We start from the raw sequence: 288,358 nt of genomic DNA, 5'->3' as shown, positions 1-288,358 counted from the left end.
TGCACAATGAAACTGTTAAAGCTGATCATTCAGCAGACATCATGCCTCTTTTGCACTGAACAAAGCAAGCATCATATGGAAAATACAGCATGTAGTCATGCAATAAAACCCTGTATCATAACGCATAGAAAGGGTATAAACTAAGGTAACATGGCAAATGTTAATTCTAACACTTATCTTCAGAGTTACTGCATTTGTAACTCAATTTTCTTCTAATACAGCTTCTTGGATGAAATATCGGTATATGCTAGAAAAAAAGAAATTCAAACCAGACAGCTGGATGTCATTTTTTCCCCTCTAAGGAATGTCACGTTTGGAATGGCCCAGTGGGCAAAGGCGAATACATAATGGTTATTCAGAAAGCAATTAGATTCTGACCGCAGGGAAATGTTTTCTGAATGGATTGAGCTTTAATAGAATAGACCCAATAGTCTTTTTTGTTCCTCTATTTGTTATATAAGGAATCTTTCTTCCTTAGAGTTAAGATCTGGGTTAACGATGAACACATAATTATACTCTTCACACAGTTCTTCACTATGAACTCATACATATATCTTAATAGTTACAACAGCTGCATTCTAAGATAGACATAAATAAAAAAGTAGCTAAAGATATTTTGAGGTAAATGACTTTATACATGCCCTTAACTGCAAGCACAGTTACGTTGGTGAATTTTTAGCCTTTCCATTTACAGAGCCATGGTATCACCAGAGCAGTCAGTGCTTTGCACTGATACAAACAACAAAAGCAAGTAGCAACCCAAGCCAAAATTAAAAAGAATTTATTTGCCTTTGAGCAAGTTCTAATGATTTAGAAATCTCATGTCTTCTTGTTCTGTTTCTTTCAGTTCTAAGACATGAAGTTACACTGTATTTAGAGAGCTAAGACTCTGCTCTCAACAACACGGGCAAATCTCAAAGCAAAGGCAAGAGGGTTTAGGTAGGTTATGTAAGCCAACACTGCTACCAGATCTCACCAAAGGCTAATCAACAGCAGAAAACAATAAGGCTGCTATAAATCAGTGTTTGATAATATAAGAAAAGTTAAGTCTTTACAATATCTAATCTCATACCTCTGTAATGACAAACTGTAAATATCTACATTATCTGAATAACTAACAGTAGGCAAGATTACATAGTAACACAGCACAGGCAGTACAGACACTGAAGGAGGGTGGAAGGGAGGGAATAAAAAAGTTTCTTGTTTTTCTGGAAGACATCTTCATACCAAGGGCGGGCTGACAATTTGCCCGAACCTAAAAGATGCAAGGCAATACAGAATAGAAGTAGCTTTGCTGCATAGTTGCAAAGCAAAATATGCTCTTCTAGGTAGTGAAGTCTCATCAGAGCAGCTATACTTTTTTCTGCATAAGCTACTGTTACTGTTTTTACATTATTCTCAGTAACACTCAGAGGCTTTACTAAAACATTGCATTACTGCACCACCTCAGAAAGCACTGACACCTTACAGACTCATTTTTCTAGGGGGTCTATCAAGTCTCAGTTGTACCAATTATGTACACCAAGATTGCTTCATGCAGGTTTGAATGCACCAGCTGTTGCTGGTCTTCAGACAGAATCAATTTCAAGTGTCTCTAATTAGCCAGTGAGATCAGGTGCTCTCATAAAAGACTGCAATGTTGGCTCAGCTTCTTGGTGTATCAAAGCCAGTCTTCTGTGTTTGGGAGTGATGAACAGCTGAGGTGTGAGTGAAAATGCCTGTGGTTACATCATCATCTCCTTTTTTGATACCAGGTATAACATAAGGTGCGTAAATCTCTTTTCTTCCTGTTTTATGAAATAATTTCTTCTTTGTAAGTAGGAGGGGAAAAAAGAGCCTTTGTCATTCAATACACTTCTACGTCTGAACAGACAGAATACCTGTACATCTTTAGTACAACTCAGTTACAAAGTCTGTGATGATTTAAAGAAAAGAAAAGACTTCCTTGGTTTGGTAGCAGTATCTATAAGAATACTTACTCTGTAGTGAACAGTATCCAGTTATTAAGTAGAAGAAGGGGCTTTTCTGTTAGTGACATGCAAATAATGAATGAATTCTAATCATGAAGGTTGTTCATAAGAAAGATAAAATGCCTGCTTGGACGGACACCAAAGTTAAAACACATGAATGATATCACAAGTCATCAAGTGATAAAGATCTTACTCTTATGAAGTGTTTGTCACTGGTATGCTCAGACTGTAAAACACACTTAAATGGAAACTAATACTACAGAAAAACAATTGGGAAGCTGGCAGACAGAGAAGTGAATGAATACTCTGCTAGCCAAGAGGTCAGTGGGAGTAGTTGGAAGAAAATCCTTGCCTCTCAATTCTCTGATCAGGTTTCTGTCCATTACACTGCTACAGACTACTGTCGCTTAACATTGTTTTTTTAAGATACAACGTTATAGAGACAAGTGCAAAAAGGCCAAAAGAAAAATAATCTTTGTGGACATCCTTTCAAATTATTGCAATATGCTAATAGGAGTTTGTCCACTGAAACCAAACATCCTCCACATCACCGGTTCAGACTTCCAGTAACACATAGGAGAATCATGTTTATGGTGTTCAAATAATGTGTGAAAGAAAACCATATACTGTAAATGCTTTTACAGCCACTATTCAGCATATAACCACCTTCAGAAAGAATTCTCAAAAATACCAGAATATAATCCTGATAAGTGTAGAATATCTATATTGTCTTCTTCTATACAAGTCATTTTAAAGAAATGCTAGAAGAATGTGTGTTCATTTATTTTCTGGCTGTCTGTGAAACTCAACATAATGGTTTACTGCCTCTTCCTCCTTTCTCTATAATGGATCATTTAATCAGAAGCTGATAGTCTAGTGGATGAAAATATTAAAAAGCCCATAGAAATGTATTCAGTCTCTTGCCTTTTGCAGGCAGGCCACAATTAAATCAGTTGTGAAGATGTGAGGGCAACTGATCTAAAATTGGAAAGACTGAGCTTCTCAAATATTTTTGACACATACAATATCTGTGTATTACAGATGTTGAAGTTTACCTGGTTTATGATCATCCCTCTAAATCTCTCTGAGCCCATTGGGTTGGATCTGTGAAGGGCCATGAATACCTGAAGTTAGACTTAGGTGGTGTTTAGGTACTAACTTCAAAATACGCAAATCTCAAAAATCTCATGTAGTGCTACAGACATATGAAGCCTGTAGACATCTGAAATTTCACTCATAAATTTTCCCAGCAACTCAAATTTCTGCTTCTGGGCCTGCTCAGAAACACCAGTCAAGCTCCACAGACAGGTCACCCCCCTGCCTGCATCTCCTGAAGGTCCTGATCCAGTTGCTGTGCTCACTTAATGAACACGTGTAACATCCTTTTCTTCCTATGACAACTGCTACTTTTGTCTGAAAACATGGCTAGCAGAAACCTTCCAGAGCTTATACAACTATGTCTTGTAGTTTAGATGCTCTCAGGGAAGGACAGCAAGGGGTTGCTAGCAGACATGAAGAAGAAAAGGACAACCTTTTCCTGTCTCCTCAGAAGTACACTGGGGTATTTCCACAAAGAATAGAATTGATAAAGAATTGCTGTATATGGCCTTAAGGATCTCTTTTTCTTTTTTAAGCTTGGTTGCAAAATTAGTCATTTCTCTTTCTTTTTAGAAAGAGCAGAACAATATTTCTATTTTTTTTTATCTTTCCTGGACACAATAGGGATAATCAGCGGAGTTACAAAACCTGTATAGAGTGTTTCTGAAATGTTCTCTGTGGTCACTCAAGCTTCACAGAGCTGCTTATTAAACAGACAGAATAGCAGAGAAGGCAACTTCATATCATCCATAGGACATAGCTATGCAGCATAATTTTTCTGAAAAGTGCTTTATATTGGATGCTACAGATCTAGACAGACTTCGAGTGTTGTTTTAAGAAGTACATGAAGCTCTAAACTAGTGTCCTCTTTATTCCTATTCCAACCTCAATCTCAGTTCTTAGCTGCCCCAGGATATGAGTCAACAATGACACTTAAATTGTATCTGTATTGAAGACAAGGAAAATCTGCAACAACCAACAAGTCTATTGTCTCATGATACGTAAATGCATTAGCTGAGTAACTACACCGTCATCCTCGGTATAAACTCTGCTTACTGTTCCTGACTCTTCTGTGTCTAATCTCCTGACTTCTACTCTATCTTATTCTTAGGTAAAATCCGAAATTTAATGAATTCTTTCAGTATACTCATATTTCCAAATTCAAAGCCAAAGTTTACAAGTAGGTTCTTAGTAGATTGTAAGGTGCCTTTCACCATTTTACACATGGTAAAATATTAAATTAATCTATTATAAGAATATATTGCTACAAGAGTTAGTCTTGAAATCATGGATCATCAACCAGAGGTCACAAATTAGCCATCTAATGTACTCTGTGGGCTTTATCTTCTGTGATAATCCTGGAAAATATTTTACAGTTAATTTTAATGCACTTCTTGGGTCAATTTTGAGCTGCAATTTGTCATGCATCATTAATTTACAAGTCTAAACAAGACCTGAGATTAATCACTATTTCACAGCAGCCAAACATTTTATAAAGCTATAGTAATATTCATGTTCTTCATCTCTACCTGTAAATGTATGGCTGCTGCATATTTGGTACCCAGTGCTTATTTTGCCTCATACTTTGAATTTGTTAGTCTGCACTTACTAGGAAAAATACTACAATATAAAGCATGCAATTATGATATTCATTCTTTAACCTTCTGTGTGGTATTTGACACCCACAGAGATTTTCTCAGCTCTGGGAATTGTTGAGTCAATGTTGTCTCAGCTACAGACCAGCAACCATAGCAAATGTTTTCAAAGCTGTCAGAAGCTGCACTCTTAAATCCATTATTTATACCCTTAGATAAAAGTGATCTGATTTTTTTCTTTAGAAACATAAAAAACCAAATAAATTCCCAGCTGAAGTCAATGAAGAGTAATTATTAGCATTCCTAATTAGCAAATAGACTATATTGACTCTCATGTATTTGTGTCTAGTCATACCTCTTTTACTAGGACCGCTTTGGCCCAGACACTCCCGTTAAACAGCCTGTTACATTAGAAAAGCAGTTCTTAAGCTTGGGATTAATATTTCACAGCAGTGGCCAAAGGGACACCATAATCCAGGTCATACCAATAAACAAATTGCAACTAGTATCTCGGAGAACATATGTCTAATAGTTTAGAAATTAATGTGAGTGGATAAAAATAGCAAACTGTAACATCGCTCTAAAAAATTTTTTTTTCATACTTAAAGAATTTGAGAATATTTTCATTCTAGAGCCAACCAATAGGTTTGTAAAGGCTGGTAAACAAAAGAAAGAGGGGGAATACTATTGTCAAAGAGTTTTCCCTTAGAGAATTGCCTGGAGGACCCGGTGGGAGAGGTGAAGACTCCTTCCCATCATGCAGCTAAGAGGTGGAGGTTTCTTCCTTCACTGCAGTGACAGCTTGGCCTTTCCTGCTACCCTGGCCTGCCTTCCTGTTACTGCAGGACACAGAGGTGAAGGCTGCAAGTGCCACACTGATCTCCCAGCTATGCGAGCACAGAGATCTCAGCTACTGCTGATGTTGCAAGGGGAAGAGAGGGGAGGAGGAGGAAAGCACTCCAAAGTTGGGTGGGGCAGTAACATGGGGAAGACACAGTCGTCTTCACCCTGTATCCAAACAGCAGCGGGCAGGAGGTACCTTCATCCTGCCTTGGGATTAGGTCTCTGATTTAGCCTACCCCACCTATTTAAGCCGCCTGGGTTTATGTTTCCTTTGCAGCTGTAATGCAGCCTGGCCGGCCTCAACTGGCAAGCTTACAGCTGAGAGTCTCATTATAGCTCATGGTGATATGCTGTACTTTTATATCAAGAGCTGAAATAACAAACTCAGTTCATGCAGGGGGCAGAGCTTTGGACTCATCTCTGCTTGAGAGGCCTGGTTATTTATTAATTATATTTAAAGTTTTATAACAGCTTAAAAGGAATGTGAGCCAGAGGCAACACTTCCAGTGAAGCCTCCCTTGTGCAATGCCTGTGTAATTCTCTTGTTTTAGTGCTGGTTTGTGCAGATACAAAAGGCTCCAGTCTGTTCCCTTCTCTAATGCCTCCACTGGTCCTGGTGATTTTTTTCATCCTTTGACATGGGAGCATTCTCACACACAGACCCCCAAAAGCACTACTTTGTTGTCAAACCCCAGTGCATGGAAGTCTAACAGGCAGACCAATGCAAAATCTTGCCCAATCATTTTCTAAGGAAAATCTGTAAGATTCCTGCCTTTTGATACCCACTCAGTGAGATTGGAGAGAATGCTTTGCAAGCCACTCCCTTCTCCTTGAAATCCCACTTGCCATGACAAGGCGAGTGTGGTTGGTAGGCTGCAGGATCCAAGTTTCTGATCCAGAGCCTGACAAGATTAAAGAATGGTGTAAGTGAATGAGTTCAGGTTAGTTAAGAATTGATGTATACTGGCTTGTTGAGTCAGGAAAGGCCTTCATAAACTTGTGTGATTTGCCACAGCCTTTTACTTGGTGCAAAGCAACCATTTACTTGGTAGTAGGCACTTCTGAAGTAGAAATTCCCTGGTGTGAGTGGTTTGGACTTCCAAACACTACACAGAGTGGGAACAGGGGAAACTGGTTTTGGCTGAGCCTATTTGGGGCATGGATAACTAAGAACTGGACTCTTCCATAAGGCTGCTTGTAAAGGTACCTGGTGTTAGTCACTTCAGTGAACCTTCTCCGGGTTTCCTCTGGCACGTGGAAGGCATCCTGGGAGCCTGCCCTGCTGCGGGGCAGCTGCTGGCATCGACAGCCATCTGCTGGCTTGTTCCTGCATCCTGAAGGCTTCTGCACTAGCTCCTGCAAGGCACAACGAGAAGATCTGGTGTCAATCTTTCATACCACCAATGTCTTTTTAAACAAACTTCACCTATTTAATCTGAGAGCAAGTTCTCGTTCTGAACAGATCTTTTGAGATCTTTGTTGCCTTTGTGTTCTCTCTCTTTTTATATACATTCCCTCTCTCTTTTATACAAGCCAAAAGTTACTTCCACACACTTAGCGCGTATTAGCTAATGAAAAGATTGCACTTTTGCAAAGCAGATTAGTATAATTATGCCCATTTTGCATCAGAGAGTACTGAGAAGTAAGTCAGGTGAAGGTTCAAGGTCTCTCAGCAGCATTATTGGTATGGGCTCCTGTCTGACCATTCTTGCCTACACAGTTTGATACTTGCTGGTGTTTTTTGAGATGCTGACCCCAAGCAAAGAGACGCTGGGAGATAAGATGTGCTGCACCCTGTTAGGAAGTATATGAGAAGTCTCTAGAAATCATTTCACCCTCTGTCCTTCCCTAATGCTGAATTTAGCTTTGCAGGAGTGCAAGCAGGGAAAGGCAGGCCTAAGAAACCTGACATAAATTCAATGTATTGTAGACGAGCTGTGGTTTGTACTTTGATTAAATGAATTTGCATAGCCAGTATTAGCTATATCCTAATGTATTTAAAAAGATGTTAATCAATTAAGTGCTTAGAAAATGATATGCAAACTAAATAAAATAAGGCATAGGGAGGCATGCTTGAGGGAGTGGTTCCTGAAAGGTTTCTTCAGCTTGCTGTCTCTGGGTAAGATGCCATCCTGCTTCAGCAAGGCCTTATCAAGATAAGCCAGTAAGTGACTGCTTTGATTTTAGCAATAAAAGATATTATCTGTGCTTCTTAATTTCTTTTAAATTAACATGCAACTTTCTGTAGTAATGTTACAGGTTTTATAAACAAACCCAGCAAAGGTAACAAATGTTAATTGAGCCTACTAACCTCAATTTAATATGATAATCAACATTTTTTGGTTTTTCCCTTCCTGTGTTGCTGACTGTGTCATTTCTTCCCTATTCCCCTGCTCGATGCATTAACCCTACAGTTACCCCACTGATTTAATTTTTCCTAGGAAAAACTCGTCTTCCTTGCATCCATCCACATCTCTGGCCTTTTGTGCTATCCAAATGAATAAAACACCTTGTCCTAGAGCTCTCGCTGCCTAAGACTGTCACAAAAAGAAGTGGATGAACAAACTGACTGTGGTGGCAATAACGAAATGAAAAAGATGGCTGTGATCTGGAGTGTCAGACCAGTTTCAGTCTTTTCCTGCTGGCTCCCCTCTGCAAATATTCTCCTAGTAATATCACTGAAAGTCTACTCCCTAACCAAGGTTCAAGCCTGAACATCATCCTCATCATCTTTGATGTATTTGTTGCCCTTGACACTACTATTAAATGCTTGTCCTTTGATACATTGTCGCATTGGACATCATGACTTTTCCATGCTCTTTTTCTCTCAGTCTAGACTTTCTCTCAAGCATCTCTCGCCAAAGCTTTTCCTCTCACCTCAAAGTGTAGCCTCCTCAAAACTTCTCAGTGCCCCTTCCTCTCCACCCTCAGTTCTCTGTCCTTGGGTGACCTCTTCTGCTGGTGTGGATGTAACTATTATGTCTATGCCAACTACCTTTAAAATGCTTATCTACTGCTGATCTTCCGCACACTGGTTTTGCATCTCACTGCCTCCGTAGTGCTACATCCTTACAGACAGCTTGCTACCAAGCTCACTGAGATCCAAAAAAGGAACTCATTAAAAAACAAACCAAACAACACAGCTTTCCCTAGCTTTCTGGCCAGCAGCCAGTGTGTATGTCAATTTTAATGTCTTTGATATTTAAATTTAGCTCTCTCTTACTGCTGATACCATTTGGCAGAAGGTGTACTTAGAATTCGCAAAGCTATTCACCAGGCATCTCTTTGCTACACTCAAACCTCTCCAGGAATTCACTTCTGTGAATAAAAAAACATAGGGATGAGCAAACTATCAGTGCTCTCCTAATTGGCGTTTTCTTGTTTTCACTCTCTTTCCGCTCTTTGTATGTTTGTATGCCATATCAAATATTCCCTTCTAGCCAAGGGCTGTCTTTATTTGTTCATGACATATTTTCAGGTTTCCTGGAAAATTAGTGTGTGTGGTTCTTTCATAGAATTACAAAGAAGAAAAAAAAGTATTTTAGTAACAGGACAGTATGACTATACAGCTGCAATGCTGAAATGTGTTATTAAAAGCAGATGTATTATCTGCCTGAGAATGTTGATTGGACTAAAGCTTTTCACATGTTGAATGTCTTGGTTTAAGAAGAGAAAAAACCTAAGTTACCTGACACTAGACTCAATCAGATTCTTTTGATTATTTTAGAGGGGTTTTTTAAGGAAACTTCAACACTTCAGAGTTGTGCAAGTATTACCTTCATATATTTCTTAACTCATGAATTCTTCTTCATTGATGTTCTGAATTTTTCTTTTGAGAAGGATCTGACAAATGATTACTCTTGGTTTATTAGGACTCAATTCTGTAAATTTTTAAGATGTTACAGAATGTTGAAGTTGCACAACTGGGATGCAAGTGATCCTATGCAATTTTAGGTGGTTTTGACCAAAATAGAGGTGCTATTGGTTGTAATAAATACATTTTTTTACAAAGAGAAAATTAGTGACAGTTACTTAGATGTTGCCAAAACCTGAAGAAGTTTATTGTGTCTCGATACCAACATCTATGTCATTACAGCACCCAGGTACTTTGAATTTAGACAGAAATCCCACTGAGATTCAGGGGACAAATCCCTCCTATTTCACTTGCAGTATTTGATATGATGTATATGCTGACATGCAATTCCATACAACCATGGCTGAAAGAGTCTGCCTTTTTTCCATAATAGCTCAGAAGTGAGGCATTCACCTAGACCTAATTCTTGTCCAGTTTTTATCCCAGGACATTGGAATTGTCTAGGTAAGTGCTATAATCACCCAGCTATTCACTGTTTTCCATAAAATGGTTAGATACTAATGAGAGTTGGGCACAACACCCACTTCTTGAATGCTCTAATGACCATATTGTAGTATTGTACTCATTTGCTTTCCTTGTCCTGCTGAATATTCAGGTATGCTGTACAAAGCAGAACATCCACAGGAGACCAGAATATCCTGCAGCAGATGGGTAGAGTGACAGCGAAGAGGAGGGAGCTCTGGATTTAAACCTTCTCCAGAATAAAGGCACCTAGACTTTGGTGTCCCACATCACAGGTGACTTACCCAGGCAACTAGATAATTACCCTGAGCATTTAGGTAAATTGTCAGTTCTTGGCCGTCCTTGGAAAGCGCTGATGACCTTCATTCTATTTCAAAGGAGTTATTCCCAAGAGGAGAATTACACCACAGTATGTCAGAATCGGAACCCCAAGTGCAAATGTTTAGAAAACAGGAGGTACAGTAAAGCTCCCATCGATAAAGTCTTCTAACTAGATAATTAATCTTTTATGAATGATTGCAAAAAAGTCTCCTTTTTCTCTTGCCCACTAGTCCTTTTTTCTTCATGAAAGCCTTATTATTAAGCTGTAGAGAAAACCTGCTTCTTTTAGCTTCTTAGAACTATCCAGCAAGAACTTTGGCAGGGGATACTTAAAAATGCAAGTTAGTTACACTAATTTTATGTAGTAAATTTGGCAGATATAAAAATTACCTGGTTCTTCCAGCAACAGCTCAAGAATAGTATTTAGCTGTGAAATTACCTATGACTTGTTCTATATTGCATCTTTTCCTTACACAGGTTTTTGTTCACAGCATAATCCAAAGCCTGTTAAATTTAGTGGGAACTGTGTTGTTGCTTCTGTTGCTCAACTGGAGAGTTTTTCTCCTGGTGCTTTAAAAGCTCTGCAGAAATACAAGCAGGAAAGTTTCAGTCTGAGAAGACTGCTTGACATAAATTAATTATTGAACACATATTAATATTCATAAGGGATCCAATTATCTGGGAAAGTCAAAGTGATCTTATTTGCTGATTAGCAAAGAAAACACTGGCATGATATTTTTCTTAAGTTCACCTTGTTGATTAAAATTTGTGTCAATGAGCAAGTGCAAGGTTGAGATAGAATAAGAGGACAATGATACTGGTGAGATAACTGCTGAAGTAAAAGTAATAGAAATGCAACTGAGTGGTATTTCAGCAGGTAAGAATCATAGTCATAAGATAATTTAGTCTGGAAGGACCTCTGGAGGTAGGTTGGTCCAACTCTGTCATCAAAGCTGGGCCAAATTCAAAATTACTTTCCTCACAGGTGACACCTGCCACAGGTCTCCGCGGATGAGAAGAGAGCTTCACAGCACAAACATGTAGGGACAATGGCCAAGCTGTACCAATGTCCTCCTGAGACCTGCCGTGTGATGAGCAGCAGCCCTATGCACACAAACATCACCATGTAATGAAGAGCAGTGCTTCCTGCTCACATGCACACCTCCTGACGCATACTTACACTACTCTCTATCACATATATTAAAGCCAGAGAGTATTAGTTTATTCACATTCCTGGGAAGGGTCACCACCTTGAGATTTTATCCAGGATGTATTCAACCTTGTTACAGCTCTGCCCACTGCTGTTCTTCTGACTCGCGTTGAGGGTGAGAATCAAAGGCAAGTGAAGTTCTTGTGGGAGCTGACCTTATTCAGCAGGGCTCTGCATCTTCAGACAATTTTCAGGTTGCCTCTATAGAGCAATAAAAGGCTGACTCACTTGGTTGTTATGATGCAAAAAAGGTACTCAGTATCTTCCAGGAACTTTAAAAATTGGATTTTGGTTTCTATTATTTCTGCACTGAGAATGTTGCCATTTTTACAGCTGACACTGGGCTAATTTGGCAGCTTGGGGGGAAAAAAATTGATAAAGATTCTTATGGAACAATTTGGATCTTTTCCCTATATCATCTACAATTTTTTGAAACCCCAGAATTAAAAGATCAGGAAACTTGCTAACTTATGTGAGACTTTATGAATGCCTGATTTCTCCTTATATTTGCTTCTTATTTTTCTCCCCACTGTTTGCTTTCTGTTTTGAAGTACCCATACCAGCACAGCTTTACTGACTGTGCATGTTTCACTCGTCAGGTCTGATGTATTGGTGATGAAATTTTGGGGATCTACCAGCTATTCTATTGTCTCCTGAAGTTCTGTAACACTTGTTTTAATTTTGCAAGGAAGGATTTAGAAGACTACCAGTCAGAAAAGCATGTGTAAATTTGATTAAAAGGTTATCTTTCCAGTGCTAGCTTTTGGATTAATATAAGACCCACAGACTGAAATTTTTGTCCTTTCTGAAATGTTTACCAAAACATATGATGATTATTTTTGTAACATGACCTTTCCAACACAAGTTTTATCAAAAGACTACTGTGGGTACAAAGGGAGGATTCGGAATAATATTAATTTGCGATTATAAAATTACTAAATTAATCTCAAATAGTGTCTTCTCCATGCTGTTTTGAATTTAAAGCATCAGAAGTTCCAGAGTGCCTCCCTGAGAAGATCAGCTTGAAGAGCCTCTCAGTCCAGATCTGCTTTCAATTGAACGGGAAAGTACATAGCCAGAGCTAAGGAAGATAAATGAGGAAAGGTTTTAGTGGTTGACAAAAGGTGATGGGATATGGCCTGCAAGATATTAACAACAGAAAGGCAGAGGAAAGACTTAAGGGTGTGATCTTGAGAAGAAGCTGAAAGGTGGTCTTTCTGGGTCCAAGCCCTGGAGTCACATACCCCCGCTTCTATGGGTGATGAAACTTCCTACCAATGTTTACTGCTTTTTGCCTACACAGAAACAGGATTTATGCATGTTTTTTGCAAATAAACAAGATTATACTAAGAACGTATCTAATTTGTGTCAGCAATTTTTATTCAAGTGGAAAAAAAAATCCTTGCAAGGCCTTGCAATTTGATCCACTTGAGTGAAAACAGCAACGTTGTTCAATAACATCTCAAATGCAAAACTCTTCAATAGACCTTGAAATGCTTTGGAGAGTTGACTTTTAGTTAGCATTTTGTTCTGCAACAGTCACAAAGTAAACTAAAACATCAAATTACATTTCTGTTTTTTCTCAAATACTGAAGAACAATGTGTGTGATTATGCACAATAATACAAGACTGAAAGGAGAACTGCTCAACTGATCTCTGAAGCAGGCAAATCTTGACACAGCAGACAAGCAAAGAAACTGAAAAGGTTCGGGAAAGAGATAAATGAGAATCAGCAGAAAGTCTGAAAATGGACTAGAAATCTCAAATATGTTTGGTACTGCTACAGCAAAGGCAGGACTTTATATAATGGGAACTTCCACAGAGATAATTAGAAATGCAAAAGAAAATTTTAGAAAAACAAATTTCTGAATTCTTGACATTTATGAATACTTGACACTTGTGAGATACTGAAAGACAATTTTTTTTAAGGTAAATATATGCTTGTGTGTATACATGTATGGTTTATTTATAGATGGCAGATTTTAAACTGCAGGAAGCTAATAGAATGAAAGATATCCATTTACTTCAGAAAAAAGGACTGATACAAAGTTTCCACGGATGACAATAAATCAGATTAAAACAGGATTTTTCTGCAGCTGCAGATTCACCTTTAGGTCTCTGACATGTATGTAGTGACAGACTAAATCTGGTTGGTTGAAATTGTTCTGTCTCTGGCTGTCTGCCAAACCTTTACCCCACAGCTAATGACACAGTGTTTTAAATCTAAAATTCAAAAGCAAACTAACCCTAAACACAGTTTGCCTTACCACAGTAGCTTGAGAACTGCGGCAGTCCAAAAGCTGCTTTTCTTGCCATTTACTTATCCTGTGGTAGGGTGAGGCACATGCGTAGGGTGGGCTGAATCTGCCATCAATTTTAATCTGCTATCACATTGTGTTCAAGCATTAAGTACAGTTCTGCTGCTGCCAGAGAAGAAGAAACTTCAGCCAAGAAATGTCATTGGACAAGACAAACTTGAGAAAAGATATTCAGTCCGGTCTGTGAGCAAAAACATACTGAAAGCACAAAAGAGAAAAGCTGAAGTTTGTGGGTGAGATCAGTTCTGTAAAAGGTATTGATTTATCTTTAACTGCTTAGCCCATCACCTGTACCTTGGAACAGGATGTAGAGGAAACAAAAAATACCCTTATTCATGCAGCTCACTCTTTCTTTATAGCACAGTAGCATGAACGTGGCCAAAACCATTTTGACCTTAGCTAATGACTTCTTTCACAGCAGAACTGCCCACTAATTCAAACACTCCTTGCACAGTCTGCTTGTCATTACAATCCCTTGCATGGTTTTGAATGTAAAATCAGGACTTGTCTGGGATCTCCTCTTTGGCTCTGGCTCCAAATAACAAGAATGCCTGCTGCTGTCCCACACAGGGGAAGTTAATGGACAGACCTCACTTGACTTGACTCTAATGACAATGTTTTGTCTTTGCTACTCCCTCAGTAAAGTCCCAGCACTGTTTTCTCAGACCAGATCTTCCAGGAATATTTGCATTGCTACAGACCATTAGGTAATTATACATCAGGATTCCTCAAATGCCAGAACTAAGTGTTCAGGCTGTGAGTAAATCAGCTCACTAAGGTCTGGCAAGACTGAGGAACAACCAAGACCACAGCGAAAGCTCAGTCAGCAGTGCAGTAGGCACTGTGTATAGGAGCCCAGGCTGCTTGGGCAGCAGGGAGCATCCTCTGTCCACACCGCTGAGGGGCTGGCTCTATGATCCCTACTTGTTCAGTCCTACTACCTAAGGCTCTTCTGTCACAGCACTTTGAGTCCCTCCTGATGCCTGTGTTTGGTCCTTTGGTAAATAGTGAAGGATGAGGCTCATCTCACCGATACCCACTTCTGGCACTTCACTTTGGCACAGTGTCTTGGTTTAACCCCAGCCAGCAATTAAGCACCACACAGCTGCTCGCTCGCTCCCTGCACTCCAGTGAGATGGGGGAGAGAATCAGAGAAAAAGTAAAACTCGTGGGTTGAGATAAAAAGTTTAACAGGACAGGAAAAAAAAAAAGAAAAAATAATAGTAATGATAAAAGAATACACAGAACGAGTGATGCACAATGCAATTGCTCACCACCTGCTGACCAATGCCCAGCTCATTCCTGAGCAGCGGTTGTGCTCCCCCGTTTTTGTTCAGCATAACATCATACAGTATGGAATATCCTTTTGGCCAGTTTGGCTCAGCTGTCCTGGCTGTGTCCCCTCCCAGCTTGTTGTGCACCTGGCAAGGCAGTGTGAGAAGCTGGAAAGTCCTTGACTTAGTGTAAGCACTGCTCAGCAACAACTAAAACATCAGTGTGTTATCAACATTATTCTCATCCTAAATGCAAACCACAGTACTACACCAGTTACTAGGAAGAAAATTAACTCCATCCCAGCTGAAACCAGGACACACAGAAGGTGTCTTGAAGCATCTGAGCTATCAGTCAACAGGGGTAGAGGCGGCGTGGGTAACAGAGTCTGAGTATCTTCTTGATCTTGGCAGGCTTGGGGAGTAGGCACATGCAAACCTCATGAAGTTCAACAAGGCCAAGTGCAAGGTCCTGCACCTGGGCCAGGGCAATCCCCAGTATCAATACAGACTGGGGGATGAATGGATTGTGAGCAACCCTGTGGAGAAAGACTTGGGGATACTGGTGGGTGAAAAACTGCACATGAGCCAGCAATGTGAGCTTGCAGCCCAGAAAGCCAATCGTATCCTGGGCTGCATCAAAAGAAGCGTGGCTAGCAGGTTGAGGGACGTGATTTCCCCCCTCTACTCCACTCTGGTGAGACCCCATCTGGAGTACTGCATCCAGCTTGAGATCCTCAGTACAGGAAAGACATGGAACTGTTGGAGTGGGTCCAGAGGAGGGCCACAAAAATGATCAGAGGGCTGAGAGATTTGAGGTTGTTCAGCCTGGAGAAGAGAAGGCTCTGGGGAGACCTTATTGCAGCTTTTCAATATACAAAGGGCACTAATAAGAAAGATTGAGAAAGAATTTTTACCAAGGCCTGTAGTGACAAGGGACAATGGTTTTAAACTAAAAGAGGGTAAATTTAGATTGGACATAAGGAAGAAATTTTTTATGATGAGGGTGGTGAGACACTGGAACAGGTTGCCCAGAGAAGTTGTGGCTGCCTCATCATTGGAAGTGTTCAAACTCAGGTTTGATGGGTCTTTGATCAACCTGACTTGTCCATGGCAAGAGGGCTGGACTTTAAAGGTCCCTTCCAACCCAAACTGTTCTATGATTCTACGAGCCTTCATATCCAACCCTGGACTGTAGCAGTAGAGAGTAGATGGAAAACAGATGTTAGTAAAAGGGAACTGCTATAGACAACAAAATAGAAGACGTCTCCTTTTTGTAGGCTCTTCTTTGTCCCTCCAATGGATTTGCTTCAGACTTGCCTTGGCTTTTCTCATCTTCTTGCAGTTGATGTATGTTTAGGAGTTCTCTTTACAAGCTTAGCTAAGGTACTTGCTCAGGGAAGAAGCAGTCCTCCCCTTTTCCCAGACATTCCATTGGTAGAGTCATACTCATCTTCATTTCATTACGTCAGCTATCAAGAAGTAACCAACTCACTTTTCCTTCTGAGTGGCAAAGCGGCATTTTGCTTTAAGGTTGCCAGCTAGCACTTTCAAATAGGATGTTGTAACACTCACCTGCTCCTCTCCATGCAGCAGCAAATCTGATATTTACAGGTGTCTCTGCTACAGTCAAGTACTTAGGTTTGGGAGTTTTCCTAATATTTCATTTAATTGGTATCCCTTGGCATTTCATAGATGCTCACAGCCTATCTCAGGAGCGGGAGGAGAACTCCTTCCTTCATTAAATACTCTCCTCTCACACTGGTAAACAGCTGGTTTTGAAACCACAAGAGAATACAAATTCATAGAATTAAGTTCCAGGAGGGGACACAGTCATTTAAACCATCACATGTAATACAAACCATCTTGTGTCAATCAGTTACCTCCATATTTAACCCAGTTCCTTGCGCTGAATAAAAGCATAGCTTGTGGTTGGCTAAAATATGTACAACGTGACACCTGATTTACAGATATAAAGAGATGGCTCTATCACCTCTCCTGGGAGTCTATGCCAGGCATTAATCACACTCAGCGTTAAATATTTGGGCTTTATCCCTCATTTGAATGACTCTGGATCAGTTGGCAGCCACTGCTGCTTTATTAAAGAACCCATTGGCACACAGGATGTTTCTTTACCTGAAGGTGTTTCTCTGCTATGATCCAATCACCTCTCAGTCATTTATTTGACAGATTCAACACATTCTTAAATATCCTACTGAAATTCATTTTCTCTATCCAAAACATCAGGTGTGGTGCTCTTTTGCTCCCTTTTTTTTCAATTTTTAAGGTTGATTTTTGCCTTTGAGAACACAAATTCCCACAGGGCATTCTGGTATCATTGTCAGCAAAGAAATATACCACAGTAAAATAATTTTACTTTTCCTACTCACTCTGCTCATTTATGCATCCAAAGATTACTACTTTAATACCTCTTGCTATAGCACTGTCATGGATATGCATATTTAGTGATTTTTTCACAGTTGCTTCTTTGCACAACACAGTCCCTCATTTTATACTGACTGAAGTGTCAAGAGAGCTTTGAAGACCTGTGGACCCTAAAAATACATAAAGTATGAGACGAATCTCAAGTACCCATTAGTGTTTAAAAAAATTCTGCATCAAGCAGTTAAAACTAAAATGCAGAAAAAGCTAAAGACACAGATTGAGAAGTCCCAGTAAACAAAAATTAGTGATTAAATTGAAAATACGTTAAATTGCTCTGTTGAAATCACCTCCCGTCTAGCTTTGGCCCGTTTGTATTGCAAAGTAGTGTACACAGGCAGCAGCACGGCGGTGAATCAGACCCTGATTTAGAGACAAAATATGGGAGGTTGGGCATGTAATTTAGCAAAACTCCACAAGAGGGGGATACTAGCCACAAGCAAAGCCTGCTCTGAAAACGCAAGCATGATCTGAGTGGGTTGGTCTGCTGAGGGTTTTGCAGTGAGCCTTAACTTACATGGCAGAGCTTCTGAAGGCTCTTTGGAGAAGGAGATGGTGATGGAGATCCAGCCCCAGTGTGGTTGCTGCTTAGACAGCCCTACCTCAGCTATTTTAGGATTCTAAAGTAGCTGAAATACTTTATAAAATAGCTGATAATTACACATATCAAAGTAAATGTTGATTGAAACTATCCCATCAGTCACTTCAGCTTTTGAGATAATAGGAAACAAACTCTGTCTCTAGAAATACAGCAGCACCTAACAGTAGAATTTGTTCCCATGACTTTATAAGAAAGGAAAAAAAACAGATATCCCTTTTTTTACAGGGAATGTTACTGAATCAAAACTACAGATCTAATTTAAGCCAGCATTGTCCACATATCACAGCACCATACAGAGCAGTACCTATATGCATATTTAACCCCTTTTCTTACTTTTGGTCCCAGATAACTTTGGATGGTTTTTTTTCCAAACTTGAGAGTTTGAAACAAGAAAGTCTCAAACTTGAGTCTTGTAAAATCTGATTTTTTTATGTAGATTTTCAATGCAGCTCCATTCTCTTTTTCTCAATGCTGCATGCTTAGTAGAGAAGTACTTCTGTAATCAGGACACTGTGATAGCTGCGTATCTGCAGAAGAAAAAGGTCAACCTTAGGGTCCCGTTGGGCTCTTTTCCAGGCAATCCAGCATGGATAAATTTCTCCAGCACTGATGGAAGCTGAAAGCAACCAGCGTTCTTGAAAATCATCCCAGTTTTAGCTAAGGAAAACAAACTTGAGATTGTACCTGAAAGAACCTTTGGGGAAATCTGTGTAATTTCAGGTAAATTCAGTGTGTTTATGTTCTTGATGTTTATGTTTCCCCTGCAATACATTTGTACTTATTATGCACTTCTTTCTCATTCTGAAAGCTACATGACTGATGGTTACCTCTGCTGTTGTCCTGGAGAATAAGCCAACCTGCAGCTGTTGTAACTCAGACGTCTTACAAGAGATTTCAGTGGGAAATGCAGTAACTGTAGCCTAACCTCCTGGTCTGGAGGAAAGGGACATGGGCTCTTGTCGCACTAGAGGTGACTATCAGCTCATCACACGCAAGTAGAGTCCTGTAGGAAGCCACAAATGCTGTTAAAGTGCTTCCTACAAGGGTAGGAAGGAATATTCGTCTACACTTTGACAGAGGGGCTCAAGAGCACCTAGAGAGTGACCACAGTCTACCATGGGTAAAGCACTTTTGGAGACACTGCCCACCCCACCAGTCCTTACTGTGTACCTGCTAACCACTGTGTTTTTCTCCTCGCTCTCAGTGAATGAGCCAGGGAAGGGAGATTACCCAATTAGAGTGTGAGTCCTCTTGGCCTTCCACCAGTCCCCACTGCCTGTGTTTGTGGCTGACTGAAGTGGCCAGCTAGAATACAGACAGCAGCTCTACAAAGCCTGCCCTCCTCAATGGCTGTACGGATTATGTCCATCACCTACCCCGCACATCATTTGTCAGGGACCCAACCTTTCCCTAAAGGAAGACTCTGGCCAAGAAGAACCATCAGCAAGCCTAATTCTGCTCATCAGCCTTGACTGTGCTGAAAGGGCTGGCATTCTTGAAAATCAGCTTGGTCTTAAATGCAGAAGAACAAATTTGGGAGCCAGGGACCTGCCCTAAGCTAGGGGAGGCAGAATCCATAGAACATGGACTTGGCATTGACAAAAACATGTGGAAGAAGATAGAGCAGAGGTAGAGCTAGAGCAGGACATTCAGCAGTCACCACTAAGAGATGGTGAAGCGGACAAGAAGGGCGGAGATAGGCAGCAGTTTCAGCAGCTGTCCCTTTATAATTGTAGCAGTGCAGCAGGCTTGTGCCATGGTTGTGGGTACTTGAATAGTCCCATCATAGAGAGACTGCATAGTGAGCTTCCTTTGAGGTACAGGTAACACCCCTCTGGTGGAGGAACAGTAAGTTAGAAGGCAGTGCAACCTTTCGTCTAGCAGTTCCTCTGCCTCTCATCCAAGGCCAAGTTTGATGTAGCACAGATGAGTGAATTTCAGTCACTTTTATCGAGAAAATTGTTAAGTTGTGAAAAAATACATGAACTAAAGCCTTGCCAGATAAGAAAAATAAAAAGCTGAGGTGAGGCTGTTGAAATCCTAACAGTTAGCACCATAAGGATTAGAGGAGAATTATGAAAGGTATAAAATCCTAAATAACAGATCAGGAGATCAGAAGATAGCAACTCAACAACACTGAGGATCTCTCATTCTCCACAGCACAATGGATGTCAGCCTCTCCCCACTTGACTGATAATGTTCTGGAAAGCAAAGAGTCATAGGGCATCTTACCTAGGGCAGTGAGCATATGCTTAGCCCAGTAGCTCATTAGTTCTAGCTCTATATTTGTTATGTATATTGCCCAACAAATTACTGAGTTTTGCTCTTAAATTGTATTTATCCTGCCTGAAGAGTTTTTGCTTAGACAGTAAAAGTCACCTGAACAAAGTGGCTTCTGATACCTTCATCTAGTCAGGGTGAATCACTATAAAAACCAGTATCCTCAAGGAGGTGAAATAAGAGATTAGAAGTGCCACTAAATTAAGCTTGGACTTCAGAGGAAAATATTCAGTTCTCTGATCCAAAAGACTATTTTGTCTAGGAGTACTTTTTCCAGTTTTTAAAGAATAAAAAGCAATTGCATCTCTTAATGAAAAATTGGAGTAGATGCAGAAAAGACTGAAAAGAAACAGGGAAGATGGATGGCAGGGAAAATATATAGAACTGAGTGGAAGAACTTATCTGCACCTTGAGATGATGAATTTTCAGAAGTTTTTGTCACATGCTCCTACAGTCTAAAGAGACGATCTTTGGTTTACAAAACAACCAACCACACAACCAAAAAAACCTGCTAAATGGAGCTTGCCAGCTGTGTGGATTCTCTCCATCAAATTTTGTAGGTCAGGCATCTTGCTGTAATGTGCCTCTCCGGACTCTGTAATTACAAGCTGTACCCATTTTTACTGACATTTCCAACCCATAATTTTCAGTCATAAACTTTACCTATCCTTGACATTTATAGATGTCAAATGATTTATATGTAAAACACTTCTATTGGCAAGCAATATTCTTTGTTATGAAGTCATGTGGAATTTAGTATGTGGCAATTAACCCTCTTGGGAAGTAAGTTTGCTCAGCAGCAGGAAAAGTTCACTCACAGCAAAGTCAATGTGGATTAATTGCTGTCTCGTAAGATTTTTTTTTCATATTTGCTAAGCTCTCTCTGCTGTTCCCTCCTGGTTGTCTGGCTTGTCCTTTGAGACCTCACCTGTTCTGAAATTCTTGTGCATGAATGGATTATTGTTGATGTGTAATTTGCAATTCCAGCTCATGGGAACTCACAAATATGAGCTGCTTTTCTGTTTATAGAGCTAGTGCACCTCTTGCTTCAGCATTGCTCCATACTGAACTTGAAGACTTGATTGTCTTCTGGGTGAATGTGAGCTCCAGCTATGCAGAAATAAACTGCTCACTGAGCACACGATGGAGGGAAATGACCTCTGGGATCCATGATAGGTCTGCCATAAAGAGAAGGAACCGTTTGGATTGCATGTGGAGAGAGAGACATTACAGAGGCTGCATTTCTATTAAATGCACAAAAAGACAGACTTTTTTAATAAATGCCATTGCAACATTGCTATGCTGCTCTACCCTACCTCTGTCTTCTGGTTCTTTAACCTTTTTTCCCATCTCAGCATCTGTAGTCTGTCTGCAATTTATTAACCCTATTACTACATGGCCACCTTCACACTGCAAGCCTGCGTATTGTATATGCCTGTAGTGTCTTGTGAAAACATTTTGCTGTGTTCAGCAAGGCACGACTAGGAAACATCTACGGAACAGAACTTCAAAGTCAGATTAAAACACAAAACTCTGTCACTGCCAGGTGCCCACCAAAGCCGCTCTATCACTGCCCTTCATCAGCTGGACAGGGGAGAGAAAATATAATGAATGGCTCATTGGTTGAGATAAGGACAGGGAGATCCCTCACCATTACTGTCATGGGCAAACCAGACTTGACTTGGGGAAATTAGTTTACTTTAGTACCAATCAAATCAGAGTAGGATAATGAGAAATAAAACCAAACACCTTCCCCCTACCCCTCCCTTCTTCCCGGGCTCAACTTCACTCCCGATTTTCTCTACCTCCTCCCCCCGAGTGGCGCAGGGGAACAGGGAATGAGGGTTGTGGTCAGTTCATCACACGTTGTCTCTGCCACTCCTTCCTCCTCACACTCTTCCCCTGCTCCAGTGTGGGGTCCCTCCCACGGGAGACAGTCCTCCACGAACTTCTCCAACGTGGGTCCTTCCCAACGGCTGCAGTTCTTTACGAACTGCCCCAGCATGAGTCCTTTCCATGGGGTGCAGCCCTTCAGGAACAGACTGCTCCAGCGTGGGTCCCCTGCGGGGTCCCAAGTCCTGCCAGCAAACCTGCTCCAGCGTGGGCTCCCCTCCACAGGTCCACAGGTCCTGCCAGGAGCCTGCTCCAGCATGGGCTTCCCACGATGTCACAGCCTCCTTCACGCGCATCCACCTCCTCTGGCGTGGGGTCCTCCACAGGCTGCAGGTGGATATCTGCTCCACCGTGGACCTCCATGGGCTGCAGGGGCACAGCCTGCCTCACCATGGTCTTCACCACGGGCTGCAGGGGAATCTGCTCTGGCGCCTGGAGCACCTCCTCCCCCTCCTTCTGCACTGACCGTCGGGTCTGCAGAGTTGGTTCCCTCACATATTCTCACTCCTTTCTTCTGACTGCTGCTGGTGGTGTGCAGTTGTTCCCCCCCCCCCCCCTTCTTAAATCTGCTATCACAGAGGCACTACCACTGTCGCTGATGGGCTTGGCCTTGGCCAGCGGCGGGTCCATCTTGGAGCTGGCTGGCATAGGCTCTATCGGACATAGGGGAAGCTTCTAGCAGCTTCTGACAGAAGCCACCCCTGTAGCCCCCCCACTACCAAAACCTTGCCACGCAAACCCAATACACTTCAGCAAGGCATGACCAGGAAACATCTATGGAACAGAACTTCAAAATCAGATTAAAACACAAAACTCTGTCACTGCTGGTGTGAGGATTGTAATTTTAAAAATAAAGTTAGCCTTCCCTTTCCTTCCTACTGTCCCAGTCAGCTGACTGAACACTCATTGACTGAGCACTCGCTCACTCTATCTAGTAAGAAAAAGTGGTAAACACATTGATAATATATCAAAAAATCAAGATGTGCAGTCTAAGAGATAAAACGATAGAAAAATGGACAGCATAATTCCAACCTGATAGGGAAAAGAGAACCAAGAAGGAGACAAGTGCTTATAGATGTAGCTGTTGGGGCTGACACAGGGGGCATGTGACCACTGGGTATACCATAGCCTGTATGTTGCCTGTATTCCTCAAGCCCAAATAACGTTAAATTACAGCCTGGACTCCCCAGGCGTTACAGCTTTGCCCCCAAAGAGGTGCCCTCTTAAATATTCTGTTCTATCAGACTGCAAAGAACATAATAGCTATTGGCTTTAATTCCCTAATTATGCATTAGTAAGAGACAAATTATTTTACAATCTTCCTGCTGGGATAGAGAGAAAATATTGCTGAGCAACCCTTTGAACACTTTATAAATACAGTATGTCATCAGGATGAACTTGCATGATGTGCTGCATAATACTTAAAACTTCTTAGTGGATGTCCAATTCATGCATTACATATATATTTGATAATGTTCTTGCTGTTGCTCAGACATTAAGCTGTTTTTTTGACATCTCTTAAAAACATACTGAAAGCATCTGCAGAGTTCTTCATTGTGATCAGTCTTGAAAATATCCAACTGCACTGCACTACTTTTTGTTAGAAAAATTAATCAAACCACCCAACTTCTCAACATAATAAAATCCCCACATGAAGCGTAACAGTTTTGTATTCCTTCACACACCCACTGATATATACACAACGATTACAGCTTTTTATGCAAGTGGCCTCTTGCTTCAAAGCTCAAAGCATCTCAAATTCTGAATAACTGCAGTTTCATATACTCACCTTTCTCATTTTTCAGGAAACCTACCACCTTCCTTCTCCATACATTCACCAGGCTCTGCTTCTTCTGATGATGGTTAGTGAAACATAAGGATAGATATTTTTCTTTCATCTTTTAGTCTACACATGAGACTTTCTCCATCTATCTACCAGTGTGGGTAGATGACCATTAATTGGATGCGCAGTGACACCAGGCTCTACATCATGTGTAGCATGCCCATGGACAGCAAGGCTCAGTCTCATACAGCACATGCTGGTCAGTTGTGCAGCATATGAGGAATAAGTCTGATACCTCAGATACTGGTAGTTGTGACTGCAAACTAGGGGTCTGTCTTGTGTTTTATGGGTCTGCATCTTAGGATGGCATACATATGACACCTGCTTCTGCACAACTGGCAAAGTCTTCATCAAGTGATTTATTTTTTATACCCTGGAGTTCAGCCAACCATTTCTGGTTATTCCAATTTCGCATTGCTGCCCTGCCAACTGCTGGCTGTCTGAGCCCGGAAACAGCATTTCACTGAGTGAGGCTGCTTCTGGAGAAGGGCTAAGAGAAAAATCTGCTCAACTCCAACCTCTTCTTGGGTGCCTTTATTTCCTGGTTATGAAGTTGTTATGGAATTTTAGCAATTCTTGTTTCAGCCTCTTCATATTTGCCACTGTGAGATTTAAATCATTAAATGTTTCACAGTAGTCATCTTGACGGTGCTTCACAAGTGAAGCAAGAAGTTTCTTATTCTAGAAAAAAAAATTCTTAACAAAGTTCAAGAATGCACATAAATACAAAACAGAAAGAACAGGCTGTTTTGTAAACTTGGAAAATAAGGCCAAAGCAAAAAATCAGTAGCTCTACCTACCTATCTGCAGAAATACCTTCTTATTTACAATAACATAAGCAACAAAAGATCACTCTTACTGTGAACAAAGAAATGCAAGTATGTCAAGCTCTTCACCATACCCAGGACAGTGAGAGTAAATGAATAAATGAGTATGAAGAGGTAGCGGGGAGCCACCCACTTTCGAAGTCTTGGCTGGAAATACAGAAATGTTCTGATGACATCTGAGTCTCACACAGATGCCTCTGGGAGTGTTGCATTCAAAATCAGAATTCTGTAATTGCTTCAATTCCCAGCGCTAACCACTCTGAATATAAGTATCAAGAAAAATGACTCACAAATGACATAATCCTGAAAGACATTTTGCATGAGTATTTCATCAACAGAAGGTGATTTCTTGAGATGGAAGGAGAACAAGTGTGCAGTTTCATTTGTCACCTAGTAAGATCTAATTACAGCCTGCAGCCAAAGTGATATCCACACTCACTCCTTCCGTACCAGCCATGTATTATTGCTCTCTCTCCTCTGGCTCAGACACAGTGGCTACACGGTGACTTGGACAAAACAGAAAGTTGATGTTCTGTAGTGGGTTACATTTACATGTTGTCACCGAGTCAATGTGAATAACCCTACAGCTGCATAAAGCAGGATGCACAGCGGGTGAAGAGGGGTTTTCAGTAGTTTGCAGTAAAGCAGAAGATGAAATTTTACTCTAATCTTAAAATGATCATGCTGTTATCTTCATTCACATAATTCTGCTTCAGTCTGTTTTCTTAAACACCATTCTTCTTTCCATTAGCCACTTAAGTCCTTGGTACAGTTCTGACTATGCATTTGCATTACTCTGGTATTATTTTCAGTAGTTGTTGGTTCATGTATGTCAATTGACATTTCTTTGTCTTCAGAAGGTTTGTGTTGGTTCCAGTAACCTAAAGGCTATGGTTCTTCTTATGTTTAGTCTCTACCATGAAATGCTCTGAAGGGTTACACAGGGTTTAATTTGGTCTTACAACACACTGAGTGACTGTGGCGCTCAGTCCATGAAAAAGGGCATTTTTAGCAGGCACAGGGAACATTACTAAATTGAACATAGGGAATCAAGTGCAGATGTATTTAAGAGGTTCAGTCTCAAGTGGTTTAAATATAAAACTTGCTGACACCTGTAATAACCCTAGTTCAAACTGGGGAAAAGCAGCTCATGCTGTGAACATGTTTTTACAGGTAGATACCTATGATTATGAAAGCCTCTGCTGCACCAGAGTTCCTTTCATCGTTGAGGGAATAACCATCATCATTGGATGAGACTGTCTTTACCACATAGAAAAAAAACTGTGCTTGACCCCTTTAGCTCACAGCTCTTTACTTTCAGCCTAAACTGATTTGATGAATGAACCAAACCCCCATCTCTTCCCAGCTCCTGTTTTTGCCTGTATTCATTCAAGGCTACCTGTTTGTCTTCAAACTCCTTTTTACTGCATGAGAAACTACTAGGTTTTCCCCTCTTCAAAATCCACTCCATTTTGCCACAGCAGGGATCCCTCTCCTTTCTCAAGCTGGAGCATGCCACTCCATTTGCATGCGAATGGTTTTGCTCATTCTTTTACCAATTCTGCCTGGAGTGGGGTCCTGATGTGTTACATACCATCATCACTTCTAAGTATTATTATACTGCGAGAGAGAGAGACACATTCAATATTGTTGGGCTGTGACAAGTACATAGCCCAAGAAAGGTCTCTCCCTCTGAGAAAAGGGAGGACTACAGGTGTGTGCCTCAATGCTAAAAAAGGATTATTTGTGTTTCGTTGGTTTTGTCCAGCCATACAAATCATCCCAGGAGCAAATCTCCAAATTCTCCTTCCCATCGGTAAGGCTGGGGCACAGCAGGCTCTTTCTTATCATTCCCCCCCGTTTCTCCCATGGTTTTGCATTTCTGGGCCCAGTCTGTGGCTGAGCGGCTGCCAGCCTACCCCTGCCCTCTGGCTGTCCTGCAGCCGCACCTTTACGCCTTTCCTTTGGAAAATGTTTTTAGATCTCCTCAGGCTGCAGGACGGTGCCGTCCCTCAGGACTGACCAGCGCGGGGACCAACGCTGTCGCCCCCTCGTTCTTTGCGCTGTTCGCCCTCAGCCTTCTGTCCCCGCAGCCCGGCAGGCACCGAACCGAGCACGCGAGGCCGCGGTGCCGCCGCCTGGATGCCACCGCCAGCCACCGCGGCCGCCCAGGCTGCCCGCCAGCTCCCGCCTGCTGCCCTCAGCCTCCCCGCCGGCCCCGCAGGGCCTCACGCCCCCCGCAGGACGCATGCGCGGCACCCGTGAGGCAACGGCGCGGGAAGGGGGTGAGCGGGAGCGACCGCTCCGCCGCCGGCCCGCCGCGGCAAGAGGCAACGCCTCATCCCGTGACCATGGCAACCTCAGCGCTCCCGCCCCGCTCTCCCCGTCGTCACATCGCCCTAGCAGCCCGGCGGACGCAAGCCCCGCCTTCCTCCCGCTCGGATTGGGCGCCTGGCCATAGCGCCATCTCGGCATAGCACCGCCGATTGGCCAGGTGCCGCTGAGGCACGGGACGCGCGGTGTCTCGAAGGAGGCGAAGGCAGTTACTCATTAGCATAGCCTCTCCCCCCGGCGGCCGCACCGCTCCCTCCCGCCCCGCCCCGCCCCTGCGCTCGAGGGGTCCTCGCTGTGAGGCGCCGCCGGGGTCCGGGGTACCCGGCGGGGGTTTGCCTGGCGGCTGGGCGGGAAGCTGGGCCGGGGCGGGGGGGGGAGGAGGAGGAGGAGGCGGCAGCGCCGCATCCTCCCTCCGTGAGGCGGCTGCGGGGTCCCTGACGCGAGCAGGTAGAGCATCAGCCGCGCCCCCCCGGGGCGTGAGCCTTCCTCCGCCCGAGCTGCCCGCGTGGGTGCGTCACGGGCGGCCGGGGCGGTCCCCTCGCAGCGCCGTCGCCTCACCCACCGGGCGTGGAGGCTCCGGCCGCATCGCCGCCAACGGCTGCGGATCCGTCCCGGGGCACGCGGAGGGGTGGCCCCGGGAGGCGGTGGGGAAGGACGCCCCCGGGCCGCGGCGCGGACGAGCTCCAGCTCCGCGAGCATCGCGTGTGGCGGGCGTCGTCGTGGATTTCCTTACGGTGCTGTGCGGAGCTCGGTGATTTTTAAGAAGACGTTTTATATTGATTTTTTTGGCGTTTTTGGAACCTTCCTCTGGGGCTTCTCCTCTACAGGGTTTTGTGCAGCTCCTTGTTTTTTCATTGAGATCTTCCTCCCTTCCATTGCGAAAGAAGTCTTTGCGTTTCTATACATACATTTTTCATGCCTTGTGTAAAAACCCGTTTTGGGGAGCATCAGTCAGCGTGAAAACTTTGGGGGAAGCAACCAGGAACAGTGACCAGTCTTTCCTCACAATGTGGACCTTTCTGGGTATCGCCTCCTTCATCTACGTGTATAAAAAGTGTGGAGACCTCCTGACTTACGCTAATAAGGAGGTGCTGCTCTCCGTGTTAGTGTTTTTCTCCCTTGGCTTGCTGCTGTCGTACAGGTACCACTTCAGGGGGCCCAAGCAGCAGCAGCAGAAGACCCACCTGGGGATGCTCTCTGATGTGCTCTCAGCTTTACCTCTTGTTGGCTTCTTCTGGGCAAAACCCACCCCAGGATCTCAACAAGTTGAACAACCCAAATCCAGAAAGGTAGGTTCAGTTCAGATGTGGCATGTGGGGTACAATGTCCTCCTGCTGTTCCCTCTGGCCACTGATCCCCTGCCCTGGTGAGGGAAAGGTGCTAAGAAAGGGTTGGAGAGGGTTTGTCTTTAGATGCTGGATGTCTGATTTGGCATGTTTTGTGTTAGCTTCGGATGACAAAAGAAACAGTGAAGTGATAGAGCAGGGGTTTTGTAGAGACAAATGTAAGTGTTTGAAGAAAGATTTGTAGTAAAGGATTATTATACTAGCAGAAAAATATCTACAATTGCCAGTCTGTTGTAGACATGAAGGACTGGAGCAACTCTATGAGGAGAGCAACTATGAGGAGAGGCTGAAAGAGCTGGTACTGCTCAGCCTGGAGAAGAGCAGGCTCAGGGGGGATCTCATCAATGTATGTCAATATGTGAAAGGGGGGTGCAAAGAGGACAGTTCCAGGCTCTTTTTGGGGATGCCCAGTGACGGGACAAGAGGCTGTGGGCACAGACTGAAACACAGGAGGTTCCTGCTGAACATCAGGAGGCAGTTTTTCACTGTGAGGGTGACCAAGCACTGGAACAGATTGCCCAGAGAGGTGGTGGAGTCTGCATCCTTGGAGATACTCAAAATCCAACTGGTTGTGGTTCTGTGCAATCTGCTCTAACTGACCCTGCTTGAGCAGGGGTGCTTTGGACCAGATGACCTCCAGCGGTCCCTTCCAACCTCAGCTATTCTGTGATCAGCTTCATAATATTTCTGTATAAAACACATTTGTCTGGACAACTGCAGATACAGTTATTTGAAAATTATTGCTAAATTATTGCTTGTACAATAGCTACAGGACCTGAGCTCAGATAGTCTATTCCACTGAGCCCAGCATGAGAGTTGCTGTGAGACAGTGGAGAGAGCTGTAGTTCGTGGCTGGAGCTTAGCTGGAGTCCTGCCATCTAAGACTACTGGCTGGACATGCATATTCAGTACATCTGTGGGTCGGCACTCGTTGGCTACTTTCCTGTGTGCTTCTGGGTATTTTCAGCTGCGCGCTGACCCCTTGCACAAAAGAACTTGAAACTAATTTTGGCTGCAAGTAAAAGGTTCTGGATTTTTATTTTGTTTTTCTGGTAAAACCTGCCTTTACCCCAATTTCTTGTATTATCTGAATTCAGATAGTTAGTTTTGCACACCCTTGCTGTGTTGTAGATATAAACACGATACTATGCCACTAGAAATCCTGGTGTCAGTGTTGTTCTGGGCATTTTTTTCACTGATGCAATCGCATTTTTACCACTGTTAGCACTGTAGTGCTGAGGCATTTGTGAAAGAGTGAATTGGACTCTATTCTACCAGCTGGAGAAATGACTTGCAGGTTTGCACTGGAATTGCCCTTACAACTTTTTTTCGCTTTGAAGTGTATGTGATTAGATGCTGTTGGGAAGGTAATGTGACATAGCTGGTCTTCAGGTACCAGTTTATATGTTAACTAATACGTAATCTGATGTATGTCAATTCTTAACAGTTTTAAATGTAGGAGAATGGTAATTTTGCCTATACTTTTGACTCTCTGATGAGTTTTCATTTCAGGACCACGTCTTTATAACATTTCCCAGATAGCTGCTTCTGCTGATATTTTTCCATGCTGAGTATTATCATAACCTGTTTTTTTGGTAGGTAGGTTCAGTTACAGTAAAATTCAAGAGAAATACATTTTCCAGTGAATCTGATAACCTTTTTCATTGCAAAATGCTAAGGCCTCCATGTAGTAGTGGCTCATTGCTATGAAGGCATTGGTGTGTTACTTTATAGACCAAGAATATGGGACAGCCTTGGCTTACTACCTGTTACAGGAACTTGACTTTCAGTCTCTCTGACACCGTGTTAGTGGTTTGTCTTTGATCACCGGGGCAGTTTTAAGCAAGTATCTTGATTTTTGTTTTGCAGGGGGGTGTTGTTTTTTTTCTTTTCTCTGCTTGTCATGTTTTTGTTGCATTGTAGAGTACCACTGATTTCATTTTGGACAAAGCTAAACTGGAAGATGCTTTCCAACTACCGATGTGTTCTCAGTCCCCTGGGTCAAAGTAGAACTAGTCCAAAGTCAGGCCTCTGACAATGTTATGGTACAGATACATTGGCACATGTAACTTTGTTGGCTTTCTTTTCTAAAGGGTAAAAGAGAGGTAAACTTCTCAGATGTATATCTGACGGAGACTCCTCCAAATACACCATTATCTCCCCAATACGATCCGGAAATTATCATTGTGGGATCAGGCGTCCTTGGTTCTTCCTTGGCCACGGTGCTTTCGAGGGATGGAAGAAAGGTGACTGTGATAGAGAGGGATCTGAAAGAACCTGACAGGATAGTTGGAGAATTGTTACAACCTGGAGGTTTTAATGCACTTAAAGACTTGGGTCTTGAAGGTGAGTGCATTTCAAAATGTAAATATATCTATAACGCAACAGTTACAACACTCAATTATGTTTTTAGAAAAAGCATGCCTATAGGTAAAATGAAGAAATACATTATCTACACTTAAATATTTGAATTAAAATTGCTTTCATGTTCCGGTCTGCCATTTGAAAATATTCGTCCTTCAGCATGTGTTTTGATTAAGAAAATTGGACTCTGTGTGAAGAAATACTTTTAATACATAATCAAGCTTTCTTAAAGACTTTTTTTTAAACTCATCTATTGTCTTTTATTTTGCAGATACAGTAGAAGGTATTGATTCACAAATAGTAAATGGTTACATAATTCATGACATAGAGAGCAAGACAGAGGTTGAAATTCCTTACCCAACATCTGAGGATGGCTGTGTGGCGAGTGGAAGATCTTTTCATCATGGACAGTTCATCATGGGTCTCCGAAGGGCAGCTATGGCAGAGCCCAAGTGAGTCACCTTGTGAACATCACAGTTGGGATCCAGAGATTCAGAAGTGCTGTTCCCAGCATCTGTGAGATTCCTTAACCATTTCACTCTGTCCCAACACAGAAGGCTGCAATAAACAAGACTGAAAGTAACAGCTATAGTTACTGATTTCTGTAGACATGTTCATGAGTTGCGTGTACATCATATGTTAGCCTTTGAGACAAGTTAATCTTTAAACTACGGGAATATAGGCTTTAAATATTAGGCAAGGTACTGGCCCATCTGTGTGAGAGAACAGTTCAAGGGTAAAGAGTTGATTCTCTTCTACTGATTCTAGGGTTTGGCATTTTACCAGAAGTGACCTCTTCTCAGTGAGCAATGCGTAGAACTTCTTTGGTCAAGAAATGAGTGGCAAATGTGGTATAATTTCTTAGACTCATAGAATGGCTTGGGTTGGAAGGGACCTTTAAAGGTCATCTAGTCCAACCCTCCTGCAATGAGCAGGGATGTTTATTTTTTCCACTGATGGTATCTGCGATGCCAGAAATCAAGCTTCTTTTACTTTTGCATGTTGTTCTGTCTTTTTCTGATAACAAGAAGTCAAGCAAAATAACTAGAAAGGAGCACTAAATGGAAGTAGCTCTTTCTAGTTATTAACTTCTGTTTTTCAGAATATTGAAGACACCTTCTCTCCCTAATGAAATAAAAATTAGTGTTTGGCATTTCTTCTTTAACTGATTGCTTTCTTTTATACAAGAGATGAGAAGGAAACTTTTATTGAAACAGAACAGAATCTAGGTGCTGTTTTCTGTGGAGTGTTGTTTTGTTTTGTCTTTTTTTTCCCCTCCCTAAATAATTATTACAAAGGAAACACACATGGCTTTATTATCTTTTTGCCTTACATGTCTTTATTATGGACTGGAAAATTGCTTTCTCCTATCATATCATATGAATTATTAAAATTACCACTAAAAGATAGCAGATCTGTAGTACAGTTAAAATTTAATGACAACCGCAGCATTTACTAGCTATAAAAGCTAAAGCTTTCTTGTTGAGGCTTCAAGTTCAGTGAAATTTGCGCACCTGCTTGTTCATTTTGGGGAAAACTCCAGTAGCTGTACACAGTCTTTGAAGGAGAAACTTGCAAAAGCTATCTTTGTGACTTGGATTCAAGTCTTTCCCCTTTTTCCACACTGTCTTTAATGTTTATTTTGTGTATGTTTGCTTTCCATTTTAATTGTAGCACAGAAAACTGCATGTTAAATTAAGCTGTGGGAGAGACCAAGAACTCTTAATAGTGCCATGAGGCTTTGTTTTTCCATCTCGTAACTTGTGAAAATATAGGGGATAATTATTACTGATTAATTTATCCTCTTTATAAGTACTAGGCAATATTAACTTATTTCAGATGAGTAAAATTAATTTTGCAGAGGAAAGAGTTAACGCATCATTAGTTAATTATTTTTATAGTGAGTGAGAACCAGAAAAGGAAGTGAGCACTTAGTTGTCATTTCAGTTATCTACCTATAGAAGAAATTTAAAAGCTGATAGGATCCACAGAGCTCTGATTCACCTCCTGTTAACCTGACAGGTTGCTGAACTCCCTTGCTGTTGAAGTTTCTGTTGGTGTGCTTACACATAACAATTCATATTTTGATACAGCCAGCCTGCCTGTTGCCTGGCAGATTAAGCCAGTCACGATCTGCTCTGAAATTTCTGTGCTGGCTGACGTGTAGAAAAGACATGAATTCAATTGCTCGTGTTCCCTCTGAGAGCCTAAAATATCAAGATGGTTTATTCTCACGTGGACCTTTACCTCATTTCTCTAAGTTGTGGAATTCCATCTGGATATGAAAATATTTGTGAGGCAAAAAGAGTGTCCATTTTGAGCTGCTAAGTCTGAACTGCTGGGATCAGGTCTAAAAGCTCAGATCCAAGAACGGATATGAGTTTATGGGGATTTAAATTGTGAACGCCGAATAGCTCTGGTTGGGAGGTAGAAGTAAGGGATGCTCAGTTCAAACTCCAAACATAAGCATTAGCAGAACTTTAAAAGCATACATAGCCAAAAAAAAAAAAGTGTATAGAATAGACTATTTCATTTGGAAGGGACCTACAATGGTCATCTAGTCTAACTGCCTGACCACTTCAGGGCTGACCAAAAGTTAAAGCAAGTTGTTATGGGCCTTGTCCAAATGCTTCTTAAACACTGACAGGCTTGGGGCATTGACCACGTCTCTAGGAAGCCTGTTCCAGTGTTTGACCACCCTCTCAGTAAAGAAATGCTTCTTAATGTCCAGTCTAAACTTCCTCTGGCACAGCTTTGAACCATTCCCATGTGCCCTATCACTGGATACCAGGGAGAAGAGATCAGCACTTTCCTCTCTTCTTCCGCTCCTCAGGTAGTATCCTGAATTTCTGAACTGAAAAGCTAGATGTCTCTGTCCTAAACAGGTTAGAATATTTTGGACTACTCTGAGAATTGGGTACCTCACTTTTACCTAGTGTACATGTTAAGTGTTGAAGCGCTACTTTGGATCTTGCTCCTGAGATCTGCTTAGAGTTAGGTCTCACCCACATTGTCAGCATTTCCCACTGTTCAGCAGAGATGACTCAAGTCAGCTGCCTGATTTCTGACCATTATTAGGTGTCAAACTCCTCTCTGCATCTCTCACATGGCGATGGAGCACCTGAAGCACAGCTGGGGATTCTGCAAAGTGGTAGGGTGTTTAAGATAAGTGCTACACATTTAGAATATCCTCAAGTATCAAATCAAATGGTCGTGTTGAACTGAAATTAATGACAAGCACGTTTTGATATTTAATGTGGCTTCTGAAAGTGGTAAAGAACACATCATCTTTGTAAAATTTAAAGTGTTTGGGTCAGCAGAGACAAGATTAGTGAAAATCTGGTTTTCCTTCTGTGCCTAGTGCCTTGAAATGTTGGCATCATTAATCCTCTTCCATTCTGTTCTAACCCCTCTTTTATTTCAGTGCAAAATTCATTGAGGGAACTGTGTTACAGTTGCTTGAGGAAGACGACTGTGTCGTGGGTGTTCAGTACAAGGACAAAGAAACTGGAGATACTAAGGTGAGACAGTTTTCTATTACGATCTTTGTTAAGCTATTGAGAGAATAGTGGGTGTTTTATACATGTATATAAATATATACATATATATGTATCATTTTAAAAAACTACTGGTGCAGAAATAATGCAGTTGTCAAGAAAGCAAAACCTTTAATAAAGGGAGATTACTTTCTGGTGGATACAGTCCTGGCATATGTGAATTCTTGTTATAACTTGTTGTGCAGCTTCTGCTTTTAGTGTCTCCAGAGAATTCAGTTCATTATCTATTTCAATATTCATATGTCTGGAGTTTAAAATCTTTTGAGACTTGCTGGTGGAAAAAACAATATATTAAGATTTGTGCTTTACCTTTGTGTAATGGTCTACATTTCCACATACGCTTCCACCATTGACTGAGGTGTCTGAAAATAAGATAGGTGCCTATTCATAGAGATGGCTCTGTCGAGTCATTTCTTGGATCACAGAAAGAGAGTTCTGGCCTATTTTAATTGCTTCACTAATTTGAGTAATGTTCTTTGCCTCAACTAATGCTAAACTGCTGGCTAAATACTATGAAACTGTGAACTTGAAATGAAAAGTTTAGAAAAGACCAGTCTAGGTAGAACGTGTGTGCTGAAGTTCTAGATATACCGCCTATTCTCTAGAAAAGCCAAATTTGTAATCTCTTCCTTTGACTTTAAAATTCCTTTGTTGCCTAAAGTTATGTAGCCCATGTGTTCAGATGTGCTCTGATGGGGATGATGGGAATCTCCTGCCTACTCTCTGCTGCCCTCCATACAAGACTGAGAAAGTTCCTGAGTAGTTGGACGATCCTGCTCTGAGCATTACTAAGAAAATACCTCAGCTTTAGGTCATTTAGAAATGGAAATGGTGGTATAAAACCACATGTAAAAGAGACTTTTAAAAGTACTTGCCCAAGATGCAGGAGAGCTGGTTTTAGACCCTTCTCAGGCAAAAGGCATTTCAGCCCACTTGACGGCAGAGTGCTGTAAATAGGAAGCTGTGAGAGAGCTGAGTGGAAACAGCATCCTTGGCCACTCTTGAGGTAGCTGGAGGAAGTGGAAGTTCAAGTCCTGTTCCTTGGTCTATCTTTAATGTCATATAAAATGAATAAAACAACATTAGGAAATCCACTCTAGTAGAATAAGCCATTGAATCACACCTGGGTACTGGAAAGATAGGATGTTTGGAGGGGGACAGGCTTTGGGGGAGAAGGGATGTTTGGGGTTTTTCCCCCAAATCCAATTGGCTTAATCATCAAGCAATATAGAAGGGGGCGTTTTTAGTTTTGTTGGTGGGGGAGGGCATTAGTGCGTATTTTGCTTTGAGAGTTGTTTTTAAGCTTCATACTTTTATGGATATGTTGTTGTTGTTGTTGTAATGTTAACTATGACTTACTTGACCAGCAGTAAGGTAAACAGTGTTTTAGTCTACGTTTTTCCTGACAGCATGGATTTTATTCTTAAGGCTTTGAGTTTCCTGTCTGTGTAATGGGGATAAGCAAATTCATATTTTGCTTTGAATGCTGAAATTTGGTGGCAAGAAAGAGCTGTATTATTTGTTGGCCTAGATCTCCTTTGATCGTAGAAATCTAGCGTAAGAAGTTTCTGCTAAACATTTCTTCTGTGTTTCCCTACCTGTGACTTTTTACAGCTGGGAAACTACTTACTTAGGGGGAAAAAACCCAAACCAGCAAACAAAAACAAAGCCTGTTTGCATTCCTTAGCCTGCTTTCATAAGGAAAGGAGGCTGATCTATGTTGCGTGTCTATGTTTTTCTGTTCTCTCCATCCCAATTGTCCACCACATTACCTTTGGGATTTTTATTTTCTTCAATGAGGTTGAAATTAGCCAGTATACTAAAAGAAAAGCTATAAAATTAATCAAAACCAGGCAACTGAGTAGAGGAAAGGACTTAGAATGTTGACTGGAAAAACTGTAGCATGAATTAGACACCAGGGAACCCATATGGGGAGGTGACCTTGCTCTAATTGCACAAATAATTAGAGCTTGCAATCATCTGAGACAGGAATCCATAGAAAAGAGGTTTCATTAGCTGTACTGTCTCTTGAACTGTTTCTGAGCTCACTTCTATAAGCTCGGAGACCAGAAATGTATATTATTTTACTCAGGTCTACGCTCATCTGATTTTGTCTGACTTCTCTTCAATGTAAGGATCGTGTGTCACAAGTGACTGAATCCCATTCCTATGCAGGAGAGAAGTGCTCATAGAAGAACCCATTCCAGGCAGGGGTTTACCATTCACATACTGGCTCACCAGATCCTCCCATCCAATAGTAAAATATTTTCCAGGAGTACTAATGAAACACAGCGTGCTTTTTGGCCTTGTTACTTAAATCTTGAAAGCTTAAAATGAGAAGTTTTTTCAGCTCGTGCCAAATGTGTGAGATTATTGAAGGCCAAGGACTAATGCTCAGTATAAACCTATAGTTGTTCGCAGTTAAATCACTGAATATACTGACATTGAGAAAGCTGTAGGTAGAAGGAAACATCTACCACTAAATGCTTTCTAGTATAATAATGTTCTTGTTGTTGTTATTATTATTATTATTACCATAACAGTAAAATGCTTAAAAATATATTTTAATAATCAGAATAATTTGCTTATGTTAGAGAACAATGTGTGTGCTAAACATTAGGAATTTGTGCATACGTTCAGGCTGAACCTAATCACAGAATCACAGAATCGCTAAGGTTGGAAAAGACCTGTAAGATCATCAAGTCCAACCATCAACCAACACCACCATGCCCACTAAACCATGTCCCACAATGCCTCATCCACACGTTCCTTGAACACCTGCAGGGATGGTGACTCCACCTCAGTTCACTCCGATTTTATTTTGTATTTTGTCTATATACACTATTTGTTCTTATGGTTCCTAAGTATACTAGGAACTGCTCAGAGTTCACTGCTTGGTCTTTTAGAGAAGATCTTGGTATGCTTCCTGCATTTCAGTTTGTTACACTTCGGTTTATTTTTGTTTAGTTGCTTATGCATCGTTCTTTAAAATTTCTTCTTTGTTTTCTTTTTTTCTCCTGAAGAGCATTATAGCCTGAAGGAAGCAATTACTCTACTTTCTTGTCTTTTTTTTTTTTTTATCCAAGTTCCCACACAGTGCCCATAACTATGTTATCTCATGGCATGTCTAAGAAAGCTGGACTATATTGTTAGATCAACTTTTAGAGGAAACAGAGTTGAATATGAATATGAGGAAGGAAAAAACTACTGTATTTCTTAACACATATGTAAGGCGATCACAGAACATCTTTATAATATGTTTATTGTTTTGTAGACCATCTAATTTGCAATTGAAAATGAGAGCTTGGGAGTTGTTTCCCACTGTTCTTAAGCAAAATTGAAAATGTAATTTTTTTTTTATTTTTTCTGTATGCTGCAAGGAACTACATGCACCACTTACTGTTGTAGCTGATGGACTTTTCTCCAAGTTCAGAAAAAACTTGGTCTCCAACAAAGTTACCATTTCATCCCATTTTGTTGGCTGCATTTTGAAGGTAACTTTTATGTATAATACTATATAAGCCAGTACGGTACTGCTTCTTAATGTGGGTCTGAATTTCACTGAATATGGTGGTGTTCATTATCTTTTCCAACAGAATCAATTAGAACTATGCTTTTAGATATTTATCCAGCTGTTCTATCCATTTATGTGTCCCTTTGAGGAGTGCTGGGAAATTTTGGTCTATGTTTTTAACTCCTAAATTATTGATGCATACTCCATCCCAGCGCTAGGATAGCTGAACTTGCTATGTCAGACTTGACATATTTGATACAGTTACAGATCAAATTTTCAGCTCTTAAACCACTTTTAAGTAACTGTGAGCTGGTTTAGGGTTTTGTTTTGTTTTTTAAAGTGGATATTGTTGTTAAAAATTAGATTTCTGGTTTTAAGAGTAGAGTACAGTGTTGAGTATACAGTTGAACAAGGGAGGGTTAAAAAAAAATGGATTAGGATTTGACACAGCTCGTTTAAACCGAGCACTGGACTCACTAGACTAGTTCATAAAAAATACTATTTTTTTTTTTTTAAGGAAAAAAGTTTCGGCATCTCATATAATGTAGTGCTATGTGTGCTATTAGTGCTGTATCTGGATTAGAGGTAGGCACCATTGTAAAGCTGGAACCCAATTTGTAAAATTATTTCCCTGGATATAGGTGCTTTGACTGGTTTATGTTAAGATATTGGTAGTTAAGATGGTGACGCTCATTTTTTCACAATACTTATGGCACTTGTTCAGGGAGCTGAAATCTTGAGTTTTAGATCATCCTAGCAGCTGTGGGTCAAACCACCTATGTTTTATACTCCAGAGGAATACCTAAGGTGTGCTCTTGCCTGAAGGTGGGGTACTTTGTAACCAGGTACATAGATACCTTCAGGACCTATAAACTTTTTAAGTGAGAAAATGGGAGCCTAGGTTGGTAGCTGGGTGGTTGAAGAACTCGGGTAGGAATCCTGGCTGGGTCATGCCCTTCATGGCTGCTGCAATAACCATTGGATTAACAACAAAAATAATTAAGGGAGAAGGAACCAAAACCACAGAACTTTCACTGGATTGGGAACACTGACTTGGAGGAACTTTAGCAATTCTTGGGTCCCTACCCTTGTGGTTACCACTGCCCAAGTGCTTCCTGTTTCTTTACTTTTGGAAACTTGTTTAAGACCTGGTTAGATAGGACCCTATGATTCTTCCTCAGCTGGTATCTCCAGGTAGTATGCAGACTAGTATATTTCTTTCCCTCCCACCACCTTCTTTATCTTATGGAAAACTACTACATTGATTACATTACAGGTTTTCAATGGCATGTATTAAATATTAGTGAGGTGTTTAAATGAAATGTATAACTTAACATACATTCTAGTAAATATTAAAATGTATTGCCAAAAGAATTGTAACTACACTGCAGTTCAGACCTTTCTTTCTGAAAACACTTCTCTTGTTCATTTAAAGAGAAAAATAACACAAACTTAATATGCTATGGGTTTTTATTTCAAAGTATTTCAGAAAATGATTTTGTATATCTGTTTAATATCCTTTCATTAATGAGCCTCAATCTTTCTCCCCCTTTTCTTTTTAAGGGTGCATCACAGTTTAAAGCTAATTATGCTGAACTTGTTTTAGCTAAAACTAGTCCAGTGCTAATTTATCAGATTTCTTCAACTGAGACTCGGGTCCTTGTTGATATTCGAGGGGAAATGCCAAAAAATTTAAAAGAATACATGATTGAGAACATTCATCCACAACTACCTGGTAAGTCTAGAAAGATTTCCGTCCATAATTGTCACAATTAAATGTGCCAAAAAAAAGCACATTTCATTTAATCCATTGAACTGTGTGGGCTTTTTCCATGTGCACAGTTACTGTTTCAGTAACCAGTCATCCTTCTTCGATTCCACAGCAAATAACAATTTGTTCAGCTCACATCTGTGAGGTTAGCAATTCAGAAGGATTATATCTCTAAGAAGAGGTTAAAATGGTTTGTGTGAAAATTATTTTAGAATCTATCTGAGTAGTGTAACTAAAAAATTTGGTTATTGCAGATCACTTAAAGGAACCATTCTTAATAGCAGTTCACAATGATCGCTTAAGGACTATGCCAGCCAGCTTCCTGCCGCCTTCAGCTGTTAACAAAAAAGGTGTGTATTATGAAATAAAAAGAGGGCAAAAGGCATTATAAACTTCTTCTGGGACTTAAGGCTTTGTTGTCATAGACGTATGTTTGTTGTTCAATACAACTGTCTCATAATTCTTCTCTGAAAAGTATTATTTTGAAAATGTATACCTTGAGCGACATGTAACTGGAATGTTTATATTGACACCAGACTTCAAATCAGTGCCTGCTTTATTTTTAAGTTTAAATAACTCAGTTGCTCAAGCTCATACAAGTGTGGCCTTTTTAAGGAAAACTTCATTAAAAAAGGAAAGAACTTACCTTGGAAAGTGAGAGAGTGTTTGTGTGTGTGTGTGTGTTTGTGTGTTTTCTTTGACATACACATGTGCATACCTATAGGAAAAAAATATTTTGACCTTGATCATCTTAAAGCCTCTTAATTTCAAGACACCCTTTTTTTTTTCCTTTCTTTTTTCTTTCTTCAATTTCTAGTTGTTATTCGTCTTATTTTCTGGTGGGAATGAATTCTTAGTAAGTTTGATTTTTAAAAAAAGCGTTTGAGTTCTAAGATTACGTAATGGTCATGCAGTAACCCATTAATTTTTCTCTTCTACCTAGGTGTTCTTCTTTTAGGAGACGCATATAATATAAGACACCCTCTAACTGGTGGAGGAATGAGCGTTATTTTAAACGATATTAAAATATGGAGAAGTTTGCTCCAGGATATTCCAGACCTTTATGAAGACTCTGACATTCTTAAGGTGAAGCTTTATTGTGGACTTATTTTAGGCAGCTTTTGCTGCAATTTAATGACATGCTTTTTTGTGTCCCCAAGTTTTATGCAACTCAGGGACATGTAAGTTATTAGTGAGGCACAGCACTTTTCAAAGATTTGGATAGATAAATCATACATTAGGCATTCACCAATACGCGGAGCTGTGAGGTGTGAGTGCTATGGCTGTGTGCCAAAAGGCAGATTCAAAACTGCTTACTGACCTGTTGTGTTTTGCTTAAGGAGGCTGGTGTGCTGTGCCTAGTCAGCGTGCTTTGCCAGTATAACCTGATATTCTCATATTAGTAGTGTATTTGTAACGTAGATTGATCTCAAATGGGGTGGGTTTGGACCATTACACTTGTGTGAGTGGTACTTAGAGAATAATGAGCATGTGTGCCAAGTTTTTGAAGGCGCATCTCAGTGCTCCACTAGCCTCTTGACTGCTGCATTAATCTCACAGTACTAAGTTAGAAGATGTCGTTCTCTTCCAGGAATCAGCACCATCAGTGTTGATGCTGGGTTTGTTTTTTCAGTGAGATTTAGACCAAAAATTCTGATGAGTAGATAATAAGATTTTTTATCTATTTATTTACTGTATTTAATCGGGTTAGGCATATTGTCTTGGCTAAGTTACAGCTAGAATAATTATAGACTGCACGTAAATGATTCAAAAAGTGTATTTGAAAATTTAGAAGCACTTAGAGGGACCCTGGATGTCAGGATAATACAGGGCTTAACCTGACCAAATGCAGATACTTACATGTCAGCTAGTCACCTCAGACTTTCGGTTATTTCCTACTTATTCTCAGTCAATAGAGAGAACTAGGTGAGTGTTATCCTTCAAGTTTCTGACCTACCTCAGCCACCTGCTACAGGATGAGATGAAGCACGCCCTGGAACAACTTTTTTTTTTTTTTCCCCTTTCTATATTTAGTGTAAGAGGAGCCTAGGTAACTGGTTCAACAAGTTTCCAAAGTTCCTTAATGACCTAGCTTGGAACCAATCTAGTGTAACACTAAATCCACTCTACATTTTCACATGAGTATGACTCATACCACCTCTTTGGGAATCTTTTGAATGCTCTTCTGTATTTACTGACAGAAATTATTTTTTTTATCCTTTTTCAGGCAAAAAGAACATTTTACTGGTCAAGAAAAAAATCTCATTCTTTTGTAGTGAACGTTCTTGCCCAGGCACTTTATGAGCTCTTTGCTGCAACCGATGGTAAATATATTTTAAAGATAACTTCTGACTAATTACAATTTGGTAAACAGATATGCCTGGGGAGGGGATGTGTATGTGTATAAGCATATGTCCATGTGTTTGTGTGTATATATCTATATATATGCATATGTATATTGATATATATTAAAAATATATCAAAGGATTTTAATGAGTTAACTTGTGTTCTCTGCTTAGTTATTTAGCTCTAGTGTTATGTGAACTGAGTTTCAGCAATGTGAAGGCAAGTCTGGAGTTAGTATTAAAAAAACCAGACAAAAACCCCACCAACAAAGAAAAAAACAACCAGAAAACTTATTCAGTTAGTATTAAAGAATATGTAGGTATTCTATAAGACTATCTTTTACTTAAATAAAACTAGCTCAAAATCTAGCTGAATTTAACAAAACAGCTACCAAAGTACTAAAGTCCTGGATTTAATATCACTGTTGCGTATGCTGAAAAAGTTTTCAGTATGTGTTGAATATGTTTGTTGAGTCATTTTAATTCATTTTGTAGATTCCTTGCATCAGCTAAAGAAAGCCTGTTTCCATTACTTCAGACTTGGTGGAGAATGTGTCTCGGGTCCTGTTGGATTGCTGTCTGTGTAAGTAAGTTCAGTGCCCTGGTAATAGTTAATGTGAACCGGGTTGAGCACTGTGAGCCTCTGTGAGGATCTGCTTTGCTCCCAGTCAGCTCTGGACAGGGAGAATGGTCCATGTGAGCCTATATTTTTAGGATTATACTAAAGGTTGGAGCTTTATTAGAAGCTATGTCTTTAAATGCGGACTCTTTTTTTTGCTTTGTAAAAAACGCCACTAAAAAAGGGGTCCAGACTAGCAGAGGAGCTGATGGAGACATTTCATGCTTGACAAGTTGAGAGTAGTGAAGGATGAGGTCTCCCATAAAAGAGCATAAGGAACAGTGAAATTGGTAACTATCAAGGTGTTTTGAATGACCCCTCTGAAACTGGCGAATGCACAATAAATCATACTACTTTGAACATGTGATAATGTGTGCTTTCATATTTCTCTCTTTTTAGAATGAAAGCTAAAACTGATAGAGCCTGTTAAGAATAATCCCCTGGGGGCTGGTAAAGACAGACATAGACTGCTGGAAATTAAGAGAAAGCAGCAGTGTATGTTGGCTGTACTGTAGAAATACAGGGTGTGTAGCAGCTCCAAGACCACCAAGTTCCTATTTTCAGTTGAGACGGCAGGACCAGAGCTGCCTAAATCAGAAGATTGTGTGTAGTCTTGGGTGGAGATGTCTATTTGTAAAATTAAAATTTGTCAGTGCTTTCTGATTCTGTTTATTTACATGTTTTACCTATTTATTTTTAATACAGGTTATCTCCTAAACCAATGGTACTGATTGGCCACTTCTTTGCTGTGGCATTATACGCTGTTTATTTTTGCTTTAAGTCAGAGTCATGGATCACCACGCCTCGAGCATTTTTCAGTAGTGGAGCTATTCTTTACCGGAGTTGCTCTATAATATTTCCACTTATTTACTCTGAAATGAAGTATTTAGTATATTAAAATCCAGGGGGAAACGACTGGAGGGAGAAAACATGAAAATCACGATGCCTTCAAAATCTTTGGACATGTAGTATTTAATATTGTATTATGTTCTCTTCAAAATGCAATTTCCTTGATAAGGATTTTACTTACATTTTGGTTTTGTGGTTATATTACATATATATTGTATGTAAATACTTATTTCTTTACAATTAAAATTCAAAAAGGAGTTAGCTGTTTACAAGGACCACAGTTAAGTGTTGACATGTGATAGATAATTGCCAGTTTTGTCAGAATTTCATTCCGTGCTTTATCCATTGCCGAGTGCACCACTAATATTAATAAACTGAAAAGTGACAACTGTAAACCATATGCTGCTATTATCCTTCATGCTTTTTTCTGTTCAGTAGTTCCATAGACTGTTTCTTCATTACTGTGAAATATTGTAGAACATCTTGATTTGGGTTATTTCATTAGGATTTGCCTCTTCTTTTTCAGTTGCAGCTAAGATACTAGTCTACTGACACTTAAAAGGACACTGTAAAGGATTTCAGATCTTGAAGGGTCACCATATCTTTAACTTCAGTCACTGTTGCAAGTACCATGTTGCTCTTCTGAAATCATTCTTTACACCAGAATTAATTTAAACAAGTAATAATCAAACCATAGTTATGTTGGCTACTGCATTGCACTCAGGTACTGAAAGCACATGTTTTCAAAACTTTCTTCTTATCTCACTTCCTTTTAAAAACTTTGGGGGTTTGTTTTGGTTTACTTGGTGTGTGTGAAGCACACTGAAGCACAGCAACAAGCCACATCCACTGAAACAAATTCAGTCCAGGCTATTTCCAGTAGACAGTAAAGTAATCTTTAATGTTACTTCCTAAAATTCATGACCAGTACCACGAAAGTGTCCTTTTAATACTTGGAGTATGATTTTTTTCCCTGTAGAAATTACTGCATGCTACTAAAGAGTTCATGTCTTTTACTGTCAGTCACTATTCCTCTCAGTGTTATCTTTATCAATATGCTTTCGTTTGTTCTTGTGTGTTTTCATTTTTCCTTACCTTTCTTAAGATTGCTTTGTGTATCGCTGTATGGCTCTCCTATTTTGGCTTGCCTAAACAATCACACATCAGTGTAGCCAACAGTTTAGAGAGCAGTAACAGATTACCTTTTTCTGTACTGGTGAAACTTTGACTATATCTTTGGAAAATGACAGATTGCATAAGCTGTACATAAACATACATTTTTATGTTGGACTGTGAAAAAAATCTGTGGAGAGGCTTTTTTAGTGTTTTATTGGACAGATATTTCAAATGACCTGTTCTTTTCCAGAAGTGAAAGTATGTATATTTTTCTAACCATATCACTTTTGATACCCTCTTGAAATTTCACACATCATGAGTATGTCTATGTTTACACTTTAGGGTAAAGTACTAATATTTTCAAATATCATTATATGTGGTAACTAAATGATGCCCCTTTAAGGGTATACAAACTTTTCAGGATTTATACAAGTGTTTTCAAAATTTGTGACAATTTTGAAAATATTGATTAATTTTACATTTTCTGGGTTTTTTTATATTATTTGCAGTCAATCTCTTTTAAAGTCAGGGATAAACAGTCCACAACCAAATACGCATCCTCAGCTAACTTAAATAAAAAGTTATGATCTTTGTAGATTTTTTTTTTTGGTTGTGTATCTCTGGTTAATGAGTTTTGTTAGGTCCCAATTTATCAGGAGGTACCAGTGTGTTTAAATTTGCATATGTTTAAGCTCTTTTCTTTTGTTCTTTTCTTCTTGAACCCAGTGCCTGGTTAAGTGTCTTCATGATCAGGATAATGATCACTTGTTGGAAATTACCCTGGGGGGAGAGAAAAATCTGTGTGTGTGTGTAAGGAAGAGCAACCTGAAGATACGACTCATGAAATGGTTACATGCCTTGTCCTCAGGACAAGGTGAAGGACTGACTTTGAAGTATCGAACAAACTATGATGGTTTTGGAGACGGGGCAGCACAGGGTGTGGGCTTCTAACAAATCACTGATGAGTTAGTCGTTGGTAGTGTTTGACAGCATTGGCTGGGCTTCTGCTCCAGCTGGTCAGTGGCATGCAGCAGCACTGTGCCCTGGTGAAGAAAAGCTGCAGGGCAGAATTTCAAGCTCTGCTCTGTAGTCCCTGGCTGCAGTGTTTTTCTCAGGGACACAGAAGGAGGTTGTGGGGCAGCAGGGAAGTCACAAAAGAAGCGGTTCTTGAGCCAAATGAGAGTAAGAAGAGTAAAGCTGGCAGTGACTGGGCAATGTCTATAGGAGAAATGGCTAAACATGGACTCTAACAACAGCTAATGCTAGCCAGAGTATGCAGCAGATGGTCTCTAAGAGTTCTGGTTTTCATTTTCTCCATCTTTATGCAGCAGAGGGACGCAATACACCGGGAAAGACGTCTCACAGGCATGATTCGGAATCTGAGAGGAACACAGTGCACACACAGACAACTCACAAGTTGCATCAAATATATACGATTTGTACACTGCAAAATTTAATACCATCCTTTACCCTTAGCAGTGTGCTTTGATAAGCATTGTGGGCACAAGACATGCATCGTGCATATGTGGTTATCCCTATATTCCAGGACCAGCAACAGCTACAGATAACTTGAGAGAGCGGAAGGAACAAGAAAAGCAGTTATATGTAGTGATGAGATTGTAGCTCGAGACATGGTGCAGGAGTATGAAAAGTTGCTAGTGGCGGGGAAGAAAGGAAACTGTAGCTGCCTTTTCTGCCAGTCTGGTGGTCTGGAGGCTTGTTCATAGGTGGGGAGCTGGTTCATGCATGCAAGTGTCACATTTCTTGGAGCTTGTTTGAGAAATTTGTATCATGTAGCTTAAGTGTTCCTGGTCTTCTGGTTTTTGGGGTTTCTTTTGTTTTGAACAAGCCCTTTACTGGAAAATATATGGGGCGATAAGGGGGTTTTTCATTACAGCTTTAAAATGCCTGCTAGCGCAGGGATGCGGTGTTTGGATTTCGTGTGAGGGGTGGTACTTGCTTGGTCTGTGCACGTGCTTAATACCTCCTTTTAGCTCCAGTGCAAGCAAGTAAAAGGCAGAGTGGTGGCAGTTTTCCTCCCAACTTCACTTTAATCACCTGGAACAAAGAGAAAATACTTGATTAGTCCTGGATCAGCTGATGGATTTTGTAATTTATGACTTGATTGTGCTTCTGAGATAGTGGTAGTATAATGTGATGTTAGGAATCTCAAGCATAATTACAGTGCCTCTCTGGGGAAGAGCATGAATAGGGGCTTACATAGTCTGTTCTGCAACTGAAGAAAAGAGGAGCGCATCATTTTCTGTAGATTTAAATGATTTGTTAATGATGTCTGAACAGCACTTGGAGGACTTTGCACTTAAACCTATCACACTGATATCTACAGTACACTTGGAAAAAACAACAACCAATAACAAGGAGCACATGCTATTCCTCATCTGTATTGCCCCAGCTCTGTTTCAGTTGAACAATGATTTTGTTTTGAAGAACCACACTTGTTTGGTTGTAATCAAGCTGTTACGAAGTCCGTGCAACATCAGTGCTGTTACGAGGGTTTCCAAACACCTGTGGAAATCTGAAAAGGGGATGATTAAAACAGATTGCTCCTTCCCTGATAATGCCAATTTCTGTGTTGTCTTTCTCCCTCGTGCTTGTGTCATACACCTGATTTCTGCCTTCTACCACTCAGTTTTCTGGTCCTAGCTCTGCATTCAGAGCCGGAGGCATGCTGCGATACAGGACTCAGTGTCTGCACTGCAGAAAGGTTCGTTAGGAAAGATGCGTCTTGCCTGTGCTGGTTTCCCATGTGGAAGCTGTGACCTGTGCTACTTCAAGGCTGCTCGCATCTGCTAAAGCTTACATGTTGGTATTTACTGCAATACTGTTGATGCACACTGGTTGTTTTGTGTCAGTAGGGCAGTAATTTATGGTGTGCTGACGGTGCTTGCACCTACTGCTCTCTGGAACCAGCTTGTGTATTCTGGACAAAAGCAAAATGCATTCAATCCAGAATAAATATGAGCAGTTGATAAATTATGCATCCTGAAATTCTGGCTTGCTCAGCATGACATTACTATGTGGAAAATAGTGTCAGCACTAAATTGTTCCCTGTGGAGCTCCAAAGAGCTGTGCAAGCTCCTGTGCTGTGCATAGCAAATAGCAGCATGACAGAGTTTGCTGAGATAAAGTTATTCAAAGTACTGAAAATAAAAGCTGATGGGGTATTTTAAATAGTAACTGAAATGCACTGTTAATATAAACAAAGTAACATAAATAGGAAAAATAATGCTGATGGTGGAACCCAGCGGTGAGTGTCCTGGAATCACCATGACTGGTCCTCTCCAAGCTTCCACTCAGTTTGCAGCAGCAGTCAAAAAGGTAAACAGGATGTTGGAAATTGTTACTGAAGGGCTAAAGCAAAAAACCCACACTTTTGCATGAAACAAGCCTTTGCACCAACTGCTATGTGGCAGAGCAGGAGCTAGTAATGCTTTGGGCAGAGTCAAGAGAAACTGCAGAGTGAAGCTTTAGGCCTTCGCTGGTATCAGTTTCTGAAGGTAAAGAGGGAGTGAAGAGCCATGGAAGAAGGGGCTTCTGGTACCACAGCCAGGTTTGAGAGCTGGTCTTCAAGCACAGGTTAACAGGCCGACCAAACACAAACAGCAGAACCATAGGCCAAATACTGAAGTACTCATTAGCGTTAAGACAATAGGCACATACATAGTGAGCAATTCTCGAGAAGTGCCCAGATGACTTAGTGGGGTGTGTTGCATTCTCATACGATTTTAAACAGTTCCATCTATGCCATTACAGTGGCTAATGTATTTTTCCATGGGAATGTGGCTAATGTATTTTTCCATGGGAACGTTTGGGTTTTCTTCAGCTCAACACCTTGTTTACCTGGGGGTCACTCTTAGGCAACTGCTGCTTTTTCAGGTTTCTGTCATGCAGCTAGTTTCCTTCAGATGCAGTTTCATGCTCTTCAGGCAAAGGCCTCTTAAGGCTGTCTTCCCAGGTGTGGGTTTTTGATAGCCCTAGTACAGGGGCTGATATATATATGGTCCTGAAAATTTAGGTTGCCTAGTAAAAGTATACAGAATTATATATAAATACCAGCTTCTTCTAACCACTATCTGTATACTTACGGCAGTACCGTTGGTGTGGGCTTGACTTTGTGGGTTCTTCTAGGCTACAAGACTGGATTCTCTAAGGGCAGGACAGGAAGGGGAAACTTGCACCAGAGTGGTGAGAGTCCATAGTTCCAGCTGAGGCTTGTTGTCCTGAAGGCTTCATCTATACTGGGAGACACACCAGGGCCACAGCTGGCTGTCCCCCTTCACTGGTGGCGCTCGGTCTGTAATGGTCTTGGCACAGGCCAGTTTGTGCTCTCCCCAGCACCCCCTGGAGTGATTTGGAGGGGAAGGGGGTTAATGTGGAGGAGGGATCATTACAACACTGGGTGGATCAGGTTGCCCTGTTTTGGGTGTGAGCCATGCTGTGCCAGGTGGGTCCTACATCACAGGATGGGTCCTCATACGTGTTATGAAGGTGCGAACACTGAGAACCTGGACCCAATTGTCCATGTGGGGCTTCCTGGACACAGTGCTGAGCTCAGCAACAACAGGTTCGTTTGCTTTTTGTATGGGAAGTACGGCATAAACATCCTCCTCGCCTATATTTCAACATAAATAAAAACCTGCTATTAAGGTTTTAGGTTACGAAGCTGTACCACCTTCCTTGTGACTGGATATATTTGCTACATCTGCGTTTTCCATGCCAGGACAGTGGTCGTTCTATCAAGTGCTTTGTCCTTGTGTCTGCTGGAGGAAAGTCTTGCAGAAGAGGACACTGGTAGCAAGAAATTGATTGCTATTTTGAGAATGTGGTGGACGTGCTTTGACCTTGGCTAATTTTCGCTTTGCTTTGTGAAATGTGGATTGAAATGCATTTTGTTGACAATGATCACGTTTTGATGCACATCCTGTTGCAGGCACATAAACCCTTCAAGCATTTGAGATAAATACCATCGTGTGCAGGAAATGGGCTCAGGTATCCCTGCCTCCGTCTTCTCTTGAGTCCTTATTACTGCCTCCAGCTGTCTGAAGCGATTCCATTAACCTTGAGCCTTATACCGCTTTTTCTTAGGCGAGTTTTCTCTTTCAACTGAGAATCAACAGGAGGTGGGAGAAGCTTCTGCCACGGGTGTGGAATAATTGCTGGAGGTAATTTAGGAATTACATTTATATTAAAGGTACAGCGTTGAAGGTACAGCATTGAAGAAATCTTCAGGGTGGAATGTGGCAAATATGCAAGGAATCCATCCCACAGAAGTTCCCTAGGCAACCTTAGATGTTGGCAACACCAGGGGAGCTTGGTGCGCTGACTCTAAGAGAAACTACACGGAGGGTGGAGCGGAGTGAAGACACCGCGGCCAGGCTCTGTGATAAGACGGGAACTGGAAGGTACTATGGAACTGACAAGCTGCATATTTTCTACCCTGAGCTGCATATTTACCACCCTGAGCCAACAGTCTGTCATTTTTTGACAAAATACTATCCTTTGGGTGAACTTTGCTCATTATAATCTCATTATAATACCAGAAAACACACCTCCATCCCAAAGCTACCCACCTCCAAGGTGCGACCACCCCTCACTGAGCTTGCGCTCTGAATTTTTCTTAGTCTATACCTTTAAAAGTAAACGAGAAACTTTTACACCAATTACAATAGAGGTATGTATGACTAGAGTCACTCAAGCTCCACCTGTAAGGACAAATAATATAAAATGGCTTAAGAGAGGAAGGATGCCAGGGAAGATACCATCGCAGACCACCTTTGACACCTGGGATCAGTCGACGGGCTGAGCCTCTCTTCCCCCCCAAAGGGACGCCTTTGGGTAAGATTCGAACACTTGGTTATACCGAGTGCTTCCCCGGGAAACTTAGAAATCTCTATAGAGTTGCTTTATAACTTAACGCGTTCGTAGCCAGGCTATATTACTCACATTCTTGGTATTTGCACATGCTTTGCAGGCAGTAATTTTATCACCGGCAATCCAAAAGAACTTGTGTATCTGCTGCTTCAATAAACTGCACTATTCACTAATCTAGCCGTGAGAGTTCTCATTGAACGCCACCAAATCCCTTAAGTGTGGCCGTGCTAGTTCATGGAACGCGACTAGACTGAAAGTGTGCAGTGTTACGAGTGTATCCGTAATCGTGAGAGTTCAATACATTGAACGCGACCGGACTTGTAACATCCTGGCGGTGTTACGAGTGTATCCGTAATCGTGAGAGTTCAATACATTGAACACGACCGGACTTGTAACACAGAAAAATTGGGCATCACTCAGAATCTAAGCCCAACCGCCCCCAGCCCCTCTGATATCTGAGGACAAGCTGGAACGCAAGGGGGTTTATTTTCTGCCAAATTGCCTTGCCCTTTAACACGACAACGGGCTGCCTTGGGACGCCGGGAGTCACTTGTGCTCCCTGGTGCCTTGCCCCATGCCAGAAAGCTTTTCTGCCTATATTGCATTTTTCTCCGAGGTCTCCATCTCTCCAGCCATCACCAGGCAAGAATCAGATCCAAGAACCGAGTTTTCAACTCCAGTTGCCTTTATCTCTGCCAGATGTGAGCTGTAAAGTGGCACTGCTGTGGCTCAGGTTTGTCCATATGGTAACTGGGTAACCACAGGTAATTACACGGTGGGGGAAACTGGATGTTAACTTACCATGGTTTCCTTCGTACACAGTACACTTGCTAATTGCTGTAGAGCATACACGGAGCTGCTCCGTCTCTCAATAATGTATTTGCTGTCTGCGTTTTTATCTTGTCCAGAGCTATTTTCTCCTGCAAACAACATCTGGAAACAGAGAGTGCATGTAGATGTTATTTGCAAGCCCAGCTTGCGGCATGTAAATCGGAGGTTTCTTGTTTTCATGTGTCTGATAACATCAGCATCACCCGGCATCATTCTACTCCATATAGTGCCTACACAGTACCTGTCAGCTACTGTATTTGTCACACACTGTCTTTATAATCAGATAAATTAAAGGCTGTAATGGGAAGGCATTTCTCCTCTCAGACTTCTGCATTACCAGTCATCACTGCCTGATGCTGCTAAGACGACTCTTTCAGTGCCCTGGAGCAATACTCTGCAGAGCTGTGCACCTTAAAAATATCCTTATAACCTATTTTTAAGGACCTGCATACCTGTAGAAAGGATTCTCTTGATTTTATTCCATTATATTTGGACAAGTAAATGAAGGTGCTTGTTTGCCAAATGCAAGATAGAGAAGAACACAGCATTTGAAAGTTTAAAAGACACAAGCACGCAGAAATGAGATTGTATCTGCATTAGCCTGGTGTATAACATCAGCTTTAAAAGCCCTCTGTGATTCAGCCAGGAAGATGCTTGAGGCTTCAAAAATCTTGTTTTCTGTGGATTTCTACTTATTTTGATTATGCGGAAGGATGAGGAAATATCATGGGTATAACCAATAGATGTCTGCTAGAATTATACCTCTATAATTATTCTAAGTATTAATTTTTCTGGTTTTGTCTGAAAAGCCCCAGGAATTAAAATAAAGCATCATAATTTAAAGTGGGGAAAATTTCATTCTAACTCCTGTGGCACGCTATGTACTGGTCAGTTTTTACCTCCTTGAAGTGAAAGGCAATCCCTGCACTGATGGTTTATACGCAAATAAAGCATGAGATGGTAATTTCCAGGGAGGAATGCCGGTTAACTCTGGCATCGCAGATATGTCCCGAAGCAGATGAGTTCAGAGTCAGGTCTTCATAAAGCACTATTGAGACTCTGGGCATAATATACTATTTTAAAGAAGAAATGCAGGGATCTATTCCCTGCTGAGGCATACTGTGATGAACTAGAGCACAGGAAATGTGCCTGCTGATGTTTATGGGCTACTTCACCTGCAGAAACTAATTACAAGTATTTTTCCAGAGTTTTTTTCTAGTCTGTCTGTGACCACTAGTTTTCCTTAACAATAAAATCATTATTGACTTTTCTGCTTGCTCAGTCACAGCAGTAATTTACACTGCCCTTGAACTGCCCCTTGTAATCTGCTTTTCCCCCCAGGACTCAGTGTAACTCTTAATCAGGACCTAAAACTTAAAGCTTAATCATAAATAATTGCATTAAAAACAAAAGCCCTAATGGGTTAACAGTTTTCTGTGTGTTTTAACTTATATAACCAACTTCAGGAAACTGTATTTCTGTGGTGGGGACAGGGTATTTGCCTTTGTTTTGGGAAAGTTTAGAGCTGTCTAAAAGAAAAGCTTAAAAATAAATTAAAATAGGGAAAAAATAGTTTGACACCAGTTTGTATTCTTCCGCTGTTGCTCTTGGCTTTCCTACCCACTAAAATAGGAGTATGCGGTTCTAGCGTGGGCTGAACGTTAAAGGCTTCAGGTTATTAAAGCTGAGCGATACCTACGCCCCTCCTCCCCCATTTCACCCTACCTATTCTTTTTTTTCTGCAATCTTACCCTTGTGTTCCCTCTTTCTCCTGCTGTACATCTCCATTTGCTTATCTGGTGTCACAGGTGAAGTATTAAGAGAAGTCATCGTTATGAGGTTAACTAAAAGGGTTTTACTAATGATCAAACAATGATCAAATGGTAATTAATTGATGACAATGAAAATCAAATGGTAATCAAATGGTGATTAAGCAATAATTGAATGTTAGTTAAACAGTGATTTGATGATTTAAATGATGATTTAGACAATGATTCAGTGGTCAAACACTCTACTACTTATTACAATTCTAATAATAGCTGGATATATAAATGTCGCTAACATACAATAGACCTTTAGGCCTAATGTAAAATGTTGCTTACCTCGTTACAGATACCAGATGCTGGGTAAGAGCTCTCTCAAGCTCGAGGAGTAATCTTGAGAGGTGTCCCTGCTCAAGGGGGAGATCACGGCCGTGTATTCCACTGCCGTACAGGACAGCTCAGTGGGCTCGGAAGGGCTACAGATTTTTATAGTGCAAAGTGATTGATCCGTAGTCAAATGCCCCCCCCCCCCCTTTGGTGTATGCGCAGGAGTGCAGTTGTAGCAGTTCTAGTTATGTCTAGTCAGACAGGACAAGAGGAAATGGCCTCAAGTTGTGCCAGGGGAGGTTTTGACTGGATATTAGGAAAAATTTCTTTACTGAGAGAGTGGTGAAACACTGGAACAGGCTGCCCAGGGAGGTGGTGGAGTCACCATCACCAGAGATGTTCAAGGAGCGTGTGGACGAGGCATTGTGGGATATGGTTTAATGGGCATGGTGGTGTTGGTTGATGGTTGGACTTGATGATCTTACAGGTCTTTTCCAACCTTAGTGATTCTGTGATTCTGTAATAGTCTCAGCTTGGGCTGGTACTCTTAGCTCCTGGTAAGATGTGGCCTAGACTCCTTAGTTCCTGGCAAGATGCGTCCTAGCGCAATTCTCAAGATTTGGCTGATTTCAGTCAGGCCTTCTTGTCGGTGATGCCTAAACCCAAGTACTGTTCGCTCGCACCTGAGGGAGACATGGAGGCCAGAAGGGCACTGGCTGCCGGTGGGGAAGCCTACGCTGTATCTTGGCTGGCATGAACACGCCAAAGCTCTTGCATGGGCAAGATGGGGGTTGGGCAAGCCTCTGCCTGCTGGAGAGGGAAGGGCTGTACTCCTAACGAAGCCAGCCGCTGACGCAGAATGCAGGAGTTAAAATCCTTCCCCCTGAAAGTTACTGTGACACAAGTTCAACTTTTGCAAAGGTTGAGTTGGGAATAGGTGAAACAACAATGCTTGACAGCGCTGAACCCCACAGATCAGTACTCGCTCCCTCAGCAGAGGAGAACCAGGTTGGGGAGCATATTTAAACAATGTAGGTGTACGGAAGTCTATGGGAGCTGGTGAGATGCCCCCCTGATTGAGGGGAGAGCTGGCAGGCGTCAGTGTGAGGCCACTTTCAATTCTCTGTGAACAGTGGTGGTGATCCTGGGGCCTGGACAACAGCAAACATCACTCCTGTCTTCAGGAAGAGCAAGGAGGAGGATGAGGGAAGCTGCAGGATGGCCATCCTTGCTGTGAACCCTGGGAAGGTGATGGAGCAAATAGGCCTGGAAACCATTCCCAAACATACAAAGGACAAGCAGGTGACTGGTGTAGTCAGCATAGATTTACAAAGGGAAAAATCAAGCTTAACCAACTGGCTGAACGGCTGGTTTGGAGCATCTGTCATACAAGGGGAGGCTGAGAGAGCTGGGACTGCTCAGCCTGGAGAATAGAAGGCTCAGGGGGACCTTATTCACGTGGCTAAACATCCGATGGATGGAGGGAGTAAAGAAGATGGAGCCAGAGTCTTCTGAGTGGTGTCCAATAACAGGACAAGAGGCAATGGTCATGAACTGAGACACAGAAAATTCCGTTTAAACATAAGAAAAAACATTTTTCACTGTTCAGGTGGTCAAACACCCGGGTGTATCACCCAGAGAGCTGGTGGAGTCTCCATCTGTGGAGATACTCAAAACCTGACTGGCCATGGCCCTGAGCCCCCTGTGCTGGCTGCCCTGCTCTGAGCAGGAGGGTGGACTGCACAGTCCTGGTGGGGGACTTCTGACTTAATTTCAAAGCAATGGAGACAAGAAGGGTACAGCCCAGCACGGCAAAGAATAGATGGGGATCAGCTAAACAGGGACCATCAAAGAGTTCAGTCCCATTTCTTTTTCTAGCAGTTTTTCTCCCGAGGCTTTCAATCTCTTACATGCAAAAGCACTGAGAAACAGGAGGAGTGCTGGCTGTGCCAGTCTGCTCCCATTATTCTAGAATTTAATTTACAAATGTAATAAAAAGCCAATAAAAACTTAATGTTAATTAATTCCAGGGACCTGAAAGAAGCTGAGTATGAGCACAGTGTTGTCCATGCTTGACTTGCTACCATTGCACACAGCCATTCAGCGTCCGGCTGCTTGCCTGCCCTTGTTGGAGCTGCCCGTAAGGCAGCTAAGGAACTTCAGCTTTCAGTCCCTTCAGTCACCCTGCTGCACTGGCTCCCGAGTGGCATCTGGGTAGGTGGGATGCCCTGGCTTCGAATCCATTTGTAGATGCCATTGGCACCCAGCTGCCCAAATTTTTTGTGGGCCTGCTTAGTGAGAGCTCTGTCATCGGGCAGCAGAGCATCAGGGGATGGGGTATCAGGAAGCAGTGCCATGAATTTGACCTGATTGATCAGCTGAGGCATTGTGCTTCTCGCTTCCCTGATGCCCCGGGTGACATGAGCATCAGCATGTCAAACCCACAGGTGTAAATTCACGTATTTCTGGGTTAAGGGCTTCCATAAATCCTGACGCCCACCACGGTTTCCCGTGTATTGTGCAGCTGTCCACTTACCACTAACGCGTGCTGTTAATGCTTTATATACCACCCAGAAGGCAGTATATAACTCAGGAGTGGTGGTGCGGGTGTCTTCTACTATCAACAGCATGGCCGTTAGTTCTGCACACCAGCTGCTACCCCCACCTTGCTGAATAAGCTTTGCTTGGCAGGGTGACAGGCAGCCTCCTTCCACAGCCTCATCCCTTGACATATTTTGCTGGGGGGCAAGGGGGGTGGTGGTGGTGGGGTGTGTGGGGTGAGAGAGTGTGTGTGTGCGTGCATGTGTGCGTGTGGCAGGGCTGCCTGAGCCCAGGCAGGGGGTAGCAGCCTTCCTTCATGTTTTAGCCTCAAGCTCCAATGTGCAAGATCATCTCCCGAACTGAAGACATCCATCTCAAAAGGTTTACAAGGCTGCTTAGGTCCCAGCAAAATGCAGGGCAGACAGCGTGCTGGGCTTGTTCAAAAGCTCTTTTTTCATCTTTCCCCCATACAAACTGGTTCCTGTTTCTCGCTGCATTATACAGGGGCCTTAAAACCTGTGCTTAGTGCAGGATAAACTGATGCCGGTACCTCAGTAATCCTCCAAAGTGCTGTACATCAACCTTGTTTTGGGGCTTAGCTCTATTAAGCTTTGTTTATTTCCGTAATCCGGAAGGCTCCTTGCCAGATGATGCCTAAAAATTGTACTTCATGTGCTGGTCCTTGTACTAATCTCCCAACCATGCCCTCGCATGGTGGGAGCCACAGTCCTCCCTGCCACAAGCTCCGGGGTCCAAGCTGGTCAGGTATCAATGGAATATATCCCCCTTGTGGGGGCCAATCTGTTAACAGATGCTGCCCTGTGATATGTTCAGGCACTCTTGTAATCCTCACTTGATCCAAAAACTGTGGGTATTCTGCTAGTTACAAGATTACAAAATCTTCTTGATCCAACCCTTCCCTCCTCGCAAATTCATTAATATAAATTTATTTATTCTGGTGGTAACGGGACTGATTGCTATGAATTAGGACTGCTTCTGCACCAGTAACCAGCAGGACCCTAACTTGTTATTTATTATGCTGGCTCCAGCGTAGTACAAACGAAAGGCATGGACAGCTGTCTCCCTGGCCAGATCCCTTCACCAGCCGTAGTGGAGGGGGACCCCGCAGTCCCTGTTCTTGTTTCCAGGGAAAAAGGTTGGGGTATGTAGAGACAGGTGAAGAAGACGCATCTTCACTGCAGACAGAAGGTGACGCATACAGAACCAATGTCGTGGGGCTCTGCACTTCCCTGTGCCCCTTCTGCTTTGCTTTTCCTTTCTTAAACAAAGAGTCAGTTTGCCATCTAGCCACTCCAGCCTGCCTTAGTGCCATAAACACCTCTTTCCAAGTAACCTTTCCCTTCAGCTGTTGCATTTCCCTCCTCTTTTCCAGTCTGATAATCACCAAGCTGTCCCAGTGATAGAATGAACATCCCCCACCAGCTTTCCCACAGCAGCCCCTAGCAAGAAAATTATGCCAGGTGCAAAACGTTCCATATCAAGACTGAAACGTGAATAAACACCTTGCTCCCAACATTAGTCATGTCACAGTTGCACTGGAAGAAATATTTATGCCTTTAAATAGCATAACAGGACTTTTCAGCTATGGATATTTAATTATTCTTCTGTCCTCTATAGAGGAAATTTAACTTTTTGTAGTACAGAGGCAGACACCACCCCTCTTTTCACTGTATATTCATTCTCACTAATGGTTCTCTTAACAGGAAATTGACACTTTGGAATCATCAGTCCTGGCAAACTATCCAACACCTTTATTTCCAATTTCATTGTTCATTTGTGATACAAAAGTCAAACTTCCACAGTAGTTCTTCAGAACAAAAAACTAAATGATTTATACATAAACAATTACATACAGCATTTATAATGTGCAGTACAAAATGTACACTGTCTGGATGAGATAACAAATTGCGTGGCATGCCAAGATTTAAACAAATCTTAATTATATAGACTAGTGCTGATGGTTACATTTCACAGAGACAGTTGTAGGTACTGCCTTAAAGGATAGAAACGATACAGTTCTGAAAAGCTGTACTTATCTCATCTCCACTCACCAACTCCCCATTTCAGGTTTGGGGGAAAGACTTGGTCCTTCTCCACATTCATAGAACAGTTCTGAATTCATCAAAAATGAAGCTAGGCACATGTGCTTCAACAACCTGAAGTAAACAGGAAGGCACAGTTAGGTGTTTTCTTCATTATTCATGCCTATTGTCGTGGTTTAAGCCCAGCTGGCAACTAAGCACCACACAGCCGCTCACTCACTCCCCCCAGGTGGGGTGGGGGAGAGAATCAGAAGAGTAAAAGTGAGAAAACTCGTGGGCTGAGATAAAGACAGTTTAATAGGTAGAGCAAAAAACACTGCGCGGAGAAGCAAAGCAAAAGAAGGAATTCATTCACCACTTCCCGTCGGCAGGCAGGTGTTCAGCTATCTGCAGGGAAGCAGGGCTCTATCACGCGTAATGGTTACTTGGGAAGACAAACGCCATTACTCCGAATGTCCCCACCTTCCTTCTTCCTCCCCCAGCTTTATATACTGAGCATGATGTCATATGGTATGGAATACCCCTTTGGTCAGTTGGGGTCAGCTGTCCCGGCTGTGTCCCCTCCCAACTTCCCGTGCACCCCCAGCCCACTCGCTGGTGGGGTGGGGTGAGGAGCAGAAAAGGCCTTGGTGCTGTGTGAGCCCTGCTCAGCAGTAACTAAAACATCCCTGCTTTATCAACACTGTTTTCAGCCCAAATCCAAAACACAGCCCCATACAATCCAAAACACAGCCCCATACTAGCTGCTATGAAGAAAGTTAACCCCATCCCAGCCAAAACCAGCACACCTATTTATCCATTAACAAGCACATCTCATCTATAAATCAAGCACACAACACTATTGACCTGAAGCACCCTGGCTTTAGGATGTGCTCCTGGATGTGTTCTTGCTTGGTGCACAAAGCACAGAAGGAACATGACATCAGGCAGGTAAGGCAAGCCCCGGGCTGTGAGGAATTGCTGGGACCACAGGAGTGGGTAAGACTGGAGGAACGCTGACACCCTCTCTGCTGTTTCTCCACACAGCACCTGGCACAGGTACCAGATACATCAGCTGCAAGACTGACGGGGTGGCCTTCTACTACATTGTGCTGTGGGCTGGGAAGAAGAGAGAAACTGGAAGAATCTCTCTCTTCTAGTTGTGAGTATTAGCTGGGAAATGGCTTATTCAAGAATCACTGTGGTACAGCCTATAGCGAATAGGATAATGACTTATTTTTAATACCACGTATAAATAATGTATCATCTTCAAATGCAGTTAAGTTGCATTTAACCCTAAAATAAAGTCTATCTACAAGCCCAGACTTTCACATGCAAGTGAAGTTCTGAAATAAAGAAGCTGCCTGGGAAGCCATGCTTTGGCAGGAAAGGAAGGGAAGGAAATCAAGGACTGGAGATAGTGTTTCACCAAAATTTAGACTTGCTAATTAGTTTTTTGCCCTGCATTTAGAATACTGGTAAGGTTATTACTACTTAATTCTGCAACATCTCAGAACTTCTATTTTATTTCTTCCTTTCCCAAAAGCCCCATAGCAATGTACATGCTTTCTGAAGATTAAATGGAACAGACTCTTCTAAAACCTGCAAAAGTTGAAATCCTTTCTATATTTTGCATCCTCTCTGTATTTTCTAGAAAATAATTTTTCTGTAAGGATACCATGACTAGTGTAGGAATAGTTACACAAAATACACAAGTAACACAATTTGAAGTTCATACAGGGTAAAAAAATTCATTATGACCCATTTCTATCAGGTAACAGATTTTTTCATCTGTATTTTCTTCTGGCAATCTTTCACAGAACATCTGAAAAGGATCAATACTGCTTTTTGGACAACATTAACAAGTCCATTATTTTGAATATTTGTTTACAGATGATACCATGTTCCAGAGTAGATACGTGTCATCAAACTGCTAGTATGTAACCACAGCATAAACCAGGATTTAGCTCCTCTGTACAGGACTCCTGCTCAGTGCTACATGCAGGAGACATGGAATTCTTTCTTACCTTTCTTGGTAACTTCGTGTAGCGAATGTAATCTTCCAGGAACATGAGGGCACCCACTACATCAGCAGGCATTTCTGGTATCTTCTGGCTAAAATTAAACCACCATGAAGATAATACTCTTAGCAGCCGATCAGTTATTTGGAAAAGTTACATGAAAATGCCAGCCTTCAAATAACACCATTTCCACTAGGTACCATGTGATTCCATTACAAAAAGAAACAGTATTTTAATCTCATATTTAGTCACATATATTGTTATTACTATGTCAAATATAGTCTGCTAGAAAAACACACTGGAAAAGCAGTGATAATACTACTGAAGCCCTCTTCACAGAGGTGATACTTAGGGAAAAAGTAAAACCTGGATACCTTGTGCACTGTTCCATCGTTGAACGAATAAACTGACCGATCAGAGCCAGAAATTGTTCTGTGTATCTTGAGTGAAACTGTTTCATCAGGGTAAGGAGTCCCAGAACTAAAGGAAGCCAGTCAATTTGATCAGCTGGCCGTTTGCATACCACTCCTGCACAGAAAAAAAACCCCCAAACCAACACATTTATAAACCAGAACATATTCTTTATAGCAGAGGCAAACTTACATAATATACTCTCATGAGGTTTTTTTTGCTATGCCTCCCCTTCTGCCTGCCCACACATAAAAAATTAAAAACAAATGTAACAACTGCATTTCTTCCATAGCAAATAGCTTAATGATACTAATTAAGGCATAGGATGGAATGAGAAAGTCAGGCATTTGGAGTCTGTTTCCTACTCCATTGTATTTGGCTTCAATATTATAACAAACCTGCCTGGACATGATGGACTAAAGTCAGAAACCAAGTATTTTCTATGCAGATAATTTTACTATCTTCTCTACAGATAATTTCATATAGGTTTTCATTAGATTTGGACAAACAACAACTTATACAATACCTAAATTTCTGTTGTACTGAAGTTTCGGAAACTGGGAAATGAGAAATAGGAAGTTGACTGTGGGAAAATATGGCAGACGTTTTGTTGTTATATAGATCTGAGGGGGAAAAAAAAGAGAGGAAAACAGTTCTTCCACATTATTAATTTTTTTCTCAGTTGATAATCAATAAAATAGAAAAAACCAAACTGTACCAAGCACCAGCATGTAAGCCTGACCTTATTTAATGGATTGTGAATGCCAGCTGCTTCCAGATAAGCTGTAATTTCATACAAGAGAGTGTTGTCTTCTTTAGGATAAGGTAGTGATGGGTTCTGATAATGTGCTTCAATGTCAGCCAGTATTGCTCTAGAAGGAAAACAAATTGATTATATTAAATACTTACTTAAATTATCCCTAAATAAATCTTACATGATGCCACGTCGTATTAATTTAAAAACTTGAAAAACACAAAACCTGTAAATGGTTACAAGCAAGAGCAAACCACCTTTTCTGGAGTATCTTTTTACAAACATTGTATTTGTTTCAAAATCAGCACCACACATTTTCACTGTTCCACTGTTCTTATTTCTCATCCAAATATGACCTCAAATCCAGCTACAACCAAATGAAATTAGAAGCTGTGCTGTCCACTAGCATTTTCATACAAATTACTTGCCAAGTTATTTATGTTTTTGTTGGGTTCAAATTCAAATACTCATCAATAAAAACCTGAATACAATTAGACTCCACACTTTGCTGTAATTTAGATTTTAAGGATTGCCGAGTTGATAACAATTACATCACAGCAATACATGCAGCTCTTCAGCACATTCTGCTTCTTACTTATTGAGATTTTCCAAAGCAGCAGCCAAATGCTTGGAGTCAAACCTGCAGGAATAATTTAATTCATTGGTAATCTGTCGTCTTAAAATCTGCATCTGACCAACCTGTTGAAACAAACAAACAAAAAAAGGGTGGGGTGTTATACTGAGCACAATGAAGGAAGAGTAAAGTCAAACTAGGGAAAAAATGAGTAACAATTTACAGTTAAACAGATTACACAAAGTCCTCATTACACCTAACAGCCTTTGTAGGGCTGCCCAAAGCAGGGACATACATAGTGGTTGGAGCTACTTCCTCATTTTGGTAACAGGGCACCAATTCAGGCTGCCTGCAGTCAGAACTGACAGACTGCAATTGCGCAGTGGAGCCAGCCAAATGAGAGGAGCGGTCATGGCACTCAAGATTTACACACAGTTCATGGTAGCAAATACAGGCAGTGTGAAAAGGGCACTGAAAAGGTAATGGATATAAAGCCCCAGTTACTTTCTTTTTTTTCATTAGTCAGTGAAAATGCTTGTACTCTTTTCCCCACCTCTCCCTAGACCTTAAGGTCGGCAATGGCAGGGATAAAAACCAGAGAGGCTTGTTGCAGTCAACCTTCCCCTTCTTTCCCTGACCTTTCCTCTTCTCTTCACTAACATGCACAAACATTCACAGCACTCTGAAAAACACTGGTCGCAAAATATCATTACAGAGACAAGATAAAAGAGACATGTTAATGGGATAGCTTGTTTAAATCTTCAGCACAGTAGACTGCTTTCTGTGTGAACAAGGCAAGTTCAGGAAATGCTACTGCTCCAAACTTTAGCCTTAAGTGCATTACCTTCACAAGGCACTGTGGGGAGTCTCAGAACTCCTGATACTGAGCACTACACCTCAGTCTTCCCAGATCAGATCTCTAGTGCCAGACTTCAATTTTGGCAAACTATTACATATGAAGCTCAGTGCTAAGCACTTTGTGGAGTGTGAGCTGACCATACAAATGAAGCTCAGGAGCTCTCGCAAATCTAGGCCTGCTTCACTTGTGATGTTACAGAATTCCAGGTCAACATAAGACAATATTGTAAAATAAGCAGATTAAAGTATATAACCAAAGAGCCTAGACCAAATTCTGTGTATCACTAAGTCACGTAAACCTACCTTCATTATGGAGTCTAAATACGCTGTCCAAATCTTCTGAGTTTTTGCAATTGCTGCGGAATAAACCTTGTTTGAATTTGCTGAGAAAAGAAGAAGGGTGAGGCATTAAAGAAAGAAAAGAAGAGAAAAAAATGCAAGCGTACAAAGGCAATGACCTTCTTCCTTCTTAACCAGTAAACACTTACGTATAATTCCTTTGAGAGGACTGACAGCATTCATAAGTGCTTTTAAGGTATCCTGTACTGTCCTGTCACGCAATATATTTTTCTGAAACATACTGAGGAAATTCTAAATAAAAGAGAGAAATAATTAAGTAAAATCCTCACACATGTACTTTATGCTTAATCTTGGTGGTACAAGAGCCACTTTTTTTAACAGTAGGGAAAGAATATTTCCACAGAGAAAGAGTTGAGGAATTCTGTAGTCAGACTTTGTGCTTTTCTGAGCTATGCTAATCAATGTTAGGACAATTAGCAGATCCCCCTCAGTATGTAATACCCACTGTAGACAACTATTAATTCAATTTTTGAGGAAGAACTGTCTTCATCGGTACTTATTTTCCTTAAAATCTTTAACCAGCCTAGGACTGGATTCTTCTCAGAAAACAAAAAGCTTGGTTTCACATAGAGGTATTAGGGAAAAAGTCATTACATTGAATTGACACCTTATTTATATCATGGTAGACCCAAACAGTCTAATTCTTTGTTGGTATCTAGGCAGAAAAATAGAAGTTGATCTGAGATCAACTTTTAAGTATACATGAAGTGTACACCTTCAAAAGGCATTCCTTGCAAACTGCCATTTAATCTAACGCATAACCTGATGTTACACAGCACCACTTATTCAAGAGTACCAACTTTCGTAATTATATCTGTAACTGTAATTCTTACCTTTAGGTTTGAACACACTTTTTCAAATCTTTTTATTTCAGTTTAGCATTTCAAAAATTAACAGATTTTTTATTTCACTAGAAGTTATTAAATAATAAAAACATCGTGACCTTGAGAAACCAAAGTTCAAAAGTTACCTGCAGTTCCTTTACAATCATGAAACACAGCAGTCTGTCTAAACCATTGAGACCAAAGGTACCTAAAGTATCTTGGATCTCTGAGAAGAGACGACTACTGGTTACTTCCTGATGAGTTTTGATATCATACCAGGTGTTCATTTGGTCAATGTAACACGTGATTCTGAGGAAAAATTAAACAAACAAATACTTCAGAATAAGCTGCAGACAGTTCCTGCGATAATCTGAGTAATGAATTATCTTACTCAGGCAGAGATTAGAAAGACTCTCTTAAGTATCTCAGGTGATGTCTAGTTGCTCCTCTCTCCATGATGGTTTTGTCACCCTTCCCTGGCTTTTCTCTCCTCCATTTATGTAACACACTGCTTTCCTTCTTAGACTAAAATCACAACTTTTCTAGACTAATATTTAAAATGTACAAGACCAATTGGGTAAATTTGATTTTGGATAAAGATGGTGATATGACAGCTAAGGAAAAACTATTGTATATTTTGTTTGCATATGGTGGAATTGGAGCAATCCAATGCATGGTGCTATAATACAAGTTTGTGACACACTGTACTTACTTTGGGTCTGTGATCCTCAGGATTTCTCTACAAAGCCGACCAATAAATGTTACAGATTCATCCACAGGTGTGAATTTTGGTATAGGAATATGAGTAGACTGGTATATGCTTTGCCAGTCTTGAATCTGAAAAAGAAGTTTTGGAGTAATTTGCAGTGTTTTATCATTGCACATTTTTAATTTGCTTAGAAATTTTATTCCTTTTGTTTGATTTGAAAGTAGTACACTGTAAAACAATATTGTAAATTACACACAATATTGTAAATTACATGCAGAACACTATAAAAACAGAATAAAGCAAAGAGAAGAATGAGTCTCATGACAAAGATCAAGCAGAAGATAAGCGTGGTGGTTGAGAGAACTACCTACACTCCTGGTGAGAATTCCATCTGCTCCTCTCTGCAGTAAGACTAGCCACCATTTTGTTAGCTAAATTTGAGATCTATTCACTCCACCACTTGTGAAATACCACAAAAAGAGCTGGTAACTACTGCAGTCTTTCTAAGTCTGCATTCTGATGGCTAACAATACATACAGAGAGGACTACTGTGATTCAGTAGTTATTTTCTGTTTTCTTTGAGGAAGAGGAAGGATATTGTTCACTGGCAAGAGATATTAAAATACTCTGTTTGGGGTACTTTGCTCTTCTTATGTACAACTAATGCAGTGGGGATGCAGAATCATTCAGAAAAAGCTGGGAGCAGATGTTGTATGCAGTACTTAGCACATGTCATTGAAGTCACAACAGTATGGACTGTGCACAATGGGGTACATATGCTCCATCAGTCACAAGCTTTAACATCCAAATATAAAGATATTTATCAACTTTTTACTTGTTCTTGTTTTTGACTAGGACCTTTGTTCTTAAGAAGTTATTGCACTCCTGTTCCACATTGTAGTTAATAATACGAGACACCTCCTCTTGCCAAATTTTTAAACCATATATGTTGACATAATCCTGGATATATTCAAATGATCGATGGAACCCATCCATTGTAGCTGCCATTTCTTTCAGTTTGGGCATCAGTTCACTTGGCTACAGAGGGGGGGGGGGGGAAAAGAGAAGATAAAAACAAAACTGTGAACAGGTAGAATACAACGAAAATCTAAAAGGCTTCTAAATGCCTTTACACAGCAACCTCTAGAGGATTTCACTATGCTCCAGCCAGAACTGAAAACCACCGAGAAATTTATCAAAGGTTGTTTGATATCTGAAGTAATTCTTCTTACTAAATGTTTTTCCCTCCTGCTTTTAATGCTTCTTTTAGGCTTCAGTGGTACTACTGATTGATCCGGGAGAGAGACTCAAGAATCTAGTCAGGATCAAAACAAGGAGTCACACTCCTTATTCTAACATTGCCTTTCCATGTTTACCCAGCTTATACACGTCATGTGTTGTCATCAGTCGTCACAGACAAAGACAGAACTGTGAACTCAGAATTGATAGGATACTTGGCAATAGAATAAAAATACGTTTTTGAATTCTATGTACTCTTAGCAGTTTATAAACTCATTTTAACATCAAATAAGGCATTCCAAATAACGTTTAGGAAGTTCAAAAAGTGTACTTTTTTACAAAAAGGAAATCTGTATAGAAAAGTACAAATTATTTTGTAAAAGGTAGTATAATAGAAGAGGTCCCAGCAATCCCAAGGTACATAAAAAAATAAAATCGAATCAAGCTGTCACACACCTTGGCTCTAGGATTAAAGATGAGTCCCCTGTGAAGAGCTAGAGCTACCCGTTTTACTAGCTCCTTCCTTATTCCATCCTCTAGTAACTGTTTTGGGTCCACCTAAGTAGAAGAAACATTTTTCTCTTAAAGCCAGAAAGGTATAGAAAAATACGAAGGGTTTAATTTGTACCAAAAAAGATATTAAGTACTTATGATGTAATAGGAAAGCAGTGCTAACAGATGCACTTTCCCAGCAGCGCTTGTCCAAAAAATAAATATTTAAATACTTCTATCCGATATAAATGATTCCTTTAAGTTGAATGGCAAAGGTCTGCAGATCACATATTCAACCTTTGTTAACGATCCATTGAGAAGTTATACAGTTATAAAAAGCCAGACTGCATTAAGAAGTGTATATTTCTTTAAGAATGCTTGCTCCTGAAGTCCTGGAAGAGGTATCTTAATGTAGGAAGAGCAGTCTTTGTCAATGGAAGAAACAGATCTTCAGAAAAGCTTGCAGTCATTTTTTATTATTATTTCTACTGGAAAAAAGTGTCAATTAAGGTTGATGAATCTATGTACAATGAGAACTGTGGGTTCTTAACAACCTTAAATAATACAGTTCTTATCTGGATGCCAAGTTAGGCATTATGGTTTGAAAATTTGTATGCGAACTTACTTTTTCTTGTCTTTTTAACTTTCCTCAAGGTCTTGCTTAATGTGCTAAAATATCTGTGCTAAAGTGCTAATTGCCACCAAATGACTTTTTCCTACTGGAATAATGGCAGATTACCTTGATGATACCAACTAAAGTAGTTTTCATCATGAGGATGCCTTCAGTGAAGATTGAAATTGCATGGGTTAGCTTGGCAACCTTTAATAGAAAGAGAAAATACAATTTATTGAAGTGATTCAATAGACTCAAATAATTACTCTAAAAATATATACATCTTTCCTAGTGGTAACTTCCTATTTTAGATTAAAGTAATTTGCACTGATATACTTTCAACTTTACATCTTGTTCTAGACTTACTTATAGTACAATAATAACCTTGCTTTTAATTAGATCAATATAGGTGTGTTACCAGTAGGAAAGAACACGTACCTGTCAGAGGATTCACAGAGATTATGGGAGGAAAGACCTAGCCAGCTATATCACGTGTGTACAAAACATCATGGACAAAACTCTAAGTTGGTCCCTTTGAGCAGGATAGGGGCACAGCTTGAAGTAGTTATTCCATAATAAAGCCTGCTGCCAGCAATAAGTCCACCTTAATATTTCCACTGATTTAATATAGTAGTACATTTACTTAAGTTTTAAATGATTAGTTGAGCATCCTTATGCTCAGAGTTCAGACAAGCAGGTCTTTTGCCTTTAAGACATTTACAATATAGAATAGAGACAACACAGTTCAGACTTACAATTCTACAGAAATCTAAAGCAAAAAGCTTTTGTGTAAGATGTTTCCCCTCTACCTCCACAAAATAAAAGAAATATTACTGAATACTGCCACTTCCTCCATCCCTGCCCCCTGCCCTTCCCCTCCCCCCCCAAAAAAAACCCAACAAAAAAACCCAAACTGACTTTACAAAGTTTAATAGGGGACTCTAAACCTCGCGTTCAGGTCTGAACATCAGCTTAATCAGAGACCACAGCCTGTTTGTATAAAACACCTAACAAGTGAGCACCTTGGCAAAAACTGCTGGAAAAAGCTAGCATCTTAACTAATAATTAGAGATATTGTCATTGAGGGAAATTCCTCTATTAAAAATAAAACCAAGTAATTTTAATGTTTGCTTACTCTTCCAGACTGGTAACAGTGCAGGAAAAAACCCACAGACAAAAAGCCAATGAGCAATAGCAGTTTTATCTGATCAAACCGATATGCCTCCATCCTGTCTTCACATTTGAAAGCAGCAAAAAGCTTAACCCTGCTGGTTTATTCAGTCTTTAACCTTCTCCTGGAACAAGCATTCCAAATGTGGAGGGCTTAATTTCAGACTTGGGTTTTTAGGGTTTCCACCCCCCCACCTAAATAAATCCAAAAATCTTTACCCTCATTTATAAACACATTTAGTTTTCCTCCCCTTTTCTACAAGATCAAAAGTTTAAACTTTTACAAATGGAAGAGCTAAAGTTACTCATCTGTCCTCAGGAAATCTAAGGTATACCGACGATAACACTAGTAAATTTTAATTCTTACTCAGTCAACAAATCCAACTTCACTGTTAACGTATAACTCTGCAGAGCTCTACCTATATAAACTTAGGTTGAAGCAGGCCCCCTATAAGATAGGCTTTTTCAGAATTCCCTATTTTAACTGCACCTCGTATCGTGGTCCAAGCTGAGCATAATCTCGTAGTTTGTCCTTATCAAGGCGAGTAGGCACTTCAATAATATCATGCGTCTGAAGCTTTATAATTTTGAGAAGAGATGTGAACATGCTTTCTGGAATTATCTGTAGAACCTTTGTAAACGAGACAAGAAACAAAACACAGTCAGTATATTCTCATTAAAAATAATAAACCTTCAATTAAGGAAAAATAATTGGAGAACAAAACAATTACGTCTCTTCAAATGCCTACCTTTCTAACATAGGAAACCAATTCGCCAGAATAGTACTGTGATACACTGAGAAGATCGGGACTATTTGCTTGATTGATGCGAAGAAGTGGCAAGTCAAGAGCAGAAGCAAGCTAGAAATAAGGTTAACATTTTAATTTCACATGCCTGTTTTTCTAATATAAATTGCATGCTTGAACTCTCTTGCTCAGGCTCTTAACCTACAACTCAAAAGAAGTAGATTCTTCCTGAAGAGCAGTGTTACAACATCAGGTTTGCAAACAGAAAAAAACAAAAAAAATTGTTAAAAGTCAAAGAAGTTCAACAGTCTATAATTCTACATTCCCTTTATTAATTTTTTTTAAATTCTTACCAGTTGCATGAGATACTTTTTTTGTTGTAATTTTACACTCCCCCCCATGCTATTTCTCACTCTTACTTCTACAGAAAATATTTTCATCTGACGCCAGATCTTCATCATGACAGACAAAAGGCATAGCCAACATAACTTCTGTAGTTACTTCAGCCTCCTCTGACACACATGCAGAGGATCCCATCTATGCACCGATGTCTTCAGCAAATAACTGTAATGAGTAGAGGCTGGATGATTGCATAAAAACCCCATGCATAACTTGGTTTTGTTTTCTTTAAAACCAACGTTGAGTTAATTTAACACAGTCTAAAAAATCTGGATATAGAAGATGTTGGTAAAAGGAAGTTTTGACTCTTTTGTGACTTCACAGCCTTAAGACCTATTTAACAGATGCTTTGGTTGACCTTCAGCGTTCAAGTACATTCACTGTTGTTCATACTTACCTTTAGGAAAGTGGCTCTGAGTTTAGTTACCATAGACGGACTGACTCTTATGCTTTCCTGCATAATAGATGTAAAGCTGGGATAGGAAACAAACAAAACAAATCAGCTTCTTCCCCTGAAACTCTTATTTTCAGCTCTTAAATCGTATGTCACCAGCACCAGTGTAATCTAGAAATGGCACAGGAGATCACTAAAGAACTTCACTAAAGGAGGATTTTGGCCTGAAGAGATAATGGCTAGGAAAAACCTAAGATAAAGGGGTATGTGGGACAAAAGAACAGGGCATCAGGGTCCGTTAACAGCCAAGGTAATGAAGTCGCAGCTCAGCAAAATCACACCATGGAAAAGGAGTTCTCTAACATTTGTCTTTCCTTGTTTGTTTTTAACTCCAGTATTTTGGAGAACACTTAATTACACTAAAGGCTGGAGACAGAAGCTTAACAAAATTGTTACAGTTAGAACAGGACAGACAGTAAAAATTTACAGTATGACTTAACCTGCAGCTAACATGACAAGAACAGCTGTTAATTCTTATTCAAGTTGATGAGAGTTAAATATACTCAACAACTCCTAGAACAAGGCTTCAAGATTGATTTTAAATTGGAAAGTTTATAGTATTAATAATATTCATGCATGTTATTTCCCACAAGTTTCGCAAATGACAACGGATTTAGAAGAAAAAGCTCCTGCTAAGATACCTGTCAATTAATTGCCAAGCATAAGAAAGATCACCAACTATCTGCATGGAGATCAAGACCTCTTCTTTAATGTTGATAGTTCGGATCATCTGATGGAGAAATTTGCGGGTGTCAGCCAGAAACTGGCAAACTTGCAGGTTAGTTTCCAGCTGGTGAAACTCTTGGACCTATATTTAAAAAACAAACAAACAAACCAACCCCATAAAACAACCTCATTTTTTCTTTTTAAGGACAACAATACAAATAGAATCAGTAAACTGACATATTTCTTCAGGATGTTGTAACAGTAAGACTCTTAACACACTCTAAAGTAGGCCAGGATTTGTTAAATAATAAATTTTACAAAGTTACTCGAGGAGGTGTACTGTGAAACACCATGCTGAGTGTTCTTTTATACCCTGGAAGAAAATATCCAAATACGGATATTTTTATTTTGCCTTTCAAATTACCCTCTCTAGCTTCAAATGAATTATTTTCAGAATTTCTAATCACGGAATCACTAAGGTTGGAAAAGACCTGTAAGATCATCAAGTCCAACCATCAACCAACTACCACCAGAATGCTCATTAAACCATGTCCCACAATGCCTCGTCCACACGTTCCTTGAACACCTCCAGGGATGGTGACTCCACCACTTCCCTGGGCAGTTTATTCCAGTGTGTCACCACTCTCTCAGTAAAGAAATTCTTCCTAATATCCAGTCTAAACCTCCCCTGGTGCAAACTTGAGGCCATTTCCTCTTGTCCTGTCACTCGTCACTTGGGAGAAGAGGCCAACACCCACCTCTCTGCAACCTCCTTAATAATAAAATGAGTCATGTTGCCAAATAATGTTTAATACTGAATTAATTTCTTTGAAAAACCCTACTGACCCTCAGCTACAGGTGGCACCATTTTTTCATGCTATATCCCTTATTTTACAATCACCAGGTCTACAAGCAAGTCCTGCTGACTGTATATATAAAACTGCAAAGATATGCAGACTTAAACAATTGTTAAAATGCAGATCTGTTCTGTAACTCATCTATCGGAAGTCAGTGCATGTGTATCAAATGCTATTTTTCAAAAGGATAAGGTCATTTATCTCAAAATTTCTTTGCCATACCTCCTCCAGTGCCTGTATTAGCTGCACAGTTTTTCTGCCTGCTGCAGTGGAATCATCGTAGTTTAGAGACATTATTTGCTTAGAGATTTCTCTGAACCAAGCCTGAAGATTTTCTATGTAAGAACACGGAAAATTTAATCACATCTTTGCATGTACGATAAGCAATAAAGACACAGGGAACTCGCTAGTCAAAACAAACAAACAGCTATACACCTAGGAGTTTATTTTAAAAGTTTTCATCTTACTCTTACATTTCTAGTCTTTCAACATGTAGACTTGTGAAGTGGCAAATGCTCAGGTAAGTTTCACATTCAACATTAAAAAGAACAACTACCAACACAAATGGGCATAATAAAATCTATACAAAGATGATAAAGCCCTTTAAATAATAAATTTGTGTTTTATGAACTGTTTTACAATGTTAATTTCCTTGGCAGTTGCAATTTCTATGTTTTAGCCACAAGTTTGCTTACATCAAAAAGATAAAGGGAAATATTTCAGTAAGGTAATTCTGCTTTTAAGTGGAAGCAAGTGAGAAAATTGCCTGTATTCTAAGTTTTGTTGTTTTGGATTGATCACAAATGTTGCCATTACATTGACACTTTATGCAGTGTTCCTGATCACATGAGAGAGTGATTTACAATTCTTATTCTTACACCAGTTCAAGGAAAAAAAAAAAAGGTATTTCAAAAAACAGAGCAAGGAATTTGGAAAGAAATACAGATTCAATGCTTTTAAGTCCTTGGAGAATACCAGTCAGTGCAGATGAGAAGTAAAAGCAGGTTTGAAAAAATGCTCATACAACAGAAATAAAGGTTGCAACTAGGGAAAGAATGAGAGGAGAGGTTAAACCATCCCCATATTTAATAGGCATGATCTCCGCACTCCTTTGTAGTAGAGCACAGTAATGTGAACTCCATTATGCATAGAAAAGTGAACTGGCATTTCATAGTCTGATCTGGCACATCTAAATAAAGTGATAAAAAATATTTTAAAAAATATTAGGTACCTAAATATGGCTTACATATGGAACATATGCAGAAAGCCTAATCAAGACAGCATGTAAGAGACCTCTGTGGCAGCTGTGACACTGAAAAGTTTTCTTATTATCAGTATTAGCCTTCTGTATTTTCTTTTGGTATCAGCTTAGAAATAAAAAATAAAATTACTTTTTTTCCCCACTTAGTAATTACCATTTTTCTCCACCCTAGTAAGAGGTTTAACTCCTGAGAAGACATCAGCAAGCTCAGTCATCCTTTCAGATCCCTCTTTTTTATAGTTCTCCCATTTCATTTGTTTTTCTGACAGCATCTGCTTGAACATCTGTAGAAAAACAAAGCATTTGGTTTACAAAACTGGCAAGAAGGCATACTACAATAGATGAAATAAAGTACTGAAAACAGATGGAACTGACTTACAGTGATTACTACATAACTTCAAGATCTTGCCAGAATACTAAATACAAAATTAAAAACATTAAAAGATACAGCCAGTGTGATGGACATACAGTGATAGAAATTAACAGAATTTAAAAAAACCAATACGATGCAGATATTGTTGATTTTTAGTCACTTATAAAAATATCCAGTATCTTTTTTAGCTTAGAGATCCTAGAATACTGTGGTCTAATGTTGACTTCTACTTCACATAGTCATCTCAGCCTATGCAGAGCAATCCAATTCAAAAAAGCATGTACTTGAAGTCAAGCATACTCTTATATATTCTACCAGGTTAGTAGCAGAGCATTAATGGGGCATCTTTTAGAAATGGCAGAACTTCATACATAGGCGTAAGAGTTTTCTTAGCAGCTTATCCTCAACATACATAGGTTTTTGTCTCTGTTTAAAAGAAAGCCTGAAAAAGAGAAGTATGGCAAGATAAAAACTTACGCAGCTTCCTCAACAGATTTTATTATGCCTGTTATCAGGATGTTCATGCAAAATTCTGAGCAAATATAAACACGTTGGGTAAGAATGAAAACTGCCAATTATTGAGAAGACTGCAAGAGTCACTTCCAAGCAATTGTGGACTGTATCTTCTATTCTCACAATTAAGAAATACTCACAATTAACAAATCAAAATAATTGTTCTTTATGTAAGTGGACTGTGCAGTAAATGTACCACTACTATTCAAGTCTTCAGCTCTGTTCTCCCATTCAGGGAAAACGCTGAAGAAGGCAGCAGCACATTACCTCTTTCAAAATGAATTCAAATTGAGCTGTATCCAGAAGAAGCTGGAAAAGGATCCTGGGATTGTACCTTGAGTCTGTGAGAATTTGATCCTTTATCTGGCGGAGACGTTTGTTATTTGGATCACAAGCTGAAATTGGAAAGACAACATTTCTAAACTGTTACAGAATTTGGTCGAGCTCTTCTATCTTTGTAAATAGACTCTTTTTTTAATAGCTTGAAAGCAAAAACATATTGCTCCGATATGTAAGTCCCCACTTGTTCTCCATTTACATAGGTCTCATCACCCTTGTACAACCCTTCCTTAGAATAGGAAATAATTAAGGTTTCTGTGGTGCTTCAGTCTTCTTAAAACTCTTCTGCTGGCTTCTGCAAACTAAATGTGAATTTAGTACACCTGACTGAGAAGCCCAGAGATCAACATTTCTGAAACGGTCCCAGAAAAGGTATGGAGGTGTAACAGAAGCCCTCTCGCATACCAAGAAGCCCCCAAGACAGCACCAAGAGAATGTCTAAATAGCTAAGTTTATAGACCCAAACTCATGTCAGAGACATTATTCATCAGTTTCAGTTGAACTTCCGTTCAACAGAATAAAAACCTTGGTTTTAAACTATTAATTACAAAGATGTTAAGAAGCTGGCTACTGCTTTCCTTTTGGTGCTAGATAAAACTTTCAGAATGATGCTTTAAGTGGCAAGGCAGAAAAAGATACAGTTCCCAGACTTTTTCTGCAGAGTATTATTCAACAGGATCATGAATTCTACTACTTTTTCTACCTATGTCTAGCTCGCAAGAATTAAGGAATGCACGCGTGCTGTTTCAGCTGAAGACTTTAGGAGACTGTTAGCAAAAGAACAGCTCAAAAATCTGCTGAAAAGAGTAGATGAAGCTCTGCTGACTTCAACAGCAGCACACACTGAACTTCCCTCGGGACATAACACAAAGCATCAATATAGCAGGATTGACAGCTCTGTAATAGAAGTCTAGCGTGAAGTCTTACCTGTGTCTGCAGTGTGAAGCATCAGCCAGCGGATTGCTACATTGCAGTCTCGCAGGCAATTCAGCAGCTTGGGAATATTGTCCAGCACCAGCTCTTCCCTTAGACAGCCTTCTTTGAGAAACTGCTGCACCTGACTGTGCACTCGCTCAGTGACTGCAGCGTATCTGCTTGCCTTAGAATATACAAAGCTTGCATCAATATAATCCTTGCCTCAAATGGAATACATCATGTACAACGTGACTGTGGCTTCCAAAGTACTCAAAGGGCACACAGATCAAAAAAGTGCTATAAAAATTATTATCATTAGTAGCAGGCAATATCATACATTGCAACTGCATGACAAAGGACACGAGCTAAATTTTAAAACGAAGAGCCTACACAGGAAGTGTAATGTTTCAAAAATGCAAACTTGTGAACTTCCTATATTCACTTATGTACTCTCTAGAAATCATTCCTACAAAATGGTACTAATATTTTATTGCCTAATACGAAAGAACAACAAAACAAAAATCTATTCCAGAATGTAAATACTTATTATGAATTAAGTGTCAGTTCTACTTAGCGAACTTCTTCCCTAAAGACTAAGGAAAAATGTCTGCTCATATTCCCTAAGTTTACTAGACAACATATAGTACAGTTCTTCTAATTAGACACTTTTGTGTGCTCTCTCCTGAGCACTGGGGTCAGATTCTAAGGAGGCATTTAGCTATCATCAGTCAACTGATTTGTTGATTGGGCAAACAATCAACCGACTCAATATTACTCACTGCTTTTTAGGCATGGAAAAAATGGTTTCACATAAAAAGAACTCACTGCGTTGCATCATACAACATTTCGGTATCATTCTTTTAAATCAGATGCTTTTTCCAGATTATTGTTTATTTAATTTGTGAGGCCCCATTTAAAACTGAGTGCCACACACCGTCAATATAAATGTGTAACTTCTAAAACTGTTATCTTTGGAAGACCAGACAGCATAGTCAGCTTAAGACATCCCAATACTGAACAACATGGCAACGGGTGCTAGCATCTCTTCAGTCAAGTCACAACCCTGCAGCTTTTAGGGGAAACAAACACTGCAAGAGGAAGTGAGACAAGCACTGCTGTGAAGACCAGATTTTGAAACTTTGAAGGATTTTCAACTCAAAGTTATGTACTCAAAGTATTATACTTGAATGTAATACAAGTAATTGTATGCAAGAAAAAAAAGACCCCTGCATTACTGATGACATATAATATATTTGAGTTGCCTACACAGCTTAAATCTTGCTAAAAATACTTAACTCTGGCTTATGTACCTGCTCTTTGACGTTTGAAAGATCCAGCGTGTAGTTGAGGGCAGTTTTAGCGGCTTTGTAGGGTTCCCATGCTTCTGCTAGATTTACAGTGATTCCCATGTAAATGCTAATAACCTAAGATTGGAAACAGAAAACAAGAAGCTGCATTTACATTTTTATTAGAAAAAGACATACCTTTCATTTAGCAATATAAGTAGAAAGTGGTGTGCTGTGGGTATAAATATGAGACAACTGAACTTTTTGGTAGCTGTACCTTTTGCTCCATCACCTTTGGAAATCAAGCAGTAACAAGACTTTGAAATTAAAGGCACACAGTTAACTAGAGGCTTAGTTCTGAAAACAAGCTGACAGGTCTTTCAGTCACTATGTATGATTCTTGGGCTTCTATTTTCCCCCCCCCCATGAACTTATGACTTCTTTTTCATTTCCATGATGCTATGCAGGAGCGCAGGACAAAACTGAAATGTAATGCATCTTCTACGGTGAACACAAACAGAAGGAAGCTACGATTCCATGCTGTGATTTTTAAGGAGCAAAGAGGAAATTATTTCAGACCCGTAGCCCAAGTTTGAGTGTAATTAAAAATACATAATTGTGAATGATTTACAAGTGTTTGTAAGATACTTGATTAAAAATGGAAGGCTTGGGTTACTGCCAGATGAAGGATAAACAGAGCTGTGGCATTATGAGCTTTGTCATACCATTGCTCCATTATTCCTCCACCCTGGAGTGATCACATCCAGGGGACACTGTCAGCCTTTGAGCTCTTCTGACAGCATCAAAAAGGAAGCCAGTAAAGGCAAATGGGACACTGGTCTGCTGATATGAGGATGCCTCTCACATTGTTGAAGCGATGCTCATTATTTCCTGTAAATGACAGTTCCTCAAAAGGCTACACTTCAACTGCTAACAGTGATTTGAAACCAGCCTAAGAGTCAAATATTCTGTGATGCAGATAACTCATCCACACCTGATCAGAAGAAGATAGGTGTTGTCTTAAAACAACAGCTTGTACTATAAAGTCAAGTGAACAAAAACTCCGGCGTAATAAAAAATTCACAATGTCAGGTTCTCATTTCTAAAATAAGCTTGCAGTTTTTCAGAAACTGATGGGTTCCAATGCCTATTAAAATAGCCAGCTATTACAGTTTCTTCCCTCCTTTCTTCACTGTTCCACTTATGGTACAGAAGAATACAATTTGAAACCAATAGAGATACACAAATTAAGTTATAGTTTCTTTGTTAAGTCTGATTCCCACTGATAAAGACTACCTGGGGACTCTATTCTTACATGCTAGCCTATTTCAGTAGCATTTTTTGCAGACTAAGGCTTCTGGATGGAAATCCTAAATCTCAACGCTGAGACACGTAGTAATTTCATTTTGATCACCACATCTGAAAATGTCTATAGAATTGCAGTGACAGGTTTTGCTTCTAAGTTATTTGGACAGTGGCATAGAATGAATCCTTAACCAAATTTTCAAATAACATCAGAATGGGGGGATTTGTTGGGAGAGCCAGACTGTCACCCAGAGCGCCCTTGACAAGCTGGTAGAATTCACCAGCAGAAACCACAGGAAGTTCAGTAATGATAAATACAAAGTCCTGCACTTGGGACAAAACCAAACCCTTGCAACAGCACAATCTGGGAACTGACGGCCTATGTAACAATTCTGCAGAAAAGGACGCAAGCATCGTGGTGGACAAACTGAACGTGAATCAGACATACAGCCTTATGACAACAAAGACTAAACATGCTGTAGCCAGCAGATTGAGGGAAGTCAGCCCTTATGAGGTCCCATTTAGAGTAATGTGTCCAGATTTGCGCTCCTCAGTATGAGACAGACACGGACAAACTGGAATGAATCGAATAGAAGGCCATTAAGACACTTATGAGGACCAACTATGAAAGTAGAGGCTGAGGGAGCTGGGTTTGCTTAAGCTGGAAGAAAGACGACTAAGGGATCCGACTGCGGTCTTCCACTACCTAAAGGGAAGTTATGAATAAGACAGAGCCAGACCCATCTCAGATGTGCACAGTGAAAAGACAAGAGGCAACAGTCACAAGCTACAACAAAGGAAATTCCAGTTGTACAGAAGGAAGACATTTTTCACCACAAGAGTGATTAAGCACAGTCACAGGTGCCCACAGAGGCTGTAGATATTTTCAAAGCAACTGGACAAAGCCCAAGCCACCTTATTTAGCTTTGAAGACAGCCCTGCTTTGAGGAAAAGGCTGGACTAGAAGATGCCTGTATTACCTTCCAGCCTACATTTTTCTCTGATTCACTTTACCATGATGACAAAAGAGTGGTTGATTTAAGTATTTCAGACAATAACTGATACTTTTAAAGGATAGCTTTCCACACTTATCCAGAAGGTTTGGCTCAGACCACTTAATTCCAAACAAAGTAAAATTTCCCGAGAAGAATCTATACTCATTTTAGGACATTATTATTTTCTAGAATGCATGCTGTAAAAGAAGTTAAATTGTTCCTACAACATTAAATCCAGGGAAAAGTTTTAAAACAGAACTATTTTTTACCCAATTATCTGGAAAGTACTTATCCACTATCTCTCTCATTTTTGCTTGTTGAGTGTGAAGAATAGAAGGGTCAAAATACAGTATCACATAGAGCATAGCAGCCTGAGTAGCCAGGGCAGTGCTGCGGTGTTCTGGTAATGGATATGCAGAAACCTAGGAGAAGGGAACAGAATAAAACAGAACATAATATAATGCAACATAAACCACTTGCAAACATTATGGGGCACATTAAAGAGTACGGTATATAGATACTAGGAAGCAAGGAGGATATGGGTAAGCTGGACATGCGTACACATGCAGCATATTTACCAGATATATTTTACAGTTTGGGTTGAGCTGAAGATTTTTACCCTACTTTTTGTACTAAATTTGGAAAAAGTACATAGATTATAATCATGCTTTGTATGGAAACATTAATGTTCTTCATTATGAACTGTAAGCACTACAAAATAAAAAAATCATAAATTGTAATACGATTTTAATGCAAAGGCAGTAAACCAACAATATTATATTAAAAAGAGGAAAAGTAATTTTGATACAAAGTATCAGCTGATTTAATAAGATTTCTACATTAAGTACTTTACAAGAGCATAGTCTCACAAACACTTCAGTTTCCTATCAGAGACACAGATTATGTCATGAAACAGGCTCTCTTCACAACTTGCTAAGTTCTTGTTTCTAGAACTCTGCACAACCTAAGGAATTCTCACCGTACAGTACCTGAAAAGGCATTTTCTCCCCTTTGAAGTTTAGTATGTCTGTCCATAGTATGAAAGTGTTTCTGGTAAGGTCCCTACTTTTAAATTGTTATTGCTGCCTAAAGACTTAAAGCCTTTGTTTATTTCTTACCATCATTCATTAATCTTCAAATGCTCATTTTCTAGCATTTATAAACTGCTTCAGTTTTCCAGGATTCACTAAAAGTATGCCAATAATTACAGAAATAAGATTGCTTGTCCATGCTATAGACTGAAACCTGCTCAAAACCAAATGCTTTGTTAAAGATCTCTCAAAAGAGTCATATTAGAAGAGACCGTAAATATAGTAGCCATTACCCACACTTTGCTTCAATATTTATTCTTTTCCTTTATTAATACAATTGTCATAGTTAAGAAGGGTGGCATTAGTGTTTCTTTTGAAACACATTGTCTACTAAGAGATGATGAATATCTTTGCAGTAACTAAAAGAATGGGAATCTCCGAAGGAGTTAAGAGTTATTAAGAGTGGCCAATCATTTATGATTTAAAGACATTAAATAAAAAAGTTTTTTTTTACTGTGAGATTGGCCAAATACTGGAGGAGGCTTCTCAGAGAGGTTCTGCAGATACTCAGAACCCAACTGGACGCAGCCCTGGGCAATCTGCTCTAGCTGACCCTGCTTGAGCCAAGGGGTTTTGACTAGGTGATCTCAAGAGGCCCCTTCCAACCTCCGTGATTCTGTGATTTATTTTTTACTGGGCTTCATGGTTGAGTAACTGATCTGAGAAACCATTTTATCTTTAGTTTTAGATCCCTCTTATCTCACAGTAACTTACCTGGTTATAAATGTCATCTGAGCGTAAGCGGCCAATAACCATGCTAATGAATGTTTCGCTTATGGGTACCCTGCTGAAGTAACTCTCAGGATAGTTTGAAGGTCTTTTAGCTCCAGGTTGGCTTGAGTATCCAGTGCTTCGAAGCAATTTGCAGATATCATCTAAATTGGAATCAGCAGAGGATCGGGCTGCACTGTTTTACAAAAGTAATGAACAAAAATTGAGCTGTGTGACCTAACCATTTCCTCCACTCCCTCCCCTTGTAACCATGCCTTTTCTCCAAGAAAATGATCAGGTACTAAGGTCTGGGAGACTTTTGGTTGTTTACTCCATGAATATAATGTTCATCATATTAAAGGAGGACACCGATAAATGTCCATACTGGAATACCAGATAAGCACACAAAGCACAAAACAGAAAAATTAACTTTATTCAGGAACAGAAATAAGCAGCTTTATATTTAGAGGAGCAGGTTTGTTCTGGTTTGTTTTTTTTTTTCGCTCCTCATTTCTGAATTCCCCTTGTTGATCCACTTCTGCATTCCAGAGTTAAGGAACCTTCTCTCATTATATACTGAGAGGCATAAACATAGTCAAAGAAGCATGGAACAGGATACCTCCTTTTTTATATGTGTGAAAGGATTTGCACTGATACCATTTGAGACCCTAACTGTCATACAATGATGCTGTCAGCCTACCCTGGAAACTCGTTACTGATGTGACTAATCAAGCACTGTAACTAAAAGAAGTCTCACTCGCAATACATTCATTGTCTAGATACTCAGGACTTTTTACCAAGATTTGCTCACACATTTGGGAACCTGTGATACTTTCATAGCTGGCACTTGCAACGTTAAAGCTTTAGCCGAAAGTTTGTCAGTGGGCTTTAAATTTCTGTTGTGACAGCATAAAAAATCTGTTGCTCCAGTTTTGCAGCTAGACCTGCAAAACTAGCTAATGCAAGGAGTTCTATTGACATGCAGAGAGCACTACAGAATTATCAGTCTATCTGTATGGTCAGACAGTCAAGAAGTTGCTGGTATTTCCATTTATCTTAATTCAATAACCTAGTTAACTGAACATACTGCATGTTACATCCTTTCAGCCTCGAGTGCTTCTGAAAACCAATATACATTACCTGTATCTGTAGTAGGAAACCAACATTCTTTCTCTGACTTCTCCTTCAATCTTCTGGTCAATGACCAGTAGCATGACTCCATATAAATAGAGCGCTTCACACTGTTTAGAAAAAGGAAGAACAAAGGGAAGAAATCACATAAATACAATTTTGTAGTAACATGTAAAGACAAACATGTACTGGCAAACTAACCCAACGTCAACTACGTAGTCAATACAATATGGAAAATGGCGGGCTGTATATTTTTGGTCTTTGTCCTCCTAAAAGTGAGTCATAGCATTTACATGCATTCAGTAAACTTAAATCTTTGTCTAGTTTGGCACTAAACTAGTTGGTTCATTTTCTACTATTACAGAACTGTTTAATACTCACTAGAAGCTGTTTTCCATCTTCATTAAGGAGGACTGTTTCTAATGTTTGCTGAATGTAAATTCCTTCATTGAGGTCATCTAAGTATCTAGGAATCATAACAAAGAGTTGGTCATTGACTATTTTGCTCTCAAATCATATGTCCTCAGAACTCAATTAGCCAATTTTCTCTGAAAGTCAACAGACACATCAGAACATTTCCCTAGTACGAGTAGCATGGAGTTTTTCAGACAAAAAAAGAGATGTTCTAGTATGAAAAGAGAGGCTGGAACTCCTAGCTAGAGCCAGCCAGTTAGCAAAAGCCTCCTTTCATATCCTGATGGTGTATGTGAAAGACACTAGAGGATACTCTGTAACTTACAGCTAACATCCTCATAATCTTCTTATGGATGGACAACAGCCTGAGAAGAGAGTACAGAGAAGGGTTCTGCTCCAAAATTTAGTAAAACTGTCATTTTCAAGTTACCTCAAAAAAATCTCCTGGAAATACCATAAAACTATTTCAATTGCAATTTGGAAGGTACAGACAGAAATAGAGTACGTTCATCTCAATTAACAGAAGATTTCTTCCTATTAAAGGATCTTCCACTAACACTGTTTATTAATAAGTAACGTTAAACATTTAATCTTTAATTAATCTTTTCATGTAAGATCAATAACAAAAACAATTCTTATGCTTAAGATTCTGTGGAACTTTTTCTTAAAGTATTTCATGAACCTTTCATATTGTTTTTTTACAGGTAAGAGTAGCAAACTTGAGAATATGGCAACTCCACTGAAAAATTAAGTTCAGGAAAATAATGCCAATGAAAGTTAAAGAATAAAACCTACCTGATAATTCTGTTTTACAAGACCACAAAAAACTTAGTTTAATAATACGGAGTCTTCTTTTATTAAAAAGATCTTCAAGACAATCTCCAAGATAAAGAAGAAAAATTAGCTCTACTGTACAACTGAGGAAATGAGGTAGAGAGGTTAAATGTTTTCAAATCATGTATTAAGCTGGTAAGCAACAGCAGGAGTAGAAGTTAGTGTTTGCTCAAGCAATCCAGGTTTCCAGGTGCACATGAATATGCTTCAACAGCGAGCGTACTGGGTCTCTAAGGAAAAAGCTTCTCATTATTAAGACTAAACAGTAATCTAGTCTTTAATAAAATCCACATGTATTTAAGATACCATACCTGTTTAAATCTACAATGTATTTATGTACACTCTGAAAAGCTAGATAAAATCTCGTCAAAATTTCAATGTTGTTTTCACGGAATTCTTCATCTAAATCCAGTAACTCAGGTTTGGCTTCCAGTTTGCCTTCACAGGTCTCAGGCCCCTAAGAAAAGAAATTCATCTTTAGACACAGTATTTGACTTTGACCTCTATTTGACATCTCTTCAGTAGGACACAGAACACGTACAACCACCACTGTGTGCACAACACCAGAATTAACATTCCTTACTAAAACAAGGATCTGTAGTTTTTCAAGCTACTTTATGATTGAACATTAATTCCATAAAGATTAAGTTTTACACTTTGTTACAATCTACAATGATTTTAAATACAATTTATCCTGTGTACCCAATGGAAAAGAATAGTTAACGCTTTGGGTAAAGCCCCAGTGCATCTGAAGCCCCTGTGTGCTTTTTGTAGAGCTATCTATCTCCCTGATGCAATTTTTTCCTTTACACATTTGATCTGATTGATTTCTCAGCTAGAGACCATAACACTGAGGCCTCAGAAACAGTTGTGAGCTTAGTACCTTCTCATACATTTAAACTGTCTGACAGTATTAGACCTACATGAGAATTTTTTTCCAGACTCTGGATCTAGCTCAGTGCTAGTCCCCCAAACTAATGCAGAAACTATGTCATTAACAACTGTGGGGGAAAAAGGGTTGGGATGAAGAGCCTGACTTCCTTAAAGCAATGGTACAAACTTTTTTAACCATTTAGCACAGTCAACATTTCTCATAACCATCATTTGGTCTTACCACCACCATCTAAATGAAAACATTGGTAGTTTAATTGAAAATATTATTAACACTTAATTGAAAATATGTCATTCCACAGACCACTTCCACAGCATGACGTCATTGCTTAAAAGGATTTAGTCAACACGAACGCCATAAAAATAACTTAAAATAGAGTTAAAATAAAATAGCAAGCTTAATACCCAGCTGACAATTTTTGTGTGGTTTTATAAATGCTCTTCTGTTTCTCTTTTTGAGCAAAATGCCTACATAAAACAAAGTATAAAAGCAAACTGCCTATGAAGTTCAAATACATGAAGTAAACAGCATGAGTTTTCAAAATCTCTAATCTCTTCTCATTAGGTAATTCTAAGAACCATGAATGCAGGAATGGTGCATTCACAGTGAAAATATCTGTAAATTCACTAATCTCTGCTTTATAAGTAAGTCTTTTATGGATTTTGGTGCTCTGAAAAGCAGCAGCACTGTTGTGCTTCCTTAACATTCAAAAATCTTGTAATTTCAAGGATAATTGTATTTCTCACCAATTATACCTATCTGCTTTTAAATTTTCAAGTAATTTGTGTAAAAAAAAGACTTCTAACAAACACTTAGATCTAAAGGTGTCTCAGAAATTATTTGTGGTCAGGGTTTTCAGTATCCAAGGCTCACAATTAGTGCTTGAAATTTACAGCTCTTACTAACAACAACAACAAAAAAATAAATACACCCCCCCCCCCCGGCCCCTTGCTTTACTGTTAACACTTCTTGAGTTGCACAATCCAGATAAAGTCAGATCAGACAGTCTGTGTAGTTCCTTCTTAATCATGTTAGAGAATGACAGAAGGAAATAGGTACTGCAAGCAGCTTAATTTTGTAAGGGAAACAAGGGCTTTTCACGGACACTACTCTTCGATTTAGTTGTTTATTCAGCACATGTGACAAATCCAGTGAATGAACAATCACAGTACTGTCAAACAGGAAAGCAGAAAGCAGTTTTCATGGCTGCGAAGAATAAGCTGTAGATAACCAAAGGAAGATGGGCATACTGCCCACAGTACTGCTCCAAAGGAAAACAACCAACTGCACAGGCTCAGAATGTGCTGGTGAAAGTATAATCTAAAGTTTCTGCAGGATATAATAATAATGATTTAAAAAAAGCCCCAGAGTCCCATACTCAAGTTTTATATAATCAGTATCCATCCAAGTTCATAGCCAGATGACTCATCAAACATTTTGAAATGTGTAGCTGGAACTGTTGCTCTACGCATGCACTTAAAATTGCCTCCTCCTTCTTGCCCTGATACTCAGTGCAGGTACCAGTTATACTTATATTCTGCCTAGGGGCCTAACCACAGAACCTTCCCTAGACTGTTTTAGCATGCAAGCATATCACAATTGCTATCTCAGTTTGATGAATTTTTGGTAAAAACTAAGCAAGTAGGAAGTCATGATAATCAACTCTGAAGAATGCTAACAATAAACACCATAGTCAGGAAAGGCTGTTTCATAACCTGAAGTATCCTCATGCAGGACAGCAATGCTTTAAGGAGAAGTTTAACAACAAAAGGGTTTACCTTAAAATAACTAAAATCAAATATGATATCCCCATACTTCTGTTGATCAGCCTTGTCCTTTAGTCTGAAAACACCAGGAATAAATTCTGAAAGTCTCAGAAGTTCTGCAATGATGGCATTTCCACAGGAGACAATCCGAAGAATTGCCTGACCACAGAGATTGTTTTCAGCCAGAAAATCAACCATTGTGGAGCTGGATGTGACAGAGCAGCAGAATTCCTGCGGCCGTATTCTGATTGTTAGTCTTTAGGTTATTTGAAGAAGAAAGTCTGATGAGAAAACTAGCTGCTCCATTAATAACCTGTAAAAACAAAACCACACACATTCAGAGTGGTTCATATTTGTATTTTTGATAGTTTAATCTATTCGGATTTTTAAGCATACTCTCAAATCTTTCAATTTATGGAATCTAAATTATCCACAGCTTTGTAAAATGAAAAAAAATGCACTGAATTAATCTTCAGCACATACACTGTGTTTGACTCAACGATCATGAATACTGAAGCAATTGAGACCACACAAGGAGGTGGCAGCAAGGAAAGCAAGAACATGTTACGAGATGTGTTTATAAGAGTCACTTTAAAAATACAACCAAAGTGATTGCAATAGGCTTTAGCAAGAAGGAAAACTTTTATAGCAAATGGAAACGATACAGCTTCGTTCCTTCGTTTATTCCTGAAAGGTTAGCTTCCGTGCTGTGGCTGCATTTCCTGGTCACACTTTTATTTATTGACGTGTTTCCCGCAAGATACAGAGCACAGCACTGCTAAAAATAGGCTTTTATGTTTAGAAACATTCATGGGACGTTAGGAGTCGACTTTACTTTTCACCAATAACCTTCCAAACCACTGAGATAAATTCGAGATGCCAGTGCCTCTTCTGCCCCAAAATGAGAACCGGGAGTCCGGCCTTCCCGTTAGGCGAGCCGCAGGGCAGTAACAGCACCACTGCCCAGCCCGCCCCTCCGCCGGGCCCGCAGCGGGCCCTAGACCCCGCGGCAGACGGACCGGGCTTTAAACTGCACCCCAGCCCCCTCCGCCAAGGCGAGTCACCGGGCCGCCTGAACGGTTCCGCCTCCCTCCCGCCAACGCTCTTCCTCACGGTTTGAACACGGCCTCAGGGCAACCACCGCGGCGTGAGACCGGCCGCCAATCGCCTCGGAGCGGCGGCGGCGGCAGCCCCCCCCTCCGCCTCCCCTCACCCAGCGGCCTCCCCGCCGGTGCCACCCCCGCGCGGCGGCGCTCACCCTCCCCCGCCGCCGGTGCGGTGCGTGGCGGCAGCGAGGAGGGTGCTCCGCTCCGTCAGCGCCTGCGGGCAGGGACGGCGGCCGCCTGAGGGGAGCTGCGGCGACAGCTGAGGCGCAGGCAGCGGGAGGCAGCGAAGGCGGCGGCGGCTCCTCTCCGTGCGGCGCGGCCGAGGCCTCCCATCACATGACAGCGCCGTCATGTGGAGAGGCGCCGGCTGATGAGGCGGTTCCGCCGCCCGCCCGGACCGCCTCCCCCGGGCCCAGCTCGCCCGCCTGCTCCTGCCGGCGAGGGGGTCGGTGCAGGGGCCACCTCCGGGCCAGGAGCCCCTTCGGGCCTCGGCGGCTGGGACTAGGTGAGCAGCAGCCGCTGGGGAGGGTGGCTGCCTTCGCCGCCCCCTTCGCCTCCGGCGGGGTGAGGGCAGCGCTGGGGGAGGGCACGGCCCCGCTCTCCCGGCCGAGGGAGCGCGGAGGGGGTGCGGGGCCGTTGCCCTCCGTGCGTGGCTGACGGGGGGCAGGGAGGGCCGGGCCAGCTGCCCTGGCTTGTCATGGGCGGGCTAGGGGAGAAAGGTGGAGGGCTGGGAGAGCCGAGCTTCTTGCTTGGGGGGCTCTGCTCCCCACCTTTGTGGCGGGGAAGTAACGTCTCCCTTTGGTAGGTGGTCACCGAGTGAGTCTAGGGAGTAGACACTAGTCCTGGTAGTCAGTGAACACTTGCCACCTATAGATCTTGTGTTACAGAAATAACTCGGTTTTTTCTTATCTCTGCTTCATAGTGTGGGATGTTGAAGCATAGAGAAATTAGGTCATTTGCTCAAATCTTTAAAATAAGGGGCAGAATAGAAAGTGTATTTTAAGTTTGTTGCTTGGTAATCCTGTCTGGACCATTCGATCACTTACTGTTGAAAGAAAAAAACACTGCCTTGCTAGTCTCACTTGATCCCCTTTTCAACTCTGATTTTGCTGGTTGTATTTTCCAGAAGTCAAGGGGTTGGGGGTGCGAGTTGCAAATTTTAAGTGCTTCATTGATGCACCCATTGAAGATCTTCCCGGCAAAAAAGACTGCCTTAAAAACACTGCTGTGAAACCAATTCCAGTGAGGAATGTGGCTTTTCCTCTGAAGGCATAATGGACAGCTGCAAGCTGAAGTTCAAGAATTCACTTAGAAAATTCACGAGTGAAATCTTTGCTTGGGATCATAGAAAGTTTCTAAGAAAAGTAATCGTTTATTTAAAAAAAAAGGAAAATTTGTCCAAGAGTACTTAAATTACTTTCCAAAAGACAAATGGAGATGAAACAATGGTATGATTTAATACTGTAAACAATAACTCCTCTTCCTGTGTAGTTTGCTCAGTGCTTCCATGCATGTCAAGAGAATGAAGAACCCTTTTTAACTTTTCACTGTTGTTTTTTTCAGATTCCTGCCTTTCACAGTGTGTATCTGTGAAATTTCCAAAAGAACAGCAGGCTTTCTCAGTGAGTGAGATTTACCAAGTTCAAGAAGGGAATTAGGTTCTCGCTGTTAACTTTGATACACTAAATGAGCCTGGAAAGATAAAGCTGCTAACATGATTTTATGTGACTATTTAATAGTGTGTATTTGGATCACAGAGGTTCTATAGAAACGGTCTCCCTAAGATGGCAAACAGGTGTTCTAAAAAAAAGTTAGATAATGTAACAGCTGAAAGCATTGGTTATTAAATCTTTAAGAGCATCCTTTCCCTTTACTTTCAAGGAGTTCCGTAAGGAACTTTTTCCTTGTCTTCTGTTGTTAGTTTGACAGCCTCTGAAGATAGCAATCACTGCCTTTTGGCGGGGACAGCATGAGCTGACATAATTGGAGGTGTTGTTGAAGGCCACTGGCTTCTCTGTGGCAAGATGCACCTTTAGAAGGGGATAGAGAGCAAGGCAATTTGTATGTAATTCAGAAGTTCAGGTGGTGAACTTGAAATTTTAAAATGTTGTTGGAAGCACGTGACCTAAAAATGGTGTCATAAAAGATAGTCTTGAGTGGCCAAACACATTTTTTAAATGGAAAGAAAGAAAAACATAGAAAAAGATAGGAAAGAAAACATAAGGAGAGAAGAGAACGTGACAGCAGGTATTCAGGTGTCATAGTCTGCATGATATTCGCGACGAATGTGGCAATGTTGTTCAGGTTAGGATGAGTGCAAGATGTAGTTCTGGAATCCCAGGGAAAGTAGCAGAGTGAGATACAGCCTTAGGTATGCAAAGCTTGGTCAGAGCTTGGTCCTTTCTATTTAGATATTTTCCAGATTTCTGTTGGATTATAGCCTGTCAAAGGCTATTGTTGATAGAACAATTTGTCCCCTTGTTATTTTGTGTACGATTCAGATAAAACTTCTGGTATACCCCAAATTTGGTTGTGGATTCCATTCTCTCCCTCCCCCAATATGATTTCAGTATAGTCCTTGAACATACCAGTTAGTCTGTACACGGACTAATGCAGTATTTCTGTCTGTCCAAGACTTCTGTCGGGTTTTTTGGTGAACAACGGTGTATCTAAAGTTGAGCAGAATTTTTCTTATCTCCGGCAACTTTAAAGTATAAAATTCTGCACGCTAGTTCATGTTTCTTATAATAGCTACACGTTGTCCAGGCGAGTTATGGTAAAGCATAAAGAAGGAAAGGCAGAAGTTGGAATTTTTGAGGAGAAACCAACTGATGTGAACAGTGTGCCTAGGCACAGCGTAAGCAAACCCACCTGAAGGCTGTATTAATGACAGAAGAAGCAGTTAAACCTCGCAAGGCTGTAGGTGTGCATCTGTATTGGAAAGGAAGATGGTGGTAAAGAAGATAAATATGATTCCTGTGCGACACTATTCTGTGCTAATGGAACCTTGGTACTAAAAATTTGTGACATTTTTGGGAGAAGCAGGCACCATTTGTAAGCTGGGCTTTTATTTAAAAATCCTGCTAGATGATTTACTGTTAAACACATTCTTGGAACAGTTGCCCTTTGTTAGATTATTTTTTCCAAGGGCTAGCTCTTGTAGCAGGCTTGTAGTTGGTGGGGCTGAATTGGATGTGAGAAGTCGTATTTCTCTCTAGCCTAATTGATAAAGTGCCTAGAAAACACAGACAAGTTTTTGAGCATGTGGGCTTCTTTGGATCAGAAATAGAGCAGTAATTTTCAAGTGAACATAATCATTGAGTTTGAACCTCGTTGTGGTTTAGCAATAGGAATGAGCAGATGAAAACTGCAAGTTGCTTTTTGTACTGTAGCTTTACTTAATATTGAATAGAAGGTGAATTGAAAACCTCTGGTGAATTGCAGTTCCACTGAAGTTACTGGCATCTTGGGAGCTAAGGTTTTGTCCCTGCTCCCTGATGTTTCAGTGGTTCTGTTGACACTGTTTTATGGTTAGCTATCTGTACTTCTGTTTTCTCTCCCAAACTCTTTGGGTGTAAACTGCATTCAAAATGTTGTATCTGTTATTTCTAGAGTAAGGATTTCAAGATGCCAGGTGGTGCAAGAATCTCATTCAACTGTGTGGATTCCTCTCTTTCATCTCTGAAAAACTGCCAGTCTTACATAAATACTGGAATGGATATTGCTACTCACGTTGCCCTTGACCTTGTGGAAAGTTTCAGTAAGTATATTCTCTCTTGTATTGCATCCTGAATCTGCCAGATGAGTCCTAGGCCTACGTATTTTGACTTAGTTACTGTCAATATCGATCTTCATTATAGGAACTGTAGCTCTTCTCTCTAGACCAGGGTGTTTTCATTCCAATCACTTCACTGTCTTAAATGATAAATTCAGAAAATGTAAATACCAGGCAAACATTGTCCCAGCTTTTGTAACATCCAAGACTAATTGCGTTCCAGTGGTTGTTACCCTACAGCTTTGTAAAAACTTTAACGTTGCTGAATGAGATGGAGAAGGCCTCTTAAGTGGGTGAATAAAATGACTTTTCGTTCTAATACTGCATCTTTGTGTGTGTTTTATTTGATGTTTAGGGCAAAATATATTAAAATAATGCTAATGATTTTGAGTACAAAGCTTGAGACACCTGTTAGGGGATGCAATTTTTTTTAAATGCTGTCTCTTTCTCTGCTGAAAATCAGGCCCTTTTAGGGTGATTGAATTTGGACACTTGCAAAGTGGGGTACCTTAAATCTGTAATCACTTCTAACAGTCTCGTCATTGCTATTTCACAATAACGGCTGCACTGCAAAGCTAGTTTTCTAAGACAAGTATTAGGCATCCTGTTTTTCTGTCTTCCTAGTTTTATGATAATGTTTTCAGTAGGAAAAAATAAAAAACTTTAAAGCTCCAAAACCCTAATAGTTTTAATTATGAGTGGAGAGCTAGAATCCTCTGAAACAAAGGTTTTGCTGTTCATTATAAGTCTTGCACTCAACTAAGCCGAGGTTTACGTACAGTCAAGACAAATGCTTTTCTCTTTGTCTAGTATGATAGTTCTTTCTCCTTTGACCTTTTTATCCACACTGCTGTCAGAGACAACTGACATGCCATTTCTAGTGGGGTAGAGGAAATGGAAAGCTTGTCTGAACAGTCAGCTGGGGATTCCCTTTGAGGTAAAACTGGTATAACCAGTTCTGTTTCCTCTCTGCTTTTGCAGTCACCATCTGTCCTACTTTGCCATAAGCAATATATGGAAGTACACTGATTGTACTGAATTTTTTCAGTCCCAAGACCACAGAACGATCCACAGAAATTAATCATTGGTACAAAAGTTAAAAGCTTTGATTAATTTCACCTTTCAGTAGAAGCCTCTGTTGCATTCCCATTTGGAGAGGTGAAAGGCAACTTAAGCTTCATTGTGCAGGTCTGCAGCTGGAGATCTGTGCGTGATACTCCTAGGAAATATCATTATGTTCCTCACCTACTTCTGACACATTAATCTTTAATTACAATCTTGAAATTATTTTGTCCATTTCATTCAGTAACCAAAAGGGCCATATTTATCATTCTGTCCTGAGAGGAGGAGATTACTCTTGATGAAATACCTATGGTCATTGTTACAGTTAAATTATATCGTATGACTGGAAAACAGCTCCTAGACCAGAACACTCATTTTATTTTAGCAGGGGCAACTTTCCTGTAGAATCATAGTTACAGAATTATTAAGCACGATCTTTTAACATAGTCCATCCCATTGCTCTACAGAAAAGCTATTCCAGGCTTGTATTTGTAGTTTAAAGTCTTTGTAGTTTATACCTCTTTGGTCTGGTGTTACAGTGTTAGCTCTTTACTTACAATAGTTGTTATCTTCGCTCCTACGCTTTTCCTTGCAGATACATGTACATGTGTACATGGAGCAAACAAATGAGTGAAGCTCCTCACTCTTACAAGGTTTGGTTTTCACTCCCCTGACTATTCCACTTCAAGTTCTTACGTTCCTATACAATGCCATCAGGAAAGATACAGGGTTTCTGTGGCATGGCATAATTTTGGTAAACAAATACTTTCGGTGTTTTAGAATTAGTATCATCTGATCTGCCATACTTGACTGTTCAGCTCTTACCTCCAACTCATAGGTGGCGATTTCTGTTTCTAGAATGGTTACTTATTTATTTTACTTTGCCTTCACGTTCTGAGGCAAAATATTAATTTAATTTTGAGCTAGCCTTAGATAGTAATGTTTCTGCGTTCTTGTTCCTGTCCCATTTGCAATTTGTTTTAATTTCCTTTACAAAAATGTAACTTTGTCCAACTTTTGACAGGTTTCATTGCCAGGCTTTGTAGTAGCAAAGAATCCTATTGTGACTGTTACTTTATTTTACAAGCACTATTTCTGTGAAGGTCTTTTGTTCCTTTGGACTTTCATATTGGACAACTCTGTTTTTTGGGAGTAGTACCAAAGATTTTCATAGCAAGTACATGAGAGAAGTTACATTTACATCTGAAGATAAATAACTGAAAAGGCAGGCAAAGTTAGTGCAGTAAGTGATGTCTGCTTCTTCTATTAATTGCTATTCTCCACAAGCCCAATCCTGAAAACATTTACTGGTACGCATATTTATTAAATAGTACACAGTAACGTTTGCTGGCCTGGCTACTGTTTAATGTGGTATCATGGAGGGACTTCCTGTAAACGTACCTGATGCTAAGTTAGATCAAAAGATCTAACTGGATCACCTTTCCCTACTTTCTTAGGTATGGTAGTGGGTTTGCTCTGGTGGTGCTGTATTTGAGATGCTTTTGAGGCAGCAAACACCAGCTTTTTTTGTTTGTGTTTTTGGTTTTTTTTTTTTTTTTTAACAATTAAACAGTGATTTGTGAAAGAACCTGTGTGTAATTTTTCGAACTGCGGAGCTCTAGTAAAGTAGAGAAATATAAATTGACAAATTTAAGTTTTCTTTGACATGTTTAAAGGGATTTTATGGTATGCCAATTTTGTGAGTGTTTCCCCGTTCATTAAAAATGACTTCCTGCATATTAGCACTATAGGGCTAGAAAATGCTCTTTGTTTTCTGATGTGTTTAGTGGAGAATGATACGAAGAAGGCTTCTAAAGGATGTAAAAAGAAAAGAGTTTGGCCTTTCAGCACTTTTGTATGCATGTAAGTTATAAAGCAGCCATGCGATTGTTTAGGTGGAGTGAAAATCAGCGCTCACTAGGGGGCAGAAGACGATAAGAAGTACACAGTACTTACTTCCATTTCAGTTACAAAAAGCATTGAAAAGAAACTGGCCTCTTTACCTGTCTGTTGATCTGGCCATGACCCTTGAGTAGCCTAAAGTCCTCTCCAGTTAAACCATCCAGAGAACAAGGAATTCTTACACTGCTTATAGAAGCTATAAAATCCTCTCAGAATGATTTTGAATTTAGGCTTTGTAAACAGATGGTGGTAGTGTTACATAGAATAAAGAGGGAATAAAACTACTTGTTTGACTGTGAAACAAGAGGGCTGCCGATAGGAAGAGGTGCCAGACTTGTGGGCAGGAATTGGCTCAGGGTATTCCATGATTTATAGTTACCTCGTAACCTATAGTAACCTTTCTTCAGACATCTCAGATGCTTTGCAAACACTGGCTAAGCCTCTCAACTCTCCGGGAGGTAAATAATGGTTACAGGGATTACTTATGTCACCACCACTGAAATGAAACTCTTTTGGGTGAATAATGGCTGCTATATAGAAACATTGTAACTGTATCATAATCCAAAAGAGAAAAATAAAATTTCCTCCAACTGAAACAACTAAGAAAACTTTACTAGAGAAGGCAGAAAGAGGTTTTGGGTTGGACAGCAGGGACATCAGATTAAATTGCTTACTCGTGAATAAATATTACAATAGATCTTTCACACCTTCATTTTTACATAATGTTTGAAAATTGTAGAACTAAATCAAACACTGGGTTTTCATTTAAACAGTAATTTCATATGGAGAATGCCTCCTGTTGAATTAAGACTATGCTTTCTCTCAGCACCACAGTTCCTTTTAGGAAGCTGCTGGCTACCTACTGACTCACTTCAGTCCTGCTTAAATGGAATTGATCTGTTTCTGGGTAAAGGTGGCATGGCTGCAAGCCAGTGCACGTACTGATGCTACTATTGATTACTGTGCCTACTGTTCATTACCGTGCTGCTGTAGTTAAATTTATACTATCTTAAGAGCCTTATGTATTTTATTCTTAAAAATGAACCCTTTTTCTCTCCATAGTTAACTTACGTGATGCCATTACTTTCTGTCAGTAACAACAGAGCCTTTTAGTTTGGATACAGTTCTCAGGTTTGGGGTTCTTTGCTTTTCTTTTTTTTCTCCTACGTATTAATTGTGCTCAGAACTTCCTATTCAGTTGGTATTTTCCCCCTATAGCTTTTGACTTTCTCTTCTGCAAAGATAAAGTAATCTCACTGGACACAGGTATTCTGAGGAGCAACTGTTACAGAAATTGATGGGGGAGGAAGGGTTCAATTAAATAACTAAACATTGTAGCTCTGCAATAAGTAGTGGTCAGAGAAATCTAGAAAAGTGAGGGAATCAGTTTCACGGATATAAATTGCAATTCAGATGACTCTGAAGATCTAAAGATTTATAGCCTCTCTTCACATCATTCCACATTTTGAAATGTAGGACAGAATGTACCAATTAATCTAATTCTCCATGACCTTGAATGAGTCGTTTTACTACTTTCTGCAAAATAGTAATACTAATAAAAACACTGCTTTCCCATTTCATATAAATAATGGAAAGATTTAATAACCAATATTTCTAGGCAGATTCACATTCATCTCTACTTATGCATATAGTTCTCTTGACATCTGTTTGCAGTCCACAATAGTAAATTTAAAATTATTCCTGTCCATTTAAGCTTTATTTAATGCTGTGAGATGTTTTGGGAATCCTAGCGAGAGATAATATGGAAGTATGGATTTTTTACTATGGAATTGTAAATAATAACAGACCTCACATGAAGAAGTCAAAAGGAAAATATTTCACAGCAGAATTAAAACAGTCTGAAATGTCTGTGAGGCCTCTAATGATATAAACACTCAGAATCTGTTCCCACTTTGTACTACCTCCCCTTTCTTTTGTGCCTTCTAGCATCTTGTTCACTGCTGCTGCACTCTGGAGATAGATCTTAAGTTAGCTCTAACCACAGTGATTCCCAAGTCTCTTTCCTCTAAGGAATCCACTGTTCACAGTGTGCCGTAAGGATGAGATACTTAGACTACTGTAAGGTTCATTGCCAAAATTGCACTTAACCAAGTCTCAATTTCATCGGTGATTCTATTGCTTAGTCCACTAATATATTTACGTCCCTTTTGTTCTAGTCCTGTATAGATTTATGAATAGAAATTACTAGTGTTAAATATTCAGGTCAGGTATTGCCCATTTATGAACATGTATGATCTCTAGCAAAGTAAGGCAGAGTTTCTGTTAACTGCTGTTAATTTGGGTGAAGAATAATTTTAATACATCTGATCCTGAAAACCTTTTATATTTCAAATAACAAAATTTTTGTTGATGTCCATGAAGTTAAATTGTAGATTATGCCCTTCCTGACGATTGAGAATCTGCAGACTTCTAGCGTTGAGCATGTTTGTGGTGGTGTGTTGTGAGCATGTGCTGGCAAAGAGACAATATTTAAAAAGCTCCTGTAAGGGATTAAGGATCTGTATCTAGAGGTGAAAACTAGTTTCACCAAACTGAATTTCAAAGGGAAACAGCCAATTTAAAAGCTTATTTTATTTAATCAGTTAAAAAGAAAGATAAGCTTTATGTCCATCTCGGTCTTTCTGCTGATTATCTTTAGATACTGACATAGTCTAAAGGTCGTCTTTTTCTCTTCTTTCAAGAACGCCATTGTGGTATAAAAAGATTTTAAAATGTTGCTATATAAAAAACCACCTAAGCAGAAAAACAGGCTGTGCACAGTTGGTTTCAGTATGTCCTCTCTGTGCTCAAAACGCTCTCGGATGTTCTGTGGCCCAACCTGGCAAAATGCTGAAAGAAAGGATACATTGAAATTCTTGAGTGGTCCACCAACTTTCAGAGTGGTCTGTATATTTTAAAGCTTAAGCACATGCTTATATCCTTTGCTGGATTGGAGTCCTAATAAATATGTGAATTGGAAGGTGACGCTGTTCAAAATTAGTTATAATGCAAGTAAAATCTTCTAAGTTGTATTATAATTTGCATCTTCCTAAATTTAGCCTCAGTCTGTTGTTTGAGCTTTAGTAGTGTGATTGGAAAAAGAATTCACTAAGTCAGTACATGTTTGGCAATGTCTCTCAATTGTAATGCTCCTATATTGAACTTTAAGCCCCCTATTGACACTTCTGCACACTGAGGAACAGCTGTTTGCGCTGCTAATTTAACTTCTCTTAGTTGCTGAACTGTCTTTACTTAAACTACTTAAAGTAGTTCTATAGAGTTAAAAAGCACTGCTGGACATCCATGTGAAATACTTGAAGGATAAGTCTTATTCTCCGTTTTTGGAATTAGTGTAACCTGCTATGTGTGTTGACTGATGTGCTGATAATGATGTGAGTATGCTGTCCCAGTATAGGTCTGCCATATCCAAGACAGACATACATTCCCAGCTCTGCTCAAAGTTATCGGACGTGAATTCTGTCAACTTGCTGAGGATGGCAGTTTTATCTGACTCCTCAGGAGAAAGCAGCAGAACTTTCTCAAGAATACGGGACTGTGAAGTACAGAGAGCTGTAGATACCAGAATGAAGCAAGCTTCCAGCCCAGCAGCGTGCTCTTTAGAGGGGCTGTTGCTTTTGTTTGGGCTGGAGCCAAAGCTGTGGGGGACTAGGAGGAATGTCCAGTACAAATGGGAAATAATTGGGAGGGCTGGCGAGTATGCTAACTACAGACAAGATGATAGGAATTTCTTAGCGTAGAACTTCTGAAAAGCATTTTAAAGCATTAACAGACAGGATTTTGTCTGATTAGCTGAACAGGTTTTCAAATAGAGAGCAAGACGCTTCCTTGATGCCTGGGACTTTCTTTTCTTTTTCCCACTGTAAGGTGTAGAGGCCCTGGAGTGTAAAATAGCTGGGTGGGAAGCAGTTATTGCACCTGAACTCAGAACTTATTTGGAGAAAAAAATGAGCTGCTGTTCTTTTTCTTAAAAAACATGCCCTAAAATGTCATGGTCAGTTGCTACCTGTGGCTGCTTGCCATCTGTATTACATAGTAGTGATCTTCTTATAGCAATAGCAGAGCCTGCTTGAGAATTCCTCCTCTCTTTCTCCACACTTTGGAGGATTTTCTGCTCACTATTATGTACAGGGCAGGCCTATGGGTCTTACAGAGTGTTAGTGATACGATTCTTTGGCATGTGCCCCAGATTAAGTTAGCCCTTTACAGCTCTGGCTTTTCCTGCTTGTCTGCTCGTTTCCTATTGCATAACCTGCTCCCTCTGCCAGCAGGGCTTACCTCAGTTCCGGCTGCTTATTCCATTTGTCTGTTCCCCTTGCCCTAGAGCTGTTTCTGCACTTTTCTTCATGTGTGCTGCACTGCATCTCACATGTGCAATGTCCTGCCTTTACTGACTGCTTTCTATTCTCCAGATTGCTTGAGATCCACCTGTGTCATGATGCCTGTTAAATACTAGCTAAACAGTAGTTGGTAATGTAGGATTCTTTTTCAGTGTGGATTTAGCTCTCTGAGATTACCCACATCACTTTGATTTCTCTCACTGGTCTCTTAAAATGGCGTTAAACAGGAATCCCTCTAAACGTTGCGGACCCTTGTTGACGTAGGAAGGAGTGTAGAGAATATAGATACAGCAGTCAGCCTAGTTTTATGAAATTAGTGGCAGCCTTCTAAAAGACAGTTGGTTCATGAGTTTCTATGGAATATCCACTATACTTACATGCAGTGGCTTTCTAAACACATTACAGCAACCTATAACAAACAGTCTTCAAGTCAGACTTGAAGATCATAAGTTTGTTCATCATTGAGAGCAGGAGACCTTTCCATGGAAGTTTCCCTGTCATTGACCTAAAACTTCTCCTACTTGGAAAAGTGCAAAATCCGTATAAGGATGGACTCTGTAGCTGTGTTTGAATGTAAAAGGTTTGGTTCATTTCTTTCCTTTGTTCTTTTTTTTTCCATTGAAAATTCAAATCCACATTCCTGCAGTAGCACAACATAACATGAATCTTAACATTGGCAAAGTTCTGGTGCATGAAATGACCATGATGTGATTGTTTTGGGATCCAGAAATGAACCTGCCAACACCTGTGCTTCTAAAATTCTCATGCTGTGTTAGTTTCCATGGTGTTAGAGATCATTGTGCTTCATAAAAATAATCAAAACATAAGGTACTTGTCCTGAGAATGGGCTGTAGTGTATAGGCTAGAATGACACTTTGCAACCTGCTTGAGTAAGAGGTAGCATGAAGGTCCACTGACTGAGGAAATGAGCAGGACTAAACTTTGACTTGCTATCCTGTTCTTGTCCAGGGAAGATAAGCTGTATCAAGATGTTTTCTTTTGCATACTACCTTCCTTCACATAGGAATTGTGGTTTTGTTAGGTCGCTCTCCACCTCATAGTGGCCTCATAACGGACAAAGCTGTGGCCTGTGTTGTAGGGACCCTGCATGAGGAATCAGACCTTGTTTTTCCCTTGCGAGCCCAAATACCTGTGAAGATGCTCATGGGAAGCAAACAATTTTATATGCAGTGTAGGAATAGCATTATAATTGAGCAATCCATTACTTCTTTATGGACATGAGGGAACAATCTCACCTAGCTTGGAAATCCCCAAGAGTGTGCCTCAGTCTCTCAGAATTTACTTTGTCTTTCCAAGTAAGGGTTGCAGGATTTTTTTTTTCCTTTTTTCTTGGTGGATAATGTAAGTGTAGAATGCCAAGGTCCATCCTGGAGATAAATGGCTTTTCACTGACACTTGCTATACAAAAATGTTTTCCAGCTATGAGAGAAGGTACTGTAGAAAACCAAGAGAGACCAGTGATCCGTGAAGGTCAGTAACCCTTCTGTGTTAGCCGCTGCCACATGCTTCCTGTGAAGCTGCAAGAATTCCATCACGCTACCAAGCTGTTCACAGAGGAAGTTTCTTTCTAACCTCAGGCATTTATCTGCCAGAAGCTGTTTATTAACTAGTCAGCTTTGTTGCTACACCAGTGTCTGTGGTACTAATTGGTGGCATGCACAAACTCAGTGTAGGCACCAAAATTACGTCTTTCTTCTTGGGAAGGTTCTTTTCCTGTTATTTTAAAGTAAATTTGTATTTTGGGGTATGTGAGATAAAATGTTAGATTCCCTTTGTCAAAAATACTAATGTTGCTTTCCTTCAAATCCCTTGCTTAAGTCTCATCCTTTTAGGAAAGATGTTCTTTTTTATCTTAACTTATGCTTGTCCTTTATTGTGTTGTGCTTCTTGGATTGTTTTATAGGTATGTAACCTTTAAACTAACAGTGAAGAAGATACGTATGTTTTCTTGAAGTAGGTAGGTAAATGGTGTCACGCTTTAAGTATTTCTTCTTCAACTAATTTTATATTTTTAAATAAAAAGGACTGGTTGGATTCTTGTGAAATGCTTTTCTGAAGACAAAAAAATCACATTTTTTGCATTATGCTCTTCAGTCAATGCCAAAATTTTGAGAAGAGTGTTGGATTCATTTTTTGTCCTACCTTTGTGCTTCAGTAATTACCATGTAAAAATTAATTACAACATTTATAGCCAGCACTGATGAGCCCCTTGCTGGAATACAGTGGTTGGTTCTGAAGGCTCTTCTTCAAAGAAGCTGTCTGAAAAATGAGAATGTGGAAATGTGCCTTGTTTCAAAATCTGAAAAAAATAGGACTTGTAATGAAAGATTTGTGTTCTTTTATATTTATCCAAAAACCACCCTGACCATAGTCTGTAATCTTACAAAGTGGGAAGAAACAAATACATGGGGTTGTTATTACTTCCTAGCTGGAATTCCGGGTGTAAAAAGAACACGGTGCAGCGAGGGGAAAGTAGCTATATTAAGCAGCAGGCTTCCATTCTCTTTTTCCTTTCGGGTGCTCGGTAAGCTGCGCGCCTCCGAGCGCCTTTGTTCCTCAACCGTCGCAGTTCCCGAAGGAAGGAGAACCCCGTGGGTGGGCAGCAAAGGCGTTCCTGCCACGGGTGCCGCTGCTCCTGCCCCTGCTGTGCACTGCTGCCCTGGCACTGCACCAACTCACTCCTAGAATGGAGTGAGAGGTGTTGGTGCCCTATCACCGTACTCTTGCATTTAGTAATGCTCAAATATAAATGCAGGATTAAGATTAATAGTGGAGAAAGAGGATTTTTATTATCAGATCATAGATTTTTAAGGCTGTTTGGGACCAGCATGATCTACTGCTTTGACTTCCTGCACAATACAGAGCATTGCGTTTCAGACAATTATTCTTGCATGAAGCTGGTATGTTGTGGTTGAACTAGAGAGTATCATTCAGAGTGAAATCCAGTCTTGATTTAAAGCTGGCTTGCTGAATAACTGTCTTTAGTGCATTCTCATGGAAATGTACTGACAGCTTGCACCTGAACAGAAGGTCGTACTCCGGATAGTCTCAGTTTTTGTAAGAACTCTTGTGAGTGCTCAGATGAAAACTGCACAATTTTTATCTCAGGTTTCAGTAGGTGGTATTCACATAATGTCTGATTTCAAATGCATACGTACATATCTATGTGTGTATATTTTTACTTTTTTCTTATGTATTTTCCTAAGGAAGTGGGTAATTTTCTACCCCAAAGGTCATGATGAGTTAGGGAGGTTTGCAGTCACCTGGCGGGTTACCTCATGTACCCATAGTCACTATAAATTTCTCTGTGTCTTAGACCTCATAAATTCTCAGCAGTCTTCAAAATAGATCATAAGTGGGATTTAAACGCTGCATAGACCTTTTTGCAGACCCTCTGCACACTAGTGATGTTAACCTTGAGAGAATGAGTGAGCTTACAGCTGTAAGTTATAGGCTTGAAATTGCTGGGTGAGGTTCTTTGGCCTCTGCTATGCATGAGATCAGAATAGATGATCCTTATGGTCTGTTCCAGCTTCAAAATACTATGAAGTACTGCAGAGGTCTTGTGTGGGCTCTTTAGCACAAAGATAAATCAACCTCTTTGAACAAAAGCCAGAAAGGAGTATTTTATCTGAATAATTTACTGTATGAAAATATTCTCTGTAGTATATTAATCTGTCATTTTCTTATCGTCGTATTTCTGCCACAGAAATGTGGCAATAAGAAAATACTGCTAACTCCTGTTTAAATGTAGAGGCATACAGTATATATAGAAAGTAGTGTGGGCTTTGAAGAACCCACTCTGAAGGCTTTAATTTTTATCAATTTGACTAGATCAGTATTTAGTTTTCAGTCATCTAATTGTGTGCCTAAATAACGGGGGGGGGGGGGGGGGGGGAGGAGCCCACAAAAGTAGAAAAAATTCCGGGGTTGGCAGCATTCAGAAAGATTAAGAATATAAAGTAATTGTATTTCTTTTCTTGATTCTTTCCGTTAGGGAAAGATTTATCTGGGTTAAAAGTAAGCATTGTGCTGATATGTTCTCAGTGTTTGGTCAAAACATGAAAGAAGCTCTTATGTGGACATGATCATTCTGAAACCTTCATCCTGATCCCCCACCAATAAACACAGGACACTCATCTCTTTTTTTTGATTTTTCCTTTTTTTCGTTTCTCTTTTTTGTTCTTCTCTTCAAGAATTCAAGAACTTGCGACTGGTTTTTTACCTTTCTTTTTTTTGATACTCACATAACTTCTTTGTCAGTGCATGTAGAATTAATTATGAGAGGTTTTTAATACTTTCAGCTAAAAATAATTTAAAAAAGAAAAAAATTGCATTCTGACTCAAATCCAGGTTTTATGACATGTTTCCATTTATGTTGCATGCTGATGCTCTAGTGAAGAATGAAGATTAAAATATGTACTGAATAAATTCAAGAATTTAAATGGGAGTGCTTGCTTTATCAGTCAGAATCACATGTAACACTTGTGTTTTCCTTAAGATTGCTGACACTGAGACCTATGAAAAATTCCATCCTTTGGAGGACAGGCAGAGAGGTTGGTTGTCCGAACTGTAGATTTAGAATATTTTTTATTATAATTTTCATAGATTTTTTTATGCTTCCTGTCTCATTTTCTTCCCCATTTTCTCTCAAGAAGAACAAGGAACTCATAATTGCATTACATGAAAGAGATAAAACAACTGAGATGCTCCAAATCCGATTTTGCTGAGGCCTTGAGGCTAGGAACAACTGTGCTTTCAAACTGGCATTGCCACTTTGTGGCCTTGGGCAAGTCATTAAAGTTCACTAGGCATCAGTTTCCCTTCTATAAAAAGAGGTGTCAGGAGTGTTTTGAGAGGATGTATGAACATCTGAATATCTCAAACTCCTGTGTAGATACTCACTTCTGTTGTTACTTGTGTCTTCTGTGCTTGTGGAAATCATGTTGCAAGAGTCTAGAAATAATTTGAGTTGTCTGTAATGGCAGTAGGTGATTAGAAAAGGTAGGAGATAGGTAGCCAGGAAAAATGTGTGTGCAGGGGAAATAAAAGGCAGCAGAAAACAACGCCCCAGCAAAGATGTCATCTTTACCTTTTGTGAATTAACAAATAGGTAGTATCACATCTCCAAGAACCATTATAGGTGATATGAAATGGTTTGAACTACTAAAATATACACAGGACACTAAGTGAAGATTTGCACTCCTTCAGACATGTCTACAGGAGGATAGTCTGATGTTTATTAGTGGGTCAAGAAATAGTACTATGTGAAGAGAGAAAATATTACACTGATTCAAAAAATGTGCTACTAAAACTGCTTATAGAAAGAAAATTTACCAGTGAAAGCCACAGTCCAGCAAACAGTCAACTGAAGTGATAGGGAATCCACCCCATCTCTGAATAAACAGTTCAACTCTGTTTGACAGAGAACCTCGTAGTTTCTTTCTTCATTAGGTTTGTTTCAGTTTTTCAGGTGCTGGATCTTACGTTTCTGTCTGATAATCAACAAGACCAATATGTTCAGAAATCTTCAGGATGGTAGTGGTAGAATATGAGCCAAGTCACCTTTAGCATCTCTTACTTAAACTTTGCAAGTTGAGCTGCCTTAGTCAGTCTTGATGTAAGTCACACTTTCCAGGCATTGAGTAGTTTGTGTTGCTCTTTCTTTGAAATACTGAAAGAGCATGTTGGAGGAAAATGCCATTAGCAGCATTTAGTCTCATGCTTGTTGGTCTAGAAAGAGCCTTTGCCCAAATTACACACTATGTGTCATATAAAGATAGGGATGCATCTGCAAAATTCTCAGCATACAATCAGTCCCTTTTTTAAAAAAAAAAATAAAAATTAGAACAATCCCTGTACCCCTCTTTACATGTTTCAACAAGGGTCTGGCATTCATCATGAGCATCACACAGCACAACCTTGTGTGTGGGGCATACAGTAATAGCCAGGTAACCTGCCATTGCTCACATTGCTGCCCCAGCCACCCTTTCAGGCATTTTTTGCATTAGACTAGTTCCCAAACTGTGCACTACATATCAGTTACTATTAATGACTGGTGAGCTTATGTCATTTTTGTTATTGTTGTTTCAGTTTGTGGTTTTTTGTGTGTTAGTGGACCTTTATGTCAATAAATCAACAGCCATAAGTCTGTTAGAGCTGCTGTTATAGAAAAGGATGGGAGAAAGTAGGAGGTGACCCCCAAAGATTGTGATCACCAGGAAGATATCACTTGCTAATAGAGAAAGAATCAAAAACCAGGCTAGCAAGTGCTCAGGGAAAAAAAGAGCAGGAATGGGGGAACTGGTTGAGGAGGAAAAGAAGGGGAGAGAAGAAAGTGGTAAAGAAACGTGTAATGAAGGAGAAGGAGAGGTAAGAAATAAGGAAGCCATAGCAAAAGGATTAAGCAGGACAGTATGCTGATCGTGCTCTAGATGACGAAAGCTATTTAAATGCCTTCCTAATGATGTTTCCAATGTAAGCACCTTCTGTAGTTTCCACAAAGGTGTTAGATTTTGCAAATGGGAAGAGTAGTCTGGCATATAAATCGAAGGAGGACTGGTTCATGTGGCTGAAAATGAGAAGAGAGATGTGGTCTTTTTGATTAGTCTCACTCTAGAGTTTTTCAGGATACTTGTGTGTGAACCTCCTTACTTTTTGACATTATCAACAAATGCTATAGAATGCTGTGAAATATGTATGTGCTGTAGCACTCTATATAAGGTGACAATCTCAAACTGCTCTGTAAATTACATATAATGAACTTTTCTTATTAAAAAAGACTTAACAAAAGGAGCCAGCTGGCTTAAGGAGAAGGTGTCAGATGAAAAGAACACAATTCAAAGAAGCGTTCACACATTAAGGAAGTATTTTAACAGGCTTTCCCCAGACTGTAAGTGGGAATGGAATTATACATTGCATGTAAATGTCAAGTGACAATAATATCTTCAGAGTTAAATCAACCTTGCAAACTCTTTCCTATTTTTTTTAAGCAGATGAATAAAGTTTAACTTGTGATTTCCTTACTAATCATCTTAGTAAGCAGTGGGTGAGTAGACTTTTTACTGTATGGGTAGATTAATGTGACATTTTCACAAGACTTTTTTTTTTTTAAAGTTTATTACTTGTGGGTGTGGATCGAATTCACAACTGTTTCTTGAGTGAATTAGGTATGCCATCACCCATTCAAATTCTGTATTTCTTCAGTATTTTTAGATTAATCTTTTATCCATGCTTTGTTGGAGGTATGTAGTCTGTCCTGATGTCTCAAGGTAATCTCAAGGAATCAAGACTTCTCCACTGAACATACTTACTTTAGTACACAGATTTGGCCCGGTCACTTTTATAGAAAACCAGGTTTTAAGTTGAACAAAATTCAAAACCATATCAGTATAAAGGGGAGAAAATTCTCTCAGCTAGTACGTGTCAGCCACACAAATCTCAAGCATAGTCATATGGTTCTGAATTTAATTTATTTTAATAACACAATGTCTGACAGCTATGTGATAGTTTACCAGTTCTGTTTAAGTACTGAGCAGAGGGAGCCTTCTACTTCTTCCTCTCTAGTTACAGAACTTTTCCACACTCGGTTTCAATTTATATTCCTGTTTTTTCAAAACTGCCCATTTGAATGCCATGAGGCCGCCACAAAGCTACTTCTTTCCTACTATGGACAAATTAACAGCATTATCTAAAAAACATGCTGAGAGAGCATCATCTGTGGTGTACTGTAAGCCATCAAACAAATTCCTGTTTCATCTCAAAATCATAAATATTTGTGCATGTGGGAAAGACCCAGGCAATACAGAATGGCATTGCCCTTTTTTGCACAGAGATGTGCATTTTCCACATGATAACAAAGTAGCAGGTCCTCATAGTAGGAGAAATTTTTGTATGAAGTTTGTGGGAAATTAAATTCCAGCAATGGAAAGATTTAGCTCTGTCACTTACCAGTATGCAAGCTACAGAATGAATGCCACATACCAGCGATTCATGCCAAAAAGGGGAGATCTGCCAATTCACAGAAGAGGTTTTATGCAAAGGAGGCCTGCTAGAGGCAGAATGAATTGCTGGTTTTCATTATGCTTGCAGTTTGTGTGCAGTCTTTGCCTTTGCCTTGTCTGTGTAAGAGGATTACGTTGTTGTTGGGGGTTTTTCTTTTTTTTTTTTGGTCATATTGAGGAGTTATGGGCTCTGAAAGTCCTAGCTTTAGTATTACTGCATGATTAGCACTTCAAGTACCATATCGATATGTGATTTATGCTGAATTGGATATTTTGTGTGGGGAGCATTGCTTGGCCTTTGCTTGCATGAGACATTGGTTTTCTAGACTCCTTCAGTTTAACCTTGGTTGTGTTCTGTCTGTTAGCTCTCTTCAACAGAAACTGGAAAATGCCCAAAGCATATGGAAGTATCTACATTTTCAACAAACAATTAACTTCGGAGATGTTACTCATATCTATTTCTACTAACCTTCCTGTTTCTGATAATCTAACAGATCAGTGTTTCTGATTTAAAAACCCAAACCCTTCCATTGTTAGCTGGATATTATGAATCTGATTTATCTTTTGTTTATTCCTTTATGTATGTGGACCAGTGTCAGCTCTGTTGTAAGACACATCACTGCTCTGTCCACAGTGGTGTAAACGTGGAGTTGCCTGCCAGCCAGATTTGTCTAAAAAGCTGACTATAAAACTGGATTGTTCTTCCACCCTGAGCTGGTTGCTGCTGCAGCTGCAGTACGGCTAGTCCCCCGGCTAGTTAGCTGAAGTCCAGCCTCGCTCTGTCTGGGGCTACTGATTAACTTCTCCAGATTCTGAAGTCAGTAGTGCCAAGGGCTGTAGGAGCAGAAGGATAAAAGCTTAGAATGGAAGACTGTGTGGGTTCAGAGGAAAAAAAAAAAAAAAGTTATGTTTGGAAGTATCTAATCAAAATATTTGACATTTGAAAACCAGACATATTTTGGGCTTTTTCCTCCCCCAGCTGTTTCATTTTAGGTGAATAACATTAAAATTTCAGTGCTGGAAGTGCGTTCATTTGTGTCTGCATGTTGCTGTCAGTTATGGAAGCTTAGTTTGGATTCTGCTTTCTTTTTGTTTGGGAATATAACTATGACTACTGAACTGAGCCGAAATAAGTTGGTGCTGGATTGTCTTGAAGTGAAGGATTGTCTTGGTCTTACCTTCATGTTCGATACGTGTTCTACTGCTTTAACTTGTGCTAGAGCTCATGCGCACTGCAGTCTGCTCATTGGGCGTTAGAAAGAACAGCTCTCTCGATTTTAGTGGGACCAGTTTGTTGAGCAGTTCATGCACAAGCACGAGTACTGACGCCTGTGAAGTATGAAGGGAGTATGCTACGAGGCACCGAGAGTGAGACTGCCTCTGTACTGAAACTGCGCTCTCAGTCTCTTTGCGAGGCGACTCTCCCATGCTTCTGTCCTGTGTCATGGCCCTATTTTCTGGCCAGGCCATTCATGATGCACCATGTGACTGCTATTTCTTGTGGTGCCACATGCAGCGTGGCTAGTCTGTGCAATTAGATTTCGAATCGGATATATCTGGACCAGACTAAGATAGTATGGTAGCTTGAGCCCAGAACCAAGATAGTTGCATTTACTGAAACATTCTACCTGATTAATTAAGCTCTGGTGAAGGCTTGTTAGCTTGGTCTCTGAGCTCTGGGCTGCCTCCAATTCTGGACAGAGAAGTAATGTTTCTGAGAATTTTGAAGGCCTTGGGTGAAAAGGGCTTATTTTCCTGTCTTTACTGATTTTTATTTTTTTGACTGAAATGTCTTTCCAACCCATTTCCTTTTTCCCCCAAATGGAGGAAATTCTAACTAACTACTGCATTTAGTTTAATGAAGGTGCACTGAGATGAGAAATATAACAGGTTCATTAAAGATTTGCAAAGTTTTTTTTGTGAAAAACCCAATGGTATTGTTTACTGCTGGATAATAACAACCATGCCTTTTATTAGAGACAGACTTGCACTGAAATATTTATTTTCCACCTGTCAATGCAATTTAAACTAAGAGAAGAATTGGTTATTGACAACATAAACCATTAACAGTGTTGATCTGTAAACAAAGAAGGGGTGGATTATCTCTGTAGGATTCATAATGTGCAAGTAGAGATCTTGTGTAATACAGAAGAAATTGTGCTTCTTAAAAAAAATTCTAACAAGATGGAAATGAACTTGTTGGAATCATAAAAAATAATAAAAAAATATTTTGCTGGTATTCATTTCCAGTGGAAATCATAGATAAAACAGCCTGTGAACCTTTTATGGAAATTGTAAATGCCCATTAAATGTCTTGAAAGAAAATACTTCATTTGAAATAGCAGTTTTAGAAAGTGTTCTGAGGGATCAAAGAGCAGCAATTGCAACACCTTAACAAATATTTCACTCTTCCTTGTGAGGGAAAATATTTCAAGAAAATTTTTGCCCAAATTCTAATGTTACCATATCAAGTTCTGAGAGGAGAAAATGGGTAGAAGGAGGACAGCAGCAGTCCCCTTCTTTTTAAATATTCCCATCCCTCCCATCTCTTGTTCTGAGGAAGGCAAGGTCAGCAGCAGCTCCGGGCTCTGAACCATGCTTTATTGTCTGGTGTAGACATGCCCACGCCTCCACAGGCAAGAAGCTTGTTAGTCATAGGAAAATCCTGTCCCATTGAAGTTATTAGTGAATGTTGTTTTCAGCTGGAATTTCATCATATGTTGAAATCCACTGAGAGAGGGATATATATATATATATATAGAGAGAGAGAGAGTTGGGAAAATAGAGGGGGGTTTGTTACTTGTTTTAGGAGAGATTGGTCAGATTTCTGTGTGAAGATAACATATGCCTTGTACTTGCTTAGAAAATAAGAGGTGTGGTTCCTCTACCTTTTTCTTGGCAAACAAGTTGGCTTAGGAAGTTATTTCCCCCCCCAACTCCAGCCTGCTACAGTTTGCCACCCCCTCAATTTTGCTGATACAACTGTTTGTATATCTGCACTTCAGATTCAATTACTGGAATACCATGGTTTGGGGTTTTTTTGTTTTGGTTTGGTTTAGGAGGGTGGAATGCTATTTTTAGCTTGGATTGTTTCATTAATCCAATTTATAGTATAACCCTGTGAAAAATCATATTATCTTAGCTGAGGGGCAGCAGAGGAGGAACACAGAGGAACAGCAGGGATGAGTGCCTGGGGAAATGACCTGTGAAGCTCCCTTTGTTGCCAAATAAAAGGTATAGGAACCTCAGCCTTGGTGTTTTCTTGCTGCTTGTCTGTCAAGGTAACTTGTGTTTCTGTTCTTCTTGGGCCTGTGGATGTAGATAGACAGTGTTGCGGAATGCTGATTTACTCATTTGTTGAACAGAGCACAGTAGCCTTGGGTGCATATCACCATAATTCCAGGAAACTGATACAGAGTTATGACAGAGGAGAGCTTGAGTTGCTTCTCAAAACTGTTGCACCTTCTATGTGCTTTATCCTCCTTTCAGTGCTCCTGCTTACTAGTTACACTGTCTTTGTTAACTTTAAATTGGTCTTACTGCAAAATTAAGTAGGTGTTAATTGGCAAAATAAAGATTAACTTCAGCATGAACTTGGAATTTAGTAAGGAGAAAAGAGGTGCTGGTCTCTTTTGTCTGAAGGGAGGGAAGTAGCCTGGGAATTTTATGTGCCTTAATATTTAGTCAAGCAAGCATCCATTTTTATTTGGGGAAGTGTGTACATACTACCCATCTTCATGCCTTGGTGCTGTATGTGTGGCACCAAACATAGAGGTTACAGTAGCAAAAAATATGTAGGTATGATATAAAGACTTTTTTCTCTTTCTGTTCCATAGCAAACTGTTTACTTGTATGAGAGATTAGTTGATGTCTTATTATTTGTGTGCCTCAGCCTAAATTAAACCATCTCTATTTGTGTTGAATAATACTTTACTTTGGATTTTGTACAGCAAAGCATGTCAGCACATGTTGGAATGTTTTGCTAAATCAAACTCTCTGTGAGAACCCTGTTTATTTCATTAGGTATTACCACAGTGTCAATAGGTGTTCAGAGGTATTGCCCTTCTTTACCTTGCAGTCTGTTTGGATACTGTGGCAGAAGTATCTGGTAAGATAGATCTTTGTTACTGCTCTCAAGTCTCAACTGGGATCAGTATGACTTTTTAGCCTTCCCCTGGTAGTCTTGAAGAAAAAAAAAGTACTGTAAGGAAGTTGCTTTCAAAAGCACTGTTGGCCTAGTTCTGCTGGCAATGGAGTTGAAGGGAGTTTCATGTTGAGCAAAAGTTTCGTGATTACTTTATTATAGAATAATATAGTAAGTTATTTTCAAAAGTGGTTAGTAATACTGGGTGCCTCAGCTTCTCTGTGCCCATTCTGAGATGACTCTGTTTTCAGAATGTGTGCAACACCCGCTCGCTGGAAATGCTGACCCCTTGAGATGGTTTCAAACTGGGCATTCAGCAATTGAGATGTTTCAAAGTGGGCATTCAAACCCTACATGGTCTGTTTCGGTTGAAATTCTGACTCCCTCTACAATATAATGTACTTGGGTTTCATTTCCATGGGATTGGCAGGAGCCTCCTGGGTCACTGAATCCTGTCTCTTTCCATTTCAAACTGTCATAGCCTACAGCGAAATGGCTTGTAACACAAGATGAGGGTTTTTTGTCAGTAGTAGTCTGTAATCTAACAGACACTCTCGGCTCATCTTACTTAAAAAAAAAAAAAAAAAAAGCAGGGAGAAAAGGATAATTGAAGTTTTTATCAGTTACTTGCTGAATAAAAAAAATATGTTTAAATCCAGACTGAAAAGCACTGCCCTTTCCTTCCCAGAATAAAACCTCAGAAGACTTTACTCAGGTACAGCAAAATGCTTGACCGGAATCCAAGTACTGTAGTTTGATTTGCAATTTCTTAGCAGAAGCCAAATAGAAAGTAAGATGAAACTTCAGAAATCATTCACAAGCGATAGTTCTGGTGCAACTGTGGGCACAGTCAACTGACGGTGTTCTTCTATGCTGGTCTTTCCTTTACAAGTTCTAGTAGTCCTGTCTCCCACACTCCTCTCACTTTTATTCCTTCTACTCAGATTTTTTCTTTGACAGAATATAGGAAACTCAGATTCAACTTCCTTCTTTGCTTGAGAGGACTTGAACTCACTTTCGGCTATCTTCCAGAAGAATGGTTTAGAGATGAGGTTGTTGGATATTGAGGAATGTCATAGAATCACAGAATGGTTGAGGTTGGAAGGGACCTCTGGAAGTCATCTTGTCCAATCCTCCTGCTCAAGCAGGGCCACGTAGAGTAGGTTTCTCTTTCTCTCATAGATGTCATTTCATTTTGTAAGACATATCTACTTTTCGCTGGAGTGCTGGTATCTAGGTGAAGGTATTGGTCTATAAAATCACTCATGTACATTCTGTCTCTAACTCTGTGTATATGAAAGCTTTCTATGCAGGCAGAATGGCTTCATTAGGGGACAGTGAGGGAAATACAGCTTGAAATACTCTACAGCCCAGTTAAGGCATTTCCTGAGAAGTTGGGGGTTTCTTTAGGACCAGCTTCAGCAGTAAGTAGCTTCTGACTGTTACATCGAGGGAAATTTTGCAATTACTGACTGCCCTGAGTTCCCCTTTACTCCACCAGTTGCCATTCCCTGTATGGTTTTTGGCCCTCTAATCAGCAATAATTTTTCTTCGCATGAATTGCAGTGGTTAGTTCCCTATCCAAAGGGCTCTGTGGAGATTTTTGGGCATTCCACTTTCAATCATTTCTCTGGTTTTAATGTGAAGACACCTGCAATCAGAAGATCAAATTGGTTTTCTCCTGTCTTTTGCTGTTCCTTTGTATTGCTTCTAATTTCTTCTAGTTTAGAATTTTCTGTATTAGCATTCTGCTCTTTTTGCAGCTTAATAGATAAAATAAGTTACAGGTCAGGGAGATGAGATTTGGAAAGAAATCTCCTCGGTCAGAGTTTTCTGAGGAGCTGTCCGTGTATCTGCAGGAGAAAAAGTGAAGATGCACCCTCAGTGCTGCAGAAGCAATCGATATCCTGTTTAAGTTCCTGTTGGTCTGTATAGTCTGGAGGACCATGGAAGCGTTCAAGTATATATAGACAGAGGAGGGAAAAAAGACAGTGGTCTTTTACATAGGTCTGTATTTTCTCACTACCAAGCATCTAGACAGTAGAGGGACATCTTGCTACGGTCTTCTCCAAGGGTTTTGTGAATCTATTTTTAAAGAGTGTGGATTGGTTGATAGTTTTTTTCAGGATGTATTGTCACACTTGAAATACCAACAGTTTTGAGTAGATCAAAATTGGGGGCGCAGGTGTGTGTCTTAGCACTTTTGGTTTTGAAGATGAAGTACTTGCTAAAAGCAACAACAAAATGCTTAGCTGTATCCTGAATTGAGAATGTACATTCTCCTCCAGAAAATGGAACTAAATCAAGGAGTTGAGGAGCTTGTATTCCTTTTCTGTCAGCCATAACTTGAAACCTGCTGGCAAAGTGTGTATTTTATCTATTGCTGGTGGATATGAAGACAACTGCCTACTACTGCTGTTGCTATTGGCTTAAGCGACAGATGTTTGTGCTACATGTGTTTTAAAAGTCTGAAATCTACTGTCAAAATTTGTGGGCAATGGTATACCATTCCTCTTCTGCCCTGAATGATGGGAGAGCCTACAGAAAAAACAGCGTGTAGCCTTGAAATGCGAAGCAACCTAACATGTAATGCAAGAGGTAGAACTGAGAATTCCTTAAATTGGAAGTTTGACTTTTGTTAGCCAATACTATAAAGATAGGAGACTATATATATATATTTATGTTAATCCATGTTGTCTGTGCTGAAGCATTCATTTCATGTACTGTTATATTTGTAGGCTTAGAGCCTTCCTGTAATTTCATGGTATTCCGGACTATTTTGTGTTTGAGATGATAGTCTGTGGTGGAAGTGAATGCTTATTTGAATTGCTGTGCATCGGCTGCAGGACAGCTGTAACACCCTCAATAAGCAAATACTGATGTTGTAACTTTTGCACAGAAAAAGAGGTAGTTGTGAAAAACCTTTAGAAATTTTGCTAACTTGTGGATGTATACAGGGAACTAAAGTAAATATGAACTCAGATGTTAGAAGGAAATTCAAGTTTTGGATAAATGGGTGGCATTTCAGACAAACGTTAATATAGGAAGTATTAAACCAGGGCTGACTTGACTCTATCCAAGTTGCTATTACTGCAACTTCTGTTTTAACGCTGTGGGGTTCATGATACGTAACCCAGCCCTGATTGATTACAGTTTGAATCAGCAGTAGGGCAACTGAGCTTGATCAGATTGGTCTCTTACTAGAAATGAGAAATTGAACTCCTGCTAGTCTCTTTATGTAATTTTGTACTTTAGTATTTAAGGAGACTTTTCAGAATAGTATTCTTGTTTCCATTATAAAAAGAGTTCATAAAGTCATGCGAGCTGTAATTCATAATCATGAACTGTGCATATTCAGCCAGCTAATTTTAACATGATGCACAAGGGCCTTTGAAAATGCAAGTTATGGCCTTGAACTGGGCTTTCTGTGAGTAAAAGATGTAATATTGCAAAATGTATAATCTCTGGGTGGTGAGGGTAAGGTCTTGTGGAGAAATGCTTAGTAAACTCAACGTATGCAGCCTAGATAACAACGAGACTTAACTACAGTATGCAACTTTGATGGTATTTTGTGGCAGTAGCTAAAAGCATATGCAGAGAGTTTGGAATGCATTCCTTAGATATAAATTAGAAACAAGATTAGAATAAATTTTGATTAGATAACAGAAAGGCACTGATCCAGCATTTGCAAAGTGTTTGATTTTGGTGTTGAGCTAGGTTGTTGGCCTGCAGAGTGAAAGGTTTGAGTACTTTGGAGAGTTAGCTGGCTTTGTAGCTGGAGTCTGTCTGGAGGATATTCAGCAGATAATGTGGTGACAGTCGGCTGGAAGAGAGACAGTGCCTTGAATCCCTTTACCATCAATCTCTACTGCCTTCCTCACAACTGAAATAAAAGTAGCAGCGGTGCTTGCAGAGTGGGTAATGGACAATGTGTTTTGAATCTCTCAAAAGACTGATACAATTACTAAATTTTGATTCTTCCTCATATTATAGCACTGTTAAACTAACGGGCTGGTGGGATTTGGGAGACTGAGTTGTGGGATGGTGGTGAGTCCTTCTTTTCTAATTCCTTGTTCCCTAGTAAGATCAGGTCAACTGGTGTGTTCTGATGAGTCTATGGTGGAGTCTGTTGTAAGGAAACATTGAAGGTGCTGGGATCCCTGCCTTGGTGAGCTATAGAACTTCACATCCCCGTACAGTCACCCACAGCTTCTCATCATGTGTACCCAAGCTCTGCTCTGCATCTGCTCCTTACCAGGGAGGGGCAGAAGTGCTTGTAGCTCATCAGGGGAAGGGAGACTGTGGTGGGAGGAGAGGAGCCATGCACAGCGGGTTATTGCAGTGTGTAATGTGGGATGACAGGAGTTTTTCAAAGGCAAATAGAATAGCCTGTAATATGTTTCCTTTTAAATCTTGTTCAGGAGATGGGGAGATGAGTGGCTGGGAACAACATGGGAGTTTTCCTCTTAGCTCTCAGCACCTTGGACTATGGATTGAACTGCAGATAGCAGATGGACTCTAGTATCTGTCAAAGAGCAGAAATAGGGAATGGACACCAACTGACCTGTATACAGTCCTTCAGATCTATCTTTATGTCCATTATGCCAATTTTAATATTCCTTCAAGGGCAGGCTATGATCATGCGTCAGTGACACATTCAGCGATTTTCCAGTATATGTAACATACTTCATATGCATGAAAGAACGGCAACAGGGAAACAGCAGTGAACATCACTGAGACTTAAAACAGGCCGGTGGATGGATAGAACAGTCAGGACATGAAGAATGTAGGGCAGGATGTAGTTACCGATAATGTCCCTCTTGCCTGAGCTGTGTCCCACCTCTTTGTTTGAGCTTTATTTTAATGCATCTCTCAAGTTGTGACATTATTATTCTTTATCTAAAGCTTTTTTTAACTTATAGGAAAGATGGCATTAATACAGATCTCTTGGTGTTTTAACAATGCACTTCTCTTACCCTAAAAAAAAAAAAAAAAAAAAAAAAAAGATTTAGGCCACTGTAGTTTCTTTATGCCGTGGATATGATTCATTTTGGCCATGGGAGGAGAATGACAGTTACTTGCTACACAAACCTTTCCTGTGATTCATGGAGTGCCATTTGTGTCAGCCTTGAAGGAGGCACTTCATATGCTTCCTAGCAGGAAGGAAAAAGAGCATGATGATAGTTACCGGATAGGATATGGAAATTGGGTGGGAGGGAAGGGAAAGGGGAGAGGGAAATGCTGGTTATTCAGAAGAAAATTGCAGGAATGCCAAGATTCTGTCTGCAATATCCATTCATCTACTTAATGAAAAATGGATCATACCAGACCTATATATAATTAAGGGAAACATCATGACTGTAATTGCCATGTTCACAAAATAGTATGGCTTATGTAACTTTTTTGTGTAAATATAGCTTAGCGCTTTTCCTTCTGTCTCCTGGATCCGTCAATGTTTCATATGGTATGAAGCTCCTATCCCTGAGTGATGTGTTTCAGCAACAGTTTCAGGTTTTGCTCTCAAGCTAAGACGGCCGCATACAATGCTTTATGTTAGCTTTCTGCAGAGACAAAGTTTTGTTCTCTAACATACTAATATAGTTAGCAACTTAGGAAGTGCAGTAGCTTGCCAGATCAGAAGACATTTTCCTTTCTTCACAAATAAGTAATTTAAAAAGCTATACCATGATTTTCTTCCTAAAAATAACAGCACAGATTGGCTACTTAAACTGCTTGTAAAGAAGAATACTCCATTAAATGACAACGTCTCATGCTGCACAGCATTCTTTGGGACTCTTTTACAGCTTCCAGCTGCCTCCAGCTATTTTCTCTATACCTGGAAACTGCAGGGTAGAAATAAATAGGAGTAGGAGAAGTGGAAACTTACGTTTCCTAATTTCTTTATTTCCTAAATGGGTTAGGGGCTCGTGGCTGGCTGTCCTCCCGCAGTTGGCAGTATTTGGTGTGGTACATGCACCTGCGTCAGGAGATACAGCTGTGGCTGTGCAGCCCTGTAGCATCTACAAAGAGTCCTTATCCAGCTAAACAGATCCACAGCAATGTTAGAATGGGAGAGCAGAGGTGTAGTTAGAGATGAAAGGAGTGAAATGAGGAGGAATGCAGAAGAGAATAAAAGTGGATATGAATTACTAAGCACATGTCCTGTATTCATTGATTTTCACTGGCAATTAAATTTTACTGTTTGACTCACCAATGCTATTCAATCTTCCATTATTTCCTGTCTTATAAAATGCTGGCTCTGTTTTGATTTTGCAGTAGCTATGTTTATTGGGGATAAGGGGTCTAATTATAGCTGTGAACTATACTGTACTGAGAGGGCATTTAAGTTTCTTCTGACTATTTCTGAGGCAATGTGATGAGTCACGAAATATAACTTTTGCAGAAAATATCCTGATTGCTTAATGACTAGGTGTTGGTAGATGAAATTACACACACTCTCTCTTGTTCACATGAAACCAGGGAAGTGTCTTTCTGAGTAAGCTGTTTGTTCAAGTTACCCAAGAAATGTCAAGGTTTACAGTTGCAAAATAGGAAAAAAGTGTATGTTTGAGGAGCTTGAAAACACCTGCTGTGCCTTACAGATGCTTTAGAAATTCACAGCATTAATACTTGTCTTCATATCTGTAAAGAAAAAATGCTGCCTGAAAGTAATACAACTGATCATCCATGTACAAAATATTTTGTTTTGCAGATGATCCAGAGGATGTTAACAGTATGGAAAATGTCATGTTAGAATATGCTGCAATGGACAGAGAACTTAATCATTATATGAGAGCAATTGAAGAAACGGTAAATCAGGTAGACTCACTTCTATTAAGGTTATGAAAACATATCCTTATTTAAATATTGTCTTTTAATAGATACAAATGTTACATTAAAATGACACGTAGTTGGAAAGATAGATCTTTGACAGGTATAAAATACTGAAGTTGCCAGTACAACTATTGATTTTTCTTCCTAGCTCGCACGCAGTGTGATACAGATTCTAGTTACGTGTTCATGTGTTATTCTTCCCCACCAAACTCTTGCACCAGTTGGAATATGGGATGAATAGTGCTTTGGGAATGACTGAGGACTGCGTAGTTAAGACACCTTAGTCTCAGATGATACCTGCTTCACGTATTGCAGGAGATGGAAGCTGCATAATGAATGAGGCAGCTGATTTCAGGAATAAACAAGCATTTGTGGCAGCCAGAAACTGATGAAGCCTGGTTTCCAGTGTATTTCTGCCGCATGAGTTTGCTGGTGCTTTAATAAAGGGTGAGCTTGTTAATTGTTTGCTCAATGACTAGGGTCTCCTTTGCTACCTGACCACTCATTTTTGCAAGAGCTGTCGCGTTTCAGCGCGCTGAGGGGGTTTCTAGCTCGGCGTTGAGCGCGCCTGCAGTTGCAGAAGAGGTGCCGGGGCTATTCGGGTGTAACGCACGCAGCACGGGTTGCGTGAGCTGACCGGGCTCGACGGAGGACGCCGCGGGTTAGGCAGCTGAGCACCAGCTTTCGGAGGACTTCTCCCTCTCCGCCTTTGGCGGACAGAAGGCGACGTCGAACAAAATCCCTTGTCTGTCCCCGCTGCGCCCCGAGGGCCGGAGCGCGGCGCTGGGGGAACGGCGCTGGCCGCCAGGGGGCGCCGCGGCTGCGTTCCCCGCTGGCCGCGCTCTGCGGCGGCCGGGGCGGCGCGGGGGTGCCGCGGGTGCCGCTGCCTGCGCAGTGCCTCTGCGCCCCGCCTCTGCTCGCCGCCCGCCGGCCTCGCCCCGCTTTGCTGGCCGTCCGCGCTCCGCCATTGTCGCGTGTTTCCTCGTGACTGTCGTCCTGTCAGCCCCCTTCCAGTCTCTGTCCCTGGGTCTTGGACGCTGCGTAATCCACTCAGTTCTGTAACCTCGCTGCCCGATTCCAGTGCGCGGCTGCTTTTTCTGCATTCTCCCAGGCTGTCCCTGACCACTCTCTTGAAACAGCTCCTTAGTTTTCTGGTTTCTGATCATCGCAGCCTGGCCATTGACAAGCAAGGTATTGGACGTGTAGGCTCCACAGCAGATCCAGTCATTGAAAGAGTCCATTTCAGTGCAGTCTGTACTGGATCACTTATTTTTTGGGCCGCACCGTGCCTGGAGAACTCAACTTGCGAAGTAACCTGTTTTAGTGCCTGCAAATAGACTTTTAGGTGTCAGTTTTGTTTGGATTTCTCTACACGAGGCAAAAAGCACATCCCTGATTCACCTTCAAGATGTGAAATAGGTGTTTCAAAGCATGAAGGTAGTAGAGCTTTTCAATTCAACCCATCTTGCTATTATCTTGCTATTGTTTTTTGCTATTTTTAAAACAAAAACAGGAGAGCAAAGCAATGCATTTTCCACTAGTTCTATTCTGAGAAATGCCTACGTGGTTTTTATTTTGTAGAAAGGTTTTCCTTTAATAACTTTTAAAAATCATCCTGAGTCAGATGCTTAACTTAAAAAGTCTTCATGCAAATAATTAAATATTACATGTTTAAAAGGAGTTGAAAACTATGCCTATGTCAGCAAATGTTGGACAGCATTAGATACAGTCACTGTTCCCCATGCAGTCTTTAAATACACATTTCAACTCAGATGTCACCATAATTGCAGACCTCTTAGTTTATATTTGTCAGAAATTGGATGGACAAGAACTTTCTCCTTTTATTTGGAATAGTCATGATTTTTAAAGCTTTCCTAGTAAAACATAACATAGTCCTCACGTCATTAGAGATTAATGATGTATATCCAGACTTGAGTGAAACATAGGTTTATATTTTGATTGTAAGCTATTAACTAATTTATGTGTTATTGTTATAATAGGAATTTCAAGTCATTTTCAACAATGCAACTTCTTTCATTGTTCCTATGCATCAGCAAAACACTTTCTTCATCATTAGGAGTATAAAGAGTAAGCCTGTGCCTTCACCAGCAAAGCACTCAAATCCTGTTTACTTCAGCTACATTCACTCATGATCCTTTAAGTTAAGCACAGGTTTAACTGCTTGACTGAAGTGAAGATATTTTTGTGGGTTTAGGTAGGGCAATGATAACATTCATGATTTTTACGATTGGATTCAGCAGCATCTGTTGTGTGCATATCTATGCTTGTGTGCAAAAAAATAAAGTTCTCAGAAGGTTGTTTTTCATTTTTTCCACTTTTTTTCCCAAATGTAGCTTATTTATGTTGTGTCAGAGACGACTCCTTGTTTTGCTAAAACAAGCTCCTTCCCCGTTCTTTCATTCCTAAGGTTTTTAAAATGCAGCTCCAAGACATTTAACACATTTAAGAGTCTACATGGATTATAAAGTCAGTAATGGCTAATCTATTAGCCTCTAGCCACACTTCTCCTATCTCTGTTTCCTACCTCGCTCTAGGGAATTTTCTGTACTTTCCGCTGCCAGCATCCTGAACAAACCTTTCTGAGTAAGAGAAAGAAATGTATATAAGCTTCTGCAGTAGAACAGAGATACAATCTATTCTCTAAAAAATAACAGTGCTTTGTTTTGGAGGATAGCTACATGCCATGTCTCCAGAACTGCCCAGCGTATCTCCAGTTGCCTATCAGAGACAGCTTAAAATCTGCTTCTGGGAAACAGATACTGTTGCTGAATTTAGGACTGCACCTGGAGGTAGCTGTAGAAAGGCTTGGGTTTAAAATAGCCTCCGCTGGCTTGCTCCCTGGTTCCATCTGAATTCCTTACCTGAGGGCTTTCTCTGGGGAGTTGCAGCAGGCCATTCATTTTCACAAGCAGACTGTTTCTCATATACAGTATTAACAGTATTTGTCTCAAGCTGCAAAACAGATTTTATCTGATTATTTTGTGAGTTTGTATGTTGTCATTTCTTCTGGTCTGTAGTTTCTTCATACAGCAGTGAATCTGAAAGTATGTTATATTCTGGGTTTCACCTTCTAACCACCTGCTTGTAGTGAATGTCCAACTGGAAGTTAGCAAGATAAGAAAACAGCGACAGTTAAAATTCCAGATTTATTATTTTATTATGTTTACCTTTAAATGACATTGACAAAAAGATGATATTGTACAACAAAAGTATGTAATGTAAGTAACTAGGAACTAGCATGAGATATAGTCACATGTTTTGAAAAGCCAAGTTTTTTTCTTGATTTAGGCTGCAGTAGGTGGAATACAGAAGGTGAAACATATCAGCATCCTCTTCTGGTTGAATCAGCAGCCTGTTGAGCAAGAAACGAGGAACTGAATCACAGTGTTTCCAACAATAGGCTATGGGAAACCCTTTGTCTGTGGAAACTCCCTGTGCCACTGGATTTTCTTGTACCTGTGTAATGACTGGACTCCTACTGCTGCTGCTTTTTTCATTTTTAGTGGGTATTTTTAAAATAAATTAGCCAATATTCTGGTCCTTTCCATGCAAAGTCCGGACAGCACTCTTATTTTTAGTGTAACAACAAAAGACTAATGGTGCTGGAGTATCTCTTGCGGACTTCTTTATACTCTTGAAGTGGACCCAAGTGATTGGGACCTGCGCTGACTTAGCCAGGTCAAGTGTCCCCTGCTCTGGGAGAGCTCTCAAGTGGCCAGTGCCAGAATATTGTGCCTGCTCTCTCCCACTCACTCTGCTCTCTAGATTAGCAGGGGTGTTGGCAGTGGACTGTGATCACTGTCTCAGCTTTTCAAGCATTTGGCTTGTTTGGACTGTAAAAGCTGGGGTAAATTTTCTGAAGTCCACAGACTTCTCTAGATAAAATGAATTGCAATGTATTGTACGTCTCTCTAGAGAACAAGGAAGACATAACTAGCTTTCTAATGTTGCGTTATTCTCACCTCTCTTTTCTTCTCCTGCAGGGAAAGAGAACTTGGGCTATTTTGGTTTTTTTGCAGGTGAGAGCAAAGTGTTCAATGTGGTAGCGGCATCTCTGGCAAAGATTGCTTAGTACTTCCTCTTGTAAATTACTGCTTTGCCAAACATCAGTCTGGCTTGCTTGAATTGTGTCTGCCTTTTGCTAAGCCTGAGCACTCTGAGGGAGGATAAAATCTAAACCTGAGTGAGGTGGAAGAAAACATAGGGGAATTGTTTAAGAAAAGTTTTAAGAGCCATGTTAAGGAAGGACTGAGAGTGGGAAGAGGCAGCCAGAAGGGTAAAGGACATGGGCTTGGGAAGTCATGAGGTGATATAGACAGATGGGGAAGAGACTGCTTGAGAGAGTGCTAGGAAGGAGGTGGCGTTGAGCTGGAAGAAAAAGATGGAAATATTAGAAGTTGCGTTGGTGCTTGGTTTTATCCCTACTACTGCTACAGCTTTCCCATGTTGTTCTAGGTGAGTCATTTCTATCGCCATGTCAGTGGCTGCTGACATTTTTGTTTTCTGATTGTCCTGCATAGAAACTGATTTGAGCAATTATAACTGTAAATTAGATCAAAGGTAATTACAGTTTGAACAGAGGAAGTGAAATTAAGCATGTTCTTTGTTGGGTTTTAGCTGTAAAACTACATACAACTGACGTAGGTGTATGTCTTGCGTAGGGGTTGAAGTCTGGGTGCATTGGTCGTTCATGCCTGTGTGACTTCACACCTTGTCAAGTGTTCAGTCTTCCTTTGGCAAAGATGAGGAGTGCACCATGTTCCTTATACAAGAGCGTTTTTGTCTCTACAGAATATACAGGAACTACTCTTGCATGTGTTTCGTATTTTTCCCTAGTTCCCTTTAGACTAGTAAGTTCATGGGGCAGGGGATAGGAGGGGGCGTTTGTTCACTTTCTCAGTAATTTAGAGCAGATTACTTAGTATTGGGGTCTGTTGTCTTCATGGCCAAGTGTGTAGGTTTTAATCCTGCAGAGAAATAATTCCCTTCAGTGATGTAGGTCATACTCATTCCAAGTGTGCAGCTTGTGAGTGATCTAAGGAGCATCTGCAGAAAAGGAAAGAATCCTATTTAAAACTGCTGTATAGGAAAGTCCATGGGCTATGTTTGACTCTTCTAAATAAGAAGAGTTCCAATTTCTTTACTTAAAACTCATAATATAATGCTCTAGTGACGTGGAAGGTCTTCTTTGGTCTCAGAAAAACAAAAGGGGCTTAAAGATAACATCTTTGTTACCCGGCTCTGCCAGCATAGCTGTGTTGGCCGTGGGTCCTGTTGGAGAAGGTTCTGCCAATATAGCCAAGTCATCTCTTTTGACAAAGCAAACTAAACCAACAAAACACTTTCTGTAGTGGTAGCTCCACCTGCAGTGTGGGTTTTGAAGGAATAGCAAGGTCAGCCAGGGGATGTGATTCCACCCAGCTCCCATCCGCCTTGGTAGCACAGCTATGGCAGCAGAACTGATGTGATGACCAAGTCCAGTCTGTGTGGCAGGCACTGACACTGTCATCAATGACCTCTGCTGCCTGTTAGAGACAGGGCTGTCACTTAGTTTTCTGTAGAGCTAAGTAATGGGAAGACTATGAATCCCATGGCATTCATGTGTTTTAATTGATTCAGGACTTTCTGCCAGTGACTGGCACTGTGATACCCATTACAGTGTTGTCAGTGAAACAATTTTTGACATGGAACTTCCTAGTTTCATGGAACAAATAGCCTTGTTTGATCCTGATGCTTTCTTAATAAGCACTTTGCTCGTCTTTTTTCTTCTTGCTGCGCTGTCATGACAGCATGTTTTAGGGCAAAATCCACTGATGATATCCATATCTGCAGCTGTGACCTTTACTGTTCCAGCTGAGTTCAGAGCATTTTCTCTGATATGTGCTGTGCATCAGTGTTTCTTGATTCTGAAATCTTGTATGCTAGCCATGAAAATTTTGAGACCTTCTTTTCATCAAAGAAGTCCTCTGCTACACAGTAACGGCTCAGGAAGATGTTTGTGAAATATGCTACCATGAAAATGGGTTTAGTGAGATGGAGATATCTTTTCTTGGGTTGGTAGGAAAAATAAAAGTGCTCTTGTAGTCTTTCACTGCATTTATTCTGACTCTATAATTGTAGAAGCTAGTAAATCTATCTTGAAGTTCACTTACAGCGTACTGAAGTGCACCATCAGCAGCAAGAAGTCAATCCCCTGGTGAAACACATTGTACCTGTGCAGTGTCTTCTCTCCCATCAAACAGTAAATAGATTTATGGAGAACTTGCTTCATCTTTAAAGTTTTTGTTAACAATTGATGTCTCCTTGGGTTTTGTATCTTGAATGTTAACTGGAATTGCTCTATACTGCTTGTTTACTTGCTATCTGCTAATGAAGCCACTTCAGACTGATAATTCATCTTACAGAATAAACAAAATGTGGACATTGGATCAAATCCTTATCATGACTCGGGCAGGATAGTAGAGGAAGATAATATGTGACTCTATAGTTATGCCTTTGCATATATATAATACCATAGGGCTTAATAAAACTTCTACAGGCAAACTTAATTCTGGCATTTATTAGCTATGGAGTTCTTTAACATTTTAAAGTTTCTTCAGTGCAATTTCTTTGATACAATTTATAATCAATAGTGCAATGCTTGCTCTGTCGTACTGCTGTCTCCAAACAGTAATTCAAACAATATTGCACTGTTGTAGACATGTACTCCATTTCCTGCAGAAACTGGGACAAGGATGCATTTCAACACATTTCTAATATTTACTTTCTAATATTTACTTTACTTTTCCTGTCTGTCTCTGTATGTGTTGGGCTAAGCATTTGATGGAAGCCGCTTTTTTATTTTCCCAGAATTAGTAAGCTATGTATATAGTTCACTACAATAATATGTTAGAGTCCACATTTGATGAGCTGCAATAAAAATATTTTTTTAGTGAGCAGTGTATAAAGAAGTAGGAGTAGTGTATGATTTTATGAGGATTAAATAGCACATCCTCAGCAGTGTGTCTGAGTGTCTCAGCAAGCATAAAAACATGTTCTGCGTTTTGGAGACTAAACCCTGGAAACCGTTGCACACGAGCATGGGTTTATTTGACTTCACTGTGGTTATTTACATTTGTCAAGCTAAACATTTTCCTAAATATTTGCAGTGTCAATGCTGCAGTTGCTGAAATGGCCCTTGGCTTGTGTGGCTAGGGCAGGGGCAGCAGGGGCCACAGATGGTTAGCAGAGTGAGGATTTGGGTGAAATGTGCTGGACCTAGGACCATCACATGGAACTGGGAGCTCCGTAGACAGGGTGGCAGCAGGGATAGTATTTAGAATGAAGGTGCCAAAGAAATCCTCAGAACCCCATTGTAATTTGAAAACTGTGTTTGTCATGTTGGGCAGCAGCGCTGCCCAGTAGGTAGTAAACTAGCCTGGGATTAGGGAGGACTGGATACTATTTTCAGGTCTACTAGCAGCCTGTGTGGTTGACCTTGACAAATTGTTTCACTCTGTGCCTTGGGCTATGGTCCCATGTTCATTAATACCACTTCTGTGCAGTACCAAATCACCTGGTAGCACATTCTCATCAAATAAGCTAGATCACATGGTATCATGTTTATACTGGCTGTATGCCGGTTGCAGAAGGACAGACACTACCTGATGGAGCATAACTCTGTGCAAAATTAGAATTGGCAGAGTGGGTTGCACTTAATCAGTGCGTCATGCAGCTGTGGTGTTCTTGATCTTGTACTAGACATACTGAAACTGAATTTACTATCATCTAGTTCAACCACGATCTCAGTCATGTGGACAGCATCCAACATCTCTGTCTGTAAAGAGACTTTTTTTTTTTCCCTACCTGAAGATTTGAAAGCAATTTGAATTCAGTTTTTTAATGATTTTAATACTAAGGATTGTAATTGGCAGTCTGAACTGTTTCTGGAATTCCAGAAGGTCAGAACGGAGAGCAACTGAAAGTCTCTGTGGTTTGGATCCCTGCTATTCTAGGCAATGTCTGCATTTCGGAGTCAACATGAGTTAACTGTGTCTGGCTTAGCTTAGCCTAGAGGAAGAAGATAAAATTATGGAATGTAATGACATTGGTAGGTGTTGAGGTAGATAGCCGGTGCAAATGAAAAGGCCATCTTCATCTCAAATAATAGATTTTTTATTTGTTGTTGTTGTTGATGAAACTTACTACTGGAAACACTGGAGTTGTAGTTCAGTTGATCAGTAGTGAAAATAATCTTTCAAATTAACTATCTCATCTAGAAGGATCCTGCTGACAGTCGAAGGATTTAAATGCTGGGGCTGGGGGGTGGGGAGAGAGCACTAAAGGCTGGATGATTCTCAGCAGCAGGGGTTTTGACTTGAAATTAATTTCTCCTGTTAATTGAACACACCCAAGTTGATCAGTGTCTTTGGGGAGACAGTTCTGTAATGCCTTCCATAAAATGTCTCTCTCCAAATGTTCAGTGTTGTTTTAATTACTGCAATTGTTTCCAGAGATTATATGTGTATGTTGGGTATTTTAATATTCCTTCCCCAAAAGTTTAAATGTTAGGTCACTCATTTGAAAACATTTACTCTTTCTCTTAGTATGCTTTTTAACTGACCTTATCAATAAAAATATTCAATTACACAGATTTTCCTGCTGCAAAATTTGTAGCAGCTTTATAATGAATCACAGATAAAATGTTGCTTGCAGCATTAACTAGATCACACTTTTTCATGGGTGCTACTACCATGAATTTGTTTTTGTTAAAGAATTTCAGTTAAGAAGGAGTTAGTAGAAGTTGCTACTCTCACTCCTAGCTTCCTCATAAATTATATTATTTGGGACTTTTTCTCGGTCAGCTATGCAATACCGGGCGTAAGCAGGAGTGTGCATGCAACATGTTACATGTCGTTTAGAATGTACCAAATTCTTGCGACTTCATAATAGGGATAGTTCTGGATGTTTTAACTTATACAGAACTGCATATTTAGGGCCTTTGTTAAAATGGAAAGAACTGAAGGTTTGTGGAGCATTTCTTTATTTTATTTTTTGATGTTGGGAGTTTAAGAGCAGCTTTTTGATGTTTATTTCATTAAATTATATAATGGATTTCTCATGATTTTTAACACATGCACTCAACCTGTTCTGCAAATGTTGAATTGTCTTTCTTTCTCACCTTTCACATTTCTCCTGTTGGTGGGAGGTTGTGCTTTGATTTAAAAGAAGCAGCATGACTTCTTTGTGTTTGTGATTTGTTGCAGTATGTAACTATGCCTATTTTAATGCCTACTGAAATAAAAAAAAAAAAAATCTGCTTAATAGTACATATGCATTTTATTATCTTTCCAACTTGAGGTAGAGGTTTCAAAAAAGACCTAAATCCTGCCAGAAATCAATACCAGATGTCACGGTATCTCCCAAACATGGCCCCATTGTTGATAACCTACTGTCAGTTATAAACACTGTGCTTGATAATAAGGGTTGGCAAGTTGGACTAATTTCTGGGCTCTCATCTTATTTAACAGAGCTAAGTGCATAGCCTGAGTAAGCTGATTTAACCAGCTGAAGTATTTCTTTTATCCTTAGACTTGTGTGTTAACACTGACAGTGAACAAAAAACATTTTAAAAAAGACTTAAGAAAATAAGTGTGCACATCGGATACACTCAAAACTTCCATGTAAAGTTCCCACATTAACAGGTACTCACACATACTACGCCTGATAAATTCCACAAAAACAGAGAAATGAAAAGCTCAGTGATACTACTGCTGTTAAGTCCTCTGGCTCTTTTCAAATGTTTGTGCCTTACTGCATTGCCACTGCTTCTGGATGAACAATTCACAGTGTTTTTTCAAATAGATACTCATCCTCTGTTCAAAGCTGTTACAATGCTATTTTTTCCCTAGCAGCCTGTTGTGTGGGGAGAGGATAGGATAGTAAGGGCTTGGATGCAATGGTGAGTTTACAAGGGTTGCTGAGAAGATGACAACTCCAGTAGGGAAAACTTACGGGGTGTGGTTTTGTGGTGTGTGATGATTGTTGTAATGGTGAAGCGTGGGCTGTAGATGAAATGTTTCTCCATGGATATTTTTATGCTTAGTTGGAGGTGATCAAGGGATACAGGTAAAGGCTGGGCTGCACTAGAGGCAGTTTGGTCCAGTTCAGAAAAACTGTCTATTGAAACAGGGCGTTTCTGGACTTAGCTATTAACAACCCCACTGTACGCCCTTACTCCCCGCAAAACAACCCCACCTTCCCCCACTGCTGTCTGCTAAATTCCACTAACTACTGGGGCCACAGCCCTCGTCACCTCTTCTCCCCGGAGTCACGTTGATTATGTTCAGTTTGGTGGGCAACTCCTCTTCCTCTTCCCTTGCTTCCCCTCGTATGTAGAATCCCTTTATCATCCTCTTTGGACCAAAACGAGGTGGCATGCACTTGGAGAAGACTTGCAGAAGCATTGCCTTTTCTCTCATCCGCACCCGTGCATTATATTTTTCACCAGACAAAATCTGACAGCACAGTGGAGATCCTGTTGAACAGTCTCTTAAGAGAATCTGGCCCATCAGTTGGATTTGCACAGAGCTGCCCCATCAATTATAATGATGTATGTCTCTGCTAACCCTTTATGAGCTAATTAGGCCCGAGTATAGCTAGTCATCCTCCTTAATCTACCAGTTAGGTTTGCATATGCCTGGCCTCCTTCATCAGTCAGGCTTGTAAACATGTGTACAGACAAATCCCATCAACCAGGTTTATACGCACAGCATAGATAACTATAGTTGTAATGTGTATTACAGCTCAAAGTGAGTTTACATTCAGCCATTTCAAAACCCCGCAAAACTCAAACCCAAACTCCTTATATTAGTCCCTCATTATACTAGTTCTTTTCAGTACTTACTTGTCTGTTAAAATTTTAATGGAAGGACAGTGTTTTATGGTAAGGAGAAAATCCTGCTAAAGCAAAAAGCACCTATAGAGGATGGCAGGTGTGGCTTTACTTCTGTTCAAGGAGAAACTGCCAGTTAATTCAGATAAGAGGTGACTATAATAGCAGTGTGTACAGAAGTGCTTGTTCACAATGTGTCACGTAAAAACAAAGAGCCATTTAATAAAATTATCCAGCAGCAGGTTTTAAACCAACAAAAGGAAGTGACTTTTTACACAGTGAATAATTAAATTCTGGAATTAATTGCTACAGGATGTTACGGAGACCAGAAGCATTAATGGGTTCAAAAAGCTACTGGACAAATTAATGGAAGAAGAACTCATTGACAGCTATTAGATGTGAAGATTCAAATACAGTCATTGTCTTGGGAAATCCCTAAACTGCCAGTTGCTGGAAGTAGGGAAGGTATCTGGTGGGAAACAGGGGAAGATCTTTCTGTTTGATGCTCTTGTTACACTCCTACTCCAGCCTTTTGCTTCTGCCACTGTCAAAGGCAAAAGAATATGCTGGATGGATCTTTGGTCTGATGCAATACTCACATCTTTATGCAGCAGAAAACAAACTACATCATAGAAAATATAGAGTACACAAGCACTACTGCAGCCTGAAATTTTTGTTGACTATGTAGCTTTAGACAAATAACATTTACACTCTGTTTCAAACCTGTTTTGGAATGTAGTTCTATCTAAAAACTACCTTTTGCCTCCATAATTTTCATATGTGGTAAGTCTTCAGGGTATCTAATATTCTATCTCTGTGTTCTTACTCTTACATTTGATGATTTAAAAAATAAGTAAATGAACAGCTCCTGCTCTGGGCATTGTTACATAATTGAAAAATTCTTAATCTCAAAGCTCACTTCAAATCTGTATCATACAAAACCACACAAACCATTTAATAATTAGGTACCAGCAGATAAAATCCTGCTTGAAGTTAGCAGAGCTACACCCACTTGGACCAAAGAAGGGAGGAATCTTCAGCTAGATCCTTGTCTTGCAGCCAGTTTTCTCCCTTAATGCCCAAGAAAAGCTTAATAACTTGTTCTAAATAACAAATCTTGCTTCTCATATTGACGGGAGGAGGTGAACTACAGCTCTGGGTATCTGTTGAGACCCCTTCTTACAAATTTGATGAAATTCCAATTTAAGTACCTGCTCTGATCTCAACCACAGCAAATGGGATGAAATGTTTTCCTAGACGGTTAGGAACCACACAGTGTAGGTTTTTTACTTATTTTAGTAGATCAGAATCTGAAAGTGTTAAGATCAGTCCTTCAGATTCCTGGATCGGTGAACATAAAAATGCCTTTTATATCCCCATCAACAGTGTTATAAACTAGAAAGGTGCTCCAACTGGAATTGTATATACAGTCAACTAAGTTGTGACTATGGGCTGCTTACTACAGGAGATACTGAATAAGCACGTCCTATTTTTTAAAAAAGAAAGCACTAAGTTGATAGCACTGTCAGAAAAAAATGGTGATTTTACATGTGCTTTCATTTACTTGAGGAAAGCTTAGCTCCACCATTTTTATAACTCTTCTTCAAGTATTTTTTGCCTCTCTTAGCCTCCTGTGTATCAGGCTAAAAAAGCCCAGCTGCTTCAACTTCTATCAGTCATGAGCCCATGGCCCCTCCCCAGACTCCAGTTTCTCCATGTACCTCTTGAACTGGGGAGTCTGATACTGGATGCAGTATTTCAGCTATTGCCTAATCAGTGCTTCATATAGGAGGAGAGTAACTTCCTTTGTCTTGCTGGCCACGCTGCTCCTCATGTAGCCAGTATCCAGTTTGCCTTATTAGCAGTGAGAATGTTTCCTCACATTTTGCTTGGCATCTACCATAACCTCCCTGTCCTTTTCAGCAGAGCTGCTACAAAGCCAGTCAGTTCCTAGCGTACACTGATGCATGGGGTTATTCTACCCTTAGAAAAGCTGCAGGACTTTTCTTCTTGTTGAACTTGACCTTTCTGTTGATCCACACCTGAATTTTCTCAAGGTCCTTCTTGGTTAAAGCTCTACTGCTTGATGTGTCAAATGCCACTAGGTTAGTATTGTCTAGAAGATTTCTGAGAGTGCATTGTGTTTCATCATCCAGGTCGTTGGTGAGGATATTGAACATTTTCAGCCCCACTGCTCACCACTAGAATACTCAGCTTGGTACTGGCTACCGACTGGATGTCAAACTAATATTTACTCTCTGAGCTCGGCTGTCCCAGTAATTTTCAATCTACCTGCCAGACCATTTGATTACATCCACCACTCTCCCCACATCTGCATTTCAGGTCATTTAATCACATAAAGCAATCAGTTTGATCAAGCATGATCTGCCCTTTGTAAGTCCGTGTTGATTGTTGCCGATTACCTTTTTATTCTCTGCATGTTTGGAGGTGGATTCCAAAAGGATGTGGTATGTAATCTTTCCAGGGGCTGAGGTGAAGCTAACTGGCCTGTAGTTGCCTGAGTTCTTTTGCTCATGCCTTTTTTAAAGACAGGCATAGCACTAGCCTTTTTCCAGTTTTCAGGGACCTGCCCCAATGATATGCTTTTTTGGAGATGACAGGCAGGACTCTTGGAGTCACATCAGCCAACTCTTTCAGTGCTTTCAGATTAATCTCATCTGTCCTCATGGATTTGAATACATCCGGCTGCTCTAACTCATTCCTAACTTGTCGTCCCTAACCTGTTCCTTCCCAAACCATCCTGGTACACCTGGAAATCTAGGAGTAATATTTGCCTGTGAAGACTGAGGCAAAAATGTATGGAGTACTTCAGCCTATTCCATCTGCACAACCACTAGGTTGTCTCCCCCATTCAGTGACATCCCCACATTTCCTCTGAACTTACACAGTTCCCTCTTGCTGCTCTTTATATCCCTCACTTGTTTTAATTCTAAATGTGCTTTGGTTTTCCTGATTTTGTTCCGAAGTGCCAAAGTAGTGCTTTTGTACTCCTTTTTTGTTGCCTGTTCTTGTTTCCTGTGTGCTGTCTTCTTGCATTACAGTTCATTAAGCAGTTTCTTGCTTAGTCGAGTGGGTCTCCTACTGAAATTTCCCATTTTTTTATACAACAGAATTATTTATTCCTGAGCTCTCAGTAAGTTTTCTATAAAAATTTACCAGCTATCCTAGGCACCTTTTGTGTCATCTTCCCAGGAGATTCTGCTGAGCCATTTCCTGAATAACCCAAAGTCCACTTGCATAAAATCCTGAGTCCTAATTCTTCTGCTTACCTTCCCAATCTTCTTCTGGATCCTGAATGCAATCAGGTTGTGGGCACTGCTCCCAAGCTACTATCTGTGACCACATTTGCCACTTGTTCTTCCCTGTTTGCTCACAGAGGTCATGTAGAGTATTACCTTTGTTTGGTCTCTCTAGCATTTGCATTAAAAAGTTATCACCAATGCAGTCTAGAAGTACCCTGGATTGCTTGCACAATGCCGTGGTGCCCACATGGTCGAAATCCCTAATGAGGACCAAGGCCAGTAATGGGGTTGCTTTTGGTAGCTGTTTGTAGACAGCCTTATGCACTTCACCCCCTTGGGCAGGTGGTGTGTAAGAGGCACCCACTGCTGTGTGGCCAATGTTGCTTTTGCCTCTGCTTTTGACCAGAAGGTTCCTGTGAGGTACGTCTCTGGTTTCACACTGGACCTCTGCATAGAGGAGAAGGTGCTTTGTAAGAAAGTGCAGTTGCCTTGCTTCTTCATTGCTTCTTCTTGGAACAGCCTCCACGACGCTGTTCCAGTCATCGATGCTATCCCATTTAATCTTTGTGATCCTGATCACATCAGAACTCTCTGACTGTGCATAAACTTCCAGTTCTTCCTGTTTGTTGGCCAGGCTCTGTGCATTAGTATCCACACAGCTGAGGTAAGCCTCTGCATGCCCTCCCGTCAAGTAGAAATGTCTAACTTTTCCTTGTGGCCTTTTCTCACACACACTTTCTCCTCCATATGCACCCTTCCCTTACCTCTGGGCCTAAGTATCCATTCCCCAGTGAATTTAGTTTAAAGCCATCCTCACTAGATTAGCAAGTCTCTTCACAGAGATGTTTTTCTCTTTGTCAGGTGGCTTACATATCTTCGTAGCAGTCCTTCTTCATCAAATGAGGCATTGTCATCAAAGAAACCAAAGTCTTGCTGGTGACAGCAGCTGTACAACCAGGCATCCGTCTGCTGGTTATGAATGCTAGTCAGGCCTTTCCATTGACTAGCAGGATTGAAGAGAGCACCGCTGGGATGTCTGCTTTCTCATGTTTGCTCTGAGCTCTCTGTTCCATTTGAGCTGCTGCCCTTGGCTGCGTTACTTCTGTCCCACAAGGATTAGCAGCTAGAGGTAGAATTTGGAAGGCTGGGGGAGTGTTGGCAATTTCTCTGCAACATCAGTGATCTAGGTTCTGGGCAAGCAACAGACCCGCCTGGATAATAGGGATGGATTCTTCGGTTGCACACAGGGGAGCATCATCAGCCGCTAACATTGATGCTTTCTTTAGTGCTGGTACTAATCCAAAGACTCGAGATACCTACACAGAATTTTCTCCCAGAACAGCCTCTACTGTTCCTGAAGCCGTTAGCTAGGCACAGCTGGAGGAGGAAACAGAGCTTTATTCCTGTTACCTGAAGTCACAGGCTTCCAGCTTCCACCTTCTGCAAGTTTGTATCCTCTTCCTGGTCCTTCAGTCATACCTTTCTTCTTACCCCAGGGGGGTTTAAACTTGTGCCTCGGAGAAATGTCTTCAAAGATCCTACTGGTCTCCTGTGCAGCACCGCTGGTTGCAGTGAAGCCCGCTGGCCTCTCTTGGCGGCTCCTCTCTGAGCACAGCAGTGACTTGATCAGAATGCACCTCCCCGGCTCCCTGCCCCGGGGAGGAGCACTGGGTGTCTGAGCAGTCCAGGCCCTGGATGGCAGAATGTACCCTCAGCACTTCCATGGAGGCTGAGGTTGCCAAAGGACCAGAAAGACTGTACCGGCGTACACCAGTGGCATGTCCTGTGCTATCACCTTTTGGGAGCAGCTTCTGTTGGTGGCATCTCTGGGACTTCTTTGTGCTCCCTGCAATCCAACTGCCCTATTAACTGCTTTGCTTCTGGTTTTGTGTCCTGATAACAGGGCTCCTTGCTGCTGGTGTTCCCTAAGGAACACCGTCTCATCTCCAGATGAGTAGGAAGCTGATGCAAGTTAACTCTGTCCCTAGTGAGACTCCCACCTGGCAGGGAGCTCCTCGTGCTGCCGCTTAGTGCGTTCGTTCCCTGCCCTGTTTGCTTGCCTTGTGATCACATCACACATTGCTTCCTCTTGCACTGCCGTTCAAAACAAGGGCTGGAAACTGGATGTGGGTTAGCCGTGCTGCTTTAGGACTAGGACTAGCAGTCCTAGTTTCGGGGTAGGCAAATTAAGGTGATTTACGCAGGATTTGTTTCTATGTGTTTTCCACAACCACCATTCAGTAAAGTAAATATATGTTGTTATTTTCTTCTGTGAATTATTTTTAGTAAATCATCAGTGCCTGTTTTATTGAATGACTAATGCATTTTGGTACATCTGAATTATATCTATACTGAGTCATTTTGTTTTGTAATGACATATTTAAATGTTTAAATCTCTACAGAAATTAAATATTGTAAAAGACTTTAACCTTTTGTTCTGGGGGTTGGTTTGTGCCTGTATTATGTCACCACAGGCCTCTGCTATGGGGAAGAACTCCTGTAAGCTGAAGACTAACAGAATGCTGTATTGCAAAAACATTTCTGGAAACCATAAATGAGCCAGTGTGGTTTTGCACAGCCAAAATTTTGGTTTTTTGAATCAGATCTTCCCCTGCTTGCTGTGTAATGTTGTTGCATTTAACATTTCACAATACTGTTGCTGGACTATTTATTTTTCCTAAGCCACCGTTCTCCCAGCATTTCTAAAATTTTCCTTCATCTCTTCTCAGCCTTTAGTTACTTCACATTTTGAAACTAAGGCTTTGTTTATGGGGAAGGTTTTGCCAATGACAGAACTAAAATAGTTATATCAGTGTTCCCTGCATTCTTGCTCTGGGATGAGTGGGGTTTATTTTTGCTTTTCGTGTGGGTTTTTTTGGTGGGGTTTTCTTTTGTTTTATTGTGTTAAACTCTCATACAGGACATGTAAGCTGAAACAAAATAAAAGGATCTGCAAGTTTTATAGTGGGATAACTGTAAAATAAATGTAAACATTTATTGCTTGTGTAGACCAGTTGAACAGGCTTCCTTGAATTACTTTGTCACGCGTACTACTTCTTGAACTACTTCTTCCCTAGTCTGCTATCTTTCTCTTATCAGCTCACGATGCCCTTATAGTCCTTGAACAAATGCCTGTTATACCAGGCTGTCCTTATTTTGAAATACCTTACAAGCTTTCACTTGTGCTTCATTATCCTGGATTTGTAATCTGTGGTTCTCCCGATGTGTGGTTTATGTTGTGTCTTTGCGTGTGTGCCAGGTCCATCATTTACTTAGCGAGCTCTTTAGGGCAGAGAGCTGTTCATCAAATCATGTGCTTTCTGAAGCCCATACTGTATTTTTGGAATCCAAAGAACGGTCATCAATCATTGTGAAGGACCAATATCCCTTTACTCTGCTGTCTATGAACACTGTTTGAGGCTTCTTGTTGCCTTCTCCAAGCAAGGAATCAAAACTAAGAACCACAGGAAAAGTTGGGTTTGTGCTTGCACAAATGAGTTGTATTGTGACAAAGGGTTTGAAAAAGAACACCCTCCCCCCCAACAAGCCAGCAAACAAATAAAACACCTAGCTTTCAGCTTTCACCATTGAACAAGAGAACTGGTACTATATATGAGAAGAATGGGACATATTTGTACTGGTAATTCTGAAATGAATGTGACTTTTTCTGCTCTGTGAGTTTCTGCATGTAAAACACAGAGAATAGGATTTTCAAAAGTGCCTACATGATTTAAGAACCTTGCAGAAACAAAATGAGAGACTGAATCCACAGCTGAATGGTTAGGCAATAACCTGGGATGTGGGAGAGTCAGGTTCAAGTACTTGCTCCAATTATCTTTTAATTAGTTATACAAAGTGGAACAACTTCAAACAGGAGAGATCGAGATGTCTTACCCCTGAATACCCAATAGCCTATGGGCTACGACAACTAATATGGGATGAGCAGAGATTTGAAAATGGGTCACTCACCTTACTGATGACTGTTTTAACCACTGAGATATTAAATCTGATAGTATGTGGGTTTCTCTCGTCATTGTTTATGAGGAAGGATTTGCCTGGCTTAAGCAACTAACTCAAGGAAAGGGTTTGTGGTGGAGGCACCCATTGCCATTAGAGGAATAGGACTCCCTGTCACTCAGACAATCTTTGCTTAGATAGATAGCTGGCTTTTGTGATTCTTGTTTTTTGACACTTAGTTTTCTCCATCCATTTTATAAAGAGCCTACTGCCTAATTTAGGGAGGGGATTGCATTAGGTAGCAGGATCTCTAAATCTTAAGTAAGTGCTACAATTTGCATCTTTGCTACAACTTAGTCTTTTTGTGCAGCTAGTTGTCTGCCACAAAGTAGGGGCTTATAATGATGCTGACACACCAAACAGAAGGGTGCAAAGGACTTTTAGCAGGGCTGACATACTAAATAGCAGACATAAAGACATTACCTATTGTTAAAATGTATTTACTGCTAAAGGAGGAAAGCATGCTAATATACTAATTACATCATCTTGAGAGACTCATAATTATCTCTACAGGATTTCATGAGTCCGCATCCATTTGATTTGTCCTAATTCAGAGCCTCGTCATCCTCATCTGCAATCTCTTTCCCAGCTGGAGCATGGAAATCGACACAAGCGTTCCTAATATGCAAATAGAGATCTGCAGTTCCACTTCAAAGCGGTAGCTTCTGAAGCGGGAGTTTTAATTATTCCATTTTGAGTTGGTGACTCTGCAAAAGAGTTTTTTTCTTCTGCCAGTGAGTTGGGTGTTCTTTTCTTCAGTTTTTTTACCCAGCTTTGCAGTGGGCATGTCTCATTCTCTCTGTCATGCAAACAATGAAATGTTTGACCAGTTAATGATCCGTCTATTTACTGATTGTAATCCATAACTTCCTCAGGGAGTTGTTTGTCCTGTTCTTGTGTTCTTTTGCATGTAGTATTTTATATAACAAGATGAGATTCCTCATTGCTCGTCGCAGGAGTCTGTCTTGAACTAGAGAAACAAGGGCAGATATCAGCTGCCCTATATTTTGTAGGAATGAGCTGTGTCTGCTGTCCAAACTAAAGTCCCTGGACAAGAGAGTGTGCTGGTGAGGTTAGTGGAGAAGAGAAACTTATGAAGCAAGAAATATTATCATGTGACTGTATATTTCATGGCGGAAGGTAAAAACAAAAGGGAGCAATCATGGTGGAGAGTAGTGATAATTAATCTACAGGAACAGGCCAAAACAGCAAGTGATCAGCTGAGAAGTAGCTGACATTTCATTTGATTGTGAATAACTACAGAGTAGCGTCAAGTCAAATTTAAATGATTTGCTGTGATGTGTAGTCATAGAGAAGATCCCTGTCGAAGCATGAGATGCAATTATAAGGTTTAGTTACTTATGGTGAGTTACACTGTTCCACTTTGGATGCTGTATTTTCACTTTGTAGTGAGGTGACTTAAAGAGCTCACTGACAGTGGAGGGAAGTGCGCAGCAGTAGCACTCTCGGGACAAAATATTCCTGGGTACCAGGGGGTGCACTTGGGAGAGAGCACGTACTACAATACCCTGCAAAAAGGTCAGCGAAACCTACCATTCCTGTGAGACTGATGACCCGTGCATGGAGGGGAGACAGTCACTCACTCTGTCTGCTCCCTAAACGCTTTGCCAGTGACTCAGGAGCTGGTGTTTGGTGAGAATGTAATATATAAAAGGAATAATGGAGACATCCCATAATTAGAGCTACTAATAAGAGAGGAATCAGTTTAGCATGTGATATACAGTGAATGAGTCAGAGAAGTGAAGGAAAAGCAAGTTCGATAGAGTTATAAGAAGGAAAGTGACTGAAAAATTCTGATGAGTGGTGATGAGATGAGCTTCAAACGAATCTAAAAAAGGGAAAGCAAAGTAATATGAGAAAGAGGAAGGACAAGTTCAAAACCAATACTAAATATAAGAGCTGGGACTGTAAATTCAGGAAGATGGAGGGAGAAGTTCAAATGGCAGGGGAAGTGTGATCAAGAGAGTTGGCTGGCATAGGGTTTATGCTAGCAGCCTGAAAGAATTTGGGGAGACAAATTTGGTAGCATTGCAGAAACTGAGGAACGAGGGAAAAACTGTATCTGTTGAGTTTGAAATCTATTCTGTTTGAAAAACAAAGGAAATACTTGCATGCATAGAGCGATAAATTTAGAAGACAATGACTTCTTTTTTGTGCTTTTAAATCTTACAGAAAGTGACAGTTTCTAGTCATGGACAACATCAAATTTCTAGGATTGTCAGCCGGCATAATGGGAATGCTTTTGATAATCAAAATTTTATGTACTAAGTTTTTTCAGTATTATGGCTAAACTCATACTGGTTTGACTTCCTGTGTGAGCAAGTTCTTACCGAGACAAACAAGATTTCTACCCCATAACTTTTTCTTGTCAGCCGAGACAATATTAAGAGAAGTGTATTTAAATTTGAGGCTAAGCTTACTAATTTATTTTGTTTTTACAAGCAGTATTTCATCAGTATATGTGAGGAGTACCCCTGTTTAGGAATTACTCCTTGTTTTCCTGTTGCCATGCAGACAAACTCTCAGGTAGAACTGTCTCCTTCAGCCATACAGCTGCAGTTGTGGACTCTTATTTTTACCTTGTTTCTTCTCACCCTGCTGTCGCATTTTGCAGACATGAGTAAATTAATACTGCTGTCACACACCAGTCTCATTTACAGAAATTGTTATTTTAACTATGAACTATTTAAAAACTGTATTAAATTAAAGTTGGATTTTAATTAGTTCCAACAACACACAAAAATCAGGGGCGTATGTATAATGGAGGAATCTATACTGGCTGGAGGGTTGGAATATGATTTCATTTTTAGTCACAATTTTAAAGTTGGATTGATAATTTACATTTAGATTTTTAAAAAGGCATATAAATTGCAAGAGAGTTGCAAAACAAATGTCTCTGAATTTTTAAAAACTCTTCTTATGTGCTTTCTATTCTACAGTCAGCTATCAGATTGCATCCAGTATCTACCTAACAGTTAGATATTGCAATTGCTAATATTGTCTTAATTACAGCGTATTATATTGTTCACAATTTTTCAGGTTTCCTTTAAAGTGGAGAGTACGAAGCAAGTTGGTTTTGAGCGAAGATATGGAAGACCACGTAATGACCTATAATAAAAAACTGGTTGAGATTTCGTCAAAATTCTCAGGACCCAGTTTTGCAAGGCTCTGTATAAAAAGGGGTGCTCTGGAATCAGGGAGTTGGGCTCAGTCGTGCAGGACACACAGCTGTCATAGCACGGAAACAGTCGGACAGTTGTGGAGGGGTTTGTGGGCATCATAATAAAGGAAGATTTTTTTAAACAGGGATTTTGAAGAACTATTTAAAGATATATTCCCAAATGTTTATGAGGAGCTTTTCCACAGCAGGAGGACCGGGAGGGAGAAGGTGCGAATGCATTTGTATTGAAAATCAAACAGGTAGAGTGACAGGAACTGGCATCGTGAGTTATCTGCTGGCAAGAACCAGCCTCTTGATGCTCTGATAGATAACAGGCAAGGTGTGGATAGACTCCAAGGATTTTGGAAAGTTGGTGGGAAGGATGTGTAGAGTGGTAGTATAGACAAGATTAATCCAGGCTGTTAAACGCCACGTGTTGTCTTTGCAAAACTTGGTGACTATAGAGGAACATATAAGCAGTTTAATTTAGCATACTGGGAGCAATTTTCTGGTACAGTTCTGTTTCTGAGGCTTTGCTGTTATTTGCATTAATAACAAAAGATGGGACCTATAAGCAAAGAAGAGCAAAAGAATTGCAGTTGAAAATATCCTTTTCTGTCAGATGATATACTCCCTGCAGGGAGCCTGTAAAAACTAGGGAACTGAGATATCCTGGGACACTTACAGCAAAAAGGGTATGTTAGCATTCCAGAGTGTCCTATGCAACCTGACAGAAAAGAATCACTTGTGCATGTACTAGGAAAGCACATAGTGTTTGCCAAGACAAGGGAAGAGGTGCAAGCTGTCAGCCAGAACTGGTAAATCAAGAAGGGTAAGAATGGAAGTAAGACCGGGAATTGAGGCCTGTCCCAATAGGAAGCTGGATAAGAAAACATCGCTAATGATTGAAGAATGTGATATGTGGAAAGGCACAAAGGAGACACTTGTCTCTAAGGCACTGGCAGTAAAGTGCAAAGGAAAAGGCAGTTCTGCCACAGGGCACAGACTGCCATACAGGTGAGGTGTTTTGCCCCCACTGCAGTGGAAGTAGGGTAGGTCCTCCCTGCTTATAGGGAAATGTGGGGGGCATACTGCAGTTTTTTGGTTAGTGCAGCTCTGCACCATCACTGAATTCAGTGTCCTGTGTGAAAGGTGGAGCTGACACTGATGGAAGTATTGCCATCTTTGTCCATACATTAATACAGATAGATATATTATTTCGGTGAGTCTAGGCTGTAAGTGTCAGCCAGGATATATGTTTTTCAACTAATGTCAATTCAAATAAAGCATGAGTTTGTACTTAGAAATCTTATTGCTGTTTCCCAAAAGTTTAGAGGTTACATTTAGTCTTCATGAAAAATGACAACATGACTCACATTGCTGTTTTGGAGAGTATAAAGAAGAAATGCTGTCAGTGCTGAAGAACTGTTTGGGGACAAGAATTTCATCAGATGAATGAAAAAAAATTGAGAGGGATAAAAATTTAGAAAGTCTGCTTGAGTGTCACTGGAGGTGTATCCAAGGAATATGGAAAACATCCCTCTGGAAAATCAGCTGATTTTAACAATACATGCTGTATGCAGTTCTCCAAAGGATAAGTCACACTTTGTACTTAAACAGGCATCAGCTTCACAGCTGGCGTAACAGTGTTTTGCAGGAGCTGGTGAAGATAACACTGAATTGTACTTGTTTTGGGATTTAGCCCTTCATTTCCATGCTTTGGAAGACATGGGTTTTAGTGATCTCAGTCAACAAAGCAGAGCCATACAAGAGTAAACAGGTTGTTAATCTGAAATCACCTTAGGGCCTTCTTCTGCTCCCACTGAAATCAATGTCTAAATTCCCATCAGTTTGAGTAGGATATTAAAGACAAAAAAATGCTCTAATATCCATGTTAATGTATTTTCTAAATATGTGAATTAATCAGCAGCTTGGTAAACTGGTTCAACAGCCTGATGTATTTGCTGAATCAACCTTGCTAAAACAGATGCACCATCTGCCTCACAGTTTCCAACGTGCTGTTAAAATAAAGCAACGTTTTTATAAGAATAGTTATTTTTGCTGTTATAGGCCTTAATCTGTGCTCAGGCAAAACTACTTGGAACAAGATGCTGCGTATCTCTACTGCACCAAAGGTGACTTGCACATAAACTATGTTTGTGGGAGAACTTTAAAGTACATAGAGAAGAAGGGATTAGTATATTGATACACGTGCTCCTCCACTGTGTCTTGAACCATCGATTTAAGGTGTTTTCGTAAATGTCTCCTAAATACTGTAGAAGTTTTTGCTTTGTCGTATTCATACTTCATATATTGAAAATCTACAGAGAAACAAGATGAAGGCAGACTTCTGTTTGGTTGAAATCATTAAGAAAATTCAGTCCAACCCTCATGGCAAACCACAGGCAAGTTGGGCTTTCAGAAATGCTGAAGGGATTAAAGTGCTAAATATCCATTAACTTTCTTCACTTTGGTATCTTGGGAAAACTTCACCTCTAACGCTCACATTTATTGCTGTCTTTATGAGCCAGTTTTACACTATTGGTTCCAAGTAGTTTCAAGACTGGTATTTCAATAAGATCCCATTTCAATGCTTCTTTTTACCCCTTTGCACTTCGCAAAACGGGGCACAAGGGTCTTGGAGAGAAACAAAAAGATGCTCGGAGTCTTGTCTCTAAATAGTGAGTAACTGGGGAAAATGCAAAGAACATTTTTTCTGTTAAAAGGTGTGTGGAGTAAAGCATTTTAGCTGAGGTGAAACTTCTAACAGATGGGAACCCAAAGAAATGCTGTTCAGGCTATAAACTTTGCATTTGCACCCAGGTGGTTTTGTTTCTTCACCTGGTGCTCATTTACTTTAATCCCACTCTGTATATATGGTTCCTTTCTAAACAGGAGAAAGAAAGCAAACAAGGTGGGCCAAAGTCCGTTTCTAGCCTTTCCGAATGACTCTCCTGTGCCACGACTTGTGAGGAGTTAGGTTGAATATACCCCAGTATACATGGAAGCAGCGTATGCCCCTCTGTGCTTACTTTCTTTATAAAGGTTAAACGTCTCCAGCTGCGTTCAAAGTAGGGAAAGGAAACTGTGGAAGGTACTAAGAGTTTAATTATGGGGGACACCTTAGCTACAACCACCATACTGACATGCTGCTTTTGAACCATAGCAACCCTGCCTCACCTGCAGACTGTTACTCTGGCAGTGTTTGGGGGTGTTTGAAATGTGCTGACAGTCGTTTTCTCTTCTGCTGGCCCGGTTTAATAGGCAGTACGTGTCATAAATTTTGGTCAGCCCTCATAAATGTGCCTCTCTTGGCATTTCACAATTGTCTGCGAAGGTGTTGCTCAACCGGAGTCCCAGCCCTGCAGCCACGATGTGTAGAGGTGTTGAATCTCCTGAATCAGATGTGGGCCCGGAGGCAATTCTGACTGCAGCAGAGCTGTGTTCAGACTAGTGCAGCTCCTGCTGCTGAACGATGATATCCTTTTTGACTGCCCTTGCAGATGTTTCCAAGAGCTGTGTTTTATTTGTGCATCAACAAATGATCTGATATTCACTAAGGGTTTGAATCCAGCCATTGAAGAATAATACATGACTGTTTAGGTTGAGCTGAAATTTTGCAGCCTGATTCAGTTACAGTGGTGACTCACTTAGAGTTGGTTCTCACATGATTCACAAAGTCTATGGGTGACTCAACCCACAAATTTACTTAGCTCCCATGTTATTTTCCCTCTCAGTGAAAAAAATTGGTTATAATAAATAATCGCAGCAAACTTTGACTTACCCTGAGGTAAAATAAATGTGCGTGTTGAAAGGCTGCATATTCGTAACAGTAAATTATTTAGTGAGGTAAGGATGAAATAATAGGACGTTGGAATCGTTAAACAAGAAAGAAATGTGACATGCATTTTTGGTTGGTTTTGTTGCATAGCAGATGTAAATAAAGGAAGAATAATTATTTTTATCTGATGGAGATGCTCAGAGAGGTTGTTTTGACAGTGTCTGTACTTATTGCTATAGCCAGCCAATTCTTGGCATTTGTTTTCTGAAGTAGTTTTAGATATGTCCATGCCTGTGTCAGGCATTTTAAAGTGATGTCAATTCAGAAAGTGGGAGATACCCAGGTTCTGAAAACTGGGTCCTTGTAGGGTGTCTTAGGCTAGTCACCCCAAGTCCTGAAGTACCTGAAGTTGTCTGTCTGAAAAATCTTCCTTTACAATATTGAATTCACAGAGATAAGACATTCTGTCCCAACAGGAGCTATAAGACACTAAGTTTTTCTTCAAAGGATGTAGCTGCTATCAGTGTTCCATAAGCATATGCACAGGCACATGGCTGTAGTGTAAATACAGTCTAAATTACTATGAGTTTAGAGTTAGCTGGAGATGTCGGTGTATCTTTTTTCGGGTTGTCCCAAAAGGATATAAATAGCTAGGTAGCTACATACCTCTGAGCTTCTTAGCACTGAGTGACTAATCACCCTCCCTTTCATAAATGAAACAACAAAGAATCTGGAAAATGAAGAAATTCTGCCATGTCAGCTGACTTGGTTGTTAAAAAGGTCATTAGTAAGCAGCAATGTTTCTTTGCCTCACAAATACCTAGTATCAATAATATCCATAAATTAAATTTTGAAAGTCCATGTTTTGTAGGGATTAAATTACAGGGAACAAATAATGTGTGACTTGAAAGATTAAGGTGAGAATTCTGAATTCTTTGGAAAGATCGTTCTTTTGCAGTTTGTGTTACTGGTTTGAGGAAACCTCAACATGGTTCAGGTGCGGCAAGAAATTTCTGAGAAATAAAATGGATGGCACTGGCAAACTCCCCAAAACCAAGGGACATAAATGATAGCCCTGAGAGAGGGTACCTAGGAACACTATTAAAAGGATTAAAAAAATCCAGCTAAAGGACTACTGTGCTAGAGAGAGAAGAAAGAAAAGGCTAAAAAATAACCGTGGAGGGTCACATGCTGAACCACTGCAATGCAAAGTCCAGTGGAGCATTTTTGTGGTACACAGAATGCCACTCTCTTATCACAAAGTTTGCCAAGCAGCCACAAGCTGTTTCAGGCCTCTTTGTAGAGAGCGAACCAAATGCACGGGTTAATTTGAACTTTCCCTCAGCTAAAGGAGAAGGTAAAAGGATGGCTTTGTGCTCCAAGCACAGAACCAGGATTTTTTTATTCTTGGTTTTGCCCCAGTGTCCTTGTGCAACCTTAGGCCAAATTATTCATCTCTTCATGCCACAGTCTCCCCATTTGTAACATACAGTTGATGGTACCTATGTCGCAATGGGTATTTGAGGCTAAATTCTTTAATGTTTGTAGAGTATTTTGGGACATAATACTGGGAAGGACAAATTACTAAATGCTGTAACACTGCATGCAGAGTTATGCTAATTAGTGCTTTTTTCGACACTGGTCCCTTACTGTATGTAGACTAATAACGCAAGCTGGTCCAATTTTAGTCTATGGCACTTTTGACCTCACTGGTTCTGGGATTGGTCTGTAACAGAACAATTTATTTCCCATTTGGTGGTTATAGTAATTGATGAAATAAAAATTCCCCAGACTGCCCCTCAGAATACCCTGAGTTTACAGTTATCTTAGGCTGTGCAAGCTGGTCTTTCAAAAAGCATGATTTTTGGAGGCATAGCCTAACAGTTTATGCATGCAATAGACACACTACCAGTGAAAGAATCTACAAAAGGAAGGCTCATCCTTACAGATGATATTGGCAGAAGTCAAAGACCTGCCATGAACTGGTTCATTTCATAAGCATTGCCCAGCAAAGGCAATAACCTCTTTGCACATATCAGCTGTGACCAGGTGCTGTGGTGTGTCGCCATGAGCAAATGTATCTTTTGATAGGTAAACCACAGCTACGTTTTTCTAAACAATTATTTTTTTAGTGTTTCTAAGTGTGTTTTCCTATCAGCACTGCTGATAGATCAAGTATGGAGTATCATTAATTATCATCTATAACATGTCTGTTCTCCCTCTTATTGCTGAACTCCCATGTAAATACCCATGTGGTTCTTTGCTGCTATGGGACTGTCACAGCAGATGCTTTTGCTTTTTCTATTGCTGTAAACAAGCTGTTGTGACTGATACTTCTTTTCACCATATGTCCTGAACACTCCCAGTTCATAGTTGTATGTCATTTCCAGGATGCTTTGTAGGGTGTGTATGCCTCCACCCCATTTCAAAATCAATGTAACTCTCAATGGATTGACTAATGACTGCAAGGTGTTACTTAGCATGCTGATTTTGGCTGACAGTGCTACTAAACGAACAGTTGTTTGCTTAACATGTCTTTCATGGTTCCCATGTGAAGTAACTTTTACTGACAAATTGAACATGCCAATGGCTTCAGGTTTGCTAGTAAGCATCTGTCTGACACACTGCTGAGACTAAAAAGAAATATGACCCCAACTTGTTGCCCTGAATATTGATAATTTTGCCTTGTCCCTTAGCCATATCCTATGTTTGTATTGTCCTCATACATTTTGTTAGGCTGATCTCATCATCACTACATCCATCATGAGTCTGCAGAGTAGGAGTGGGTGGTGAGAACTAAAGAAAACTGTAATGTACCTGTAAGGGTGTTGTGCTGTGTAAGATGTTGCAATTCTGTCCCACCATGAGGAATTAGGACTGATGTCACATTTTCTTTAATTTGTTTTCATTCATGTTGTTGGGCTAGACCGTTCTCAGCCCTCTTCATGGAATAGGATATGCAGCACCAAAGAGAAATTGCTTGTGCACAACACATGTATTTACTTGTTATTATAGTGGGTGGACATGCCTTATTATTCACCTGTGACGTGTTGACCTTCCAGAAGGTCTACCTGGCATTTCAGTAATGGCATACATGATGGTACAGTATTGAGTGTGGTCAGGGATGGTGTCTCTACTAATCATTTTAATGAAAGCAATCATCTGGAGGTGAACAGAAACTGAATTTAAATTGTAAATGTGAAAGAAGTTAAACTACAGGAAAGAGCATTCTTTGAGCATCTCTCTCATCTGACTTTAGGTTTCTGTATTAGATGGTTGTGTGAGCCTGTGTCATATGTGCTGCATTGCTGGACTATCCTCACAACGTAATGTTTCTATGGGGAAAATAGCTGCTGTGAAAGACTTTTTTTTTTCTTGATAACTGGTGGAATTGTTCATGTTGCCTTTAGCAAATAGCATGCTAACTCTTACTTTGTTAGATATATGGCAGCAAGCCATGGGATTATAGTTATGTAGCCAGGGGAGGGTTTTGGATAATTGGTCTCTTGAGGTTAGTACAGATGTCTACATGCAAGTTTTTGTAGCTCCACAGTGGCAGGGGCAAAGCTTATTCCTGTGCATATAATGCAGCTTCTCAAACATCTGTTCTTTTTGCTAACATAACAGTGTAAGTTACAGTTCCTGCTCTTTTTCTGCTCACATGTGTAAAGTCCTTTAATTCTGGAAGTTGGAGTTGAAAGAACCACTGTTTGAACTCACATTGGCTGTGCCCTTCTCTTCACCTCTCACTCTGAGGGTATGATTGAAGATGCTGTGTTGATGAATTTCTGTACTCAAGTCTTCCATGAGTCAAGCAAAAGACAAAAAGACCCTGATGTAACTATATCAATGTGTAACATAGTCCCTGTGGAGAGGAAAAGATTATTGACATTGTCTTTGCTACAGATAGATGTCTGTAATGAATGTCCGCATAATTTCTTTTACTCTTTGTGTGAGTATCAGCAACTTGGTTTTTTTTTTAGTATACACAGCTGGATCTTCTATGTGGTATCTGGCCATAGGGCTCTCATTCATGATGAGGGCAGGCCTTAGTGATGGGTTGTTATTTGGGCTATGCTTGTGAGTGTGGTCCTGTGTTTATATGTTATTTTTAGGTTAAAGAGAGAATGTCGGTAAAAACAGCCTGATGGAGTTGTTGCAGAAAGGAGTGTGTTTGCACTACATGTTGTCCAAATCAAATAATTATTTTATAATGTGTTGGATTTTAACTGTATTTTGATTTAGTAACTGCTTTCTTGTGATTGCATACACCTGATGGCCAAGTTTCTTCTCCAGCTGAGTACTGAATGAAGTTGGTTTTGGTTGTGATGGGCCTTCTTTCGCAGCAGTTTGCTGTTATGCTGACACAGGCACATCATTTGAGTGCGTACGATTGACCCATTGCCCCGGGCGCAGGATGTTCTGTTTTCCTTTGCTCCTTTTGTCAGGTTTCATAGGATAAGAACTACAGGCTACTGCCTGGCTTTATGCAGCAGTCTGAGCACCTGTGATGACATGCTGTTGGTCTTTCATAGCCACTGTGCTCCTTTGGTACCAAGATATTCCTGAGTCTTTCCCATTCACAGTTGGGTGTTGTGGTAGGCGATCTTTTATCACCAGGTGCCTTTGAAAACTGCATGCTATCACCTGGCAGTGCATGTTTTTTTCTTATTTTTCTTCTTGCCACAACTCGCATCTGTCTAAAGTAAATGTGCCAAACTGACTTTACTCTCTGAAGAAATAATTCTATGGATCGCTTTCCTTTGATTAAAAGGAAAGTAAAGTTTTCTTGGCTATGCAGCATTTCATATATCTGCAAAGTCCATTTTTACATGAACATTTATTATTTCTTTGGCTCCCAAAATAAAATATATTCTGTAGGATTTCCAAGGTCTCTGTAAACTCTGGAACCTGTAAACAATTCGATGAAGTGGACCATTTTTTTCTCAGTAAGCTCTTTTACTGTCTTTCACAATGAATAGTACCGTGGTCTGGTGAGGGGCAGATTCAGTGTGTGCAGTAGGGAGGAATGGCTCAGCAGAAATGGTGCTTAGCTCCTTTTTTTCAGATTGGCATGTTTTACCATATGTTTGGGATAGAAATAGCCTTTGTCTGGTTCAGAAAATGCTTAGCATTAAGTATTTGACAGATACCCACCTTCTTTCAGAGTTTGTGCTGTTGCTGATCATCATTACATAGCACAGTCCCCACCACCTGTAAGCTAGTTCTTATGAAGACCTGTCAAAGGTACAGTTCCCTAGAATTTAATGTTGGCTTGAGAAACAGAAGGGAAAACTCTAATTATTGTTTTTTGGGGGTTCCCAAAGTGCTTTTTGCATTCTTGGAATATCTTAACATTGCCTATGTGATGACTTCCTTTTATTTCTAGTCGTTTATTCTTCAGATCATTCCAGATGCAATTACTGTAAGCAAGTGCTTTTCAAGAAACTGTTTTTGCCTGCTTGTACGGCATAATGCTTCTTGTTCACACAGCACAAATAAATTGAGGTGGTTTTCTTTTACTTTAGCTATCTGTACTCCTTTTGCTGGTGTTATCACACTAATCCTGCATTTAGATTATAAACTTTTGTAAAGCTGGTTAAAAAATGGTGAGAGAGTGGAGGTTTTTAGAAAACTTTTTTTAAAGTTATTTCAGTTTTTCAGTCATCTTCTCACTTTTTGGACAGAGTCGTATTCTTTGGTTTCATTCACATTCAGTGTTATGCTGGTTGTTGTTAACATGTTGACCTTTACCACTCACAGAAGTAAATTTGGCTGCAAGGTTCAGTTTTTCCTATTGTTAGTGTGAGAAATACCCTGTATACAGCAACTGAGTTAAATGACACGGAGAAGTTAGTCTCTGCATTTCATAGTTACTTTTGCTAAAATAAATAATTACCTGGAGGTTATGGTCTCACAGCAGGAGACCTAACTGTAATCAAAAGAAACTGAGATCATATTAATGAATTTTTGCTTGATGTCTTTTGCTTTGTATTAAAGTGTGTCATAGTGAATAACATTCTATTTCTTATTTCTTGCAGATAAAACGAGAAAAACCAGAAAATATACCAGATTTAAAGTATTTAGTAAAAGAAAAATTTACTGCACTGGAGAGCAAGAACAGTGACTCAGATTTGCAAAGGAATGAAAAATATATGTATTTTAAGGATCAACTTAAAGAGATGAGAAAACAATGTAAGTCTTATCTAAAAAAAAGTAGATTCTTTGAATGCTAAATGGTAAGATGTGACTAACTGCCCTAAAATATGGGACTGCCAGTTATGGCTCAAACTGAGGTGAGTATTCTTATTTAAAAACTTACTTAAATTGATATCTGTGTAGAAAAAAAGCCAGTGTAATTACCTTGGTAGTTTTATTTAGACTCCCACAGTTCCTGCCGTGTTTAAATACAAATATTATGAAAATGTTGCTTCACATCTTTTTTTTGTAAGTTGGGCTTTTTCATTTGAAGACTTTTTCACTTTTTTTCTTAATTGATAGGATCTTCTAAAAAGATTAAGTAAGCTGTTTTCATTTGTCACTTAAACAAATTGCTCCTGTTTCACAACTTAGGATGTGTTGCAACTCTAAGAAGACCTTTGCTTTAATCGTAGAACTATATTGTTGGAAAATGCTTACTGTGTGTATTCCTAGGTTTACAGCTTCTATGCACGCACCATGTAACACTGCAGCTTATTAAAATCTGTTTTTCTTAATTCACGTGATTTATCAAGTATTAAAATTTTAGGTTATTTGTGCTTGAATTACCAGAAAAGTTGGAGAGTGAACAGTTCTAGTATTTATGCAACACAACAAAATTGTATGCTTTTATTGCCCTGCACGTATAGCAGCCATTAAAATATCACTCTGATTACTGCTGCCAGGAAAGTTCATGGGGTATAACACTATTTGTGCTGTTCGTCCCCAATCATGATTACGTTTTGAAATCATATTATTCTGCTTGCTGTCCCTTGACCCCTGTACCTATTTCCTCCCACCCTACATTTTGATTTCAACATAAACTGGTATCTCAGGAACTTCAGGAGTCATAGATTAATGATTTATACCACTGGAAAATTATATTCTGGATGCTCTCCTGTAGCTGTCTTTGAGTTGTGTTTTTTTGGAACCCTATCCAAAACCCACTGAAACTAGCGGAAAGAATTTTCCCGCTGGCTTCACTGGACTTTGGATTACTTCCCTATAGAGATTTATGAAGTGTGAGGACATGCTTGACAAGGTGAATTTTAGAACTGATATCTCAAGACTCCCTAGGATTAGAGCTTGAGGGCTTAATATATTTGTTTCCCATATTTATGGTTTTTAAGATTTTGGATTTGAGTATTAGCAGTGATCTCTGAGTTTAATAGGCTCTTGGCAGTACTCTAAGAATGAAAATACCAAGTTGCAGACCACGAAACAGTGTAATTTTCTCTCCCTACGTAACCATAAAATTACTACTGCCCCACCGTTATGTTGTAATTCCTAATTTCCAGGTGTTTGTACCTGAGAAGATAAAATCTTGATAACTGACTTTGGATTTACTTTCCACCCTGTAATTGCCTGAGGAAGGGGTGTATGCCCTAGTAATACATTCAGCTCAGGCGATGGCACTGAGTTCTAACTGGCAGACCTGTTGGAAAAAACCCAAATTAAATAAGCACAATAAGAGTTACTCTTTAAAAAAAAAACTCAAAACCAAGAACGTCATTCTGCTACTACTGCCTGAAATCCAGATTTGTCTAATTAGCCACTTGGGCTTTTGCTTTGGTTGTGCATAGAGGTCAGACTGTGCCCAAAATGAAATGCGTGATGATGTTGGATGGACTGTTGTGTTCAGTACATGGACTATTGATCAGCTGGGTCAGCTTGGATTTTGTAGAATTCATGATGTTTTTGATGAGTTAAATTCATCACATTTGCTCCTTTTGCAGCATTTAATGCAATTTAAAAGGTTGAATGGAAAATCGTTAGTTAGCTTTCACAAAGTTTTGGATGCAATATAATGATTGTGTATTCAAATAAACAGTCTGGTGGAGCCCACCTTCTTTTGAAATGGGTAACTAAATGCCGTGTCAGGTCTGTAGATAGGGAAGAGGTACAAAATTCGAAGTTAAATCTTTCAAAGTAAGCACCATTCTGCTGCCTTAAACTTGCATCAGTGTTGTCTCTTCTGCCTAAATAATCTGTTGATCCACCATAAAGTCACTTTCCTACTTTACTTTCCTCTTCAAAAGGCTCTCTACTAGGAAGGCTTCCAGAAATTCTTGAGTAATAATGGGTGAGTGAAGATCAGTGGAGTCTGTATATATTCACATATGTAAAGTTGCTTCTATATGATACAGTGACCTGGAACCACTAAGACCGTTGAGTTTCTCTATTTATTGTAGTTATGTGATCTTCCTGCCGTTACCCGTATCTGCCCTCTCTCCTGTTGTGTGTTTTTCTCACTCATAGCTAGCCTTTAGAAAGACCCACAGAATTGAATATCACGTATTTATTCATAAACTTAAAAATGACGGATACCCACATTCTTATAGGATCAGGGCCCCTGTCTTTAACGTCATTGTGAGAGGCTATATCGGACAACGTGTACTCCATCTGGTACAAAAAGCCTCTTCTCATTGTTGAGCTCTATGTAGTAAATTACTATGCTGAGATGTATATTTGAGCACTGTCAATATTATCTAAAATATTACGTATGTCACGTAGAAAGTAGTGTTACTGTAGAGAAAGAGTGGGCTCAGAGGCAGGAATTTGTGGGTTGCAATACCAGCTAAACTGAAGATTCATGAAATCTGCAGAAGACATCTACTAGTTTCAATAAACTGGTGATTTGCCTTATAGCACACTGTGTGTACATGTTGGTTTATTTTTCTTTTATAAGGAGAACATTAAGGTCACCCTGTTAAATATTCAGCAGCCATGCTTAAGTCAAGTCATCTGTGTATTCTTTAGCTTCTCCTGTATGAGTTGTGATTTCAAACGCATGAGTCCTACAATACAGGTCCCATAATACAGCATATTATACCGTATCTGCAGATTTTGGGACACGCTTTAATGATGTGAGTTACATATATCAATAACTTCATCAACAGCTACCTGGTTAATATTTTGTTTTCAACTACTAGTCTTGCCAGGTTTGGGCACAACTTAGTGCATAACTCCTGGCCTGTTTCAAGTACACATACACAGTGTGGTCCAATTTCTAGCTCTTTCCTGGGATTTGGTTTTATTGCTAAATCAGATAAAATACCAAAACTCCAGCCAAGTTTTTTCAGAGGAGCTTTCCTGGAGTTTTCTTTTGTCCCAGCCTTTTCTATCTGAAAGGAGCAGATGGAGTAGATGCTACAATGATTTGCCTTCCATGATGAGTTACCATTAATCATTACATCTCTTTTATGCAGAGTTTGACATTTGCATTCTAGAATAGCTGAACAAGAAAATGTTATATTCTCATGTTGTCTTGCTACTTAGAAATTAACAAGGATTTGAAGGAGAAAAACTTTCTTGACACGAAGTTTTTAGGTGCGGTGCAGAGTGTGAGCAGTTAAATATAACCTTATTTTAATGGAAAATTAAGAAAGCTAATACATTTTCTCTCTTGATATTTGCTGCCACAGTGATGAAAGGGAGCTGCATGGTTGTTCCCTGCAACCTGACAGGTGACATGCAGCGTGGTAGGTAGCTCTAATAGGGAGGAGAACGGCGCTGTATCACCTTCAGATTGTCCTCTTCTCTAGGCAGTTCTGCAGGAAGGAGACCTTCTTAGCTTTGAACTTTAGCAGCAGCTAAGGTGGAGAAATTAAATTGGGAAAGTGCATCTCCGTGGCAGTAAGGATGATATCACGCCTCAGAGCAGTTTCTGTTCTGCTCATCTTTCAGACAGTTTGCAGGCATTTTCCCTCAATCTGTGAGCCTTTATTATGCAGCTACTTTAGCTGGAATTTGTGCAAAATGATGCAAAATCTCCACCTCTGATGATATGTGTCAAAACACTGTCAGACAGGTTTTATGTGAACAGCAAGTGATTTTTCTGAAGTCTGTTTTCAGAACTATCTTACATTCCTAAATTCTCACTTCTTATTTTTAATGGAAAACATTTTCATTTTTCTATTCAAACCTGCTTAGAATGTAAGCAGTGGGAAAGAAGTGTTGATTAATTTTTTAAATTTTTTTTTAAATTTTTTAACCATTTCTTGTACCCCAAAATGACTATATTCTCTTTTCCAAATAATTGAGCACTTGGAAGGATAGCCACTAATTCTGGTAATAACAGAAAGTTCTAAATAATTGCATGTGTGGTTTGTGAAGAAATTTTTTGTGACCTTAACCCTACATGACTGATGCTCTCCGTACACATAAGGGTCCTGGACTTGCAAAGTGCTTAGTGATCTCCTTTTGATAAATGAAATGCTTAAGCAAGTTGCTTAAATGAAATTGCATGAGTAGATCCTTTGAAATGAGTGAGATTGCTGGCATGTTTCACTTCCTTATTGGAGTGTAACCACAGTACAGAACCTTGCAGGACTGAGCCCATAAGAACCAAGTCATGATTACTGCAGGAACTATAACTTTGCATTTTGTATCTTCTGTAAATTTAAAATCCCACTTTCTGTTTAAAGTTGTATTACCAAGTCTTTTTATTTCATGCCAGTATATAGATATATCAAAGGCATCTTCTGGCACAGACTATGAGAATCCTGCCTTCACAAAATGAAAGTAAGAGCTGTCTTTAATCTCTATGTGCCAGTTTAAGTTTCTGATACTGTGTGAAAAGAGCTAATCAGAAGGTATAATCGCTACTCCCGTGACCCTAGCTGCCACTGCTGTATTTGCTGAAGGTTATTTAGTTTCACATTCAGTGCACAAAGGATGACAGGTTTCATAGCCCTTTTATAGCAGCTGATAACATGCACTTTGGAATCCTTGATAACCAACAGATGCATGCTTCAGTAGTCATTTTGTAGAAAGTGCTAAGATTTGAGTGAATGACAATATTGCTAGTTATGCCAAACAATTTAAGCAGTGAATTTGGCAAATGTAAGAAAGATAATATTTTTTTGATAGGTAACAAATAATTTTCAGATGCAACAGTATTTCAGGCAACTTTTTGTCATAGGAATCCAGTCATTGTAATATAGTTTGGAAGGTAGCAGCACTGCAGTTGTAAAGCTCATCCTTGCCTTCTCCATTGAAGGACAAAAGTCTCAGAGGTTTTGAAAGGAGAAAGTATGTATCATGATTTAACATTTTGCTAGGAGAGATTCATAGTCATTATCAATAAGCAAATATTTGCAAAGGAGAAGTTTTAAAATTTAATATTTAGTGTTCAAGTAGACACCATTATGCCCTGTTGATACATGTATTTTAAGCCATGCATTTTCTGAGAGATAATGATGTAAAAAAGTGTCCTTTTAGATGCAATTTGAAGTAGAAAAATGACATTGTGAAAAGAGTTCTCTTTAAATTCATAAAACAGTCTATCTGGAGATTCCAGGAAAGACTAAAGTCTTTGATTTGCTTTTAGTAGGATAAGAAAACACGCTGCAACACGACCCTGTGTAGTATAATGCTTGACAAGTTTCATCCCATTAATCCTCACAGCATCACACTGAGGTAGGCAAGTTAATTTTATTCCTCACCATATAACAGAGGTGAAACTTGAGTAAATAGTTGAAGTTACTTGTGCAGAGTCACATAACTGATTGACAGGTCTGGGTTTCTCTTCAGTAGTACCTAATCTCTTTTATGGTCTATTTTCATCTGTCTACTTAGATGTGTTGGCAGAGGATCTGCTGAAAAATAACATCAGTGTATTTGTCTTTGTATTTTTAATATAAAATAATAATTTATATCCTTTTACTGACTAATTATGGGAAAACAACTTCAGCACAAAAGTTGAAAATTCTAACTGGAAGTGGGATTGGTGTTAGACAGTTCAATGGTGCGTGTGGGAAACGCACTTTTCATTTATGTAAAATTCCTTATAGAAAGCCCTGTGACTAGTAAAGAAATGAAAGATGATTTAGGACTTAGGAAGGACGCCTGCAGTTTAGGAGACCTTGGTTTAGTCCTTCGCTTTTTTACAGTCTTCTTTTATTAGATCAAGTCGTTTAGGTTCGGATCAGATCACTGGGAGTTAGGTGCCTAAAATCTTTGTGGGTCTGAACCTTATACCTATGTCTGAAATTCAGCTATGTATATATTGTGTTTGTGGACTGTGCAAGGAGAGACTAATGAACGTGGACTGGCTCATATCCATGCTGCTCCGGGCTAGTACCCTATGGAGCAAAGTAGCCGTCCACTCTGCACTGCAAAGCACTCAATTGCCCTGCTTCTCCTGTGGCACTCCTGTGGCACTAAAACATCATTATTATTTTTTGTGATTTTCTCAGTTCAAAGAGCTGGAAATAATAACATAACTGTGTTTTAGTCTACCAGAGTAATGTTTTCATGGCATGATGCTGAGGGAGCAAGTTGCAGCCCGTGAGGAGTGACATGAATATGTTTAGAGGCATTTGTGTGAATGAGATCTGACTTTTGGGTAGGGTTAAAGAACTACCCTGAGACTTGGCATGGTTTTGTCCTTTTGGGACTGTCCTGTCTGGATATTTTCTGGAAAGAACTAGTTGACTTGCTTCAGGACGGAGCTAGCCCACTTGTAGTTTTGAAGGATTAGGAGAAGGTCAGGGCCTGGGAATGAAATGGAATGAGTTAAACTGATGATGATTATGTCTGACATACAAACCCTCTATTTCACAGAGTTAATGGAAAGAGAAACAAGCTAGAGAAACAAACTAGATAAACGGGATGCTCAAATACTATAGCAATGGGAGCTATACAGTACCTAAGATGAATATCCAAATTGCAAAATTACCATCACAGCTAGTGTCCTTGCTAGTTTGCAAAAAGGACCAACTCTAGAATGAATGAAAATGTCAGAACTTTTCTTTTGCAATCTGGGACAATTTTTCCGGGTCAAAAATTAGCTATGTTGATAGGATAACAGGTAGAAGCTTGCATTAACAGTAGTTCTCTTAGTGGATTAATGAAGAACATGAGTTGCCAGTGGATGTGGTGGGGGTTTCTTTGATGAAATGATTGCCTTTCTAATGTGATTGATCAAAATAAGAAGTTTCTTGCTTTGGCGTTTAGAGCTCTGACATGGAATTCACAGTTAAAATGAAAGAGGAATCAACCCGCCCCCTCCAGCAGCCCTTCTCCATTGTGAGTAACCTGGGGTATAGGAGACCTGCGTTTCAGTCCCGGCGATTTCAAATCACAACTTGACTGACTCTCGGCCTACTAGGTGATTGACCTGTAGCTCTGGAATCAGCCTCCCTCCCTCTCTGTTCAGTGTATATTTAACTATATATAAAAATGGAAACAACTGCAGAAGGAAATACTGAGAGACACTGACCCTTTAGCCCTATGGTAAAGGCACTCAGCTGAGGGAGGTACCTAAATCAGAAAGAGCATCAGATGTAGGTCTCTCTTGTTGTAAATATCTGCCCTTCTGAATACTCTATCTCTTTCTGTGTCTCTCATCTGATCTATACATATATTTTAAAAAGACCTACATTTTATTCTATTGCAAAAGTCTTTGCAAGATATAATTCCCGCTTTTGTATCAGCCTGGCTTTCAGATCAGCACCGAGTATATAAAATCTAGAAAGGAAATAGAGCATTGCATAGAAATAATTTTTTATTATTATTATACACTTAGGGATAATACTTTGGGAAATTTATTGTTACTGTCATGGGATAACTCTCTCTTGAGTGAGCACATTGATGGCTACCAGCATGGCATTTTTACTGTTTATAAGAACATATAGGTCAGGAAGGGAGCTTCTGGATGCTGATTCCATTCCCTTGATGTTGCATTCAATCACATTATCTAATAAAATGCCATCCTAAAATATATTAATTTTTTCCCCTTTACTTCTGTTGGAAGAGTGATGAAAATCCTTAGAACCTTGCTCAGAAGGTGAGAAATTTTCAGGCAAATCAAATCTGTGATCAAGTTTTTGCTCATTTGTTCTCGTGCCAGCACTGCACCCTAGCTTATATAGATGTTCTCCCTCAAAGGCGTTTAGTTCAATTCAGTCAGTTCATGTATTTCTTGACTTTATGGTAATCCATTTGTACAACATGGAAGCTTATAAAATCTCATATTTTGTGACCATATTTGAACTTATCAGAAATGTTCTATAAATTTCAGATGAGTGAGAAGCATAGAGATAGATGCTAAAGCTTGCCTGTATCTGAAATTCTGAAAACTTCAATAGATGGATTATACCCTGTGGAAAATTTGCTTTCTGGTAATAAAACATGAGCGATTTCACTAAGAGGTTTTTTTATTCACTTCTTTCATGGTGTAATAATGCATACTATTTTTCTTGTAAAAATCTGAGCAGTGAAAATGCAAGGACTGCCTCTGCCAGCTCAGTACAATTTTACTTGCCATTATGTCTTTTGCATGCTATTCAGACAAATTTAAAAGATAGAGGATGGAGGAAGTCCATTCAGTAGGTTTTTTTTACCCTTCCTATATGTTCATTTTAATCAATTATGTGTGGGACTTTGTGCCACCAGTATGCACAAGGATCAAAGGCAATACTGCTTCAAGTAGAACTCTACTCCAAGTAATGCATTTGGGTTGAGTGCCAGCACAAAAAGCATTTGAGGAAGAACAGGGAAGTAGATCTGAGATAATGCTGACTAAGTAAGAATCCATCAGTGCATATCACACTGCATGGTAACTTCAGAGTACTCCAGAGACAGGAAAACACTTGGTGTTCTTCTGGTTCTTGAAACTATTTGCCATGTAGCTCTTTGGTGTGTCCTTCAGAAGAGCTGCAGGTTAAGCTAGATCTTGCTTTGGTAAGCCTCAGTGTAGCTTCTGAAATCAATGGAATTTCTCCGATCTATACTGGCAACATACAATAACATGCAAACTGGTAATGTACAGCAAGATTAATAAACATCCTCCAATTCCTTACCAGAAGTTCATGTGATTTGGCTGCTTACTGTAATTTTTGATATCCATATTGTTTCATTTCCCTCTTGAAAACTGTAGGTACCAATAATGTCACAGAAAAGCATGGTTTCTTTTCAATGTGAATTTTATGCCGTTAAATGTATTGGAGATCTTCCTCACACTACCCCGAACCTGTTAAATAAGTTGAGCTGAAATGGAGGAAGAAATCTAGAGAAGCGCTAAAGGACTGCAACACCCATCTTTTAGGTTTGTGGACCTCAGACTGGATGCCAGAGCCCAGAGCTAAGTGCCTTGGCTCCCACGAGGAGGGTTAGGGCACATCTGTGTGAACAACTTCGTTCAGTGACGAATCTATTCTGTCAGCATAGTGTGCTTTATATCTGTATGTCAATCACAGTATTGCATAAGATGACTAAAAATGTGCCAACTATAAAGTAACACAAAGGGAATGAATCGGGGCTTTTACTGTGAGGCTGAGCACACATGCTTATATTGTGTAGCTGGAAAGGAAATGGACCGTGGCTCTAATCTGTGGATTTGGGAGTTTCAGGTGCTCAAACGATTACTGGTGTTAATCAGGGAGCTGAAGTGGTAATTGTGTGTACTGTCTCTCAGGGATAACCTAAGATATGTTGCTTTCAGTCACCATTAGCACAAAGTCAAAGAAGTCAAACACCTTTGTTGGCATTTACACTTACTCTAAAACAGGCTTGGAGCATTCAAATGTTCTGTCACAACTGAGGAGTGGTTTAAGTTGTCATCTTTCAGCTGTTATTAGCTCTCATTTGAGACACAGCATCTGACTTTACAAGTGCGGATAGGTTTTTTTTTTTGTGTCTTATCATCTCAAAAATGGATGTAGATTTGTTGTGTTACCAGACTTGCAGTGAATGATCTCAGGATTAAAGGCAAGTTGCTTAACAGGGGTTCCAGCAGGCACCAACAATACCTCATGAGGGAGAGAAGCAGCTGATGGAGTGATGGTGAGAGTGCTTATGTTTTATATCATAGCATTGTGTCTACAGCAGTTGCCCAGAAGTGATGCAAATAAATTCACAAATAAGCATCTAAGAAAAATCCCTTATGGGGAAGATGTCACTTTTGGCTCCTCTCTGGATCCTCCAAATGCCCCTGATCAGATTACTGGAGGCTGGACAAGAATACCAGGAAAACATCACTGTAGGCTTTCCCCGCCTTGTGCCCTCTATAGGGATTTGCTATTATTCATCATCAGAGTAAGACTGCAGGATGGGATGGACCTTAGGTCTGACATCATACAGTTGCTCATAAGCTTTTAAGCAACCCCCCGGCTGTAGGCTGGTCTGTAGAGGGCACTCTTCAGCCCTTCAGTTGAAGCAAAGTCTGCACCTCGTGCATCTGGAAATGGAAGGGGGCCAGGAAGGTTGGGAAGAGGGTGCTTGACTGTGTGCTCCAGTGGATAACTCACTCAGCAAGGAAGGGGAAACTGGGTTCTCTGCACCTCCATCACCACCTTCTCCTCCTCCACTTGGATGGAGCTGCGCCTGCTTTCAGGAGCCAAAGAGGTCGCAGGACAAACAACGTATTCCTTGTTACTCGGGCTGGGGCAGCTCTGGACAAGTACAGAAGTCAGAACTTCAGATCCCTGGAGAACCTGGGAGGGGCTTACCAGAGTTAGATGCCTTCAGGGTTAGGAGGCCACTGAACAGGATTTTCCATCATTTTGGACTTCAGTGTCTGTAGTTTGCTTCGGTTCCTTAGATCTGGCCCAGACTTAAGTATTCTCCCTCACTCCCTATTGAAAGTTTATGGGTCAATCCAAGACTTAATGAAACCAAAAGTCTTCCCAGGAAGGCTGATCAATAGGATCTATCTATAAACTTCCAATATAAACTAAGTGACTAGTTTATAATCAGATTGGAAAACAGGGGGGAAAAAAAAGCCCTGCTTATCGCAGCATGGAAGAAGGCTTCATGCAGAAAAGCTAAAGAGTTTTCTTCGAGGGGAAAAAATGTAAAGGCTTCCTGATTGCTTTATCAGCCTCTACAGGAAAAATAGTAATTACTGCAATTTAAGACTAATGAATAAATCACTGTATTAAAATGTGAACAAAAAAGTTTAATGAGCAATCATATGTAATCTTTTGGCAGCTCTGTTACCAGTGTGGGCAAAGTAAGCTATTCACCTAACCTTTGCTGCAGCATCCATTACTTTGCGTTTTTTGGGTTTGGGGTTTTTTTTCCCCTATAACCCGGATTAAATTATCCCTTCCTGTTCTCCAGCAGAGTTTTGTTATGCCATGTCAGATGTCTACATAGTTGGCCTCATATTCCACAATTTCACAAATACCTGCTCACCTAAGAAAACACGACTGTGCAGATAGCTCCATTGAAATCATGCCTGCATGTGGGTTTTGTCACATCACAGCTATGTCATGGACAGATATTTTCCAGCTCTGTTGTACTCCCTTTACCACTTCTCTCATTTTACCCAACTGCTCCCCAGCCTGAATCAGCATCCTTCCTTGTTTTTCTGCAGCTGCTTTCCCTTTTCACATGAGGCCACAACCTCCTTCCTCCCTTCGGTGCTCCTCTTCAGCTTTCCTCCCTGCCAGCTCCTCCTTAGAAGTGTCACAGAACGTGTTACCCGTGATTGATGTACTTAGTTTCACTAGTGAGGCCTTCATGTCAGTCTTGTTTTGTCCTGAAAAAAATGCGTGTAACTTCATTATCCTGATAAACCGTTTGGTTCATTTACACTTGCTTTTGACTGCACAGTTGCTGATACGCCAGCGTGCTTCCAGCTCAGTTGTGTACCCAGCACAAGCCATAATTTAGAGGAAAGTAGTGGTTATTGACCACTAACGGTACAGCTGGCGGTGTGCGAGCTATGGCTTTACATTTTTGTTGGAAAAACTAGTAGCTGAGTGAGTCATGAAACCCAATGTAGCAAAATTCAGTTGTAAATGAAAGAGGAACATTTCCATATTCTTCATTTGGCTTAATTCCTGTGCCTAATGGCTGTGTATATACCATAAACATTGTGAAGGAGCAACCATGGAAACACTTGTTTTCTTGCATTGCTAAATTTACTCTGGGTTGAATATTAACACAGTGCCTGGCATTACTTTAAAAGCAAAAATAGCTAAAGCGTGACTCACTGTGAGTCATTTACTGCTAGTCCTGCTATACTGCCTAGAGCTTGACATTGAACAAGTTGGCAGCCTGCATTGCTACATTTTTTTCTAGGAACTTTGAACACATTTCATTCTTGTGAATTCTCTTGTGCAACAATATTAAACACAGCAATGTGTTTATTTTGCTTCCAAAGTCAAATGAATCAGAAAATGGTGAAACAAAGAGTATTTTTCTTGGAGATTCTGGAAGAGTTGGATTCTGAGAATTATTTTTTAGCTGCAATAACAAAACGATTGCATGGATGTTAAAAGTTAATTACATTTTATCCAGATTCTGTAAAATACACTTCAAACATTTTAACATCTCTCTTCTTTTTTATTTATTTGCATTTTCCGCCAAGGCGTATGTGGAATCAGAATGCTAAGCCTGGAGGTTGAGAACGTTTTCTCTTTAATTGGCAAAGGTTTTATGATGGGAAGACAGTCAACTCAAAGGGGCAGACAAAATGAGGCAACTGTATTCCTATTGGCCTCTGTATTTAAAAGGCACACCCTAAATATGGTGCTTGGTGTCTGACAGCGAGTAGCTTGCTGGCTGACTGTGAGAATGCCTGTAAAAGATCAGCTGATTTCAGTCAGATGGGAAGGGGTAATGAGAGAGGGCTGAAACCAAAAGCAACTTGCTGAGGCAACCATGTGATGATATCCTGAAATACACTGGCAGGGCCAAATATCACTCTTCAGTATGCTAAAATTTTGGTTCCAGCTAAATGTCATTTCTAACTAAAAGTCACTTCTTAGAACAATAGATAAAATCCTTTAATATTTTCCATAATTTTTTCTACTTTAAAAAAAAAAATACTATGATAATTGAAGAAAAATCTTACGCTATCAGCATACAACCTTCTGCATGTGTTTAAAGGAAGTACCAAAAATCAAATTAAAATACTAATAATGTAAGTTCAAAACATCTACAAAAGTAAAATCCCACAGATCTGGGTACAGTTAAAAAGCTAGCTATGTATCTCTTCCTTTAACTACAGATGATGGAAATAGAGACTGTAAGGTACATTCATCTGTACATTTAATAATACATGCTGTTGCAGGATCTTTATAAACTAAAGCATTTTCTCTATCTAATCTGTTAGAACACCAACTTCAAAAAATTCTCTTGAAGTGGTTTCCCTATAAAAAAATCTCATTATGATGACTCAAGAGAGAAGTAAGAATGATTAATTAAGCTTAACAATGGCATCCTATGCGTAGTCCTGATGTGCACTATTCTACATTATTTCAACACAGATTTGTGAGTAAAGGTACAGACATAACTGCACTGAGGAGACTTCCTCTGTTTAAAACTTAAAATTGTTCAGTAAACTTAACTAAAATAAGGTTAAAGTATTTTTTCTTTAAGTTTTCCTGACTAACAATCATACTAAAAAATGATAACTTGTTATTTTCCTAAACCTAGAATAAAAAACCATTTGTGTTCTATCAAACAGTGTAAAGTGGGACAGGATTTTCATTTTTTTCCATGTTACCTCTTTGACAGTGACCCCCAAATCACTGTTATTAAAATGATTTCAGTAGTTACTCATGGTATATGCTCTTTAGCAATCTCTTCAAAGCTACTGAATAGGCTGTACCTCAGCCACACCTCCAGAGATGTTATGCAGAATATAGACATGAGAATTTATGTTAGGAGTAAGACTGTGCCATTTAAAAGACAGCTTTGTGTAGGAGGTTTTTCTGCTCTGAGGATCATCAGAAAGATTGGAGCTGCCTAAGGCATGATATCTCTTGGGCATCTCTATACATGTCGTGTAAGTAATGCCTCTATTAAGCTATAGCAAATTATTCCCCTCACTTATGCGTGTGTTTCAGTGTACACATTCACACATATTGACACAGAGAGTATAGGCAGTGCAGTGACGTGGAGTCTTTCTCTTTAGGACATATCAGAAGACCATGTGCTGAGCTCTAGATTAAGCACACAGGAGCACAATAGTCTAGCACTGAATGTGAACGTCATTACAAAGTATTAACTGTATTAAAGTATTTATTTTCCATAAATACGTAAGAAATATGCTGTTGAACTGAAACCAACATCCTGTTACGTGTGCATCCTAAAACGACAGATGAAAACTCTCAGTTCTCAAGTCACTTTCTGTTCCAGTTATGAATCCAAGATGTTTTCTTTAATATTTTCGTGTGATAGAACAAACAGAATGCATTATGCAAAGCTGTAAATCATGCACGGTGCTGAAAGAATTCATATCTACTTAACCACTACAGGCTGTGAGGATGTCCATCTTGTTGCATTCTTCTCCTGGGTCTTGAAATATGTTTGAGGGACAGTATAGGAACCAATATCTCTGTGAGATGTCAATAGAAAAGTGATAGGAATTTTGCACTAACAAATTGTGTTCTGTGGATACATTCAGTTTCAGCACTGCTTTCAACAGCAGAACGGAGGCTTTTTTCTCCACCCTTGAAATTGATTTTATCAGGTACATCTAACCTGAGGAACTCTTTCTCGTGTATAGTGGATGGGATGCTTAGGATGTCGTTCTTTATTCCCCATGAGTTGTGAATATCATAGTTATTACTAAGCAAATTTGCCGTTGAATACAGTACTTGCATAACATGAGCTACAGATGGCCAGAAAAAACTGTTCTTTGTTACACTGTTTTTTATGTGACTGTGCCCTTATAGAACCAACCCTACTGACTAAGGCTGTCCTGTGAGACTTTAATCTTAAAAATAGCCTTTTTGCTGCAGTTTGTCTGAGGTGGATTCCCAAGCATAGTCATACAAGATCCAGTAGCATCATTGGACTGTTAATCACTGTCACCTTTTGAGAAGAAGAGACTGTATGTTAAATTGCTCATTTCTAAACAGCTGCCAAATTATTTTCTTTTTCAAAAGCAATTAGTTTAGCAGATTTCACTGCTACTGTTTTTTGTTTATGCCATACTTAAAATCTATGGCAAGCCTCTAATACTTCTGGTGGCAGGTGTTTTTTTGAAGTATTAGTGGACAAATTTGCCCTGAGATTAACTACAGACCAGAAACTGCAAACAGATGTTTGCAACTGAAAAGATCTTCCAAGTCATGAGAGTCCTTGGTCTTGGGGGAGTCAAGTCACCAAAACCAATGGGAGTGAAGAAACACGCTTTTCTCTAGGCAAGTTAGTAACTCCTACTTTAAGGCATAACTAGCTTGTGTGTTTCAGATCAGCTGTGCCAGTAGAGAAATTTAAGATACTGAAAGTTAACTTTCTGCATCCACACTGCACATTACAAAGTTGATTTCCTCAATCCACATTTAGGAATCTAAATCTGGAGCCATATTTTTAGTTTATATATAAACTTGGAGTATCGCTTTAGCTTGCTGATTGAGAAACTTGATTATCATCTTTATTATGTTGCCCTCTGTATATCGGGGAAAGTCTGCAGCTCAGGATGAGTGTCTACAGACATGTGCAGACATATCGAGTTCCTCTGCCTGCGTTGTCTCTACATCTAGCCAGTTCAGTGCCATGCAAATGTGGCTATACAAATTCTGAATCAGCACTAGTCTCCATCAGTTCACCCAAGGGAATGGGGGAAGGAGCTCTGTTTACATTTACCTATGTAGATGTGCCCTCAGATTCTCCAAAATTCCAGAGAATGAAGATTGTAATTAGAACAATGTGCTCATACTTCTGCTTATATAGATGTCTCTACATGTGGGTTAATTTGCTTTTACTGCTTGTTCCTCCTGAGCAGAGGTCAAGCCTCTGCTTGAGACATCAGCATGATCAGTATTACACTGGATATCTAGCACAGCATCATTATTGTATTTTTTTAAGCAGGTAAAAATAGATAGCAAGAACTGAGAAGCTTTTAATAGGCTGTGAACCTGTTGACATACCTTCTCTTTAAAGAGGAACACAAAAAAAAAGAAAACATTCTGTATGTAGGGTGTGTAGGGTGTATGAAGCTTATTCCAAAATTGCTTGAATAGAGTTGTTTAAAGAAAAAGGTCATGATGTTTGCAGTTCAGGTATTGTTTTAGACCTTTGTAAAATACTACAGAATGTGAATCAGTCGATGGTTATCTGTGATGAGCAGGTAAACAAAAAATTTATTTCCCAATGGGTTTTTCATATGATGGTGACAAACTCCATTGCACAACAATGGTCACATTCCAAAGCTGCAACCAGGTTCTGGAGGGCTTAATTTCACAACTGCTTACTGTGTCCTATTGCATTACAGTGACCTTTCAATAAAGAAGGCAGATTGCTGGTTTGTTTTTTAGTTTTTTAACTTAAAAACTGAATGAGGATATAGTGCAGTGACCTACTTCTACATAGCAAATTTCGTCCTTGACATTTTTAAACTATGTCCTCTAGTAAAATATTCAGAAGCTTTTGTGTTTTCTACCTTTTTATTAATCACATGTGTAGATCTACTTAAGGTTTGCATTTACGTTGGCAATACAGTTAACTGTAAAAAAAAAAGTAGTTCTGATATTGGGAGACTGACATTAAAAGTATGTTTTCCTGGTGTAGCAACTTACCTATCATCCTTCTGGCATATCAACACAAGAAAATTATTTATTGTTTAGTTTATATGGTGGTTTTTTTCAAGGTGAACTCATGAAGCCCTGATTTCTAAAAAGTATTTGATTGAAAAAATACAAAGCAAAAATAAAATCATATTAACATGATATGATATAAGAAGGATATAAAAAGTCATCTAAATATTATTTAGTTCTTGGCTGTTACAATTTATTTTGTGCTCATGACATTCTCTACATAGTGACTTAGTTTGGAATTTAAATTTTAGTAACATGAAGCACTCTGCTACAAGTACACTCTTACTTCATAGTGTGAAGCAGTTACATAATCTTCAAAATAACTTCAGTGAAAAATTGCTCTGGAGCTGATAAATTAAGACAGTATCCAACAACCTGAGAGAGCAAGAGAGGCCAGACCTTCAATGAATAATATTTTAGTATTGGTCCTGGGAAGGCAAGGTAGAGAGAAGCCCAACAGACAGTAGCTGTAATCAGAAAAAAGCAGCTAGTTAGGTAGTTTCTCACAACAGCTGGGTCTTAGATCATCTGTGTCTCGAAGGACTGTGAACATCACATTTAGACCTGAGCAGGCATTAAATGAATAGTATATAGATTCTGAAGCGTGAGTAAATGCCTATTCAAGGTAACTAAATAGTAACTATTAAGCCCATTCTCAGCTACAGACTTGCCCGTCATCCACATTGTTTATGTTGGGGGTGTGCTCAGGTGCAGACTTAGGTCTGGCTCTGGGAGATGCTCTCGGTGAGGAAAGCTTGAGGCTGCTAGCCTGACCCCAGGCTGTCAGTCATGCGGTCTGATCTGATCAGGTACAGGTAGGTTTGAGCACCTAACAACCACAACTCACCAGCAGATCACATAACCTCTGCTGTTTGTAATCGTAATTTGGATGCTTTGAGCCTGAGCTACAGCTGTGCTGGCAGCGTGGTACCAGCTGTGATACCTAGAATACTTTGCTTTCCAACAGCTGTTGACCTTACAGTATAGAGAGAGGCCAGGAATTACCCCTGAAATTTAGTGAGAATTAAATGGAATGTGTAACACTAGCTTCAAAGTGGTCTGTATTGTTAGTATCAGTAGATGTCTTCAGAAGAGTCCATGGCTCTAATGAGATTCCTAGCAGAGAGAAAAGGTCACTTCCACAGTGAAAGTCTCCCCCCCCCCTCGATTTCCACACCAGAAGGAAGTTTTCCGTGGTGCCAGCGAGTCTGAAAGCAGTGTAAGCAATTAGCAAGAAGAGCTTGAAAATTCCATTGCAAGAAGCAGGACTGCTCAGGAGTGGAGACGCTTGGGATTTTTCAGCCTGATTAGCTCCACTGACAGAGAGGTGATGTATGCTAATTGCAGCTCCTTAACCTCCTTAGAAGCACTTACATAAAAGCACAGAACGTCTCTGTCTCCGTGTTGAAACGTAAGGCACTGCAGCATTCCCTGGCTTCTCTACATTGGTATTCTCAGACCATCTGTACAATCCATTGACCTGCCTGGATGATGCATAGAAAGGTGTGTCTGTGAGCCAACCTGTCGGTGGTTGCGGGTACAGGAATGGGAAAGTTTCTCATTAGGACGTGTGGCTGAGTAATATAACCCCTGATACTATCTCTTTGGGTCAGTCAGCCTTTGAGAGTGGGTCATGAAAACTGCAGTGTGGTATTTAGCCAGTGCTCTCTAATGCAGGTCTGATCCAAGTATAAAGAAGAGAAAAGAGTTTTTCATGTAAAATGTAATTTCCGTTTTACCAGGTGTTATTTTCGACTCTGGTGTGCTTTTTATGCTGTCTTCATTATAACAAGGAATAACGGCATTTGATCTATAATAGGCAACATAATGAATTCTGATTATTCAGTATTGCTTGGAGGGGGAAGGAGAGATCAACACGATATTTAAATTAACTCTTTGTAAATACAAAAGTCTCGTCATAGATAATGGCTGTCACATTTTTTCCAGGAATTATAATGAAAGGATGTTTTTCAACTATTTTTCAACACATTTTTTCCAGGTGGTTCAGGGAACAGATTGTTTAAGACTTAAAATAGAAAAGCAGTCTTTAGGCAAAAAATTGTTTTAAGATACTGTCTTAATAAACAACTAGACTTGAACAAAAGATCTAACTTGAAGTAATGCTTTTTGTTCTTGCTCTTTTTCTAGGCAGTTCTCATTAAATTGATGGTAGTGTTGTAACACCAGAACGTAATTCCCATATAGAAATTAATTCATAAACAATAATTAAATAATAAGGGATATTTCATATATGTAGCACTAGAGTTTAATCTGGAAAACCTTGCATATTGCATGGGCTAAATCTTATGAGACACTACAGGAAGTATATGCCAGAGCAAGCACTTCACACCATCATAAAATATACCTAGATTTTACGGAGGTCATCAGCATTGAGGCAAATGTCATCCCTACTCTATAGTGAACTTTTTCCAAAAGTTCCATACACATTTGGTTTAATGTTTCGTTTCAACATTATTTCAGGTGAAGATTAATATTTAAGTGAAATGTGATGAGTGTAAACATGGCAAAGAGATGTTAGTGCATTTTTTTTTTTTTTTTTTTTTTTGAGAAATTGCATCTTCTAACTGGTTAGGCGTTGCCTGCAGGGATCTGTTTGTAATCAATGATGATGTCATTTCCCCAGATCCTGTTGTAACCATTGACATTGACAGTCTTTTTACTGCTCAGTTAGCTCTTCTTCAAGAGCTGAACTGGAAGCTATTTGACTGCTCTTTCTCCAAAATCGAGCAAAAGCCTTGGAACAGGCTGCCCAGGGAGGTGGTTGAGTCACCATCCCTGGAGATATTTAAAAGATGTGTAGATGAGGCGCTTAGGGACATGGTTTAGTGGTGGATTTAGCAGGGTTAGGTTTACAGTTGGACTTGATGATCTTAAAGGTCTTTTCCAACCTAAATGATTCTATGATTCTATGATTCTGCTGAGGTTTGAGAGTAAATATACAAATGGCTTGCTGTTCCTGGATGAGAAGTATGAATTTTACATTCAGAAATAAGTATTTTAAGTACATTTCAAAGGGAACACTGACGTACTTGAAGTGCTGTTAGAAAGACATGTACTAAGTCTGAACATACTATCAACTAATTCAAAGTCTGTCCAGAAACACTGAAGAATGCAAAATATATGAGCTAGGCCTGTACCCATGGCCTCTGCGGGACTTGACCCAGTGCCATTATTCTTAAAACTTGTGTTTTAGAGTTATCAGTGTGGTCAATTTAAGCAGGAGTTTTCCCCTTTTACTAATATTTTAAAGATACCATGGATACGTTACATGCTGTATATACATTCACTTCTGTAACTGTGCCCGCTACCTACTCCTGTCAAGCCTTGTAGCAATGGAGGGGGGTTCACTGATTTGAGCCCTATCTCACGCTCCCTCCTTGCAGTGCCTGTATCTCACTTCTTTGCTTTACAACCCTGCAGTCTTTCCTTTTCTGGTCAATGGCTGATGGATGTGTTCTGCAGTTTTGCTCTCACAGTGGCAGTGCCATCTAGCCAGATCCCAGCCTGAGAAGATCTTCTTAGATCCTTTCCTTGAGAAACAGCCTGGCACCAGAGCCCGCCCTGGACCTTCAATCTGGTTTGTCCTCACTGAGGATCTCGATATCCACTGCCCTTGTGTTGTGTCACCAGGTACATGAAGGGTCATGCATCAGCATTGGGTTACATTGAGAGATCTCTAATGACAAGTCCTACAATCTTGCTCTTAAACCCTGCTTGATGTTGAAGTAAGAACAACAGCCTGAGCGCACTTGTTGATTTCTGCTAATTCAGCTGATAATCCAGCAAGGCTTTTTAACTCTCCCGTATGAAGCCTACAGTAAAAGCTGTTTAATGGGCAGTCTAGCTTGTGTAATAGTAAATAAATCAAACTGCTTTGACAGTGTATTGTGACTGCATTGGATTAGAAAAAAACCCACAGTGGATTCAAAATACCTGCTTTAAAAGTTAGGAAAACAAAACACAAAAAATTGCCTTTGGTGCTATTTTTATTAATTGTGGTTTTTTGATTTAGTTCTGTGAGCTATTTTTCCTGGAAGTAGATTTTGTGTTAAATCTTCTTGCTTACCACCACTTAACGATTTTTTTAACTTGTTTTGATTAAGCCATATTCTGATGAATATTAGCTGTTCAGAGATTGCATGGTGAGGCTACCCAGCACGAGGCACATGTACTAGCATAGCTCCTTTTATTTCTCAAGGCCTTAGACATCCTTGCTAGTGCTTCACTGTAACTGTTCCCCTTCATTTTAATTTCCTTCATCTCCATTATTTTCAAGAGTAGTCTTATTTTTCTATTTTCAGTTTTACTCAGTTATTTTTCATCCTTAATCAGTATTTTTGTTTTGGGATGCTACAAACGCAGACACACAGCTGTGACAGCTGTGAATTTCCCCCAGATTTTGTCTTGAATACAGCAAATGTGCTGCTGTCAGTACCTACTGTAAAGCTGTGGTATCTGTTGCTTGCTACAGGGTAATGGTTGCAGTCATATTTTGCAGTCGCTCAGGGTATCCACCCATAATGTGAGCAAGCAGTCTGACTTTCTTTTTAAGAGCTGGCTTATCCATACAGAATTTTGCAATACTGAGGCCTCAAGTTCAGTGAGCTGTTTTTCCTGTCTTAGTAGAAACTGAAAATGACTTACATTTCCAGAAAGAAGGGACCATGTAATCGTGTAGAAGACTGTATTTACAGAAAATGTCATGGAACATGGAAAGTATTATTTTTGCATCTTTATATTCAGTAGATATGTTGCAATGCTATAATAACTGTTTTTGTTAAACCTGAATTTCATGACTATTTAATCCATAGTCCCTGCTCACATAATGAAGTGATTTTATCAGAATGAATTGAAAATGAAATCTCAAGTTCTTCACTTCAGAATTGAAGGGCACAAATCTAGATACATCGAATAAGTTCTGAATCAACAGATGTAGAAGGTTTGAAGGTGAATTGTGTATGACCATTCTATTTCAACTGTTTAAAACAGCAATTGCTAGAGTAGGTGAAAGCAGCAGTTCATGAAAGCAGTTCATGTACTCTGGTTTCCTGTCCTGAGAGAGACAGACATACTGTTTTGGAAGAAAGGATAGAAACCCAAGCAGGGATCATTATGTCTAATGAAAAAAAAAAAAAAAATTCTTGACTTCCTCATTTAGAAAGGTTCATGGATAGCCCTGAAGAAATATGTTTCCACTTCTTTTAAATCACTCTCTTAGTATTCACACTTCCAATAAAGACGTCTTCATTTCGCTGCAAATGATCTGGGTGCATTCTAAGAAGTACAAAGCAACTGTTCAATGCCAACAAGCTGAGGTTATACCCTTTCAACTAAGATAGTGTAACTGGAAATAGCAGTTCCCAGTCCATTGTAAATGAGAAGTAAAACCAGTTAGCTTAAACCACTGTGAAGGTGACTTTTAAAGAATGTTCTGACTGTGTGAGCAAAACCTAAACAAGCAGAATATACCTTTCTGACCACTTAGCACTTTCTGTCTGTGACCTGTTATCTCACTACCTCCTTGACACCTGCCTTTGTTGCTGGTCTCGATCTTCCACTTCTCCTTGGGCATCTTTATCCTTTCTCTCATGACATCTTACTAAGTGTAGGAGAAGGTCCAGGACAAAGTCCTGTCCTCCTCTAAGTGTCTCTTCAAAACTGCTCTGCTGTACTGCATAGAGAGAACTCTAATCTTATCATGGGTGGGCAGAAGGCATGTTGTGATTGTTCTTCCTCAGTGGCTGCAGATCCTGTGCATCCTATTATTTGTTACCCCGTCTTTGCTGCCACCCCCAGACCAGCCCACTTGTTTGTCTCCTCCATCTGGTTTGTCTTGCCTTTTAGGTTGCATGCTTCGGAGCAGAGATTGTCATTTTGCCTAGTAGAATGCTGCTCTGCCCAGGCTGGCATTCAGGTGCTACTGCAACATAGACATTATATAATTGTAATCTTCTGCGGAGATGGAACAAGTGTTTTGTATAAAAAGAGCCTCATTCTCTTCCAAGATGTACCACATGCAAATATTTTGTGGGCTTAACTATGAGCAGAAGCTTATATCATATACATCTAAACAGAGCTACTTTGGCAGAGCTACTTTGTGACAAGAGCCAGCATTCTATGAATGTAATTTAATCAATGAACTGTATTTAAACCACTGAAATTTATTCAGTCTAAACAAATCCAGACCCTTTCATGACAAACGTTTAATCCTTCAAGATTGCATAACTGGGGGATTTAGAGATTAGTTAGCTTTGAAAACAGGTCAGGGAAAACATCTACATTTGGTTAAAAGCTAATCAGGCGAGGAAGTAAGTAAAATAGTATAAAAGCTTTAGAAAAAGTCTTTTGCAAAATGAGTTTTATGTAATGGTACAGAGAATGTTTTCTATTTATATAAGAGATGCATAGCCTTGTGGCCCCCTTCATTTACACTGCTAGAACTCAAGGGAAACTCCACTACACAAGTGATGCAAGTGTGTGCAGAGTTAGGAGTTGTGTATTTTGTTTTTCTTGTGTCCAATGCTTTGGAATAACTTCATATAGTTTTATAAAACTTCAAAATTACTATTAAGAGCAGTGATTCACAAGTATGGACACTATCAAAAGTTGCAGTGAAAATAGGGTTGTTCTCCTAGAAGTGGGGTTATGAAAGAAAAGCTTAGGGATCACTGCAGTGGGGCTTTTGACCTAAATCTAAGAATCTCCTCAGCCACTGAAATCTGAATTCCTTCTTTCAACTACTATTCAACTTTTCTTCCTCACTTCACCTCTTTTGCTCTCTGAAACAAGCTGTCTGCTTTCTAGGGCTGTCTGGCATCATGGAATGCCTTGTATTGTCAGAGGTTATACAGTCTTATTATCTGGCTTCATAAGGGTTTTGTTCTGTCAAGTTATTGGAGAATTAAGTTCCAAAATGTCCTACAAGCTGGTGCTCAACGTTTAATCAAGGTCTTCGTGATACAGAGAGAAAGAGATGCTGTCTCTGAGATGCACTGTGTATGTCTGTGTAACTTTGTGCTTTTGAGTGCTGCAGGAAGCAAAAATCACAGAAATATCTTCAAAACTGCAGCACAGCTCACAACACAAAGTGTGCTCCCATTAACAGGGATTGCAGACTAAATTTTTCACCCTGTGAAATTTCTGCATAATACACTGAATACTTTGTAGTTTAACATCAGCAAAGCTAAAATCCATCACAGTGCTAGATCTCCACAGTCATCTAGTCAGATGAACAGTTGAAAAATATTTATTGGCTACAGTAGGTATCTCCTTCTCCAACATATCCCAGATTAAAAAAAATGAACACTCTCAACAACTATACAGTGTTGCTGTAAAATTAGCTGATACTGTAATTCCTATGAATACAATTCTTGCAACCTTACCCTTCCTCTAACAAGACGTATATTTGTCCAGAGTAAGGATTGTGGGGATTTAGGCTACTGACAGGGTGCATTATTGTTTATTTGTTCAAGGTTTTTTAGCTTTCTAAAATGTCATTGTTTCAAGATGACTTGAATGTAACTAACCAATTTGTCTCTTTATACAGTTATCCCTGGAAAACATGCAGTGTTTTATTTTCTACCTGAAAAAGAGTTTTAGTAAGTGTCAGTTTATATTGCAGGCATGTGATATTGAGGTGGCAGCTTTGTTACAGAAACATTGAAAAGCATGCTAAAGGTTAGCTTGAGTTGAGCATTCAAACTTAGGTAAATTAATAATGAAATTTCTTACTAGGCTGGGAAAATGAGAAAGGAGGAAAAAAATACCCAGCAATGCATGAATCATTGACTTGTGATCCGAAATTCAGTGTTAGAGTCCCTTGTAGCACTATGAATATCTTCTCTTCTGTAGTTCTATAGAACTGATTTCCTCTTTCTTCTTTGCTGTTTTCATGTTTTATAAGCAGCATTTTCTATGCTGTGCCTTCTCAGTTACCTCATTCCTCTATTAACCGTCTGATCAGATGCTTTTTTATGCATCTGGTTTTTTGTCTTATTTAACACAATACATTAGATTCTGAGAAGGAGGAAGATAAATGGCACAGGGTTTTGATTCCCAGTTCTAGGCTCACATCTGAAATGCCCAGATGCCGTGAGGCTGTTGAGGGGCTGCAGGAGCAGCAAAAATCAGTGGAATGCAAAGATGGCCCATGCCACTCGCCTCCTCTGTGAGCCATGCAAGTGCCTCAGAGACGAATGGTGGTGTTTCGAGCTTTATTAGCTGAGCTGCAAAGTTTAAAAAACATTATGGAGTCTGCACAAAAATAAGCTTGATAGAAATCCATGTAACTTTTTTTATTTAGAGCTTATTTTAGAACTGGAATATCTGTGGGTTGTAAATTCCATCTCATTTCTTTTGTCCTTCTACTTGACAGATATGTCGAAAATAGCCAAAAATAGGATTTTTTGTTAGAAAATTTCCTCTGTATTGAAAATTGTGAAAATACTTGCTGGGAAAAAATGGACAAGTTGTTGCTCTGAAATGATACGCAGTGTACCAGTGTTGACTTGAACTGTGGTGTTCTTGTTTGTGTAAATACTATGAAACTGGCAGGAATGGCACTTCCAGCATCAAGAACCATAAGGCTGCTCTTACGCAACCTTTCCTTGCAAGACCTACCTCCTTCTTCTCTGGCCTGCCATATTCCAAGCCTTGAACACTTGCAGTCCCTTGTTAGGCCAGTGAGAGAAACTACGATGCCAATGGAGCCTCTCCCGTGCAACATGGCTTTAAATTAGACCTTTGGGTTTCCTTGCCTCTTACTGCCGCAAAGTCTGGCGAAAGTAGGATCTTGTGGGCCTTGCAATGGCAGATTCCTGAGTCCGCAGCAGGAAATTTGGAACATCCAGTACAATGAGACTGTTTTGTGTTTGGAGACGTTCCTTTTCCCCCAGCAACTCAGCAGAAAATCAGAAACATGCTGGTGACATGAAAAAAAGGTGTATAAATCCACAATGTTTTCTTGAAATACATGAAATGGATCAACTTTATGTTTTCCATTGTAGAATTTGTGGCTAGCTTTAGTTGGTCATCAGTTACTCATGAATTTAAGACAAGCATATTCGGAGCCACATCTGGTTTGTGGGAATTTCTGCAGCATCCTCTGTAATCTGGCAGGAGCTACATGAAATTGCAGGATATCAGAAAAGCAGAGAACTGTCATTTAGTACAAATGTCTAGAGAACATTTAATTTCTGCTATTGGGGATTTCATGTCAACATCTATACTCAGATGTTGAACTTAGAAAATTCCACTGAGACGCTGAGATAGCCTATTCTCCAGTATCCATCTTAGTCTTTATTTTCTGGAGTTCACCAGTCAAAACCAGTATTTTCTCAAGACCTTCCAAATTTAGATTGATTCTGAGCATTAGAGTTAGTCACAAATTCCCTGGTATAACTGTGTACATAAAAATGTAGCTAATGTAAAATATGTATTCGTTCAGGACAATTTTTGCAGAAGCCAGCTATTGAGTCTATGACATGATACAGACTAGACTCCCTTACAGGGGCATTCAATCAGAGCAGCGGGGTTTGTTTCACTAGGCAGTGGTATATGCTTTTGATGTGGACTTTCACATTCAGTCATTTATGACCCAAATTTTGGATTTAGCTTTCAGTTACTGTAGAATTCATGGCATCATCTAATGTGAACTAACACAAAAGAATAATACACTAGTGGAGGTAAAAAAGGGACAACAAGCTGGCCTTCTTGATACTTCACAGTCTAAAGACAAACAAATCAACACAAATGTGTTTGATACACAAAATAAAATGTCTTATGCTAAAATCAACCACCTGAACTGCAGTCCGCAAGCCAAGCTATAGCTATAACTGTTTTTCTGTTAACTTGAGCAGATACTTGTCTTTTATTATCCTCTGACAAGCACGGGAACACAAGCGCAATGACAGGTCAGTCATAACTAAATGCTGTTCAAAACATAATAGTCATTTTACAGTCAACTTTTTATATTTGTTGCATCACAAAGATTTATTGAAGAGATAAAAGTGGTTATGGAAAACACTGTCCAGTAACTATGGCAACAGTTATTTGATCTCACAATAATTAGCTTAGCATTTGGTTGCACAATACTTTCACAATACCTCCTTGGTTAGTTCATTAAACAAAATTAGCTTTTGTTTGAACTTTCATCATTTGTTGTTTTAAGATTAGTCTAAGTTCAAAAGAACTGAAAAATGTATTTTCAAGCTGCTATTGTACATGAATAATTTATGCTATAAGTGAATTTGTTAACGTCATTATGCAGTAACACTGAATATATTAGTTCTAGATATATTTTATTGGTTTAACTGAAAATTACTTAATATATAGATATAGGTGTACACACAGTGTCAGTGTGAAAGATTTGTGACTGCCTGCATGAACACCAATATGTACACACACACAATGTGGAGTTGAAAGGAAATTATGAAGGCTGCAAAGGCAACCTTATGAACTAAGTGTCTGAATTAAAATTATTATTTTATCTCCTCCTTCCCCCACACATCAGCAATCAGATAACCTTTGACTTACACAGTCACAGTTTATTTTTTCCTCTTAATTCTGATGCAGTATTTTGTATTCTCTACATTGTTGGCTATATGATCAGTGCCTTTTTCTTACTGCTGTTACAGGTATTGCTTACAGTCTATGAGTTCTTAAATACCAAGACTTCATTCTCTTAAGATACAAATGTAGACGGAAGACAAAAGGCCCATTCATTGTTTACTGCAGACTAATCAAACTCTGTTCTTAATGCAGAGTTAGTACTTCTGTTGTGCTTTTTTAATGATACTCATTACGACAGTATCTGCAAGCATTAATGAATTTGTTTTTACATTACCCATATGAGAGGATTATTATTATTCCCACTTGACAGATGGAAAACTGAAATTCAGAGAGATTAACGTAAATGTTTTTAGTAGCTTTTGAGAAGCCTAGGACTTGGTTTATCAGAGTTGTTGTTACATGGCACGCAGTTCCCACTGACTTCAGCATTTATGCAAAGCAGTCTTACGTCAGGTTTCATAGGTCATCTCGAATCACTCCTTTTCTAAATTTGGAATAAGGAAACTCCCTTCCTAACTTCCCTTTTCCTTTCCTTACCAGTCCTCTATTTGCTCCATCCTCCTCAGGCTGCTTTTCCCAATCTTCCTCTTTCCTCCCCAAGGCTTGTGTCTTGCCCCATTTTGATCAGAAAGCCTCTTTCTTCTCCACTTAGTTTAGGCAGGGGAATGATCATCTTCCTTTCTTCTTTCTGGACTCATGCCCAGTGTAGATGAAATCTCAGTATTACTAAGCCCAGAAGAGAATGCAGATTTCAGCTTTTCAGAAAGTTTTTATTGGGTAAAATGGACACATTCTTACAGGAAAGACAAAAATTTATTCCCAACACAGAGATGACTTGAGCTTAACTTCAGGTCCCTGCTTCAGCACAAAGTGACGTTGGAGCTGTCCAAAGAACAAATTGTCAGAACTACGGAGATAAAACTGCATAATTTTCCTTAGCTTTGTGATTTTGGTGCTCTGGATACACATCTTTGACTGAAATTCAGTCAGTCAGTTTCAGTCCAAATGGGTACCATTTAGCAAAATTATAAGCCCTGTATTGCAGTATTACTAACACTGCTATTTCTAATAAAACTGCTGAATGTGATCTGTTTGTGTATATGTTTGAGAACAAAGTATCATTAATTTAACTTGTTTGATACTAGCTTTGTCAGATGGCTTTACATTGGGACATGAAGGAAATGTATAGATCTTTCTTTAGTGATTAATCGTCTTTGATTAAATTGCTGCTATATTATTGCACTATATACAATAGAGTGTTTTAGCTGCTTCTTCACAGAAACAGCAGAAAAGTGGCAGAAAGCCCATAGTATCCACAGGAGAGGCAAAGTCTTGGGGCTGATACAGAATACAGTTATCCTCTGTGATGGCGTGTTCTAGAGTTGATCCTCTTGTAGCACTTGCAAGAGTCTAGCAGCAAACTTTGGAAAGATTACAGGTCAGAGTTTATCCATATTTTAAGAGTAAAGAATGTTATATTTAGTCCCATCTCAGACAATTTGTTCATCTCTGCAACTATTCCATCCAGATATTAGCACCAACAGTATTGGCAGGACAGCAGAAATATTGGAGAATCACACAGGATCTCAGAATCACAGAATCATTAAGGTTGGAAAAGACCTGTAAGATCATCAAGTCCAACCATCAACCCAACACCATGCCCACTAAACCACGTCCCGCAGTGTCACGTCCACACGTTCCTTGAACACCTCCAGAGATGATGGTGGAGAATTCTGCATGATGCCCTCATACCTCAACAGAATATATTCTAAGTGGCAGAAATTATGTACTTCTTGGGCACCAGGTCTGGTGAGGCCAGAAAGATAGATAAAACAGGTTTCATCTGTAACAAATGGCTTGTTTATCTGAAAGTACTGTAAACAGAAATCTTATCATATAGCAATTCATAGCTTCTGAATTTGTGGACTGAATTGCTATCACGGGTTTTGTTTGTGCTGAATGAGAAAGATAATGAGATTAACAGGGTTTACTAGAAAAATGATTTTCCACTTTTCTAACTGAAGCCAAACTGAAAAGAGATGCCCATGTAGGTTTAAGGCAAATTCACAGTAGTGACTGATAGCTGTAAGAACAGAGATCTTTTCCCATTTTTGGAAGCAGAAAAAGAGAAGGTAGTGAAATTCTTTGACAAGCAGAAGTCTAGACCCATCCTCAAAGACAGCCTGATGAGCTGGTAAATCCAGTAGATAGTATGGACTAAATAACGAAGAGAGTATTAGGGTAAATCCAGGACACTTGGAATCTCATAAACAGCTTCTTGTTTGTGGGAGGGCTGGTCTATAGATCCTGGTCCTACTAATATCAGTGTGATTTGTCTATTGTTAATGCAGTAGTTACCGATTTCACATGCAGGCTTCACACAATGAAGGTGTTGGCCCTTAGAAAACAAGCCTGTCTCGTGAAGATTAGGTTGCTTCTCTTAAACCCTGCAGTCTCAAAGACCACAGACTGAAAACCATTGATCTACAGCCCATTAATGAATGGGACCTTAGCTTGCAAATCCTTGAAGGCAGAAATGTTAATTTTAAAATATTTTTAAATGGTATGGATGCACAAAGCACCACAATAGTAAATAGCATTTCAGGACTTGTGTTATAAATGGTACTGAACTACAGAGGGAACTTTCAGAATTTAAAAATTCCCAAGTGCTTTACACAGCATAACCAGATATATATATATATATGAAAGATCATTATGTTTAAGATTAATTGCCCAAACCAGTATTTTGAGATTTTTAAAGGAAAGTTGCATTCCGTACTTGCTAATTGCCTAAGGTTTGGCTGTCAACTTCCCAGGTGTGCAGACACCTATTGTTCAAAATATTTGCTTTTGCAATAGCTCTAGGTGTAGCAAAATACACTAAAAGTTGAGCTCTTTCTTAAAAAATGCTTTTGCTGATGATAGTGTTGGCCCAAAACCTTTCAGGTAAACGATTCATAACTATATGTATGCATAGGAATTAAGGGTATTCAGCTCCCTTGCAGAGTGTTTGTGTTTGAATTTTAACTTAAATGCTGCAATTCTGGCAAACAGATGGTATCAGAGGAGAGATGAATGCTGGAATTGCTTGAGAAGGAATGGATTGGAAAGTGTAAAGGGAGTGTGGTTAAAGCTGCAGGACTGGGAACCCCTTCTTTGCATAAATTAGAACAGACTGATGTGCTGCAACTACATCCGTATGGAGACTCGCGTTTACCCAAGAGGCTGATTTCACAAGATAAGCAGTCATGGATTTACCTGTACATCAAATAACTTTGCATTTGGTACATGTTATTTTATCCTCTTAGCAATCTCAGAAGAAAATACCTGGGCAAAGGCACATCATAGTTTGATCATCTCAGTTGGGTTTTCTGCTCTGGATATGGAAGTAACTCAGGTGAAGGATATTCAACAACAGATTTTGATTCAAGAACTTACATGCAAAGTCAGATTTTTTGAAACATGTATGCCCAGTCTGGTTCCTCTTTTCTTTTTTTAAATTGCATTTCAGAAATATTTTCTTTTGGAATGGCTCCTTCAGAGTTGCATATTGAAAGAGTCAGTCTGGTCAGCAGTACGGGAGGAACAATAAGGGCATAAAAGATTTTGTTGATGTTTTAATGACTTCTATTATTTGTTCTCAAAGATCAGTTTTCAAGTTAGTTATGAATTTGGGCATCTGGAAGATTTTAACTTCCCCTTCTTGAGTTTTAAGGAAGCTTGTACTTATGTTGTCTTCTCTTTCTAAGAAAATAAAATATAGCCCAAAGTTCACCAAAATGTGGCCTTCCAGTAATTATTGTTTCTGTAGTCCCTAACCAAGTATTTGATTCAAAAAAATCTTTTTAACTAAGAGGTGTTTTTACCCCTTAATGAGTGTAGAATTGTGAATGTAAGATATAGCTCAGGATGTGTCCTGAACATACCTAGCTGGAGAAGACTGGACATTTTTTGGTGTGAACACCTGTTTAAAAATTAAACCCGAACACTAAAAACTACTGTCCTATTATTTACATTCATGTAAATCACAAATAAATTAAAAAAAAATCAAAATAAAGCTCAAGTAATCAGTTACATTATTTAAAATGGGATTTTGCTTTCTTTTCCTTAGCCCCTAATTCAAAGGAGAACTGTAAAATCGAATCTGCTCTTTGGAACTTTGAAAAGAAGAAAAAGTCTTAAATGCGGTCCCTAATGTACATAGTTCTTACGGACTAATTCACAATGACAGGCCCCTGCTCCAAGCAGCTTACAGTGCAAATACTTGATGGAATGTGGTTGTGCAAGAGAAAATGTACATTGTTTGTTAGTTCTGGAATATTTGCTTTGGTGCATTTATATAGGATTAGCTATGGACTCGTTATCCAGACAGTATAGCGTGCGTTTTCAGTCTCTTCTTACAGCACTGTGAATAAGCCTCTTATTTGAAGCAAAAGTGCTTAATTGAATTTTCTATAAGCTGGATCTTTCTTCTATTCTGTTTCCCTTGATTGGGAACTCTTCTGGGAGAACATGAGTAAAAATTACAGGTAAAACACCTTGCACAGTTTGGGTGCTGCTTGAATACAAATAAAGCTGGAAAGTAACAAATAATGAAGCTCGCTTATTCTCTTCCAACTACACAGAGTGATCAGAAAATATTTCAGCTCATAAAACATCCTTTGGAGAAATATTACCTGTGTGTAATCAAACTTGATCTGTAGTGTAGGCTATGGTTGGCAAGATAATAGACTGTTCAACATCAAATACTCCATGTTCTCTACACTTTCTAGACTTGTGAGTCTCATACTTGTTAACACAACAGAAATCAGAGCATAAGCATATTCCTGACATAAACAGCAAAGCTGAATGTCCAACTACGTGTAATAAAGGAAATATTTTTATTGCCCTATAAAATACGGAGTTTGATAGGTGAAACAAGTCACTAAACCTGCATGCTTTGCTGTGCCACTTGCCTAGGTTGTTGATGCCCTTACGTAATTCCCTGCTTTGGTCTGTTAAGTCTCCTTTTGCCTCTGTGCTTGGTGCCTTGTAAAAGGAGTGTGGGCTAAACAGAAGTGAGATACGCATAGAGTTCTGGAAGGGCATGCTGAATATCAAAAAACAGTTCAGCAGTGCACGTTGCTTACTCTTGATTTCATCATCGCTTTTTCCTAAGCCTGCTTTTTTCTGTGGTGGAATTACATGTTTATTCAAGCTATTGCCAGCTGAAAATGGTTTCACATGATGCCAAGTGCATCTGTGAAATAATCTCTTGACAGCTGACTTGTCTGTTCCTAGAATCATGTTTCTTAAGCAGAAAGTGGTAGAATACTCAAAGGATCCAAAGCAGCTTCTCGCTTACTAACAGCTGCAGTTGAGGAAACATGAAGAGCTCAGACTGGAAAAAGGCCATCCTGATAGGGGAAGCAGAAAGATTATTAATCCATTATTCAAAATGTAGATAAATGCAGTGACATGGAAGCTGCTGCAATCTTTTTCTACCAAGAGGAAAACTAAACAGAGATGCTAGGACCCTGCTGCACAGTTGATGAATGTTTCAGGTATTACCCAAGAGGAAAAATGCTTGAAAGCCTGACAGTTAATTTCCTGCAGATGAATTACAGGCACTGTTAAATGGAGAGTTTTGCTTTTGACTTCAGTAATACCAAGATTTCATCCATTTGGAAAAAACAAGTAGCGAATAGTTTGAATTTGCTTGTCAATGGCATTGGGAAGGGTTCTGGGCCAAGTTTAGCTTTCCTCTGTGTTTTGTACTAGGTGCGTTGGTTGTGCATTAATTTCTTCACTCTCAGATCTAGGTTGCCTCATCATCGCATTTCTGCTGAATGTCTAAAAGAACGTTTGATTGTGGTTTGTTGCTTTGGTGAATGAGGGACATTGCTGATTTGTTGGAGGCTATTCTTCTTGCTCTTCACTGCACTTCTGAAAAAGGGCTTAACAGGTACTGGCAGACAACTGTATGTCATCATCAACTGTTTTGAAATGCAGCAGTCCTTAAGGCCATATTCTGCCTCCCAGGTAGTTTAATATGATGCCTTGTAGAGCCACCACTTCAGAATTTAGAAAGGAGACTCATCAGTATGCTGGTGAAATACAGACGTGTCTCTCTTTACTCAGAAAAACCTGAAAGTTCAGCATCTCCCGTGAAGTAATGCTTGGATGATATTGCCAGCTGGCTGTGTTAAAGCTACCTTATTTTAAACCCTGGGAAAACTAAAGTGCTGCTGCTGAGTAAAGGTCATTGATACAAGGAGGTTTATTCTGCCTTTGTCTCCCTGTTTATCCAGGCTACGTGTTCACAAGTAACAAAGCGAAGCTAAAGATCTCAGAATCTCTTAGGACCATGCCCTTTTCACAGAAAATCTTCTGTATTGGATTATTAGGATGTATTTTTTCTCACTACCCAGTTTGTGCCGTCTGTGGTTTATTTTGCATGTAATTGTATCAGAATAGCAGCATATACCTTGTGCATCAGCGCTCACAGATGGGCTTTTCTCTTGCCTGTAATTTGTTGATTCACCAACACAGCTGCTCACCAGTTTGCACACGCCTTTACATATATGACTTGGTTTTGGATTCTTTATACTGTTACCAGAGTAACAGGTTAACCATAGAGTTGCACCGTTTCTTTTTAATGAAGCAGATTCTGGCAGTGTATCTGTTTCTTATGAGCTTTTCCACTGGTATCCGTTACCCTCACATTAGTGTGTCTAATACATGAAACCTTCGTTAGCTTCATCCGTGGAGGCGTATGTACTCATGCTGCCTGCCACTTAGGCAGTCTGTTGTGATGTCTTCTTAAATCATCAGCTTGATCACAATTCCAGTGCACTGAGACAGTTAGCATGAAATACATTCAGTTGACAATTTAATCATGAAATGAGAGGCGTAAGTCCTGAAAAGCCCTGAAATAAGGGGCTTTGGCACTGGCACAAGCTTGCTGTATTAATGGGTTTCTTTGAAAAATTGCTTGGGTGCTCTTTAATTTACAATCTTGCAGCCTTAAAATTCCAGCTGTTGAGCAGACTGTTGAACACCATGCATGGTAATTTCCATTGTATGTTACTGAACTTCTGAATAACGCACATGTGTGCGTGTGACGTGGAATTTCCAAACTCTCCAAACTCCTAAGTACGGCTTTTCAAAAACTTTTTGCTGTCATCAAACCTAAGACCATTTTACACTGTCTGTTAGAACAGATTATAAATAAGATGAGCAAATGACAACTCTCACCAATGTGAGAGTTCATATAGAGAAAACTTTTTTCATATCTAATGACATAACTTGATGCAGCAAAAATGTCTCTCTCAGCTTCACATCTCTGTGACATGCTAGGATGCAACTGCACTGTAGATTGATAGTGAGGCAATATGAAATAGGTGCTAAAAATAAGCAAAATGTGACTCAATTTAGTTCTGCCTTGAACCTCAGATCCTGTACTGAAGTGGTGATCCAACTGAATTTGATCAGTATTTCCCAAATAATTGTCATGTGTAGGACTTTATTTTTCTCTTAAAGTATCTATCAGTAAATATTTACTATAAATAGCCATGACAAGCAAGCTGTTGGAACACTTCATATGATTTTGATTACATGCCTGCTGGAAAGGAGAGTTTAAATAGGAACAGCAGGAAGTGGCAATAAATCAAATGCATGAAACTTAATGACAACAATATTTTGGCAGAAAATCTTTGATTCTGTTTCAAATGTAGAAATGTTTCCTCTTTCTATTAATTTTTGAAAGGAAGGGTAGGTTGCTATACCCTTGCTGGTTATCTATCTTTTTCCCATGCTAGTAGAGCCACTAAGGTTTTTGCTATTCTGGAATCTTCCTAGTGCAGCAGTGTGTGTCAGAGAAACTGTGACTGCTGGGACACTGGGACTGTTTATTTTAAAGACAAGTACAGCTTGGGGACTGAAATGTATTTTTCTAGGTCTCTTTGTCTCCTGTCTATTTGTGTGATATCCCACACAGTCAGTACTGTCTTTAAATTCCTTTATACTGTGGATACTAATGGGAAATATGTGAGCTGCTTCGGAAGAAATGCTGTTTTGTAGTAATACCTTTTTTGTGGATGGATACTGGAGACCCAGAAGAACAAGACTTACTTCCACAAAAATATTTTTGGGGACTTAACTCTCGGGGGTTTCAGTGGAAGTTAGGCATATCATTCTCTTTGTGGATCTGGGTTGAAGTGATTTGTACAGGAGCTTTCAGAAAGTGTGTCAGAACAGAGAATTGAACCAACTTCTCTTCTGTCACAGGCTAATGCTTTTTTTCCAAATCATCCGTTCTCAACCGTATCTTTCCTTATTTTCCCTGTCAGTTGGTCTCTACACACATCTCAAAGCAGAACATACACCTGGAGAGTACTTGCTGCACAGTATCTTTGGCCACAAGGAGCCCTAGTAAAACGCCTTCTCACCAGGAGTAAAGCTGTGCAAATAAAACTTGTCCCTAATGAACAGAGACATAATTTTCAGAATTAGAGTGCCAGAACCCGTAAAGCTTTCAGAAAGCCTTTAAAGTATTTCTGTTCAGGTGGTGAACAAGTTAACATTGTTGAATTTTCTAAGCATGAGAATAATTTCAACAGAGTACTATTGAACTACGGAATTAGTCTGGTCTCCTGACCCGTGGCACAAAATCTGAAATTGTTGTGAGTCTTTATCAGATTTGGAAAAATTAAGTCCCTTTCTATGGCACATGAGAAGCCTTTTATTTCAAAAAGCAATTAAATATGGACCAGGAGAGGATAAAATAAAGAACAGGAATAAGTAACGTATTTTGTCATGAAGGAGAGCCAATTTGAGGTGACTTAGGGGCCCGTTCAGAAAAAAGGCCATCACAATAACTTATTTTATCAAGTAAATTTTAAAAAAATTATTAACTTAGGCTAGAATAGAAAAACTGTGTGAACTGTAGTAAGCATTACCTTAGATTAATTCAAGCTAGCATGGATAAGTTTAGGGGTAATGCCTACAGAAAAGAGAACTTCAAGTCTGCATACGTGTGATTAGTCTCTGTCTGCCCGAAGGACAGCTGGGACGTGTCGGCCCGGGTCCCACAGCCTGGCACAAGCCCAAGCTGTGGAATGAGGTGCTTCTGCTCGGCAGCCAGCAGTCTCCTCTTCCAAAGGACTTGGTACAGAAAATCAAGGCATTTCAGAAGGAGAAATTAAGGGTTTTTTTTCTGTAAGAGATTTTCTTACTTAAGTCAGTATAAAACACACTTCAAAACACAGACGCAGCTCATGAGGTCAAGTAGATGTTACAGTCAGATTGCTTTGTTGTTCTGCGCTTGTGTTCTTTAGAATAACTCTGTGGAGGAGAGCTCTGACTTTCCCAAGAACTGATCCCAGCTACACACTAGCTTCCTTGTATAAAGCCTTGTTTGGAGGCTTTTCCTCCCGAGCTCTTTAGAAGCAGAAATAATTTCAGCCCAAACCTCTCCAGCTAGATGTTGCCTTGTTTTATTACTAACAAATGGACAAGGAGGGCCCAAAACAATGAGTGCTTTCTTTTCCGGGTCTCCAAAATCAGGCCCATCACAGTACAGCAAGAGGAAAAGGATCATATTAAAAATGAATAGAGAAAGCTGAGAGATTATATACAAATTATGTATCCTCACCGTGAATGCTTTATTCATCTGCAGCGTTCTTATCTTCAAAGAGAAGGCAGTTAAAGTAAAGTTCAGAGAGGGCAGGAAAAACTATTAAAGGCACAAAAAAACTTTCTTGTATGAAGAAATCTAGACTGGAAATGAAGTTGCAGAAGAGAGACCCGTAAAGTGATGAATCATGCCAAGAAAACAAATTAGAGAGTACAATTTACTCCTTATTTCAGATAGAGATATGCTCTACAGTATTCAAGTAGGTTTTGTTTAAACCTGCAAAGTGAAGGACTCTCTTCATTCTAAATGCAGAAGCTTAGAGTAATTCAATATTAAAAACAAAAATTAAAGTATGTATTTTGAATACCTCCTCAAATAAAACCAAAACACCTTATAAGTAGCTTCTAGAAACCAATGTAGTTACATTAGGAAATAAAAAATATTCTGAAAACCCAGAAGCCAAACCTTTACAGAAATGCAAAGACCAATAGGAAGAAGTCATATGAGAAGGGGTTTTTTAAGGGCATAATGATTTTAGTCCTAAGTCTATGATGCTAAATAGCCAACTATTCAGACTGAAAGAGTTCATCATAAACATGTGAAAAGGAGAGTCTTACACGTATTTCTAGTAAATACTCAAAAATTAACACATGAATGATTCTGGGTTGCATTTGAAAAGATAGCTACATTTTTAAAAGTAGATCTCATTCAAAAACCATTATTGGAGGACAGTGATGAAGGGGAATTACTCAAACCTGTAGTTAACGTCAGAACTATTGAGAGAAAAAAAAGCATTCTTCTATAGTGAATAGAGAAAAAAGTATTTTCATCTATAGTGAAGAAAGACAACCAGTAGTTCTGGCACAGTTAGCAAGGTGTGTGTGCATGCATTCATACAGGCAGGGCTGAATTTAGTGACAGGGTAATGATCCCCCCAAGTTCAGTGATGGCTTCTGCATTGCTCACAGAAAAGGAGGTAGAAAGCGTGCAGCTGGAGCACGGTTGCAAAAGTGTTCGATGTCCTCTCAGTACACAGAGTAACAGGTTCAGATGACATGTTGAGTCACAAGTTTTACAGGAAATCAGCAAAGAAATAAATGAACCTTTAGCTGACATGTGTAGATGTTTGCTGCAATAAGAAAACTGTTGGAGGGTTACAAAGAGAAAAACAACATTGTACTTTTAAGAAATTGGATGTAACTTATAAATTAAAAACAAGGGGAAATAATATCTTGATTTCTACTGTGAAATCTGCAAATACTGCATATGTTTGTGCTGTAGAAATAGTGCAAGCAATATCAATAGCACTGTTCCTGGGTGTATTTGTATTTCCACTTTGTAGAAGCTAAGGCCACCTACCTGTATTTTGCAGTCTGCATAGTTATTAGGCAAATCTTCAGTATTGTTTGGAGGGTTTTCTTGAGTGACTGCTTTGTTGTTTCTATTGCGTCTATTTTCAAGTTCGTCCCCACCCACCAATCTGTTCCCATAGCTGTACTATTCATATTTATATATGCATTCATAATTTTCACAGGAATAAATGCTCTTCGTCTCAATTAAGATGTGTATCCCATCAGACTGGGTGCTACATTACATGAATACATGTAATAAGAAATAACCCCTGCTTAGAATAGATTACAGTCTAGATGCAGAACAGACAGTGAGAAATTCAGTACTATTCCTAATTTCTTTAAAGCAAAATCCCAAAGATTACATGTGATAATGGCTAGATCTTCTGAGTTCCGAACTATTCCTCTGCAACAGGACTCATATTTGCTTTGGGGCACTCCTTGGGAGAAACATTGATGGCCTCTACTAATTTTTTGTTTGGTTTTTTTTCCATTATTATTACTTTGTAATGGTTGGAGGAGGAGAGGGTGATGAAAAGGGGTTTTGTTTGGTTTTGTAGGTAATTAGTATTACATACTTTGAGTCCTATTTTGAACTAATATTCTGAAAACAAGGTGGAAAATCATGAAGGGAAGGTCCAAATCTAAATTAATTGAGCAAAAGTGTCCTGTAAGAAATTGTAAGGCAGAACACTAAGGGTCACAGAAATAATTTCTCAACTGAAGTTAACTCGTTAGATTGAAGAGTTTATATTAAAATAGAGAAGCAAAGCATAATCATGTGCTATTTACTCATTTTCAGCAGAAGTTTCATTAAGCATGCTTTATTTCATAAGTACTTCGAAGTGAGGTTTCACATCCTTTCTGATTCTTTTGTAATATGAACTCTCTTTGATGTGCTTAAATATCCAGCAGTCCCTTTTTCTAGCAGCAATTTTGTCGTTCTACTATACAGAAAGTATTAGCACTACAGAAGATATATTAATGCAAAAAGATCATCTTCTATAGGGGTGTAATGGAGGGCATCTGTAAAATCTTTCCTGGTTGGCAACAGGGCAAGTTACTGCTCTTCTATTCTCTTCTGCACCTTTGTCCATCACTATTGCCACTATAAGATTCCATGCACTGATGGGCTTTTTAGCATGAGAACCAGCAATGAACCCCATTACTTGCTTATTTTCTTTCACTGCTACTGTTTGTATTTTTTTCTTTTGATTGTACCTACAACTTCATTAAATATATTGAATATATTTTGGAGTTTCTTTAAAAGGCTGGAAACTGGAGAAAAACTAGTAAAATTACTTCCTTGCCAGCAGATTCACTGAGAGCAAATAACAGATGATGAATGAACTTGCAGAAGTCCATTGCTTTTAGTATCCTTCTTTACCTGATGTTGAATTTCCTCACTCTAATCTAGTATTTGTCAGCATCTAGGCAGAAAATAGCTTCTTTGGTATTCATCTATTAACAATAACGATAGTCATTGTCATGGGTACCATTGTGTCAAGACTGGTGGGTGTGCTGATGACTTTACCGGCCTGTGCACCGTAAGTACAAGGTACCTGGCTTTTACTTAATTACTACTGCATATATACCTTCTTTTTAATCACTTGATGTGTCTTACCAACAATAGCATCTCAAAGGAGGAAATTCAGACAGTGAAAGGGAAAGTGATTTTCTGAAGGTCACCCCACCAGTCAGTGCAGCGTCAGGAATACCGGCCAACGGCATGGAAAAGCCTAGGAGGAAGCAGATCTTTCTGTGATTATGGTTTTGATGACTCTAGTGAATGAGGCATTGAACCACACACTGAGTCATGATGATAGAATGAAATGTTAAAGACTGATCTGTTTATTGCTCTGCAGCTATCTTGTGCTGTCAATAACACAGACCTCATGTATTTTTCTTTTTAAAGTATGAAACGGTATAATTAAAGGACTGTTTTGTAATGCACGTGCCAGCTTATCTTCAGGAAAGAGTGATGTTTTTAAAATACTATTTAAAAGTGGACATGTAACTCTTGATGTGCTCCACTGTGATTCTTCAGAAGAGGCAAGAAAACCAATTCAAAATTTGTAAAACAAATACAAAAAATTCATTTAGCTTCAAGTTCAAAGGTCAAATGCACTTGTTTTTTAAAAGCAAAACCATAGATCATGTTTATTAGAGATTCTTTAGCTTTCTCTCTTTTCATAACTTCCTGGAGAATTTGTGGACAAGTACTAATGTCCCAAGTGTAGATTCTGCAAATAAAATGATAAAATCACTGAGATTCTTTTTCATCATGTTAAAGAAGTCTAATGTTGTTGTGCTTTATTTTTTTAAAAATCTCAGTGCAGGAAAGAGAGACAAAAAATATGCATTACAGGAAGAACAACCCAAATACATTTTTCTGAAAAGATAAATAAGAAATGTCAAATAAGGCTAAAATAAGTGGAATAAGCTAAAATAAGGCAGAAAATAAGGCTAAAAGTTAAATTATTGACTTAATTAAAAAAATACAAGTTTACATAGAAGCTTTTAATATGAAAAAGCCAAAACAAAACCAAACCGGAAAGAGTAGTTGTGAAACAACTGATGCATGAAGTTATGTCTAAGGCATTTAGAACATCAAAACTATTAAAGAGATCTTAAGCTATCCTTGTAGGAGATGATAGCCTTGTCAAAGTTAGATAGCTCTTCCCATTCATCTGTTCAAAATGATTGTGAAATACTTGGACGGTAATGGGAACAGAGGACTGGAAGACTCTCATGTAGTGAATACAGTGCAGCTATTATTAAGATTTATTTGATGTTTTACATCACTGACTTTTAGATGAATAGTCATTAAAATCACAGGAAGAAGAAGTTAATTGAGTTTGTAGTTCTCTTTGTAGCAACAGAATAGGCTTGTCTTGCTGCCTGAGAGTGTTATGATATGTAGAAATACTCTTAGAAAAGAAATGAAGTACTTTAGACAGTTATCCTGTTAACGAATATTCTTGATATGGTATCTCCTACTCTCTTCTTTGGATTCCAAGACTTATGAAAATGTAACACAAAATATAAAGATAGGCAGTATAATGAATCATAATTTGGCAAGAAATATGTAGAGAAAGTAGTTTATGTTGGCTACTTGGGGTGGATAATGTCTTTCTAAGTGAACATACAGGGGCACTTAAGACTGGAAGAAGATTTATATGAATACTTCTTTAATTGCATGTTTTTAAAACGAAGGACAAGACACAAGTGGTGTCAAGGAGTATTCTAGCAAGATATTTCAGAACAATATTGCGCAATTCCCTCACTTCAAGGTGGAAGTATTTAATCACACGTGCTGTTATGAAATATTTTATTATTCAAGTCAAAACTATATATATGAATAAATATGAATGGAATTGTATTTGGATGTGGCTAATCAACTTAGAAGTTTTTTAGTTCGATAATATCTTGAATAAAGACGTTTACTCAGACATGAGGTCAAAAGGGTAAATTCTAAATGCGTAGAGAAACCACAGATACGTTTACATAGCTCAACATTTTTAATTTCCGTGCTTTTTTGATTTTGCTTTCAGTAAAATTCTCAGCCATATATGTTATAGTAAAAGTGTTATTTTCTATTTAGGAATATTTTTTATTAAAGAGTGTGTAAGCAGCTCATAGAACTTGATTTGTCACAGTTTTCATCAGAGTAAATCTGTTTTCTGTTTTTCTGATGAGAAAAAAAGTGATCGATTCTGTAGTTATGCCTGGTGTTTTGTATTTTATATTTACAAGTGTTCCTTCTCTTTTTCAATACCATTTCTTTTCATACCAATGCTAAAAATACCTGTCCATATAAGGTGGCTGTAGTGAGTTTATTGCGTCCGGACACCGGTTACATGTGCAGAGTGCAACCTGTTGAAGTCTTGTCTTTGGGGTTCATATGGTCATCAGAAACCAAAATAAAAACATCGTCATGTCATAATGTCATACCTTGTAATTGGTACATCTTGTGCAATTCCTTTGGTGGGGATTTCCCTTTCTTTCCTGTAAACTGAAATCTTTCATGTAAGCAGTGTTTAGACATATTCTTTTGTAAAACTGATCTTATCAGAATTATAGAGAGCTTCCCACTTTTCTGCAGGGCTTAAGGAGTGCTTACCACAAATGGTACTAGTATTTCAACTGGAAAAAGGAGATACTTTCAAAAACAGGGTTGTTTTTTTTTTAAGTCTTAATATTTGAATTTTTTAAAATGAAACAAAAGCTATTGTATTTCCATGAAGACAGTATACTGAGTAGCATATGTGGAGTTAGACAACTCCCTCTTAGGGATGTAAGGAATCCCTTGTTAGTTTATTATCCATTATTGCAACAGCTTATAAACAGGCTTGAGTATTTTGTAAGTTTTACTGATGTTGGAAAATGATTCATTGAAATGTCACAGAAATAGCCTTATAAAACTTCAGAAATATGTCTCATTGTTATGCCTTACTCCTCCCTCTTTTCCACCTACCAACCTTCTGCTAGCCCACTACCCCACTTCATATGTATTGTCATGCCAGAACATGACAAAACTCTTACACCACTTGCAAGATGAAAATTTTAGCACTTAAACTTCAGAAATACAAGAACTGGCATTGGTTTTTATTTGGTTTTTAGTTTTGTTGATTTTTTAATTGATTTTGATCTCATGTCAGATATACTAAGATTAGAATTGGTTGAGCAAAAAAATCTAACTTTTTATTCTGACTGAGAATTTGACTTATTTTCACAGGGAGGGATGAAAAGAAATGCCAGAAATGTTTGAATAATTGTATTCCATTATAAACAATAAAGCAGAATGGTGCAGCTGGCTTGTCCTCACCTTGTGAAAAGATACCCCTGAACCTGCTGGGGGTGGGGAGGGGTGTGTGTGTCAAGAACTGTCAAATTACCTTTCAATGTGTTACTACAGGCAATTGAATTCACATGGAACCATACAGAAAAGATTGAGAAGATAAAATTTTATTGAGCCTGCATGTTGTCAGCTGATTTGTAACATCTGGCTGTATGGTGTTCCCTGCCACTAAGGGAAAGAAATACCAGCAGAAGCAACACTTTATGGTTCAGTTTTCTGAGCAGTCACTAGTGAGAGATTTTCCCGGTGCTGAGGTTCTGGAATTTCAAGTTTAATTTCAGACTCAAGGGAAAAAATGTTGTATTTGTAGAAACTCTCCTATTGCAGCCTTGAATATTTCTCCCTGCTACCATTTCCAGATTTTCCTGACATTCTTCAACCCAGCCCCTGCTTGTGCCTGTCACTCCCACCTCTTCTCCTTCAACCCAACTGCTACTATATTCTTCATCTTACCAGCCTAATTCTTGCCCAGTTCATCCTCCTTGTGCATTCCTGCCACTTCCCTTCCTTGTTACCCAAATCTCCAGCAGGGATCCCTAGAAGGGATCACTGATCCTACTACTGACTCTTCTCCAGCTTTCAGTACATAAAAGCATCTTTCCTTAGTCCTGCAGAAACATAATTTCTGTAATAATCTTTGAAGTGGAACTTTCTACACCTCAGCAACTGCATGTGAGGAAATCCTTAGAAATTTTGACTTTCTAAGTAATAATAATTTAGTAAGATAGGTGCAAATTTATTTTTTTTCCCCTAAGCTTTTGACATGCCCAGTTTTGTGGGGGGTTGCCAAGTGTCAAATCCATGACATGATGGTGTCCCTTTCATTGCCAAATATCTGATACTGGAGGTTCTTGAAATCATCATTTACAACACGATTTTGCTAATCTTTGTAATTCTCACTGTGTGTCTTGGCCTAATTTAATCTCAGAACAGACTTGTACCACAATTGCTGGATTTGGTATCAAAACATACATATCAGCCAGAGTCAGGCAGCTGCTCAAAAAATTTCTGTCTGAACCCTTACAATTTAATAGTATTATAACTGTTGAGAATTTATATCATTCTGCCCATAATTTCTGTTAGTAAGTTCACACTGTGAGTCTGCTGGAAAGTGCTGCAAAGGATTAAAGGTATGAAATTTTGAAAACATAATTTGGGAAGAAGGGTAGCTAACTTACTATAATAGTGTGAGGTTTAATTAATTCAGATGAAGCATCATTCTTGAAAATTATTCTGATCTAAGGGAGGTCCATGAATCCTTATAAAACCATGTATTACTTGAATAGTTTTAGAACGGCAGAGTTTTTAGAGGGGCAGAGAGTTTTAGAGGGCCTTTGTATCTGCTGGAATTGTAGGAAAGTGGCCTTTCACAATCTGAGCAGAACAAATTAATACACTTTTAGTCCTGCACTTAAAATCCTTCTTCATGTATCTACCAGGAAAAATACATAGTGAACCTTCCCCCCTCCCATTCTCTCACTTTGCCCACCCCAGAGCATAATTCTCGGATACAATTTATGGTGGTAACTAGCTAAAGGAGCTAATCAGGGAGCTGTACGGAAACTGAGACTTGTTTAAATCAAGTCTTAACTCCTGTTTGGCCTCTTCTGGCCGGCCCCCACAAATGGCGAAGAAAGATTGCTCTATGGCCTTGCTGAGCTTCGCCAGAAACAACTGGCAGGATGCAGAGAGCAGATCCTCCGAGAGAAAATCATTAAGAGCAAACAATGCTAATTTGTGTTGTGAACAAAAGTATTTAAAAGCTGGGAAGAAGTTCAAACATTTTTAACTGTGCTTTTAGAAATACGGCAGGAATACTTAACTTTCTTTGCTGTTTTCCCTTGAACTTGGGAATGATCTTGAGCCCTCTGAAATCAGTAGTTTCTGTTAATCCGCTCTTGCACTGCAAAAATACTTAGGTAACTGTAACTGTTTACTTTTAAAGATTTTGTTTTATTCTCAGTAACACTAGAATTGGTAAGCTATTAAAGATCTGGTTGTTAAAACTCTCTCTGTAACTGAGGACAACTAATCTTTCTGCTTTTGATCTGAACAGCACATTCATGCCCAAAACTTCTCTCCAACAGGAGAACACTTCTGTGAGGAAGGAAATTTTTATGCTCCCAGTTTTATTTAGGGGAAAAAATGTCTCAGAGAACCTGATTTTTTACTCAGTAAGACAAAAGCATTCTATAGTAGGATTAGGAGCTGAAGCCAGAATTCCCTGAGTCTCAAAGTCCACTATTCAACCAAAAGCCTTTCTTGAAAACATGAAGTGTGTTTACAATGAATGATTTGGTGAAATCAGGACTCTGTAATAGTTGTGTACATTGTCACAGTTCACACATTTCCAGTAGCTTCACAGCTGTCATATTTCATCCTCTTTTTTGTATTAATTTCAAAAATTGAACTGTGTAAGTTAATCTGATTTTTTTTTTTAATTTGCACAGTTGTTGCTGTCTGATCATTAAGGTTGAGACAAATTAGGGTCAGTGTAAGGGCTAAAATGTATGATACAGTATAGTATATTTCTAACCCAGAAATATTAAAAAGCCAGATTTATTAGGTTAGCAGTTTCAGACTTATGGAAGAAGGATGGATAAACACTGAGGTAATGCGCTTTAAAAGCTACTTAAATAACTGAAAATTGCTGTTGGGAAAACACAAAAGCAGGATTGGGGGGGTCTGTTTCATTCTACTCAGCTACTTTACTGAAAAGGTGGAAAAAATTTCTTGGTGTCAAAAACTAGCTACATATGCTTAATTTGAAATTCCTAGTTACTTGCAGAATTTGAAGGTCAAATCTGCATTTCTCAGAGGAGATCAAGTCATATAATCAGTAGACGAGCAGAGCTGACTGCATTAACCTTGAATGTATTTGCCTTCGAGGATTTCGAGCAGATTGACTAAACTTTAATGACATGTATGACTTCATTATGTCTTTGGAGAATACTGCTATTTTATAGTCTTTGTGTTTATTTCTTGCCCAAAAAAATAAGCACAAAGGGATTTGTTTTGTACTTGAAAAAATGTGGGCTTCTGGAAAGTAAAGGTCTTTTGGTAGCAGACTTTGTGTTCCTCCTGTGTAAATAATTGCATTCATATGTGGATAAAGAATTACTTTTGTATGAGGACAGGAAAATAGTGTATGGATAGATACTTTTGAGCTTGTAGATAACTAATGTTCTAATCTGAAGGCCAGTTTTAACATAAGGTTTCATTCAATGCATGAGGTAACTAGCAATACCATTTCTTAGAAGAGATGCCGATTCACTCTTACGGCATTTACTGGCATAAACTGACCCAGTGTTTAGACATGTGAGTAGGTGTCCTGATTTCTTAGAAACACTGAGGTCCAAGTGAAAGGAATTATGCATAATGAGCACCTCGAGAAGCAGGACATTTTTGTTCAGGTGCCTAAAATCAGTTTGCAAATACTATTTTAGACAAACTTCAAGGTGTTGGTCTTTCTTCTATAGCTTTTCTATTTTTACAGATGCTTTTCTTTTTCTTACAGGTTTTCTGTTTATACACTTTTATCTTCTGAGTCTAATGAGTTTATATTCCATATTTGCTTGTTGAACAGTATCTCTCATCTTTATTTCCCTTTTCCCATTAGTTTTGTCATCAGTTGAGAGAAAAAGTTGAAAGACACAGATGTTGGCTTTGTCAAAATGAGTATCTGTATGCTGTGATCACAACAGGGGCAGCAGCAGTTTGTTAAACTGGGTAGTGCAAATACTGATAACAGTTTTTAGCCCAGCTCAGGCTAATGTGCCCATGGAAAAATAGATTCTCAAAGACAACACTAGTGTAGACATGACTAGAGACAGGTAATGGAAGAAGTATAGGGGTTCGAGGGGGGATGTAAGGGGTGCGCTCTCTCCAGTGGTGTACAACCAATGTTCATTCATTAGACTCCCAGTTCTAAGGAGCATAACAGATGTTTCTGTGACTTTCTTAGGAGTAAGGGGCCATCATTGGAAAGGCACCCTGTGTTCTTGTCATCATCAGGCTCCAGAACAGCCCATTGGTATCATCGGTGGCCCTCTTCAAGATCAGGCAAACAATGTGATTTCTTCAGTTTGTGTTTGGTGTTGGACTCTGAAGAGCTTAAGTATTCTTTACTTTCTTATTCCACATTTTGTAGGCTGTTGTGCAAATCTGTCTGAACAGTAGATTCTGGCCTTAAAAATTGTATTTCAGCCCTTCCTATGTTGATCTCAGTGTTGAGGGATGTGAAATGAGATGGGAGAAAGATGGGTTGAGATACAGGACCAAATGAAAAGAGGCAGCTTGGAAAAGAAAAGACATGTATGAACTGCAGACAGTAGTTGAAGCTATGCGAGTGGTTGAGGTCACTCACTGATAAATGTATAGTGACAAAATAAAAGATAGGAATTGTCTCTGTGACACAGAAATGTTAAATTAGCAGAGTTCTATAAATACAGTCTGTGAAAGGTTAGGGGTTTTTTTCAGGCTACTTCTAAAGGATTTATCATTGTTTGCTTACTAATGAAGCAGCCTAAAAGGAGACAGTGATTAAAGCTTTACATTAAATGGCTTCTATATTTTGAATATATAAAACACAGATAACCTAAAAAGGAAGAAATCTTTTTTAGTAAGTATGTTCCGGTATTTGTAGTTGCAGAAAGGAAAAAAGGATAATTGAATGAATCAGTCAACACAGTAAAAAATGTTCACTATAGCTCAGCTGTGAATATTTCCACAATTAGTTACTAAGCAAGTGTAGTTTTGGATTATAAGCTTTTTTGTTATTATTTTTCCCCTCATTCTTTTTTTCATAGTAATGAGCTCACGAAATCTGCACTTTAAATGAGATTGCCATAGAATACACAAATCTATGCTAAAAGAGAGATATGTCATAGACTCCATGAAGTCCATTAAGGATTTAGATCCTGAAAGAGTCAGACGAAATGGCTGGGGAGACATTTGTAGATTTGTATGTATGTTTCTTAAACATCAGAAGACCGAGTCATATGGTAGAATGCCTAATGCTGAGTTAGGTGCCTACACATTCTGTCCAATGAAAGAAAACAAACCTCTAAGGACAGGATTTACAACACATAACAAGCTTAAGCAGCAGAATACTTAGAACACCTAAGTGATCTAGACTGCTACATGGAGATGAAACAGTGTCCCTCCTTTAGACACAGGTACCTTGTTCAGGGATGCAGCTAGTACATTGTGCCATATGCTGTTCCTCTGAGAGACACTTCCATGTCTCCAGTGAGCAATTCAAAAGCCTGAACTGAGACGCTGCATTTGTTTATTTGGGTGTCATCCCCTGTCTTCCTCCTCTTTTCAAAAAGAGCAGGAGGAGGGTGGCAGGAGGAGACCAAGCAAAAAGTAACGTTTTTTCTTTTTGGTGGTTGGGGCATGCAGCTGGATGTTGGCACTGGTACTGCTCTCAAGATACCGAGGACTGTGTTTTACATTAGGCAGCATGTGGACAGATACGAGAAATAACCCAGGGAGCTAAGGGAGAAACTCAGAACTTCCTACCTCCCAGCTCAATGCCCTGCTCTTGGAGCTGCAAAATCATGCTCCGGATTTTTGGCTCTCGTTTTCAACCCATTGCTCCAGCTTCACAGTGGTCCAGAAGATATCACAGTGGTTCAGCAGAAGATACCAGAGTGGCCCCCTACTTTTTCCTTAATAGGGCTGCAAGCTACCCAAGAATAACTGAACTTTTTTTTCTCTCATCTTCTTAGTTATTGAAAGAAAGGAAAAGAGTGGTGCTATTACTTTCTCTTCCTGACATATTTTGAAAGAAACAACATTGTCTCCTATTGTTTTGAAAGCAAGAGCTTTGAACTCCAGAGAAGCCTTAGAACTCTAAATCTCTGGTGGTAAGAGGCTTTTGCAGAATAAAGCACCAAGCTCCCAAATATGAGAGATCTGAAATGCTGTCATTAGCATGTGCTGTGTGATATCTTTAGCAGTTTCAAGGTCAGTGATAATTGTAGATCCCTTTGCTAGTTCTTTCCTGTAGCACCTTCCTGAAGACTGACTCTTCAGCACCTAACTCAGTGCTCTCTTTGCCAACGCAGTAGCTGGGCACCTTTGGTGGAATGGCTCGTCAAAGAATCACTTTTAATTGTACATAGCAGGTACCCAAGCAAGGCATTAATAGAAAGAAACATCAAGATGGGCAAAGACAGGCCATAATCTGGGTTGGTTTGTGTGTCCTTCTGTGTAACAGCTTCTGAGGCAGAGCCGACTTTGGCGATAGGATTTAGATAGTTGTCTCAGTCTATACTGAGACTATACATCTTCAATTAGCAATTCGGACTATTATAACAAAGAACCTTCCTGACCATCCTACACTAAAATTTCTTTATCAGCTCTCCCAGCCCACGTGTGCATGCTGAGGAAGAGACCACATTGCAGTTTGTGTCCCCAAAAGAGATTCGCACCCTCAGAAAACTAGCAAATCCTTGTAAACTGTACTGCATGGCAGACTGGTGTGCCATTGCAACAAATAGTAATTATAGGCATGCTTGAAGCAAGACTTTCATAAAACTGAATGAAAAGTATGATTCATTTCACAGGAAGACCCACCCGCCCATTCAGCCATTGACATGTCTGTCGTCTTCTTTTGCTTCTTCTTTTTTTTAAGTTTCAAAGGGAAATAAAATGTCTGAAATAGAAGACCTGTCTGAACATATTCCTTTTCTGTATTTAAATCAATTTGTAAAATAATGTTTTGGTTATAAGGTTTTCTAATTTCTCAAATGTTAATAACTCTGCATTTCCACCCATCTGTTTGTGTATTAATCATACGTATTCCTCGATGGATTAAATCTGATGTTGGCCTCTGATAAGGAAGTTTTCAGCATTTCAAATCATATTTGAGTATAAGCTGCTTTTGGTTGGTTAAGTGCTCTATCTCAAACAATTTTACATAAAGCATTAGAGCTGTGCATTATCTCAAGACAGTTAATTCATTTTGGAAATAAATGAGTGATGTAGTACTGCTAACTAAGATTTCAGTTAGAAACTTGTTTTTACAATATTATAATGCTCAACCCACTTTAAATGTTCAAGTATCCAATAACTAGATCTTTACGATGTTGCATATTAGAAAAGATGCCTGTGGCTACCTATGCCAGACAAGTTTGCAGGATTAAAGCAAGAGTGCAGTGGAGTGGTGCTAATACTACTGGTTTATACCAGTTTTAGTATGTTAGCGCGGCCTGATTTCTGATCTTTTTCAGGGTTTTAGATCAGTGTGAGCAGGATTCTAATTATGTTCTTCCAAATAAAATTTCCCCTGCATCTTCAAAAGCATTTTTGTATTATTTGATATTTGTAATTGTATTTGATTTTTCATGCATGGATATGCTTTGTCTAAGTGTTACTTAAATTCTAAATTTTGTGTGATCAACAGACTAGACAAAATTCTTTTCAAGATGTTAGCTGTGACTGCAGCATATGTAAAGAGGGATTTCCATCCTTCAGTGAGCTTAGGGACAACGAGATGACTGTTCAACACACTTGACAAGACTGCTGGTAGTGCCCTTGTGGAGCTCATTTCGTGGTCAGGATCATAATATAGAGTCAAATTCCCTAGTTTAAAAAAAAAAACCCACCACTCAATTTGTGATTTTTATTGGAAGAGGAGAAAGTATTTCATAAGGTCCTTAGAAATTCATACTTGTCAAAAATTAAAAGAGTAAAATAATGTACATTGTAAGATCTATTGCTGGGTCCGTACGCAGACAGCACAATGCATGACTTACATGGCAGCGTATAATATTGTATATGGTCAATACTGATATCTCAAATGAAGCCTCAGTTTACCAAATCCAGCTGCTCAAAACACCCAGTTAGTCAATTCTTGTCTCCAGAGTGAACTTTACTCTTGTGGAGACCTGATTAATGTGCTTTGGAGACCTGTAATGAGGGAGAGCTTAATTATTCAGATTCATCAGCTTGCAAAGGTGTGGGATGATCCCACGTAAGCCTGCTCAATCAGCATTCCAGAACATGTGCAACCTGCGTGTTTAACAGTGGTCGTGGTTTGTTTTAAGCATACACTTTAAGGTTAACCCCATGATTTTCAATAATGTTTTTCATTAACTGAAGAGAACCCCTCTTCTAGACAACTGATTTTTAATGCTTATTTGAGAAGTTTCACTTTATATACTGAATGAATTATTATTAATTATGCGTATAGTGCCGTAAAAGCACTGCCTCTTCACTACATAAAGATTCGTTCCCTGCCCCAGAATGCTTTCGATCCAAGATAAGTGAGACAAGACAATGAGAAAGCCATACAAGAAAAGGAGGGTGTGGAGTGAAACAAGAGACAGATAAGATGGAAAAAAAGAACCTGACAGATAGGACTCTTGCAGAAGTAGGCTCTGGGAATGCTTTACCCGTGAGGACCTTCAGACTGCTGCCGCACCCAGCTGCGCGCTGTGCGACTCGATGGAGTCACCCACTTCCCCTCTGCCAGGGCAGCGCTGCCGACCTCGATTGTCAGCTTCGCTTATTTTCCCCTAAGTGTCCCCTTGCTTGTTCTTGGGCCATCCCTTACATGAGAAACACTCTCCAGAAGGAAGGGAGCCCTGTAAAATAAATTTGCTTTCCCTCGACCCCCCCACTTTAATGACTTCCATTGTAGAAACACTAGTAGTCCCTGAACCAGTGCTAAACTAAAGATAATAATATCTTTTCACTGATTAAAAGAAGCTAAAAATGCTCTATAAGTAGAAACTGTATGCCCAGCTAATCTGCAGAAACAAACATGCTGCTTGTACACCATCTCTCTCACTCCACCATCTGTTTGCTTCACATACCTCTTATGTTTTGTCTTTTGTGAAGTGTTTCGGCTTTTCTAGATAAAGTTGTTTTTAAACTTACACAGCTTTGCAGCTGGGCACATAAACTTGTAGCAATGAAAATCATGAAGAAGAAGAGTGGGAAGTGCTTTTGACAGAGAAGTAAGATACTGTTCTGAGCCCAAGAGAAACATACCCCAAAGTAGGCAGCAGATTTGAAAAAATAGCACTAAAGAGGTACAAGATGACTGAAAGTTGGAAAGAAAGCAATTTTTCTACTTTCGACTGAAATCTGGGAATAATGAACCCAGAGCTCCTCTTTTATGAAATCTCCAGCCATCAGCATGAGCCAGAATTTCCATTTCTATCCGCCAAGGAGCTTTCTATCTGAGGAAAACTGGGCAAAATTCTCATCGGCTTTTGTCAGTGAGATTCCCAGTGTACAACGAAGTGAATTCCGAAGTTCCCTGTGAACACAGACAGCATATCAGGGTCAGAGAGTTGAGGAAATGACCTGCTCCTCCTTTTGAATAGCTCTTCCGACATATCAACCTGCATAGTCTTTTACAGGAAGGTAGGCTAAAGCTTTTGATGGCAAAAACATGAATAGAAATACTAACCTATTATTCTGTCTTTCACAAAATAATGCCACAGCTAGGTTTTAGCAAAATGTGTTGGGCTAAAAGAAGCTGCTACAGACACCTACTCTAGCTTTGGCTTGTTTTCCACCTTTGTTATAATTTTCTATATTGTGTTGTTCTTGAAATGGCTGCAGTAGTTCTCCAACAAAGACTTGTCAGGGAAGATGCTTAGAGACCTATGGATGCCACCAGAGCCAGGGAAAATATGGAAAATTTGGATGTTCCAGAAAGAACTTGCGGACTACTGAAAACAGTGCATCATAGGTGTTCCACAGGAACAGCAAGAGAGGTACTGAAGCAACCACATATACATGCAAAGTAAATAGTTTGCTCTGCCACTGCATTAGCAAGGAAACCACTTCAAACAACTCTCTCTACCTAGGGAAAAATGTAGTAATAATAAGCAATAGCATAAGTCTCCACTCCTTGCCCCAGAGGTTGTCTACTAATCCTTAGGAGCCTTTGCACTCTGCAGGCTTCCTTTTTCTATCCTCATTTGTCACTGGAAAAATATTTGTGTGGGTCAGAGGCATAATGCAAGTCAAAAAAAATACTATTAGAGAAAAAATGAACAATTCTCCACTGAAACCCTTTATGTATGAGAAGTAAACAACAAACAGTTTATCTTCTCAAAGGAGAACAGAAGCTGGTTAAAGAAGTTTGAAGTCCCTACTGCTTGTGAGTCGCTGGTAGCCCATTGTGCTGATACTTCTGAAAGGAAACTGAATGCACTTACGAGGGTTCTCTTTCTTTCATTTCAAAAGCGTTCTCTGGTTTGAGATCTCCCCATAGCTAATTAAAACAGAACACAGAGTGACATTAGTTATGCACCAGAGTGGGAGTCAGAAGATGTAAGTTCAGTTCCCAGCCCTGCCACCGACTTCCTGGGTGACCTTGGGTAAGCCTCTTGATGTAGGTTTTCAAAAGACCTCTGGGCCAAATTTTCATATTGAAGTTTGATTTTCAAAGGAGCTCAATATCTAGTGATTTCCATGATGTTGATTATGGCCAGAATTTCAAGTGAGCTCAGCAACAAATATGCTGAGCTCATTTGAAAATCGAGCCCTTAATCTTTTTTTGCCTCAGTTTCCCATCTCTGACAGTGTTGGTAAGATATTTTCCTTGTCTGTCCTGATTGTTTAGACTGTAGCTCTGCAATGCCAGAAATTGTCTTTTTATGAATGTGTATAGTGTCTTGTACAATCTTGTTTTATCTCTGTTATGGTTTTTAGGCATTACTGCAATGTTTGCTACACCAGTGATCTGTTTTAGAAAAAAAGAAACTGTAATCAGAATAAAGCTTAATTATTGTGTTGTTTCTCAGATCTAGGTGAGGATCTATACTATTTTCTTTAGTTTGTTTGGGAGAATGTCATCTGGAGAACATCAAAAGCTGTATTTAAAATCAGCATATATATGTTACCTGACTTCTCTCGTTCAGTAGGGACAGCTAATCTATCAGAGAAGCAGGTTAGATCAGTTTGGCATGATTTGATCTGGCAAGAAACATATTGACTGCCTCTTACTACCTTGTTATCCTTTAGCTGCTTACAGTCAAATTGTTTAGTAATTTCCTGAAGAATATTTTCAGGTGCTGAGTGGTGTGGAATTCCGTACGCCTTCCCGCCCCCCGTGGTAAATACCGTGATGCCATTTGTAGTTCCTACTGCACCAGCTCTGTTTGCACTTTTCCCACACTGCTTGCATGCTCTTGCAACATCTCGGAGCAACATAACATTCTCTGTTGGCAAAGGTATAGAGTGCTTCTTCGCTTCATAAGTGCTGTTTGCTTCCCGGGACCCACTACAACCCATTCCTGAAATTCCAGATCAGCATTGTCAGTGATAATCGAGCTCCTGGTTTCAAGCTCTGTGCTGTACAAGCCAGAGGCCAAATGTAGTAACCCAGGAATGCGTGATTGCAAAGACTGTCACTTCCCAAGGAACTCTGCTTGCTGCTGAATGACTGCCCTTTCCACATACCTGTGGGTGTCACTAACACGGTGACTCTTCCCTGTTGGGTTTGTCATACATGGGTGGACAGCACCTCAAGCAGCTGAAAGTTTTGAAGCGATCATTTCTTATGTTTACAAAATCGGCATGTGACTCGCTGCTGTTTTCCAGATTCCCCTGTGCTCCCTGGCTAGATTTATTTATTATTCAAGTATGTGCCCTCTGAAGAGCCCTTTCGATACTTTATATGTTTTCCTTCATAGGAAATGGGATGCTGTACCATGATCAGCTTTGCAATGAAAAAACTAGCAGGACACCTCTAGGAAGTGTATGGTCGCAGCAGCTTTTCAGTTAAGGCTGAGTGTGTTTTGTCATGGGGAGAACTTAACTGTGCCATTTGTCTGTGACTAGCATTTTCTATTATTGCATTTTTTTAAGGATATAGTGCCTTTGTGGTCTTTACTAAAAGTGCTTTTCAGCTTCATAATCTAACAAATAATTTTCTAAATTGTGTGACATGTTCTAGTATTGGCGTGCATGCCATATCGAGGTAGTATTCGATCCCGAAGAGCTCTAACTGCCAGTGTTGGTAACTGTCTGCAAATAAAAGCTTGGAATCAGAGAAGTATTATAGAATGGTTTGGGTTCAAGGGACCTTTAGAGATCATCTAGTCCAACCCCCCTGCCGTGGGGAAGGACATCTTCCACTAGATCAGGTTGCTCAAAGCCCCATCCAACACTTCCAAGGATGGGGCATCCACAGTTTCTCTGTTCCAGTGCCTCACCACCCTCATAGTAAAGAATTTATTCCTCACACTCAATCTAAATCTACCCTTTTTCAGTTTAAAACCGCTTCCCCTTGTCCTGTCACTGCCGGCCCTGGTAAAAAAAGTCTCTCTCCAGCTTTCATATGATCCCTCTTTATGTATTGATTCTGTCCTTAAAGGTTTTCCATTCCTTCCAGTCACTGAACCCAATTCCTACATATTTTTACTAGCTGTATCCAAAAGTGTAGAAAAGGAGGAATCTTAATTACCTGTACAGACCAGAGAGTCTCGGTAACACTGACCTAACCTAAATTCTGGGTTGCAGGGCTGTGCTTGATTTCTGATGCGAAAGGAGCATTGACAAAACCAGGCTGTGCCTTACCTTCATTGTTTTGAAACGGCGTTTCCTCAGCGTAGCTCTGTTGTATTCAGTTTTGTTTTCCTCCCTTAATTAGTGCAGTTTGATGGTTTCACTTATATTAAGCTGTTTATTTCGAGATATAAAATCTTGATCTTTCTCAGCATACATGTAGGGATTGTATGTGTTTCTGCAAGAGCTGATGTGCCAGCCAAAGAGTGCAAGGGAAGTTAATAGTTCTTAAGAGGACAACTATAATGTTACTCCATCCTGGTAATAACGATAAGATTGAAATAGCCAGCGTAACGTTAACTGCTTTGCTAGAAAGATGAAGACTGTGCAGAATGCCACGTGATTTAGCTATGTGCTATGTGCTCGTTACCCTTATTATGAAGCACAAGTGACGCTGCAACTGCTGTCCCATCAATTCAACATCAGCTTCCCTTGCTCCGCGTGTCCTGCTTAGCTGTTCTTCTTTCTGCTGCTGTGTGCATCTGTGCTGAGGGTGTTCAAGTCCTTTCTCTGCCCCACTTCGCTACCCTATTAAACCTGATCTGGAGAGGAAAGCGTAAACATAGAGAGACCTTGAGGTTTTGAAAGACTTTGCCTCGTGCTTGACCGTAGTTAAGCCCCTCACAGTCTTCCCAGCACATTTGCCATAAAGCACACTTGTTTTCAGATTGTCTTTTATCTGCACCATGCAAAAATGTCAAGGTGAAGTCTGAAATGCATGTGTTGCTATATAAATGACATCTATAGAATGGTAATGATTTTCTCATGCACGTAGCATTAATGAAGATGCACTCTGCCAGTTACACTCCTGGTAAATGAGAATCTGCAGAAAGAGATTTAAAATAAATATTGATCAGATTTAAAATTAACTACTAATTACCATCAGAAGCTACTAGGCTGCTGCAGTTATAATCCATGAGTATTTATAGCTCAGGGCTTTAGCATTAGATTTTTTTCTACTGACTGCCATTCAAGAAGCTTAATCTTACATCACAGGATGGGTTGAGAAAAATAACTGTTCAGCTGTTCCTAACCGATGATAGCGTTATGTTTAGCTGCACAAGCCCCCTGTGACATTGTTTTGGAGGGTGCTGTATAAATTGGGATTAGCAACATTTTTTATTTCTTTTAGGGAGCAGCTTACCAAGGATTATTATAGTGAAGATCTGCTCAAAGTGCACAGCATAGTTTATACAGAATGTCTTAGTACACACACATGCAATAAGTCACTCTGCCTTAACCTAAATGAAAACCTTGCAGTTTTATGATTGAGCAATGGTAGATCTGTAAATTCCTCTTGTAAAATAAAACTGTGAGTTTTATTTCTTAACTTGTTTCAATATGATATTAAATGTGGATTTTTTTTTCCTTTTCTCATGTAGTTTAGCAAAGAAGCATTATTTTATAAATATGACTTACCAGAAAATGATCATGTATTCTTCCGTGCAAGTGTTAGTTGTCTCAAAATAAACACCCAGATATTGTGCAATTACTAGAAGATACTAGTTTCTGTATTGTATTTTTTAGCATGGAACTGATGCATTCACTAAGAATGTATTTGGAAACTGTTCATAGCCTTAGTTACTCGGGGGGAAGGCAGTGTGGTCTAATGGGAAAGACAACGGTCTAGCACACAGAATGTGCTAGTGGCTCTGGACGTATTCCTGCCCTGTGCCTTAGTTTTTCACCAGTGAAATGGTCATGGCAGTAAAACTGACCTTTTTTTACAGTGCTTTGTGTTCAAGAGAAGAAGGAATTGGGTGTTAGTACTTCCACAAATGATTCATTACTTTAGGAAAATTCCTCTTCTGAGGAGGTTGTTGGGGCCGTGGGCTGGTGACCAAAGGCAGGAGCAGAGCGGGAGATGCAGCTCTGAGCGGGTGCCCAGCCGGTGCCCGGAGCGGTGACTGCAGCGGGGACAAGCTCCCAGACGGTGCTGAGGAAGTGACCATGACATGCAGACAGCTGTCTGTCTTCTCGCCCATCCCAGAGGCCATTTCAGCAGAGGCATTTCAGGCAGTGCAAAGCAGCAGAATTCAGAATAACTGGAGTGGTAAAGTTTATATGTAAAATACAGAAGAAATTAATTTCTATAGAAAAAGCTTGGGAAATGAACAGAACTTCTCCCTTTATACATTTTAATATTATAACTCCAATAAGTTATGTGGATATTTATAGTGCTTCACTGCACATTGAATTGTAATCACTTGATGTTATATGTTTCTAAATGAAGTAAATTAATTTTTGAAGTAGTTAAGAGTTTTAGAAAATGCTCTGAAGGATTGAAATGCATCACTAAGAACAGAATTGCAAATGTTGCTCTCTTCATTAATATTAATTTTGAAATAAAATATCTCGCCTGAAAGTTTCTTTCAAGTGCGTCAACATTGGGCTTTGGGGGTGGAGAAAATAATATTTTGTCCCCACCATTTCAGTTTCACTTTTTCTTATTTGTACTCATGTCTTTATTTGAGAGCGATATAGTACATCTGTCTTTTCCTGGCAAAGAGAGGCAGATCTGTCTCTCCAGCTTCCTTTGGGTGAAGGGGGCAGTGGAGCTGGGTTCCTGTACTACAAACCTGCCGATTCCCGAAGGTGGGAGATTGCTCTTTCCTGTGCTCTCTCTGCAGTTTCAGACATCTGCTGAGTCGGTGCCATCCTCGCCAATCACAAAATCAACAGGTTAATGTTCAGGGATTATAGGTTCATGCCCTCTCACCGTGCACCTCATAAATAATCCTACCTGTGCCCCAACACATGACAAACCACATGCGTCTGTATGCACCACTCTCCTGACACCAGGGCTGGGGGCATTATTTTGGTGACTTTTTAAAGATGTTTTTCAACAGAGCTGTTTAGGAAAGAAATACAATGAAGTCTTTGTCAAAACGTCTTGTGCGGAGAACGTGAAGAGACAGATTGAAAAGAAAATCAGAATGATAATTTTCGAGGGTTGTGATCATTTGGGCTAGCCAGGGGCTTTTCTGCTCCCTGGTTCCATAGCAGCCTGCTGGATGGACTACTAGGGAGCTACGCTACCTGGTCTGCTTGCCTGATCACTGCTCTTTTTGTTTTCTATCCTTCTGTTACCCTGGAACAGTTCTGTCCAGGAGTGTTTCTTAGCAGAAGCTTGTTCCACCTGAAAATCTGTCACCAGTTCAGCTTTTCAGAAGTGAATGACTACAAGAATGCACAAATGACATACTGAAATGGGCAAAGCGACATCCAACCGTGTAGGTTACAAGATACATGATGTTCCTTGTTGTTCAGAGATGTCGTAGACATGGTTTCTGCTTGTGATCTAATATGTAGAGAATACTTGGCATGGATTGTTCTGAGAAAATTTGAATGGAATTCACAGAATAGACCATCCAAGGACTGCTAAGGACTCAGCATAAACGGACGCATCTCCAAACTGCTGTCAATACCGACAGCTTTCCTCTCATTACTCCTGTCCAGCATTAACAGTGCCTTTCTCAAGTCCACTGTGGAAGTGGATTAGACTAAACAGCCAAAAGGCACTCCTAGTGCAGAATAAGAGCATCCACACGGTGAGTTAATGCCAAGTAGCTACTGCATTCGACATTCACACCCTCGCGTATTTTGCAACAACTTCCCTGTGTAGGCAAGCCCTACATGTTCATGTCATCTGATGGTTAGCATTGCATCAGTGACATTCCAGATTCTGACCACAATGTTAGTAATGGAAAGTGGTTCATCTTCTAATGAAATGGTAGACTTTTTTTTTTTTTTTTTTTTTTTTTTTTTTTATTTCTGGTTGCATCTTTTGCAACTTTTTCTTTTCATGTCTCTGGAGTGAATTTCTTCACTTTTTAAACATGTGTGATATTCTTCTAATCTCTGATATATGAAATGATCCTCTCTAAGCATGGAAATTGCCTTTATACAGTATACTGTATGAAGCAGTGATTGTTCAGCCTTTTTTCTTCTGAAGAGCAGGAGAAAATCCAAGTAATAAAAACGTTCTTTACATATATTTGCAATTTAGTAGCTTGTGTCTGATACATTTTTTCCTCGTAAGGTATTCTAGTTTTTGTCTTGCTTTGCTCGTACTGTGGCATCTCTAACACTTCTGTTCTGTTATCACATGCCCGGCACACTTTCATGTAGACCTAGAGCTTCCTGGTCATTTAAGTAGTCTGTTTATCAGTGAGATTTATTTTCAGCAAGCCTTTGGTGTTTAACTTGCTTATTAAGTTTACACGCCATTGTGGGTGATGATAGTTAAGATGGAAGAATACGGCCTTCTTAGATTTTCCAGAAATAGTGGCTCCTCTGAGCTTACTGATGAGCTTTCATGACATCTTTTTAGGTAATCTTCATCTCCCCGAGGAGCTTCTTCAGATCGAGTCCAGACTGCAGTGATGAGGAAACTGCTGTTTGAAATGTCATCCACAGACTTTGAAGTGTGGATTTCTCATGTTTGTTTGCAATAACAGAGGGAGCAAGAAAGCTGCCTCTGTGTGTTTGCCTACCAAACTGTTTGAGTTGCAGGGTTTATAATCAAAAATATCCTTTCTGTTGACATTTCTAGGGACACAGCTCCCACTGCACAACAGTCTGAATTTCCCAAAACCTAAAGGCAAAGATGATGTCTTACTTCTCACTTTGAATAGCATATGAGTTGAAGGTTTCACAGAGCACCTCTGGAGTTTGTTTTGGTTTTTTTCTAGGTGGGATTTGTAGTCACGTTTTATTTACTAATACATTAAACAGCCATTTGTATCTAGCTTCAAGTATCTTTCAGTCTCCTTCACTTATATTTCTGAAACGAGTGTCCCATAACATTTCCATCAAATCATAGTCTCTCTTCATTTTAAGGTCATTCTGGAAAACTGGTATCAGCCAGCTCTACCCTGTAGTGGAAGGATAGAACGGGAACAGTATTTCCATTTGGAATAGTGTATTTTAAAAGGCCTGTAGCTTAGTGGGACAAAATACTGTAAAATATGCAAGTGCTGTGAATTTGATGGCATTAAAGGAGTTTTTAGAGGATTGTTGCTTAGTGTGGGATACTGTCCTTTCCTTCCCCACTCTTATTACGTAAAGGAACTAATAATTTGCTAATTTGTTCATCTAATTTGTCTTTCACACTCGAGGAAAATCAAAATGGCTTATATTTACAGGACTGTCACTTAATTTTGGATTGACCAAATGCATGTCTATGCACTTCTTACACAAGTACGTGTAAAACAGGGCACATACAAGGGACTTGTCAGTAAATAACCAGCAAATTGCTTGGTCTAGGCAGGAGCAAGTAAATTTGCAATTACAATCTGGAGCAACATGTTAGAGGCCAACTTCCTTAGATCAACTTGTGTATTGCAACACCAGCAAGTAATCAAATTGTAATGATGTACTTTAATGCAAAGCCTAGTTTGGCTTGGTTGGCAAATTAAACTATCGCATGCCTCTGGCAAAAGCAGAAAGCCTTTGAACTGTTTGACTGCAGCTGTAGCTTGCACACCTTATTTTCCCTCTTAAAAATCAAATTAAACTGTAACCTGCAGCCTCTGTGGTAAGTTTCAAGGAAGATTAAACTTGCTAACCTTTCTAGCAAAGATAACTGTCTCTAATCAAGCTGAAAAGTCCAGACCCAAATTTCCCTCTCCAAGTTTAGACAAATTCATTGGAGGAAAACTCCAGGGCGTATTGAGTTCAAAGATACTACCTCTGACTCAGGAAGTCCGTGGCCACAAATTGCTAGAGACTGGGAAAGTTTGCCAGGAGGGTCTTACTCTGTGCTTCCCCTCTTCTTTCACTCCTCTTACAGCGTTCACTGGGGATCCGTCCCGGGGGCAGGACACTGGATGGTTGTTCTGGTCTGCTTCTCCGGACCTGAAGTCTACCCCCAATTCAGAGCCCCAGTGGGCACGCTGCCCCACGCTGAAGCATTGCCCGTGGTGGTCTCAGCAGTGTGTTTCATGGAAAGCAGTGTTTGGGCTCATTCCCTCCTTTAGACTTGGCCTTGGACCTTCCTCCCCCCACGCTAGCAGTGCCCCGGACTCCTCCTGACTTAGAATACAGCTCTTGCATGTGATGCTGTCCTGTACCTCCCCCACCTTTCATTATTTTCTGTGTCCTGCTGGCAGGAACACTTGGCATTTGACTTGCCCTCATAACATTCATGTTTTTCTTGGAGCTCTTGCAGATAGGATTTTTCCCAGCCTGGATGAGTTGCTGTTATTTCTATAGAGTCAGCAGTACAATCGACCCGCTTGGGAGCCAAGACCTTGTCTGTCTGGTGGCTCAGGCTTACAGAGACTCAATCCTGCATGCCTAACGTTACTCTGCTTTCCGGGATTAGGGTCTGACTGATGGCAGGTGAGAAGGCCGAACAGCGCAGCACAAAAGGAAAGAAATCAATTACGTTTACATTGCAACATGTACTCACTCGGGGCCAGGTTAGAGAGACAGGAATTGGGTAGAGGACCTTGTTGGCAGTGGAAGCAGTGAGCAGACAGCAGTCTGTCTGTCATAGAAGTGACAATGACAATGGAGAGGATCTTTCCTCTAATGCTTTTTTAATATGTATACTGTCCATGCTTAATATAATTCACAATATAGCAGTTAATGTCTCTTATTTTTAAAAGTTGGCTTAAATGTTCTCAGTCTCTCTCAGCAGGGTAGGTAAAAACTGAGCTAAGGCATATTAGTCACATTTTTATCAAGAGATGAAAGTGATAGAGATATAAAGTACTACCAGCTTTTAATTAAAGTTGAATAAGTAAAAAACAGTTGGCAGTTGCAAAATTCATTATGATGTGTTACCAAAAATAGATACCCTTATGAGAATGCAGTTTTATTACAACAGTGGGCCCTAATTAGCTGTAAACATTGCTGAGATAGCCAGATAGAAAATGTGTTACTAATACTTACAACAGGTTTCAATTGGCTGGAATGAAAAACTAGAAACTCGTAAGGCTCTTAAAATGTAATCTCTCAGACTACCAAAATAGATGTATGTACTTCTGTTACTTAAGGCAACATCAAATTTCAGGAACAATAACTTAGTGTTTTCTGCATCTGGTTTTAATTTGCAAGGAAAACTCAATTTTACAAAAATGTAACCTGACTTAGCTGAAATATGTATGAACCAGTGTTTTTATTTCTTCTTTCTATCGAATAGTCAGACTTGCAAGTTAGATTCTCCAAACTTTTATACATTTCATTTGGTAAAAAATCCCTTTGACCTTAATAAAAACATCTTCCAGTACGAGTTTACAGGTATAGATCTACAGTTTCGAGCATCTTACTGACCAGTTCGGGATGTGTCTTGTGTAATCTCTGCAAAATTTACTGTAATTGAAAAAAGTTATTTTCTTCTCTCCTCTTGTAATCTAGAACATCAAGCAATAACAACAAATCTGTGGGTGGTTTATCTGATTTATGCTAATTTGCTATTGACATGTTTGAGGTATCACTTGCATCATCCCAGTCTTGCATATTTATTATTAAAAACATTAGTTGCTTATGGAAAGGAAATATTTTAAATAATTATTCATTTGTGCTGTGATAACCTCTTGAAACCAGGGCCCCACTCCGGTAGACTGTACACAAAATCATTGCAAATGAAGTGCAACCTGAAGTGTTTAAGATAAGCTTGCAGCAAGAGAATGATTTGAATCCAGGAAGATTAATATATCCCACCTACAAGGAGTGGGTCTCAACTCCTTGAATTTCAACCATTAAACATGAGGCATCTAAATCACCTCCAAAGCCTGCATGAGAAAGAGTTGAACCCAGCCCGTGATTTAGCTCACGTAATTTAGAGACCTGAGGCCTTCAGGGGAGATTCAAACACCAGTACCCAAGCTTGAGCTCGTATTTTCAGACTTGGATGCTTCAACATAGTCTTCTAAATTCTTGTGTCGGCACCTAAGTAAGCACACACAGAAGAGATGAGTGAAGTGGTGACTCCTTAGCAAAGTCAGAAGGTGCTGCGCGAGGTGAACGCTCTTCCAGAAGAGGCCACTTACATGCCTAACTTGGAGTGCTGAGCTTTAAAAGTAAAATCACGGGCACAAGCCCCACATTTTAAAACTTTACCCACCTTCCTTGGCATCTACATATTGATACAAAAAAAAAATCATCCTTTGTAAACAATCGCCTGTCCTCAATCTTGCTAGCACTGCTGCGTTCTAACTTCATTGACTGACATGATGTGCTGGTACACTGGAACTACATGGCAAGTTCATGAGTTGAAACAAAGTACAACATAGAAAAATGTGAGTTTCCAGATGTTTTCAGTGGGAAAGGTTAGAGCTGCAGTATGTCAAAATTTGCAGATACATGAATTTAAGAAAATTCTGAATCTGTTGTTCTTTGTGGGCATTACTCATAGGAACAAAATCAGTATGGTATTCAAATAAAGCAGCCCATGCCAAAGCTGGCACCTACCAGTATTTGCAATATTGTTTAGCCTTGCTGTCTCAGTGGGATTTCACCCATTGCTTTGTATTCCAAAAGCTTCATTAAGAAAACCCGCTTTTTTCCCCAAAAATTTGTATTTTCTTCAAAATAGTATGTGTTTATGATAGAATAAACTTTATATATGAGCAATCTAAGAATAATATGTGACAGGTTTTCTTTTCTGAAAACTGGTAACTGATGCGAGTCTTTTTCTGATGTCTATACCATCGCAGTTTCAGTATTTACAGTTAAATTGTGCCCGCTTTTTCCTTCTGATTTGCAAGTGTTTACTTTTGTTAGGGGGTCAGTATCTGATAAAGGCATGTTAATATTCCTGGAGATGAAAGCCTTAAAATTATTATTGACATTGGACATTTGAGCTCCTTTTCCCCCTGCATCCATACCCTATTGATTGAATGAGGCCTTAGTAACAGAGACAGAAATACCCTTGATGCTTGCCTGAGTATTGCCTAAGTATTTGCAGGAGTACCTGGGTCAGAAACACTCCTGAGTGCTTGGAAAACTCTTGGTATATTGGAATGGAGAGAAGGGCAAGCTCTGTTAAGGAGGAAGGAAAAATATGCAAATAAAACCGGCATACCGAGAGGTGCTGTGGTGGAGCGATGGCTGCAATACTGATGCCGAGAGTACCTCAACCAGAGATGTGCTGGCTCACATGGCAGTGTGCTCAGTCTAGACTGGGTGTGAGAGATTGCGATTGCTCCAAGAGTGATGTCTGCTGTTATCATCCGGAAGGTGATAGTATTATACAGGCATGCAGCACCGACCATAAGTTAGGAAACACTGGTCCTTAACAGATGTGGAAGACTGAATACCAGGGATGCAAAGATGCAAAGATCAGCTGATAGTGTGCAATCGCAGCAAAGGGAACCAAGGCTGAGACTTTGTAGAAGGCAAATCATGAAGTAACTCTAAAGCCTCTGTGTTCACTTTTGTTTCTCACAGCCCCCTCGGCAGTCAAAGCCAACACAGGCCACTGAAGGATTTCATCCTCTCCAAACCCTGTGTTGCTAAACGTTGCAAACTAGCTTGTGCAGCTAGAGAGAAAAATTATCTGTTCAGCTTGGGACATCTTGAGGACTACACCCCAGGGCACTGCTGCAAAAACATTGCAGAACTACCCCAAAGGAATGGAAAGTTACGGCAGGTGTTAAGTTTGCTATTATTACCAGATAAGATTTAAAGATAAACAAATGCATTCAACTAAAAGCCTCTGTTCACAGTAACAGAGAAAAGTTAGGAAAAGATAAAACAACATGTATACATTTATTAAGGTTCTACTTCGCAATATATATCCTCCTTAGCTACTCCCGTGTCTCAGCGTTTGACTCTGGCTAATTAGTTTCTGCATGGAAGCCTGGGCTGGCGTGCCCCTGGGTATGCGGAGTCGCTTACACCTGGCCACCGCCTTCTCGTAAAGGTGGGGACCTGCATCTTCTCTACTCAAGGTGGATTTCTTCCTGTTTGTCTGCCCCTCATTCCCTGGCGTTGGGCCATCAAGTGTTTGCTGGGAGATTTCAGTGTTTCATTCTGCCCCTCCTCCTTAAGGTTTCTTCAATAATGTTTCTATTGTCCATCTCAAATAACACTTTCTTGGCTTTCGTTTTTCACTAATTGTGGTCTTGTTAAAATACAGTGGCATCACTCTACAAATGATGCATTACGATAAATAGTACAAATTCCTTTTAAAGTATATACTTGTGCATACAGGCTATAGAGCAAGCCCATTTATGACATTCAAACACAAACTGATCTTGAGGGTAGGACTGCCAAATCTGCAAAAGCTCCACCTCATCCTTTGTTAGATTTTGGGGACTCATCTGCACGTTACTGGTTTTTGGTGAACTTGAACAGAGAATAACAAAGGCTTTGCATATATTCAGGCCAGCTTGCATTCCTTCCCAGCCCTCCTTTCTAGCATTGGCTATAAATAGCCACACACACACACACACATATAAAGTGGTTACCATTTAAAAATCCACATTTTCTAACAGAGACCATAGTACAGTATTTTTTGCAGTATCTTGTTCAGGAAGTGGTACAGAAATATGTTGTGGCATCTTAGATATCACTCTGAGATAATGCTTGGCAAATGCTGGATTTTATTTGCTTATTTTAAGTAGTGGCTATCTATATTAAATATTAAATTAAAATTGTCTTGTTTCCCATTATAGTTTGTCGTCAATCAGATAATGATAATGAGGCCATTGAACAAATCGATGAAGATATAGCCGTGACTCAGAGTCAGATGAACTTTATTTGTCCCATTACACAGGTATGCTATCACTGCTACTATAATCGATTGGGAAATAGTTATTTCATAGTCTTCATTGGATCGTTTATTACAAATCTGCAATACTTGTTAAAAATTGGGCAGTATAAATTACAAGCATTATCAGAGAAGAGCAACATTGCTTGGGAAAAAACCCCACGTAAGCAGGAATGCAATTTACGATGCAGGACCTGACGTCGTAATTTCGGTGGAATGCCACATATGAACGGCAAACACACTTCCTGCTGTTCTACATAAAATCTCATAGGAAGCACTTTCACGGGTATTATCAGTTCCTTTAAAGCAAACCTTACTGATTACAGATGGAAATGAAGAGGCCAGTTCGAAACAAAATCTGTGGACATACTTACGAAGAAGACGCCATTCTAAAAATTATCCAGACTCGAAAGCAGCAAAAGAAAAAAGTCCGGTAAGCTAACAAGAATGTCTGGAAAAGCTATTTGCTTTGCTGTGTAAGTGGAATTTTACTCCACTTGTTCTAGGAAATGTATTTGGATTGGCAAGGCTGCAGGAAGTAATACCTCAGTGTCTGCCCAAGTCACAGTCTCCTCATTAGTACTGTACACGTGAAGGAGCTTTTCTTTTTAATGAAAACAATGTGTAAGGAAATATTCAGGAATTGTGTGTGGAAGTTACAGCCACTTGTGGTACCTGCACAACAGAAGCAAGGAAATTTCGTATAGCCATGAACAACAAAGAGAAACTTCAGCTTCCTGAAATGTAGTTACTCATTTTGTTCCCACTGCTTATTGAGCAAGGCCTGAAGTTAATGAAAAAAAAATAAACGTCTCCTCTGTGCACCCTCTTTTGCAGTTACAGTCCAATACAGCTGAGAAATATTAAAACACTTAAATGAGTGTTAAAGTGAGAAATATTAAAACACAACTTTTTAGGTAGCACAGAGTTTGAGAATGATCAGTCAGGATTGTGCAGTTCCTACTATGACGCCATTAAATAATTCTTCCTTTATAACATCAAAGCAGCCTGCCACTTTCCACACAGGACATATTTTTTTCAATGAAAAGATGTAACAGTTGAATGTTTAAACCTGAAACTCTCCCCGGTAAGTTTCAAATTTAGGATGGTTTTGATTTAAAAAAAAAAAAAAAAATAAGAAAAGGAGCTGAAACACTTTTTGGAGCAAGTTTAGAGGACATATAATTTCATCATTAATTTCACATTTGTTTTTATGCCATATATGCTAGAGACGCATGCTTTGGGGTTGATGACCTCATGGAAACTTACCAGTTGTGGACTTTTTAATAAATGTGCAGTTTGCACATGCTCAGGAAGGTCTGTCAGAGACTAGCAACCTGATTTCCCCAAAGATAATGCCACAGGCAGCTTACTTCCTCCATCCGTTGCTCTTGCATTTCTGTTAGACTCTACATACTCCGCCACGGGGATACAAAGGTGGAGAGGGACTTTTTATTCCACGCTCCTTCCTGGCTACAGGAAAGCACTGCTGTGAAATCAAGCACGGAATGGGATGTCCGGCCACTACCTTAGTGTCAAGACAGCTTGAAGAACAAGACAGAAGTACCTTGTCTGTGTTACGAGGTCTAGGGAAAAAAGGTGGAGTGGGTGCAATATACTGGGAATAACAACAAAACCAGCAACATGGATGGACAGAAACTTGGCTGGAAAAATGAACAGGAGTTGGGAAATAGCTCACAAGTTGGAGAGAAGAAAGTGAGCGTTCTGGAGGATAGGGACAGGCTAGGAAGCACGTGCTCAATGGCCCAAAACACGACAAAAATACCTTTTGCAATATGGAACTGAATTTAGGATGTTCATATCTAAATAATTCTCTGTGTTGTTAAATCCATCAGGAAAATGTCCTGGTAGTGGTGAATCAAAAGTTTCAGCACTGCTGAAAACCTAATAGGGTCGTATAATTGAATTTTTATTTTACCTTTTAAGAAATTAAAGACTTAGAGAAAATATAAAGTTAAAAAAAAAAACCATGTAAGCTGTACAACATTTAACTTTAAAAGCTACCTTATACCCAAACTGAAGTTATTTGTGCAGTCTGAATCCTGGCAGTTTTTAATTTTAAGCTTTTAGCTTGCAACCTTACCATTTTTAGAGTAGTTACTCCAGTGTGCTAGAACAGCACAAGCACAGCAAGAACTTGGCTTCTCTGCAACTACGTTAAGAAAGACTGCTTGGTTTTCTCTGCCCAATCTCACTGACCTGCTGTAATTTTAACCTTTCTCGTGAAAATGCAGTCAGTTTTGAAAAACCATAGTCTGCTGTGGTGGGAAGACAGGCCAGCTGATACTGCAAGTTCCCCATTTGAGTACCCTGTTCTCGTGGTGTTACTACTTGATAGTGCTCCTGCCAGCAATATTCAAGTGCAAGCAGGTACCTTGATAGAGCAGAGTCGTGGTTAGGGGGATCCTCTCTATCCTGACTCTGAAATCAAAGACGTTGCTCACTCTGGAGTTGCAGAAGTGGCTGTATCCTCACACATACACACAGTTTGAATCCAGGGGATCCCTTCGGTGCGCTTGGCAGTGCACTGGCTGAATGTCAGCTCTTCAGCTGACGCACGCCCAGCCACCGGTTTTGTGCTGATAGACTCGCCATAGACTCCTTTAGGCAACTCTTACGTGTCTCGGTTTGCTCACTATTTTCCACTGCCTGGGAGGACATACTAATAATTTATGCTTACAGGAAATGTGGGAAGTTTTCCGAGCACTTGTTATTCATTAATCTGGCAAGCTATTGCTCTAATAAGGTGATAAATGGGAAAACTGAGGCACAGAGCAATTAAGTGACTTATCCATGACAAACACAGTAAGCTGTGGACGAACCTGGAGTAAAAGCTATGAGTACCGAGTGTAAATAAGTTCCACCTCAGACAAAAGTTACTCCTAATAGAGGAAAAATTCAGGAAAAGTGTTATTTCTGACTGTAGGTACCATTTGTGCATGTTTGGGCCACTGTCAAAGGAAAATGACCTTTGGTCCCTGAATGTATTTCACACTGCTGTCTTCACCTGGCTCTTTCAAGTAGTTGTAAGACATTTTGTATTCGATTACCATTTAGAGGCTGTTAATTGGACCCCATCTCTCCTTTCTGTGCCTTCTCAGTTCATAAAAGGCCAGGCAGATTTTTACACCAACTAGATAGTCCACTGATTCACCAGTCAGCCTTTGCAAGTCTCATTCTCTTTTCTCTATTATTTCCCTAGCAACTAATTTCCCTATTTATCTATCAGTGAAGATTATCCTTCTCCACTGCAGATTAATAAGGTAAGAGGTAGTTACCTGCAGTTTGTAGAGGACTGCAAAGAGAGAAAGCAACACAGAAAGATGTCCATGCAGTGCTAGTATCATTACTGGTGCAGGCAGCTTGTGTACCTGAAGCAAGAGAGTGATCTACAGGTGAGAGGCTCCGTCTCGCAGTCTTCCTTCCTGTCTTCAGCTGTTGATTCCCACCAGTTTAGAGAAATGGATTTAGTTTTCCCTACAGAGAACTGGCAAAGAGGAAAAGAGGTAAGGAGGAACTGACAGAGAGAGTGAATCCCAGATAAATACAATAAACCAGCAGATGTTATGTAAAAGCCTATATCTGACAAATACCGTTCTTCCGATTTAATGGAGTCTCTCTTTTCTTTTTAACAGATGCCCTAAAATTGGCTGTAGCCATGCTGATGTAAAAGGATCAGATCTTGTGCCAGATGAAGCACTTAAAAGAGCGATTGACAGTCAGAATAAACAAAGCTGGTCAACACTGGAGAAGTCAGCTGGATACGCTGCTGCCACAAAGAAAATTTGTTATTAGAGGTCTTGTGAGATAAGCTGCTGATTGTAAGTAGGTTGTGTAACTGATTGTTATTTAAAGTGTTTCATTTATAGGCAAAGTTGAAGGTCTCAGCTGTAACTGAAAGCATTTCTGAACTGCCAAATATGAGGAATTCCAGTTTAACTTGTTTTTTTTAACCTTCCTGAAATTCTAAAAGCTTGCATTTGATAAATAAACTTGTTTTGCAGCATTTAACCTTCCTTGTCAGTGTGCTCATTTTTTCAGCATATTAGAGATGCAGATTCTGCCGGCATGTAATAGCGAGTGCTTTGCTCGGCATTGCAGATAGTTCTGTTACTGTCTCTGTAACTGCTGGGAGTACTCGGACCAAGGATTTACCTGAGTCATATACCCTGCTTGGGAGCACATCCGTGTTTCAATAGAAACCTCAAGAATTTTTAATATAGCTTAATTTGCAGGAAGGGCTGCACATCTGTACCTTGTGTGTGGACACACAAAATTATCACTCACCTTTGAGGATCTTGGCCTCGTTCTTACAATTATCGAACACTCTGCCCTAACTTACGCTTTTCTTTTGAGATTCAGAAGCTTTTATTTCAGGCTTTTTGTGTTTGGAAGTCCCAGGGGGCTTTACCTTAATACTGTAGGTTAGGAGACTACAATTATTTACAAATTTATTCCAATAACTAATTTGCAGATAATACAAATACATTGTAACCATATGCCTTGAACTGAAAAGCAGTTAATCTCATTTTGTATAAGCTGCAGGTATCTATGCATTTGGGCACAGATCTAAAAAAGGACTTAAATTTTGTGACACTCTGTATTTGTTCGCTGAATTGATCTGAACACATCTAGCAGATAAGACACTACATACATGAATTAGAAATAGCCATAGGTAAAAGGAGCTGCCTTGGTGGTCAGATGGCAATTGTCTCCTGGCATATGTGAAGCAGAAAATATAGGTTTCTTTGATCTTTAGGATCCTTAACGGGTTAGATGGTATTTTCCTAGGTCATTTTTCTGAATTTACGATCTGACATTTAGTGTACAATATAGCTAAGGTACCTAAATGCTAAGCTTTTCACTCTGGGTTACTGTTTGCTAACAGCTTGCCTGTCGTAGACCATTATTAACCCCAATTGCACTTCAGAGTGCAAACCACTTCAAACTGAAATTGTTATTTTGTAATTGAATAATATTAATCTGCAAGCTGTTTTCACAGCTAAAAAGGGGAACTGAACCATTATTATTTGCACTGAGCTTTTGTGTTCAAAACACTTCATGGGAATTAGCTGGGTAATTTTCATAATGTGGTCTAACCCCAAGGTCCGTCTTTTCAAAACTGAGCAGTGATCGGGAGTGCTTCTGTCTGTGGAAGCCCAGCTGGAATAGCTGAAAGAGGCTGGGGGGCGGCTGCGCAGCATGTACTTGTTTGTATTTTTATGTGTAAAAATCAGGTCCCTTTTAAGACATCTCAGGTCTCAAACCAATAGTTTTTAAGATGGGTCACTGATTTTCAGTTAAATACCACAAGGGAGGATGTTAACTATAGTTTTTGTAAAAAAAAAAAGGGGGGGGGGGGAGGGGGGGACTGTCCTAAACTGTTCATAGCTTTTTGTTTCATCTTTAAGTTTGTGGTTAAATTTACTCCAGCAGCATTTATAAGCAGAACACTCAGCAACAGAAACTTGCGTTAGTTAAACAATCTCTGCAGTTTCTGACAGAGGTGCATTAACTTTGTCCTCATGGACCTAATTCAATCCCTAGTGGTAAGCAGTCTCCCAGGTTTTCAGGTGCAAAGATGTACACACATTTTACATGGCCACAGTATTGCACCTCAGATTTCGTTCGTGTAGGTGTCTGGATGCTTGAGTGTGCCTTCCAATAACACATAGCATTATAAATGCTAAATTATACCCAGATTAATTCGTACTGACGAACTGGTGGCAGCAGGTTTGGTTTGCTACGTGTGGTGTTTGTACCAGTATACCCTTAGATAGCTACAGTTCCTGATACGGTCATTACCCTTGTGTTCCAATGAGTAATGCTATAAGGGAGATTGCTGTCTTGGTTACACCTTGTTGTCATACGTTAAAGAGAGAGGCTTGACCCACAGCAGTGCTGATGGCCCTCGTGGAAGCTGCACTCCATCCGCCTCTGTGTTAGCTAATCCACGGGTAATAATATGAACTGCCTGCTTAAGATGATGCAGCTGGGAGAAAAAACAAACAAATCTGCAGCAACGCTTTAAATGCAAAGAGAACAAATAGTCAAGCACTCACTTATTGCTACTCTAAGTGGAAAAGTATTTTTGAATGTTCACATTCCTGCCTCAGAACGCATGATTCTCCATCCCTCCTTTGCTAGCCTGAGCCAGGCAGCATCAGTGAATCAGAGAGCCGGAACAGCACGTGCAGGTGCAGCCTAAATTCTGAAATCCTTCTCGGTCTTCAGCTGAAGGAAATGGACTGATTTTTGGCAGCACTTACCTGCTTAGCTTTAATAACAATCACATATGAGGTGAAGAGGCACGTGTGTTTAAATAGAGGTAGGTTTCTTTCTTTTATCATCAGAGATACCTCCTTTCAAGTATGGCCACACCCATATTATCCAGAAAAAGACAAATGCTTCATGCACTTATGTTAGGATTGCTGACGAGAGTACTTACATGAGTCCCATCAAAATCAGTGATGCACTGCATAGATTCGACTGCTAAACTGCCTGTATTTACTGAAATCAATGAAGTTCTCCCCAAAATATTTGGCATTTCTGAATTTAAACTATATCATAACATCTAAGGAATCCTAGTACGATGAGTGAATTTTTTTTTCTCTGAACCGGGAATTTGAGCCATCCTGTTGATTTTTCATAGCTGGTACTCTCTTGTTGGTTCTTACAAGTAATTTTCCTTCTGAAATGGAAAGATTGCAGGCCTGGTCATCAGCATGAATTGCAGCTGGCACTTCAGTAGGTGGAAGGACAGACTAGCCTTGGCCATGGGGGAAGGCTTCTGTGCCTATCAACTCACCTGATGGAAGTTATAAACTGCTACTGATTCATTGGGGCAGCTGCAGTTACTGGCAGCTCTTTGCTCTTTCATTTGCAAAGTTCGGGGTTTGTTTTGCAGTTGTGACCTCTCTGTCCCCACGTGTCCCATGTATCCCATAAACTCCGCTCTGGATAGAAGTAGCTTGAAAGAGTTAAAGAATAAAAAAAAGTGTCTGTGATGAATAAGCTGATACGTATGATTCACAGAAGTGGAAACTCAACAGCAGTTAAACCTTCAAATCTTAATCTGTTTTGGCTATAAGATATCATATGTAAACAGGCATATGTTAACAGTTCACAGAGTAATTTGTGTCTCATTGTTTGACGTCAGAAATTTTGCAACAATATTTAAGGAAAGAAACGCAGAGCTGAGGTGTTTTTTTTTCTTTTCCATAAGGGGTGCTTTGCAAATGCAGCAAACCTCAACATAGCTGATAAGGGTCCGTCACTGAAACATGGTGAGAATCTGTCTCTGCCAGAGAACAGAAGTTCCACATAGTATTTTGAGTGATTAAAGAAACACGTAATCAAACATTAAAATAAAGAAAAGGCAAGAGAGATCTATATGCAACAGCTTTCAGTGGTACCCTGAGGCACGAGCCATTAACACAGCTCTCTCACTTGAACAGATTCTCCCGGTGAAGCAGAATTCTCCATTTTACAACTAGAGACTCTCTCTGAAGTTTTCAAATCAGTGGAGCCATGACGTGTAAAGATAAAAACTAATCAGGCAGGCATCTCATGGAAGATTTAGCACACTTGTGCTAAAAGGAGCGCACATTCCTCTGAATCAAGGACATATTCATCATTACCGCTCCGGAGCTGTGATCTTATTCATTCTAGAAGAATCAAAAAGACTAGGCTAAGTCAGGGCTCCCTTGAGAAATACCCGGAGCAAAAGCAGGGGCTGCAGGAAGTGATACCGATGACTCAACAGCCAAGGCCAACACACTGCCTTATTTTAGACAATGTCCTCTTGGACATACTCATATTTCCTCATGAGTGGCTGATGACAAAGGTCTTACCTACCTGTGGTCACAAGCACCTCATGGCATTTTTCTCAAGAATAGCTCTAGCATTGTGGCCAAAACTCGCTTAAAATTCACTGTGCAACTTGATTAACTTCCACTGCCATTTCAAGTGAATGTTAATCTCCTCCTTCCCTAGAAGTCTCCATGTAGGTATCCTGAGGTACTGTGTGGTCCATTAACTGAACATTTCCATAATGGGTAGTGCTCTGTTATACAGTGAAGAAGATGCACCTAGGAAAGGGGCTTCCTGGAGTGGAAAATGTTAGAATATCCCAAGGACAGGTCTTCCTTTCTCTTGCTACAGCCAAAGCCTTAAGCTGATGGCTCCTCACTACAAGTACAGACTAGTACTGTCTGCAAATCCCAGGTCTTCCATAAATAGTGATTTATTTTCTGGTCATAAAATACTTAGTGTTAATACATATTATTTCAAACACACGATGTGGTCACAGCAATGCTTAGAGGAGGATCCTATGTGTAGGTGCCAGCAGATTCTAGGCTGCCAGCCAGTAGCTGTAAGAAGTAAAAACATTAGATTGATTGTTAAGCAAGTAAAATTCTGAGATGCGTGTACATCGTACAGTAGATACCCATGTATGTGCTTAGCCTCTTGATGCATGAGTAATCTCAGTGTTTTAACAGGACTGCAGCAACATACAGAAAACACAGTGTGTTTCATCGTTTCAAAAGGCTGCAGAAAATGCTGCGGTGGGCTGAGAAGAGAGCCTGCCGCACTCGCTTATTCTGATGTTAGTCCAGACCTGAAGACAGAGCTTGAAAGCACGCACATGAATTGAATTGCATGGGAAGCTTACCAAAGGAAGTGTTTGCTTGTAAACTCAGTATGAATAGGATCTTCTCTGACCGCAAGGGAAATGGAGAGACACTCATTCACTGTCCGCTTGTGCAATCAACTTCTGAAGTAAAAACAGGATTTGAGGCTTAAAACCTGAACCTTCACACATCTTTCAAGCAACAGAAGATGCCTTCATGCTCTTCAGTCTGCAAAGGAGCAAAGTCAGGAGGTGCTGCTCATGAGACTCCTTGGATTTGATAACAACTGGCTTATCAGACGGAATTATTTAGAGATCCTAGCAACAGCAATCCTTCTGTGCGGGCTTGAGGGGAGACATCTGAACACCATTACATTGCACTTCTTTTGATGTCACTACGTGCTGGTCATGTGTTTTATATCTTAACAGTGAATCTGCTGCTGAGTTCCACAGTGTCTAAGGATGGTTGTGGGTTTATCACCGATGCCATTCCTGCTATAAAAAACATTACTTTTAAGTTCTTTATCACCTGGCCACATAACTACTCTTTGAGCCCTGTCTGTGCAGGGTGATTCTGTACACTAGTAGATTATGGATGACCTGCTGGTTTTAAATTGCTGGCTTTCAATCTAGCAGTAGTTTAAGTTTCATTACATGGCTTGAGATAACTTGTAAAATAAAGATATTTATTTTTCATCATTTGCCTGATAGTTTAATATTAGCTGAAGTATTTGTGTGTCACGCCTCTCTCATCCGGTAACTAAAATAACGACTTTTTAATTTCTTCCCATAGCAAGCAGCCAGTTTATTTATAAGTGGCCTAATCTAATAGAGATTTACTCTGTGTATCCCATGAGACATATTATCAAAGCTACCAGACCTGTCCCAAGCACTTGGGAAGTGGGGAGATGGTTACACAATTCTCATTGCCTCCGGCTGTTCTAGTTACAAAGATAAAGGGTCAGAGAACTGGAGCAGCGGAGATAATTTTGTAAGCATTTAAGGAAAAGCAGCTGATCAGGTGAGTGTAGGCACTGGCTGAGGGCGAGACAGGCTTGAATACCACATAACAAAAATCCCCTTAAAAAAAATAACATGCCAGGAAAAGAGAATGTTGATGCCTGATCACCAGAAATTCTGGATTCTTCATCTGGCAGATGCAGTAACACTGCTTGTCTGTTTTAAAAAAGAAAAAATATATGAAAAGCAACATTCAGCTTGCCACAGTTCTGGCTAATCTGTGCTGGGCAAGATCCTTCCCTTTGCTGGCACGTGCCAGATCTGTGATAAACATCCCACAGGATCTCATCTCTGCTCCAGTCCCAGTTCTTCGCCTAGCAGCCAGGACTCCCGGAAGAGAGGAGACAGCGAGCAGTCCTGCTTGCTTTGACCATCCTTTTGCAAGGCAGGATCTACTTTTTGTAATGGTTTTGCAATATCCTTTGCCTGGGAGCTCCTCAGGCTTCCTTACCATTTGGAAGGTGCTTGTTGCACACTGTTGTCCTTTGCCAAGCACGAAGACTACTGATCTGTAGTCCCAAAGGCCATCCCTGCCCCACCTCACTGGTACCAGGTCCCTGTCGGAGCATCCAAGGCTGGGTGTTTGGTTCCTTGTAGTCTGCTGGCTCACAGTGGTTCATTTTTCCAGCACTTGGGTAGCAAGAGTCATCCACAGAGTCAATGTTTTATCCCAAAGTTAGGTCGATAAGTGTAATTCTGCGCTGATCTGTGCCCCACAATGATTTATAGTGCTATCCATCGGAGATGTGTTACACTGCCTTGGTTCATCTGGAAGGGCTGTAAAGCCATTCAGACTCAAATTCACCGCAGGCACAGCTGAGAATTGCCCTGCCGGTATTCATCTCATGTATGCTAAGCAGGTAGCCCCAAAAAATCTTTTTTGGGGGACGGGGAGATGGAATGATGAAAGCTTGTGCAGGGAATAGAGGGAAGACCCCCAATGGCTTTTGATTTCAAGCAGAGACTAATGCAGGAGATAGGCCTTGTTGCTTAAAAGCCTGTGGCGTGACCTACAATGAACAAGAGACCGCTATGGCAAGTGTGGTAGCCCCATATTCTGCAAAAATCTTCTAATACTGAAATGCTGCAACAGTTCTTCCTTCTGTTCCAGGAAGAGTTCCTCCTGGCCTCTGTACTGGTTCATAACCAAACCAGGCTTGCGTGCAAGCACTGGTAGAGATGGGTAAGGAGGACACATTTCAAGCCTTTGAGAAGCACCATGCTGTGCAGGTCCCCTGGCATCCCTTGGCATCCCTTTTTTTTTTGTATTTTGGGGATCAGCCAAAATTAGAAAAAACAGAAAAGCCGAAGTGGAAATCAATTCTCTGCTCTGCATGTTTGAATGGATTTGGTGGGGATGGAGAGGAGTCTGGACGTGGACCTTTTCTTATGATCCGTACCCAAAACAAAAGACTGAGAATTAGGTAGTGAGCATTATTAATTTGGTTAATAATTGCTACTATATGTTTATTCATTACATTAATGCTTTGAGTACCTGAAAGCATGCCAGGCATTTTAAAGAGGCAATGAAGGTCTCCTGCTGTCAAGAACTGTCCCCATTTTGCAAAGACCTGACACCTGGGAGATTTAAGCTTGGGTTCATCTCAGTCACATGTAGACAACTGAAGTTTGGTCTATACAGTAAGCTGGGAGAGGGCACCCACCTGCACTTCTGAGATGAATTGCCCAGGGGTTATCTTTTCCTGGCCTTTGGGGACTGCACACCCGGTTTCTGTGCTCTGGTTAGCAGGGACACCCCCACAGAGCATGAAATCTGGGGAATCCCCGTGAGAAGAGGCGGCCCAGACACCGGGAGCCTGTGGCAGGACTGTGGGTGCAATGCTGCGTGTACCTCTGTGCTCTGCTCTCCCCTCATGCCCCAGGTGGTTTTTTGGGGGGACAGGTTGACGAGGGGGGCTTTTTGCCCTTCTTAATGACCAACGGCTGCCACCCCCCATTTGGCTGCCAGTAGCCTGAACCAAGCGCCTGTGCTGGTCCTGGTGGCATGGAGCCAGCACGAGGTGACCGGCCGTGGACTCTAAGAGGCTTTAAATGGGTGGGAGGCTGGGAAGGTGAAGGACATGGCTTCCAAGGATGTGTGCAAAAGGATCCTCAGTATGGCCCTTCTCCTCAGTGGGGACAGTGAGCTGGCACAGGAGCTGAGAGAGGGGGGATCTCCAGGAGGGTGAGGACCAAACGCTGTACTTACTTACCCCAGGTGCACTCTCTCAGCCTGAGAGAGATACAGGGGATGCCGTTATACACCAATAATGCCCGTGAGTATGTTTATGTAGGTCCATTACTAACTTGATGATGTGTCTACACCCTTCCCCTGTCTCCAAAATCACTGACACCCTCTCCCCCCACCTCATGCTATCTCAGACGTAGCAAGCAGCCCACGCGTGCAGAATTCACCTAAATTCACCCGGCAGCAGCATCCCAATCATAAAACTTCCAGGAAAGGAAAAGTAAAACAAAGGTCTGATGGATACTCCGAGTATTTTACCTATGAGAGGAATGAAATAAAGTAGCGTGCTTTCAAGGTTGTGGTGAATCGCTCAGAAACAATCTGCAGACATTAACGGAACTGTATTTCGGGTGGGGGGGAAAGAAAAGGAAAATGCAGGCTCTGGGATATCCCTTTATGGCATATGCATTTTATGTTTAAATGCATTAATGGGACTGCTATGCTATGAGTCATCCCGCACAAGAGTTTCATGTGTTTCTTAAAATACACTAGAAGTAGCTGAAGGCATGCACGGGTTTGCCGTGCAGTTAGCTATCAGGAATCTGAGCGAATACCTGCACGCGTGGCATCACGGGCTTCAGAGCTGGGGCGCCCCATCCCCGTCCCTCTCTGCTGCTTAAACAGACCAGGGTTGGGGAAACCAACACGGGGTAGGAACTGATCCTACAGAATAACAAAACGGCAGCTCCCTGTGTTATTAGGGGAGCCTCAGCACTGAATTACAGAAAATTTGCATATATGTAAACAGAAAAGCTGGAGAGTTTCCTTCTGAAGCACTCTTGTCAAAACTACAGCTGCCTGCATTTTTTCCAGGGATGATTTGTTGTCTGGTTTTCTCTCTTTTTTCTTCTGTTTACTAGCAGTCCTGGCTGCAAATCTATTTACTATTCCTTTAAACCCACACTTTGGAGCCTGCTGGAGCTCGACTCTTTCTGCTTCTCACAGGTCACTTCAGCTGCTGGCTGCTGCTTGCTCTCGCTGCTATTCCTTTTTCGGAGAGCAGATAGTTTCAACAGGGGATACACCCAATGCAAAGTATGGTGCACGTTAAGTCTACGCTCATGAACAAACGGTGGTTAACACACAACAGCTTCGTGACGCAAACCTTGAGATGAACCATGGTTATTTAGTGATTAGTGAAAAGCAAGAATTGGGGCTGGGGAGAAGCCGCGGTAAACGTATAAAGGAGAAGCTCCTGGGAATGGAGCTGGGCTCGCTTTCTCTCCACAATTAGCCTGGCTTAGCGTTTTGTTTTTACGCCCCGCACGAGGCGAGGCTGTCTCGAAAGCACTACAGCGGCATTTGAAATTTCTGGCACCATTTCCCAGCGGCACACGCTGCTCATAGATAAACCCGCTGCTGCCATTTCCACTGCTGCCTTTGCAGAAGAGACGCTCATCCTTCGGTGCCGGTGACTTTCTTATCCCTTAGCTTCGCTAGAAAACGCTCCTCGCCTCTATCTTTCTGCTCACAGGCCGGCGGTGGAGGTTTGAGGGTTTTGCGAGCGCGTCGGGCTTGCGAGGGGTGAACCCCAAAAGCGAGGGGCGAACCCCAAAAGCGAGGGGCGATCCCCAAGCCCTGCCATGCTCAGGAGCCTGAGTCCGACATGACCTGGCCGCGCTCCAGACCGGCTGGAGGACCACGGGAGGGGGGTCCCCGCCGCGCCCCCGGCCCCAGCGGGTCGCGCAGCCGGGCGGGGCGGCGGGGACCCGCCGCCCCGCCCGGCTGCGCGGCCCGCTGGGGCCGGGGGCGCGGAGAGCAGCGGGCGGAGCGGAGCAGGCGTGTCCGAGCCTCCCTCCTCCCACTTCCCCGTGCGTCAGGGGCCGGGAGGAGGAGACGTACTTTTTTTTTTAAAATTTTTTTTTTTTTTTTTTTTTTTTTAAAAGCCTCCAACTACTTTAGCGCGGAGTCGGCAGCAGATGGTGGACACGGCCCGAGGTTTCGGCGGGGAGAGCGAAGGGATGCGCCAAGCCCGCACCGCCCGCCTCTAGCTCCGCGCCCGCTCCCGCTCCCCTCCATGAGCCGCCCCGCGTCCCTCCTGCCGGCCGCCCGCTGCCGCAGCGCTCCGGCCAAGCGGCTCCAGCCTCTCCACGACGGCCCCGCCGAAGAAGCGCCGGCCGCCAAGTGCCCTCGCCTCGCCGACTGCGGACCCCCGGATTGCCTGAGCGCTCCCGGGTCGCCTTGTTCCCCCGCTTCTCCCGCCGGCGGGGGAGCGGCGGGTCCCAGCCTGATCGCCTCGTACCTGCTGCTGCCGCTGGCCGAGCGGGAGCAGGTGTCCAGGGCGCTGAGCGTTAGCTCCGGCCGGGAGCTGCGCTGCAAGGTGGGCGCGGAGCTCCGCGGGCGCGGGTGGGACGGCAGCGGCGGGGCGGGGGGGGAGGGATTCTCCCGGTGTTTCGGAGTGCCGCGTAACCGCTCGACCCGGGGAGAGCCTTGCAAAACATCCTCCCGCTGCTCCCCGGTGAGAAACGCCCGGCCTGCCGCCGGTGGGGATTTACACGCGCTGGAAGTAGGCTGTAACTCCGGGTTACCTCGGAGTACCTTCCCCGGAAGGCTTTGGGCATGGGGGTTTGTTTTATGTTTTGCCCCCTTTCTATATAAAATGAACGGGAAGGGTCTCGGTAACCGCTTTGAACGGCGCTCCTGCCGAGCCCTGGCTCCCCTCCAGCTCCCTCGTCACTGTTTGGGGAGAGTTGCTACGCGAGCGGCTGCTTTCAACACCCTCCAGAACGAATTTTGCTTTAATTTCCTCTTTACAGGTGTTCCCCCTCAAACACTACCAGGACAAGATCCGGCCTTACATTCAGCTGCCGTCACACAGAAACATCACCGGGGTCGTTGAAGTCATCCTCGGGGACACCAAGGCCTATGTGTTCTTTGAAAAGGACTTTGGGGACATGCACTCCTATGTGAGGAGCTGCAAGAGGCTGAGGGAGGAGGAGGCTGCCCGGCTGTTCAAGCAGATCGTCTCCGCTGTAGCTCACTGCCACCAGTCGGCCATCGTACTTGGTGACCTCAAGCTCAGGAAATTCGTTTTCTCTAATGAAGAAAGGTAAGCGGTTGTCACCAGCCAGCCCTGGGGTGAGTGGGGAGGGAGGCATGCCGCATCCAGAGACGCAAAAAGCGTCCCAGGGAGTGGAAACAGCCGTGTCAGCCCGGCATCACCTGCGAGCGATCCGAGTAGGTCTCCATCACGTGTGTGTAGTAGGTCACGGATCTAACCGGTACGCACTTACTCTTAGTTAGATCTCGACTGATGAAAGGGAGGAAGCTCTCCGGGAGCTTCCTCTCATTCAGCAGAAGTTCAGTGAAACCCGCGGTAGACAAAGGGATGATAGATCGGATGCTCGTTAGCACCAGAGGATGTCATATGTGCCACTCATTCAGTGTAAAATGAATAAAAGGCAGAGAGGAGAGGAGGGAGGCTGGGGCATTGGGCCGCCTCGGGGGAATGGCCCGGCTCGGGGAGCACGAGGTGTGAGGAGCCGGAGCTTTGGTCCCCCGTCGCGCCTGGGAGAGCTGCCCCGTGGCAGAACCGCGGTTGGGAGAGGGGTGCTCGGAAGGGGTCTCCTCACTGAAATCCCTGCTGATCAGCGTTACGCTGCTAGCGAAGGACTGGCTGTGTCCTTCGAGGCTTTTATCCCTCCTCCACTACCGGTGGCGGTGCTTTCTGTGCCCGTGGATGTGGGCATGCATAGGAGGGAAGGTGGGACATGGGTAAATATTGCTTTGGGAATCCTGCACCGAAGAAAAGCACTTTGGTAAAACTTAGCCTAAAGCCTAGGTTTATAGAAAGGAGATCCAGAATCTAGTTGTTAAATTTGGATTAGGGGAATAATTCAGTATTTCCCTGGAGTGTTTGCAGCTCTTGTAGTGCCTCACCCACGTGGCAGAGCCAGAAATAAATTTTTAATCAGCAAAACTGACTCTGACTAGCTGCTTATCCCGTGGAAAGCTAAAAAAATAAGTAAAAACCATAATGGAGTTGTGCTTAATCTGACGAAACTGGTGGTAATGTTACTGAAGCAGAAGAAAACGTGTTGGTTTTTTTTTTTAACTGGGCTAATGCTTCTTCAGGATATCATTTACAAACGTGATAAGAAAACTAACTAGAACTGCCCCTCTTAAACAGAAACAACCATATGTTGACATGCAAAGAAAGTAATTCCTTTGAAGGAAACTATTGCAGCTTTTCCCGCCCATAAGAAGATGAAACATTTGTTGAAATGTTACATTGCACACAGTCTCGCTCATTTGGAAATAACGCGTTGCACAGGCGAGTGTCATGTGCATCCCATTTGGCAAGAAGAGGGTTAAGCAATGGCAGGCGGACTCGGGCTCTCGGCACAGGTGCAGTTTCAGGGCTCCCGCAGCCAATCCTGGGCCCATGGTTCATGTTGAGTCATATTTTCCGTTTGCAGAACCAATGGGTATTTGGCGAGGTCACGCTGAGGACAGGCTGCAGCCAACGCTTCTGCAGCCACGGCAGCGCAGAGCCCTTCCAGGGCGAGCCCATGGCTTCCTCGCTGATGCGAAGCTTCCCTTTCCCCCCCGAACGGGAGGTCGGGGTGAACCCGGGAGGTGGTGGGTGCGGTGGTACCCTCCGGAAAGGCAAAAAGACTAATACTTACAAAATAAAATTCAAAAATAAAATACAAAACTCAGGAGAGCTGATGATTCCCGCAAGCGCAGAAGGGAGCTGGACTTTGCGGTTTACAGAATCACGCAGCTGGACGCTGTTTGCTCAAAGCCTGAACCGCAAATAGGGCGTGTAGGATGCGTTGTAGCCGATTAACCCCCTGCAGTTGCAGTGCAATCTGTGTAGATAGAAGGTGACTTGCCGGTGTTCCTCGAGAGCCCTCTGTGTTGTTAAAATCCCCAGTAAATAAAATAAGCAGGCGTCGCTGAGCGCCTACCTGATGCACATTGCTGTGCTTCTATTACGCGGGACCAGGCAACTTCTCCGCTGCAAATTAAAAAGTGTTTCCTCTCCTTTTCTTTGTGCCGATGTGAGAAGGGGAGTGGGGATTGCCGTGGCAGGGGGCTCGCCATGCTCGCTTGTGCCTGGGTGTTGCTATTTCTAACCTGTGGCTTCCTCTCCTGCCCTCCCTAGGACTCAGCTGCGGCTGGAGAGCCTGGAAGACACGCACATCATCAAAGGTGAAGACGATGCGCTCTCAGACAAGCACGGCTGCCCGGCGTACGTCAGCCCTGAGATCCTAAACACGACAGGGACTTACTCTGGAAAATCGGCTGACGTGTGGAGTTTGGGAGTGATGCTCTATACCCTGCTGGTGGGACGCTATCCCTTCCACGACTCGGACCCTAGCACTCTGTTTTCCAAAATCCGGCGTGGACAGTTCTGCATTCCTGACCACGTCTCCCCCAAAGCCCGATGCCTCATCCGCAGCCTCCTGCGGCGGGAGCCTTCTGAAAGACTCACTGCTCCGGAGATCTTGCTTCACCCTTGGTTCGAGGCGGTCCTGGAGCCGGGATATACAGACCAGGAGACGGGAACTTCGGATCAAATTGTTCCAGAATACCGTGGAGACAGTGACGATATTAGTTCCTTCTTCTGCTAACCCCGAAATCTCAAAAACCTCAGCGGTTCTCACCTTTGGCATCTTCGTAGGGTTTCATTTTTCCACGTTTGCAAACTCAACAGCATCTTAAAGTGCCAGTATGGTCAGAGAAGTGACCTTGTTTAAAGTAAACACCAACCGTAGATCTCCGCTCCCTGAGCGCTCTCAGATTTTCATCCTCTTGCTCCGCTGGCAGGTGCGTCCCGCCGGCCCTGGAGGACCCGTGCAGCTTTGCGAGAGCCGCCTGGCTTTACTCCTGCCTCCCGCAACCTCCACCGGTGTAACTGGCTGCATCTTGGCTGCAGAGGCTTGTGGCTGGTGAGGTGTGAGACAGAAAGGCAGCTCCTTCTGCTTTCCCACGGTGGCTATGGGGATGCGGAGCCCTGGCTGCGATGCTTAGGGGCTGGGCGGCACGAGGTGCGCCTCTAACTGAGCAAATCTGACAGAAATGGGTAAGAATGGGAATCGACTCGGCGTGCCACACCGGCCGGCTTGCAAAGTAGCTTTCTGACTGTAAGCGCACTTTAATGAGGGAAGGAGGTCTTCGCCCGCCACGGCCAGCTGCCTGCTTGCTGCTGCTCCTCCAGCTGATCTTGCTTTCAGAGGCATGAAGCTCCAAATCCACCTGTAAGACAAATCACTGCTGTGGCTCTTTCCAAAGCAGAAGCTGGTGGATCTCCCAGCCGGATCCCCTCCGATTCCATTAGCTGACTGGGAAAGCATTTTAAATAGACTTAAGCCTCACGTTACCATGGTGTAGCCTATATAACTTTATGCCCTCAGCGAGCTTGTCAAGTAGCAGGTCTCGTTAGCTCCGAGTGCCAAAACATATCCGTTTACCAAACCGTAACACTATCAGCTGGGGCGCCTTCCCTTGGAAAATGATAAGGGGTATCTTGTACAGTACACGTAAACACGGTTGTGTTTTCCTACAGGCTCAACTCTTAAAAACATCACATCCCCTCTCCTCTTCCCCCCTCCACCCCCAAAAAAGTTAGTCTTAAGAGTAAAATCTCCATATGCCCTTAGTTGATTATTCAGGTATGTTGTTTGCCTCCAGCTCCTTTTTTTTTTTCCCCTTAACTTTTATTTTTTTGCATGATTATTCATAGTCTTTCCAATGTGCGTGGATAATGAATATATCTAAATCATTAGCTTCCTGGGTTGGGGGTAAGTAAAGCTTAGTCCTGCCTAAAATTCCTGCTTCGTTTCACATTTGTGTCCAGTGGCTTATGCAAAGAGATGTCCATTCGCCTTAGGCGAGAGCGAGGCTTCTGAAATGGCCGTGAGATGGGGAACGTATGTCCCCGACACGGCACAGTTCAAGTGAAGTCATTTTAAGGGTTAACCCCCAGCAAGCTGCAGTCCCACCACCCGTTGCGAGAATACCATGTATACCTCATGGACTGTGTACTTTGTACATACCTTTCTGTTTGGGGTTTTGTTTTCTCGTTTTGTTGTACTTTGTTTGTCCTAATAAGAGGTGTCGAAGAGCAATTTAATGTGAATTACTGTTGGCAATACTAACTTGACAGAATCATGAGCATTAAGAGCAGGGCGCTACAGCTCTCCGTTGCACTAAACCTCTCATGATTGCTTGACATTTGTATCTGTGATACAGTTTAACCCTTCTATGAAAAACAGTACATTTGTATATATTGGTAGAAAACTCTGCCAGAAAAGCTAAAAACACTATGTCCAACTTGTAAATATGTGTATGTACGTGGAAACCTGGATGATAAAGTCTGACTTGTAGAAAGTTTTAATAAACTTGGTTTCATAATGTTTGTCCCCATTTCTTGTGGTGTCTCGAGGGGAACGCAGCTTGACTATGATTGGTTTTAATCTGAAAAAATGAGATTTGGCCTCAGAGAGGATCAGCTCATCTACGGTCCCTATGCGTGCTCATCGTGCCTGAGCTGCTGGGGTCTGAGCCCACGACTCCCCCGGCTCTGCCTGGGGTTGAATCCCCATGGGGATGTGTGGGGACAGGGGATGGCTCCTGCTTCTTGGGGGGTGGAAAGGGCCTGTGAAACGGGCTGTGTGAAACGGGGTGTCCTATTCATCTGATAAACAAGGGGGAGAGGAGTTACAGCTCTGCCTCTGAACTTTAGAAACCCTATTGCCTTTCAGCACGTGCATCATTTCCATCTGCGCCCCACGAGCGAAAAACGCAATGGCCCTGGCAAGGCTGTCACCCTGCACCTGTGTGCGTGGCAAGGTGATGCTCAAGCCAGTGGAAAATCACTTCTCAGGTGTCTAAAAGTGAGCAGCCAGAAGCAGAGGCAGTGGTCGAGAGCGTTGGCTTTAATGGGGAGCCAGACCCAGCGGGCAGGGGCTTGACCCCGCTGCCGGGAGGCAGCACAGCGGCCAGCTGGTGCTCCCGTTAAAAGCGAAGGGGAAGATTATTAGAGCTGCTTTTCTTTGTGGTGAGAAGAGAGGAGTATAAATAGCAGCAGTATCGAGGTTAGAGAATGTGCTTTCCTGAAAGAGATCAAGCCACCCTTGTAATCCACCCGGAGCGGTGAGATCATCGCTCACAAGTAGAGAGGAGGAGGAAGAGAGTCTTGATTTTTATTTATACTTTGCCTCATGTTTAACTTTGTCCTTTTGCTTGAAATCTGTTCACCAGAGAGACTGCTTCCAGGCAGATCTCTGAGCAGGAGCAGCTTTTAAATAGGCTCTGCTTTTAGAAGGGGAGTGGAAAGAGGAAAGGAGGGAATGGGGACCTGGTCAATGATAAATCAAAGTGCACTGACTTTCATTAGGCACCTTGACTCCCACCCTGAGAAACCAACAATCTGTGCAGTAAGCATATTTTCTTAGCACTTGCTGAGTGAATGTCAGACACCAAAATATCTCAAGTTACTTTACTGATGTTATTCTTGCAAGACCTGTAAAAATACATGCGCCACATAGCCTGGCTGATTAAATTACCCCCTGCCCTACCGTGCTTTGGGGCTTGGACAGAAGCCCTGATGCATCCTTTTAAAACAACTGCAGGAGGTTTGTGTTTTGGTGAAACCTTGAAAACTTTCAAAATGCCTTCTTTTTTCCCCATGCAACTAAGTCACCCTTAGTAGGTGAATGTGTAGGTCGTCCCATGACTTTATTTCACATGAGCTATACTGTAGAGCAATTAAAATAAACGCCAAATTGTAGTAACATCTGCAAACAGCCTCTGTGTTGCTTTAGGGATTATAATGCAACATCCGTTTGTACAGCAGAATAAATTGCTATTGCTTCGTAACCCCATCGTTTGTATTATTGTATACAAAGTTTCAGAGCATGTTGAAAGAAGCAGCATATTAAGTGATTAAACTTTGATGGTAGGTGTGAGAACTTTGATTTATGCAATGCATACATTTCTTTTTGAGAGAGTCATAATTTGTCTATTTTTAAATGATCCTTTTGGATGAGGACTGTATGAACCTCTTCTGTATTTCTCAGAGCTGGTCACCGTTTTCATCTTGAAGTTGCAAGATATTGCTGGCCACTCTGAAAAATGCTGGGAGCCTTCAGTCCTCCTCTGTTTGCTGCTGAAAACATAAAAAAATTGAGGTTTTTCCCTACATCCCAGGCTCTATCCTAAACTGGCATCAAACTGCCTCCCAGTCAGGATAGATCTTACATCCTAGATACATATTTTTATCAACGCTTGATACTTCAGCTGCATTTTAGGCATCAGTTCAATAATTTTCTTTTTAAAGTAGCACAGCAGAATTTATAAACCAGCTTCCTCTTAAAGTGCCAGGTAAAACAGCCAGCTCAGCAAGCTCAGGTTTAAGGTCAACATCTCTTTGCCAAGCAGGTGATACTGCTGAGGTTATTTGCAGTTAATTAAGGATTGGTAGAGGTTCAGTTCTACCTATGCTGAAACGTGCCCTGATTTTAGAAGTACACCTTCAAGTCAGTCAAAGGCGCTTCTTCATCAATGTATTATTTATGAAAGAAAAGGGGGAAAAGAGTGATTTTTTATAAAGGGGTGCAAGACGAAGATTCATTGCACTTGGCTGGATCGCAAAGCCTGTGCATGCTGTTCTCTAGCTCTGCTTTAATGCATTGAGGGTAGGCCTGAGAGCTAAGCTGAAAAGCACATTTTATTCAATCAGTGCTGAGTGCGTTCTGTCAAGCAAATCTCTTCAGATTATCTCTTTATACAAAAGCAGATTTTTTTTTCCACTGTTTTTCATGCTATTGCATTCTGTCAGGGAAAAATCCCAACGTTCAGTGTTATGACACTGCACAGATTTAGCAGCGCAAAGAAACATCCTATGCAAATGCTCCTTACAAATATAATGTTTTCCTAGTGAGCATTGAGAAGAATAGCTTGACATATAACCGTGGTCTGAATTAATCCCTTGCAAAAAACCGGCTTTGTTAAATGCAACATCTCTCAGAACTATTGTTGGTAAAAGTACCGTGAAATTTGCAACAGTTCTTACCATGATTCCTCCATAACTTGCAAAATCCTGGTCTCCAGGTGAAATCCAGAGTTCAGATTTCAGCCAGGATCAATTTTTGTTGCAGCAAAACGACAAATCCTTCAGGATATGAGTTCACAGCAGGAACTTTTTTTTTTTTTTAATGAAGCTAGCTATTTAGAAAATGCCTTAAAGAAAACTCATTAGTTTTCATTGCAGTGTATGTATTTATTTACAGTATTTAACCAGCTAAACAAGCTAATGTGCAGCACTTCATTTCCTAATTTGGCTTTGAAGACGGAGCAGCAGAAGTATCAATTACATTCTGTCAAATGCAAACATTAACATAACTGTATGAAGCAATCATGTTTCTAACAACAGCAAGCACTGCCCAGAGGACCAAAATAAATAAAATTCATAGAGCAAGAGGTAACGCTTTTCTTTACGGCGGGATTAGGGCTGGCGAGCGCCCGTGCGCTTTCCTCTCAAGGGACGTTTGTCTCGCAGGGCTGCGGAGGCAGCTCAAGCACTGAAACGCAGGTGATTAAGAAGGCACTTGCTCACCGAGGGCACGGTCTCATCACAGCGGGTGTGGATTTCTGCATGCAACTCCCACTGTTATTAATGTTTAATTAATGTGTAATTTGCAGAAAGAACTGAAACTGGGACCTTGGCGGTGTGTTGTGAGCACACACGCGGGCTTATCATTCGAAGAAATATCAGGGTGACACGAAGGGTGGATGACAGAAAATAAGTGCGGCATGAATCAGCTGCCCCGTGTTTATCATACGGCGCTGTTGTGGGAAAACATTCACCTCCACCGACTACCGTCTCCTGCCAACAACAAAAGTCGAGTTTGATAAATTATTAGTGGAGATGTTCTCAGTGGCTTTGCTTAGATTTTACTCCTCTTGCGCAAATTGCAGATTAGGAAAGGATTAAGTAACAACAGTGTGGCTAAAGTATTACACATCGCACTGGCGATTAGCCAAAGAATGTAGCATGCAAAAGCTGACATTGCCTAAGAAATCAAATATAGCTCCGGTCACCACAGAAAATGACTCTTCCCCACCACCTAAGTAGTTGCTCAGTTTCTCCTGTGTCACCCAGTGTCTTGCACCAGCAGATGGTTCATTACAGGGCTTTTTTTTTCTTTTCTTTCTTTTTTTTTTGTCTTTTCTTAACTTCCAGGTAGTAACAAAGCCATAAACATTTAGATGAATCACAGAAACCATAAATGTAATTGAGTGTAAAGCCGTTGTTGGGCCTTGTGATAACATCCCCGTCAAGTCTCGACTTGTCAGATTCGCAGTCTCGCTGAGATTCAAACACTGTGAGTTTTCTTTGCCGTGCTAGCAACCGGGGGCAAAGTATCAGCATAACTTGGGGCAAAAGGCTGTGCAAGACTCTCATGACAATGACTTTGCAGATGGGCAGTGGGGTGCCTGGTGGGAGTGTTTCCCCCAGCAGAATAAGGCTCACAATGGTCAGCCAAGAGCCTTCATTGCAAAGCAGGGGGGTAGCAGCCCTCAAACCCCAGGCGAAAGGGTAAAACCCACCCTGGTGCTTGTGTGGAGTTGTTGGCTGATGAGCATGGTGGTAAACCCTGCTCCTCCCCACCCTCATGCCTGTGCCCACGCTGCCTGGATCTGGGGGGAGGCCCCGCCGGGCTCCCCCTGTGATGCCCCCCCTGCAGCACAGGGACACAGTGCTTAAAGGGGGCCTACAGAAAAGACGGGGAGGGACTCTTTATCAGGGAGTGTAGCGATAGGACAAGGGGTAACGGTTTTAAACTGGAAGAGGGTAGATTTAGTTTAGATATTAGGAAGAAATTCTTCACTGTGGGGGTGGTGAGGCACTGGAACAGGTTGCCCAGAGAAGCTGTGGATGCCCCAACCCTGGAAGTGTTCAAGGTCGGGTTGGACGGGGCTTTGAGCCACCTGATCTAATGGCAGGGGAATTGGAACCAGATGATCTTTAAGGTCCCTTCCAACCCAGACCATTCTGTGATTCTATGACACCGTGGCCCACTGATGCCCACCCTGGTGTTTAACCATCCTCCGCGGACCTTCCTATCAAACAATTGCTTGGGTGCCTTTGACCCTGCCTCTACTTTGGGGTGTCGAAATCCTGCAGCAGTGAATTCCAGAGCAGAGCTTGGTGCTGCTCCCTTAAATTACCTTGGTTGGAAAAGGGCCATGCTCCAAAACGCAAGAATATGACTGGAACCGCTGAAGAGGACCGACTGGCCCAGTTTTGGAGGGACTTTACGCTGCCCTCACTCCCCATGGGGACTGGAGGCGATGCTGGGCGGCTGCGTTCTGTGCAGGGCAGCAGTCTGCAGAGGTGGCCACGGCGCCGGGGGCCATGGGGACTTGAGCCCAGCGGACAGAAAGGCTTAATCAGCGAACTCATGGGATGTTTTATCATGGGTCTTGTGATCCTTAATATGTAAGAGCCCATCTGCTGAAGTTAATGATCTGCAGGAGATTTCAAACTTTCATGTGAGGAAGAACGAGCAAGTGTCCAGTCCTCGTTGTTGCAAAGAGGGATTTGAAAGGATGTGTCCTGTGAACTCTTCGGACTATTCCTGCTCATCACCGGTGTCCTGGCCAGATGCTCCATGCTGCAGAGGCATGCTTGAGTGGCTGCCTCATTACAGCAGGCAGAGCTTCGTCCTTTTATCTGAGCAGCTGGCAAAACAATAAATTAAAAAATAAGGCAAAGTCAGCAAATAGTTTTCTTTCCCCATGAGCGAGGTTAGAGGAACTACTCCCCCTCCTCCAGAATGATTTCCTGACTTGGTAACATTTTTCTCAATCTCCTCTTCTTCTTTTTCTCTGGGCGTGTGGGGAAAAGCAGGATTTGTGGTTCAGCTGGAGGGGGAGCACCGGTTTTGTGCTGTGCTGCGGCCCAGGCGCTTTGTGTGCATGAGCCAACTGCAGTGAAAGCCCTGAAAAATCTCTCTCCAGCATGGGGCAAGGGTGGTTTTGCAGGGAGAGTGCTTTCGACATGTCAGGGTGGGACCTGGACTCCAGACATGAGGGACCCCCCTGCCTGCAGGCTCATTGGGCAAGCCGTGCTTGCTGGAGACAGCACCGCCTTTAACAGCCACGGCCAGGAGATGGTCCATCGTGGGACATCTTTCTGTGCTGGAGGGAAGATGCTGGCGTCGCACCTAGCTGCAGTCCCCAGCGCTGGGCATGGCTCGGGGTCGCTGGCAGGGCTTTGGCTGCTGGACGCGGGCAGGGCTACTCCCGCAGGGCGCCGGGGGCCGAGCTGGTGACCTGGGGCTGGCCCGTGATGCACATCCTGCTCACGCATGTGGGCATGAGTCAGAGCCCGAGAGGAAGAGGCCTCACCCAGCAGCAGGCAGAGAGGCACAGGGAGCTCAGGCTGTGTGTTGATGGAGGAGATTGCTTATTACTGCTGACAGCCTCCCTCGGCAAAATCCCTGCACCACAGGTGCAGGGAAGGCAGTTTGGAGATAACCAGGTCTCCCACTGCGCTGTCAGAGGTTCAACACAAATGCTACGGGATGGTTTTGTAGAGGAGGCTCAGAGCCTGCCTTTTGGCTTCTGCATATCTTAGAGCTGAAGGAGCTGCTGGGTGCTCCCAGCACACACATCCCAAGCTGCTGCCCGTCTCCCGCCATGAGAAGGCACAGCAAGGCTGAGCAGATCCACGTACATTCCCCCTGTGCTGCTCTCGTGAGACCCCACCTGGAGTACTGCATTCAGCTCTGGGGCCCCCAACAAAAGACAGACATGGACCTGTTGGAGCGGGTCCAGAGGAGGGTCACCATGATCGGGGGCTGGAGCAGCTCCCATATGAGGACAGGCTGAGAGAGTTGGGGTTGTTTAGCTTAGAGAAGGAGGCTCCAGGGAGACTTTATAGTGACCTTCCAGTACTTAAAGGGGGCCTACAGGAAAGACGGGGAGGGACGCTTTAACAGGGAGTGTGGCGATAGGACAAGAGGTAACGGTTTTAAACTGAAAGAGGGTAGATTTAGATTAGATATTAGGAAGAAATTCTTCACTGTGAGGGTGGTGAGGCACTGGAACAGGTTGCCCGGAGAAGTTGTGGATGCCCCCTCCCTGGAAATGTTCAAGATCAGGTTGGACGGGGCTTTGAGCAACCTGGTCTAGTGGAAGGTGTCCCTGCCCATGGCAGGGGGTTGGAACTGGATGATCTTTAAGGTCCCTTCCAGCCCAAACCATTCTATGATTCTGTGCTGGGCAGAGGCCTCTGGAAAAGCAATGCAATCTTTACCTGTCTTCTTCCCATCGGCTTGACCTCAGTCTTGCTATCTTCAGCACCCGTCAGCTGCTCTTTACCCAGGTGCTAATCTCGCTCGGGCACTGGGACAGCTGAGCAATGGTCCAGCCGCCCCCCCCACTGCCTTCCCAGGAAACAGGTGTCCAGATCTTTTGACCCCTGCAAATGATTGCATTTAATTATTTCTGGAAATTTTCCACTACGGTCTTAGAGTGATTCTTCCAGAAACTGGGTTCATCTCTGCTAGGAAGCTGTCGCGTGTCTCAAGCAAAGGTCAGGATGAATCATTTTGGAAAGCACTCCAGCTGCAATGGACTCCCAGCACCGTGTGAGTGGAAGCGTGTCCATGGTTTGGCCCTTAAACACAAAGCCCTGAACATCCTCAGCGCTTCTCGGAGTCAATGGGATGACTTGCATAGAGTAACAAATACCGGGTATGACTGTAGGCAGTTCAAAAGCCGGAGGTAGATGGATCATGGTCTCGCAGCTGTGGCTTTAAAAGGGTTATTGATTCATTTGGAAACAACTAGCAGGAGTGACTTTGTAACAGACAGGATTATTTAGTCTCACCACATGCCAAACATGCACAAAGTACAGTTCAGCACTGAGATTTTTCCAGTGACCATCACATAAAACACCCAATAGGATAATGCACCAATGCGCTGGATAATGCACTTTCCTTAGGCACATCTGCAGCCACCGAAGGACATGTGTAGCCCTCAAAAGCAAAGGTTGAAATTCTTCAGTTAAAGACCTAATAGGGAGGAGTTAAGTTGGGAAGCAATCAACCAAAACAAAAAAAAAGTATGTGGATAATGATACAGCCATGATCCAGGCTGCTGCAGCAGTTCAAAGTAAGGAGAAATAAATCACTCTGTGTGTGTGTATAGAAGATGCATGCTCTGAAAACACACAAGAACAGCTTCTCATCTCATATCTGCTTGCTATGCTGGGCACCCTAAAGGAGCTGGAGTCTTCCTTTATGAGCCAGCTGAGGATGCTCCTGGTGACAAGGACACACAGCACGATACCAATGGAGCCAACTCATATCCCAGTTACTCCTCCTTTGCTAGCAAAGTGTCAAAAAATGCCAGGGAGTTAGAGAGGCAAAGAGAACTGGGGATGGGAACGACCAGCACGTCGTGGAGTTGTCTGCTGTGAGCCCTTATGGGTCCTGCCCCATTGGTGCAAGTTAGAAAGGCTTCACTCAAACCAGATGCCTCTGAGAAAGCAGAAAGCTGCAATTAAACCCTGGCAGCCCCACCGCTTCTTGTGCAGGGATGAGCCAATTTCTGTGCATGGGGTATCTGGTCCCACAGATCCCACATGCAGAAAATCCCCAGCTAGATCATAAGGGTATATCCAGAAGTTTTGCTCTGACATGAACTATAATGCAGCTATATTCAGGATATACTCAGGAGTTTTGCTCTGGCATAAATTATAATGCAAGCACTGTAATCTGGAGCAAAGTCAGGCTTAGCCTGTCCAGCAGCCCGCTGCATTGCCATCCTGCGTGCTGTGTGCTGGGTCAAACCTAGAGATCCTAACTCAGTGTTCACCCAGCGGAGCCTGAGGAGCAACCCAGGGAGAAATTCTCCAGTGCGTGCAACATTCCTGTGTAAATCAATGGGAACAGTAGAGTCTGGCCTGAAGTCAGGATTTCAGGATTTGACCCAGTTTAACCTTGGCATAAATAGTTGCCCAACTCCATATTTTTTTTTTTTTTGTGAGGCTCAACAATTAACTTTCAAAACAGCTTTTAAAAAAAAAAAAAAGCGGCTGGGGTTCAGAAGTGCTGTGCTAGCCAGCAGTGTTTTGTTAAAGTTACTTCCACTATTATGGTATTTGTTGGCGTCAGCACTTTGTGCAAAGTGAAGCGCTGCTCTGGGCGCTCCATCCAGGGCAGAGCTGTATGAGCCCAGGGCAGAAGTTGTGACTCTTCCCATATTTGACACACAGGCGCAGTAGTTCCTTTTACCGAATTAAACCGTTGGGTTTTTTTTTTTTACTCACTGGAGTGAAATTCAGTCACGTGCAAAATGCAAGGACTGCTCATTGCTCAGATCTGATGAGTCCCAGTGTCGAAGGTTTATTGGAGAAGCTTTGGGGGGGGACCGAGGGATGGGATAGGAAGATGGGAAGAAGCAGGAGATGTTTACACCCTTGCAGAGGGGTGAGCTTTACCGTGGGGACTCACACCCTCTCTGTCCTTTCTTGTTTCTATGCAGGGAAAGGGTACCACTTCCCAGGCTGTTTTCAGGAATCTCTTTCAAAGAGCTGATGCAGATATAAAGCTCTTTTTTTTTGCTCACCTTCCACCCACAACAAAAGGCATCATTTCAGCCTTAAAGATTTTATTGTTTTAATTACTCCACTGCATCTTGGAGTTCACTATGCCATTACTTGTTAATATATTTAATAGAGCACAAGGGATGCCAACACCATTGGAGCCTGCTGACATTTTGTTTCACCTCAAATCCTGACTTGTAACCCTGCACCGGGCAGTCCCGCGGCTCTGGATCCGACCCGGGCAGCAGCTGCCGGGGGCGAGTGTCCGGCTGCGGTGGCAGCTGCCACGATGGGAAGGACGAGCCCAGCACTGGGAAGTTACTCGCAGCCCCGTTGTGCCCGTTAGGCAAACCCAAATGTATTTTCAGGGAAAACTGGTTTTATTTCCCCTGGGACAAATATATGCAACACTTCTTTTGGGTTTAGAATAAAATCAGCCGGATGGCCAGTTGCAGGGTGTTAACTAAGAGTGGGTTTTAATGTGTGTTTAAGTGCTTTGCTACTTTTGGTTTAAAACTGCCTTCCCTTCTACTGCAGATGAATCTGGGTAGTTCCTTAGTGCTTCAAAACAGTTTTTGAGATTCAGACTTAGGGTCTGAATTTCTTTTTCCCTCCCAAAACATCTTCAAAGTTTGGCTCCAGTTTTTTAACACTTCCAGCTATGAGACATCCCTCTGCGCTCTTCAGCTGTGGCTTCACTTGCAAAGGACCATGAAAATAAAGAAAAACGACAATTTTGGCAGTAAAACTAGCCCATGGAGGTTTAAGAGGCGTGGGGACACCCTGCCTCAGCTCTCTGAGATGTTTTGGCGCTGGAAGCGTTGCGTTGTGTTGGTGTGTGTGATCACACAAGAGATGCTCGGGACCCCACCGGTGCTTCCAGTCGGAATGTGGCTTCTCCCTTGCGGGCCCATCAGGCGGGATCATCAGCTGTGCATTTAACATAGGCAACCTTTGGTCCACAAAGGAATTTGCCCCTCCTGGCACGGGACCCCGGGCTGCCAGGGGTACAGGGGAGGATGAGGGTGAGTCTGGGAGCTGTGGCGACAGGGGAAGGAAGAGTGTGGATGTGGAGGGGACATCCGGGAAGGGAGCAATTGAGGGTGGGAGTTTTGAGGATGATGCTGGGGTTCCCTGGGCTGCTGGTTGTGTTTTATAATTGTGTGGGTGATGCCGGGCCACCGGCCACTTTGCTCCCGTGGCCCCTTGTCTCAATAAGCGACGGCAGCTCAGCCTCCGAGCTTATTCACACCAGGGAGGAGAGAAGAGGGGGTGGCGGGGCACACGTTTGGATGACTCCAAGGTTGCACCCAGCCTACTGAAAGCCAAGAAGCGCTCTTCAACTCACTCTCTGGGCTTGCAAGCGCGAGCAGAGAACAGGAGGGTTTCAGTAATAGCAAAAATCTCAGATTCGTGTAGGAACTTTTTACTTTTAGCCTTTTACTTTCCCCCCGCTGCCCCGCCTGTGACTCAACACCATCGCTGCACGGCAGCATAACTCCAGGCACACAGTCGTCCTCCAGATATTATGACTGTCAGGCAAACAGATTGCTCACTCCATCCCATGCTTGGCTGAAAGGATTACAATATAGATTAGGATCAGGATTGCCTTCCTAATGTTCTCAGCCTCAAAACAGGTGTAAGGGGAAGACACGTGAGGGAAATGATTTGCCAGTGGAGAATCTCTCCAGGAGGAATTGTTGGATAAATACTAACTGGAGATTGGGATCAGGCAGCTGCTGAGCTGGGCTTTTCCCACTTGGAGGTAGTCTGGGAGCAGTGTTATGGGCTGCAGGCCTGTGCAAAGCAAAAATGCCGTTGCATGCATGCATGATGGTAATTGCCTGTGCACTCACATGCTGTGTTCTGAGACAATCTGGTAAAATGGTAATAAAATAATGGAAAAAAGAACTGAATACACTCCTTTGCTGGGGAAGCGGAAAACATAAGATACCCGCTGTTGGGTGTGGGTTAAAGAATGGAGTGAAAAGCTGACTGCAGCACAAGATCCCAAGGATTCATGCATATATACAGGCTTTTGTTCAGGTAATCCTGCGTATGCCGAGGTTGTTTGAGAAATGCAAATGCAAAGAAAGAGCCACAGGTCCAAAGTCAATAGGTATTACCGAGAGCCTGGCATCTTTGTTACAGAGTATTAACTCTAGCCTGCATGTGTGGTATATCAATTTAGACTCCTTCCTGTAAATACATCTGTGATGGAAAGCTCAGATTGGATTCAGCATGTATTTCTCGCCTGCTTTTTTCAGCTGGAGAGACTTAAGCAAACTGAGATCATGTGACTTGCCAAAACCACCCAGTGAGTCACTGGCTCAGCCCAGATTAGATCTCAGGAGCTTTCTAGCTTTGATCTAGCCACAAGACCACATGGCATCTTTCTATAGTCTTTGATGAAAGGCTACATAAACACACATAAGGGAGTTTACTAAATTTTTTTGGAGGTTCTGAAAAAAGTTTTGCCCCTGCGGCAAGCAAAATTGGAATGGGCTATAAATGGGTGCCATGCACGTATCTGCTGGAGTAAAAAAAGTAACAGAGAAAAAAGCTTATGTCCGAACACCCGAAAGAAAAACTCTGTGCAAACGACAACAGGATGCTCTGGATAATAGTGCCGTGGATGCTGTACCTGCCATATGGGTCTTTCCACAAGAGCTGGTTACCTTATAAAGAGACGTTGTTGCGTCATCCTTCAGAAAGTATAAACACATTAAGCAATGTTATTCTCTAAAACATCAACACATGAGCTACTTACAATGGACTAAAAAGTCATTGTTGCTTTGAGGATGTATTTGTCCCAAGTGATTCATAACAATCTGTGGCACTGAGGCTATGAAGACTTCTAAAGGATGCCTCCACTTCCAGGCAAGTATCCACGGAAACAAGCCCACAAGTTTGCTTTGTTTGCCTTCTTTTACCTAGGATAACCTTTTAAGCTGCTTTATAGACAGCCAGGCTTCCCAGCTGAAGCAGATGTCCATCCCCTCCGGATGCTAGGCTTTGCTTTCTGTACCTGCTGCGCTGCTGACCACCACAACCCCTCCTGGAGGAAGGGCAGCAGAGCCCTTTGGTGGGGCCAGATGAAGACGAGGACATCTCGGTGGCAGTAGCTCCTATAGTACAGTACTAATGTGGTTCCAGAGGCGGCTGCCAAGAAATGCTTGCCCATGCCTGCCTGTGCCAGGAGACGTGTGGAATGATGAAATCGAAGCTAGCAGAGTGCAGGGGCCGTGTCGCCGTGACCCGGGGATTTGGGGCAGGACCTGAAAGCAGTTCGGATACCCTTGTGCTCTCAGGATGGGCAGCTCAATTAGGCAAAGTCCATCCTCTGGCAAGGGAAAGCTCAATCATGACCACCGATGCCAGAAGACTGTTTAGACCTGTAAATCATCTTTTTTTTTTTCCTTTCTTTTTTTTCTTCCTTTCTTTTTTTTCCCCCTGCTCTGGCCTCCCTGTCCCTCTGAAATCGGCTCTGACATGCAGGGAGACGTCCTGTAACATTTTGGATCCTGCGTAGCCCCCATGGCTGCCTGGAATTTAGCTCTCAGTGTTCAGAGAGACCCACGTCATTAGGGTAAACCAGCGTGTGTGTGTCTGTGTCAACACATAACAAAACACATTGTACGCACCCTGAGCTCAGGAACTAATACGTGCTCTGGCAGGAAGACAGCTGTACCAGCAAGAGCACAGGGTCATAAGCAAAGGCAATATTGTCTCCTTTGGGACTAATAAAGACAAAAGACAAAGCAACTGTTTACTGTACTATTGAGGGGGTTGTTTGGGACACTGTACTGGGGAATGCAGCAGCTACTGTCAGATGGTCGTTAAGAACAGGTAAATGTTCAACCTGAAAAGCATACAGAAACTCAATCCCAAACTATACATAGATGTTCTGGGCACTGAGGCAGTGCATAGCTGAGGCACGTCTGAGCTCATCTGCCGTCTTCCTCTCATGCTGATATTAACTCACCCTACCTTCTTGATTTGAATCAATTGAACAGCATCCACATCAACTCATGCTTTCCATTGAGATCAGTGGTAGCGGTACAGAGTCAGACCCTCTCCGATGTCCTGGGAAACCCAGGACCTCTGTGCTTCTGCACCAGGACTGGGCTCTGTACAGCTGCCAAGCTCTAAAAGTCTGCACAGTATTTGTGCCCAGTACCAGCAGGAAATGTCTTCCTTCTGGTACTGCAAGTAATGAGATGTAATTTATGGAGTGAAGTTCTACTTAATAAAACTGGAAATGAGATACTGATGGGTGGCTGTGAAAAGACCACCTCACTGCACAAGAGACCAGGGCATTCAGTCCTTCAGTCACCTCTTCACAGCTCAGAGAAGGAAACCCCAGCAGGATTTTTTAATTCACTGTTAGCTGGGTCACTTCATCCAGCCAACAGCAGTTCCCCAGAGTTTAAAAAAATAGGGGTTCATTTCTTAAACTTCAGACAGCTCTGGCTAACACAAAAGATAGCCTCCTTCTAATGGAAATGGAAGGACTGATCACTCAATCTAAAAATTAGAAGTTGTTTTTGTACCACAGATCATAATCAAATTAGATTTATCTCACGCAGGTAGACTAGAGCACTAATTATCAGCCTATATATGCAGTGTACACACACATCTGACCGTAAACACCCATACATTTCTATATTCAGAAATATACACAAGGTTGAACCCAAAACCCAAGTGGAGGTTATTGCTGCCCTCTGTGAGGAGGAGGATCTCCACATCTGTGGTGCTGGACAATCTCCACTTCATCAATGGCTTTTGATGCTTCAGACATCTGGGCTTGTCCATAAAGATGGTATCTTGGAGGCGGAGGATTTGGCAAAGCTTGTGGTGGTGGTGGAACAACAGTTAAGCCATAGACAAGTGTATGGCCTGGTAGGACTGGAAGAGATTGCATCAAAGATTGGGTTTCTGCCAAGGAAACATTAGTAGCCATGGGGCAAGTTAAGCCCTTGTGACCTTGTGGTCAAATTTCTAGCTGGAGCCTCTTCAGGAGAAAGTCCAAGTGATGCTGGTGCCCTTGCTGAAGTCAGCAGACCTGAGGAACATGTATCATTGTCAGAAGCCCAAGCACACACTGACAAACTTCGTCACTTCTTGGAGACACAGGCTGGTACATCACATTACTTCACTGTGACTGATGGAACTGAGACCTCTGCGGAGCAGCAGAGAGCACCATCCTGGAGACAAAGATCACTGACTTTTTTTAGTAATGACATGACTGAAGGCCTGCTCACCATATCGAGGGTGGGTTAAACGCACTCTCTCACTTGGGTGTCATTACAACACATTGCCAAGTCTGTTCTTTGGTGTTCCCACTTCATACAAATTATTGCTAACATGACCATTTTTTTGTTGTCCCCTTGTGCCTGAGTTTTCAAGGTTGGGCTGTGTTTATGTGTGCGTGTATGTGTGTGTGTGTGCACGTATTTAAAGCAGTTGCTGGCATAGTTCATTGGGAACGTAAATGTAAAATGGGAAGTGTTAATGAAAATTGGAAATTATCCAAGAAGATTCTACTAGATGTTCAAAAAACCATGATGTCATGGAGATGGAAAATAGACATGTGGGGTAAGAAACAGCCTATTTAGAAAGAGATTTAAAAAGAGCAATATAACATGAAGAAATGATGTATAAAGCAGGCAAAAAACCCCAGGAAATTGAACGACGATGATTATAAATTACAAGTTAAAACAATGTAAGTGATTGATAAAAGGAAACCAAAGGATTAATAGACTATCAACAGCCAGCGGAGTGAACAAAATGCAGAAAATATTCAAAAAATCATGTCAGGAACAATGCTGCCTCCTCTCCCAAACCATCCCCATGGCAGTATAGATCAATTGCTAAATGCAGATGGCAAAATCATGCAATGCAAAAAAAAAGGCAGAAATGTTCAATAGCTATTTCTGCTCTGCATTTGGAAAGGAGCGGGATATTCATGCCGCATGATGTTGTGGATGGAGTACAGCATTTACCATCTGGAACAAAGGAGGATGTGAGGCAGCATCTGCTAAAATGAAATATTTTTCACATCATCTGGCCTGGCTGTCTTTGCGTCTTAAAGGAGCCAGCTAAAATGCTTGGTGAAGTTTTATATTTACAAATCTGGGGAAATTCCAAAGACATGGGAGACTGCCAGGGTAGCTCCGGGATTTAATAGGCGTAAAAGGGACACTCCAGGGAGCAATAGGCTGGTTAGCGGGACAGTATCCCTCGACACAATCGCCAAAAGTTAATTCAGGCCTCCAACAAGGCATTGAAGTCTAAAAATAAAACCAATGCTAATCAGCAGGGTTTTGTGGAAGGTAAGTCTTGTCAAAGCAACCTGTTGTCTTTTTCTTCAGACAAGATTAGAGATCTGGTTGACACAGTATTCTTGGCTTTCTCCACCACATGACAGGTTGATTAATGAGCTTGCATTGTACGGGAGGAATAGGGCACACACTACCTGGATTAGAAGTTGACTGAGTGACAGATGTAAAAAAGTGGTTATTAATGGGGAAATAGCAGCAGGTCAGGGATGTTTGAGAGGATAAAGTCAGCCACATGGAGCTCAGTGTTTCTATAGCTTCGGCCTGGGTAACTCAGATATCTCCGTCCTACAGTGAAGGGTTAGAGAACCTAATGTTGCACATTTGTCTTGGCAAGGTCTTGTACCACTAGGATACATCTGAGAAATTACCTCCATGACTAGGTAGAAAAGCAGGGAGGTAACAGAGATGGGCTGCTATTTTAGGAAGATGTGAGAAACAGTGGATGCCAAGAAACCAGTCCCTTTCTTAAGGGGCAGTTTGGGCAGGTGTTATCACATTTCTGGCCTGACAAACCCACCAAGGCCATCAAGCAAATCAGTAGCAGAGCTGGGAAAAGAGCTCAGCAGTCGCTGGCTCTGGGCCTGACCCGGGATGACTCACTTATCTTACACATGTTGCATCTTTTCCATGCAGGGAGCAGGCATTGACATCAGTAGAGCCCAAAAGAACTTCTCCTGCTGGCCAGCACCGACTGTTTGCTCTCTTCCCAGCACACGCATCAACTTCCACCATCAAATAACTGGAGCAGCACTTCATTACTTCATTAAAAGAAGAAAACCCTTCCTCCGTTACTAAATGTTTGATAGAAGATTGAAGAAACAAGTTCTTCTATGCTAATGTGCTCATCATTTGCTCCTAATTTATCACTTCACTTGCTTTGTTGTCTCTCCTGACAACTTGACTATTGACAGGAAATGTTGGCTTGCAGGGTACTGCACGGGCTGTTGTGACTGTTAAACACAGTTGTAGGAAGAAGCCAGGTAAGGTAAACTTTATTATGAGCATTAATTTTTTGTTTCTACAGCTGGCAGAGCAGAGCCCTTGTGTCTGAAAGTTTGCCAGTACTCCTTCAGCAGCAGCTGGTACCTGATTTAATGCTGTGGGCTGTCTGTGAGGCTGCAAGCAGAGCCCAGTTCTGTCCTGGGAAGGCTGGAGAAGAAATGAGAAACCCCTCGGGGAGGCAGTGCCTACGGCAGTGCTGCCCTGAGCCCTCACTTCAAGTGCTGCTCCCCACCAGACTTGTGCATGGCAGGGAGAGAAGCAGTAGCTGTTCTGAAGATGAGGGTGAGGTAGTCTTCGTTAAAAAAAGAAGAGGGAAATGAAGTAAAATAACTGGTTTGCAAACATTTTATTATCTGTTGGAAACTAGCAAGATTAATTTTATTTCCTCTGCAGTGCCTCTGGTTGACGTGGGAGAGCTGCCAGCTATGACATCTCCCCTAGGATCAACAACCCACAGAGCAGGAATAACCGACAGCTGGACCCATTTGGGCCTTTCATGAAAAAAAAAAAATACTATGATTAATAAACAAAACACAGGGCAGAAAGCGTCACACTGGGGATGCTCCGGGAAGGGCAGGCTCCAGCGCTGGGCTCCTGTGCCTGCCCCCCTGAACAGGCCATTTCCCGCCCCTGAGGAAGGCACGTCCCCCCAAGGCTTAGTGGCTTTGGGGACAGTGGCAGGAGCAGTGACAATGAAGATGGGGATAGAAATCCCCTCTGGGCTCAGCAGTCTCCAGAGCCAGGGGAGATGAAACTCAGCACTTGCCCCCATGGCAGCTTGGAGGGCAGCCGGGAAGCCCTACCTAGCTGCAGCCCTGTAACAATATGTCCTGGCATTTGTTTTTATCAGTAACACCACTCCCCATACTGTAATCACAGCCAATCGCCCAGGAAAATCAGCAGAAACTCTAACCCCTCCAGCTGTACGACTGCAACAGAAACCAGGTACGGAGCCAGCACAGCCTGCTGCAGCCTCCTGAGGTCCCAGCACAGGACTGAGCTCCTGGCCATCTCGCTATAGTGGCAATGGCTGGCTTTTTCTGGAGACTCCAACGTGCACCCACCTAGGTCCTGTCAGCAAATGCCAAGAGCACGGTCAGGGTAATAACCAAAAGGTATGTGGCAGGGCTGGAAGAGCCTCCTGGGGACCCTCAGGGCTCAGGTGCAGCGGCAGCATCGTGAGTGAGACTCTTCCCTGGTCATTGGAGACACCTCCATGGAGGTGGGGTGACTGGGCAAGGAGGCCTTGCTGGCAGCGTGCCGGGGACCAGGGCACTTGCCGAGGTGTCCCAATACCCCCGTTTGTTCACTTACCACACCCTTGGGTGAGGAAAGCCTCATTGTTCCTGGTTATCTCAAAATCACCCGCAACACCAGCCAGCGTGACATGAGACACAGACAAAAGCACTGATGCACAGTGGAAAGAAATAACCAGGACTCATTTCTAAAGGGCGGAGGTGGAGACCCCCCTTCCTTACCTGCTCACACCAGGACGAAGCTGCAGAAGTTTCCCTGGACACCGCCAACATGTGCTGCCTCTCCTGATGTGGAGGTGCAGGGGCTGCTGTCCTTCCATGGTTCTTACACCCCTGGGGCATCCTGGAAAGACCATCTTACCTTCCTGGTGGATTGGGGTAGTTTCAGACCCTGCCTGCCCCTGGACATCCACTAAGAGGGCCTGGCAGCATTTACCCGTTTTCCCAGAATCTGCTTGATTTCTTCCTTTTTCAGGGGATGGGCAGATAGCTCTTGGTTGAATTAAGCCCCTCTTCACCTCCTTGGCGCTCAGCTCTGTCGCTATTGGATGAGCGTTCATATACTGTCCTTCACAAACCGATGGCCAATCCTCCTCCCTCCTCTCAGGTATCTGTTTGAATGTGAATCGCCCTTTCCTAGAAGCAGTACGCTACAGCCCCTGTCACGTTAATGTACCTGAAATTCAATTTAAACACAGTCAATATGTGTCTCAGTGCTGGCTCCTGATTGAGATAATTCACTGCAAGAGTGGGTAGGGGGTCCTGACTCCAACATTTTTCCTCTAGGCAGAGCTTAACACAAATTCCAAGAGCACCAGATTCATGCAAGAGTCCTAAAGAGGCAGCCTTTCTCTGTCTCCATCTGGTGCACAGACACCCTAGTATGCTGCATGCTAAGACATCTCCTGCCATATTTGTAAAAAATACTAATTACTCTGAGCTCCTTCAGAAGCACTGGAATTAGAGGGAAAAGCTCCAAAGCTCTCCTTCTGAGGTGCTGCAAGCCTGGGTTAATCAGACGGCATTACTGAGCTCAGAAAACTCAGCAGTTGCAGCGGTGCTGCAAAGCCCCAAAGACAAAACGCATCCCCGCCAGCGGGGCAGAGCTGGCAGCCTTCACCTGGGCTCAGACCTCCCTAAAACTCCTCAGCAATAGAGGAGGACACACAAGGCTCAGTTCTGAGCTCAGCTGAGGAGTTAAGATGAAAAGGCTTTTACTCATGAGGAGGCAGTGGGAAGCAGAAGGTCCTGGGGAGGCTGTGGGATGAGCTGCCCTGGGGCTGACAGCAGCCCCAGTATTGCAGCCATAGAAAGGGGCTCATGTGGATGTGGGCTCCACAGCTGAGCTACAAAGATCAGGAGTTTCTCAGGAGCAGTACATCAATGAAATCCATGAATCAATACAGATGATGCAATAAGTGCCTTGTGAGGCTGCGAATACGCCAGCTGCAGCTAAGGCTGCGATGCTGAACGCATGAGGCTGTTTCTGCTATGACCAGGCTGTGTATTTTTTCTGGATTGTTTGGTGCTGCTTTTTTTGTTTATCATAGAGAGGAAAAAAAAAAAATCAATAATTTTCAAAGGGCATGAAAAAGGCAAAGACCTTCCCTTTTTTGTATAAAATATGCATTTTGCAGTATTAAAAGAAATCTAGTGCTTATGGCAAAATATCATTCTCATTCATTCATTGGTCAATTCAACCTCATTATTAATTTAGGTTTGTGCAGCTGCAAACTTGTCACTCACTGCCTCAGCCACATGCATTAACCACAGGCTCTCCCCAACAGTGACACAGGTCTTCATGCTGTGGTCAGTCCTGTGGGTGCTGCCCATAGCATGGAAATAGCTGGGAGAGCTCCACAGGCGAGTTTTGCAGCCTGCGCTGAGCTCTGGCTAAAGGCAGGTCGTCTCACACTGACCCAGTTGCTCTAACGTGGACATGATCAGACTGTGATGGCCAGGAGCTGCACCACGAGATGGGTGCAGAGCAAGAGCACATCTATGCCATGAAACAGGGTTCAGCGTGGGGTTGCCTGAGGTAGCCGAGACCCAGCTGGCACACCCACGGGGCACAGCGAGGGGCTGGCTAGTTCCAGGTTGGAGAAGCCAGGCTGTATTTACGTGCTGCTGCCTAAGAGCTCCCAAGCCCTGGCTCTTGGCAGCTACAGCCTGATTTGTCTAGACTACATCTGGACTCGACCTGGCTCCTGGCCAGCTCGAATGAATCTCTCAACACTGTGCTTCCCACACGTCCAACCCTGGAATTAGCAAGGGCAGAGAAAGCTCCCATCTATCTGCAACAGCCAATGCAGTCAGTCCCATAGATGTTGATAATACATCCTGGATTTGCTAGAACACTTATCTCCCAAAACCTGTGAAATAGACACATCTTGTTTTGTGTTTGCAGCTCGTGCAAGGGTCCCTGTCCTTGACTGGCATTCCTTGGCAATACTGCAACATAAATACTAACAATATGCACTATAAATATATATTTTCTAGCAGCTGAGCCAAAGTTGAATGAAGTCCATAGAGAGGCAAAAGACAGCCTTCACTGGTTTTACAGTGTGACATTTATTTTTGTGCTGAATAAAAAAAATAATTACCATCTAACAAAAAGTTTTCAGGTCATAGTTGACTCTCAGGCTGTGTCCATATTAGTATATCAAGCAGCACACATTCCTGGGCCCTGATACACAATCATCCATGCTATTGAATAGTTAAAATGTTCCATTGTGCAGTGCTGGCCGGTGTTAACTCGCAGGCTTCCAAACAATTCCCAGGCACCGTTGTTTGGGAGTCAACACAGGCTGTTCAGCTCTCAATGGGCAGGTTGGATAAGGCTACCCTGTTTTGATGGGTAAGGGAATTTAACTGTAAGGACATGCTGTTCCATGCCAGTTGGCCTCAGGGCCAGAAACGGTCCCAAGCACATTTATTTTACCGGTATAGACATAGCCTTTGGTTGTGACCACTTATTTAAGTGTGTGTAAACAGGTAATTAGGATTGCACGATTGTTGCTTGGATTAATTATGTATGCCAGATCTTTAAAAGAGGGTGGGTGATCAGCATCAAATATGCACCTCCTTTTTTTAAAAAAGAAGCAGTAATTGTGTGTAATAAACACTTGAAAACCTGGCCCGAGGGGTCTGTGTAAGGCTGGCAGAATTCAGCAGGGGTAGTTGACTTTGCTACTTCCATGGTGGTTTGGGTTGGGGTTTTTTGTTTGTTTGTTTTATCTTTATTGCAGTTTCTGAAGTTTGTGGCTTATTGTGGCTGGCCAGATGGATGTGAGAGTAAAGAAAATTGGCTACTCAACATTTTTCAGAGAAAACTGCCAAGCTAGAAAGGGGAATCCTTGGGAGTCCAGGAGGGAAAATGAACAGGAATGGTTAAAAATGGAGGCCTGTGGCTATTGGAGCATCATGAGCTCTGGCTGCTGGAGACCTGGTCCACAGCACTAGAATCACAGCAGCAGGTGGTTTAAACTGATTATTTAAGTAGTGTTTATTAATGGTATAACAAAAAGCTTAATCTTTTTTCACTGAGGATCATAATAAGATTTTTTTCTATTAACAAAACACATCTTTTTCATATTTCTTCAGCGCATTCATTGCCTACTGTTCTTTAATTCACATTAGATTAATAGCAAGGAAGATTTCAAATGCAACCTGATGTGATTTAGCATGTTCTCTCTTGATCAGCCTGGTTACTTGGGGATAGTATTCCTCAAACTCTTTCCTGCTGTGCTGGTCATTCAGCACAACCCCAGGACTAGGATAAATCCTGGATTACAGCGAGTTTCTGTCAGACTCATGACCCCGCTTGTAGTTGCAGGCTACAGTTGGGCTTTTGAGCCCTTTTATTGGGAATCATGGCGTTAGTGTCAAATTTTTGAAAGTGTTCTTCAGTTCCAGTTGGCTCTAGTTTAGGTGTGCAGATAAGGTTGAGGGTTTTCTCATTCAGTTTATCTGTTTGCAAAATGAATATAATGCTAATTAATTAATCATTTTAAAAAATCTTGTCCTGTATATAGATACCTTTTTCCCTCCTTGTAGGATTTCAGAACCTCTTGAAAATGTCACAAATAGTTCCCAGAGGTCACTTTATCTCCTGCTGAAGTACAGCCAGTTTTGGAGTGATCTGTAGCAAATATTTAACATTCCAGAGCAACAATTTAGGCTAGGAAGTGGAAAGGAAAGCCTTGTTCAATTGAAACTAGAGGGAGATTTCAGATAGGCGGGATGTAAGTACCTCAGTTTTGCTTTGATTAATTACGGCTATCTCCCTGAGGTAGTCATAAGCTTGGTCACCTTTTATAAAGAGTCATAAGAGGAAAGAACCTACAGAAAGGGAATTCAGAATCATCCTTTGCAAACATGAATGAGTTAAACACTATCTGATAAGAAGGCAGTGTTTTGGGTTTTATTTTCAAAACATCCCATGTGTAAATGAGTAATGCAACGTTGAACCTCTTGAGCAAGTGGCCATGTACATAACAAGCTGTTTACTCAAGATACTTCCATCAAACACAATCAGGTTGCCTAACTAAGTTTGCAAGTAAATGTTACAAGACCCCCATTGCAACAGGTACTGGCTGCAAATGCCTCACACAAAAGTCTAAGAAAGGATTAAAGCTAAATGTGACATGGATAGATAGTGAACATTGACGTACAGAAATGTTATCTCTGGGAAAACAGGGCCAGTGACAGGCGGGCTGCTGGAAAATAAAGCCTGACAGGGAGCCAGCAAGTGTAACACTGGAGGGAAAACCTGCCAGCCGGGGGAAAGGTGAGACAGGGGAAAGGTTTAGTGGGAGATTTTGCCCTTTTCTGTGACTGATTAGGTCCTTCACAGCACAGATCCTGGAGCAGTTTGATTTGATTTGACTGCTCAAGGCAGTCTGGCCTGCAAGTACAAATGTTCTGCAAAAGCATAGAATCATAGAATCGTTTAGGTTGGAAAAGACCTTTAAGATCATCAAGTCCAACCGTAAACCTAACCCTGCTAAGTCCACCACTAGACCATGTCCCTAAGCACCTCATCCACACATCTTTTAAAAACCTCCAGGGATGGTGACTCAACCACCTCCCTGGGCAGCCTGTTCCAATGTACGCATGTACGATTTACTTTTAAAACTACATCTGATAAATGAGACCCATGATATAATGTACCAGTTTATCTCAAGAAAGCCATAAAGCAGAGCAGTAATCAGGAAAAGATTAATAACAAAATGCCAGGATGTAGCTATATTATTCTGAAACTTATTATGCTCCAGTACTGGAAGTCTAAGATACCTGCATATTGAAAGTCTTGGTCTTTCCAGGTTTTGGCACAGGAGTCATCAATTTCTGCTAGTCAGACATTATTCTCCAAGTGCTGACATTTAAAGGTGGGCATTTTGAAAAGTGTTACTCAAATTTACCCATACATTAGTAGTCAATTATGTCCTCTGTTTTATGCCAGACAGGAGAGCCAACTCATGGATCGGAGACTTGGAACTGAGACGAGTCTCACAGGCCTGGCCAGTCCTGAGGTTCCAGTTCGAAGCTCTGACACAACTTCCTGCATCATTTCCCTCTAGACTCTTCCATGAAGTAGTCATCCCTTCGACAGTATTAAGATTGGCTATATGTTTAAAATGGCGAACAGAGGAGAGGAGAAGGAAGAGGTGGAAGGATGACCACTTTCCAAACCCTGGAAAACTCTGGAAAAAGTATCAAATAAACTGTTTGCAAGCCCAAGAGATAGGCAGCAGTCAACATGGATTGTTAAAAGCAAGTCATGTAAAATGGATCTTTCCTTTTATAGTAGGGTAAAAGGTTTAGGGGATGGGGAGAAGGTAAGGGTCTTCTGTCTTGATTTTTGTCTTGATGTAGTCCCACATGGCAAATATGCTCTAGAATAAATCACTATGTAATAGCTAGCAAAATGGCTTGTGCTTGGAAAGTACAGTATTAGTTTAACTATGAGTTAATCACCATCGATATGGAAAACTGTAGCTGGTGGAGTTCTGTAAGGGTCTGTCCTGTGTCACCCTCTTCTATAAGAACCTGGGTGATGACAAAGCTGCATGTATGCTAGAAGTCATGGTCAGAATTCAAAATGTTTGGGACAAGTTGCAGAAATGGTCTGAAAAAGGAAGAGTTCAGTGGTGCAGGTGCAAAATGCTACATGTGAGCAGAAATAGAGTAACTAGACCAATTTGGGACAGGGAACAATTGTTTAGCTGGCAGTTCTCTTGTGAGAAGACTCTAGGGTTATAGTAGATCACGTGCTGAACATGAATCAGCTGTGTCATGGGACTGCAAAAAAGGCAGACATTGTATTGGGTTCTGGTAAGAGGAATGCAACTTTCAAGACAGATGAAGTCATCCTTCTGCTCTACTTGATGAGGCCTTGGCTGGGGTATTATATTGAGTCTGGGGCAGTTCCATAAAGATGTGGGTCAACTGGGGAGAGCTCAGAAGGGGGAAATAGGAATGATCAGAGATCTGAAAAGAATTACTTTGTCATGCTGAGACTGAAGAAATTATGGTCAGCTTAGAGAAAACAGAAGGGGAACACAACAGCATTCTCCAACTACAAAAAGAGTACGTAATCTTTTTTAAAGATATAGTGCATTATAAGAGTGGCTTAGGTTTCATTAGAAAAGATTCAGATTAGTCACTGGGAAAAACCCCTAATGATCAAAGATAATGAAACACTAGAATCAATTGGAGAGCTTGAAGGACAAGCTAGGCAAACATAACAGGAATTACATGGGTACAGTTTTTCGTTTTTAAAGGATCTTGTTTTGAAACAAGAAGGATCATCTTTAGAGATCCTTCCCCTTCAGTTTCCATGGGGTGTTGGACAGCATATTTTAGGTAACCCAGTATCACAGCATCACATCAAGGCTGAGGTTGGAAGGGGCCTCTAGAGATGGCCTTGCTCAACCAGCTGCTCAAAGTGGGGGCAACTAGGCATGGTGGCTCAGCACCATATCCAGTCAGGTTTTGAATATCTCCAGGGATTAGACTCCACAATGTCTCTGTGCAACCTGCTCCAGTGTTTGACCACCCTCATATTGATTTTTTTTTTTTAATTTAATGGAATTTGCTGCATTTCAGTTTGTGCCCATTGCCTCTTGTGCTGTCACTGGTTGCCACTGAGAAGAATTTGGGTCCATCTTCTTAACTCCCCCATCAGGTATTTATTGAAATTGATAAGATGCCCCTGAGCCTTCTCTTCTCCAGGCTGAACAGTCCCAGTTCTCTCAGCCTCTTCTCATATGACAGATGCTCCTTAATCAACCTCATGATCTTTCTCTGGATTCATTTCAGTATGGCCAGTGCACCCAGTGCTGGACACAACACTCCAGATGTGTCTCACCAGGGTCGAGCAGAGGGGTAGGATCAATCCCTGATGACGCTCCATCATCCAGGTCATCAATGAAGTATTGGCCCCAGTATCAACTCATGCGGTAGACCACTAAGGACTGGCCTCCAGTTGGGTTTGGGCCAGTGATCACAACTTTTTCAACCTGGCAGTTTAGCCAGTTGTCAGCCCACCTCACTATCCAGTTATCTAGTCTGTACTTCATCAGTTCATCTACGATGATTTTATGGGAGACAGTGTCAAGAGCCTTGCTAAAGTCGAGATAAACAACATCCGCTGCTCTCCCTTCATCCACCAAGCTGGGCATCTCATTGTAGAAGTCTATTGGGTTGGTTAAGCACAATTTTCCCTTCATAAATCCATGCTGAATACTTCTAGTCACCTTATTGCCCTTCATATGTTTGGCAATGCTTTTCAGCATTATTTGCTCCATCTCCTTCCCAGGGACTGAAGTGAGGCTCACTAGCTTGTAGTTCCCCAGTTTTTCCTCCTTGCCCTTGTTGAAGATAGTAATGACATTTGCTTTCTTCCAGTCCACAGGGATCTTCCTGATTGTCATGACCTTTCGAAGATAACTGAAAGTGGCCTCACAATGACATTGGCCAGCTCCCTCAGCACTCGTGGGTGCATCCCATCAGGTCCCATGGTCTTGTGTATGTTCGCTTGAAATTCCCTAACTTGGTCCTCACCCACCAACGGTAAGTCTTCCATGCTCCATACTGTCCCTCTGATCTCAGGGCCCTGGGATTCCTGAAGGAGGGTCTTACCAGTAAAGAGTGAGGTGAAGAGGGCACTGAGTACCTTGACCTTTTCCATGCCCTTTTCACCAGGTCCCCTGCCCCATTCAGCACCAGGCCTACATTTTCCCTAGTCTTCCTTTTGCTGCTCATATACCTGCAGAAACCCTGAAGTCCAGGTTGTGATCCTGCTTTTTGTCCTGCTCCTTGATCTCAGGATCCTGTACTCCACCACCTTATAGTCACTGCAGTCAAGACTGCCCCTGACCTTCAGATCCCAGATCAGCCTTTCCTTGTTTGTAAGCGTGAAGTCTGTCACTATATAAAGGTGTGTCAGTGTGTGAGGAAGGTGGAAATTGCCATGTGGAGAAGTTCAGGAATCAGATTCATTTCCTGACTGTGGTCTGAAAAAATAATTAGGGTATGGATCTCCTTATTTTCAGCTGATCTGTCTATCTCACACATCTGCCACTGCATCTGGACAGGAGCTACCTCCGAATTCACTTTTCTGTCTGGCAAGAAAGCAGGCAGGTTTGGGCAGGTGTCTGCATTAGACTTTTGAGTCCAGTCCACTATAGTCCATCTGACTCACCTTTCTCAAAATCCTCTATCTGGAGCAGGCAAAGAGAATTGTCAGAAACTTCTGCTGGGGCTGTAAGGGGAGGTAAGTTGTCTGGAGAAATGGTGAGGATGGGGACTGGAGAGGGCATGAGTAAGGGAGAAAAGGCAAAAGGAAGTAAAAAGAAAAAAAAGCAGGACAAGAAAACCTTTCTGTGTGTAGAACATTATCCTGGCATCCAGAAGGCGGATTCAAGTCATATCTCCACCACTGACCCAGAATATACCTTCAGTTATGTCCTGTCATTTCTTTGGGTTGCTCTACCCCCTCCCTCCAATTGCAGAAGTGCTGAGGGCAGGAGAGGGAAGAGGAAGGTTTTGGCCAAGGAAGATCTATCCTCCACGCCACTAAGCCTGCACACGGTAGGCATGTGTCTCCCACCACGTGAGGTTAGCAGTTACATGGCTGTGTAGCTCTCTTCCCTGCTTTACCTCAAGCAGATGTGTAAGCTTGTCTGCTGCAGCAGCTTTTCCTTATTCTTGTAATAAGGTTGTGACCTCAGGCCCCAGCGATATTCTGGCTGAGCATTGGATTTCCACTGTGGAAGGCCAGGTTTGGTCCATCTTCTCCATGCCTGGGAATGGCCTGAGTTCAGTGCTGTGATGGTCCTTCTTTTCCTGGCTTAGCAGAGAGGGAGGATGTTTGGAAGGCTGGAAATGAATGAGGTGAGTTGGAGGATATGGAGGTGACTTTGTCAGGCAAATACAATAGGTTGGTTTATTTTTCCTGTTTCCAGGGAAGTATTTTCTTTTCTCCTAGGGCAGATAGGAGAGGTTATTCCTCTGCACCGATAGCTGCACTTTACATGAACTTGTCCAGCATTTGAGATGGTTACTCTGAGGTGTAGTCACAGGAATTAAAAACAAATAATGACAGAATTCCCTTGTTCTGCAAATAAAACATGCAAAATAAAACCTGAATGAGATGTAAGGGAGAGGTTGATGGGCAAAATAATCACCCTCCATAGTCAAATGGCATAGCCCCAAGAAGGATATGGCTTATGCTTGCACAAACAGGCGTTACCTTTTACCCTTGCTAGAAGTGACTCAGCTGTAAATATCATCCACAATTGATTGTTACCCTGGAAAAACAAATTATTCAAACTTTGTAGAAGGGCATGTGCAAGGCACTGGAGTCCGGCAACAGGACACAAGAAAGATCAGCAGTCTGCTTGCAAAAGAGGTCTTTTTAAAGACCACAACAGCCTTTGAAGCACACTTTAAGGCACAGAGTTGCACTACAGGCAGGCAAATAAAACCTGGCTCGCCCCAAAGTTAATGAAAGTATTGCCACTGGCTAACCTCCTAAGGAACAGGCTGGGAACTATACTGCAGCCTCTAAACTGGGATTATATACACTGCAGCAGTACACTTACTGGCCTTGGCATGTGAATAAACAGCAGGAACAAGCTTCTATCCAATGAGCAATGGAGAAATATTTACCTCCCTGAAAAGTCAATATTTTAGCACAAACACCATTGGGAGAGTTTATGAAGGTATTTTGTTTGTAAGCAAACTTCAAAGCTTTTTACGGGTTAGTTTTTTAGCTACCATTATTTACATTTTTTAATGGCAAAACAGTTCCCAGAAGACTGAATGGGATGAGTTTATGGCTCCAGCAAACTGAGGGAGTGACACACAGCACTTCAGTGTTGGCTGTGCAGTGGGAGTGAGCATGCTAGGATGCCAGGCCAAGCTGTTTCCCAAGGAGATGTTCAAAGCGGTGTCCTCAGCCTGGGCTTCTGGCTCCTGCTAAGTGACGTGGTGTGCAAATACCCTGCAGATTAAAGAGAGCTTTCCCGTGCTCCCCAATTCTGAAAACTGTGCAGATTGACTCAAAGTTTAGATGACTGTTTTTTTTTAATCCTCTCCAATTCGGTCGTCCAGTGTATTCCTTTAAGAGAATACTTTTTGGTATCTGAAAAGCTATTTTAAGGTTCCCAATCCTTCTGTCAAACAAATGGAGGGACTCAAGAGGGGTGACCTTGGTCACAGAAGGAAAGAGGCCAGGCCACTCAACTTTAGTAGCGAGTGTCCCTACAGCTGATAGAGACATTACCCTAAGTTCTCCATAGCCCCTGACTTTAGGTAGTAATTCAGCATTATTACCTCTTTCCATTGACAGTACAGGGAAAAGCACCAACAGCTGAGTGATGAAGTGGCTAACCTGATGCTATTTGGCAACCCAAAGACTGGAGTCTTATCCTCCAGCCTCCTCTGTGCCTTACTGTGCAGACTCCCTGCTTAGCTCTGTAAAACAGCTTAGAGACAAACATTAAGTGTCTGTCCCTCTGGCTTCCTTACCAAAAACTCTCACTTCAATCTTGAAATGCGCTTAGAAAATGGATCCAGACATGTGCTTCATACAAAGCCCTGTGGCTCTAAATAGATAGTTTAAATAAAAGATGAGGTGCAAAACTGAAAGGTCATGGAAAGATCATTAACCACACGGAACTGTAGAGTCTGCAGTTTTTCTCCTACTTCACAAATTATTCGTTTCCTGCTTTGACAACTTTAAGCATAAATGTGATATTCGTATGGCCTTCCTGAGCACCTCTGTCCCATAGATTCCAGAGGAAAAATATGCAGTGATTTGCATTGCTTTGCTGCATATGGAAAGAAGATCTATTTCTCACATGTAGTGCTTCAGAGCTGCACCACTTAAAATGGTCCTGATAACTCTGTCTAAGCAAATCCCAGCTGTATAGCTGTTGCTGCTGCTGTTGCTATACCCTGCCCTGTGGATGGCTAACATGACAAAGAAGCCAGGGTTTCCTGGAGTATCTCAGTGGTTAGGATGCTGGCAGATGACTCAGGCACAGAGGGGTTTAATTTTGCTTCTATTCAGTGACCTTGCATAAATCATTTCCCACCCTCTGAAAGTGCTTTGAAACTGATGGCTGACAAGTGGTATATAAGAGCTTGATGTTTTAGCAGGGCCTGGTAGTCATTTCAGCACAGCCATTTTGTAATCAGAGAGACAATGGTTTATGCTGGTGCCAATGTATTTCATTAGGGCCCTCCAGTAAGATGTGATTCCCAGTGGTACAGCTCACTGCTGTGCCATGAACACCTCAGCTCTCTTTCCCACTGCCCTGAGCTCCCCATGCCTGTGTTGCTTGGTGAGAGTGATGACTCCAGCTTTAAAGGATAGTTAATAGGTTGGTGGGCAAACACAATTTTTGATTCCCCTGACCAAAGGAAAATGTGCAACATTGGAGGATGGAAGACAGCTAGAGAAAGGGAATATGAAGATGGATTTCAGGAGAAAGCTTTCTGACAATGAGATTTGAAGCAAGAAGCTCATGCAACAAGGACCTAAACCACATGGAAATTCCAGGCTTGTTTCTGAGTGTTGAATCAGTGGGAACCCTTCTCGGGAGCAGAGTGGAAAGGAAGCACTCGACACTCAGAGGAGTCCCTGCATCTGGGGCAATGGATGCCTCAGTGAATGTCCGCTCCTTACCTAAGCTTCCCTGCGTGCAGCGAAAACCCAGTATCTTTTACTTTCTTCAGCTACTTCAGGTTTTGATTACTTCTGGATACTTTTGGCCTTTTCGATTGCCATGAACTAAGTGCCCATGATTGTATTCTGGAAAAGAGAGAGCTGTTGCATTGAGAATCAGGTGGGGCACAAGCGAGATTTATACTTTCCTTTCCGTCACTTTGTCTCACATGTGGGAGTATTTTCACATTAAGCTGTCCTAATGTATCTTAATCTGTATCCCTCCCTGCTATCCTTCCTGTTCTTCTTGGTCTTCTCTTTTTTCTTCTGCAATCCTGAGGCTTTTTTTTTTGTTTGTTTGTTTTTAAGATTTGTTCAGATGAGGGGGCTTGCTTGCAGAAGTCCAGTTGTGGGATAGAAAAACATGACCTTGGAATGGTTGTGCCTGTACGGCACCATTGCATCGAGTACTGGCTCACTACAGAAAACACGGATCATTAATTACCAGCTCCAACCTGCTCTCTGCTTTAGAAGAAAGGGCAATTTTCCAGTAGAAAGCTGTCTATATGCAAATCACCAGCTCTGTTGGCATTAGAGACAAGATTGAATGGGTACAGGGGACATCTCTCAGAAGGACATCTCTCTGTTTCAGTATCAGGAGACATAGAGAGCTGAGTAAGAAGAACGTTGACCTGCTACCTCTCTTGTCTTTGTTCTGTGGAGAGTAAGCAAATATGCATTTTGGAGCTAGATCACACCAATGTCCTTAACTAACATCACTTTGCATCACATTGCTAGAAAGGACAGGGAACACTAGAAAACAGCTCTTTTCCCATGTCCTACCTAACTCTTTCACATCTGAATGCTCTCTGCTGTTGCTCATTGTTTCAGACAGGTTCCTGAGATCCATGGGCTATGCTTTTTACACTGCTGCCTGATAATGCACTCTGAGAGGCTGTGATCTAATCTTGCTAATTGTTCTGAAACACTGCTTGTGTAAAAGGTGCCCAGCCTGAATGGCCATAAGAATCTCTTTTCAGTGGTTGCATTTCAACTCAATGCTCTGCCCTGACTGCGTCTCTCTGTTTGAGTGCTCCTTTTCATACCACCTGGAGGCTTAAAAGGTATCTCAGGGTTAGAGGTAAAGGATCTTCCAGTGTGTTGAGTGTATGTGCTTGATTGCTATGTTCTTGTTTTTCTACAAAAATTATGTCTCTGCATCCCCTACCATGTAGCCCTGAAGAGGCAAACTGTTGGTCCAGTGAGGTATAACTTGTATTTAACCTACTAGGAAGCCAACACTGCTTTTGCTTGTGTTGAGCACCTTGACCTTTGAAATTCCTTTTCCATACCAGGATGAAGAATTAGGAAGAATCCCAGCATGAGAAAGCAAAGAAATGATCTGGCAGCCTCAGCAGGACTGCAGTGAGACTCAAGCAGACATTAGATCATTGTCACCTACTGTGACAAGGGACCCAAATTTGGCTTGTGTCCCACATAGTATTGTACAAGTTGGCCCAGGTACATCTGCTTGTTTTTGAATTCCATTTTGCATGCCTGCCTTGCTGTGAATGCGAAGTTGAGCAGTACTCCTTCAGGCCTTCTGTATCCTTTCAGGCTTTCTATAAAGCAGTTTGTCATTTGGGTTTCCTTTGCTGTGCATGACAAACTTTATGGCAAGAACTTTCCGAAGGCCTTCATCTAGTGCTCCTGCACATGCAAATGATATGCCATCCCAGTCCCAGCAAATGGGCATTTTGAGAGAGTGCTGTCCAAAAGCCTTGTTTTCCAGTGTGCCAAATGCACAGAGCTCTACCAATTTCAGCTGGATTTCAGTTGACTTGAAGAGAAACCAGGAACAAAGCCAGTCCAGTCTGCAGCGCCGAGACTGAACTTTCACACTAGTGTAACTCCATGGATATGTAACAGCACAGGTTTGAGTTAACACGGGAGTGAACAGGAATCCACAGAGTTCTTGTGACAAGGGTGCCACTGTCCTGATGGCCTGGGCCTCTGGGCTACCCAGTGTGCTCCTCACATTAGGGATCAGCTCCTGCACCAAACAACACCCATGGGTTCAATGGGTCTAGCAGCAACTGTAGTTTTTTTGCCGATATAGGAAAGGGGCTCATCATTTGGCCCTACAGGTTCTATTCTGAAAGTTTTTTAAGGGTAGCTGTGAACACTGAAAGAAGCCCTTGTCCCTATCCAGACCCCCAGGTCTCTTTTCTGCCTGTGTTTGTGGTTGTGTGGCAGAAGCATAGGGCCTGGGACAGGAAAACCCCCAAGGTGTGGGGGACAAGGGCCCCATGTGTGAACCACGACTCAGTGGATGAGGTCTGGCAGGTTGCTTATGTGTGAAAGGGCTAAACCCCATATGCTTATGTGTGCTCTGAGCCATCCTTCAAGTAGTTCTCATCAGGGTGCTGCTGAGCTGACACGTGCTAGGCTGTGACGCAGCAAAAAGTGCAGAGCTGGGCCCAGATAGAAATGGAGAAAGGATTGGACAGCACCGGTAGAAAATGGGTGGAAAAACATATATTCCTTCATACCTTCCAGCCATGCCTTAGCTGCTCAGTTTAGAAGTAAAGAAAAACATCAGCTCGGCAAAATACAAAAAAAAAAAAGGTCTCTACAGATTTGTCTCCTTTTTTTCGTTGAGTTTGCACATTTCACTTCTACAGGGGGAATAACAGCTGCAATCTTTCCTCATCACAATTGCAAAGAAATGATCATCCCCTTTCGCTGCATTTCCTAACTCCCCCAGTTCCTCTTTCAGGTTTATGCCTTTTCTGTATGAAGTTCTCTTGGCGGCATGGAAATTAATTGAAATGAGTGTGACTAAGAGGGGAAGACCCAATAATGTCAGGATTTCAGTAGTAGCTCCTGAGTTGCGTAAGTACTATTTTTACAGCGATTGCAGACAATCTCATGAATCATTGCAAATGTACACAGCTAAACACAGGCTGTTTCTTCCCAAAGGCTGGGCCTGAGTGGTTAAAGCTTGTACATCCATGGTGCATGGGTGCTAATAATAACCACTGCATTTAGACAGCGCCATGAGATGTTGTCACTCGCAAACATGATGGGGCCTGATCTACAGAGGTGTAGCAAAACCACAGCACTCATTGAAACAAACCTACTGCAAGCAATTACCAATTCCTATAGCCTCCTTGGACTTCCTGCAAAATACCTGTCCCCAACAGACCATTAAAAATGTCCCTGCCAGGAGTCTAGAGGCAAAAACGTGTCCAGATCCCACCTGCTGTATTACTTCTTTCCTTCCTTTGTCTTTACATTATTTAAGTGTCTTCCCCTTGCCTTCAAGGCCAGCTGTAACCCTCAGAGGCCCCTGTTTGTGGCAACTTCTATACTCCACACACCATTTGTCCAATCTTCCTGCGGAGGCATTTGAACTTTCTTCCATCCCCTTCTGTGCCCTGCTGCCTGTAAAGGGAACTTCTTCCTGAACTGAGATCAGCTCATTGTTCAGTGTCCATCTACAGAATTATCAGCCTAGGCTGCTTCTTTAGAAGAATTAAAAAAGGAAAACGGAGAGAAAAAGCTGCCCTCTTTACTACATGACAGGCAGTAATCCTTCTTAAGTTCCTCTATAACTTTATTGCTATTGCTGCTTACTTGCCTCTGCTCTGCACTCCTTTTTTGTTTCTTTCAATCTGAGCAAGCTGGGAGTTTTACCCTGGTGTGCTTTTTCATTCACATTGACCTTGAGATGGAATATTTCATTTTGGGAGAGGCAATATTAATCAGTGCGGCTGCATGAGTATCTCTAATGCCTCATGGAGAAGGCTTCCTGTGCTTCCAGTCTCGGCTCCTCTTGGGCCTCTTGGCCCTGTGGCCGCATTACATTACCCTTACTTACCGCACTGTAGTCTCCGTGCTGTCTACACTGACAGGATGCATCATGGCAATTTGATGACTGCAGTGCATTATGGAGACGGACTCCAGCCAGGGAGTCTAGCTCATGCAGCAAGAAGAAGGCGTGAGGCTAGTAAATGATGGGGACTGGGAAGCAGAAATGACATTAGCTGGGACAGATGGGTATGGAGACGGATGAGAGACTCACTTTCATGCAAAGGCTATGCTTGATACTTCCATATTACTGTAAGGGTTGTGCAAGCATTAATGGGGTCAGGGAACCATAAAATACAGGGTCAGAAGAGACTGCGTGTCCATTCCCCAGCTAAAAGTTGGGAATCAGTGACTCAGTGGTGAGGGACGGAGGAATGTCATTCTTGCGCCATTTATACAGCTGCCAGGCTGTAGCTCAGATGAGATTGCTTGGAGTCAGTTTTACAATGCCACTGTCCTCCTCCAGGCATTTGTGAAGCATAAGGGTGTATGCTCAGAACATTGCAGATTGAGAACGTGTTTCCATCGAGATGCATATTTACAGTTTGCTGTTGCTCTTAAACCGGATTTGTTTCCTGTTTCTCATCTGGCAGTTCTGGCTTTGGATGGCCAAGTGTGCTGCTCCTCTTTCACTGCCCGTTTGCCTTTGTGCTGAGGAGCAGGAGAAGGACACGGTCCAAAGATCCTTCAATCTAAAGGTTAAAGTAGGTTGCAAATTGCTTCTCCTAACCCTATTATTAGGATTAACAGAGAGAGTTACCCATAAATCATGACAGATTGGTTTTTTTTCTACAGAAGATGTACAGCTGTATTTATAGACTTTAAGAGGTTGTGAAGTGACTGAAAGTGTGCTTCCCCAGCCAGAAGCAAAAGATGCTTCAATGTAAATTGGAGTAGGATATTTTACTACTAATAATACATTTATTTGTGAAAACACTGTTACAGCAATGCCATAAAATATTCTGCTTTTAAGAAGTACATGCATAGCCACAGGGAACACAAAATATTTTATATCTATGTATGAGGTAGAAATACAATAACAACAACGCAATAAAGATGTGCATGTATGTTTACTATAATATGTAACTGTACTAGTCTCAAAGCATTGGACACGTAGTGAATAAAACATGGGCTTCTGGGTTAGAAGGCTGGGGCTCTGGGACTATCTGGGCATTGATAGGTATTGATGCAGTGTCTGACATGATATGTACATGCAATAAAATTTCTCCAGCTGTGAGCCTTCTGCTCCCCTCTGACCATCTGCACATTTGCTTGAATTGTTTTCATTTCTGTAATTTTGAAGAAACCTCAAGATTTTAAATTCCATGAAAAGGGAGGTTGTAAGCCTCCTCTCCAATCCTTTCCTCTGTGCCTTGCTGTCTCTGAAAGCTGGGCAATACATTACATAAAGGTCGCTGAGAAATAGGATGGAAAAGCATGTGTGTTGTTTCAGGGCTTTTAGAGGTAAGCGTCTCAAAAGCCCAGTGAACAAGTTTGTTGCAATTGCTGCCTTAATGAATCGCCAAAATACTCAAGATGGTGAAGATGTGAGGAATGATAGATAGACTTTAACCGTAACATGCATCAACATTCAGGGTGTATTCCTTCTTGGATCCCTGATAAATCAGCTAGTTAGCTACTCTTTATCTTAATCTTACCTAATACTAATTATAGCAGCCTGGGCCCTGTAGGGACTGGGGATTTGTGGTAGGAGCTACACAAGGACAAAACTGTGGAAACCAAAGACTTAGCAATGTAATTAAAAGTCATTTGCTCCTGTTCCTCCTCCAAAACAGCCCATCGGAGGCACAGTCTGGGGAGGAAAGTGGGGCTGTGCGAGGCAGCCGGGGGGTGGTGGAGAGGGGCTGGCCTGCGGACGAAGCTGGGTGCTTCTGGTGGGGGTAGGAGTCTGCGGGCTCCTAGAGGGTCCTGTCAGCCGGGAGGGTTTTACGCTGGAGCTGGGCCAGTTCGCTGGAATTAAAACCTTAAAACCTTAAAAATGGTGTCAGGGGGTCACTACAGAGTGGAGGCCACTGGTGCCTGTGCCCGGGGCAAGCGGGATGCTGCTGTAGAGCAGGGCGGGCGCCGGTGGGGAGGGAGAGCCGTCTGGCACTGCCGGTGAATCACCCGCGCTCGCTCTTTGTTGTCCTGCCTGGGTGCCGGCCAAGGCACTCAGCCATTTTCTCTGAGGTGATCCGACGAGATCACAGCGCAAGGAGGGCAGGCCACCTGCCAGGAGCCCGAGATTTCTTTTTCTGCAGATGCCAGTCCCGGTCCTGCTCCTGAGGGCAGGTGGCTGCTTGGCCCCAGTGGCTGTGTCACCATCCCACACGTGCCACCAGCGCAGGGGCCTGTCAAGTCTTGTGGGCCAAGCACCGCCTGCCATCCCGGCCCTCGCCTCGTCTCTGTGGCAGCAGATGGGGGGGCCCTGGCTGGCCCACATCGCATCCCCAAAGCTGAGAAGAGTGCCGGCTGTAGAGTCCCACCACTGCCATCCGGCCTTTGGCCCAGCAACACTGTCAGCCCCACTCCCTCCAAGCCTTAGCCCTCAGTACGCCCTGTCTTCCATTGCCTGCCCATGGCTGCAGTATCCTGGGGCTCCTGAAGGTGCCTGGTTATACAGCTGGGGCTGCGGTCGTGTCCATCTGTCCTTGAAAATGTTTACTATTGTCCTTTCTACCTGCAAATACGCGAACCGCAACCCGTACTGCAATCCAATCTGCTCTCTCATCAAGATAGCTGTGTATCCCAGCTCTTATTAATGATACTGCCAGCAGCAATTCGCCTAGGTGGCTGCCATGCACACAGAGAGGGTGAGCCGCTCTCCTCCCCATGCCACTCGCGCTGATGTCATGCTGGGCTGCTCCTGCACGCAGTGAAATGCCTGCCTTGGTGCACTGAAGGACTCTCAGCACCTGATGAGAGCACCTGGCGTTTTGCTGGCATGGTACGGCCCCTGCGTGCTGCTCGAGGCAGAGACCCAGGCAGGCTGCCAATGGCTCTGTCATGATCACGCTGTATGGTCTGCTGAGGAAATGCAGCAAGAAAACAGAGGTACAAGGCTGCAAACACTGGAGGACACATACTACATGGCAAGGTGGAGCCCAGTGCATTGCAATGCAGGTTGAGTAGGAGAATTTCACTTGCTTCTTGCTTTACTTTTTCACCCCAAACTATAAGCATGTCAATATTTAATTCTTCTGCAATGAGTGTGTCACAGACCAGATGCTCCTGCCTGTGCACCATGATGCCTTTGGTGGGACAGGCGGGCACCAAGCGGGCCTGTACCTCGCATTGCACAGAGTGATGTTTTCTCCCTAATACCTCTTGTTGACAAAAAAGTGCTTTGGGGGACATTGAGAAGAGAAACAACTTGACTCTTTGCCTACATGGCTCACAGTTAAATTCTATTTGCTGGGGAAGCACATTTTTCTGGCTGGATGAAATCCACCTCCATACCAAGGTGCAAGGGAGCGTCTCGCCATTTTGCTGAGCTGGCACCCAGGGGTGAATGACCTGCTTGGTGAATATAAAAAGAAGCTTTCTAAAATGCTGCTTATTGAGCTGTGGGACAGAATTTATTTCTCTGAATTTAAGGTGAGTCCATGATATTGAAGATGTCAGGGACAATGATACATAGTTAGAAGTTCACAAAGTGAGAAAGAGTGCGAGAGACAGTAATTTAGTTTAATGTGTTTAATTTGTGGTATGACAATGTATTTCATTATCCACAGACATAGTCCACATAGGTTAGAAATCCCCTGGGGACAAGATAAATCAGGAGAGTGCTTGCTTAAATGTCATCTGTGGGGACATCCACAAAGTGAGGCAACTGGTAATTCCTGGGGAATGTAGCAAAAAGAAAAGTGTAAAGTTCTCAGATTCTGAGTAGTTACTTGGTATCACTTCCCAACTGATATCACTACCATGAAGACAAAGAGGGTTAGCGGAGCAAACTTCAGTGGAAGACAACATTGAAATGCCCTGAATCAGTGCTGAAAAGTTCATTTGTCCTTACCGATGAGCACTGCCAGGACTTTGCTCTGGTGTGCTCTATCATACCACCTCCTACTTGAATGTGAAATAGTAGGTTTCAACAGGCAGCCTCTTTCTTCATGGGACGTTACTCCATTTCAGCGGCTTTATATCGCTATGTACTCTGGAATTTCTGAAATGTTCTGGGGGACAAGTGTTGACTGCTGGGAGCTGATTATGGATAGGCAGGAAGAGAGCAGCTCTTTATGTTCAACTTTGCTTCTGGTACACTTCTGGGTGTGGGGAAGTAGCAGGATTGCCTTTTTCCTGAAGCACCCTTACAAGCATCAAGCAGTAGGTTGCCTTCCCATGACACATACTAAGGCAGGTTACAACAGGGTTTGTCGGTTATGTCACACAGTGTGATGTGATGTGGTGTGGTAACACAGTGTGACAGCAAGATGAAATGCAAGAGCCTGTGTCAGTCTGCTTTCAAAACATAGCCTGCTCCTTACCGCCTCACGGTGCAAGAAACTTTTCACCCAGATGTCACATGCTCTCTTGTCGGTCTGCCCCTCTGTTAGAATTGTACCTCTGGAGCTGATTCGTCATGGCTGAACAGGAGCTCAGAAGAGATCAAAAAGGCATAGGAAGGAGGCACGGTGTTTTTGCTACTGCCCCCTCCTCTCCTACACCCATGTCACTTTAAGAAGAATAGAAGTGCATTAACAGCTCTGAATATGTTGTTGGGCATTTCTGAACACTCTGCTGGTCCCAGTGCTGTTGCTCCAAATTCACTGGATTTTGACAGGAGACACAGGTCAAAGTCTAAAGCTTACGAAAAAAATGCCCTCAAGCCCCCCAGGGAGTATAATACAAGTTATTCTCCCCGTGCTGCTCTGGTGATGGCCCTCAGCGCTGTCCTGGAGGTATTTACCTCTGTGGGCAGGACTGTGGCGTTAATTATAATGCCCCAGAAAATAAGGTAATTGTGTAATATGTTAAGGAATAGTACCCCTCAACCCAATAACCGCTTTTCATTTCATCTTGTTGCCTTTTCCAGGCAGGATCCAGCACTTATGTTTGTGTCTGAAGTACAGAATATAATGATGCTTTGAACATAATTGTGCTGCCTGACTACATGCATTTATATCCACGCATTTAATGGATATAATAGTTTATTTACCTGTTTCTAATGACCTCATTTGTAGTCAGCTCCATTGCATGCAAGGGCAATGTATAGAGACAAAAATACCAATACTGCTTCTACTAAACAAACACAGGTAGTGCAGAAAGGTGCTGAGCTGCTGTAAGTAGAAGTACACCTGGGGTCCTCATGATCTGGAAGGATGGAGATAGGCTTGAAAGAAGGATTTAAATGTCTAATTGCCAACTTAGACCCTCAAAACATCTCTCTCATTTTTTTGTTTCTGGACACTGCCATTTCTGCCAGGAATGTCTCTGTTGCTTCATTACTTCTACATTTGCATCTCTGGATAACTCTGTGGAGAAAGCTGGCCATGGTTTGCTTCTTCATTAATGAGATTCACAAGCTAGGTGTACTTCCACCAGTCTTGCTGTGATGGTCCAGCCTGACTCTGAAAACAGCAAATGAAACCAAATCCCCTCATGTCTGGAGAGGATGAGAGTGTTGGGGAGCACTTACGGCGTGGGGGAGGCCAGGGCTCAGATCTGCTTTTGGCTGGCGGTAGAGCACTGGGGTATGCAGGCAATGCCATGTCCGTTGGGACTTTGTTAATCATTATGAATGCCTCTGGATGGTGGGCTTCTGTTTTACATTAAAAAATATTACCTGGAGCAGGGACTGGAACGGGACTCTCCGAGATGTTGATATTGAGCTCTAAGTACACCAGCGATTTAATTATAGTCATGATGAATTCACAGAAAAGACTTCAGCATTGAAGTCTCATCCCTAGAGAAGAGCAAGCCCAGACATTAAACGAACTAATCTACTACAAATTAGGAGGTATGTAAAGCTAGCAGGCATCAGGTTTTCACCAACAAAGTTCTGGCAGTCCCTAACATCTCTGCTTCTAGGTATGTCTGCTTTGTTTCTGCTTCTGCTTTGCTTTGAGTAGAGGAGTGCCTACACCCCTACGTGACCCACAATCCCCCCTGCTCATATTTGTCACCTGGGGCCTGAGTCAAAAGGCATCCCAGAGCACACATACAAACTCAGAACTTCCCCCTAAAAGTTGCATCCAGATATTCCTGTGGTTAAGGCACTCAGCCGGAACGCTGGACACACGACCTCCATCTCTTTCTCTACCAGAGGAGGTCCGAACCCACCTCTCCCATGTGGCTGTCCCAGTCAGCAGGTTAGAAGTTGTCTCAGGGTGGGACATTCTCCATCCTGCTGCTGTGTATGGTCCCTGCAGAACGGGGCAGGCGGCCGTCGTGCCGGGGAGAGAGTCCCGCTCCGCAAGCAGCGGTCAGGGCACTGCCGGGAAAGCGGCTGAGGTTCCTGCACCGCTGGACCGCGTGAAGCCTCCCTGTTTGGGGAGGATGTGGACCCATTGCCCGGGCTGGGTGGGGTGCGGAGCAGCGCCCGACACACGGTGGCAGTGCAGAGCCGGCTGCGCGGCGCAGGGAGCCCCAGGGCGGGCGCGCTGCAGGGCTGGCGGCGGGGGGCTCCGCGGGGAGCGGCTCCTCCGGGGAAGGCCTTGGCACGCTGCTGTCTCAGGGCTGGAAGAGGTCATCTGGGAAGGACGGGCTCTCAGGGCAGCCAGAGTAAGAGTGTGAATGCCCCGGCGATGGCCACGCTTCCCCAAGCCAACCCTCTAGTAAGAGGGACTGGAGTAAGAGGGTGGACCGAATTCCTGATGCACAGATTAGACTTGCTTGTTTTCTTCTTTGTAAACATACGGAGGACTATCAGATGTCTTGCTATTGTTTTCCCATCAAACAGAAAAGTATGTGTGACTCCACATTCCTAAAAGCCTCTTGAGAGATGGCAAAGGTGACTGGGGGGGTTAATTTTACTTTCCTAGAGCCACTTGTGGGTGGGAGCTCATGCTGCAGTTTTATTTAATTAGCCCCAAGGACCTCCAGGCTGACTGAGCAAAGGCATCAGAAGTGCTAAAGAGAGGATTTCTCCGGGAAGTGCACTGTGAAAGCACTTCTGTGATGTGGGCAACAAATGACCCTTTTGAGAGCAAGTGACATTGGGCTTTCTGCTGTGGGGTTTGGCCTTTTCATGCTAGGGAGACTTGGGAGCCGCAGTTGCCAGAGGGAAGCTGGGACATTTCGTTGCTGCTAGACTTTCTGGGAAGACGTAGTTAGGACTATCTAGGTGGGTAGTCATGCTCTCTTTTGTCTGACAAAAGAGATAAGTAAGATGATACACTTGGTGAAGAAGCAATTTCAGAATGTCTTGAGATAACATCAGGTAGAGTAGTAGGGTGGTCCAATTCTTGGGTCAGGTTTTGGTTAAGGATGTCAGGAGGTAGCCACTTACAAATGCTTGTATAGAGAAAGGCTTATTTGGGAATACCTCAACCTTGGTGGGATGGAGGCATAGTGACTGGGGTATTTTTTACACTAGAAAGGGCTGAAAATATTAAAAATTAAATACATTTAAAATCTTCTTGTTTGCCTACTGAGTGGAAAGAGCTCATACTCCAGTAAAACCACCAGGTTCTTTAACCACCAGGGAATCTGAGAACATAACCAATTAGCAAAATAACAGAAGGTCGGATGCTTTTTTTTAAATGGGCCCAGTTTCTGCCTGTCATGTAGAAAAATCCAAACCAAAATAGAAAGCTTCTGTGCTAGCGTGCCTAATATTAGATGTTATGGTATCAGTTCTGTAAGATGTGGAGATATGAAGGGAAATACAGATTTAAACCACAGTGCATTAATCCCTGTGGTGTCTATAGTGGAAGAATCCATCATACTCTGACCTTTTCAAATCCTGTGAGACAATGATCTCCCAAGAAACTTCCCCAAAATGCTCCCACGAACTTATTTCACAGTGGCCACTGACCAGTTATCAGGTATCTCCTTGGGAAAGTAGGGGTTTATACTGGATTAAACCTGGCAGACTAAAGCTCCAGTCCTCCAAATTGCCTAATCCTCTCCATTTTACAATCTGAACAGGAAAAAAAGAAATCTATGAAAACAAAAAAGCCCCCATACATTTTAAACACATTGGCAGGGTTTTTTATCAACCATAGCACTACCTGGTTATCAGTTTTACAGTGGCTCGAATATGACCTCCATGCAGAGAATTACCTTCAAGTAGGCACCACTTGAATGGGTGAATTTTAGTCTGTATAATTTTATTATTCCTCCAACTATCGCAATCAAGGACATTAGCATAGAGGGCACACTTTGAAGAGGTTATTACTGAGCACTCATCGTTTGCTTAAAATCCTCAGATCTTTTTCACGTAGCTATAGAGAGAACACTTTCATGAGCTTGAAGACTTTTTCTTCTGGCTGTTTTTCATTTCCAAGGAAACAAAAAAGAATGACTTTGAAGAGCTGATTAGCCTATGAGCTAATTTATGGATTTTTCATAGTCTAGTACTTTTGAGCCTCTTGCATGGAACTGTTTTTTGTTTGGAATAAGACTGTAGATTTTAGTCAATACAGACAGGATTTTTAAAGTAGCTTAGCACTGGCTGCAGTGTTGTCCTCAAGTTTAGTGGGAGTTTTGCTGCTAATTTTAATGAAAACAACAGTGAGGGCTCTTGAAAATCCGATTTTTCCTGCTTGCTGAACCCTGTGTGTTCACATAGGAGATTTATTTAAAGCTCTTTTTATGAAAGAACAGACCATGTTCCATCAACAATAAGCTGGCACTAAGATATTTGATGGCAAAATCTAGGCTAGGATATTCAGGGAAAATGTTTTGCATTGATTAGGGGGGAGATGAAAAGGCTGTGCTGAAGTAATCAGGAATGGTCCTGATGCCTCAGTTTCTGCAGGTGAACATAGGCAGAAGTGCCCAAGGGCGGACGTATGGGATGTGTCACAGCCTCTGCTCATGATGGCACTTCACAGGATTCTCAGATTTGCCATTCTGGGGTATATTTGACTACACAGCATCGTTGGAAGACAGCTAGGACCAGGCCTCCTATAAAATGCATTTGGAGAAAGCTTGTTGGTATTGTCTAGAAGGTCGCTAGTGAATATTGCACATACACTCGTACAGCATTATTCTGGCACATGGGAGCTTTAAATTCAAGGCCATCTCATTCCTCTTGACTCAAAAGTCTCAGAAATCTGAATCCAAGAACTATAACTGTATGATTAGATAGTTTTCTTTAATTTTTTGTTGTTGTTGTTGTTGTTGTTGTTGTTGCTTTTTTTGTTTTAATGAGAAAAGGCTGGTTTGGGAGCTTCACTCCAGGAACAACTCCTGACTGACGATCCTGGGAGCACATAGGTGTGTCCTTCTGACATGGAATCAGACAGAAATGTCTCATTTAAAACATCTCACATTCACTTAATTTCTGCTGAACATAGACCTTCACCCTTTAAAACCTTGCCTGGGTCCCTGGCAGACTGCCTTGCCTTTGAGAACTTACTGCTCCATGTTCAGCGAGTGAACATGGGGTTGTCCAGCAAAATTTTTGCCCACCCAAATAATTACAAGAATCTGAACCTTAGAGGGCATTTTAGACTTCCCCTTCCCTCTTCTTCCCCCCTGTTCCTTTCTTGTGGATGTTAGCAAAGAAGGCAATCAAGGACCCATTAGAGCAGAAAATACGCACTGTTCCTTGTTCTTGATGTCTTGAGTCTTATCACTTTATTTTGAATGCTGTACGTAGAATATAGTATTCTAGAAAACTATGCGTATAGCTCAGAGGCTGTGAGAAAAACAGTCCTGGTCCTACCACTGACCCACTGGATGGCCTTAAATAATTTGGTCCCCACTTTCTCATCTGAAAAATAGGGAAACAAATTATTTACTGACCTTGCAGGTCTGATGCAAGATGACCCTCTCCACTGTGCTCTATTCAAATAAAGCACTGTGGTGTGGCTGGCAGCTTGCTGTCTTATTGCAGCCCTGGGGTACTTTTACCCTCTTTTTCTCCTCTTGCACGTGGACAACTCTTTGAGGCTCCAACACAGCAGCAGCTGCTGCCCCTTATTCTGGTGGCAGCATTTTGCCCTGCTGGCAATATTAACTTTTTCCTTTGGTTTGTCTTAGCAGGCCCAGGAGGGGGAATTTGTGTTTGTTTGCCTGGCTAAAGGTAATGCAATGGATCTGAAGTCTGTAAATGCTGAGGACCTGGAAAAAAAAAAAGAGAGAGAAAAGGGAAGGATAAGATGCATGATTTTTAAGATGACCAAAATGTGGTGCAAAGGAAACATCCTTCATGGTTTTTGGTTTCCTTAAGTATCCTGGTACATTGGAACCACAAACTATAATATGGAGAGTGAAGCAAAGTCAGCCAAACAGATAAATTGATGTTATGAATCCAGGACAGGGTACATCTGATTATCCTTCGCAACTTAACTGATAGGGTTTGCTCTATTTATGGCTGAGCCGTTCTGTGATCTTACAGGAAATTGCTTCCTGTACACGCCATTCTTAATAGATTTTTAAATTCATGGCTGTTCTAGGAAAGTGGATTATAATACAACAGATTATGCATTTTTCCCCAGCTTTTAAGGAGCAGCCTTAATGATGGTTATTGTTGATGAGCGCATTACAGAGCATTCGTGTAGCAACCACCTTGAATAGCTTAGTGTTGAAAGCTTTAATTTTCCATTTAATAATAGTGAAACTAGTTAATACTAATTTTATACAATCACTTCCTAAGCTTCTTAGAAAGCATGCAGTCATGGATTTACTCTGTGCCATGGGGTAATGCCACACATCATGAGGCTCAAAAAAACCCAGAGTTATTAGAGCTATGTGTAATATTTTACATCCCGCCTCGGATCCACTTTGTAAGGCCTCTGATTCACGGGCAATGATGACTTATCCGAAGATGGCTGCAGTGATTCCTGCCGCCGGCTGTCTGCCCCACCTCTCTCGGAAGTTTTCATTTGTGCTGTGAAGGTGGCTTAGCTGTTTGGGAGGCAGCTGTTGAACCAGCATGGTTCGCAGACCAGTAATATTAACAGAAAATCTGGCACTGGCTTTGGCTCTCCTTAATACACCAAGCTGTAATTTTCAGTGGTTCAATTACTGCCACACTAGCAGCTGAACTGTCTCGAAGCAGGGGCAGGGCTCGGAGGTGAAGACGGGAACCCCTACAGCTATCCGCTGCCATCCTTATTCATCAGCCAGATGATACCCAGATGTGGGCTGGGGTTTGTAAACATGTGCGGCAGTTCCTACATATATTGAACCAAACCTTTCCTCAGACCGACTTCCCACCTTGCCCCATGAGCCCCTGCGGGGTTCTATGGTCTCACTGCGTCCCATGGGGATTTCCATGGGGAGGAGGTAGTTCTGCCTTTGGGACAAGGACCACCGTGGAGCACTGGAGCCTCAGGAGGGATGAAATACGCTTTCTCACACAGGGCCAGTGCAGGACCAAACCCCTACGTGTGTCTCGCTGAAACCTGCTTTTGAGGTTTCTGTGGTAACTTCTTCAAAAGCAAATGTCAGAGGGTAATATTGGGTTGGGGATTTCACAATTCACTCTTACCTAAGATGCCCAGCCAAGGGGCAGAGTCTATACCGTGTTATTTAACCAGCTTATGTGGGACATACCAGCCTGTTACTGGTTCACAGGAAAGCCTCCCCCTCCCGTGGCCGTCTTGCTGCGGGCGCCAATAATCAACATCCAAGACTGCCTTGCTGCTGAAAATCACTCACATTTTTTTCCTGCAGGTCACTCATGAGCTGATGATCTTTTGTGAACAGCTTATGCTTTCTGCCTGTGTTTGGTCTCAACAGCAGCACAGAGCATCGTGTTTGCCATCCAGTCGGACAGTAACTCACAGCTGCTTTTAGAAAGGAGGGAAGAAAAAAGGGGAATGAAGCCCAGTTTTGAGGACTTTGACAGCTCCTGCTTTTCATTGGACATGTCCTTTTCATCTCTTTTCAGGTGCCATTGAGTGAAATTTTTTGAGAAGTGTGGCTGATATCCTAATTGTGTCCTTCAGAGCAAGAACTGAAAATCATTTATGTGGGAAAAGCAGGCCAGACTTGTGCTCGGTTGTGGCAACCAGCCCTGTCAGCCCCAGTTATTGCCCGACCCAGGGCAAAGTCTGTTGGAGAGGCCGCTTCCTCCTCCTATGGACGTGCAACCTGTCTGAGCCCTCCACCCTCTCTGAGCAGGGGAAGATCAGAGGAGGGAGGAGAGGGGGGTTCAGAGGTGGGATGCCTAAGTCATTAGGATGGGCTGAGAGGGGATGTGCAAGTAGAGAGGAGTGTCTGGTAGACTAAGAAAGCGGGGCTTCTCTGGGGCTGGTTGCTGAGAGTGGTAGGGGCTTCTCTGGTGTCAAGGCTGGGAGGCAGGGGGGTGTGGGAATGGAGAGGCTACAGTGGGGGGTCTAAATCATGGGGACTGGGAGGTGACAACCAGGACACTGAAACAGGACAAGCAGAGGGCTTAGAGAGTAAGGCACCCTGTCTCAGGCTGTGTTTAAATTTCCTGTGGGGCACCCCTGCTTCTTCCCACAGCCTTGGCTCTTCTTGGCTTTGAAGCAGGACGCACACAAAAGCCTACCAAGAAGTTCCCATCCTTTTTTTTTGCTGCAGGAAGCAGAGCAGTCCTAGTTGCATATTCAGTAGTAATTTACATGGTTTTGGTTAGTTACACAAGATATGTGGAGTTTCTCTTCCTCTAACTTGAATGTCTTGCACAACTAGTCAGCATAGTGTGAATTGTCAGTGTGAATTGTCAGCCCTACAATCAGGACTACCAACTGCAGTTTGCCCTGACAAAGGAGACAGCAGAAACACAGGGGGGTTGAGAACAGGCAACAAAAATAATTAAGCACGGACAGACTTCCCTCAGGAAGAAACTGAAAAGAATAGGACTACTTTGTTAGACAGCAGATGACTAAGAGCTATACAAATTAATGAATGGGATAGAGAAAGTCGGGGGGTGTTCCTGTTTACCCTCTTGAACTATAAAAGAACAAGGCAACCTTCAATTAAAGGGGAAGCAAAAAGTATCAGGTGACAAACCTCACTTTGCTTAGGATGGGATTGAATTGCATTTGAGGAGTCTGTCTCACCACAGAGCGTGGATGGAGCCTCGAGGACTGCACAGCTTGTAGGCACTTTAGCTGATGAATCCCACAGTGTTGGTGTTTTTAAGGAAATACATGTTTACATGGAAAATGAGGGTAAAAATAGGAGATGGTATGTGTTTGAAAGCATTAAGATCTCTTTTTCTAACTGCTGGTTTCATGAGTGCAGTGTAAAAATGTCCTTTATGGACAAATATGTGATTTTTGAGCATCTTTCTCTACTGCAGCAGAGTGCATTTTATTGGTTCCAGCAGTCCTCTTCTGCCACTATCTGACAGTTATATGGTCATTTAAGATGACATTTTCCTTTGTGATAATTTCCTGCTATTAGCCTCCTAGTATGGGATGTCTGATTATTGGCTCCCTTGCTCACAGCAGGTATAAGCATTTCCATTACCGGGACTGGGAGCAGAAGCTGTAAGAACACAATGAAAGGCTGATAAACACTCAAGAGAAAGACTTTCTCTTCCACAAAGAGTGGAAGTAGTATTCATAAAACAAGCACAAAGGATGAAAGAAGGGGAAAAGCATCCAACATCTTAGTTATTATAATCATGCTTAAGAGTCACAGGTTGAAATTGGAGCTATACTGGATACTTCAGATATATGGGAATGCTCTGTTCCAGTGATCTAAAATGGTACCCAAAACTCATCTGAAATGTTGGGTCACAGCAACCAATTCATCTTAGACGCAGCAGATGATATCAAGGGTCTCTATTACCTGAATCAACTAGAACTTGAATTCTTTGAGCTATTCTACAGTGTCTTGCACAAACACGATCTGATGCCTAAAGGCTCCAATTAGGAAAGGGAATACAAAATGAGCTGCTTACCTTATTGAGATGATGCTCAGAGTAAATATGGGTGAGGTAGAAACAAACTGATTACTAACTACATGGGAAGATAAAGGACTTGACAGAACTGGACTAGTGCCCAAACCAGCCTCAGTAATGAGAGAGAGTAGGTTTTCCTTGCTTGTGTAGTGGTCACATACTGACATACAATCACCACAGAAACTCACTCTATGCTCGCAGGGCTATAGGACAGTTCTTCTGGGACTAGAGGTCATGCTCCAAGCGGCATGACATTTTATTATGTGGTTACAAGTGGCGTCCTGACTCAACAGATACTAAACTGTTTGGATAAATATTTAGAGAAATGAGAATGTCAGAAACTGAGTTATAACAGGGAAGTGTTTGAGAACTGCTGTGTGAAGAGCTTTGCCCTGTAAGATGTTGCATACCTGGCATACCTGTCCTAGCAAAGTCAAAGAAGACATACCTGTGCACTGAGTTGAGCATATGCTTAAGTGCTTTGCAGGGTCATTGCCAGCACACATAGCTGAGAGTCAAATCTTGGGAAATTTCTGGTGCTTCCTCCTCCTCAACATTTAAAAATCTTTGGATTCAGTGAAGAAAAACATTATCCAAAAAGTTCTATATGAAATTACATCTTTCAATAAACATGAATAACCAATATCTACATTTGCAGTGGTCTGGATGTTTCAGACAGCTTACAAGGTTATAAAGCAGGAAACCATGCTATAGCCTGAAGCATCCTGACTTTAGTAGGGGATGAAGAGACAGGTGGAAATGTCTCTCCCTTTCAGTGGGGATATAATGAAAGCGGTATTTGGCCTAAAGATGCTGAAGACTATATTTTTAGAGTAGCTGCCTGAATTTTGAAATGTGATAAGTGGCTTGACTTTCAGAGACACTGATCCTAACGGTTGTATCTGGAAAGTAGGACATGTTTTGTAATTTTTAGGGTCAGAAGGGTCAGGCAGATGATCTCATCTGGCTACTTGAAACGGGCCATAGCATTTAACTTAGTAATTCTTTCGGCTGAAGGAATTCTTCTCCTTTGTGTAAGCAAACACGGCAGAGGACAACAATACATGCTAGTCTTTCAGTTCCTTAATGCCTACAGTCAACAGGACTGATTTTCTTGATGGTAAGATTAAAAACAAGAAGGTAGTTCTTGCCTGATGTTTCTCTCCCCAGTGCATACAGGCAATGCTCAGCTTTACTGTGTTTTCTTCTATGAACAAGATACTTTGTAAGTTTCCAGGCTAAGTCCTCCATGTAAACTCTTCCTGCCTTTTTACTTCCTGTGGCCTCTATGCCCAGCTCTCCCTGTCCTATGCCTACTGAAAAGCTCACGAAAAGCACATCAATGAAACAGACTGGCCATCTTTGGACTTTGCCTTAATTAAAACCAGAAGAACTCATACTGGGAAATAGTTGTGAGAAACAGGTGAAATTGGACTAGAAAGTTCAGTTGGAGTAGAAGACCACAAGGAAGATTTCTTCAGTCAATATTTGATGAGAAGCTTATATTTTTTGGGAAGGACAGAAGCTTGGTGAATTACATGCTTATTTTCTACCATTCATAGGTAAATCATGCCACTTAATTAATCCTTCAAAAACGCAAGTCCTTTTCTGTTTGTTTGCATGCCCATGTTCAACTGAGCAGCAACCTTATTTGTTGATCTGACTACTACACCTTCTAAGTGTTGGTCCTCTGTGTCTCATATTATAGTTCCAAAATTACTTTCATGTTATTAAAATTTGGGGTCCCCTCAATTTTCTAACAGATCTTTTACTTGGATCAGAACCCTTGCCGTGACACTGAGAGTCCACTATACTGACAAGAGGAAAAAATCCTAAAGGATTGTGAGACTTATTCCTCCTGGTTGCAAAATTAGTGTCCCTTTGATGATTTTTTTTACCTCATGCAGCATATTCAGCACATAAGTCAGAAATCTGACATAACCAAGGTGTTAATATGTACCTGGATTTAGACGCCAGCCCAGATTTTGTCAGTACAAACAGTTCTCACAAGCAGATGTATATACTAGGATTTTCTGGGATATATTTTTGAATGCTTGAATTCACCACATGTTTCCAATCTTCTGCTATGTGCTTAAAAATCAGGACTTACCAGTAAAAGAAGAAGATGATATTTCATTAACAAAATGTGTTGCAGCAGACAGATCTTGTAATAAAAAGACCTCCATCAATGTTGAAAAGCATGTTCAATGCTGAATCTTTAGATTCACCTTGTGGTTATCATCTGCCTTGTCATTGCCCTGCTTATGGGTCACGAAAATCTAGGTTCTGCCTAAAATTTGATTCTTTTTCTCCAGTTGTGCTCATCTCATTGCAGTATAGCTAATCCACAAGGTGTCAGATGAAGGGAACTGTGCATTTTTTGCGTGGACACTTTAGGATTACTGTTATAATTTAAAACCTTTGTCCGTTAATAATCTGAATCTCTCATTTGAATTTAACTCTTGAAAGCATCAGCCACACTGAGTACGAAGGCAGGTGTGATGATCTGCACTTCAGTTTATTCCTACTGGTGATCCTGTGTGAAAGCACTTGAGTTGAGCAGTATGAACACAAGCACCAGAATGGGAAAAGAGTCATGATGGCCTTGATTCCAGCTTCAAGGTTTAGTCTTGAAGATGTGTGACGGACAGTACATGGATGTATGTCACAGGGAAGACATCTAAATCTGACCTAGTCAACGTTGAATCTTTTGTATTAAGTGGATGGGAAGAAGAAATTGGGGTGAAATTGCTTCTGACTCCCCATACAGCCAGCCTAAGTTGATTAGAGAAGACCTTGGTGTTTAACTTTCAGAGAGTGAAGTGAAGGTGAAGGAATCCTGCCTGTGGGGACTAGCTGCCTGTCATGCAAACCTGACTCTCAGATGTAGCGGGGTCAGCGCTGTCACACTTGCTGAAAGCAAAGATGCTGTATTGCATTCTGAGGATTTTGCTTATCCGGAATATTTCTCAGAGCTGTAGTAACTTATTGCAGCCCACAGTAACAAACTGCTGTTTTCTGAGGAAATCTGAGCTTGTGCAATTCACTTCTAACAGAAAGTGTATTCAAGGCTGAGACAGCGCAGGCTTCCCATGCACCCAGGAAGCCTCTCCTGCAAGCTGGTGAGCGTTAAAAGATGCTTATTAACTTCTCTACTTTTCTGGGCATCTTGTGTAAATGGAATGATAAGGGCTTCACAAAATCATCTGTCTTGGCAGTATACAGGCCTCCTTCTTGAAATGCAGCTACTGCTGTCTGCGTTCACACCAGAACTGGAAAATCAAGACATACAAACAAAATGGTAGGAATGATTTGCAGTCTCTTGATATTACTCCAAAGCTGAAAGAAGTTCCAGCCTGAGGATCATGTTTTAGTGTATCGATAGTAGTTGGCTTCTTTAAATTCCCCTAGGTTGGCAATTGCATCATTTAAGCATTAAAACTCTCCAGTTTATATCAGGCTTCTTCTAAGCTACGTAAAAGAGTTCATGCTAATGAGAAGCAGTCTTTAGAAGAATTCAGTCTAATAAGAGCGAGGGATGGCAGAGCTGGGGGAGGGAAATGGATTCCCATGGAGGTGAAGGTCAGGCAGTAAGTCAGTGTCAGAGCCAGGACCAGAACCAAGTTCCTTGTGTACTGGATCAGGCTACTCTCAGCTTCTCCTGGTGGGCTGGAAAGAGGAGTTTGAAAGAGGCTGTCAGATGGAGAAAGGAACACTCACCTGCTTCACTGACTTTACCAAAAAAAGTTCTTGAGAGAGGGTTTTCTCTTATAAGCAAAGTAGTTTCATTAACAGTAGGAGAAAAAGGAAAAATAAAGCATTTACAGCATTTTCAGCCTAGTGTTGAGGATGTTACAGTTTCAAAGCGTGTGTAAGTAGAAAGCACAAGATGCCAATGCTTGTGTTCACCAGCAAGTTTCTCGCAAAATCAGCTGGCTTTGCAGTTTCTGATGGCAAGTGTTGCAATGGTCAGAGAGTCTGTTTCATTTCTCTGTGAAATACCTCTGAGGCCCTTTGGGCTAACTCCTTTTGTGATCGTAGACATTGTATTGCCTAACTTTCAGGCACCCTGCTGTCTTGTGGCATCCCCAGCCCTCGGTTAGGCACTCAGACTTCCTTCCCGTGCAAAGCTGGGGGAGCGTTAAACCTCTAGGACAGGGCTTAGCTCTCATTTGCCCGGTAGGAAAACCCAAAAGTTAGGCCCCTTAAACAGGATGCCTTCCTCCAGGACAGTTCCGATATAGACTGTATGTGATGAAGACCTCTTCTGTTGTTAGAACTTGCCAGCACAATCCTTTCCCATTGAGGAGAAGGACATGTCTTCTCACTGGTACCAAGATATTCAGAGCTAGGTCTGTCATTTGGGAGACAAGACACCTATTTTCTAGTTCTTCCACCTCTTGAGTTGTTGGAAAAATGAATAAATGTAGATATCCCCCATTCTAAAGGGCAATCACCTAGGTATGGCTTAAAATGGGATTGTAATAAACATAAAATCACCTTCTCACCAGTGGTCTTCTGTATGAGGCCTGGCCATGAAGTTGTGCCCATGTATAGAGTATGCCTAGAATATACCTATTGGTTTAAGACCAATTGTGCCCAGACATGATTTGGGCATTAGTTAAGATGCTGTAGAAAAGCTCGATAGTGTCAAAAGCACGAGGTTGCTGCTGGCATGAACTTGGTTGCCTGTAGCTCTAGATGTCAGCTGAGCAGGGCTTTTGAAGATCTCAGTGACAGTGAGATGCCTTCTGAAGCCCTGATGAAAGTAGGCCTTTTTAGAGTCACATCCTCCTTGTCCAGTCTTGCCACTATTTTAGTTCACCTTGCAAACAATAAATACAAGTCTCGTTTGCTACTAGCAACCTCCAAAGGACAAAATGTTAATGTCCTAATCGTAACATAAATAATTCCCTTCACTAAAGTTTAAAAGGCTGTAGAATTTTTTTCTACAACATTAGCTGAAGGCTAAAACTGTATTTCAAAGCCTGACTGGCTAATTGTAACATGATGCTCTTTTAATGGAGAAAAGTCATTCTGCACATGGCAGGACAACTGTCTCTTCTGTATTGAGATCTATTTCTTTTCACAAAACGGAAATATTCTGGGCTGGATAAATGAGAAGTACCCTGGACTTTTTGCTTACTTCATAAGTATAATATATGCTTATGGGCAAAAACTTCTGACAGCAAAGATTTTGAGGGATCAGGAAAATGCATGAGCCCTGTTTTCTTTCTTTTTGGGCAAGAAAGCTGCCTTGTGTGTATAGAAATATACTGTGTACTGTTGCCCTTCAAGGAAAGAGACAATTGTCTTTCCATTGCCTGCTGCTTTGCACAATCCTTCATTTACGTGACCATCATCTACGTGTGACAGCACAACATCCTATCTCTGTGGCACACAGCTGTAAATGGTAGCATCTGGTCCAGGACAACAGAAGGCTGGACAGTCCATGTGGAGTGAGCTGGAGCTGAAGAAATTAAGGTTTACTCCATAAGGAGGTATTAATAAAATGTAGGGTGCAATAGGAAGGGAGCTGGTAGAGGAATGCAACCTTTAAGAAGTTAATGACCTGCCTACCCTACAGGTGAACAGTTCTGAAAATGTGGTGTTCCAGCCAAGGTGTTGCCTCATGTCCCTGCTATTGTAGAATACCCTCAGTTTATGGTCCTCTAATAGCTGAAAGCTGAGTGAGAATTCAAGAGCTTGGAAACTTGACAGGATCTCTAATGGGTCAAAAAACATAGAAGAAATGTCAAACTGCTGAGATACACCAGAGGTTGGCAAATATAGTGTAGGCTGTCCCTGCGGGGTGAAGTACACGTCCTAGTAGGTGTGATATTAGTCAAAATCAAGGAAGAAAAGCACAGCCTCTGTGACAAAACATACAGAACACTGCTGATCTAGGTATCATTTAGGACTATTTGCTAATTAAGATTTACACTATCCAGTAGTGGTACTCTTGAGGGACAAAACTGCAACATCTGCTCTAGCTTGGCCCACTGACGATGGGGTCATGGAGGTGCTGAAAACATTTTCCCCGCTAACAGTTAGTCCAGCCCATTTTTCAACTGAAAGAGTAAGACCTATCAAACTCATGTTTGATTACCCAAGCCCTTCAGCTGATGGAAGCACTAGGATATTCTAGGGAGATTGCTGGTCACCATTTCACACATAGCTTCTTGTCCAATTAATACACCTTTTCCTTAACCACACAAAAACCCCTCTATATTTGTGAGAATAAATATGCAAATGCAAACTGTCCACAAGGAAGTTCTCATTCTATTTCCCCTTTTTTTGGAAAAAGAAAGCAAGAAAGCTTCTGCTCCTTGCAATCCTAACTCTGTAGCATTCAGCTCATTTGATGCAGTTAATCCTGATTTACATCCATATGAATGAGTAAGGAATCAGGCCCTGGTTGAGAAATAGGTATTTCCACAGCACCACATTACAAGAGTCCTTAATTCCCTGATCCTAACCCTGGAATGCAAGGAAGACTCGAAGTTTGGCAAAGGTTGTACCCAGATGCAGTATGCTTCTATGTTCACGCCTTCCCTAATTATTGCTCTTTAAAAAATAATAATAAAATGCAAATAACTTACACCTGGTAAAGCTGGAAAGGCAAAGAAAAGCAGTAAAGAACCCGGAGGTTGTGGGAGTGTTGTTGTTATTATTATTATTATTATTATTTTTAATCAGACGAATACACACCTGTCTAAAAGTTCCTAAAACATTGTCTGCTGTTGCTTTGCTATCCCCTGTTAATACATTGAGGTAATGTCCTTTGGTTGTGTTACTTAAATGAACAGATGACGGGGGGTGGAGGAATCTATGCAGGGAAACATGCTAGAGATAGAAGAGAAGAATTCCCACCCACGCAGTAGGCATGTACTGTAATAATGGAATAATTATGTGCAGTTTGTTTATAGCTGTCTTCCCCTAGCATCGACGCCTTGGGCTAGAAGTGAAGCAGGATGGGTCCTGCAATCAGTTTTCACAATCATGTTTTCGCCGCAGTTTGTATTTTATTCCCCATTAGAAAGCAGAGCATGTCTAGAGCAAATGCAGTGGCTTCAGCCCTTCAGGGTACTGCAAATTTGCTCGAATTTGGGGAGGGAGGGGGTATTCGTGAGTGGCTGGTTTGGGTTTGTCCCATGACCTGTGGACCCAGAAATCTGTAATGAAGGTTCTCACTCCACGCTCCTAATCTGCCCAGAGTTGCTCAGAGCTGGATCAGTCTTGGCCTGAGACATTTGCCAGCCTTTCAAACAACGAATGCTGGGCTGTGGATAAAAACCAAAGCCAGATGGCTTTGTGTGGTGGAGATGGCTAAGTAACTGTTACTGCAATGGGCTGTACAGGGGGGACCCGTTCTTGATGTCTTTGAAGCAGGTTAGAAATTGTTCTTGTGGATTCTTCCTGCTGCTTGTTAATAAAATTAATCAAGTCCTGGTTTTTGCATTTCA

At 41.2% G+C, this 288,358-nt stretch overlaps 4 protein-coding genes across 9 annotated transcripts; 3 read left to right on the top strand and 1 right to left on the bottom strand.

Moving 5' to 3' along the window:
- Nucleotides 1-28,189: 28,189 nt before the first annotated feature.
- On the top strand, nt 28,190-43,596 carry SQLE (squalene epoxidase). The gene is made up of 11 exons (XM_009818033.2): nt 28,190-28,471; nt 30,622-30,874; nt 31,164-31,344; nt 34,317-34,413; nt 37,830-37,943; nt 39,527-39,698; nt 39,989-40,084; nt 40,678-40,820; nt 41,962-42,058; nt 42,575-42,662; nt 43,404-43,596. The coding sequence occupies exons 1-11, from the start codon at nt 28,190-28,192 to the stop codon at nt 43,594-43,596; spliced, it is 1,716 nt and encodes a 571-aa protein (XP_009816335.2).
- A 14,170-nt stretch (nt 43,597-57,766) lies between these two features.
- WASHC5 (WASH complex subunit 5) lies at nt 57,767-85,299 on the bottom strand. 3 transcript variants are annotated; one of them, XM_059836061.1, is made up of 28 exons: nt 85,045-85,299; nt 82,686-82,831; nt 81,508-81,592; nt 81,136-81,236; nt 79,999-80,191; nt 78,463-78,615; nt 75,918-76,031; nt 74,620-74,791; nt 73,621-73,748; nt 72,622-72,751; nt 71,429-71,541; nt 70,325-70,491; nt 69,627-69,702; nt 68,834-68,944; nt 68,575-68,715; nt 67,041-67,121; nt 66,266-66,367; nt 65,429-65,608; nt 64,574-64,698; nt 64,008-64,170; nt 63,166-63,268; nt 62,981-63,060; nt 61,841-61,944; nt 61,234-61,363; nt 61,018-61,114; nt 60,455-60,608; nt 60,087-60,174; nt 57,767-58,194 (listed from the first exon to the last, which is right to left on the bottom strand). In XM_059836061.1, exons 1-28 carry the CDS (start codon nt 85,228-85,230, stop codon nt 58,138-58,140), a joined length of 3,480 nt encoding a protein of 1,159 aa, XP_059692044.1. In that variant the 5' UTR covers nt 85,231-85,299; the 3' UTR covers nt 57,767-58,137. The 3 variants fall into 3 exon arrangements, with proteins under 3 accessions (XP_059692044.1, XP_059692046.1, XP_059692045.1); XM_059836063.1 differs by having other exon boundaries at nt 85,082-85,085; XM_059836062.1 differs by lacking the exon at nt 65,429-65,608.
- Nucleotides 85,300-86,565: 1,266 nt separating this feature from the next.
- NSMCE2 (NSE2 (MMS21) homolog, SMC5-SMC6 complex SUMO ligase) lies at nt 86,566-217,778 on the top strand. Of its 4 annotated transcripts, none has more exons than XM_059815558.1 (8): nt 86,566-86,643; nt 87,702-87,760; nt 89,751-89,898; nt 116,116-116,222; nt 147,415-147,568; nt 213,658-213,758; nt 214,079-214,185; nt 217,409-217,778. In XM_059815558.1, exons 3-8 carry the CDS (start codon nt 89,766-89,768, stop codon nt 217,566-217,568), a joined length of 762 nt encoding a protein of 253 aa, XP_059671541.1. In that variant the 5' UTR covers nt 86,566-86,643; nt 87,702-87,760; nt 89,751-89,765; the 3' UTR covers nt 217,569-217,778. The 4 variants fall into 4 exon arrangements, with proteins under 4 accessions (XP_059671541.1, XP_059671540.1, XP_059671538.1 ...); XM_059815559.1 differs by lacking the exon at nt 86,566-86,643 and adding an exon at nt 87,580-87,586; XM_059815557.1 differs by lacking the exon at nt 87,702-87,760 and having other exon boundaries at nt 86,607-86,643; nt 116,116-116,213.
- A 9,912-nt stretch (nt 217,779-227,690) lies between these two features.
- On the top strand, nt 227,691-233,035 carry TRIB1 (tribbles pseudokinase 1). The gene is made up of 3 exons (XM_059815363.1): nt 227,691-227,993; nt 228,430-228,722; nt 230,784-233,035. The coding sequence occupies exons 1-3, from the start codon at nt 227,691-227,693 to the stop codon at nt 231,250-231,252; spliced, it is 1,065 nt and encodes a 354-aa protein (XP_059671346.1). The 3' UTR covers nt 231,253-233,035.
- The last annotated feature ends 55,323 nt before the right edge of the window (nt 233,036-288,358 follow it).

Source organism: Gavia stellata, chromosome 3 (genome assembly GCF_030936135.1).
Source record: "Gavia stellata isolate bGavSte3 chromosome 3, bGavSte3.hap2, whole genome shotgun sequence".
Classification (NCBI taxonomy): Eukaryota; Metazoa; Chordata; class Aves; order Gaviiformes; family Gaviidae; genus Gavia; species Gavia stellata.
This window is presented reverse-complemented; position numbering and strand designations above follow the sequence as displayed.

Bases quoted from the DNA above. Each gene is read 5' to 3' on its own strand.
- SQLE (XM_009818033.2), top strand. From the start codon at position 28,190: ATGTGGACCTTTCTGGGTATCGCCTCCTTCATCTACGTGTATAAAAAG. The intron at 28,472-30,621 runs GTAGGTTCAGTT...TCTTTTCTAAAG, and splicing joins AACAACCCAAATCCAGAAAG to GGTAAAAGAGAGGTAAACTT. The intron at 31,345-34,316 runs GTGAGTCACCTT...CTTTTATTTCAG, and splicing joins GCAGCTATGGCAGAGCCCAA to TGCAAAATTCATTGAGGGAA.
- WASHC5 (XM_059836061.1), bottom strand. From the start codon at position 85,230: ATGGTTGATTTTCTGGCTGAAAACAATCTCTGTGGTCAGGCAATTCTT. The intron at 65,609-66,265 runs GTGTGTGACAGC...CCCCCTCTGTAG, and splicing joins TCTTTAATCCTAGAGCCAAG to CCAAGTGAACTGATGCCCAA. The intron at 61,364-61,840 runs GTAAGAAGCAGA...TTTTCCTTCTAG, and splicing joins GCTTTGGAAAATCTCAATAA to AGCAATACTGGCTGACATTG.
- NSMCE2 (XM_059815558.1), top strand. From the start codon at position 89,766: ATGCCAGGTGGTGCAAGAATCTCATTCAACTGTGTGGATTCCTCTCTT. The intron at 116,223-147,414 runs GTAGACTCACTT...TATTTCTTGCAG, and splicing joins TTGAAGAAACGGTAAATCAG to ATAAAACGAGAAAAACCAGA. The intron at 147,569-213,657 runs GTAAGTCTTATC...TTCCCATTATAG, and splicing joins TAAAGAGATGAGAAAACAAT to TTTGTCGTCAATCAGATAAT.
- TRIB1 (XM_059815363.1), top strand. From the start codon at position 227,691: ATGAGCCGCCCCGCGTCCCTCCTGCCGGCCGCCCGCTGCCGCAGCGCT. The intron at 227,994-228,429 runs GTGGGCGCGGAG...TCCTCTTTACAG, and splicing joins GCCGGGAGCTGCGCTGCAAG to GTGTTCCCCCTCAAACACTA. The intron at 228,723-230,783 runs GTAAGCGGTTGT...TGCCCTCCCTAG, and splicing joins GTTTTCTCTAATGAAGAAAG to GACTCAGCTGCGGCTGGAGA.